The sequence below is a fragment of the Furipterus horrens genome, unplaced genomic scaffold, assembly GCF_987537825.1.
Source record: "Furipterus horrens unplaced genomic scaffold, mFurHor1.1.pri manual_scaffold_3, whole genome shotgun sequence".
Classification (NCBI taxonomy): Eukaryota; Metazoa; Chordata; class Mammalia; order Chiroptera; family Furipteridae; genus Furipterus; species Furipterus horrens.
Genome location: NW_028327173.1, coordinates 161,864,582 through 162,121,938, shown reverse-complemented (window position 1 = coordinate 162,121,938; position 257,357 = coordinate 161,864,582). Strand labels below are relative to the sequence as shown.

Sequence of the window (257,357 nt, the reverse complement as noted above, 5' to 3'; positions counted from 1 at the left end):
ATGAGATACTTCTTAGTATATTAACTGATTGTGATCTGTAAAAAGATCTTAAAGTGCTCCCAAACTAGGTAACGCTTCTGTTATTTCTTCCCCTAGGGTGTGTGGGGTCTATGAAAACAATTTGGGAATTGCTGCTTAGATGGCGGGTACTTTTTTGCAGCATCCTCAGCAAGAAAGAGGTTCTCCTTACCTATGGAGTTTCACGTCTGTTACAACATTTAGCACGGACAGAGACTCAGGGGATAGGCTGTCAGCCTACTCCTTCACTCTCACTAGCAGCGTTGCTTTCTGGGGTGCGCCTTACAGCAGCTGCTTGGGACAGTGGTTTCACTTTGCTGACCTTGTACCCCATCCTTAAAAATCTTGAGTTCACATTTATAATATGGAAATATTTATAAATTATGCAAATGAGTTACTGCACTATTACTATGTACATGTGAAAATATGAAAAAACTTTAAGGGACGATATAAAAATTAATGAAAATTATATTTTTTCCCACATTCCAGCGGGTCATTTTGCACACAGCTTGGTGGTTACACACCTCACTTTGTAAATTCCTGGCTTTAAGAGACAGAATTCACATATTCAAACCAACTATCACCTTCCCTCACATTCCTGGGTAAAGTATTCTTTCCAGGGCAACACTATGGCTGTTGAAGAATGCAGGCCACCTCTAGGTATTCACTTCTAAAGGAATTCTAAAATATAGTAAGTGGAAAAGCAAGTAGCAATAAATATGTATGGTCTCATTTCTTGTATGTGAAAATTTTTTTTAAGTTTGTAAAAATTTATTATTTATAGAAAATGTCTAGATTGATACATTGAAAACTTATTTCTGAGCATTGGAATTAAGAGACTTGAGAGAGAAGGGGTATTTTTTTTTTTACTTTTTGTCTTTCCATACTGCTTGAATTTTTTATGAACTCAGGGCTCTTTTCATAATACTTTTTAAAATCACTAACTAGATTGTGTCAAATGTGTTACAACACACTGTCAATGTTGCTTGTTGAAGTTGGATGGTGAGAACATTGGGCTTCATTATACTATTTCTACTTTTATGTATATTTGAATATTTCCATAATAAAAAATTAAAAATAAATGCATCGCTGAAAGAGTCTATAGAAACACACCACATAGTTAACAGTGATTATCTTGGGAGAAGGAGAGTTGGGGAGTAGAACTTTGGGTTCCTTTCCTCTGCTATGTTCTATGAGCACGTATTGTTTTCATTAAGGGAAGGAAAAATAATTACATACACACACTGCAGAGCCTCCATTGCCAAGAGTTTCAATGTAGACGGGACTGTGAAATACTTGTTTAACTTCCCAGATTCCCGTTAATTTCTAAGGGAATATATAAAATGAACGTGCAAGCCAAGAGTGTTTAATGTGTAGGGCTCAGCTGTTCCATAATAAGATTTGAGGATTGTTTATATGAGGATTCTTGAGATTGTTATATAATAAAACAAAGGTGAAACTCCAAGGCAAAGCCAAATGCCTCAGCAGAGTCCTAGCTAGTGGTCCGCTATGAATAATTTGCACCGTTAGCTAGTTACCAGGCTCCAAAACATGAAAGACAGTGTCTTGGAGACCTAATTATAGCTCTCACGTGGGGCCCAAGGCAATACATAAAGGACATTTTCTGTTGCTGAGTGCCATGCTGGGCTGCGTTCGTAGACATAGACTCTATAAGGAAGGAAATGATGGTTCATTAACTGTGACCTTGTGAAAGTTAGTTGAGCGGTAGGTACCTCATCTGGGAAACAAAGACAATAGTATTAGCCACCTCAGGGGTCTGCGATGAGGATTAAATGAGAATGTTTGTAAGGAACCTTTCATATGGTGAGCACTCAAATGCCAACCGTTCCTGTTTTCATGTGACATACTGCTTACAACTGAGAACATTTAGCTTGTGAGCAGGTGTTCCCTGATTTTAGTGTCTTCTTAGCGATGTGGTTAAGGGATGATTGGTGTCTGGTTATCCCATTAGCCTTGCCAAGTTTAGGAATGGGCATGTGACCTGATAGGGAGGGAGTTCTACTTTTCTTTTTCTGGATGTTGTCATGTGTAAGTGTGCTACCTGGAATCACAGCAGCCAACTTGCTTTCAGCCCAGGGATGAAGCCAACATCAAGGATGGCAGAGCAGGAAAAGGAAAAACATGTCATCTTACAGACATTACTGAACTGCTGGACCAACCATCGCTGCAGCCCACCCTACCTTGGGACTTATTATTTCTTTTGCGAGATTAAAAATAATTTTTTAAAAACTTAAGTCAGTTGAGTTAGCTTCCCAAAGCATCACAAGTAACAGACCCTGCATCAGAGAAGACCTGAGGCTGGTGAGGTGGCATTTTAGTTAGCCATATTTATTGAGCACTTTGGAATGCAAAAATAAACAAGAAGTTGAGAAGATCTGAGGCACGAGGAACAGGGGCTTTTGGAAAGATAGCAGCTTGAACACATCCTACCTCTTTTCTCCTTGCGACTTAACCCATCTGCCTCTCCTGTGAAAAGCAGTTGCTGGGAACCCCCGGAGACAGACGGCCTGGGATGTGGGTGAGGCTTCAAGGGACCCAGACAGAGGGAATTGGGCGTGACAGTCCTCCCGACTGAGGACTGTAGCATGGGGCCCTGAGGAGGGGGTGGGGGCAACGTCTTTGTGAGTGTACCTGGTCTCCCCAGTTCCTGAGGAGCTGGACCATGTGGGTTGAGTTGCTACCACCCTTGAGTTGGAGAGCAGAGGAGACTGGGAAGCACTTCCTCTTAGAGCCTCACCAGAGGACTGGCAACCCATCCGCTGCTTGGCTTGAGCCAGGGGACGCTGTGACTTTCTTCTACTGCTTTGGGGAGGCTGTCACTGATGAAACGCCAGTGGCTGAAACAGAGCCCCAGTGAGCAAATGAAGGAAAAGAAGATTGCTAATGTGGCCCAGCAGCCAGGGAGAATTACAAGCAGCACCCTCAGTACAGGAATCATTTCTGGCATAGATAACTTGAACCAGCCCCCTACCCCCATACACACACACACACACACACACACACACGAAAGAGAGGAAGAAAGTAGGAAAGGAAAAGAAAGAAGGAAAGGAAGAAAGAAAAAGATCTTGAGATTTAAGTGCAACACAGACAAAAACTTTTTTTCTGAGATCCAAAAGGAAGATTTTTGTGTAAAAATTTCAAGAGAATAATTGGGCCCATAAACATGAAAAGATTCTCAACATCACTAGCCATCAGAGAGATGCAAATTAAAACCACAATGAGATATCTCCTCACACCTGTCAGAATGGCTATCATTAATAAATCAACAAACAACAAATGCTGGTGAGGATGCAGAGAAATGGGAACCCTAGTGCATTTTTGGTGGGAATGCAGACTGGTGCAGCCACTGTGGAAAACAGTATGGGGATTTCCTCAAAAAACTAAAACTGGAACTGCCTTTTGAACAAGTGATTCCACTGCTAGGATTATACCCTAAGAATCCTGAAACCCCAAATCAAAAGAACTTATGCATCACTATGTTCATAGCAGCATTATTTATAATACTGGAAACAGCCCAAGTGCCCTTCAGTAAATGAGTGGATCAAAAAACTGTGGTACATTTACATAATGGAGTACTGCACAGCAGAAAGAAAGAAAGAACTCCTACCCTTTGCAACAGCATAGATGGAACTGGAGAGTATTATGTTAAATGAAATAAGCCAGTTGGTAAAAGACAAATACCATATGATCTCACCTATAAGAGGAATCTAGTGAACAAAATTAACTAATGAGCAAAATAGAACCACAGGCTTGGAAACGTGGAACAGACTGACAGTGACCACAGGAGAGGGGGAGAGAGATAACGGTGGAAAGAAGGGGAAGGGACTAGTCAAAGAACATGTATCAATAACCCATGGGCATGGACAACAGTGTGGGAATTGACTGTGGGAGGTGGGGGGAGATGGGTGGAAGAGGGCAAAGGGGGAAAAATTGGGATAACTGTAAGAGAATAACAATAAAAAATAATTTTAAAAAGAAATGAGTTGAAGGAGAAAGTGGTCAATGTTGATGTGTGAATTAGTGTCTCGAAAGATAAGAGAATGGTGCAACTCAAAAGCACAGAGCAAAAACAGAGAGACATAAATCAGAAGATGGATAGAAATTGAGGAGTGGCTAGGGGATGCAACAGAAGGGACAACTGATAAAGTAGGGAAAGTTTCTGAGCTGAAGAAGACTCCCATCTCACAGAGTTCCAGGAAGAACTGATGATAGACAGCTTCCTAGGTATGTGGTATCTGTGAGCTATAAGAATAGAGAAGAAGGTTACAAGTTTTCACAGAGAAGAACAATTACTACTAAAGGAGAAAGGATCATCCTAGCATTGGACTGCTTATCTACAACACCAGAAGCTACAATATGAAAAACTGCTGACCATGGGGAGAAGGGACTGTATGGAAATTGACCAGGTAGGAGTCCTGTAGCTTCCGTTCACTCGGTCTTGCAAAATAACCCAAGAATATATTACCAGTGTCTATTATTTAGTGAGCAAATACACTCAAAGTCTCCAGAAGATTGGGGAAGAGCCAGGAGAATATAAAATCTTAGGAAAACAGGATTATCATCCAAGTCAGGGTGTATCACCCGCACCTGGATACTCAAAGTGCAGAGACGCTGGTCCCTCTGTTGTTGACTGCGGCTGGGTCCTCCGCTTTGTAAAAATCTATTGTTTTCCTTTATTGATCACCATCTGCCTTGACAAGTCCTCTAAATACAGTCTGGATCGAAAAATAACATGCAAATCTCAGCAAATCTGGGTGTTGGGGGTGGGTTGGAAAGAGGGAAGCACTCCAAAGGTCTCATCTGGGGCGTGGCTGCAGAATGTTGGGGAAGTGAAAGTGTTCTAGAGTTTGGAGTGGAAGCTGTGGAAGAATAGAGTATTTTGGTGGAAGAAATATATGTCTGACTTTCATACAATGGTAAAGAAAATTTATCTGATTATCAGCAACAGAGAATGGAAGTAGCCGAAAATAGACTGGGATTTTACAAGAGAGGCCATATTAACAAGATGGAAAGGAGAAAATAATAGCAATTTGATCAGCCTGGAAAAATGAATACAAATAAAAGGGACAAATAAGTAAAATAAGCCAATAAATAAGACTGGAGGAGTCCAGCCATTACATGATATGTAAATGGACTAGAATTTTCCATTAAAAGTAAGAGCCATTTAGATTGAGCTAAAAATACAAACCACCTATACACTATCTAGGAAGAAAATATCTTTAAAATTTATAGAAACAAAATATAAAGAAAAGTTGATAATAAAGAGATTTACAAAGATACCAATTAAATCTAATTAAAAAAATAGCAAAATCATTAGTAGACAAGGAGGAATTTAAGGCTAAAGGCACTATAAGAGGGATACTATGAAACAATATAAAACACACGCAGAATTTATTTTGGTAAACCTATGCAAATTCAAAGACAACTTGATAAAAATATTGTAGACTTCAAAACATTTTTTCCAGAATCAGATCTAATTACAAAAAATAATGACAAAGAAGAAATAATAGAACCAACAACTTAATAAATATACAGATCATCATAAGTCCCTCAAGTAAAAATCAGAATTTTTTAATATATCCAATAGGACATCATAAAAATTGATTGTGTGCTTGATCACAAAGTAAGCCTCACCAAATGTGGAAATGAGAGATTTTTGTAGTCACACTCAATAAAATTAGAAATAAGTAATTTGAAAGTGTCCAGAATAGTCTATAAATTAAGGGATACGTTTTGTATAACCTTTGGAACAAAATGGAATTTAGTACTAAAACTGCAAACTGTCTAGAAAGGAGCGAAAAGGAGAATACTCTATAGATCAGATTCTGTACTTAGTGGAAAATTTATAAACTTACCATTATCATTAAAGAAAAAGAAAAATAAAAGCACTTGTTTTTCTATGAAGCAAATTCTGTGGAAAACAAAGCAAAAGAAAATATGAATAAGGAATAAATATAAACAGAGTTGGGACTTTGAGAGGTGTTTCAGGTACAAAATTCAAGACAAAGTTGCGCAGGTGCTAACCCAGGCACTCCAGGCTCCTCAGCTCTGAGAATGTGGCCACTCACAGCACCAGTGCTGCGCTGGCACTTGCACAATCTTGCCTCCTTGGCTTTTAGGACCTGGGTGTCTTGCCTGCCTCATCATTCCTGGCCTCAGCTTCCGTTTTAGGGAGAAAACAAACAAACAAACAAAAAAAACATTGTTCTGTAGGGTTTGTTTCTTTCTCCTTTTCTAATTAACTAAATTCATACTAATCCAGATGTTACAGAACCCCTGGGCTGCTCCAATTGAAAACAAACCCACGGGCTCTTTAATTAGGGGTCCGATTGCCCGCCGCCAAAATTACAACTCTGAATATTATATTTGAGTGAAAAGAAAAATTGTTTATTTAACAGTTACACATATCCTTGCCTCCCCTCTACCAAACCTAACCAGTTTTAGGGGGGGGTCAGAAACACCGTTTCCCTACTTCCTAGGCACAGTTCAGCTTTACCAGCAGCTGCCAATCACTCTTCTGATTGGGGAGGTCCTTTCTGTGCTGTGGTGCCCTCCAGCTCTCAATGCAGGACCACCTGGATTCTCAGCCTCCTTGCGAACTGTCTTCTTTCTGTAAACCGTGTGGATCTCCTCTCCTTCTCCAGAGCACCTCTGCGAACACTCACCAGCGAGGGAGACAGCCCCAGAGCGTGCCCCCCCCCAAGCGTGCCCCCCCCCTAAAGTGTTTGCAGCTGCCTATATATCCCTGACTGCGTCCTCTGACGCAGTGGGTGTTGCCAGTAGTTCTGACCATTGGCAAAACCCCACGTAGGTTCTGTGTGCTTTCCATACCATCACCTGGTTCAAGACTCCTCCCATCCACCTGAGGCCTTGAATGCATTATAGCAATTTACATAATGAAAGACACCGGCCATCAGCCTCAGGCATGTGGAGGCATTCTGAAAGCTGCTTCCTTCTCCCCATCCCCCAGCCACAAACTCCGGGGATTTTTGGACTCTCCTGTTTCTGTAACACAGATGTAACTTATACTTGTTATTGTGACCTTTTAGTTTTACTTGTTTTATTCCAGCCTAGAAGAGCAAATAGAGTTAGAAAATTTCTTACAGAAATAACTTAATGAAGTCTATTAAATGTATCTTTTTAGAAAATTTTTTTGTAAGTGCATTAGATCAGTTACTTGCCCTGGCTGGTTTAGCTCAGTGGATTGAGCGTCGGCCTGCGAGCTAAGTGTCGCTGGTTCGATCTTCCAGTCAGGGTACATCAGAGAAGGAAAACTCTGATTCCAAAAAACCTCCGCTGCCTTGCGGCATACCTCTTCAGGGGAAAGGCTAAGGGAGTAAACCCCGACAGAAAATCCGGAGCCGGAGTCCCTAAGGCGGTTTGACGTTGTAGTCAACACCGGCAACTCCTGCGGCGCACCTGAAGCCAAGCTGTATTGACTCCGTCTTTCCCTTGGACCCTTCAGCTGCGAAGAGAGGGGGGGTCTGCTGCATGGGCAACAGCAGACCCTCCATATCACCCTGCCCAGGCTCTGTAGCTTCAGCTTCACTGGAGAGGACACTCCAGCGTCATCACAAGATGTCGATTCAACACGGGAGGAGACAGATACCATGTCACTCCCGAGTCGGACTGCACAGCCATTCTCGGCGGTGCAGATAGACTCTTAAGAAGCTACACCATCGTCTCTCGAGACGGACGGCTGCCGACGAGATCAGTTACCTTATTTTATATTCCTACATTAATGGGCCTATTTTATGGGCCTACATATATCATTGTATGTGATTACTGAAAAATACAAATAGTAATAGATCTTATTCCACTTAAGATCTCAGGGAATAAGGTAGAAAATAAACACGTGTGTGTTCAGAGAGCATCAACCATACAATAAAAAAACCCTACAACCTCCCAGGAATTGAAAGAACTTAGAATTATTCCAACCATATTTTCTAAAAGGATAGTATTTAAATATATTCTTAAGGAGAGTATCTCCAAGAATTTGGAGAAATATTACCATTCCCCAACATTATTTCTCTTGACAGTTAACAAAACTCTTCAACTTTATAGTCTATTGTTTTCCCTTTTTTCCTTTCGTGTATTATAGCTTAACTTAATGTTTGATGGAGCACCACATAGCTTTCTTATTTTCCATGAAAAATGTATGCATTTGCTTCAATTACATCAGGAAAGATTTCAGTTTACTTTGTGATTTTTCCTGTGATTTAATGTTATGGTTTTATTTACTTGTTACTGAGGTCATATATAACTTGGTTCCTCTCTTGCTTGAAGGTATTTCACAAAAATAATTTAAATAAATGTTAATGCAATAAGCAAGTAAAAGCTGAAAACCTAAGAATATTATGTGCAAAGCACAAGGACCAGATGGTTTCACAGCTGAGTTTTTCTCTATTTAAAAAAATTAAAAGATCATCACAATATTATCTCACTACTCAAGGCCATTGGTTGAAAACTGTAGAAACATCAACGCATGAAAATGATAGCACCAAAAAAAAAAAAAAAAAAGAAACACGATCAGTTTAATTTATGAAAATAAGGCAAAATTCTAAATAAATTTTAGCAAGTAAAGTCCAGCAATATTATGAAAAAAGTACATTGTAACCAAGGAGTCAGTATCAGGAAATCTATCAACATAATTTATGTTAGGAATAAACTAAAGAGGAAACACCATATATTACTAAGACATTTCCCAAATTTCAGTAGCCATTTCTAAGAAAAATAGAATAAAACCACTTAAGTCCAATAGAGTTTACTTGAAAAAACTAAAGAAAGAAAGAAAATATTATAAAGGCAAAACATTAAAACTTTTAATGTCGAGAATGGAACAGTGGTGCCCACTAACAATATTCTTATATCTTAGGGCTTCTGGCACACCCAGTAAGGTAAACAAATAAAATAATCAGTATAGACTGTCTTTTTGGTGATGAAGTGATTATGCACCATGAGATTCTAGTAAAAACCAAAGCAAACCAAGTAGAGTTAATAAGATAACTTGGTAAGTAGACAAATATAGAATAAACAAACAAAAGCCCAAAGCTGTTCTATGTAATAATGATAAACCTTATTAAGTAGAAATGGAATCAGTGATTCCATTCTCAATAATGACAAAAAATTAAAATACTTAGGATAAATAAAAGTTAAAAATAAAAAGTATAAAATCTTATCAAAGAACATGAAATATAATCTGAACAAATGGAAAACACGATGTTTCTGGATGAGAAGACCTCATATAATAAAATGGCCAATTCTCCTTGCATTAATTTCTATATTTCATGTGATTCCCAATTAGAGTATTAACAGATTTTAGGGGAATTGTTCTAAATTACCTTAAAGTCCACATGAAAGACTAGATATCTGAGAATATACAACATATAAAGACTCTGTAAGCAAATAAAGACTTTGAAATCAATTAAGTGAGATTAGAACAGAAATAAACAAGGAGATCAGTGTAACAAAATAAAGAATTAAAAAATAGTTCCCAGTATGCACTTTAAATTTATAATAAAAGTAGGATCTCAATTCAGCATGAAAAATTAAATGTATTTAACAAATGATGTTTGTTTTACTTTTATCCCGATGAAAGAAAATAAAGGTGGCATTCTATTTCACACCATATACAAAAGCATATTTCAGATTTATTAAAGCTTTTAAAACAAACACAAGTCTTAGAAGAAAATCTTCACCTTCAAATGCCATTCAATGATGAGACAGACTATAACTAAGTCAGAAAATCCATAGGTTATAAAAGAAATGTTAGACTCTATTACTTACTGTATAGCAAATAAATACTACAATTAAAATCAATAGAGGAATAGATTTGGAAAAGCATTTGCAAAGAAGTTGACAGATAAAGGGTTCATTTAATAAAATACCTAGCTCTCACAAACTGACAAGAAAAAGACAAGCATTCTAACAGAAAATGGGATTTAGACAATTAATTCACAGGAAAGCAAATCCAATAAACATATGGAAAGATTCTCAATTCTCAAAATAGGTAAGGAAATGTAAAGTAACAATGAGGTCATCACTTACACTCATCAGAATGACAAAAATTAAAATGAGAAATAAATATTTCTGCCTGCAAGGAAGTGGGGAGAGAATAGGTACTCTTACATTGCTGGTGAAACTGCAAACAGTTGCAGTGTTTTAGGAAAGTAATATGGCAACATTAAATTAAATTTTATATATATAATTGATGTAGCAGTTCCACTGCTAAAACTGTTTCTATTATTGGACATATATAGGATATATGTATAAGGATGTATATGTATAGGGAGCATTCAAAGTTTTGCCTTTTTGCTTAAAAAGTATAAGAAGTTTTGCCTTTATACTTTTTTAACTATATTTTACTGATTATATTGTTATGGGCCCTGGCTGGTTTGGCTCAGTGGATTGAGCGTCGGCCTGTGAGCTAAGTGTCGCTGGTTCGATCTTCCAGTCAGGGCACATCAGAGAAGGAAAACTCTGATTCCAAAAAACCTCCGCTGCCTTGTGGCATACCTCTTCAGGGGAAAGGCTAAGGGAGTAAACCCCGACAGAAAATCCGGAGCCGGAGTCCCTAAGGCGGTTTGACGTTGTGGTCAACACCGGCAACTCCTGCGGCGCACCTGAAGCCAAGCTGTATTGACTCTGTCTTTCCCTTGGATCCTTCAGCTGCGAAGAGAGGGGGGGTCTGCTGCATGGGCAACAGCAGACCCTCCATATCACCCTGCCCAGGCTCTGTAGCTTCATCTTCACTGGAGAGGACACTCCAGCGTCATCGCAAGATGTCGATTCAACACGGGAGGAGACAGATACCGTGTCACTCCCGAGTCGGACTGCACAGCCATTCTCGGCGGTGCAGATAGACTCTTAAGAAGCTACACCATCGTCTCTCGAGACGGACGGCTGCCGATGATGTATAAGGATGTTACATGCATTTTTCAGAGGGGCAAAAATCTGAAAGCAAAGTGGAGGCACATCAGTATGAGACTAATGGAAGAAATTAAGACACCTCTACAATGTAGAATATTATGCAACCAACAAAAATAATAAGCTAAACCAACTGACCTAGAAAGATTTCAGGAGGTACTTTTGAGTAAGAAAATCAATTTGCTGAAAAGAATATATAATAGAATAACATTTTTGTAAAATAGTGACAGCTCCACTGTGTATGAGAATGAGTTTCTATGTTAGGATATATGACTACAGAAAATATTTTAATTACATCTCTAGTTTTTAAGTGGATCAGGAGACTGGGCACTTGCCCAAGCAAGAAGAGCAGGAAAAGGATTGTACTAACCCCTGCAGCATGTGCAATTCTACTTACATGGATGTTAGAACAAAGATCCAGGTCTCCTGGCTTACAGGGAGACTAATGATATATCATGAACTGAAAAATAAAAATAAAAGCAAGCAGCAGAGTAACCTGTATACCACTATGACTGTACTTTGGTGTAAACAAGAAAGCCCTGAGCATGTATAGATGCTTGTGGATGTTTGAAGGAATAACTGAACAGGCTGAGACTGTTCTCCACCCTAGCTCACTGGGGTCTGCGGGGGTAGATGCAGGGGGATGATTTGCTTTCTCTTTAGAAACCTTTCTGTTGTTTCACATGCCGCTTTTGTGCTTTGGTAAAACGTCCTGATTTTTCACTTTGTTCATGGTTCCACATGGCATGGCTGCAATAATTTCACTAGAGGAATGAAAAGATGTTAAGAGTAAGTATATCAGGGGGTGTCGATACAAGCTTGTGTCAAGTGGGATGATTCTTGTCACAGGATCCCCAGTGCAGTGACACCTGCACCGGTACTGGAAGCATGTAAGGAAGCTGGTAGACAAGGAGGGGATGTAAGCAACAGAATGGGCAAAGGCCCAGGGGCAGGAGGAGCTTTGCACTTTGGAAGGAACTGAAAGATGGCCCATGTGTCCAGATCCATGGTTCTCAAATGTAGCGCATATTAGAATCACCTGGAAAGCTGTTTTAAGTCTCAGTCCCCAGGCCTTGCCCCAGACCAAGTAAATAAAACTCTCTAGGGATGGGGCTGAGACCTGGGCAGCTTTGAAAGCCTCCAAGGCCTTTCCAATGTGCAGCCAGGGCTGGGGCCTGTGCAGAATGAATGGTGGCTATGGTGAATGAGGGAGCAGCGCTGGGAGAGTTGACCGGAGGCCTGGGGCCTGGGGTAATTATTTGAGAGTTTTGGGAATTCATCTGAAGGACTTTAAACAGGAAAATGATACAATCTGATATCTTTTTTCAAGATCAGTCTGGCAGTTGTGATGGGACCGAATTGAGAGAGAAAAGCAGACCCAGCAAGAAGAGTTGGAAAATCGTTGAAGACATCCAGGTCGGAGGGACGATGGCAGCAGAGCTGGAGAGATGTAGGCACGTGTAAGAAATGCAGGTAGAATTCACAGGGTTTGGTGATTGTTTGATTGTGAGGAGCCAAAGGAGAGGAAACGTTATGGATGGCCCCCCAGGGTCTGGCATCAGCAGCTGAGGGGTGGTGACGACATTCTCTGAGCTACAGAGCGAGGAGCATGGGGAGGAGCAGGTCTGGGGGTGCAGGGAGGATGTGATGGGCTCAGTTTTGAACATTCTGAGCTTGCGAGCCAGCAAAGGGGAGAGCTCTAATGTCGGAATGGTTGGCCTCTGTGGGTCACAATTAAAGCCGCAGGAGAGGGTGAGGGTGCCGAGAGGGGTGGGGGAGCAGAGGGGGCCGAGACTGCGGGGAGCCAGCCTTGAAAGGCTGAAGCTGAAGGGAGGGCAGGGAGCAGAGGAGTCTGAGAAGAGGAGGAAAAGAAGCAGCCCACGAATAAGAGGGCCAAGTGCGTGGGACAGAGCATCGTTCATGTTACAGCCAGGCGCTTGAGCAGGGAAAGGTCCGCGGGCTGGCCTGCGCTGGGGAATGACTGGTGAAAATAACGGGGCCTGGATAGGTAAGTAAGACTCAATTAGGCAGGGAGGAGAAATGTCTGGAGGAGAGGGGAAGAAGGAGGAGGTGTGAGAGAAAGTGGAAAGGGGACCCTTCCCATTGGCAGTGTGCCGGGGCCAGTCATCATGTACATACAGATCACTGGTATCCAAGGAGAAGTAGGTAGTGTAAGATGAGGTTAGTGGGTAGACAGCAACTTTTGGGATTGACTTCTTGGTCTTCCTCTTACTTGTCTCTTAAAGTTAAAAAAAAAAAAAAATCCTCACCTGAGGACATGCTTAGAGAGAGGGGAAGGGAAGGAGAGAAACATTGATGTGAAAGAGAAACACCCAACTGGTTGCTTCTCATATGCAGGAACAGAACCCACAACCTAGGCGTGTGCCCTATCCTGGAATCGAACCCATGACCTTTCAGTTTATAGGATGATGTTCCAACAAACTGAGCCCCACAGGCCAGGGCACTTGTCTCTTTTTTAAAGAAATTTTTAAAAATTTACTTTTCAATCACAGTTGACAAACAATATTATATTAGTTTCAGGTGTACAACATAGTGATTAGACCCATCCCTTGGATGTAATCACAGAGTGAATACACCGATAAGTCTAGTACCCACCTGGCATCATGTTATAGTTATTACAATGTTACTATTTTCCCTCTTCTGTATTTTTTATCCCCATGACTTTTTATAACTGCCAGTTTGTGCTTAATCCCTTCACCTTTTTCACCCAGCCCCACACCCCTACCCATCTGCTTGTCCTTTTATTCTGCATCCATCTGACTTGCCTCTAATCCTGACTTCCCCCTGTGGGAGAGCAGGCGTTGCACTGGGCAGCTTGGCTTCCTTCTTTGCCCCCCCTAGATGTGCATAAGTGCAATTTAAGCCTTTGCAATATTTGCAGCCACAACATCAAGGTGAACACTGAGGATACTCAGCTTCGCTGTGGAGGAGAGAGCACTCATTTCCGTGTTGAAGGGAGGGCTTGTTTCCTTCTCCACGACTTCCGGCACCTCAAAGAGCCCAGCTGCAGCGTTCATCAACGCTCCATTTCTTTCCTTGTGCTCGCTTATAAGTAAAAGCACACACAGGCTTTTGCTGGAAAGGCAAGATGCCAGTGTTATCTTTCCTGAGTGGGCTCATAAGTACAGATTCTTTGGAGAGAGGTACGTATAATCAGCGTGTGAGCCAGCATTTTGCATGTGCAATGAAGAGATGTGGCTGCGTTATTCAGTTTCCCCATTTGACTTCCCTACTAAGATGTACTTCAGCAAATGTGATGTCGATGAGCACATCTTCCCAAGTGAAAATGATCTGTGCCAAGAGGAGTTTCAAATGTTCCAGTTAACAATTTGCCATGCTGGGTGCTTATTGAATTCTCTGCCCAAAATGTTATGGTGTACTGTGTCACTTCAAGTTTTCCCTGTGAAAGATGAAGTAATTTCTGATTTTATTTTGTGTGAAACTATATTATTATCAAAATACATCACACTGTAGTAGGAAAATGTTGGTTTGCCCTTTATTTTCTTGTTTGTTTTTGTATTGTGAAATGTGACATTCATGCCAAAAGTGAGTGCCTAAAATATATGTACAGTGTGAAAAATGGGTATGAAAGCAAACACCTGTGCATCCACCACCTAGAGTGAGAAGTATAATCTCGCAGGCACCTGGGACTCTGGTTGAACGTCCCCCTTCCTAGAGTTACCACAGTGTCACTGTTGTGCTAGTGACTTTATTGCTTTTACTTAGAGGTTTACCATCTATTTATTCATCCCTGATGATATAGTTTAGCTTTGTACCATACTGTATATATTTTTGTGTTTGTGGAAATGCACAATCCCACGAGTGCTTCTTTCAATTTTGAACCCTGATGCCTCCTTGCCTGACTCTAGAGTTGGTCCTGTTCTTGTATGTATAGCTTTGGCTTATTAAAAAAAAAAAAATCCTCACCAGAGGTGGGGTGGGGGCGGGGCAGAGAAAGAGAGAGAGAGAGAGAAAGAAAGAGAGAGAGAGAGAGATGTCAGAGAGCCCACAAACTTTTTGGTGCATGGAACAGCACTCCAACCAAATGAACCACCCAGCTGTTTCTGGTTGTGATGATTTCAAAGCTTATAGGAATATTCCTTTACATGTCTCCTGGTATGCATGTGTATGGACTCTCTACAATATATAGCAAAGAGTATTTTCAAAAAGGGATACCGTAGTCTCCACTTATGTGCCAGGGATATGTTCTAAGACCCTCAGTGGATGACTGAGGCCATAGATAATGCCAAACCTTATATACACTGTTTTTTCCTATACATACAAACCTTCTCACTTAAAGGGAGCACTTTATAGCTTCTCTTCGGCCTGTCTGAATTGTTAGCTTCACTACTCTTGTGCTTTGAGGCCATTATTAAGTAAAATAAGGGTGACTTGCACAGAAGCACTGCGATGCCCAGACAGCTAATCTGGTGTCTGAGGCAGCGACGAATGGGCAGGGAGTGTGTACAGCATGGAGACACTGGGCAGAGGGATGATTCACATCCCAGACGGATGGAGTGGGGCGACAAGGAGTTTCATCACGCTACTCAGAACAACAGCTCACAACCTAAAACTTGTGAATTGTTTATTTCTGGAATTTTTCCATGTACTATGTTTGGACCGTGATGGACCAAGGGTAACTGAAACTGGGAAAGTGAAAATGAGCATAAGGGGATGGGGGACTATTGTATTTCAGATTCTTTCTGGACAGTTAAGGGTAAAACATGCCAATCCAATGCAAGCATTATTTTATTGTGAATCTCAAATTTTAGCCATAATGAGAAATATTGTTCATATCCATCATTTCTACATACACACACACTTTACCTAAAAGTGTGGCCAGATACTTTGGCAGGCAAGAGTAGCATTCAGGGCACAGGGCAACATTGATCCAACCGTTTTTCCAAGGGAAATAAAACTGAATCATGCAGATAACCTTACATTGATTTAGAAGCAGACAGCTCTTCAGGACTTTTGTTTTCGCCAGCCCTGGTTTATCCTGCTCTGGTGAAGAGTGTGTGAATTATCAGCTGTGTGCAATGCCAGGGTCGGTGGTGAAATGTGCACAGCGTGCTGCTTCTCTCTGAATTACTTGAAACACATATCCAAGTGATTTCCATACCTAATATTTCCTTCACATGCTCTATGATGGGATTTGCAGATCAAACATCATTATTTCATGCACTGGACAGTTTGAGATTTGATATCTAACTCTTGGAGATATCCCAAGTTTTCCATTGGCTTCTGTGGCAAGCATTAGTAAAGAGGAAAATTGGGACAGCTAGTGATTAATTTCATTTTATTGAAGCACTAGTTATGTAATAAAGAAGCATCTTTCCAGCATGGTTAAAAAACTGATCAGAATAAACTGGCAAAGAAATACGGGAAGTTTGACTTAATTGGAAAAGACATTTTGAATGAGAAAAACAGATCCAAAATAGCTCTTACATTTGTACTTATCTGCATATATTACAATTTAATCAGAGTTAAAATTGGAAGATATTTGGTTACACTAATATTTGAATAGTTACATAATATGATTATTAAGAGCGTAGTTTTAATAGTGAAATGTACTCCCCCTTTAACTCTAAACTTTGTGCAAGATTCTTTTATATAACTGGTTTCCAAATAAGGAAACCACTTCAGATAAGGAATAAGATGGTTTATTTTTTACACTGGGTCTTCATTAAAACTCATCTGTTCTTCCGCTTCAGTTTTTTAGAGTTTGCGTTACATCTCACAAAGGTTTTCTCCTGGATTGGGTGAAGCTGTAGGTCATCCGTGTTTTCTGGGCAAAATATCATTCTGAATAGAAGACATAAAGCAAACACAGCATTAAGTTTCAGATGGAGCCCATTGCAGGGTCTCATCCTTCGTCAAATATTCAATTGATACAACACAGGCTGTGTCTTTTTAAAAAATTAGATTCTTATGTTTGCAAATATTTTCATAACTTCTTTGACAGCAATCAGTGTCAGTCTTCTGGGGTCTCTGCTCTGGAGTGATTTCAGCTCTGGAAGAACTGGAGTCCTGGGGCCAGCCCTGCTTTGTTCCCCTTTATAACTGCTCATCAAGCTCCTAGGGTACCTATTGCTCCTTTCGCTACACCGCCCTGACTGCAGGGCAGACACTTGCAGTCCCTTCCACTATTCCGCTCAGGCAGGCTTCACTCCCAGCCTTCCTTCTGTGGATGAGCTCCATATTGTTAATGCCATTCTTAAAGGTCCCTGGGCATGAGGCCACTGTCACCCGCCTCTGCCTTGCTCAGCCGTGTGAGCCCTGCCCCTTCCTCATATTGGTGCAGATGCTGTCCCATCAAAGAGGACATCACCATTCTTTTGGGCCTCTCTTGGACACCTACGGCTAGACTGCTTTGACCAGTAACTTGGCCTGAGGGGCTATATTGTGTTACTAGCTTCAACTGCATCTATTAGAGAAAAAATAGCAGTAGTAGCAGAGAATTCTAGTTTATGGGTTCCTTTTTTCTTTCAATGATATCTGAGGTCAAGTCTTTACTAGATCAGACTTTTTAAGTTAGTGTATAAGCCAGACATATCATAGAAAAATCATGGAAAAGTGGTTCCCAGGTGCTGGGGAAAGGGGAATAGGGAGAGGTTGGTGAAGGGTATAAACTTTCAGCTATAGGATGAATAAGGTCTGATGATCTAATGTAAAACGTGGTGACCGTAGTTGGTAACACCGTATGGTATAAACAAAATTGCTAACAGAGGAAACGTCAATGTTCCCAAAACAACAAAAATGATAAATGGTGGTGGGGGGGGAATCTTTGCACAATGTATATGTGCATGATTGGGCAAAAGTAGGTTCACAGTTTTAATACAATCATTAATAAATAATAATGCAAGAATAAACACTGTGTTTCATGTACTCACAACTGTAAACCTACTTTTGCCCCACCCCATATATCAAATCACAATGATGTACACTATTAATATCTTACAATTTTATTTGGTAAATGTATTTCAATAAAGCTGAAATAAAAGTGTTATGAGTAATTTATAAATGCATTCTTGAAAAGTTACAATAGTAAAGAATGAAGTCAAATATTAATGATCCTCTTCTCCATAACCCTTCACCAATGTCACTTGCCTTCCTGCTTCATGGTTCGGTTTCTGCCTTTCCAGGGCATTTACACATATGTCAATGCTCATATGCAAACATAAAGAATTTTTGTAGGTATTTTTCTGAAAAATTTCCTTGTTACCAAATAATGTCCTTGGAGACCCATCATATGAGTACACCTGTTGCATGGCACCCCATTGTACACACAAAGCACAGTGCATTTAGCCATCTGCTGTTGATGGATATTGGGGTTTCCCCAATGGTTTACGATTTCCAAATAGTATTGCAAGAAACTTTTGGTACATTTCTATCCTTTATGAACATAATTAGTATTTTTCCAGGATAGACACCTGGAAGTAAAATTCTGTGTCATGTTATATTCTTGGCCATATATATTATGCATATGTAAAATTTTGATAATGTAAGCTTCATGACACCAAGGCCTTTGTCTCTTCTGTTTGCTGCTGTATATCTGGTGCCCACAACAGTGCCTGGCATAAGGCAGGTGCTCACCAAATGTTAGTTGTTGAACAAAATTCCCCTGCAGAAGCTCTGCAGTTTTCGCTCCTACTACTAGTGTTTGAGAATGCCCATCGCTCCACACCTATACCAACTCTGGATGTTATCTGTCTCTTAATCCTGAGGAGCTAATGGGGGACCAAAGGTAATTTCATTGGTTTTTGTTTTGAATTATATGATTACTGTGGAAATTGAACATCTTCTCACTACTTTTAGCCAATTGCTTTTTATGTCCTCCTGTAGGGCAAATGTTTTCTGCCCTTTCCCTTTACCCAACAACAGACACTCTTGCCCCTAACTTTGTGCCTTTGGGAGAGAAAAATAAACTGTGGAATCACAGAGCAAATGATGTAACCACTTTGTCCCCCCTTATAGTTAACAGAGAGATTAAGAATATGAGGGTAAGAGTCTGCATCCTGGCTCTGGGATTTTGGTTTATAGAAGGTAATTAAAAATTAGTAATTGTTATTAGTCTCCTGAGATACATTAATATAATTCCCATTTATTATTAAGGAACTGAGTCTCAGAGAGGTGCAGTTATTGTCTGAATTATTCTACATATTTCTTCTACATAGGTGGTAAGCAGTGAAGTCAAAATTCGAGTTTAGGACGGGCTGCTGCAGAGGCCATTAGATCTTGCTTACACATTGCTTTGCTCACTGCCTATCTCTCTGGCCGTCCACGGTCTGTTGCAGCACAGCCCCAGCAGCCCCAACCTGAACGTCTTCCTGAACTTCCTGGGCCATGCAGTGCTAAACACTCACTAGTCAAAGGTGCGCTCCGTGGCCCAGCGGCATCGGCAGCACCAGAGAGCTTGCTGGAAAAGCCCCACCCCAGGCCTCCTGAAGCAACTGCACTTTAACACGATTCCCAGGTGACCTGTGTGTACGTTAAGGCTGGAGAAGCCAAGTGCCGTAACTCAGATTTTTTTTTCTCTCCCAATGGTATCTGGTAGTGAAGACACAAAGGGGGCGCTGAGTACCTTACCCATTAAAAAACTATAGGTCCCACAGACCCTCCCCTCTTTTCAGCATGTACCTCCGACAGCCATGAAGAAAGGTGTGATTTGCACATATATTAATGCCCAGCACTGCAACTCTGCTAGATTACACTAAAGAGAGTCAGATTAATAGGGCCAAGAATAACAGAGGAAGGACCTACTGGAAACAGTGCATGGGCTCAAATGGGAATCAGATGAACCTGAGTCAGATATGGGCTTGGACAATTATTAGCAATGTCCCCAAGCGGTGTAACTTCCGTGAGCCTTGGGTTCCAAGTCTGCACAGCCAATACTACCCATTTCAGAGGGTCATTGGGAAGATTCCATGGAATTACTGCTCTGGAGCACTTTGTTTAATCCCCACGGTGCCGTAGGAATTCAGTAAGTGCCGTTCCTCCCCTCTCTCCTTTTCTTCTTGAGAACCATGTGGGTAAGCACCAGTGGAGAAGGTCATGTTGCCTTTTATACAACCTTTCAGGTTAAGTTGCATAGAACTGTCATGGTGAACAGCCACTAAAGGGAGGAATTACTCTCCAGTAGCTGAGAACATGTGGGGAGGGGTGGTGTCAGACACAGAGCTGATCTAAAGGGCCAGAAAATCAAGCAAGAATAGCTAAGCATAGAAGAGGAGAGAAGCAGTTTAACTTTCCAAATGGATCATGGGGAGAAATCTGTTGGCAAACCACTGACGGTGCTCTTCATGATTGCCAGGGTTTTGTACTCCAGGAAGACAAACTCTCAGAGTGCAGCTGTGGAAGGGACTCAGGCAGCATAAATCTGCCCTGGGTCCCTTCTTGGCAGTGAAACCTGTGGCAGGGTCAGAGGCGGATTTAATGGCAGGTGCCCCTGGCACACACCCTGGGCCCAAACTTCTGAAGGGCCCCGCAAAACCCCAACTTTACAGTTTTTTTTTAATGACACCAAGTTTGGTTTCATTATTATGCTGCATAAAATATGGTTAACATGTATTTTTATTTTCCCTGTCTCTCTCTTTTTTTTTAAGGGGCCCAATATTTTCTTCTGTGCCCGGGGCCTCAATCGACCTTAGTCCGCCTCTGGGCAGGGTTGGGGGTGTGAGGGAAGTATGCAGTTCAGGGTGAGAGGCCTGCTGTTTTCCATCCCCATTGGGGAGAAGCCAAAGAGAGAAATGAGCTTCCTAACTAAAGGAAGTGGGAGAGGAGAGACAAGTGTCCTGGCCACAGGAGGAAAGAAACAGGAAAAGGTCTGGGGAGGACAGAATTCTCCTTTCATGGAGACCTGCAGAACTATAGACCAGTATGGTTGCCATGGCAAAATATGTTGAGCATCTCTTTGCTCTGCAGAACAGACTGAAGTAGAAGCTGGACAATCCTTCCTTTCCTTTATTCCTTATGCCCCCCCCCCCCCCCCCAATCCTTTATTGTCCCCAAGGACCTTGTGGCCCAGGGAGATATTAAATCACACAGAGCAGCATTTTTTTAAGGGTACCCCGTGGTCCATGTCAGAACTTCTTAAGGCTCTTATTAACAAATGTGTGTCCCGGGTCCCTTTACAGACCACAGTGAATCAGAAGCTCTGCAGATGGGTCTTTGAATTATGCATATTTAATAAGTTTCCCAGTGACCCTTTGGCAGGCTAAGATTTGAAAAGTGCCACTGCAGAGCAAGATTTTGAGATTGTGATCTGTGAAAAGCACTCCTTTGAGTACACAACAACAACATGTCAACTCTGGGTGCTTGTCACTCAAAGTGAGATTCATCTCAAATTCCGGAGGCAGGCAGCCATTAAACACAGGCAGTGGGAAGAGGCTCGACTGGGACTCAGAAGACCCAGATGCAGATCCCAGTCCTCCTACCTATGGCTGAATGTCTATACTCCATTATGAGGACATAATAATGTCCACTTCATAAGATAAATGCAAGTGTTAAATTATAAAAGTGCTAGCACATGTAGATGCTTAATAAATGTCAGGAGGGGGTTAGATTAGAACTCACCTTTGCTGAGTTTCTCCTGCTTTGACTCGGATGTTCTTTAGAACAAGGCCTGAGTAATGGGGTCTGCTGCCCCATGGGATGATGGTTTGGACCGTGTTCCAGATATTGGCCCACACTGCACTGTTTTCCCACTTGAATTTGATCATGACCAGGTCGCCAACATCCAAATCCAACGTGATAAGGAAGGAGTAGGTTTTGTTACTAGTAATGCCTTCGCCCCTGGAAAATACAAAGGAAACAAGGCAGTGTATTTCTAACAGCTAAGTGATGTTTAGACACATTCAGGATGTGTGAGGTTTGCATGTGTGACTTGAGACAGTCATTTCTGCTGCATTTCTCAAACTGGCGTAGGACAGGGTGTTAAAAGAATTTGCAATAGGAATACCAGGATAAAAAGGGGGTGTTCTAGACCAGTCATATTAGATAAATCATACTATTTTCTGTGTTAGCATATTTAAAAGGTTCTGAGAGTTCATAATAAAAGATCTAGTTAACTTTGTTTCACCCAGGCTTCCTACTTTTTATGTCAACAAAGCAGGGAAACTGCCCCTGATGAGACCATGGGGCTTTGGCAATGGCCTCTGTGCAGCACAGCTCTCTGCAGGTTTGATGAACACAATAGAGCCACCTTAAGGCTTTGTTTCTCTCCATATAAATAGAAACTTCTATTAAAAAACAAAGCATGACAGTACTAGAAAGCCATCTATTAAAAGGATGTACCAAGGACTTCTGGCCAAAACGGAGTCATAGACAGATACACTGCATCTTCCTTAACAACTAAGAAGGAATACAACTACCTCAAAACTAGAAACAACTAGAAGTTCCAGAAAATCAAACTGCATGGAAGTCCAGCAAATGAAGATATAGAAGAAACACTCATCCAGACAGGTAGGAGGGGCAGAGCCAGGGCGGAGAGAACATGGTGTGGTGGTGGCAGCAGCAGGCCAGCAGAAAACCCAGTCACACGGTTTAAAAAGTCAGGAGGGACACCTGGGAAGCATTCCAGCTCCTCACCAGACTTTGCAGCTCATGGTCCCAGCACTGGGGAAAATCAAGCTTCATTGCTTCTGACTGTGCAGACCAGTGGGGGTTAGGGTGGAGGCAGAAACTGCAGGTCTCAGCAGAGTCTGCTTGTTTAAAGGGCCCCATGGTCCTGGAACGTCCGCAGACCTACCCACTCTGGGAATGACAGCCAGGGCAGCAGTTAGAGGGGTGCCAGTCTGGTGCGGAAGTGGGAGAGGTACCTGGAAAAGGGGCAAGTGTTGGGCAGGTGGCATTGTTCCCTCTTGGACCCCTCCCCCACATACAGTGTCACAACGTGGTGAAACAGGTCGCCCTGTATGACAAATCCCCAAGGCTTCGCCCCTTACAATGTAACAAGAGTGACAGCTCTACCTGGGATGCGGAGGCAAACACACACAGGAGCCTGTCAGAATGAGAAGACAGAAAAGTATGGCCCAAAGGGGGAATGGATCAAGGTTCCCATGGGAGAACTAAGTGACGAGGAGATAGCCAACCTAACAGAGAAGGAGATAGACAACCTAACAGATGCAGAATTCAAAACACTGGTGATAAAGATGCTCACAGGCTTGACAGATATGCTTGAGTACGGCAAACGCATAAGAGAAGAAGTGAAGGCTATGCTAAGTGAAACGAAGGAAAATCCACACAAAACCAATGGGGAAGGGAAGGAAACCGGGGTTCAAATCAATGATTTGGAACATAAGGAAGAAAAAAAACAGTTAACCCGCTTAGAATGAGAAAGTAAGAATTGAAAAAAATGAGGAAAGCTTCCCAAATTTTGTGAAGGAGATGGACATACAGGTCTGGGAAGCACGGAGGGTCCCGGGGGAGCTGAACCCAGAGGGGACCACACCACAATGCATCATGATGAGATGCCAAAGGTGAAAGATAAAGAGAGAGTCCTGGGGGCAGCAAGAGAGAGGTGGAGAGTTGCCTACAGTGGGTGCCTATAGGACTATCAGATGATTTCTCAGAGAACACTTTGCAGGCAGTATTTAATATGATGAAAGGCAACCTGCAACCAGGATTACTCTATCCAGCAAAGCTATCATTTGGAATGGAAGGGCAGATAAAGTGCTTTCCAGACAAGGTGAAGCTAAAGGAGTTCATCATCACCAAGCCATAACTATATGAAATGTGAAAGGGACTTACTTAAGAAAAAGAAGATCAAAACTATGAACACTAAAATGACAACAAACTCAGAGCTATCAACAACTGAATCTAAAAAATGAAAATCAAATCCAAGTAAGCAAACCAGAATAGAAACAGAATCATAGGTATGGGGATCATTTGGAGGGTTATCAGCTGGGAGGGGGGAGGGAGATAAATGGGGAAATGGTGCAGGGATTAAGAAGCATATTCGGTTGGTACAAAATAGACAGGGGGAAGTTAAGAATAATATAGGAAAGGGTGAAGCCAAAGAACTTATATGCATGACCCATGGACATGAACTAAGGTGGGTGGGACTGCTGGAGGGAATGGGGGGTACTGGGCAGAGGGGAGCAAAGGGGAAAAAAATTGGAACTACTGTAACAACATAATCAATAAAATATACTTAAGGAAAAGGATGTACCAAATTAAAGCAAGGTTTAAATGCATACTCATAGGTATTGTTGTCAGCTTGACTTGCTAATTTCCCTGACATTAAACGTGCCCCAACATTGAAAGCACCTAGATGCCCTCTCCACTCTTTAGGACAACCACCCAGAGGGAGATTTGGGACAATGCATAGGTCACATTAGATCTAGGAGGAGACCAGTGGATGGAGAGTTTCTTGGCTGCCTCATCATGGCTCTTCCTGCAGAATATTACAGAGAATTGTTTAGGAATGCCGCCACCCTGCCAGACTGGGAGCATCCTAAGGAGAAATCCTCTCAACCGCTAGGGCAGAATACCAACAAATACTTTGTGAATGGCTGAAGCAGTGTGCTGATCAGAGACCAAAGCCTGGGGCAATTTTCCGAAGCTGAGGACCATCCCTGGAGTGAGTGGAGGACTAGTGTGGCTTCCCAAGGAGAGCCCACACTGAGAACTGAGATGCTGAGAAAAAGCAGCAAAGGGCCTTTTCTTGCCGGTGAAGTGCGGGAGCTTCTGAGGGAGGTGTGAGGCCACTGCTTGTGTTGTGAGCAGGTGTGTCACAGGACGAAGGACAGATGGGCAGGGCTGGCAGTGCAGGCTGGCGGGGATGGGAAATTGCTGCCAGGGTGAATGATACCGGTTTTATTTCTGGGCTACTTTTCAGAACTCACTGGAAAGGCACTCGGGGCCTTCCTGTGGACACCTGCTCTGGCCCTCACCACTCCTCCCTGCTCAGATCGCCTTCCTGCACTGCTGACAGGGATGGGGCCACCTCTGGCTTCCCTCTCTGCTCAGCCCACAGGGCAGAGGGCCCATCACATACGTAGGCAGCACCAGCATAAAGCACTCGGTGGTACTGGGGGAGGCCAAGGAGGGATGGCAAGGTGTTGGGTTGAGGTGGATGTCTTGTCTGATAGGGTGTTTGGGGACAGTCCGAGTGGGCTGAGAAGAGTAGGCTGTATCTTACTTGACCATTGAAAAATACAGAGTCCATCCAGTCCCTGTGAGAAAATCAAGCCTGCCATCTCCATACGCAGGGTTGCTCCTCATACTCACAGCGTGATGGGGATTTTCTGCATTTCCTGTTTCGTTCCCAGGAGTGACATGGTAAAAGTTGGTTCTACTGGCTTCTCAATTTGGTTGAGGAACTGCATTTTGAACTGATAATGATAAACTGAGAGGGGGGAGGAGAGGAGAGAAAGAGAAAGAGAATTTAAGCAGAAAATTTTTAAATTAAAAGTCTTATATTTTTTAATTAAAAATCTCATATTTTAAAGAATTAAAAATGCAGAGGGAAAAGTCTGGATGGATAGATATCCCAATTTCCTCCTCCCTCCCCCCAGTGATGGAATTATGAATGTTTTTTATTTTCTTCTTCTTTTTCTTTGTATTTTCTAAATGTCTACAGAGGACTTGCATTTGTAAAATAATAATAATAATAATTATCTAACAGAAGAAGGTAGAACAGGAGTATAGGATATCTGGCATTGTCAATTTCTGGATGCAAATCTGTTGGACTATTCCATGCATTTGGTATGGGTGCCTTTTCATAAATCAAAGGATATATGCCTTTTAAGCACCGGGCAAAGGCGAGAGAACACACTGCCACTTTTCCTTTCGCCTCCCTCTGAGGGGGTCCGTGTTGGCGCGAGACAGAATGCCAGCTAAGACAGATACCCTAATGCCCACAGCTCCATATCTGGGGCAGTTCCTGGGCACTAGCTCTGGAGGTTCGGTGAGCACATTTTCCAATGGAAATAAGATAACTTGACTTCTAATATTGGGCCTAAAAGTTTACTATTGTATCAAATGTCCAGAATGACCTTCAACAGGGTTGTTGGAAAGAGGAAAGTTTATTTTATTCTTCTTTACCTAATAAAAACAAATTGCTTACCAGTAGACAGGTGTTGTTAAATACTTCACATTGCATCATCTCATTAACTTTTTGTAACAGTTCTATGAGGTTGGTAGTGCGATTATCATCTTCATTTTATAAATCAGAAAACAGGCTCAGGGAGGTGAAGTGATTAGGTCAAGGTCACATAGCAGCATCTGTGCTCTTAGCCTGGACCTATTGCCAAGGTGCCTATGATGGCCTTGGCTTAGTTACACTAACCAGCTGTGGGACTGTTTTCAAAATTCCCCTACCGCATTCCAAATTGGCTGATGGCTCTTCAGACTTCTTTTTCTTGCTGTGTCCTTATTCCCTAAGTACCTGTAATGTGCTAGCTCTAAGGTTGCAAACAGGTTTAATACGGCATGTCAATTTGACTGAAAGGACTCCCTAGAGCCCTGTGCTGAAATGAGCTCTGAGACCATGTCCAGGCTCTTGGAAGACTGGTTAGTGTCTGTCCTGGGCAAAGGGTAAGGGATTTATGTATGCTTGCTGTGTACTTGCCTTTCCTGTTCTAGGTAATGAGTAATCCACTAGTGCCAATACTGTGCTTTGCACATAGTAGGTGCTTACTAAACATTCGTGGGATGAATGACCTGACAGTTTGCTTGAGAGTATCAGGATATGTATTAACATTTAGCAAGATGAAAAATCACCTCTGAGAATTCAGGGCCTGAGTTTCAAGCTTTGTTATATGAGACTTCCCACTGGGAAGCATGGAATATAGAACTAGCCACTTGCTCATCCATTTCATGTATCCGCATGTGGAAACTCACCATCCTCGTAAATCTTTCTACTAACTCCTGAATGGTGCATTTCCACTGGAGGTTGGTAGCTACACACAAACCTAGCAGCTGTGGCTAATGGTCTGTTGCCAACACCCCATCTGCAGGGTGTGCCTGTATTGCTGGGTTTCTGGATTATTTATACAAACCTACCCTTTGGCGTAAACCGATCTTCCCATTTAGGTTTTGTGGTGGATTTGCTTCCGTGAGCTGTACATAATAGGTACTTAAATCCTCCAGCCCAGAAGAAAGTAGTTTGATACTTTCATGACTATGAGACTGTGGGTGAGAAATAAGGGCTGTGGGTCAAGTCCCGGGAAGGGTCCCTAGCCCTTTCGGTGGTAGTGGTGAAAACAGGGACTTTGGCTTATAGTCCCAGGGCCTCTGGAGAAGTCTTACACTATTTAAGATGTGTCTAGGAAACTCTATTACAAGAGAACAATGTAATAAGTTGAACTAAGGCCAAAAAGCAAGGCCTTTCCAAAGATGCGGGCCATAGGCATCAGCTGGGGGAGGTGGGTATCATGTGGACAGGCGGAGGCGGGAGGACTGAACTCAGGTAACCTCCTAATGAGGAGGCAGCACATCTTCCAGAGTATCCAAGCAACACGACTAACAACAATACAATAGGTATTAACTGGAAGTCTACTGGTGCTCAGCCCAGTGCTAAAAGCTGTCAGGCATAAACAAGTAAGAGTGTAACCGGCAATATGCAAGACAATAATGTTTGCTAATATTTATTTTAACTGTGTCAGATGTTTTGCATCTATTATCTTATTTAATCCTTACATCAGGATCTTTTAGAGCACAGAGAGGTTAAGTGACTTTTCCAGGACCACACAGGTAGTAATCAGCATACCTGGCATGTAAGCCCAGGCCACCTGGCTTCAGAAATGGAATTATTTTAGAATGTTGAAATTGAAGCAGGGAAAGAAGACTTAAATTCAAAAATCTCATAATAGAGTTATTTAATTAAAAACAAACCAGAAATGCCTAAATATTCATGAAGAGAGGAATAACTATGGAATATTATTGACAATTATGATAACTACCATTTAGCTCTTTACTGTGTCCTAAACACTGAGCTAATGGTTTCACATAGTAAGTACTTCGTTTCTCTTTGCAACAACTTTGTGAGATGCTTACTTCATTCTCCCTCCTGCATCATTGTACAAATGAAGAAGCTCAAGGTAAATAATTGTATGGTGTCATGTGGTGAAGACCTGGTAGGCTGCAGTGAGACGTTAGATGTTGGACATTAGTCTGCTGTTTCCGAGCTCATATTCCCAGCCATGTGATTTACTCTTATGAGCTCGTTAAAAGATACTTTTGGAGTGATTTCAATGCTTATAAAAGAAGTGGGGGGAGAACCCCAAACAACCAGGCTATTAAATTATACATGTAAGATGAGACCAACTATAAAACAATGCATAGAAAGAGGGACATTCACAAAAATGTTAAGAGTGCTTATCTCTGGAGAGTGTAGAGAGCTAATTTTTATTCTCTTCTTTATGCTTTTCCACAAGTTCTAAATTTTCTACAATAAGCATGTATTTGAATTAGAATCTCATTGGAAAAAGAAAAGCTTTAAGAAGTATTAAGAAAGTAAACAAGAGAGCCTGAGCTGTGGCTTGGCCTTGGAGGAACTTGCAGCTGGGAAGGCTTCTGTGACTCTGGTCAACCTCTGCCTACCCTCTGCCTCATGGGCACCCCATGGCTTATCTCCCTGAGGGCAGTCCTGGTCAAGTTAATGCTGGGTTCATGGGTCACAGGTCATAGCACACACCAGGCAGCTAAGGACTGCTTCAGGGCCCTTTGTATGAAAGCAAGGCAGGACATGAGCTGCAATAAAGACCCTATGTGTGAATAGGACTAATGAGGAAATAGCTTCCGTTTGTTGAGATCCTACTATGCATCAGACTACCTACTATGTGTTTTACATAAGTTATTTTTGTCTTCATAAGAAGACTAAATAAGGACAGCATGCTGGCTAGACTGTGCTTTCTACACTTTCCCTTGCTATCTCCATCCACTCTCTGCCCAGCTCTGACCACCAGGGTGTGACCCCACAGCCGACGCTGCCCAGGTTGCCTTGCAGAATGGTCTCTGGTTGAGACTGACCTCTGGGGAGGCACCAATAGGTGATCAGAGGAGGTCAGGGTGTTTGGCTCTGCTCCTTCCTGCTTTGGAGCCTGCCAGCACAGTGACTGCATCTCACGCCACCACAGCTCCCCCTCTCCTGGGCTATTCCCTCATGGTTTCTGGCCTGTTGTAAGGTTTGGGGTGCGCTGGCACCCTATGATGGTTTCTTTAATATCGCCTGCCAAGGAGTTCTGCCCACTCTCTTCTGTTGACCCAGGCCAACAGAGTTCTGTTTTCTGCTGAAACCTGGACAGATAGGGCATCAGTGACCCTGATGAATTACAGAGAATGAGGCAGAGGCTTGGAGACTGGTTCAAGGTCACCCAGATAGTTAGATAGAAGTGGGGCAGAGTTTGAACCCAGGTGTCTGTCTGATTCCCCAGAACCCTCCCCACTGTCTCCTGGGGCTCTGGTTCTTCAAGTCGAATCTGCTCTTAAGACGTAAATGGCAGACACTCAGCCCCTGAAGAAAAGCTGTGGTCAAAACCTGCTCAAATGAAGCCACCACGACCAAGTGGCGGCTCCTTCTGCCCATGTACATCCATCCTGGGCTACTGAAGCTGCGGATTCCTCCCACCTGTCACACCTGTCCTCGGAATGTTAGGCCCTGAGAGGGATAGATGTGTCCTGTCTCTGTCCTGGAGATGGGCTTTTGTCTTACTTTGTTCTTAAATTGCCTGCAGGAGGAGATTGATTTCCACATCTTAGATGCCAAGGTTCCGGTGGCTTGTGTAAAACCCAGGTCTGCTTAGATGGCCACGAAGGCTCCTTTAGCTCTCATATCCCGTGAATGAAAGTTATCTGTTCCTCCCCCTCCCCCTCCCCCTGCAGTGTCTCCCTGGGGTGGGACCTGCGCAGGAAGTCAGAGCCTCCTGTGGTGCATGACTGTAAGGGGCCTGAGTGTGGACTGCGGGGCAGGGACAGAGGTGAGGGAGTGAGGGCACCCGGGTCCCCAGGAGCCTGTAGCACGTTGATAGCATAGGGAATCCCATATGACCTGGTCTAGGAAAGTCACTTTTTTGGAGAAGCCTTGACATAAATATTTTTAAAAATGAAAGGGGCTTTTATACTGAGAACTAGTTATTCTTATTTTGAAATTTTTAATAGTGTTTTTCTTGGAAAAAAAAGACAATTTGCCTATCATCCCTACCCTCCTTCCAGGACAAAGATTAAGGGAAAAGGTAATTTTACTCACTTTACTTCATGGTACGTTTAATAAGGATTAAAAAAAAATGATTTAGAGAAAATGTCTTTGATCCTGTGAGTGCAAAGAGGCCGGGACAACACATTCCTCAGTTCAGGCAGAAGCTATTTCAGGTATTAACGATGAAAAACATGAAATAATTAATCAACCCTGAATGAGATCAGGCAAACTCCACTGCAGGGAGGCAAGGCCTCTGAAAGTTCCCTTCACCAGACTCCTCCTGGGGTCAGACACCCTGAAATGCAGGACTCTGATCTCAGGTGAACCCCACTGGTGCCACTTAAACAAAACAGCCTAAGTTTATTTTCACAAGGCAGATGCTGTGAGCATCAGGTTGTGAAATTTATGAAGAGAGAACGTTTTTATTTATATTTATTTAGTTTCATGGAGAAAATTATTCTGAATCATTAGCTATTGGCTCTGGGAGATATTATGGATGCCCTTCGCAAACATCAAAGATGCCTTTTTTCCCCCATGTATCGATTTTCTCTGGTGAAGGTGGAAAGAATGAGATCTCTTGTGTTTTCTTGCAGCCCCAAGGGCTTGCTCCTTCATCTGAAATGCCTCTGACCCAGGAGGGAGGCTGACGATCATGGGACTGAGAGGCCCATGGACAGCATTGCGCAGAAGGCCAGCGCCGGAGGCAGCTGGCGCTGGGGGTGGGGGAGGGGGCTGGATGAAGGAACTCAGAGCAGGCTCAAAAGAGGAAGAAAAGAGGTGGGCCAGTGGTTTTGTTAACATATGCGTGTGTGCATATGTGCTTCTGTTGGTGAATACGTTTGGGCTTAACAGTAACCCCCCATTTAAGTGATGCCCATTGTCACAAGATTGGATGCTTGCCCCTTCTGTGGGTAGCTGCACCACAGATAGGGGAGTGTGTGTGTGTAGACCAAGAAATGTGGTGGTGTGTGTATGTATGGGGAGGGTAAGAAGTGTGTGTGTCGAGTTAGAATGGTTTTCATTAACAAATCAGCAAACAACAAGTTCTGGTGAGGTTGTGGAGAAAGGGGAACCCTTTTGCACTGTTGGTGGGAATGCAGACTGGTGTAGCCACTGTGTAAAACAGTATGGTGTTTCCTCAAAAAATATAAAAAATAAAACTGCCTTTTGACCCAGTGATTCCACTGCTGGGGTTATAACCCAAAGAATACTGAAACACCAATTCAGAAGAACCTATGCACCCCTATATTCACAGCAGCGCTGTTTACAAGAGCCAAAGTGCCCATCAGTAAATAAGTGGATCAAAACACCGTGGTACCTTTACACAATGGAATACTATGCATCAGAAAGAAAGAAGGAACTTCTACTCTTCACAACAGCATGGATGGAACTGGAGTATACTATGCTAAGTGAAATAAGCCAGGCAGTGAAAGACAAATATCATATGATCTCACCTATAAGAGGGAACTAATGAACAAAACAAATGAGCAAAATAGAACCAGAGGCATGGAAACAAGGAACAGACTGACCAGAGGGGAGATGGATGGGGAGAAGCGGGGGAAGAAGAGGAAGAGTCTAGTCAAGGAACATGTATGAATGACCCATGGACATGGGCAACAGGGTGGGGACTGACTGTGGAGGGTGTGACGGTGCAGTGGAGAGCAATGGGGGAAAAATTGGGACAATTGAAAGAGGACAACAATAAAAAAAAACAAAGGTGTGTGTGTGTGTGTGTGTGTGAGGGGTAAGGAGTCTTGTGATGACTGGTGCCCTGCTGCCCACTGTTTGTGCTGTGGGTGGTCACGTGGGATGGCAGTAAGAGTCCTTTATCGAGGGACAGGAGCCCTAGCTTGGAGTCCAGCTCTGCCACCTGCCACTACATGGTGGTAAGCACTCATAGCCTCTCTCAGGCTCAGGTTCCTTCTTTCAAAAATGGGCATTAAATGTCTCCTTGCAGGGTACATGTGAGGATGTGATGAGATGGCATATGTGAAAGTGACTGGCTTCTGGAAGGTATTAACCCAGTGACACCTATTCCCTTTACACAAGCTGGACCGAGCAGGCATGGTTCCGAGCCCTACCCATGGGGCCCAGTTTTAGTGGTTCACCCCATGCCCATCGGTACACAATCACTCCGTGGCCCACATAGGTTTTGTCACTAGGTCAAGGTCACGTATCCAGTTGGTGGCAAAGCCCAATTCTGGACACTCCTTGTCTGAATTCCAAGCCTGTACTCTCCCTCCTGTATGTATTGTTTCTTCTGGAATTCTCCCTGGAAATCAGTGAGAACCTTCCATAGAAGTAGCTGAGAAAAGTCAAAGACACACAGACTCCTAAACCCCAGTCTGGCCGGTCATCTCACTGACCAGAAGAAAAGAGTGCTCGTACCAGCTGGAGCAGTAACAGAAGCATGCTTCCACTGCCGATGAGGCCCGAGGAGAGAGGGAGAGAGAGAGGGAGGGAGAGAGGGGGTAGAGAAGGCCATGTGGTGTGAAAGAAGCAAGGGCAGTGAAATCAGAGACCTGGGGTCAAACCCTGCATTTGCTACGCACAAACGATGTGCCTTTGGGACAACTTAACTTTTTGGAATCTTCATTTTTTTATTGGAAAAATCAATCAATCCCACCCCCCTACCCGTCTCTGTCTCTGTCACCTATTTCTCAGTCTGTCTCTGGGTTGTTGTGAGGATTAAATAAATGGGCTAATTCATGTAGCGCATCTAGCACGGTGACTGGACAGTGGCCCAGGGGCCACTTCCCGCCACTCCACCCACTACCTTATCTGACAGCTACCAGGACCAATTAGATAAGGTGCCTGCTAAGCAGAATTTACTCAATATGGATTCGTTTTCCTCCCCCCACTCTTAAAAACCTGGCTCCCAAACTGCTAAAGTTTCCTCTGAGAGGCTGAGAATGAAAATGGGCAATAAATTGCCTCGTTTCACTCAGCGACAGCTTCCCCGCTCTCCTCTGCTGCGCTGTGCTCTCCCAGTGTTTACCCGCGTTCTGGCAGACGGCTGTAGAGAACAGATCCTTTGATGGTTTTGTCAAAATGTCTTGGGAGCCAGAGGGACAAGGGCTAAGTTAGTCATCCTTTGTAAAACGACAACTGGGAGGTGATTTTTGTCTTGCCTAGCCTGGCCCTGCACTAAAATATATGGTACAATTAGATGTCCTTGAAAAATATAGATTGTGGGTTCTCTGTAACCAGGGTTGGGCAAGTCTGTTCTTTGACTAATTGATACGTATTTATCAAATGCGGGAGGTGGCCAGTGAAACTGGCTCTGGGGGCCCATGTCGGAGATGACCTTGGCCATGATGGGTGAAGAAGGATGTAGTTATGGTGGCTTAGATTAAAGGCTTCATGCCAGCCCCATCCAAAGAGTTCTCTGTGGTGATGGAGATCTATTTCTGTGCTCTCTGATACAGCAACCATGTATTTGAGCACTTGAACGGTGGCTGGTGTGACGGATGACTTAAATTTTTGATTTAATTTAATTTAAATTATTTAAATAGTCACATATGGTTAGTGGCTACCTTATTGGATGATATAGTAGTGTATAGATTTCAGTGTCCCTGTGAGCAGCCACTTCCAAACAGGTGAGTCTCACCTGAGTGCAATTCCCAGCCGTTCCCAGGGCAGCTTGGTGGGACCACAGGCCTCTCCTCCCTACTGGTGAGCAGATGAATTGGACTCGGCTCACTGGAAGGACTGAAGCAGAACTGGGGAGAATCTGGAGTGCCCCGAGGTGGGAAAGGTGCAGTGCAGGCTGCAGCATGTCACTGGAACCTCGGGAGCAGCTGGAGGTTTGGGTTCTGACCAGTGTCATTATCACTGGCCCTGTAGGTCCAATTCTCATCAAGATGGGTAGTTGGTAATAAAGAGACCCAATGGTTTTCCCCAAGGGACTCATGGTCTGTCTTCCTGGGATAGCACTGAGCATATACTGAATGGCAGGGGCTGGTCTCCCCGACTCCCCAGAGGTAGGGACACTGCCTACTCTGGCTCAGTGAATGTTTGAAGAAGAAATGAGTAAGTGATGACATCAATGTGGGTAGCTGCTGTGTGAGCAGTGCTGTCCTGATGTGATTCTTCAGTCTCCTTAACAAGAAAGGAGCTCACCCAGAAGCATGGGGAGGTTGGGCACCGGGGGGCCATGGCAAAAGGGAGGGACTCAGCCAGGCCGGTGCCTACTGTTCTTTCTTCCCCTCTTCCTTCTATTGACACTCTCCTCCCTCCCCACCCTCCAGCTCCCAGTAGATCCCTTAATCTGGACCAAGCCTCTCACTTCAAATGCACAGCCCAGTCCTGGAAGGCGAAAAAGGACCCTTCTTCCCAGCTTATCTCAAGAAGAAAGCAAACCCCTCCCCCTCTCCTCTCCTGCCTCCTTCACCCCAAACGGACCAGGGCAGGCTACTGGGGTAATAAAAATCACTTAAGTAGTTCTTTGGAGTTCTGGGTCTAAATGCTGGCACTGCCAAGAGCCCACTTTGTGATCTTGGACAAATGATTTCCCCCATCTGGGCCTAGGTTTTCCTGTCTGTGCAACCGGCAGGGGTGAACAGTCTCTCGAAATGCTAACACTCCAGGATTAAAGTAGATCCAGTGAAATGTGATTATCTGAGAAGCTTAATCGCTTCAGGAGGCTTTGCCATTTAAAAGAGGAGCTGGTTAACCCTAATGAGTGAGTGTCTAATTGGCAGCCTGTGGTGGCGGAGCTCCCTGAAGCAAGAGGCCTTCCAAATTTCCTCACCTGCTTCCAGATACCACTGGCTCCTTCACCCTCAAGGCACAAACAACAGAGGGGACCCTCTGGCCCCTGAGGTGGGAAAGGTCCTGCCCTCACCCCAAGTACTCTCGGAAGCTATCAGCCTTGCACAACGGGATTTCTGCCGGTACTGGGCTGCGTGGCTCCGCTAGGGGAAGGGAACTCTGGCTGGAGGGCAAAAGTTCAGATAAACAGAGGACTCCACTGAGCCTAACAAATTAGTCACCTGGGCGCCTGAACTCGAGAGCCTGATAGTAAAAAGGACCACTGGACTGGGAGTCGGATGTACCTGGCGCTAGGTCTCCCTCCCGGCTGTGGGCATGTCACTCCATCCGAGTTTTGCTCTCCTTTTAAATGGGAGAGTAACCAGCCTGCTGACCTTGCTGGGCTGATGTGGGAGCCACAGGGAATACATGGCCGCATCTAATGTTTTGTGTAAAATGCTACGCAAGTGCACAGTGGTGGTGACGAGGCATACACCTTTGGCAGATCCAAATATTTGCACAGTAAAGATCAAACAGCACAACACGGCTCCTCCCAGTGCAGACAAGCCCATGCTTGGAAAGACTGCGATGGTAAATCACTCACGAGCTGTTTGAAGGATTAGGCAGCCATGTTAATGGCAACAGATGTCTCCCGGTTCCCTCCAGGAAGACACGGCTTCAGTGGAGTACTTCTCTGCTGGCTTCAGCCCAGGACAGAACCACAGCCCTTTCTCTGACCTCCTGTTCAGCCCAGAGAGGGGTAGGGACTGCGATTCTGCCTGAGGTGAGGATCTGACTGGGAAACAGTGGAAGCTGAAATGCCTCTTGGAAAGGCCTTACCAGGCAATGATGTCCTGTAAGCTCAGCTAATTCAAACTTTAGGGGGAAGGAGGAGCAAATGTAGCCTGGAGCTGTTTTTTTTTTTTTTCATGGGGGTCTGGAGCGAATGAAAGTACTGGGTTCTAGGCCGGGTTTAGAGACACCCCCAGGTCTCCATAACAGTGAGGCCTGGGTGGTCGAGGTAACTGCTTAGGGGATCGTGAAAATGGATGAAGAGAGGTCAGCCCAAGGATTGTTTGAGAAAGTATTAAGGCTTTTCCGTTAGCATTGGGCAGCGTGGGGGCCACCTTCTTGGGGAAAGAAAGGCCTTGTCAATATCACCGTACACAATCCGTGCAGTTTCAGAAACACCAAAATGGAACCTGACGTCACTCCAGGAAAAGACTTCAGGGCCTTCTGAACCTTCAGACAGGGTGCTGCCTCCCGCCCTGGCGAAGGCTTCAGGCGACCTGCACTCACCTTTGAAGGGAGACTGGTCTCGTGTCACCAGGAAGAGTTTCTTGCTCTTCTTGCTTTGCCCCTCCCGGCGGATGTGGTAGCCCAGCGTGTTGCAGCGGCCCTTCTTGCAGCTCAGGCACAGGCCCTGGCTGAAGCTGTCCATGCTGTTGCACAGGTAGGCCGTGCTCTGCTGGTCGGGGTGCAGCAGGGAGTCAATGAAGAGGTGCACGGACCGCTCGTGGGCGCATTTTATGGTCTGGGGGATGGCTGGAACAGAGGGCAAGAAGAACGTTAGCAACCTTTAATCCAAAGCACCTTCAGCTCAAAGGATCATCTTGTTTCTCCGTGCAGAGTAGCAGCAGCATATTAGGTCGGAGGGGTGGGGTTGCTGAGGTCGACCACTGACAGTGGCGCATGGAGTCAGTGGCTGAAAACTTCAGGAAGAGTGGACTCCTCTCAGTCACTTAGGGTGGAGGCAGAGTCCCAGGAACCCCGCGACCACAGCATGTTATGGTAGGTGTTTTAAAGGGAACCCCAAGTCACTAAGAAGATATCAGATTATTTAAGAAAGCAGGGTGGTGTAATTCCTTTTAGAAAAATTTCTTTCTTGAGTGGTTAAAAATGCACAAGTGAGTTAGCTGGCAAACGCTAGTGTGGAATGCCTCTTTTCTTCAAGCCAGGGAAACCAGGGCGGGGGCACTTCAGGGGCTCAGCGATGGGTCTGCTGAGAGCTGAGACCCCTCCGACAGTGTCTACCTTCCGTCCCAAAGCAGCCATGGCATCCCTGGGGTAACTGGCCTGTAAACCAGCATAGGATGGGCTTCTAGAAGAACATGCCTCAGTGACCAGGTCTGAACAGACCTAACCCCTCCTGCAAGCTTAGGAGGTTTAGCTACCTTCCCTCTCTCCCTCCCTCCATTCCCTCCTTCCTTCCTTCCTTCTTTCTTTTCTTTTTTCTTTCTTTCTTTCCTTCTTTCTCTCTCTCTCTCTCCCTCCCTCCCTCCCTCTCTCCCTCCCTCCCTCCCTCTCTCTCTCTCTCTTTCTTTCTTTCTTTCTTTCTTTCCTTCTTTCTTTCTCTCTCTCTCTCCCTCCCTCCCTCCCTCCCTCCCTCTCTTTCTTTCTTTCTTTCTTTCTTTCTTTCTTTCTTTCTTTCTTTCTTTCTTTCTTTCTTTCTTTCTTTCTTTCTTTCTTTCTTTCTTTCCTTCTTTCTTTCTCTCTCTCTCCCTCCCTCCCTCCCTCCCTCCCTCCCTCCCTCCCTCCCCTCTCTCTCTCTCTCTTTCTTTCTTTCTTTCTTTCTTTTCATTCTCCAAATCTTACCCTAATCTAGTAAATGATTCTCAAAGAATGTGGAGAAACCACCACAAGACATGTAAAGTGCCTCCTGTGAAGGCAGAGCACAGGCAACTTTGCCAAAAGCTCTTCCCCAGGATTGGTCATAGTTCTTGGTTGCTAGTGGCTGCATTTGTTAAGCACCTACTAGGAGGCAGGCACTCTGCTGACTGCATTCGCTCATCATCTCCCTGCGTCTTCACACAGCTCCTTGAAGCTGCTGTTACAAGGGAGGAAACGGAGCTTGAAAGACATTCCCTAACTCACTTGACCTCACTGAGCCTCACCAAGGTGGCTGGTGAGGACGGTAAAGCTCTTATCTATCCTGTTACCGTTCGTTTAGCTTTCCAACGTAAGGGTGAAGAGAACTGAGAAGAACCACACCCAGGTTGGGCAAGCTAAATAAATATACTTGGTTTCATCACTTTGAAGGTCAACACACAAAAAAATCAAACAGCACTCACTGGTCGGAGATGCGTTTACCAGACAACTGGAGTCTAAACACCGTCCTAGGGTCTGTAGAGGGTGCAGACCTGAGAGGAGGGCTGGCTGGACAGTCAGCCAGAGCTGCTGGCGACTAGAGGGGTGATGGCTCCAGGGAGATGGAAGACATGATAGGGAATATCCCAGAGTGTTCTCTCAGGCATGGGTGGCTGGAAAGCTGGGAGTCCAGCCAAAATGAGATAATGTTGAGTGTGAAGGTCGTTCTGGTACGGGAGGGGTGGTGATGGAGATGCACTCACCACAGCATGTGCTATGCAGGAGTGGAGATCTCCAGGGGCTTACAGTGAGCTGGCGTGTTTTAATTGGGATCGTGTTTTATAATAACAAGGAATTTGGAATGTCCAGGGGAAGTATGGTATCTGTTTTTTTAAGCTTGGTTTTTTGACCCCATGCATGTCATCATGGCACACGTTACTGTTTCGGGTCTGAGAGAGAAGTGGGATCACAGCCCAGCTAATGCCACGTGCAGGCTTTACCCTGAACTAAAGAAAGTCACGAGGACACGTTCAGAGCTGAACTTCGAGTTGGAAGAATCTCAGTACTGTGCTGGAGGACCAGCTGATTAAACCTCACAGGGATAGAAGAATTTTTGTGCTCTTGTGAGACCAAGTATCAGAAGCCATAATCTATTAAGTGGATCCTCATGTGAGCCGTGTAGGGAAAGCTGCCTGAGTCACAAAGCTTCTGCAGAAGGTGGACTAACCACAGAAGGGCTACGAGCCTTGAAGGGACTTCGCACTGAGTCAGGGTAAGAGGTGGGATCCCTGGTGGTGCCCTCAGCTCATCCTCAGAGCTTGGGCTCCGAAAACCTCTGTCTGATAAGAGGAGGGGCCTGGCTGGGGGAACACCAGCCCTAACCCTTTCCCACTAGCCCTCTCTCTGAGTGGACTCGGTGAGCATACACCGTGGGCCTCCATCCTTGCCAGACTCTTCCCAGAATCCACAGAGCTGGTAGATTGCACTGGATCCAGAGGCCCCATGCAAGTGTGGGGGTGCAGGCCAGCGCTCTGGGCCTTGTCCTCTTCCTCACCATTTAGGCCATGCTTGGTAATGTGTTTGTAGAACTCCAGGAAGTGGCAGCCAGGCTGGAAGGAGCCCCCGTTGGGGTAGAAGTCATAGTGTGCTATGGGCTGTTTGATGCCCACACTCAGGCCTATGTGCTCCCAGGTAAAGGTGTGAATGGCGTCCACAAAATTGGCATCATCTGGTGAAAGACGGTCGCTGGGGGAAGTTCCTTCAAACAAAGGGCCCGCGGCATCCAGTCCTAAGAGGAAGGCAAGGGCAAGGTTTAGACGGAAACCAGGGAAGGGGAGGAGGAATGCTCTTTTTTAACTTAGTCATATTATTACACATTCATGAGCCAACAGGAAGAAGAAAATCCTAGGGCATAATCTTTCTCTAGAAAATCTTGCCACAAATTTTTTGCAGTCAAACCACAGTAATTCATGGTGCTGAAAATTGAACACAGGCTGAGCATTATCTGTGGGGAAAAGAGGTTTGCAGGAACTATACAGTGGTAGAAATAAGGTTATGAGGGAATGCTTGATTTATTTAAGCAAGTCAGTTTTAAGTACCTCTCAAGCTACCTTCCAAAGCACCTGTTTGCATACAAAAAACTCACTGTGCTTATTCTAAGTTGTTTTAACCTACCCATGAAAAAAGAATTTATGTGCCAGAATGTTGTCAATAACTTCCCTAAACAAGCTGGCTTTTCTCCTAATGTCATGTCATAGGAATGTCCACAACAGCCTGGGGACCTCACTGTCCCCTGGCGAAGATGCTGAGAGCAAATAGCACTGCTCCAAGCTCTGGTCCTCCAGTGACAGATGTGTTTGCATGAGACAAGTGGCAGCTCCTGGCTGGCGGCAGTTGGGGAGTGTTTATGTACCAAAGTCTTTTCTCTTTCTTCCTTTACCTTCTCTGGGGGCCCCTGGGTGTCCCTCCCACACCAGCCCTGACTTTCATCCCCAAGGGGGGGGCGAAGGAGTTTCCAGGAGGCCACGGGGAGTGCCTGTTCCCCGGTGTGATTTAGATTCCTTTCTTCATCAGGCTAACTACAAGTGAACAACAGAGTAATTAGCTGCCCTGCTGCCTCTGACATGTGGTCCTGGCTCATAATGCCTGATGGGGCCACCATGCCGGCCAGGGAGGAGGGTCCTGGGCTTGGTACAGCCTCTGCTGTTCCGATCAGCCTATGGCCAGGTTCTTTGGTGATGGGCCTCCTGGGCTTTCCATGGAAGGTCTGCTCACACCCAGGCTATTGAGTGTTACATCACAGCAGTGGGGGCACAGTGACTGGTCTGGGGACCAGGCCTCTCCCGTCACCAGCAAGATGAAAAAAAAAGAAAAATTCTCATAAGATTTATTTGGTTTAAATATCTGCCATTATCCCTATCTTTTCCCATATTAAAATAAATGTCTTCTTTAATGAAGTAACGGTAACAGTAGAGAGTAGTTTTCAGACATGTTCTTGACAAAAAGAAAAGGTCATAGCAATGCTATTCATCTTAAATTTCCTTTGGGTTGTTTTCACCTGTGAGATATTGTTTTAGCCTGCTGGGTCTTGAAGGATGAGCAGGAGTTGGAGATGTGGTGCTATTGAAGCCTAGAACCGTAACAAGGAAACTGCCAGAGGGGAAACGGAAGCACTGGGGACACCACACTGTGAAGGGCCTTGCCTGGGCCATTGTAGGGATCCGTGGGCTTTGGGGACTTGGCTGGGGAACCACCTGGTCAGGTGTGTTTTTCCTAATGTAACTCTGGGGCAGCACGGGGGGTGGTGGCAGCTGGTGTCAGGGACACCTGGGAGGAGAGGCCTTCTCGCACCTCTTTCTCTCTTCCTGGGTATCTAAGGCCCTTTCCGAGCTGGTGTAGAGCTTGGGGGCGCAGAGCTCTCTCCCTCAACCCCAATGGGTCTCAGAGTAAGACCCATGTGTTTCTCAAATGTGGAAACTGAGGCACAAATGGGGCTGCGGTTACAGCATATTTAGGGCTGTGATTCTTTAACTTGCGCACATTGGGCTTTTTAAACCACAGGTTGAAAAATAAACTTCTTCCTGCTACAAAAGTGCACAGAAAAAATCTGCATTTTAGATCCTATAATGGCCTGACTGACTCTGGGAGGCGTCTGTTGGAGGAAAGGCAATAGCATCGGAGGCTGTGATTTCAGCATTCTCCAGAAGAGCAGTCTATGACGGTGCTCATGCTCCCCGTGGTGCTACAAGCCCTTCCTTGAACACCGATCCCGCTCGCAGGACGCCGGGGGGTGTTCATTAGGAGACTATTGGAAAAGCAGGCGCTCGCTCTGTGCCCCGATGCAGCTGCGAGATTACAGTTGTTCATTATCAGGCACTGTTACCTGTAATTCTCCCAATCTTGTGCTTTCCGCCGATGTAACTGCCAGCAAATCCTGAGACGTGTGCACCCAGGCTGTACCCAATTAGATGAACATTGCTTCGAGAAAATTGAACAGATTCCTGGAAGACAGCGATAAGATGGTTGCAGGAGGCGAAGAGCTGCCTGGATAAAAGCCTCGTGGGCCCAGCTCATGCAGGCTCCCACCCTGTTCTCTGCACCTGATCGCAAATGAGGAGCTTCGTTCGTACTCCAGACCCACACTGGCTTCTCACCTTGCAGACTCTGTCCTCGTTCCTTTCAGGCTCAGCAGCCTGGGGCCCTGCATAGGAATTTTCCCTCCTGCTGCCTGTCTCCACTTGGATATGCAAGCCCTATGGAAGCGATCCTGTTCGTCTGGGAGGGGTTTGGCGGTTTACAGGGTGTGCTCAGATCCCTTAGCATGTCCAAGAGGTGAACATAAAAGGAATAGTAGATGGGGTGGGGGGAGAAGGTAATTTTACAAAACAGGGGTGCCAGTGAGGCAGCTGAGAGAGCCCTGGGGCCTGGCCACCGTGTCAGGCCTTTCCAGTCCTGGGAGCTTCTCTGAAGCCACTCTGCTGTCTGGGTTGCTGTTGGAGACCAGCTTAACTCACTTGGCCTTTGAGGACGGGAGGGGGAGGGAGGTGGGGGCAGGTCTTACCTCCAACCACCGGAGAAATGCTGCGACCTCCTCTCCCACGATGCGGGTGTTGCGGACGGCGATGGCATAGTGGTTTTGGGCCAGGGCCATCCAGTCTGCCAGCGCCACATTCACCGGCTGGGCCATTTGAGACTTCAGTGCGGCCACCATCTCCCAGATCCAGTTTTCCAGCAAGCCGTCCAGCTGAGGGTAGATCCACAGGCTAGTCAGCCTCGCCAGGAGGGGACGGAGGGCGCTTCGCAGTTATGTCTGCTTTTCCCCTGTTCACTTCTTTTTTTGTTTTTTCTGACCCTTGGCTAATGCTGGATCCTTTTCTCTAAGGGTTTTTCCAACCTCAGCACCATTAACATTTGGACCAGATCCCTGTTTGTTGTGGGGGCTGTCCTGTGCATTGTGGGAGATTCAGCAGCACCTCTGGCCTCCAGCCATGAGATGCCAGCAGCACCCCCTGCCCCAGTTATAAAAACCAAAAATTCCTCTGACTTTGCTAAATATTTCCTGGGAGCTACCACCCCCAGCCCCCAACTGAGAACCATTGTCTTAGCATTTCCCCATTTTAGGACTTTCCAATCCTGAAATTGATGGAAATGTCTGTGTAAATCAGGCACTGAACGCTGACCTCTCCTCTGGGGGTCAGCTCCCACACAGCTCCTCCTTGAGGTCTGCTTGCCCAGCTCTGACATCCACCGCATTTCCTCTCCTCTCTCTCACTGTGTTCTGCGTGCTTCAGAGGGAGTAGCACCACGAGCCAGAACATAGTAGAAGCTCAATAAATGTTTCTAGGGTGGTTCTGGTGGGTTCACAGGGCAAAGACATTTATGCTGTGTCTTAAAGGACAAATAGTTCTGGTAGAAGAATAGGGTGAGCAGGTGGATCTGGTGGTGGTTGCAGGGTTGAGGGGTGGTGTCTGGGGCATCCCTGGCAGAAGGAAAAGCACGTGCAGAGATGCAGAATCACAAAGGGACAGTATGGTACATCTGGGGAGGGGAGAAAAGGCAAGTGTGGTTGAAGACTAGACCACAGAGGTGAAGAGCAAAGCTGATGGTTTGACAAGTCATCCAGGGAAAGATTCACTCATTTATAAATGTTTCCCCAGTGCCTTCTGTGTGGATGTAGCATCTTGGGTTCAAATTCAGACACCCCCACCCCCCCAGTTGCTAGCTGAGTGACCTTGGGCAAGTTATTTAACATTTCTGTGCCCCAGTTTTCTCATCTGGAAAATGGGGGTAACAATAGTGCCCTCCTTCCAGGATCATTGTGAAGATGAAACCAGTTAATAGGTGCAAAGCACTAAGAACATTGCCTGAAACGTAGTAAGCACTCAGTAGAGGTTAGTTATTGCAATTGCTGTTATTATCATTGTTAATAATGGTAGGTGCATTCCAGTCTGGATGAACATTTGAGAATGAAGAGCTCATTCTGGCAAAAGGACCCTGCTATCTTCACATTGCATTTGTAAACAAGATATTTATTCAGTCATTATTTCAGTTAACAAGTATTTTTGGAGCACCTAATATACAATGAATACTGCCTCACAGGAGAAGAGAGGAAAGGCTCCTGTAAGTAGAAAGCACAGGCCAAGAGGAGAGAAATCCTATGGTACATGGAAGGAGCTACAAGCACTTGGGTGTTGCTGGAGGCAGGGAGAGGTGAGGGGGAAGCAGGGAGAGTGGGGGTGAGGCAGGGACAGTGGGAGGGCGGCAGGGACTGGTGGTTACATGTGCTGATATATAATGTCAATGGCCTAGCTCCAGCAGGACTTCAATCTATGGGCCCCTTCTCTAGGGGCAGAAAAGCGCCCCCACCACCTTCACTGCCAATCCGCATTTCTCTAGGATGGGGGACCCCTTTAAATTCTGGGGGGAAGCTGCTGGCCAGCTGTAGGAGCCTCTGTGCTATTCTGGGATGGTGATAGAAGGCACTCCACCTGGTGGCTACACACACCTGGTGTCATGTGGCTCCTCCTGCCCCTCAAGGCCAGGCAGGGGGTCTGCTTTGTTCATGTGAGGCTGTGAGCCTGCAGGTAGCAGGTCCTTGGAGAAAGGGTGGTGTGTGGGTAGATGGGCCCATTTTACTCTCCAGGGCAGAATAGAAGGGGATTTCAGTAGTATTTCCAGCTAGACAGCAGGGAAAGGTTTCCAAGCCATGAAATAGATTCCCAAATCCTGGAAGTTTCCTGTTGTGAACTTAGCTTCAAATCATGGGTGGGCTGGTAACTGGGAGTCAGAATTTCTTCTTGGAGGTAAGGCCTTACTTAGTTTGACTTCAGTTGTTGCCCACAATATTCTCTCTCCCCTTCTTCCATAGTAATAATATTTTTAGTATCACTAAAAGGCTACACTTTCTCTAGGAGGCTACCCATGTCTCACCTACCTTTCCATCTAGGTATGGCCCATGGGTATAATTGGAAGCATTTCACAGATGCTTCTGGAAGGCTAACCTAAAAAAAACCCAAACACTCTTTTATACCAAAGCCATTGACCTGTACACATTAAATGGATGAATTGTATGGTATGTGAATTATGTATCACTAAAGTTGTTAAAAAAGAACCCCTGCTCTTTGACTCCTTTGTATATAACACTTACTACCTGGAACAAAGATGTGATGGCTGGTGCTGTAGATGCCATCTTGGACAATGAGGATGAGGCCCACATCTAAGGACGGTAGAGGAGTGAGCTGGAAATGAGTTAGGTCCTTCAGGACTTCATTGACCAAAGCCATTTATGCAATTTTGGATTACATATCCCTGACTATTGTATGAAATAGAAACAAACTTTTGACTTATCTGAACCACTGCCAGTTGGATTTTTGTTACTTGCAGCTGAATTTAACACTGACAGATACAACATTTCACCGAGAGACATTGTCTTCTGGCTTCCTACCTCCTCCTGTGAGACATGCAGCTTCACCTGCGTGGACTGCAGTCCCTATGGGCCCTCATGTTCTGTGTGACCTCTTTGAGTCACATTTTATTATCTGAAACATGAAGATAATTATACTTTGCCCTCCCTGCTCACTGATGGAATTGAGATAATCAATGAAATAATGTGTGGGAAAGCCCTTGGAAAATTAGAATGTGCTTTACAAATATTACGCATGAAGTTGTTATCACGAACTCCCTATCTTTTTATTAAAATTGAACACACTAGGGAGAAAAGAAAGAAAATGGGAAAGCAGAGAAAAAAGCCAGGCCAGCGTTCCCTACCGACCACCCGTGGATCATCATCACCAGCGGCAGAGAGGAGTTGAAGCCGCACTGCTGTAATGTGTCTGGATGGTGGAGCTCAATCTGACAACCCTTGTCGCTTTCCCCTTCAAAGAGCAGAAATCTTGTCTTCGTCTCCTGCAACGTTTCATTTTGTTCAACAGCTCGAGGTCTTCTTCCAAATGGCTCTGGAATATAAGATTGGGGATGGTGCTTAAACTGGTATCTGTTCCACCTCTGCCAGCTCTGGGACAACCCAAAGGTTTAAAAGAACAGCAGCCAATGGGGTTCCTGTGAGGTGATGGAGATAGTCATGAGCCGTAGCTTTGGGGAACCCCAAAGAACATTTCCAGGAGAATGACCAATGGAGGGCGACCTAGGAGGACCCAACACAGAGGTGGAGAGGACCATCTTCCATCCTGCCATCCTTGTGACTATAGGACCATCCAGCTAGAAACTAGAGTAACTCTAGGCTGGTAGGAATAGGAGAGCAGCAATAGGGACAGAGTCTGATGGAGGACAAGAATTTCACCCAAAATTGCATTGCCAGAAGTGGTCAAGTCAGGATTTGAACTCCTGTCTCTCTGACAGCAATTCCCTACATCCCTATACTAGGGAGACAGTGAACAGAGCATCTTAGTGAAATAACTATGCATTCTCACATTTGCTTAACTTGCCACTTGTAGACACATTTTAGCATGGGGCCTGGCATGGACCAGGTAGGGTTGGAATAAGGAAGATCATAAAGGGAGTGGTGAATTTTGCGTGATAAGGCATGTCATTCAGGGAGAACCTTTCAGGGAGCGTGATGCTGATCTTGGCCTGAAGGATGGGTGAGGGCTTGTATGTATGTGTGGGTGGTGGGTGGGTGGTGTGAGGGAGTAGGCTTTCTAAACTGAGGGAACAGCTGAGTAAGGGCTCAGAGGCATGGGGCCAGGTGGGTGTAAGGAGCCAGGAGAGAAGCCTGGGCACCCAGAGGGTGCAGGGTCCTGGGATGTGGAGGAGTCTGGCCCTTATACTCTAGATGAGATAGGCTGCTGCCAAAGAGTTTTTCAGTAGAAAAGGATAAAGGAATATTCATTTGGCATCTTTTAAAGACCGTGCAGGGACGCAGTAGGGAGAGGGAGATTGCTTTGGAGATTTCACTTTTCCTTGTTTTTCTGAAAGGCCTTCTAGCCTCTTTTTGGGGGGAGCCTCACCCTGGCCCTGAGCCACTTTTGGATGGGGGTGGGCTGTCACCCAACTCAGCAAGGCAGCCTGACAGCTATTTAGGCCATCATGTTGGCCAAATACACACACCTCTGCTCAGGGGCTTGGTGAAGCCCAAGGAGGGACCAGTTTCCAGGGGCATGGTACCCCAAGATGGCCGATATCTTTTCGGCCAAGATTAGGAATCAGGCCAGTCACCCTCCCTTCCATCAGAGGGTAGGCTTTCCCATGGCTGAGGGGCGGACACAAGGCCACACAAGCATTTTTTGTCTGTGAACTAAATTCAGCCCAATTACTAAGGACCCGATCATTCTTTCGGAGTATAAATTCATTCAGGCTTCTCACAGGATACGTCTTGGGCTCTTGGTTTCAGGGGACAGCTGGAGTGAGAGGTGATGAACCTACTAAGTACCAGGGGAAGTATTAATAAAACCAATTTTTCTACCCAAAGTTTGCTAATTCCAAAGGTTTTAATTCCCAGCAAAGGGCAATGCTTTTTCACTAGGATGACGGAATGAAATGCATCATATTTTATTAAAAGGAGATGTACGTGAGAATCTGAATAAGTTTTCTGAGGTAATAAAGAAGATTTCTTCTGCCCAGTTTGGCTTTCCCAAGCTTAGGGACTGTGTGAGCTTGCCCTCGGTCCTGCACACGTGCTCCCAGTCTGTGCTCCCTATTTCATGGCGTGCACTGCCCTCCTGTAGTCTAAGTCAGAAGCTGGGACATCACCTTGAACTCCTGTACCTACCTGCCCAACAGTCCAAAGCTGTGGGTTCCCAAACACCCCTAGTCCCCAGTGCCCTAGTTCAGTCACATGCTTTCTTGCTTGGTTTACTGCAACAGCCTATATTTGGTCTTGCCATCCTCCCTTGCACTGCTGCTCAAGAATCTGTCTAGAACAGAAATGGCTATTAGATCCTTTAGTGACTTTAAGCTTCTTGGTATTGCAACCGAAGTCACCACCAAAATGATAGTCCCTCATTCCTCAACTCCTCCCCTCTCTGTGTTCTCCTGCCACCCCTGACTGCTGAGGTGTCCCCCAAATGCCACTCACAACCCTGCACCTTTGCAATCTCACTCCCTCCTCCATCTCAGCCGCTCCCCAGGGAACTCTGGTCCATCCATGAAAATGGATCTCAGACATCACCTCCTCCAGGAAGACTTCTCATCTGCCAGAGGTAATTACTTCCTCTTGTGTCCCCTCCCTAATCCCAATGTCCTTGTTATGTGGCCTGGTGTTTATTTGTTGAGGTGTGTGGTGTTTCCTCCACCAGGCTGTGGACTCACGGAGGGTCAGTGTTGGTAGGTGCTCAGTAAACACTTAGTGATCAATGTGGAATCTGTGGGACCCAGGTCTCAGATCAAAGGCTAACATTTGATTTGTCGTCCATTAATGCATTGGTGCTAAATGTAACTAATTTTCTTTTATTCCGTGGCCGAATAGCTACATCTTCATTTTAGTATCGCTGACTGAAATGCTAAGAGGACTGTATGAAAATAAATGAAGATGGAAATAGTACCTGTCTTAGGAAGTTGTTACAAGGATTAAATAAGATGGTACCTGTGAAGAGCTCAGAACAGTGCCTGGCACGTAATTAGCAGCTACGTAGGGCTGTGTGGTTAAAATAAGCACAGATTGGAGCATCTCGCACTTTTGATCTGTGAAAGCCTTTCTGTGAAAATTTATCGCCGTTGCCTTCACAGGACCAATTCTGTCTTATATGTGTTTACTTTGGATTTAGTTGGGAGAATAGGAATCAATGGGTGGGCATGACTTGACTTGAAGTAGTTCACAAAAATTCATGGTAGAAGAAAATAAAGGCAGTAAAAACAACAAAGACAGAAATGTTTATAGATTAGCACCCTACCATACACAGTATGTGATCCTCTAAGGCTGCTGGAGATGGGCCACAGATTTTGTTCTCAAGAACAAATCAAAAAGGGAGCCAGGTCCTGGCTGGTGTGGCTCAGTGGATTGAGCATCTGCCTGCGAACCAAAAAGTCACCGGTTTGATTCCCAGTCAGGGCACATGCCTAGGTTGTAGGCCATGTTCCCAGTTGGGGGCGTGTGAGAGGCAACTGATTGATGTTTGTCTCCCTGTCTTTCTCCCTCCCTTCCCCCCTCTCTAAAAATAAGTGAATAAAATCTTTTTTAAAAGTAGGGGGCTGTGGAATAGGAACAGTTTTAGGATTCATGGTGTCTGGGTGCTCACATGTTCCTGGCCATGAAGTCTGAGATAGTTTCCTTATGGGTTACTGTAAAAAGAGGCCACTAGGCGAGGCAGTGGCCATTGTCTTGAACATCATTCCTACATGGTAGCAAGTTTTATGTGGTTGACTCTGAGAGTGGTCTACAATCCTCAGTGAGAACAGTGGCCACAGTATCAAACAGCGTTTAAGTCACAGTGATGCTCCGCAAGGGTCTTCACGTAATCTAGCAATTGTGCCATGACTGAGGGAGACAGGGGTCACTTCAGGTCACATTTTGGGTGGAAAGAGTGGAGCTCTGGAGCCTGCATGTCTGAGCCTCCATGACAGTCTGATTGGCCCCATTCACAGAACACATGGAATACTGGGTCATTTCCAGCCAAGCCATGGCTTTAAGGACTCAGCTGTCCCCCACACCTAAACCTTGACTGAAATCTCACTCCCAGGTTGTAGGCTTGCCAGAGTCAGCTCGTGACTGGGCATCTCTGCTTGGGGCAACTTCCGGCACTGCAAGTCCAGTAAGGCCTAACTGGATTGACTCTGCCCCACCTACCGCCCCGCCAACCCATTCTTCTTCCTTCTTTCTACATTTTCTGTTGTGTTTTGTACCACCATCATTTGTCCATGCAATTTCTTAAGGTAGAAAACTTAGAGCTGTCCTGGAATGCCTTTTCTGTCCCCTTGGCAACCCACTAGGTTCATCAAGTATTGATGATTCAGACTCAGGATTATCTTCTCTTCCCTTGCTGCTGGCCTAGTCTATAATTTTTTTTTTTTTTAAGTTGTGGTATTTTAATAGACTCTTAAATGTTTTATGTGTAATTTGTTTATTTGTAGAATTAATACATGCTAATGGTATATATACAATCTGAAAAATGCTGAAGTGAATAAAGAATATCACTATTCTGAAAAAAAACACAAGTAATATTTGGATTATTTTCTTTTCCTTTTCTTTTTTAAAGATTTTATTTCTTTATTTTTAGACAGATGGGAAGAAGGGGAGAAAGAGAGGGAGAGAAACATTGATGTGTGAGAGAAACATTGATTGCACACCCCTAACTGGGAACTGACCTGCATGTACCCTGACCAGTAATCGAACCAGCAATCTTCTGGTTTGCAGGCTGGCGCTCAACCACTGAGCCATACCAGTCAGGGCTACAGTATTTTCTTCCAACCTTTCTTTATGCAGATATTTGTTTCATGCATATTTATTTGTAATGTCTATAACTTAGACCATATTATCTGAATGGTTTTATATCCCTCTTCACCTGTCATGATAGTTTCTTATAGCATTAATATTCTTCAAAAATATGCTTTGAAAAGTGGCATAGTTGGCTTACTTGTTCCATTATTGTTAGACATTTAGGTTGTTTCCAGGTTTATTTTTTTCTATTACAAACAATGCTCTGATGACCGTTTTTATACATAAATCTTTATCTGAATCTATAAATATTTTCTTACTGTAGATTTCTAAAAGTAGAATCATTAGCTCTTTACTTCTGATCCTCTTTCTTTTTTTTGTTGCATTTTTAAAGTATATTTTATTGATTATGTTGTTACAGTAGTTCCAGTTCTTTTCTCTTTGCTCCCTTCTGCCCAGTACCCCCTTCCCTCCAGCAATCCCACCCCCCTTAGTTCATGTCCATGGGTAGTGCATGTAAGTTCTTTAGCTTCACTCTTTCCTATATTATTCTTAACTTCCCCCTATTTTGTACCAACCAATTATGCTTCTTAATCCCTGCACCATTTCCCCATTTCTCTCCCTCCCCACTCCCAGCTGATAACCCTCCAAATGATCCCCATATCTATGATTCTGTTCCTATTCTGGTTTGCTTAGATTTTGTTTTTATTTTTTAGATTTAGTTGTTGATAGTTGTAAGTTCGTTGTTCATAGTTTTGATCTTCTTTTTCTTAAGTAAGTCCCTTTGACATTTCATATAATAATGGCTTGGTGATGATGAACTCCTTTAGCTTCACCTTGTCTGGAAAGCACGTCATTTGCCTTTCCATTCCAAATGATAGCTTTGCTGGATAGAGTAATTTTGGTTGCAGGTTGCCTTTCATCACATTGAATACTGCTTGCCAGTCTCTTCCTGCCTGCAAAGTGTCCTCTGAGAAATCAGTTGATAGTCCTATAGGCACGCCCCTGTAGACAATTCTCCATCTCTCTCTTGCTGCCCCCAGGACTTTGTCTTTATCTTTCACCTTTGGCATCTCAGTCATGATGCGTCCTGGTGTGGTCCCCTCTGGGTCCAGCTCGCCTGGGACCCTCGTGCTTCTGGACCTGTATGTCCATCTCCTTCACAAAATTTGGGAAGTTTTCCTCATTTTTTTCAATTCTTGCTTCTTCATTCTGCACTGGTTGACTTTTTTTTCTTCCTTATGTTCCAAATCATTGATTTGAACCCAGGTTTCCTTCCCTTCACCATTGGTTTTGTGCGGATTTTCCTTCATTTCACTTAGTATAGCCTTCACTTCTTCTCTTATGTGTTTGCTCTACTCAATCATATCTGTCAAGCCTGTGAGCATCTTAACACCAGTGTTTGGAATTCTGCATCTGTTAGGTTGTCTATCTCCTCATCTGATAGGTTGGCTATCTCCTCATCTGTTAGGTTGGCTATCTCCTCGTCGCTTAGTTCTCCCACTGGAACCTTGATCCGTTCCCCCTTTTGGGCCATAGTTCTCTGTCTCCTCATTCTGACAGACTCCTGTGTTTGTTTGCTTCTGTGTCCACGGTATAGCAGTCACTCCTGTTACGTTGTAAGGGGCGGAGCCTTAGGGATTCATCAGTGCAGGGCGACCTGTTTCACCACGTTGTGGAGCTGTATGTGGTGGAGGGGTCCGAGAGGAAATAATGATGTCTGCCCAGCACTTGCTCCTTTTCCAGGCACCTCTCCCAGTTCCACACCAGACTGGTGCCCCTCTAGCTGCTACCCTGGCCATCGTTTCCAGAGTGGGTGGGTCTGCGGACGTTCTAGGACCATGGAGGTCCCTTTGAACAAGCAGGCTCTGCTGAAACCGGCAGTTTCTGCCTCCACACCAACCCCCACTGGTCTGCACAGTCAGAAGCAATGAGGCTTGATTTTCCCTGGTTCTGGGACTGTGAGCTGCGCTCCCCAGGTGTCCCTCCTGACTTTTTAGAATGTGTGTCTGCACTTTCTGCCAGCTTGCCGCTATTGCCGCTGCTGCTGCCCCCCTGCCACTGCTGCCACCACACCGCGTCCTCTCCACCCTGGGTCTGCCCCCCCTACCTGTCTGGATGAGTATTTCTTCTTTATATCTTTGTTTGCTGGACTTCCATGTGGTTTGATTTTTTTGGAACTTCTGGTTGTTTCTAGTTTTGAGGTAGCTGTATTCCTTCTTAGTTTTGGAGGGAGACGCAGTGTGTCTGTCTGTGCCTCCATCTTGGCCGGAAGTCCTACTTCTGATCTTATTTATCTCTTTATATGCATATATATCTAGATTGATTTTCAGCACTTTTTAAGCTAATATTTATTGAGTGCTTATTCTGTGCCAGGTACTTTTCTAATGGTCTTGTTTGTATTAACTCTATTAACTCATTTAAGCCTTACAACAATTCTGTGAGTGAGCTGTGAGAAAACCTATGAAGTCCATTATGAGGGAGGAAATCTGTTGCACTGCTATTCAGTAGGAGCAGTGCCTTCTCCAGGCACGTCTTCTGAAATCATCATTTTCTCCTATCTTTAGAAGAGATAAAGACACACCAATGGTAAGAATCTGGGATGTGGAAGGAGACTTGACTCAGGGTGGTGAGCCCACAATATAATATACAGATGATGTGTTATAAAACTATACACCTGAAACCTATACAATTTTATTAACCAATGTCACACCAATATATTCAATTAAAAAAAAAGAATTTGGAGATGAGGCAATGGTTTTGAGAGGGAGAATATTAAATAAGGTACGTGATTAAGTCCTTCGGGGGAGTCAGCCCCTGTCACCTGGAAAGTGAGGTGACAGGCTGGGGAGGCTTGGGGTTCCCTCCACATGACAGCAAGATCCAGAGGCAGCAAAGCTTCCTCAAATCAGTCAGAAGAAGCAGGTGCAGCTGTTACATTTCTAATATCTGATTCCTTGCAGCAATGATTTCTCTCTTTCTAAGTTAGCCCTCAGGTTTGAGGGGTTCTAAAAGTTCCTACAAGAACAAATGATCTCATTTTCTTTTGGGCAAGGACATCGTTAGGTGGGTGACTGCAGGCAACAAATGAGCTGGCATAGGCGAGAACCAAAGATGCAACAGGAGAAGGCTCTAGTAGGAGTCAGGATCTGTCTCCTGCCCGTGATGCCTGGGCTGAGGGCTTCTGCTCAGTTCAACGTGTGTCAAGTGCTTCCCATGCCCTGACGGCTGCTGGAGACACACGTGCATAAGACAGCAGCCACAGGTATTAATATGCCCCTTACAGAGTTGTTTGTGAAATATCTTCACATTCATATATTAATTGCTTGTGTGTGTGTGTGTGTGTGTATATATGTATGTTTTTCTTTGGTTAATGTGAAATACTGAAAATATCCCCAGAGCTGAGGCTAATGGGAGAGGTCTTCTGTAAGACCATAATTTCATGATCCTAAAATCTCTCCAAGCCATACCCTCTGCTCAAGATGGAACAAACCTGAGATAAACAGAGCCATAGCTCCGCTCTTGGGTGCTGTGGTCAGGCCCATGATTTGTACCTGGGCAACATTGACTTCAGAATTTCTAGGATTACTCATTCATTCTTCTTTCTACCAACACTTCCTGAGTACCTACTCTGTGCCAGGCACTCTTCTGCAAATGAAATTTACCTTCAGCTAAATTGTTTCTGAAGCAAGTATCAGATTTTTTTTCCTATTTAAAAAAAAAAGTAGGTGGTGCACAAAAGCGGAGTAACAGCAGAAAACAAAATGTTAAAAATATATACTTGTACTCTCATCATCCTAATGGATTGGCTCTTTATTTTCCTGTGTTGCTTTTCTGTAGCTAGAAGCAAATATATTTTTCATGTAACTGTGCAGATACAACTGCTTTTTGCTTTTTCCACTTCATATTATATCATAAAAATCTCTCCATATTCCTACAGTGTTCAAACTCATCATTTTTAAAGGCTGAGTAATATTCCACTGAGGGAATGTTTTGTAATTTATGATTCCATTTTCCTCTCTGGAATGAGCAGTATGTTTCTGTTTTCACTTTCATAAAGAGCTGTAATGAACTTCACACAGAGAGCTTTCCTTTTGGAGAATTATTTCCAGTAGGATGAACTACCTGGTATGGAATTACTTGGTTAAATGGTGAGATTGTTTTGCTGACATGGGAGTTGATGCAGTCTTACAACTAAGTTCCTCACAAGGTGTCAGCCACAATTAATACTGATCTAGAGAACCCATAAGGCCCAAAAGTTCTCATTAAAGGTGATGATGGGGTGCTGGGGAGCAGGTGGAGTGGTCAGGCTGCTTAAACTGCTGTTTATGTGACTATCACTTATTTTTTGCTAGTAACTCAGAATTCCTTACTTTATTCAGTCCTCATAATAATACCCCTGGGAGTAGGTTATCCCAAAAGGAAACTGGGTCTCAGAGAGAGTAAATGTCTTGACCAAAGTCATAGGAAGTAATTGAATTTAACCTCATGCCAAGAGCGGCCCCTTTGCAGTCCAGGAAGTCAAAGGCACCACTGTCAGGCCTTCAGCACCCTACAGAAGGCCATTGAAATGGGTCTTTTAACAATTGCACTCCCATGATCTAGATCACCAGTTTTCAACATGAATGCTGCAAGAATTATCAAAACAAGCAATACCTAACTATTTAGTCAGGGACAGTGATCTCTTTTTCTTTAGATTGTCAAATAAAAAAAACAACAACAGCCAACACAACAAGAGCCATCTGTGTGAATGCCCTGTCTTGAACCATAAATATATAGGTCACATATTAGAATTGCATCTTATTGGTCACGTTACATAATAAGGCTGCAACTGATTGGTTAATTCTTGGTACCAGAAAATTTTATATACAAATATAGGCACCTGATTTTTTAAAAAGTCACTCTGGAGAAAAAGGAGTAGGTAATTACTATTATTATTATTTTTGTAAATCAGCCAATATTATACCTATTTTTTTTGTCAGATTGGCAGCAACAAATATAACATATTTTTTGGTGTGCTGCAAAATTTTAGTCATTAGTTTATGTGTGCCATGAGACAAGAAAGGTTGCAAATCACCAGTCTAGAGTGTGCCTGTGCTGAAATACATTTATGTGTTGACTTAGGAGAGAGCTCAGAGCCTGAAGTGCAAGCCTGTCACATGAGGCAAGCAGCTGATGAACACATTGTCTGGGTCTGCTGCACCTGCTTGCGGAGACAATGTGTCTCTAGACACTCAGAACCATTTCACTTGTATTTAGCTATTGATGGATTATATGCGATTGTGTGTTGACAAATCTCTGTGAGCTCTTAGTTTCTTGTTAACTCATCCTGGCTGACCTTGAACAAGTCATTTTACTTTATAGGTCTCAGTTTTTTCATCTGGAAAATGAGGAGTTTCGACCAGCCAGCTCTGAGACCCTCATGGTGATACAGTTAGATGTTCTCGGCTCCTTGAATCGACTGGACCAGGGTTCTAGACCTGGCTTTTCCTCTAAATGAGCTGGACCTCAGTTTCTTTCTTTTTTCTTTTTAAATTATATTTTATTGATTATGGTATTACAGGGTCATGTGTATAAGTTCTTTGGCTACTCCATTTCCTATACTGTACTGCACATCCCTGTGGCCATTCTGCAACCACCTATTTGTACTTCTTAATCCCCTCACTTCCTCACCCATTCCCCCACCCCCCTCCCATCAGACAACCATTAAAATTCTCTCTGTATCCATGATTCTGTCTCTGTTCTTCTTGTTTGCTTAGTTTGTTTTTTAGATTCAGTTGTTGATAGATATGTTTTTATTGCCATTTTATTGTTCATAGTTTTGATCTTCTTCTTTTGCTTAAATAAGTCCCTTTAACATCCTATATAACACTGGTTTGGTGATGATGAACTCTTTTAGCTTTTCCTTGTCTGGGAAGCTCTTTATCTGCCCTTCCATTCTGAATGATAGCTTTGCTGGATAGAGTAATCTAGGTTGTAGGTCTTTGCTTTTCATCACTTTGAACACCTCTTGTCAATCCCTACCTAAGATCTCTTCCATTTAATGTCTTCACCCAACATAGTTTCTTCCAGATACTTTTTGTACTTATCTACCAAGTTCTTTGCCAGCCTACTTAGGGCCTTTCTGTAAATTCTGTGTACCTCCTTCAGGCAGTATATTTCATGTTTCAGCAAGAGCATCGTGCCTTTTTATCAAGAAGAAGGGTCCTCTTTGGAGTCAGGATTTCAGCCTCTCCTCTCCCATCTGTCCAGGCTCTTTTGGGCAGCAGGAGTCTATTGACCTCATGTGGCACCTCTGGAGGCTACTAGGCTAGGTTTCTGCTGTGACCTGCTGGGTGCTCTAGCCATGCCATTCAAATTAGATGGCTCCAGGGGCCACACCAGGCTAAAGGTCAATGGGGAAATAAATCTATGACTGCAAAACACACCCAGCCAGGGTTCTGCTGCTAAATGAATACTTCCCTTTCAGGATCCCTTATGTTTTACCTAATCTTCTGTGTTTGAGGGCAGTAATTCTCCCATAGCCATGTGCTTAAGACCCCCAGAACAGCTGATTCAGTAGGTGTGACAAGGCCTGAGAATCTGCATTATCCTAAGGTGGAAGTTCATTCAGAAAATAACTTGCCTAGTTGTTAAGAATATAAGCATTGGATGTCCCTAATGAACATAGGTACAAAAATTCTCAACGAAATATTAGCAAATCAATTCAACAACACATTAAAAGGACATACACCATGATCAAGTGAGATTTATACCTGGGATACAAGAATGGTTCAATTATACACAAATCAATTGATACACCACATTAATAGAAAGAAAAGTCATATATATAATCATCTCAATAGACACAGAAAAACATTTGACAAAATTTAACACCCTTTCATGATAAAAACTCTCAATAAATTGGCTATAGAAGAAATATACCTCAACACAATAAAGGGAATGTAAGACAAACCCACAGCTAACATCATACTCAATGGTGTAATGTTCTCTTCTATAAGATCAGAAACAAGACAAGAGTGCTCATTCTCTCCACTCCTATGCAACGTAGCATTGGAAGTTGTAGCAAGAGCATTAGGTAAGAAAAATAAAAAGGCATCCAAATTAGAAAGGAAGAAGTAAAATTGTCTCTGTTAGCTGATAACATATTCTTGTATATAGGACATCCTAAAGACTCCACCAAAAAACTGTTAGACCTAACCAGTCAAATTTCAGGATACAAAATTAACATACAAAAATCAGTTGTATTTCTATACACCAAACAATAAACTACCTGGAAAAGAAATAAAGAAAACAATCTTATTGTTTAATGCAATCCCTATCAAAATTTCAATAGCACTTTCACAGAAATAGAAAAACCAATCCTAAAATTTGTATGGAACCACAAAAGACCCTGAATAGTCAAAGCAAGCTTGAGAAAAAATAAAAACGGAGGCATCAAACATTCTGATTTTAAACTATATTACAAAGCTATAGTAATCAGCTTTAGCTCCACTGCTATGATTGGCCAGCTGATGTCCTGGCCTTACCCAATAAATGCCAGTCTCTCAGGCTGCCTCCCGCCCCTCTGCCCCAGTTACTAGGTAGAATGAAATAAAAACAGAGTCAGAGGGGCCAGAGACACACTGAGGCAGTGGCAGAGACTGAGGAGCAGGGTCAAGTCAGTGGACCAGGGACAAAAAAATAGATCACAGAGGAAGACTCCATTTGGTAAGTTAATCAGTGAACATGAAATTAAGGAATAATGGATGTAGAAAGTGAGCAGATACCGAATATAAGCCCTCTAGATCCTGATAGCTTAAGTGACTCTTTTCTGGTGATGAATAAAATGCTGGGACTGAGGACATAAATAATGAGATAAACAGAAATTGGATTTCAGCATCCTCCCTTAATGAAGCTAGAATCAATGCCTAGGCAAAAAGGCGACTACAGAAAAACATCCTGGGATTCTGGCAGAGGCGATTGAGGCCGTGATAATGGGAGCAAAGACATTAGAAGTGGAGTAACTGTACCAACCAGTCCAAAGGGAAGGTTGCTAGACAGGTGATCCAGATCTGGGAAAGGAAGGGACTAACCAAAGAAAGGTGGTGCAGGAGGCACAGGTGTTTGGGGTACACCCGGGTAGGTATTTGATGTGGAGGAGGTGGATGTGAAAGATCCTAACTGTGATGATGACCAGAAGAACTTGTTTATGAAACTGTAGTATTGAGTTTGGATGAATAGCATTTGAGAGGACTTTAACACCAATTATACAGGAATATTTTGAGCATGGATATACTAATGAAGTTGCTAAGAGATTTAAATCTTGGTGAAATGAAGAATACCACTGTTGGCAGTGTCCTTGGTGTTGGAGGGAAAGGCTAGTCATAGAGAAATGACCTCTAAGCTTCTTTCTGACCTTTGTGGAACAGTAATGAACACAAATGATGTAAAAAAATCATTTGCTAAATTGTTGGAAGATCTACATGAATTAGCACTGGATAACCCCAGAGCACCACAGTTGGTGGGCCAGCTGATTGCTAGAGCTGTTGGAGGTGGCATTTTGTGTGATACCTATGTTGATAGGTACAAAAGAACCATAGATTGTGTATAGACTAGAGCTCCTCTGTGCTCTTGAGTATGTCTAAAGGTGGAAAGGGCAAAGGTAGTGTGTGGGGCTCTGGGGTTGGGCAGAAGTCTGAGATTGTTATGCTGCTGAAAGAGTATTTACTCTCTGGAGACATGTCCACAGCTGAACACTGCCTTAAGGAACTGGAAGCACCTCATTTTCATCATGAGCTTGTATGTGAAGCCATTGTAATGGTTTTGGAGTCAACTAGAGAAAGTACATTTACGATGACTTTGGATTTATTAAAATCCCTTTGGAAACCTCCTATAATTACTCTAGACCAGATGAAAAGAGATTATGAGAAAATGTATGATGAAATTCTGGACATTGGTCTGGATATCCCATATTCATACTCTGTGCTTGAGTGATTTGTAGAAGAATGTTTTCAGGCTGGAATAATTTCCAAACAACTCAGAGATCTTTGTCCTTCAAGGGGCAGAAAACATTTTGTAAGTGAAAGAGATGAAGGTCTCTTAAACCAGAGAGCTACTAAACATAAAATCTCTTGCAGTCTTAGATATTATAAAAATATATTTATTTATCTGAATTGTAAGAGTTGTTAGCATAGTCTTTTTTTTTTTTAAGTGCTCATTTTGGGTACAGGTATTTCTGAAATTTTATAGACTTAAATTTAAGGAGAATTTTAAAGAAAATTTTTTTAACTGTGTAAAGGAGGTACAGAAAAGTAACAACTTCTTAAGTGGAATATTCTCATAGGCTACCTTTTATAAGTGCATGTTTATGACCTAATCATTCCATGTTGTGCATTGATATCAGACTGATACTCCTTTGTTTCAAGGACAGGATTTTTGTAGTAAAATCACTGGTTTATTCAAAGCTTTATTTTGGGGGTAAAGTTAAGCTGCTAAAACCCCATGTTGGCTGCTGCTGTTGAAATACTGTGCTTTGGGCATAAAAAACAAGTTATTTCCTTGTCTTAAAGAATTTTAGGAAAATGAATTAGTCCTGAGACTTATTCATCTCTCTGGGGAACATATTGATTGGTCTTAAAGACTAGACAGTTAAATAAATACTGGCTGGAACATCTATTTTTCTACAAAACTGGAGGAGTGAACCCAGTTCTAGAAGAATGTATGACAAAATAAAACATATGAAGCAGTGTTGATTCTTAAAAAAAAAAGAGAGAAAAAAATAAAAAAGAATGATATTGGCCTAGAGACACATCTGACCAATGGAGCAGAATTAGGAGCCCTGCAGTAAACCCATGCACCTTTGCTTTCAGGAGGCTTAGCCCTAGGGGCCCTTGATTTCCGCTGTTGAACAGGTCAGAGAGGTAAGCTCCTTCTCATGGGGTCCTAAGTCACCTGAAAGAGTAAAAGTGATTCCACAGGGAACTTCCCAAGTAGGCAGCTTCCTCCAGAACAGAACTGTGCCTGGCAGATGGAAAAGTGCTTGGAGCCACAGGGAGCCAACGTGTGAGGAATTCTATAAAAGGAATCTGGCTTAGAGCTTGGAAGCCGAGCAGTGAGGTGCCCGCTTGGCTGGCTTAGCTTTTGGAAGGGGTAGAGGGGGAGAGAGAAAAAATGCGAGCTTCTCAGCCGGGAAGCTACTGCCCCGGGGCCTCTCAGAGGCCTTTCAGAGACCAACGCCTCCCCAGCAGCCAGTCCATCTGGGCTGGCGCTCACGGAGTGTTGGGAGCAGGGATATTTTAGATGTGCCAAAAGTGACGAATGTTGAAAAGTGCCATTGGCATCTCTGGGAACTCACAGTTCACACTGGCAGCTAAGATGTGCCGGGCTCTTTGGGAGAAATTGGGAAGTCTTTAAAACAGGCAGCTCCTGCTCACCCTCCCATATGTGGGTGGCAAGGAGGTGGCTCTGTACATGACAAGGAACCATGAGACCAGTTAAGACCGAAGGGCCTGTAATGGGTCAATGCCTGAGGTCTTGGCAGAGGGAAGGTGGCATTCAGAGAGGCCAGCTGGAAGGAGCAGGAGCATACCAAAACAGAGGTGGGCAAGCAGGGGCCTGAGGTTGGAGTTAGCAGAGCTCGCTGCCCACAGGATGGGGACTGCACTCCTGGCCTACTCAGTGGTACCTGCCCGGTCTGAGCAGGAGCTGCAGCCAGAGCTGGCTGGAAGCTGGAGGTGAGCCTGGGCATGGGCCCACAGCAAGGCTGGGACAAGGCTCCAGTGTGTCTAGATATGAAAACACCCCAGGGAATGTGCTACTAGAATTCAACACCTACCCTGGAGATAATGCATCTCAAAAGGAGGGCGCCTCAGAATTCTGTTTTCTGCACCACCCTGTTCTGTATGTAGTGGTACTGGTTCTCTGCTTTGGCCTGGAGATGGCTCACCCAGGCTACTTAGATGCTGGGGGTGGAGGAGCTGAGGTGGTAGCCACTCTGGACCATGATCTGCCAGAAAAAGGAGGGTGGAATCACTCCACTTGGGGCCGGTGTAGGGTTAGTAGGGCATCTTAGGTGAATCAAGAGGAGGGAGGAGAGTGGTGAGAAGAGATCCTGATTATGGACCACTGGAGTCCTAGGGCCGGTGGTTCAGGACTAGCTGGACCAGCCCACTCTGTCTTCTGCAGAAAGATAAATGGTGGGGGGCATCAGAGCTGGATGGAGAAGTTTGCACCTGCCCCCAAGTGCTCTCTAGAAGACACAACAGCTCTCCTCTGATCACTGTCCTTCTGCCACTTCCCTGCACAGCTCCCACAGCCAGGAGAGAAAGAGGGGGAAGAGAGTTCACAGTCATCTTCGCTATCATTATCATCATCATCGTTATCACTCTCATCATCATTAATGATTGGACGTCTTATATAACCTGTTTAACTTGTCGAGGACTGAACTTATCTTTCCACCTCCTTCCTGCATCCAGATTTACTGACTTTCTCAATCTGCTCCCACGTCTCTCTCCTTCTAGTCACTTGCTCACCCCCTGAGTCATCTCCCACTCCTCCCTCCTCTTTTCTCCCCCAACCCTCGCCCCCATATCAGCAACTGCAACTCACTGTAGCAGTAACCAGCTCGACTGCTTACTTCTGAGCCAGGCCTGGCCCCAGGCCACTGCTCGCTCTCCTGCCACTACAAACTTGCCCTTGCAGCTCTCTCTGACACTTCTCTCTCCCCTTCCTACGCCTCAGCCCTCTACCTGGAAGCGATGAGAACGTGTGCTTCATGAGGCTGTGGGACACTTCTGACCACTGGTCAGACCAGAGGCTCTTCTGCGTGCTCCCAGGCTCCTGTGCACACCCCGAGAAAGGGGCCTTTGTCTCCTTTCAGACTAGGCGCTAAGTTAACAGGGCTTATGCGTCCACGTGATCCTGGCCCCTAGTACAAGGCTGGCATGGGGATGGGCTATATGCTGAACTGAACTACTAGGATCATTTTGTTTTTCTGCTCTTCCTAGGGAAAGGTTTGTCACAGTGAGCTAATGTTTAGAGGCAGCACAATGCACAGGCAGGGACCTCGCAGTGTCACTTCCAATTCCCAGAGTCCTCTTCTGGTGGTCTAGAGCTGTTGGGCCACTAACACAGCAATCCCTGCCTCTGTCTACTAGGAATGAGCTGGAAAGAGGGTACTAACATATAGGAAGAAAGTTTCAGACGCTCTTTGGAATGATGGGTGGTCCTTTGATTTGTCCTGTCTCAAAGTCCTCCGGACCTCAAACCACTCTCTTTCCCTACCTTCCCTAGCTCTTCTGTGATTCCTCATTTAGTTCAAGCCTTATAATTCAGGGTTTAAGAATGGCCTTTCTGAAACTGTTTTCGATCCTGACCTGTTTGTTGAGATATTAACAGGAGCCCTGGGGAAAAAAGAGTTTTGTGGTCAAGTAAATTTGAGAAATGTTGTGTTCAGAGACATTAATCAGGCTTCCTGATGGCCAGACATGTTCAGATGCTTCCTACTTACTGTGTATTTAATCTCTAGCAGGGGCAATGGAAATGCAGTGTTCTCAAACTCAGTTACTTTGGAGTAGGCTTCCCCTGCTATCTCCCGAATTCCTATTTGTGACCAAGCATTTCTGGGACTAATATCCTATGAGACACACTTGAGGAAATCCTGTTTGAGGACAGTTTTCCACTGTGCCTGTATCATGCGGAGTTGAACTCACTCACATTTCTGTGTGCTGGTGCTAGTTGCTCCAATGAAGGCAGGGCTTCATGTGTGGGAGTCAGGCCTGGGATCTTTGCAGGATCTTTTCACATGTCTGTGGTAGGTGGTGATGCAGAAAAGCGAGAACCACACGACATCCTGCTGCAGTTATGGTGGTGGTAGCCCAGCACCCGGAGGTGAATGTGCTCTTGACATTTGTGTGTGTGTATTTCCTTCCAGTCTTTTTCCATGAAGATATATGTCATGTAAGAACTTACTTATGGGTTTTCTTAAAGTACAGAGGGTCTGTAGAAGTCCTGGCCGGGTGGCTCATTTGGTTAGAGGGTCATCCCTATACGCCAAGGTTGCGGGTTCAATCCCTGGTCAGGGCACACACAGGAAGCAACCAATGATACATAAATAAGTGGAACAAAAGTCAATGTCCTCCCTCCTCTGTCCCCCCCCTTTCCATCTCTCTCTAAAATCAATGCATAAGAATTTAAAAAATTATGAAAAGAATAGCAATGGGAGCACTTTAGAGCAATATTTTAGGTGGCTGGGAAATTATTTTTTTAATAGGCAAATTTAATGGTTTCCCAACTGTGCTGCTAGGATACGAAGCCCCAGAGCCCTGCAGAGGTACTTTGGAGGCTACTGTGGGGGCAGGGAGGGGATGCAGAAGTGAAGAGGGCAGGTTCCTGGCTGCCCACACCCATTTCAACCCAATGTTTCCTGCTTGAGATTCTGTTTGTAGGAGGGCTTCCATGGCTGACATCTGTTCAAAAACCACAAATCTAGACCAATCACTCATTTAACAGATTAAAACAAAACAAAATAAAAACCATGGTGCAGACAAGTTAAACTATGCACTAGTCCCTTACATCTGAATACTGGATCTAGAACCCAGTTCAGACCCACCGTCCGATGCTCTTTTGACACATTCTTGCATTTGTTTATGTCCTTCTGACTCAGCCAATTTCCACAGAGAAGAGCGAAATGTAGCAAGAAACAAATAGCAGCAAAGATACGGTCGCAAACCCACAGAGAAACGGTTGGGGGAAATAAATACAGGGAGCAACCCCAACTGCTCCTCACTTCATCTGTCTCGCTGCAGTTCTGCTCGGCCTTGAAATGTAAAGAAGCGCTTGCAAGGGAGGAGAGCTGCTTCTGCCAAGAATATCTCATAAGATACAATACCCTGTTCTCCAGTGAAACAAACTGTCTAAATCACAGCTGCTGTGTCCTGTGAATATTCAGTCTATTGATGAAGCATTCTGGAGGAACTCACGAAGACAGGGAACAATGGGGACATGCCTGTCGTGAATGTTGCCATCAGGGCACCTATAGAGGAGGGGCTCATGTGTATACCACGTGTACCACTCTGTGTTCAGTGCAGAGGCGGGGTGGTGTGGGGCGAAGGGGACACCGGAGGAGTTTAGAAGCACCTCTCTTGATCCTTCTTCACTTTGCTTGGCTGGTTAGAAGGGTGGTCTGTCACCGACTGGTCATCTGACCTTGTTCAAATCACTTCCCCTCTGGGAGGTTCACTTCCCTCGTCTCTTGCTAGAAACTGTGCCACCTGCTTCTCCTTCCACAGGCTTGTTGTCGGGATCAGGTGAGGGTGTCAGTGGACCTGCTTTGACATGCTGACATGCTATTATTTAATGTGACCATGACAGCACATCGGACTTACAGGGGTGTTTTTGTGTCTCACGTCAGTGCAGGGCTTCTGTTTCCCTGTGTTCCACATTCAGGGTCACAGCCTCCTAGTCTCATGTTTGTGCAGGAAAAAAGCTCACATACCAAGGTGTTTCCTGAAACTGTGGGCAGCGCTCCAGACATCCCTGCCACGCGCTATGGCTGCACTTCTCAACATAGGGCCTTGCACTGCAGCAATTCTTGTTTCAGTTCTTGTGAGATCTCCAAAGGGATGCACTTCAAATAAGCAAGTACTTTTAGTGCTGAGTCTTGGATTTGATTTTGTCACCTAAGAGGCTGAGGGCTATGGGTGCTTGGGAGTGAGGATATGCAATGTTATGAGAAGGCTCATCTGACAGAATATTGCTCAGCTTCTTGTGCTGTGCTGCGTGGTGTAGCGAGGGGTACGACCCTCTGTGAGCAAGAGGTAAGAGCCTGGTGCTGTGCAAAGCTCATGCCAAAGAGACGTTAAGTGTTTATTAAAACTGTGGGGGCTTTGTGGTCAACAGTTCTATTTGAGCACGGCGTTGAAGAGAGACTTAGTGTGGTAATGAGAGTGTGAGACATGGGTATTTTGGCATCGTATTAAAATTAATAATAACATAAGCCATGCTGTTTGGAATATCAATACAGGGCTGAGGTGGGTTGATCTCTTTCTAGCAAGACGCTCCAAATTCTAGTATCCAAAAGTGTATAGCAAAGCACTACTGCCTCCAGTCAGGATGGAATGAGTATTTAGACTTATCTTCTTACCTTAAACAACCTGCAAAAATGCATGAAGACACAGTTTTCAAGCATTGCACAATCTGCAGCACAGGACAGTGAACTTGCAAGAGAGAAACAAATGAGGAGAGCTCTACCATTGCCCCAGTTTGCAACCTGGAGAGTTTCCAGCCCACAGGCCTCTGCCAGTGGAGGGGGAGACAGACTTGAGCTTGCAGAGAAGAGTGCTAGAGAGGAGGGAGCTCCAGAGATCTGCAGAGGGTCCCTTGATGTCTTCAGTTGGTAGAGATTAGCACAGGCATCTGAAGAATCTACATGAGGCCCAGGAGAGAACAACCAGAAAGGAGTCCTATGTGCTTGCCTGGCAGGGATGAGTTTGTGTTCCCTCTGTCAGGGTGAAAGAACCTTGTAAACATAGGGCATTGGCTAGAATACTCAAAAGATTATCACCTCAGGAGTGGGGCACTTTAGCCCTGGACTAAGATTGCTTCCATCTTACTGAACAAAGTTTTAAAGCAAACCTCAAAAGGATCAAACTCTTCTCTAGTAATTTAACTGCAACCCAGACTAAGGCCTGGTTGGTGTGGCTCAGTGGATTGAGTGCTGGCCTGTGAACCAAAGGGTCGCTGGTTCGATTCCCAGTCAGGACATATGCCTGGGTTGCAGGCCAGGTTCCCGGTTGGGGGTGTGTGAGAGGCATCCAACTGATGTTTCTCTCTCTCTCTTTCTCCCTCCCTTCCCCGTTCTCTGAAAATAAATAAATACATAAAATCTTAAACAAAAAAGAATACTTAAGATAATATGAGAATATCCAGCAACAAAAAGATAAAATTTACACTGTCTTATATTTAATTAAAAATTATCAGGCATGCAAAAAAGCAGGAAAATACAACTCATAATAATAAGAAAAACCAATCAATTGAAACCAACCTAGAAATGGTACAGATTATAAAATTAGTAACAAGAATATTAAAACAGTTGTTATAATTATATTCTATGTTTAAAAAGATAGAAGAAAATGTAAGCATGGTAAAAAGAAGCACAGAAGATACTGAACAATTGAAATTGAACCTCTAGAGACTGAAGAAACAATGTCTAAGATGAAAGATACATTGTGTGGGGTTAACAACAGATTAGATATTGCAGAACAAAAGATTGGTAAACTTGAAGGCATAGCAATAGAAACGATCCAAAATAAAACACACAAAGAAAGGAGACTGAAAATAAATGAACAGAGCATTAGGGAGCTGTAGGGCAATTTTAAGCAGCCTCATATTTGTATAATTGTGGATTCCAAAGGAGAAAAAAGAGGGAGGGAACAGAAAAAAAATGCTTAAAGAAATAATGGCAGAAAAATGCCTATATTTGATGAAAACATGGAGGACCAAGAAACTGAATGAACCATGGAAAAACAACACTAATGTCTAGCATAATTAAACTGCTTAAAACCAGGGATAAGGAGAAAATTCTTAAAAGTAGCTAGAATTGAAAGCTATATCACATACAAAGAAACACAGATAAGAGTTTAACAGACATATCTCTGGAAACTGTACAAGTAGAGGACAGTGAAGAAACATCTCTAAAGTTCAAACAGAGGTATACAGTCAACCCCATTGCTTGGGGGTCAAATGTAAGTTGGTAGGTGTTGGGACACAATCTCATCTCCAAGGCCTAGTTTAGTGTCAGTAGTAAAGAAAAAAACACTCACAGCAAAACTATGGAGACAGCACAAAGATCAGAGTTTGCTACGGGCTGGGGAAGGGAAGGATGAGTAGGCAGAGCACAGAGGAATTTAGAGACAGTGAATCAACTCAGTATGATACTAAAATGGTGGATACGTCATTATACATTTGTCAAAACCCACAGAATGTACAATAACAAGAGTGAACCCTAATATAAAGCAGAGATATTGTGAGATGATGATGTGCCAGTATAGGCTCATCAATGGTAAACAATGAACCACTGTAGTGGGGGATGTCAGTAGCTGGGGAGGTTGTGCATTTGTGGGGGCAAGGAGTATATGGGGACTCTCTGTACTTTCCACTCAGTTTTGCTGTAACGTAAAAGTGCTCTAAAAAATAAAGTTTATTAAGTTGAAAAAAGCAATGGTCAGATGAAGATACAGCCTCATGCCCACACTTAGGGGAGAATATGAAGAGAAAAGAGAAAGAAATAGAAATTTCACACTGATGCTAAGCCAGTTCTACCAAAGAGGTGCAAGTTTCAGAACACAATACATTATTTTTCCTAGAAGATGCGATCCCTCCAGTCTATATCCTCAGCTCAGTCAATGACACCCTCAAACTACGAACTTGAGGCAGCCTTGACTCTTCCATCTCTTTAACCCCATCTCCAGCTGGTTATAAAATCCCACTGATTTTGTATTCAAAATACCCCTCAGTTTGCCACGCCCCCATTTTGTTCTAATTCAGGCCCTCAATCTCCCACAAAATCCCTCTCTGACATTGGGGATGTCATGTTATCCCTTTGGGTCAGAGTTTGCCCCTTAATAAAATAAGAGGATTGGCTAACGGCCTCCCAAGGTCTTTTTCACTTTTAAAGCCTGGGTTTCAGTGGCATTTTAGGAAACATATGCACAGACCTCCTTTATTTCTCACTAATGAAGCTTGATTCTGATGCAGTTATACCTAGAGAAGAGCAGGTTATAAATTATACATGTGCCCTGCACACAGTATGTGCTGAATAAATAAATGCAAGAGTTTAAAGCAAAACAAAAACAAAAGCAAAAAAACCCAACCCAAACCCAAATAGTTATACTCTGTAGGACAGGATTCAGTCTGTGCTTGGATGAATAATGATCCACCCCACCAAGGTGCCTACATGCCAATCCCCAGAACCTGGGAATATGTTTGTTACCTTATGTGGCAAAAGGGACTTTGCAGGTGTGATTAAATTCAGGATCTCGATATGGGCAGATTATGCTGCATTCTTTAAGTGGACACAGTACAATCACATGGATCCTTGTAAGAGAGAGTAAGATGTGAAGATGCTACACTCCTGGCTTTGAAGATGTAGGAAGGGGCCATGAGCCAAGGAATGCAGGCAGCCTCAAGAAACCGAACAAGGCAAGGAATGAATTCTCTCTTCAGAGTCTTAAGAAGGAAGAAAACCCTGCTAATGTCTTGAATTTAGGACTTTGGACTTTCAGAACTGTAAAGTAATAATTTGTGTTGTCATAAACCATTAATTTTGTACTAATTTGTTACAGATGAAATAAGAAAGTAATACATAGCTCTTGTTTCACATAAACTTATCATATTGACTGAGAAAGACATTGAACCTTTTTTGGGTCTCTGTTTTACTTTCAACCAAATAGTGTTAAAATTCTCCTAAACAAGGTAAAGGTAAAATGAAATAGTACATAATACTAGTTGAAATAGTAGGAAGTACTACTATAATACCAACACTACCACTGCTAGTATTACTTCTAATGTGCAAATACCTTACAGACATAATTGCATTCAAACCTCTAAATAACTATGAAGCAGAGATCATTCTCTACCTCTGGTTGGTGGAACACTGAAGCTCAAAAGGTTCAGCAACTTCCTCGGGGTCACACCAGTAGAAAGCAGAGGAGCTAGAATTCTGACCCTGGTCTGACTACGAACAGGTGCTCTTGCTCATTTTGTGGTCATGGCAATTAAAATTTTTATGTAAATGAGCGCCATTATGATGATGATTATTACTGTACCACTCGGCCATTATTCTCTCCTCATGCCTCTTTCCTGTAACAGCAACTAATTGCTCCACTCATCATATCCAGCTTGCCACCGGCTTGTCACAGAAGTGATTGAAATGCTGCTAATTCAGCATTACGACTTTCTGGCTGGGCGAAGTTGGCAAAGGACAAGGAGATGTTTGTTTATCTGACAGCAAACAGCTCTGAGGCTTGGAAGTGGAAACCCCGGCCTACCACGCCCGAGAGAAAGGCAGCTGCCCTCCGTGAGGACAGTTCTTGGCCGTTGTGTGTGCAGAGGGGCTGCAGACGCTGCTGCCTCGGGGTCTCTTCAGACCTCTCAGTGGCACATGCAGGAACTAAGGGCCCAGGCCTTCTTGGAGAGGGCTGTGCCACTTGAGAACGTCATCCTTTTTTAAAAAAATAAAATAAAATGAGGCACATGCTGGTTTCCAATTCCCCCTCCCTTTCTTTCATTTGCCTACTTCCTCTTCCCTTTCCTTTCTTCACCTTTGATTTCTCCCCATTGTTCTGAGGTCTGTTTGTTTTGAAGGGGTTGGCCTGACTAACAGAAATTCGGGCCAAAGGGGCCAGCTCTGCCTGAACCGCGCTTCCAGGAGCTCAGAGGAACCGCTTGCTTTGAATGTTGTTGAGAATATTTGGATTAATCACATTCGCTCTAGTATTTTCACTCGTTTCTGATCATCAAAGAACTCAGAAAGGTTTGAGCTGGTGCAGAGTTTCCTCTAGTTTGTCCTTGGGAGCAAGTGTCTGGAACAGGGTTGATCTAAAAATGTTTTCTGAGTGGAGCTTCGTTAATGGGGCAGGCTGGAAATTCACATCAAGGGAGTGTCATCTTTCAAAACAGCCTCTAGGCAGAAAGGAATGCGGAGTTTTAGAGATATCTGACTATCCTAAGCTTCCATTAAATCAACTCCCTGATTCCAGGCTGTGCGGACTGGAATTCTGGGGGCTGTGAACAATTGATTCTTCAGTCGCAGGATGCCTCAGAAAGGTTGGGTGTCCTTGGGGATGAATCCGGTTTGGAGGAATTTCTTTTTGTTTTTCTGTGTTCCTCTGTGTTTTCTTTTTAATGGGACTTGTTCTTTTTTTTTTTTTTTTTCCTGCTTAGTTTAATGGAAGTGAAAGATTGGACTTTGGCACTGGGGTCTGGCATGTGCTGGTGGAACGAGCCTTGCACTTTTATGGCCTTGCTCGCTTGCTCACATTGATTGCAAGCACCCTGAGGATGGGGGCCACAGCCCAGCCTTTCATTCCTGCCCTTATCTGTAGCCCATATCTGGTACGTAACTTACCCTCAGCCCTGTGCATCTGTTAAGACTCCAACCCCACTTTAAGAGGGTGGGACAGATCCAAGACTCCATCTGCCTTCCTAAAAGACTTGGATCTAGAGAAGTCACCATTGGGCCTTTTCCAGGTTATTCAGCTCCTCGGGTCATTCACCTTTCTTTCTAACGTCTCACCTGGGTCAAGGGCCCCATCCTCATTTTTCACATCCATCCCTGCCTCTGGCTTGGATGACACTTTCTGTCTTAAAAAGCAAAATAAAATGAATAATAAAAAAAAGCTAAACCAAACTCTTGCTGAGTTTCAGGACAGCTGCCTTTGGGCCTCTCAGTTTGGACCTGCCTGGTGCAGGTCATCAGAAGCTGAACTGAAGGACATAAATGAGGGCATCTACTTGTCCTCAGATGCTCTTAGCATAATCATCTCCGTAGACTTTGAGGTTTCAAGGAAAGCAGACATGGTCCCAGGCCTGATCACCCAAAGGTGACCTTTGCCAAACCATGTAATCTCCTCAGAGCCTTGACTTCCTCATCTATAAAGTGAGTAATGGTGCCGAAGTGAACAAGGTCCTTCCTTGCATTCTGCAGCATGTGTCCAGATGTCTTGCTGAGGCAGCGTCAAGTTGGAAACAGTGGGAAAGCTACAACTTATTGAGTGCCATCTATGTGTCAAGCATTTTATTAATGTCATCTTCAATCATTCATTAATTCATGCATATATTCTTTCTTTTTTTCTTCTTTTTTTAAAGAACTTACTCTGTGCTAGGCTAGCTGCTAGGAATAAAATAGGTAATAAGATAGACAAAGTTAGTGCTCATGGCCTTATACCAGTGCTTTATATTAAATAAAAAGTAAAATCCTTAGCACAGTGCCTGGCATATGAAGCATTCAGTTTTCTATTATTTTGAATATTTATAGATTAAAGAAGCTAATGTAAATTTTCTACAGTTGGGACAGTGAGAAGATGCAGGGGAAATGTGTGATAATTTCATCCTTCTCTATGAGAATGCTACTGGAAAAGAGACAATCTTTCTTATGGCAACTGTTCCCTCGGCTATGGAGAAGCCTGCCCAAGCCACAGAGGAGGTGTGGGTTGGGCCTGGGGGAGTGGTGTGCACTGATGCTTTAATGGGAGGCTACTATTCTGCTCCCCAGATGTCTGTCACAGCTTGGGTTGGTACCCACAGGCCGTGGGCACATCACTGGCCTGCTTAGTTGGCTGGATATTTGGCTGGGAGGGAAATTAAATGTGCCAGCCAGGCCTCTGGTTGGAAGGCTACGGATAGTTATGAGCTGAAGAGGATGTGCCTGTCCCCCGTACTGCATGTCGCTGTTGTTCCTCCAAGGCAGGTCCCAGTTAGAAGACAGATACAGCCCTGGCTGGTGTGGCTCAGTGGGTTGGGTGTCATCCCACAAACCGAAAGGTCACTGGTTGGATGGGTTGTGGGTTCAGTCTCCAGCTGGGGCACATATGCAAGGCAGTCAACTGATGTTTCTCTTCACATCAATGTTTCTCTCCTTCTCCCTCCCTTCCCCTCTCTCTAAAATAAATAAATAAATAACTAAATAAATAACTAACTAAATAAATAAAGCAAACAAATAAATAAAGACAGAGATAGAATAAAGCACCCATTCAATTCCCTCATGGGAGGATTGAATGGGAGGCATTAGCGTCCCACTTTAACAGACGGAGGAGTGAGGGCTCAGAGACCTGTTCAGTGTCCCATGATCAGTCAGTGGGAGAACAAATATTTGAACTCAGGTCTGTCTGATTCCAGCAGAGTCCTGGAGGGGCAATCTAGATGTCTGAATGTGAGTAAGCCGATATAGAAGACCATTTTGTTATGGGAAATTAACTAGTTTATTCATTAATATACTATTAAATTTGAGGTTAATTTACTTCTAAAATCTTGTAAGTCTCCAGATCCAAACTGTCTATTTCTGTGTAATGTATGGTTGCCAAGGACACCAAGATAAGGGCACAGGAGAAAATAATGCTCACGCTGAGAGCTCAAAGAAGTAAGGTATGCCTTATCTTAATTAGGTATTTGTTTTTCTCCCCATGGTTATTTACTATTGAATTTCTTTGTGGGTGGTGCTGTCAATGGGCATGTCCTTTGCCAAAATGATTAGACTATATTAGACTCTGCATATTCGTCAGGATGAGGTATAACAATATTTTTTACATTTTCCAATTCTTTTAATTATAATGTTTATTATGTGTCAGGTGAGCTATATGTTGGAACTGGCTTGTGGCCTTCTGGCATTGTCATGACTTCTAAGCAGGACTTTATAAGCAGTGATAAAAATCCCGCTAGAACACAGGCACTTCTTCCTACCTTGGGGCCTTTGCACTAGCAGTTTTCATTGCCTGGAAAGTTTACTGGTTCTTTGTAGGGCTGACTTCTTCCCGATTTCACCTCCTCAGGGAGGCCTTTCATGACCTCTCTATGTAAATTAGATTGCTTTGTTATCCCTATCCCAGCATCCTGCTGATAGTTTCATAACACTGCAGGACCTGTAATGATTTTATGTTTTGCTTACTTATTATAGTGTTTCATGGAATCTAACATGCCATGGCTAGTATGAAACATTGTTTTATATACCACTAAAAAGGAAAAAATAAAACTACAAATTAAATTGTGACGTGATGTCTTGATGATAGTCCTGTGTCATGCTGAAATTGGTCACAGCATCCTCTCATTGCTTTGAGATTTCTTTCATCTATTTTAAGAGTTGGCAGTTTCTCCTACTGTTATTTGCTTTGCTTGGAATATGATGGGCAATGTTTTTGCACATGCAACAGGAAGGCACAACTTCATATATTGTGATTATCTTTCCATAAGCACTAGTTTGTTACTTTGTAAAAAATTATTGGATGGTAGTCATTTCTCCAATGATAAATATCAGATTTATGCCTTACCACCATCTCCATGCCAAATCATAGATTAGTCTTTTGGAAAACACTAACTGGCTATTAAGCTTGACCCATGTTGCCCTAGCAATGCATATAACTCATTTGAAGTGATGACAATATGAGCACTTCTGAGCAACCTCACAACATGGCCTCACCCACAGCATTTATAAGATATATTCCAATTTAAAATGTATATTAAGTATAAAGATATGTGTGCCTGAGACGTAATGTAATAAAGTATCTGTTTCTTCTACCAGGGAGCTGAGTCCTTGTCAGTCTTGTCTATCACCATGAGCCTAGCACCTATACAATATTGGCGTACAGAAAGTGCTTAATAAATACATATCAAATGAATGGAGGAATTAATATAATTGTGTACTTGCACATTTTTGTTAACTATGAAACTGACATCTTATAGAAATATAATAGTAAAAATAATTTCTGCCATTTTAAAAAACTCCTTTGTTCTGAATTCATTTAATTGGTAGTACCAATTACAAAGACTAAAATTTTGACTGGTAGATAAAATGGTAGATGCCCATTGATAGAATTCTCATCATCATATTTTGCCGTACTTTTGTATCATTCATATCAGTTTCCAAACACAGATATTCTATTACTGACAATAATCACTGGACTGATTACTGATGAACAAGCAGTGTAACTTGGGGAGTACAGGAGACAGTTGTATCCCTGTAAATACTGTGGCAAAGCACTCAGAATACATGGAGGATCCTGCTCGTTGAACAACTGGCAAGCAATGGCATGGCTGTCATGCTTTAGAATGGCATGAGCGATCTAGGGCTGAGCCAGTGATGGTGAGAAATGAGCTTTCAAGGACAATATATATATTTACTGGGCATCTATTAGGCTAGCATGTGCTTATTTAATCCTCACACAAACCCTTAAATTAGGTGTCATTGCTTCATTTTGAAAATGGGGAAACTGAGACTCAGAGAGAGTAACCTGACCTTAGCTAGCAGGTAGCTTCTCCAGGATTTGAATCTGAGTCTTCTTGTTTACAGCCATTGCTTTTCCAACCAGTCCACACTGACTCAGAAAACCTGGGATTTATGGAATATTTAATAGGAGCTGATGAACATTCAGGCAGACTTGGGCCAGCACTGGAATTAGAATGGAGAATGTGGATCATCATCCAGAGCAAAGATGGAGTGTTGAATTCACTGGCTTCTATTCTATCCTAACCACGGGCAGCAGACAATGTATTTCCTGGAGAGCATTGAGGAGAACGTGTGATTTGGGTACAGTAACGACGAGAGGATTCTGATAACATGGCCCAACCATTTCTAGCACATCCTCTTTATTTACTTCCTTTGGCTCATTGTTGTTCTTTGGTCCTTTTAGCAGTTGCCAAGAGTTTCTGTACAAGGTCTGCTTCGATAAAGGACTGGACGTACATGCACTGGATGTGGTCAGTGAAAGAGCACCAGCTAGACTAGCACTCAAGCGGGGGTGGGTGAGAAGCTGGGAGAAAAGAAAGGCAGGTGCGTAGGAGAATGGTGAGAAAAAGCAGCAAGAGTGAAGGGTAATAAAGCCCCGTGGTTCTTTAACCAAAGTCAGGATGCATTGAATGGTCCTTCACGCATGAGGCTGCACAGGGTGCAAGAAGAAATGGGGAGAAGCAGGCATCAGAGAAGCCCGGACTAACGAGAACCTCGTGGGAAACAGCTTCCGCCTTGAAGACTCCTCCTCAGCACTGTGTTTGGGGACGATTGCAGCTTTATTTTAGAGCAAAGCTGATGCATCCGACTGTTCTCATATTAACAAATTTGTTAATAAGGGGATTGGGGATGGGCCTATAAGAAAGGCAATGAGCTAGGAAAGGCATTTACTATTTTATCAAAGTCTGCGTGTGAAGGATCTCCCCACCCCCACAATGACCACTGAGGACTAGTGAACTCTCTGAGACCTGGGTTCAGGTCATTGTCATGAAAGGAACTGGGCTGGACTAACTGCTTCCGATATGATCAGCTTAATCTGATGATAGGGTAGCAGTGCCCAGTAGAACCTGAATTTTAAAGTTACTGGCAAATTGCCCTTTCTGCATTAGGGAATTACAGAGACTGAAGTTTGTCCTTTTTCTTTTTCTTTTAGGAGGCCCATTTCAGTGAATCCTTTTGTTATCCAAGTAAGGCAAGTAGCCATACCTTTTGGAGGGTGGGGGGAGCCCTGATTCAAAGAAGTAGTTCAAACATAGATACGTCCCACGATCTGCATACAAATGAATGATAATATTCCATTTATAAGCTTAATAATGAGCTAAGTCAAGTCACTTTGGCTTATATTTATTCCATTTTATTTTTTGAAGAGAGAGAAAAAGGGAAGACATGTTTTTATTTTTTAGTAAGAAAGATACGCAGTAAGAGAAAGAAAGAAGCAATTCCAGACAGCCTAGCCATTGTAAAACTCAATTTCATTTCTGAGCCTATCAGAGGAGGTAAACATGCCAGTGTTAGCCTGGTTGGCCTGCACACCTGGAGCCTCTTCCCTCAACAGGGGTGGGGGTGGAGGGAGCCAGCAGGGTTTGAGGGTAGGGAGACAGGGCCAGCTTTGAGCAGAACACAATTTAAGCCTGTGTCTCTGGGGAGAACACTAGTGCTTTATTGGAGGGGCTTCTCAGCAGTCAGTATCATCTGGAGTAAGAGAGCGTTGCTGCCCACAAGGATTTCTCAGAAACTAGGGGTCTGGATTTAGAACTGTGGGCAGAGTTGACTGGGAATGAAGGGACAACGGGCACCTTTGCTGCACCTTCTCCTCAGCCTCTCCCCTGCCGAAGGGCCCATCCCTTCAGCTGTGGCTGTTCCTAGGACAGCTGACCGAGTGTCTTCTGTGGAAGCGTGCCCTTCCAGGCGTGGCAGGGAAACTGAAGACCATGTACCCCCCAAAGCAGCCTGGATGTGGCTTCTATCTCTGGGCCCCAGCATAGCTGTGGTCTTAGAGTTCTGTGAAGGCACCAAACAACGCCCTGTCCCCAACCAACGATGCCATGGGCAATGTGGCCACCTTCTTCCAGGACGGTCTCCTCTCCTGGGCTAAAGAGAGCCCAGTTTAAGGCACAGGTGGCTAGGGGAGGAGTCCCACACAAGCCTTTGTGTGAGACCAGAACAGGGCAGACAGGTGCTGTAAGGGGTCCAAGTGCAGCCTAGGCAGGGTGCACCCCTTGAGGACAGTGTCAAAGGGGGAAGATTGTGGCCAAGGTGACTGCTATTCCCTTTAAAGAAGTCCCTCCACATTGGCTGGGTAAGGAGGAGACTCCAAGCAGTTGGGTTGCTCTGTCAGAGGCCTGGGAGGACCAACCAAGGAGGCAAGAGCCGATTCCTGTGCATAGGGAACTGGGTCCCCCGGAGCTGACCGGTGTCTCCCGCCCTGAGCACACAGCCCATAGTCCCAGGAACAGAAGCGGAGAGTCAGTGATGGAGGTGATGGCTTTGGCCTGGGAATGTTGGTTTGGGTGAGAACTCTGGCTTTAGAGATGGACATTTAGCTACTTGAGTTTGTCCCAAAGAGAGTGACCTAAGGGTGAGGGGACTGGAAACCATGTCACCTAAGGGCCAGTTGAAGAGATATTTAGCCCAAGAAGGCCTGGTGTGGGGCTGGGTCAGGCATGAAGGAAACAGATCTTGGTACAATGGAGGGAGGAGCATTCTAATAGCAGCCAATTAGCTCATTTGAACAGCATATCTTTATTTTATAGTCATGAAATGCTTGTCTCGCCTCAGAGGAATCTTGACCCATCGGGCTGACTGTCCAACAGCAATAACTATTGAGCACTTACTATGTGCGGAGCCCTGCTCTAATAGTATTTTGAGTATTAAATCATTTGATCCTCACAACAACCCTATGAAGCATATGCACCTTTTATTATTCCTCCTTTTAAAGATGAGGAAACCGAGGCTCGAGGAAACCGAGGCTCAAGGATGCCGTAACTTGCCTGAGGCCCCCTGACTAGTGAGTGGTAGGCCTGGGTCCATATGCAGCAGGGGCTCTGGTCAGTACATGGGCCTGTGTGTCTTTTCCCCCAGCCTGCCTCTAGCCTAGCACCTGCAGAGCTTTTACAGTGGCCCCCCTGCTCCTTCAGCCCCTGCCTATTCATGGACTGTTGGCCTTGTCTAGTGCTGTCACATGAGGTTTCAGATGCCCCAGAAAAGTGGGCACCTCTGGTGCCCAGGATCTAGGGACTTTTATTCACCCCAGTGGTTACCCCAGCTTCCTTGTGACTCATGTTTTGGGTCCGCTATAACTGCAGTTAGTTGACCATGTGAGTCCTTTTTTTTTCTCTAGCTGTGCTTGGTGACCTCAGTGCCACGTAAGAACTGGGAGATCACTTCTTTGTCACAGGAAGCACAACAGGCCTTATAAACCTGATTGCTCTCTGGTGTTGAGACACGGGGACCGCCTGGATGTCTGGGCACTGGGCGGTACTTGGAGACCTGATGCTCTCGGTGTGTGGCTTTCTGGTGGAAAGAACACTGGTGTTTGGTGGTGGCATGTTATTTTCATCTTATTTCTGATGACAAGGGTAGAAATTTCATTTTAGGGGGACATATTTGAGATTGTCAGGAGAAGGAGAAAAAGATGAAAAGCAATCCAAATTAGTTCTTAACCCCAAATCTGGGAACTGAATTGTTAAAAGTCACCACTGGCCGATGGCCAGAACAGTGCAGGTCTCAGACCAGACTCTGGTTTGCCTCGGCCTGTTGACTGTTCTTCCTGATCATGGGAAAGCCCCCCTTATACTGGGGGTGGTGTGGGGGACTGTCACCTCTAGAGACTGAACTGGATAAAATGGGAAGTTCTTTGTAGCTTTGGCTTTAAGAATTGCCTGTGTGAGACCCAGAAGCCCTCTTTTCTGAATGGTCCAAAGGTGGCCACCAGGTTTGGAAAAGAAAAATTAAGAATGGGGAGCTGTTATTGCCCTGGAATTCCTGACAATTGTGTATTTATTTTCCTCTGCTCTGAGAGGTTACCTCCCCAGTGAGGCTGGAATAAACTCAACATAAGGGGCCTGAGGTTTCAGTGGAGTCTGAGGGAACGCGGCCCTCACTCTGGCCTGGCCTGGCCTGGCCTGTTGGAAGAAGAGTTCTCACTGGGGTATGGAGTTCTGCAGTAAACAGGGGTTTCTGATATTTTTTTCTCTTTTCCACTTCGAAATTATGTTCTGCCAGCTCTTGAAACAGATCCTGGACACTTGGTAATCTGGTTTCTTTATAAAAATGGCCACCTGAGGAAACAAGATGGACGGGGAGAGAATAGTTTATTCCTGACTTTCCTGGTGGCGTGGGTCCTAGTGCCTGGGAATCACAGACTGGGGAAGACCTGTCTGACATGTCACTTCACTGTGGCTTCTGCCTCTGCTCTCTGCTCAGGTGCCTGCTCTGTGCTGGGTCTCTGGAGGTGTGGGGCCTCCGGGAGACAGGTGTTGACAGCAGCTCCCATGGGCAGAGCTGTATTGTCACTCCAGGAGCTGTACTGTCACTAAGACCCCTGCCCTCTGCCTTTGGTGGTCACCCAGGGGCTGAGCCCTGCTCTAAATTGAGCAGGTGGGTTGGAAGCCTGACTTGCCGGTGACAAGACATACAATGGGGCGGAACTTGTTTGGATGGCAGGAAGAGTGGTGGTGGGTCCAGAACAGCTGTGAGGCTCTGCCCGTGCAAACGAAGCCCTCACCTCCTGGGGTCCTGGCAAAGCTGCCTCGGTGTCTCTAGGGCCCCAGTTACCCAAGGGCCTGTGCTGCCCCTACGGTCCTACCACAAACCACCTCTCCCAACTCCTCCTTTGAGTCTCCGACCTTGACTTTTGCCTTCCTCCTACAGCCTCCAAATTGACAACAGGTCCTCCCTCCATGACAGACTCTAACCAGCTTTTAAGGGATGTACTTACTGAGTTCTCTTCTCTCAGGAAAAAAATAAAATCTTTATTCCACCACTTAACAGGCTGTGTGACTCTGGGTGAAGGAGCTCACTGTTCTGAGCCTCAGCCCCCTCATTTTTGTCCCAGGACTGGTAGTGTTGTCCTCATTCACTTGTGAGGATTGAAAGAGATTACCTGTCCGTAATAATTATTAATTGTCCATACTTCATAGAGTTGTTATAAAGATATTAATGTCTATGAAGTGTCTATATAAATGATTTGTAATGTTCATACACTATCTTCAGTGGTGCTTGGCATATAGGATGGAAGTGTTTGTTTAAAAGCAAAAAGGCCAAGCGAAGTGTTCAGCTCCTCAGGGCACATTAAATGCTTGTCCAGTGATGAGGAAAGTTCTACAGGCTGAGCATTTCTGGGGTGGTGGTAACCATGCTTATTCATTTTTCTGCCCTCCAAGCCCAGTAAGCTGCCTGGCACGTGGGCGCACTCCCGAAGGGGCTTATTGAGTACATAGTGGACAAATGGACACGCTCTACTCACTTCCTACCTTCTGTTCCATGTGGAAAGTGTTAGTTTTAGAAAACTTACTTCTAATTTTGAAACATTATACCCTAGTGCCAACGCATGAGTGACTTCGAGCTACCTTGTTTGACATTTGTGACCCCAAAGCAAGAGTGATGACAGGCTGAATGATAATGTTTTTGCAAAAGAGGGAGAAATTTGCATGGAACTGAACCCAAAATTTACAACACTCAGTGAAGGAACTAAGTAATGATACCCCACAAATAGTTCTTTTTTTTTAAATGAAATACATACTTAGCACCTACTCTGTGCCAGGTACTGTTCAGGATATAGAGATGAGTAAGTCGGAAGCCCGTCACCCTGGTGCACGCAGTCAGGCTGGTGGGCTGGTGGGTCCTGTGTGTAAAGAGCCACGTGGGAGTGATGACACACTGTGGGAGGGGTGCTGACAGTGCTGTGGGGCTTTCGAGGGGGGAAGGGCTGGTGGGTTTCTGAATGGGAGTGGAGCATCAGAGGAACAACAGCAAGAGAGAATGAGAAGATGCGGTGCATCAGCCTCTTCTTGCTACGTTGCAGGAGCTGTATTGTCACTAAGGTCCCAACTCCCTGGCCTTGGCCTGCAGTTACCTAGCCAGGCCTTAGGTCCGGCCTTGAGCATCTTCAGTGATAGCCTGTCTCTTGGCCCACACAGCCCAAGGCTCCCATTAAATTCTGGCCTCCCTGGGAGGGTGGCTGGGCTGGGATTTTATTGTCACCCCCTAACACCAAGAGACATAACAGATGTCTGGTTTGTCTTTTCATCCTTAGGTTTCCTTATCTAAATTCAGGCTACAGAAAATTCCTGAAGGGTGGAGAGTGAGAGTCTCCACGGTTGCTCTGATGTCTGTACTCAGAAGCATAGTGTTAGAACCAGTTGAATTGATTTAAACTAAGAAAGAAATTTTGAGTTTGTTTATTCTAAAAAAATCTTTGCAGGGCAATTTCCTCATGAGGAACATGGTTTCTGCAGAAAGTTTTAAAAACAATATTGTTAAAAACTGGTAAATATAGTCATGGCAATTTAACGTACCCTTCCTTCTTGTGATTAGACCCAATCAGATGTCACATTCCAGTTCAACCAGCACAGATGAAAGTTTCTATAAAAGCTAAAACTAATTAACTTCCCTTCTTCCTCCCTCCCCATCCCTGTCACCAACTATGATTTCTTTGTTCACTGATGCAAATGTTAAAAATAAGTTGAAAATGTTTTTAAATTCATTGTCATCTTGGAGAAGATCTGTCATCACCAAAGAAATACTAAAGTGTAGACTTGAAAAAATTTAAAACATTTGAGGCATAAGAAGTAGTGAGAATGACTTCCAGGTAATGATTACACTGGGACAAGGTGGATGCATTTGAACATACAGATGCTGAACTGCCTCTACTCTTTTTTAAAATGAATCTCGACATTCAGGTGAGAAGGCCAATCAGGAAGCTACTGCAGTGACCTGGGGAGACAGGAAAGGCCCTGGTGAGGAGTGGCTGTAGACAGGTGTACAGGAGGGAGGCCTGCAGGAGGCATTTTGAGGTGGATTCAATAGGACCCAGAGGCTGTTAAGTGAGAGGTGAAGGGTGGAAAAGGAGAGAAGGCCCTGAACAGTAAATATGATGCGGTTTCTCAGTGTCTTTGTGGAAAGATGGGAGAAATATGGACTGGCTGCAGGAAGGGTCAGGTTGAGAAACACCTAATTGGACCAGTGCACCCAGAGCACCAATGAATGCACTAGTGGGTCCTTAAAGGGAGGCTTCCTGCGTTTTGACTTCAGGTCTAATCCTTGGCTTTGTCTTAGCAATTTTATCCTTGATTTGCATAATAACATAGAGTGTAAATTCATCAAATTCCTGATGTCAAGAATATATATGTAACAGCAGAAACAAAACCCAAGATTTCCCAAAGAGAGAGAGAAGGCGAAACGGAGACAAAAGATAAAATTTAACAGGGTTACACTTGGAATCTATTGTAGCAGCCCATGTGGAAAGACTCGTGGATTTATCTGATTCTCATTTTCAACAGAAGTAAATACTGTACAGTCTCTTCTAGCAGTCCTTATGTGGTTGGCGACTGCATGGTCAGAAGCATGTGTTTTAGAAAGGGGAGGTGATAGTCCTTTTCAATTCTGTGCTGGTTAAGTGACAATGGGGCATCATGGAGCCCCCAGAGCATGTTCAGGGAAGAACAAGCACAATGATAAAGGGACTGGAAATAGTCCCTGATCCCAGCATCATCAACCCTGTCATCTGCTAGTGCTTACTTCTCACTCAGCCACAGTCAATGATATAGATGTCATCAGAGGAAACTTGCCACAGTTTGCATGAGGGAGAACTGATACCCCAAACCCGTGCTCTTTTCACTCTTCTTCACTACCTGAGGGGCTTTTGGGGATCTAGGGATCCTCAAGTTTTGGTTGGATCTAGAGCTGGCCCCTTGCCCTGTTCCTGAGCTCCTGTCACCTTGTCTGCAATACTCTCCTCTTCTTGCTCCAGCTGGATCCTGGTACCAAATCAGACCTCCTTGATCCATGACCATTACCATGACATCCACCTTGGTTGAGAAGGGCTGCTGCCTAGAATACCTTTAGCCAGGCACATCCTGTTTACCCCAGAACATAATTGACCTGTAACACGTGTTACTCATCCTTGCTCAGGCCAGGGCTCTGCAGCTATGACAATCCAATCTGCCCATCAGGAAGATAGCTTTGGGGCTGGGGTGGCCAGGGTGGCTCATGGGCTCATCGAGATCTAGGACCTCGATGAGAAGTGAAATCTTCCTGGAAAGACCAGAATCTCCTGAAGGGCTTTTAAAAAAACCATTGGGCCCACCCCAGAGTGTCTGGTTCAGTAGGTGCCAGGAAGGACTGAAAATATGCATTTCTATCAAGTTCCCAGGTGCTGCTGCTCCTGATTGGAGGATCATACTTTAAGAACCACCATGAGTCCATGCATTCTCAACAGGGGTGACATTGCCCCCAAGGGGCTGAAAACTGGTTCTTGATGGGGGACAGAAAAATCTTACTCTTTTTTTTATCATAAAGCAGGTATGTATGTAGTGTATAAAACAAGGGCCTGGCTGAGTAACGAGAGGTAGGGTTTGAGAACCGCTGGACTAGCTGATAGAGGATGCCATTGGTTCTCTTTGGTTGGATGATAGAAGTGTTAAAGCCCAGCTTAGGGAAACACAACTCTTCCCTGTCCTGTTGCCCACTGATTATTAGTTAATTGTAACCACAGTCAGGATCTATTCTTGTCACTCTTCCGGACCTAAAGTTAGCACCTTTTGTGTGTAAGGCCTGCAGGGCTCTGTGGAGATAGTTCACTATGGCAGGAACCAGGAGGGCTTGAACCATAGATACAATTTGGGGTCCTCTGTAAGGAAAGGAATACACACTCACGAACACATGATTAGGTAGGGGGCTTTGGAAGGAGCTTATACAAGTGAGGGGTCTTGAAACCTAAGCTCCCTTGGCTCAATGGCAGGTCAGCACAGTAGCGGAAGGGTGTGGTGATGGCTCTGCAGATAGATGGTGGCAGGGCAGATGGCAGCCAGGCAGGGCTGAGCTGCTGCCAGATGGGGTGTGAAGGAGGTGGGGTGTGTCCAGTACCTGTGATGGAGGCCCTCATGCAGTTGGGACATAGAGAGGGGTGAGTGTCGCCCTGATGAGCAACCTGGGGAAAGTATCCTTTGGGAGGCGTCATTTGGGCTTGGGGAGAGGTGCATCTATGGAGAAGGGGAGGGCTTCTTGGACTGGGCACTGGGGGGACTTACAGGGCAAGGGAAGAAGGAATGAATGAGGACTTTTCCATCTGATGGTTTCAAGGTGTATTTGGGGTGCTCACTCTACCTTGATGAGAACACAGAGGAACACTGTTCTCCTCTGGTTGGTCACCAAGCTTTATTTGCCTCAAAGGGCAGGAGCTGCATTTCCCAAGAAGGTCTCTAGGCTCAGAGACCCCTTCTCCTTGCCCAGCAGCCACAGGCTGACTTCCCCATTCCCCATCCATTCCTGAGCATTAGCGGCTGTGAACACATTGTCCCACTGTGGTGGGCAGGGCTTGGGGGAGTAAAGCATCACCTGCCAGGCTTGCTAGGGAAGCCATTTGTCATTTGGTCGGTGGCCAATTTGGATTCACAGCCCACTGGCCAGCCCTCCTCCGCGGCTCAGCTGCCTTAGAATGAGAGCTGTCTATTATGTCTTCCCTGGTGGCAGCTGTTAATGACGGCAATTTTCCCAATGGACACCTCAATGGAACCAGTTATTTTTAAAAAGGGCAGTGTGTTTGTACCTCCCTGGCTCTATCACATCCATCAATCCATTCTTACTTTAATAGGGGAAAATTTTTGTAGCAGGGCTCAGTTCTCTCTTTAATGCACTTGGCTAGTATTGGTTTAATTTATGCTGAAATGTAATTCAGGGTTAGTCTTCTCTCAGGAAAGATGCAAAAATTGATTTCAAAGGGTCGATAGTCTTCTGTTTTATGAACAGTGATCTTGATTTATGGAGTTTGACTTTCCTTGTCTACCAGGAAAGCCTGATACCTTTTTCTGTCACACTCTCCCTGTCTCCCCATCTGCCTCCCCTGTTCTTTCCTCCCTCTCTCATTCAGTGAGCTGTTACTCCATGCCAAGTACTTTGTTGGGCACTGGAACCAAGGATGAATGAGACAAGATGTCCAACTGTAGGTGACTACAAGTAAGTATATAGGAACCAGAGCCTCATTGGAAATTGGAGAGGTGCATAGGGAGGGTTTCTCAGCCTCAAAACTATTGACATTTGGGGGCAGATCATTCTTTGCTGGAGAGACTGTGTTGTGCACCGCAGGGCATTGAGCAGCTTTCCTGGTCTCCACTCATTAGATGCCAGCAGCACCTTCTTCCCCAGTTGTGACAACCAAAGATGTCTCCAGACATTGCCAAATGTCCCTGAGGGTGCAGGGGCAATGTCGCCTCTGTTGTGGACCACTGAGAACCCCGCCCAAGACTGGACCCATGACAGGACAGAGCCCCTTCTTTAGCTTTGCTGCAGGGAGCTGTGATTAGAAGCAACTCACTCAATCTCTTAGGCTTTTCTCTTCTTATTTGCAAAAGGAGAGCTGGGAAAAAAGTCCTTCCAAATCCTGAGTGTATAAAAAATTTTGATATGTCTGTTATAACGTATTGGATCATATGCTCTGGAAAGGTAGGGGTAGAGTTTATGCTTCACCATGCGCTTCAAGTGCCTGGGACAGAAACCTGTATTGCGTCAGCAAATACTTGCACATGCTGAGTGTGGAAACGAAATAGGGCCTGAGATCGAGAAGTTTACTTTCTCAGTGGAGCAAGATGTCTCAAGAGAGCCGCCCAGGTCCCAAACTGCCTGTTTGCATCCTGGCTCTGTCTCACACAGGCTGGGTGACTTTTGCTAGGATGCTTGCCTTCTCTGAGTCAGTTTCCTCACCCGTAAAACGGAGATGATGATAGTTAGGACTTCAGGGATTTTGTGAAGGTTCAGGGAGGTAGAACAGCACCTGGGATGTAGTGAATGCTCAGTAAGGGTTAGCTGTCTATGGTTGTTGTGAAGATGAGGCTGAATTACCAGCACAAAGTCATGATGGGTCCACACCCAGAGTGTGATACACACAGGTGAGTCCTGCCAGTGTTCGGAAGGAAAAATCCCACAGGGAAAGAAGCAGAACTATAAGGAGTATCTCGAAAGGTCGCCTGTACTTTGTTTCTGATGGGGGCAGCGGAGGGAGGAGGACCTTTGTAGAAGGCTCAGAAGTACTTAATGAATAACTGGAAGAATAATCTAGTCCTTGATAACCAGATCTAAATTGCCACGAGCAGTGTAGTGATCTGCCCAAGGCCATACCGTAGGGGAGGATCAGAGCCAGGATGGGCACTCTGGTTTCTTGACTCCTGTCCAGTGCTTTTGTTGTCTGATCAGCACTGTGGGGGTTCTAGGAAGAAGCATTTCCTAGGGACAAAGTTCTCAGTGTCCTAAGTGTCCAGAGTTAAACCAGATCTTGTATTGAGAGGCTTTAGGACAGGGTAAGGGGCAGGCGAGGGGAGGATGGTTAGATGGGTCTCAGCCAGGATTGGGGACGCCGGCGCGGGGCGGTGTCCCATAAATTTCAGGCAGTGCTGGATTGATGCTTACTTTCATGTTGTCTATTAAACAGAAAAACCAGCGTTGCTAAGTAAATTGGATGAAGGAGGACATTTAAATAAGGAGAATAGATCATTTCCAAGCAACAACCAGCAAGAACTTAAGGCTCCCTGTTTGCATGCAGGTGAAAGGCTAATTATAAATCAGCTCTAACAGATCATTAAAGTGGTCTTGCCTAAGCTGGGTTTTGCAGCACTTCATTATCTGACTTTGGCTATTGGCAATCTGAAATGCACACTGGCACTGATTTATGCATGTGGGTCGGGCCTGAATGCTCAACAGAGTAGGAGTCCCCAGAACTGTGTGCCATAGCTACTGCTAATAACAAGTGAAATAATACTGCCTTCCAGAATGCTTCATTGTGCTGTCAGAGACATTGTTGGTCCCTGGCAACTCTATTACCTTCATTTTGTACAGGTGAAAACTGAGGCTGAGTGAGGTCACTTGACTTGACCAAGGGCATGTGGTTATACTCTAGAAACATCCACTTGTGGACCTTATTATGCTCTGTGCCCTCCTGGGGTAGCCAGCCTCTCAGAAAACCCCACCTCCTCATATGCACACCCTTGAGTGGTTCCCTCCCACATGGTGCCAGGTTGGTCCGTGTGACCAGTAACACATAGAAGTGGTGGTATGTCACTGCTGGGGTTATATTGTAAGAGACTGGGTCTTCTGTCTCGGATTTTCCCTATCCCTTTCTGTGATCTCTCTCTTGGAGGGAAGATAGTTGCCATGTCTTGAGCAGGTCCATAGAGAGGCCCCCATGGCAGGGAACTGAAACTTTTGCCCAGCAGCCGGCAATAACCTACCAATAACCCTTGGAAGTGATCCTCGAGTGCCAGTTGAGTCTTGAGGCGATGGCAGCCCCTGTTGATGGGCAACCTTATAAAAGACCCTGAGTTAGAACCACCCACCTAAGCTGCTACCAGATGTCTGACCCTAATTAACTGGATACAGTCAACGCTTGTTGTTTTAAGATGCTATATTTGGAAGGAACTTGTTCCATGTCAATAGATTAGCAATATACCCTTTGTACCATGAAGTAAGCTGACCTCCTCCAGAGCCCCTCCCCATCTCCCTGGGTTTTTCCAGGGGACAGAATTTCCCTGGCTTAACTGTGACCATCTCCACAGGACTCTTTATCAGGAAGGTGCCCCTGGGAGATGAAGTCACCGCTTAAGGAGCATACTTTTTTATTTGTATAGTGAGCAATTTATATGTGGCTGTATATTTTTTTAGAACCGAGGACCATAGCACCTAATATGCACATAGTGGACAGGACTCAAATATGTGTCCAAAACATATGGCGCCTTTATTGCTTGTCTATTTTCCTTAGTTCCCATGATGCTCCAGTTTTGTGACATAATTTTTGCAGAATTAGAATGAGCAGCTCAAAATGATCTGCTGGATCTTACAACCCCAGATGCTAGTACAAATGAGCGGATAGTAGGCAGGCAGTGGTGCAGCGTCAGGGGAGGAAGTGGCCAGCAGAGAGGGCCTCCTTGCCTTGCTATACATGTGAGTTTCCTAATCATGTGAAGTTTATTTTCCAAAAAATCTCTTATCAGGTGGAGGGTAGGGTGCTTTGGGTCTGACAAGGATGTGGAATATCATGGGAGGCGGAGGGGGAATGGGGAAAATCTTTAGTATGAGTTTATTGAATCTGTTTTTTCTATGACAGCATGAAAGTTCTGAATCATTGGGAGAATGGGAAAGCATGAGGAATGATAGGCACCGAGGGGGAAAAATAAACTCTGATGTGATATTGCAGATTGTGAAGGGGCCCTCTCCCCTGCTTGCAGCTGGCTGTCTGGAGGAGAAGGCCTCATAAAATACTACTAAAGCATCTGATTGTGGATTTTGATCCTGTCCAAAGGGTATTTGCATTTAAGAAAGCTTTCAACAAAGGAACATGGTGGGTGGGGGTGGGTTGGGCAGGGTGGGGGTGGTTTGCTTTCAGGCACAGAGTCAAGATGGAGTAGAGTGAGCTTTGTGGGGCAGAGCAGATCTTCGAGGCTCTTAGATTTGGTCTTGACTCTGCCACCAGCACAACCCACTCATGGGTTGGGGTGTCCACACCGACAGAGCTGAGTGGCACAGGATTGAGGTCAGACGTCTGCGTGGGAATCTGAGCTCTTATAAGACTGTGTGTGGTCTTGGGTGAGTAATTTAACCTCTCTGGATTTTCCACATCTCTAAAATGGGATGGAATGGAAGTTCCAACTCATGTTTGTGAGAGGTTTAGAGTGAGATAAAGCTTACCACAGACCTGCCATTTAGTAAGAATGAAGGTTAGCTATGACAACTAATTATATGTTTTATTATAGATATGTAATAGTAACATTAATTCCAATAGTATTAGTTAATTACAGTAATATGAGTATATTACAGCTATGTAATAATAATGTTCAGAGTCTGTTCATGGACAGAGGGCACAGTTTAGGTTTCATCCACATGCCTGATGTCTCCCCCCACCCCCTGCCCTTCACAAAGAGCAGAGCAGACAGACTGGTGGATCTTTCAAGAACCGAGAGCCAAGTGGGCCCCAGGCCATGTGGGTGAGGGTGGTTGTGCTTTGGGGAGGAAGGGCTGGGGAGCCTCTCTCTGCTGCCAGAATCTGGGTGGTACCTCTGAACTTGGCAGGCACAGTCCCTCCCTGGGGCTGGGAAGGCTGAACAATGGGTGCTCTGTTATTTGCTGGGACCACGTCAAGGTATCCAACTTGGTCAGAAATGCAGCTATGGAGAATGGGCTCCCAGCTCCATGTCATGTGTGAAAGTGCGGGCAGAGAGGCCTCCCAGGATCAGATCTGTTGGCACCCCAGAGCGTCACCCTGGAATCATGTGGCAGGCAGCGTTTGTGGCACCACTGACCTCTCACTGGGTTAGAGTCCCGGATTGCCCCAGCCCTCTGGGGTGACAGTGCTGTGTGTCCCTGGTCAGGCAACAGCAGGCTCCCACTAAAGCCTGGATCTCTGTTTCTTGACCCCAAAATTGAGCTACACAGTGAATGTTGGGGCAAAGGGGGCGCATCTGTGAGCTGTTACTGCCTGATGCCTTGTTATAGAACTGTAACCAGTATTTTGCAGAGACATCACTTAGGAACCATTGGGAATTTACTCATTGGTGCCTGAGGGTGAGGGGTAGAGAGGAACAGACTAAACCAACCCTGGCACCTTTTATGTTCTAGGTAGTCTACCAAGCACTTCACATTAATTTTGTCTCTAAAATTTCACAGCCAAGATAGCAGTATAATTACTCCCACATGACAGGCCAGGAAACTGAGGCTCAGAGAAGTTGAGTGACTTGCCCAAGATGACACAGCTGGTAGGAGGTAGAGTCAGGATTAGAACCTGTGGCTAGCTGGTTTGTCTCCAGCCAGCCAAACCCCCAGGCTCCAACCATGCCATGGCAGTGCCATGCTGCACTAAGCCACTATTGTTTCTCCCTTGTGTTTGAAAGAAGGGCACTGTCATCTCTTGAAATGCTAGCTGCTAGGCTTCCAGCTTTGGGACTTTCTTAGGCTGCGCAGACAGGATGTCTGTCCTCTTGTGGCCGTGATGTCAGGAGCAAGGGACTGGGCTCTCATTACCAATTCTTAAAGGGTGCTTTTGTTCCTTCACCTTCAGATTTTAGGGGATAAATTTGAGAATGACTTCAGGGCTGCAACCTAGAAATCCAATTCCCTGTGAACTCTGTTCCTTCCCAGCTATTTAATCGGATCACTCTTTCCTTAGCAGGTGAGCTGCGGTCAGGCTTCCACCTGGGTGTAATTATAATCCTCTACACTTCTCAGCTCTGGGCACTCTGAGACCTGAAGTTTTTGCAAGTGCCTTTCCCCTCCCTAATAACTGGTTGGCAGCCATTCATCAGAGCCGGGAGCAACCAGGTACCAAGTCTTCTGGCTGCCTTCCTCTTCCTGTTGCTTTGGAGACAAATCAGGGACTCCGCCCACTCCTGGCCCTGGGCTCAGAGAGTTGGAGATTAGGATGGGAGAAAATATTTCTTCGTGGTTCATTGCTGTGTTTTAATTTATATTCATCTGGAGACTGGCAGATTAGAGGTTTTGAAACTATTAGGGGAAAACAGCTTCTAAAAATACAAGTGTTGCTGGCATGATGGGCCAGATTTGCGAAAAGGGCATCTTGCATTTTCTCCAGAGGCGAGGAGACAACAGAGCAATTATCCAATGAACGGTACGGCTCTCAGAGGAGCAGCCGTGTCAGATACTCACGATGCCTATCCGCCTATCCGCCCACTCAGCTACAAAGGGGCATTTGAGAGCGCTGTAAACAATATTTCCAGATTAGCTGGAGGGGATATGCTCTTTCAGAAAATAAACAGCACCAACATTCTTTCTTTCTTTCTTGGCAGAAACTCCAGTTGTCTTCGTGGAGGTGACCCGGGCATTTGGGGGCACAGGGCTAGTGAAGTGGGCTGAGCAGCTGTCCTGTGTGTCATCCCAGGCCCGCCGCCTTCCCAGACCCACCCATGTGAGTCCTGACCGCATCACTCGGGTGGGTCATTAGCCTGTTCCCTAAACTCTCTGAAACTCACCTTCCCATTTAAAAATGTATAGGTAATAATCTCTATTTTGCATATTGGTTTGGGGTTAAAAAAAGAAGTATTACAAATGGCAAGGTCCCAATGAATATAATTTTCTTCCTAATATAAGCAGGCAAGTCACAGCTGGCAAAGCCATTTAATAGGGTGCTTGAATGAATCTCAAATGGTTGAATTTCAGGCCACAGGGAAGACATTTTTGGGCAGGCGACACTTTCTGGTGTCCTTCAAATTATCTGGAGATGACCATCTCTTCAACTTATTTGTAGGATCAGCTCTGTACTGTCATGAAGCCAAAGAAAGCCAAGAGGGACCATAGTTATTGTTTTTATAGCTTACAATGCACTTTCAAATGCACACTCAGCTTTATCAAGCAGCCATCAAGGCCACATGCATTTTGCCAAAGACAAAACCAGAAGTGATGATTAAGGTCCATTCTCAAGTGGTCAAACTAGGACTCCTAAATTCTGTTTTCCTCTCCCAGTAGATTTAATTGGGGAATTCATCTCTAGGTTGACAGAAGGCACCAGAGTGCAGCCCTCACAGAGGGGGGGTCCCCAAGTATTGTCAACAGGAATTATTAAGGGGAAGAGGTTTGCTCATCTGTACTCACTGGAGAGTGAAAGGCACCAAAAAAAAAAAAAAAAAAAAAAAAAAAAAATCCCCTGAATTTTTCCTTTTTTTTGTTTAATTCTTACCCAAGGATACATTTATTGATTTGAGAGAGAGAGAGAGAGAAAGAGAAAGAGAGAGAGAGAGAGAGACAGACAGACAGACAGACATCTATGTGAGAGAGAAATATTGATTGGCGGCCACCGCCCCTACCCCATACATGCCCTGACCTGACTGGAGATTGAACCCACGACCTTTTAGAGTATGGGACAATGCTCCAATCAACTAAGCCACCCAGTCAGGGCTTAGGATTTCTTTAGTCCTGGAACTTCTCTCTCTTCCAAAACCAGGTCCCTTATATTTCAGAGGTTGGGACAGGTTAGAGAAGCAGCCCCTGACGATTCCAGGCAGAGACTGGAAGATGACAGAACTTGAAATATTTTCCTTCCAAGGAGCCTAACCAAAACAGGTTGCCGAGATAGGACAGATATGAAAACACTGTTTCAAACACTCAGCACAGTACTGCCCAGCACCTAACCAGGATTTGATAACTAGCTGTTGGATGCATGACAGAGATAAGAAAACTGAGGCACAGGGGTGGCTGCATGTAATTCAGTGGCCAATCCAACTGCAGGCACTGGTTTCTGAGACCCATCTAATTCCTGAGTTAGAAGAAGCCTTAGGGATCAAGTAACCTAACTTCCTTAGTGCACTGATGAGGAAACCGAGGACCAGAGTTTCAGAACAACCTTCCCAGGCACGCGGCTGCTTGGGGGCAGAGCTGGGCCTTCCTGATCTCCCAGCCTCCCTGCCACCCCTCATGCTGCTCCCGGAAACAGGATTTCATGATGTATCCATGGCAGACACAAGAGTACCCCAAACCCTGCAAATACCGCAGCTGAATTTCCTAAAGAAAACCAAAAAACTGTTGTGGTCAGCTTAATGTGTTAGAGGCACTGGGGGAGTGGTGGAGGGAAGAAAATCCTGTGAAATCTGGTAATTGCCCATGCGTTTCCCTCCCAACTCCTGTGAATGAGTGTATGTGCTATGGAAATGCTATACTTAGCCTGTTTGGGCCACACTGTTCTGGAGCAAGAACCATCAGGTAGGAAAAACTAGGACTGATAACCAAAAAATGAAAATGCCGTAAGTTTTAAATGACAAATCACCTGGCAGTTATTTATTAAGGGACTGTCTTTTGCTTCAGGAACATGGTGGAATGCTCAGCTTGACTACAGTAGTCCCTCTCTATATCACAGGTCACTTATTGTGGCCTCACTGTATTGCAGGATTTTTAAAAATGTTATATTTAGAGCCCTGGCTGCTGTGGCTCAGTGGATTAAGCGTTGGCCTGCAAGCCAAGTGTCGCTGGTTCGATTCCCAGTCAGGGCACATGACTAGGTTGCATGTCAGGTCCCCATTTGGGGGTGCGAGTGAGAGGCAACCACACAGTGATGTTCTCTTCCTCTCTTTCTCCTTTCCCCCTCTCTCTAAGAAAAAAATAAAATAAACAAACAAATAAATAATTTAAAAATATTATATTTAGTCATTTATCGCAGATTTTCACTATATTGCGGGCTTTTGCGGTACTCTATGTATGTTGTTAAAGTTACGTAGATTTAATTAAGAGTGTAGAATATGTTTAAGAACATAAGTAGTGTTTGTAAAAGTGTGGAAAAGGTTAATAAGGGAGTGGGAAAGGTTTATAAGGGACTGGGAATGGTTTATATGTGTGTAGGAAGGGTTTATAAAGTCTTAAGATATATATAAATACTAAAATAAATGTAAGGTTCCTACTTCACGCATTTTCACCTATGCGGGTATGCGTGTGTCTCTAGAACGTAATACCCGCGATAGGTAAGGGAATACTATAAACAGTATATATTTTTTTCATTTAAAAAAGTTTAACTGCCAAGTAAAAGCAATACTCTTACCTAAAAGCAATAGCTACTGCTTGTGGAGCACTTCCAACAGGTCCCAGGGACTCTCCAAAGAGCTGTGCACGCATTGTTTTCCTTTTATCCTCACAGTAAGCATGTGAGGTGCAGCCGGTATTACCCTCAGCCCCATTTACACAAGAGAGAAATCAAAGTTCTGCAGGTTAAGTCATTTATAGATTTAAGGTCACTTAACCACTGGGACTCAAATGGAAGTGTGCAGTCAGAACACCCTTGAAAATCCCTTCATCACTCATAAAGTATGGGGTTCATCAGATTTTCCCAGTTGATCATCAGACGAAGGCATTTCCCTATGTTCAGGGGCCAGGCTGTGTAACCTGCAAGTGCCTCTGTATGTTAGCATCAGACCCAGAGGAGGAAGATACTCCCAGGGCTAGGGAGACGCAGGAGGAAAGTGCGCCCCGTCTCCTTTGCACCCACTGCGGCACGTGCTCACCAGGTGGCCTGGCGAGTGGAACCGCCCCCAGGTTTACGACCTATTGTTAGTTCCCTCTCTCGTGGTGCTCACTGGTGGTTTATTTTCCAAGCACCTGTGGTTGAATCATTTCAAGTTAAATGCATCTAGGAAGGGGTTCCACTAGATACACCCCAAGCTTCCAGCTGACAAATGAAGCAAACAAACGAAAAGCAAAAACAGTTCTTTGGCTTCTGTGGGCCAGGGTTCCATCTTTCTCAGGTCGCAGATTTTGCTTCTGGACGGCTGGGTGGTGGGAGCCGTCCTCTGCCACACGCGCTGTGAGCCTGTGCTCATGCCATGCCTTCATTCCACAGTCCTGAGCGCACACAATGCCCTGATATCAAGGGCCTGGGGATGCACGAGGCACAAGACCTTATTTCGAGGGGTCACATCTACGTTAGAGGAGAGGAGGGAGGAGAGAACCAATGCAGAAATACAAGACAGCTTGGACATTTGCTGGGCTTGCAGTAAGTTGAGGCAATCCAGGTGCCTACCTAGCCCTGGTTTACATGGACCTGACTGACTTAGCAACCAAAGCCACCATGGCAGAAAGGTAGAGAGGAAGGAGAGAAGCAGCTCAAGGGGTGGTTGAAAAGTGGGCAGGGATCATAGCATTTGGTACCATTCCTACAGGCCAAGGGTTATTGTGTGAATGGGTTCTCCAGGAATAAGAGGAATCTATCAAAGGGTGTGGGTAGGGTAATGACAGCATCAACTTTGCATCATTTCATGATGACTCTGGCTGCTGGTGTGTAGGATGGACTGGAGGGGGCAAGAGTGGAAGCTGGGAGACCCATAGGAGGCAGCAGCCAGAGGAGAGCACATAATCCCCTTGGAGCGGGTGGGAGCGGATGAAACTGGACTAAAGGAGACAACCTCCATCCCTCCACCTGGCTCCTCCTCTCTCTCCCTCTTATGTGCTTGGCCAGGTCCTGCTCTTAGGGTCAGCCTCACCTGGGGCATCCGTTCCACATCTCCCGAGGCTGGGGACCGGGACCAGCTGTTTCAGTTTGCTGGGACTGAGGGATTTCTTGGTGTGTGTGACTTTGGGTGCCAAATCAGTCCCCAGAGCACATCTCACTCGTTCCCTCCCAGGAACCTTGACCTGAAACTCACGTCCTCCCTGTTAGCCCAGTTAACTCCTGTTCATCAGTCGGGTTTCATGTAAATGTCACTTCCTTACTGGGTTCTGTAGCATCCTCAGTGTATCCCATTTGCAGCTGATTTCATTTAAGTATCTTTGAATGAGGGGGAGAAGGTGTTTTGAGAGATAGAAACATAAGCTCAGGAGCCAGAGTGCGTGGGTTCATTATCTGGTGGCGACTCTTACTCACTGTGTGACCTTGGGCAAGCTGCTTACCCACCCTGTGCCTCCAGTTTACCCAGTAGAACAAAGGGATGACCATAGCTTGGCCCATAGTAAATGATATGTAAGCACTCGTTACGTAAGTAAAATCAATTGTCCCTGAGCATTTTGCTCACACCTTGGAGTAGCACCTATTAGGTTGCCTTTTGTCAAATGTGCTTGTCTCATCTTCCCTTTGATCGTAAGTTCCTTTTGAGTGTAAGGACTGTGACTTAGGCATCTCTCTGTATGTTGGCGCTTCGTGAATTACCAACAAACAGAGTCGGAGAGAAATAACAAGAGATGAGGAAGAGTTGAAATGCCGAGAGTTGAAATAGCAGATCCTAGAGGTGGGCCGCATGCTTGACTGCTCGTGGCCATTAGAGTGACAGGCAGAAGGCAGGGTCAGGGGGCTGATCCTCCGGGTTTCAGTGGCCCGCATGCTCAGCTAGACACAGCACCATTGTAGATTCACGCAAAATGTCCATAGAAGTTTTCGCAAACAGCTCTGTCCCCACAAAGAAAGCCATGGGGGACATAAATTTTAAAACAGACAATAAGATTCAAGGAGTGATCTGGAATGGCTGGGAATGTCACTTAAAAATGACTCTTTTAAGTACGGAGGGGATTAAGATATTTGATAAGCAGATAAATCTCCCAGAAAATAAATTAGAAACTATGCAGTTTTCTTGCTTTTATAGTACTTTTTGAAGAGCTATTAAATTATCAATACTAAGCAGGAAAAAATAGGACTCATTAAAAAATTGATTTAGGATAACTTGCCAAGAGATGTTTTTATTCAACAAGCATAGTATTATTGGAGGCAGCCAGCTGTGCTCTTTAACTCCCAAAATTTACTTAAAAAAATAGATGGCAAACCATCTTCCTGCTTTATACCTGTGATTTATTTTTGGGAGTGGGGTGTGAATGCTGAATGGTGATATGGCAGTGAGAGGATTACGGGAAGGGACAACAAGGCCCCCTCCCACCCTACCCTCATCCCTAGTGGTTGTGTATGTGTGGTGTTTCTGGGAAACCTCTACCAGGTACAAAATTCTCTTCTATCTTCAGGGCCACAGGAGTCTCTCTGAACTGCAGTGCCAATGTCCTGGAGCTGGAAGGGATCGTAGACTAGCTCTCCCAACTACCACTTTGCGTTCTACAAAACTTGTTGCCAGTGACTTCTTAATCTTTAGTAACCTGGAGGGGGTGTTACAGCTGAACCTCTAGGTTTGCAATTCATTTCAAATGGTAAAAATGAATTAAAGATAATATAAAATATTTGTTCCCCTTTGAAGGATTTAGTTGGTTAGCTTTGAAGCATTTAGTAAATGCTTGTTCTATACCCACATTATTTTGTAAGTTGAGCGACCATAGTTTAGGTTGGAAACCACACTTACCTCCTAGAGACCCACCCAGCTACCATCCCATAGAGCAAAGGGCTTGCCTAGTACAATCCCAATGTGAGATTACAAGGCTGGCCAGGGTCTGAGGAATCACCCACCCAATCTGTGCAAGGCTCCAGTGAGAAGGGAATCACTCAAGGAGGCGCAGTTAATGGTAGAGCCAGGTCTCAAAGATAGGCTTCCTGATTTTAATCCTGAACCTTTCAAAAGCCCCCAGACCTAGGGGGAAGGACCATTAGCATAACACCCACCACAAAGTTTTCCATTTGCTATGGATGATTACCATAGAATGTTGCCTCAGAAACACGTGATGTACTTATCAGGGGGTTCGAGGGGACATCCAGGGGTCTTGTGGTCTCCTGCTGCCTGCAGGAACCCTGCTCAGTGTGGAGGGACGCAAGCAGGGGAGGGAAGTGGGCCCAGAGCTCTGGTGCCACAGCTGCTCCACACACCTGCTAAGTGACCGTCTGCTTTTCACGCACTGTTTCTTACCCTGACAGCCTGAGAGGTAGGTATTACTTGCCCTTTTTATAATTGAAGCAATGAGGCCCAGAGAGGGTACATAACCTATTGAAGACTCAGGTCTGCCTGACTCTAAAGCCTGAGGAATTTCTTCCTACGACTCCATACAAGGAGACCAGCCTGTCCACGTGGTGACCTGACTGTGTGGGAAAGAGTGGGATCGTGCACTGGCTGGAGAGATGAGATGAGGTCCATGGAAGCTTTACCCCAGTTCACTTTGTTACGATTATTTTTAAAGAGCACACCTGCAGTGCATAGGCTACCTCTAAAAGGGGACAGAGGAAAGGACTCCTGTTAGTTGCCTCCGTGGCAGACATGTTGGGAGGCCAGGGGCTGGTCTGAGAGGGCACTTTTTTTACCATACCATTTTGTATCTTTTATAAGTTTGCACATGTGAATGCATTACCTTGTTAAAAATAAATATAGTTCAAAAAAGGAAAAGAAGAGAAAGATAATTCATGTACTTGCTAAAGAATTTTGTCTGTACAAATGGGAATAAAAAGCACAGTGATGACTCCTGCTTCTGGCTCCTAGGCTGTCCTGTCTCCTCCTCCGCTGTCAGCCATTACTATTGTTCCAGAGACAATTTCAGCACATACAAGCACATGTGTCACATGTCCTTTTTTTGACATTTTAGATTAGGCCATACACGTTGGTGGCACTTTGATTTTTCACTTAATATATCTTGAAGGATATTCCACATCAGTACATACAGGTATGCCACTCATTTTAAAGGCTGCATAATGTTCTTCCATGTGGATGCCCCATGATTTATTTATCCAGTTCCCTGTTGTTAGACATTTAAATTATTTCCAGTCTTTGATACTATAGATAACTCAACAGTGAATATATTAATATGTCTTTCCATACATGTGCTGGTCAATCTATAAGATAAATATTTAGAAGTGCAATTGTTGGTTCAAAGGATACTGGTGTGTCTTTAATTTTTAAAAATTATATGTAGAGTTTAAAATTTGAGAGATATTGTCATACTATCTCCCTCCCACCCCAAGGTTCCTCACAAATGGGAAGGGTTTTTGCAAAATAGAGCCAACATTCCGTGGAAAAGAAGTCTTTAGAGCCAGAGTGTGTTCAGCTGAGAGCCGTAAGGGTTAGTGCTGTGGCCTTTCCAGAGCAGGGGCGGGAACACCTTGCCAGGAGGTATAAGGATCCCGGGAATCAAAGACTTTGGACCTGTGCTCAAGAAGCTTGTGGGAAGCTAAGAAATCCCTTATGAGATGAGAGGCAATAATACAAGGTCATGAGCTTGAGTTCTAAGTGAGGCTTATGGACAACAAAGGAGTTGTTGGGGAAGTCAGATCACTTTTAGCTGGCATGGCCTTGGGAAGACTTCTTAAAGGAGGCAGAATTTGACGCTAGCCTTGAAGAATGGGCAAGATTTTGCTGGGCCAAGAGGAAGACGGTGGATATTGAGATGGGGGGATAGATTCTTAGCAACAATTAATTTGTGCTGACCACATGTCAGATACTGTGTGAGTTATTCACTTATTCATTTGGTCCAGCACCATGTCCTGCATTCCTACTATGGGCCAGGCACAGTACTAGGAGCCTTGGAACTTAGATTCTAGGCACTTTCATATGTGTGTGCCTCATTTTAAAGATGAACAAACCAAGGCCCATGGAGGTTAAATGACTTGCCCGAAGTCACCCAGCTAGTGAATGGCCAAGCTCGGAATTTAACATTGGTCATCTGATCCTGCTTTTCCTTGCTAACTGCTAACTGCTAAAGAACAAAGGTATAAAAGCAGAAACACAGAAGACACGTTTGGGTGACTAAATATAGGTCATTCTGTGAAAGACAAATTGGGCACCAGACCTGAGGTCTGTTACAGTTGTCCAAGCTGCATACCCTTGTAACAAAACAATTCTGTAAAAAACAATGACATTTCTGTGGTCTGAAATTTCACGCCTCATGCAATTGGTATTTATTTTTCCTGCAAATTACCATTACAATCTACCTTGACATTAAGGAAATCACATGGACCCAGCAGAAAATGAAGAATTCAGTTGATTATTTTTATTGCTGTAGAAGTCCTTTGTAGGCGGGCTGGGCAGAGACCCACTTTCATTTGCTTATAATATTGCAAATGCCGCTAATTGCCTATCTTTAGTGAAGCATAGAGACAAAGGAACAATTAAAGGTATTTATGAGAAATTCTGTTTGGAAAAATTAGCTTCACATTTCAGTGGCCTTCGTCTTGGTGCTGAACAGGAACACTCCATGTGCTAATAAATGACAGTCATGACATCACCTTTCCTACTGTTCGTACAGTTGTTTCCGGCAATGTCTCTAAATTACCATTGACTTGATTATTTTGGGGGCTGATTTCTTTTTTCTGAAGAGGCCGAACTATCAGCAGATTGCCATTCAATTCAATTTAGTAGTTATGACAGTTGGAATAACTATACGGCATCTTAATGTGTGTGTCTCATGCATAAATCACATTGTTTGCCAAGTGATAATGAGCAGAGAAGCTGCTAGGAGACTAAAAATCAGTTCTTAATAGACAACTGGGTCTTACAGGGTGAAGGGAGGAATTTGTGGAACATCTGAGAGTCCAATGGACCTTTGCTTCAATTCATGGGTCAGATCCTATGAGAATGTGGGCCACGTGGTTGGTGCTTAATGATTCTTTATTGACATGACGTCTTTTTAATGTTTATAAAAGTTGCCCTAACTCTCTAACCTGATGTACCTTTTCTCATTTATTTATTCATTCACTTGTACTTGACAGCTCAGTGCTGTTGGAGGTATGAAGAATCACCCATGGTCTTTGCCCACTGAATTATAATCCTGTAAAGAATACAAAACAAGTGCACAGTAACTCTAGACATGCAAGGTAGGAAGTGGTCTGGGAATGAAAGCAACTTCCTTGGGAGAGGCAGCATGCCAGGGACTTAGATTCAGACCCTGAGTTTAACTCTTGACTCCTACACTCACCAACTATGTGAACTTGGTCAGTTTGCATAACCTCCCTAAGTCCTAGTTTTCTCATCTGGGAGATGCAGATAAATCACAGTTACACCTACATGATGGGGTTCTTAGAACCATAAATGAATAAGAGCTTGTAAAGTGCCTGAGACTCATCTCAAGAAAATTAAGCTGTAATAATAATAATTATTATTGTTTTTTATTGGAGTTCAGTTATTACTTCTAGCTTGGAGTCAGGGCAGGAGGTAGCGGAAGTTATCAGAGATGATTTTAGGATGGGTCAGGTGTGGGTACACTGAGCTGTTGGGAGGAGGTGGGCTTTTGGGGGGCAGGAGCTGAAAACTAGAACATGAGCAGGTGGGGTTAGGGTGGGGACAGGGTGCGTGTCCCTCTGATTGGAGTGAGGGGAGGTGAGATGAAACTGGAAAAGTAGGTGGATCAATCAAGGAGGGACTTGTGGATCCCTGCAGATTGTCATGTGGTTCAAAGTGTCTTGAAGAATCAGGCCAGTCCTCACAGGTCAAGGGGGAGTGACATGGTGAAAATCCATAGCGTGAGGCCTGGATCCCCCGGAGATCAAGTATTTTATCATTAAAAAAAATTCAATTACTATTTAGTGAGGCAATTTCCTAAATTAAAGCTAGCAGAAATCCCAGGCATTTTCTAATGTTCATATCATCCATTTTTAAAACTTTGTGGGAGCTTCCAACAGGGACAGTCAGGGTGAATGGAGACATGTGTTCTATAGGCTTAAAGGGAGAAGCATTAGCAGTAATATTCAAATCCTTTAATTTTCCTTTGGGTGGACTTTTATGCCCTTTAAGATGACATAGTGAATATCTCCCCCCCACCCCCACCCCCAATTATTAGATTTCAAAAGCTCTTTAGCCCATAAAATGTTTGCAAGCCCCACCACATCTCTCTCTGTCAGCCCTTTCCAGTCCTGTCCCAGGAGCCCGGACCATTGCGGATGAGCCATGTGGTTCTTACACCCTTGCTTCCTTCTTTCACTTCTTTATTCAGCTATAACAAGGCTCATGGAGCCCCAGAAGCACCTTACCACACCCAAAGATATATCTTGGCAGAGAAAGTTAAGGTGAAGTTTTTTTAAAGATGAGAGATGGCTGAGCCCTTCTCTCCCTGGAAGAAACTCTATAGACAACCTGCTGGCTTCCTAATCCAATGCCCATGGACTACAGTTGAAGGGAGAATATCTTGGGAAAATATCTTTGAAAGGAAAATGTGAAGGAGCCTGGGCATGGGGGTGGGGGTGGGGTTCCCACATCAGAGCTCAGCAAACACTGCCTGACTGGGAACCCAGCATGATGCCACGGTGGTGTAGGACTGACTGTTCTGAGACAACCCTGCCCTTGATGGGTGTGGATTATTGAGTTAGAATCAGCCCAGTTGTTGTTGGGGTGCAGGAAGAACCCTGAGCCTAGTGCCGTTCAACAGAAATGGAAAGGCTATGGAGTTCAAGGCCAAATGAAGTTTCTCTGATCTACCTCCTAACAGACAGCAACTGAAGAACATTTCACAGATCCCCAGTTGTGGGGATACACATCATTCATCCGATTCTGACCACAGCCCTGTGAGGAAGAACGTCTCAGCCTTGTTTCATAGCTGAAAATACTGGGGCTCAGAGAGGCTAAATGCCTTGTCTAAGATGTCACAGAGCTAGCACCTGGCAGAATAGGGACTTCTCCACAGCACCAAGGGAGCCATGGCATTGCCATTTGCTATGCAGCCAAAAGAATGAGGCCCAGATCAGCTGTTGGACTGACCCCCTGTGTCTGTAACTGTTTGGACCTCAGTTTACTGAGCCGTGTGAAGGAGGAGACTGACTCCAATTTGCGTTATGATGCTAGCCAAGAAGGAAGGCAAAATTACTTGGCATATGAAAGAAATCTAGAGGAACTAGTCTACATCGCTTCCTGTGAATTGTGTCCCTTGAAAAATGGTATGTAAAATGTGATATTAGACTTAATGGAACAGAAAAGAAAGCCTCCCAGTACCATGTGTTCCTCCTGGATATCTCATTAGGTTCTGTCCTGAAAAACCTGGTTTGCTTTCTTCTGCAATGAGCTCTGGGGACCAGCTGGCACTCTGCTGTGCTGGAGACATGGAGAACCTGGATGCCAGAGCAGATGGATCTGGGCTGGAAACCAAAGGCCATTATTTCTGTACTGATCACTTAGCTCAGCTGAGACTCAATATCTTCACTTGTAAAATGGGGACAACTAAGCATACTCTCTTCCCAGGTTTGTTGTAAGAAGGGAGACAATGCCTGGAATGGGCTTAGCAAGCTGCCTGGCTTAAGAAGTGCCTCCTAAGCGACCGGTCACCTTTATTGCTAATATTTGTTCCAGGCTTACCCTGTGTCAGGCACTGTGCCTATCACTTCATATAAATTAACTCACTCAATTCTTTCAAATGACATAATGCAGGCAAAGAGGTTCACATAGCTCCTGGAGCATGGAAAGTGCTCAGAATGGTACTTGCTGTTAAATAATGTCTTGCACTGTTAAACCCACCCAGGCCTGGGTCTTGCCCTGGGCTGCTGATTCCCTGGGGACTAAATGCCAGGACTTAGTTAGCTCATGTGGTCACTCCATGCCTTCCTATGGTGTAAACCCATTCATCACTCAAAGCCTGGCACAAAAGCTGCCTCCTCGGAGTTCAGTTGTTTACTGGTGGAGACAGATGTGTGAACCAGGAGTTACAATGTAGTTTCAGGAGTGGCTCAATGGGGTGAGTGTGAGGTGTGGTCGTGGGAACAAGAAGAGGACAATTACCTCTGATTTGAGAGCAGGAGGGTCAGGGAAGGTGGCAGGGAGAAAAGATACTTGAGCTGGGTCTTGAAGGAAGAACAGGAATTTGGTGCACAGAGGAGGGGAAGGAGGGCATATTCAGGAAGCCATAGGTCACTGGAGATGCTCAGCAAGCAGCAGGGGCAGAGGGTGGGGGGTGTTGGTGGCCAGGCTAAGTTGCATTTTCTCTGAAGGACATGAGGAGCTAGTGACGGATGTTAAGTAGGGAGGAAGCATGATTAAATTGGTCCCTTCGAAAGATTGCTAGGATTGCAGGGTGAAAGACAGAAGAGAGAGGGTGATCGGCTGAGGGCCTTGAGCAGGCATGCAGGGAGGAGGTGGTAAGGGTGTGAAGAGGACAGAAACAATGGGGGTGTAGGGGAGCGGGGTGGTGAGAGACATGTAGAGTGAGGGTCAACTGGACTTAGTGACTGGCCAACGTGGTAGGTGAGGGAGAGAGAGAAATCCACAGTGACTGCAAGTGCTCTGACTTGGCGAAGGTCTAAGAAGGGAAAGGCTGAGAAGGGGCCAATGGAGGTGGCCTTTAAGAAATCATTAGTTTGTTCAGCAAGGGCAGTTGGGTAGATGGAGATGGGCAACCCTCTGCTTTGGCTGCTGGGCTGAGGCTCTGGGTCCATGGAAGCTGTTCCCTCACATTTGTGGGGGTGGCCAGGAGACTCACTGGCCAGCTCCAGGTGTCCCAGTGTGGGAGTAACTTTGTGTCCATAAAGGGATCACAACTGTGTGCTTAGAGGAGACTTGAGGGACCTCAGGGTATTTATCATGAGTGGAGGGGATGGAGAGGGACCAAGAAAACTGTCACTCTCATAGTGACTCTTCACATCTTCATGAAGGAGGCAATGTTCTTGTGTTCCCAAAGGCCAAACTCTGACATGTAATTGAGAGTTGAAGGAGCTAGATCTGGGCTCAATATACAAGAGACTTCGGTTTCTCTTCTACAAAATGGTGACACATTACCCACATCAAGGGTAGAGGTGGGTGGATTGAGAAATGCATGAAAATCTCTCTTTATTGCTCCCTAATGGTCAAGATGCCCCTTCCGCCTAAGGTCCCATGCTCCCCTGCCCCAATCCCTGGAACTTTCAGCAGAGGAAGGACAGGTGCTGCATGACTGATGTAGAAGGAGTTTGGATCAGGGGCTTGGATGTTGCCTTCCCACTCCAAGAGTACACCATTCCTGGGTGAGAAGGTGGATCTGGGGTAGCTACGCATGTAGGCTGACAATGAGTCATTAATAAAAAAGGATGGAATCAAGATTTTACTTACATATGGAATCTAAAGAGCAAAATAAATGAACAAACGAAACAGAAACATACTCATGGATACAGAGATTAGACTGATGGTTGCAGATGCAAGGGGGGTTGGGGGAATGGGTGAAAAAGATGAGGGGATCGAGAAGTACAGATTGGTAGTTACAAAATATTTGCGGGGATGTAAAGCACAGCATAGGGAATATAGTCAGCAATACTGTAATAACTATGCATGGTGCCAGGTGGGTATTTGAAATATTGGGGGGACCACTTTGTAAAGTATATGGTTGTCTAACTACTATGCTGTACACCTGAAAGTAATATAAAATAATATTGAATGTCAACTGTAGTTGAAAAAACAATGTGCTTCAACACAAGATAAAGAATGTATGAGTGCTGTAGTCCACTGGGAAAATGGGAGTGACTGGCCCTGTGTCGTTGGTATAGGTGGGATGGTCAGGATGCTTGATCTCACTGAAAGCAACTTGGTACACTGGAGTGAGCAGGAGATTCAGGGTTAGGAAACCTAGGATGGAGTCCCGCCTTTGTCCCTTACCAGCTCTGTGACTTTGGACAGGTCACCTCACCTCTACGACTCACGGCCCTCTTTCTCCATGTTTGAAGGCTTGGAAGAGCTGACACATGTAAGGCCCCTCACTGTGTCTGGCATTGAGTAAGTACACAAAGTTTTAGCTAAATCTATAGCTGAACGAGCTGCAACGCAAGGAAAATATTAACTGGAACAGTTTCTCCTCCTCCTACCTCTTGGCTGCTGTCCCCTGGAGTTCTGTTTGTGGGTTGTCATTTTGTCTGCTTGCCTTTCATCCTCCTAAAGTCTCACTAGTCGCACAGGAAGTGGGTGGGTAATGGGCTCCTCTGTTGTTCCATTGGCCTCCCAGTGAGTCTAACTGTTTTGCTTTTCTCACCACGGGGGCTTCTCACACCCTCTAATGACTGTTTTTCTTTCAGAAATGGCATATTTTTAGACAAAAGCATTTCCTGTAGCTCATTTCCAACTCTGTGGCAGATCTGTGATTTCTCATCAGCTTTCCCCGCCTCTTTCTCTGGTCACATAAAACCCAGCCCAGCAGCCTGCAGGCAGGAAAAGGCAGGAACCACGTGCTCCCAGCAGCCTTCTCTGCTCTGAGCTGCCACCTCGCGCTCAGGGGCCAAGCAGGCAGGGAGATCCCTGGTTGAGATGTTGGGTCTGAGTAGTGGGTCTGCAGTGATATTTCTTCTGGCTGCCGTCCTTTACCTCCCTCGCTATCCAGATCCCTCTGCCAATGTTGGACGGTGGTGGTTTCAAAGTTACCAAAAACATGCACCTTTGTCAGTTAAACGCAAACTGAAAGGACCCCCTTCCCCTCCTATAAGAACACAGGCACACTGGGTTTGAATAAGGCTTCTCCATGGACTAGCTCTGCAAGTGACTTAAATGCTCTAAGCTTCAGTTTATTCATAAAATGAAGATAATATTAGTAAACCTCCCAGGGCTTGGGTAAAGGTTATAGCATATACAGTATGTTAGTAAAATGCTTGGTAGCATACCTGGCACTCATTTGCCCTTATCATTTCTAATTTAAATAATTATAATGATTTAATTATAGTTACATTTAAAATTTATAGCATTTATAATTTCTTAATTATAATTATACATGTGCTTTACCCCCCTCTCAGACCATAAGCCCCTTGGGGGAATGGGCCAGATCTTTTCAAAATCTGAATACAGAGGGCAGAGAAAGTTCTCAGTAAATGTCTGAGGGGTGAGGAGTATAGTCCAACACCTGTACCACCTCGGAGAACATAATTACCTTCGGCAAGTGTGGAAAGTTCACAGCTTGTGCAGAGACACTGTGCAAAGCACAGTAGAAAGCTTTGGAGGAGAGATGGTAAGATTCAGAAGAGAGAAGACCAGGGGGTATTCAGAAGAGGAAAAGGGCACATGGCTGGACTGGTGGAGGGAGCCTTACCAAGAAGGACAGCTCTGACTGGGTGAGAGGGAGAGGCGGTTGAAGGGCCTTCAGGCACCTCCTCTCTCTAAGTCTCTCTGCACCAGAAGGGTTGGATAGCCATGCATTTCTGTTTGGTTTAAATCATTCAGTCAGTTGATTCACATTTTGGAGCACTGACTATATGGTTCTTTTAGACAAATCTCCATTCAGCGTTCAGCACACTCCTAGATCACTATGACATGTGTGTGGCACTCAGACTGTCCCTCCTCCCATGACCATGACCATGACCATGACCATGACCGGTGGATCACAGCCTTCCTCTTTGTGGAGCCTGGTATCATCTTGCACTCTTCCCTGTAGCACTAATCCTTGATGGCCCGAAATTGTTACTTCAGCTGAAAGCCACCTATCATCTCTGTCTGGGACTCTTAGATCATCTTGAGACCTCCATAAATTTCAAAGGCTTATAATTTCCCCCACAAAATGCTACCATGCTTCAATTCTTTCCACCTTTCTTTATGGAAGCCCATTTCTCACTCATTGCTAGGAAGATTAGCATGGTATTAGGTATTAGAAAGATGAAAGGCAGGCAGACAAAAGGATAAGTCTTCACTTTTATCTGTTCATATTTGGAAGGTATTTGAAAAGATTTTAAGTTTCAGCTTTGGATGACAGGATTAAATTGGGTCTTTCTATATTTTTGTTTTTAAAAATTCTGTATTAAGCAAGTATTGCTTTAATAATAATAGAAAATGCATTTTATAAACGTGCATTTTATTTTAAAAGTTTACAAAAGTAACTCAGACTTACCACTATATACCCATTGTACTTTTGAACAATTGACCATGTAAATATACTAACTAATAAAAATTAATTAAAAGTTGGTCTTTGTGTTTGTACATGTGAAACACCCTCTTTTATGAACAAACCTCCCATTTACAGAGTCTTTTAAAATTCAAGATCACATTTCACAAAGATAATGGAAGGTCATCTAGCATCGGGTAGGATGTTCCACTGGGGATGATCAATTGAAAAAAGAACAACCCAGAACAGTTTAAAAAGGATAGAGTCTAAGTAGAAGTGAAGTCACTCTGCAACAAATGAAATTTAAACTTAAGCCTCACTTACAAGGCAAATTTTGTATTTTCATACCTAATTTGATATTTATAATTTAGTATTCTTTTTCTTAAAGCAAGCCTCCCCTCCCCATCCCAAACTATATGTGTCTTCAGGCCCCTTAAAACCTGGCTCTGCCCACCTACAGAGGGAAGTTCTTCCCCTTGGTCTGTACAGTATTCATTGTCCACTAACAACTCTGTTCTCTTGGGAGTATGCTGGGAGGGAACACATGTGTTTTCCTCTGTTCTTTTCTTGCTTCTTCCCTAGGAACCTTATCTGTTAGTAACTAGCACCCATGGGCCATGTTTTTACCAGTGACCAATACTCTGTGAGGTTGTGACCCTGGTGGACTAGAGAGTAAGCTTAGTATCCTTAATTCTCTTAACATGCTCATAAAACTATTTTCCCTTATCCCTTCTAAATTATTAGAAGAAAAGTAAGAACAATGAGTCAACATTTAATATTTATCATACCTTGTCATTACTTTTTAAGATCAAGCAGGATAATCCCAGAGTATGGACAGAGGCAGCAAAGCTGAGATATATTAAGTAAATACTCTGTACGGATGCTAGCAGGTGGAGGACTTGACCAGTCAGAGAATCCAAGGTTCACAGGAAGGAGAGAAACCAATTTATGGGAAGTGGATTATAAAGCACATAGACCTTAATAAGGCAAAATATTCCCAGCCTCCATGGAGTCCATAGAGGGTAACTCTGTAGTTTTCAATCCAGGTTATCTTTACAACTGAATGCCAGATGGGTTGGGGTGGGCCTTTGTGTTATTTTTAAAGTTCCCCAGATGATTCTAATATACATCAAGGGGCGAGAAGCCAGTTCAATAATACTACTAGGTATTAATCACAAATCACACGGGAGGCTAATGTCACAGGGATGGAAGGATTAACTCATGCTGCAGATCACACCTGGATTTGTGGACCATCCATCTCAGGAGTGAGATCAAGAGAGAAATGATTATTCCATAGAGCAGTGGTTCTCAAACTGGAGCATGCATCAGAGTACCCTGAAGGGTTAGCTAAAACCTAGATTGCTGGGCTCGATCCCCACAGTTCTGATTCATTAGGTCTGGGACCCTAAAACTGACATGTCTGACAACTCCCAGGTGATGCCAATGCTGCGGGTCTGGGAGCACACTTTGTTCTTGACATAGGTCTTGGCTCTGAGAAGGGTTGTGGAAGGAGTGCGAGTCTAGGAGGCAGAGGACCTGGATTCAGGTCCTGGCTTTGCTGTGGCTCATGCATGTGCTGTGTGGCATTGGGTGAGCCATGTGACCTCTCTGAGCCCAGTGTCTTCATCCATAACCTGGGATAAAATGAGCTGCTCTGTCTATCCACAAAAATCGAGTGGGATAATCAGTAATCTCTTATTGGGTACTTTCCAGATACCAACCATTTTCCATGCTTTATTGCAATTAATTTTCTCTACATTCCTATGAGGTAGGCCCTATTTTTCTCATTTTACAGCTGCAGAGACTGAAGTTTAGCGAGCTTTTAGTGCTTTGTCAAGAGCATTGTGTCAGAGGTGGTTCTGGCTAACCCCAGAGCCCAATATCTCCACTACTTAGCCATGATCCCTAGTCCTCAGTGGGAAACCCTGGGAATCCTGAGACTGGCCAAACAACCTTGAGCTGTGGTTTGCATCAGGATTTGATGTATCAAATAACTTTACAACAGTGAGCAAACCCAAATTAATTAAAGCCTGGGCAGAAAAGGACGTTTCCAAGAGAAAACACAACAAAACACAACAGTCACTCGGTTACTCTGAGAATAGGCCACTCTCGAATGTGATGCATGCATTAATGGGGAGGAAAAAGGAGCAGAGCAAACAGCCAGCAGAAGAGCAAAGGGCTCTTTAACAGCCTGCCAAAATCCCAGGAAACTTCCTCCCAGAAAGCCTGGCAGCAGATCACTAATGCTGCCACTGGTTCATTAAGTCAAAGCAGCCATCTTGGGGAAAAGACAGCTCTGAAGCAAGAAAAAAAGAAAGTGCTCACACGAGGGGACTGGGAAAAGCTACCAAGTGGGACCCTATGTGTGCAAATCAGAATCTGTGAGCTCAGGAGTGTCCCAGGGGAGCTTACAGAGATAAGAGCCCATGATCAAAGGTTCTGCACCTCAAACCAGGAAGCCCCTGAAAGTTGAGTATCTTGGATCCTGGGAACAAGAACTCATGTTCAGGTATGGATGGAACAATGATCACTAAAGGCCATTTCAGCATTTCAGCTCTTAGTTCCAATGACACTCTGGATGTTGGACCCTCCTGTTTCATTGGTCTACCAGATTTATTTTCCCAGGTAAGCAAGCATTTGGGTAGGTATATAGTGAATGAAAAAAAATTAACTATCAGAAAGAATTTGATGAAATATCATGTCAAGGTTTATTAGGGAGAGAAGTTATTACAACTGTTATCCATGAGTAGAAACAATTTTGTGTAAAAAGTTACTATATTAAAAAGTGGAAGTGGGCAGTGGATCTCTGATCAAGATGGCGGTATAGGTAAACATACTTTGTCTCCTCATGCAACCATAGAAAGAATTACAACCAGATCTCAAAAACAAATGACAACCAGAAGCATCAGAAAATTGAGCTATATGGAAGCCCAACAACCAAGGATTTAAAGAAGCCAGTTCATCCAGACTGGTAGGAGGGGCAGATTCGCACAGATGGGGCAGAGAGGCGGTGCGGCTCAGACAGGTGGCAGTGGTGGAATAAATGGTCCCACATTTAGATGTGGTGGATAAAAATCAGGATAACCTGGGAGTGAGCAATCCCAGTCCCAAGCCAGACAGCATGGCCCAGGGTTCCAGCACTGGGAAGATAAATCCCCATTACCTCTGGCTGTAAAACCCAGTGGGGTTTGGGGCAGCAGGAGAAACTGCTGGATTTTTACCATTTAAAGGGCCTGCATTGTCTTAGACTATACACCAACATCAGGTAGCAAACGGAAGGGTGCCAGTTGCATGTGGGAAGTGGGGGAAGTGGGTGAAGTGACTGGAAATGGGGCGAGAGCTGGGAAAATCACCAGGAGCCAGGTAGCAGCATTGTCTCCTCTCCAAACCCCCACCACAGAGCTACAGAGCAGTGAAGCAGGTGGCCCTGCCCTGGCAATTACCTAAGGCTGCGTCCCATACAACTTAAAGGTACCTTTGCTACATAGGACACACTACTAAGACAGGGAGTAAAAGCAGCTCTTCTTAATACACAGAAACACACACAGAGGGAGGCTGCCCAATTGAGGAGGAAAAGAAATATGGCCCAAATGAAAGAACAAAACAAAACCCCAGAAAAAGAATTAACAAAATGGAGATAGTCAACCTATCAGATGCAGAGTCAAAATACTGGTAATAAGAAAGCTCAGAGAACTCATAAAATATGGCAAAAAATCAAGAAAGAAATGAAGGTTGCACAAAGTGAAATAAAGAAAAATACATAGGGAACCAACAATGAAGGAAAGGAAGCTGGGATTCACACCAACAATTTACAATAAAAGGAAGAAATAAACATTCAACCAGAACAGAAAGAAAAAACAAGAATGCAAAATACAATGAGAGGCTTAGGAACCTCTGGACAACTTTAAATGTACCAACATGTGAATCATAGGGGTGCCAGAAGGCGAAGAGGAAGAGCAAGAAATTAAAAACTTATTTGAAAAAACAGTGAAAGAAAACTTCCTTAATTTGGTGAAGGAAGTAGACATACAAGTCCAGGAAGCACAGAGACTCCAAAACAAGTTGGACCCAAAGAGGACCACACCAAGACACATCATAATTAAAACACCAAAGGTTAAGGATAAAGACAGAATTTTAAAAACAGCAAGAGAAAAGCAAAGAGTTACCTACAAAGAAGTTTACATAAGACTTGGTTGATTTCTTAAAAGAAACTCTGCATTCAAGAAGGGGCTGGCAAGAAGTATTCAAAGTGATGAAAAGCAAGGACCTACAACCTAGATTACTCTATCCAGCAAAACTATCATTTAGAATGGAAAGGCAGATAAAGTGCTTCCCAGACAAGGTAAAGCTAAAGGAGTTCATCATCACCAAGCCATTATTACATGAAATGTTACAGGGACTTATTTAAGAAAAGGAAGATCAAAACTGTGAACATTAAAATGACAAACTCAATTATCAACAACCAAATCTAAAAAACAAAAACAAAAACAAACTAAGCAGACAAATAGAACAGAAACAGAATTATAGGTATGGAGATCATTTAGAGGTTATTAGCTGGGAGGGGGGAGGGGGAGAATGGGGGAAATGGTGCAGGGATTAAGAAGCATAATTGGACTTCTGGCCAAGATGGAGGTGTAGACAGACATGCTGCGTTTCCCTCCACAACTAAGAAGGAATACAACTACCTCAAAACTAGAAACAACCAGAAGTTCCAGAAAATCAAACTGCATGGAAGTCCAGCAAACAAAGATATAAAGAAGAAATACTCATCCAGACATGTAGGAGGGGTGGAGCCAGGGCAGAGAGGATGCGGTGTGATGGCAGCAGCAGCGCTGGCAGCAGCAGGTCAGCAGAAAGTGCAGTCACACATTTTAAAGTCAGGAGGGGCACCTTGGGAGCATTCCCAGTTTCTTACCAGACCTCACAGCTCCCAGTCCCAGCACCAGGGAAAATCAAGCCTCATTGCTTCTGAATGTGCAGACCAGTAGGGGTTGGGACAGAGGCAGAAACTGCTGGTCTTAGCAGAGTCCGCTTGTTTAAAGGGCTCCTATGATCCTAGAACGTGTTCAGACCCACCCACTCTGGGAACGATGGCCAGGGCAGCAGCTAGAGGGGCGCCAGTCTGGTGCAGAAGTTGGAGAGGTGCCTGGAAAAGGGGCAAGTGCTGGACAGGCGGCATTGTTCCCTCTCTGACCCCTCCTCCACATACAGTGATATGGCATGGTGAAACAGGTCGCCCTGTACTGACAAATTGATAAGACTCCGCCCCTTACAACGTAACAGGAGCGACAGCTCTACCTGGGATGCAGAGGCAAACAAACACAGGAGCCTGTCAGAATGAGGAGGCAGAGAAGTATGCCCGAAAGGGGGAATGGATCAAGGTTCCAGTCGGAGAACTAAGTGACAAGGAGATAGCCAACCTAACAGATGAGGACATAGACAACCTAACAGAGACAGAATTCAAAACACTGGTGAAAAGATGCTCATAGGCTTGACAGATATGCTTGAGTACGGCAAATGTGTAAGAGAAAAAGTGAAGGCTATGCTAAGTGAAATGAAGGAAAATCCACACAAAACCAATGGTAAAGGGAAGGAAACTGGGGTTCAAATCAATGATATGGAGCATAAGGAAGAAAAAAACAGTGAACCTGTGCAGAATGAGAAAGCAAGAATTGAAAAAAATGAGGAAAACTTCCCAAATTTTGCAAAGGAGATGGACATACAGGTCCAGGAAGCATGGAGGGTTCCATGTGAGCTGGACCTAGAGGGGACCACACAGGAAGCATCATGATTGAGATGCCAAATGTGAAAGATAAAGACAGAGTCCTGGGGGCAGCAAGAGAGAGGCAGAGAGTTGCCTACAGGGGGTGCCTATAGGACTATCAGTTGATTTCTTAGAGGACACTTTGCAGGCAGGAAGGGACTGGCAAGCAGTATTCAATGTGATGAAAGGCAACCTGCAACCAGGACTACTCTATCCGGCAAAGGTATTATTTGGAATGGAAGGGCAGATGAAGTGCTTCCCAGACAAGGTGAAGCTAAAGGAGTTCATCGTCACCAAGCCATAACTATATGAAATGTGAAAGGGACTTACTTAAGGAAAAGAAGATCAAAACTATGAACACTAAAATGACAACAAACTCAGAGCTATCAACAACTGAATCTAAAAAATGAAAACCAAATCCAAGTAAGCAAACCAGAATAGGAACAGAATCATAGGTATGGGGATCATTTGGAGCGTTATCAGCTGGGAGGTGGGAGGGAGATAAATGGGGAAATGATGCAGGGATTAAGAAGCATATTCGTTTGGTACAAAATACACAGGGGGAAGTTAAGAATAATATAGGAAAGGGTGAAGCCAAAGAACCTATATGCATGACCCATGGACATACACTAAGTGAGGGGCATTGCTGGAGGGAAGGGGGGGTACTGGGCAGAGGGGGGCCAAGGGGGAAAATTGGGATAGCTGTGATAGCATAATCAATAAAATAGACTTAAAGAATGGGGCTGTTGTCAGGAGTCAGATAGGCAGTGGATGTCTGAAAAGTGCTTTGAAAACTGGAATTTATTATTCATTCGAATGAAGGCATTCAAAAAAATTGGAATAATGTTGTAAATGAAGAGATGTGGAAAGTGACTTAATAATTGCAATAACAACCATACAGCAATTTTTTTCCCATTGCTCTTAGAGGGTAAGGGAGAGAGAAACAGAGAGAGAAACATCAATAAGAGAAGCATTGATTGGTTGTCTCTCACACATGCCTGAACCAGGGATCAGGCCCGCAACCCAGGCATGTGTCCCAACCGGGAATCAGTCCCACAACCTTTTGGTTACAGGACGACACTCCAACCAACAGAGCCACATGCGCTGGGGGTGCCATACATCAGTTTTATATGATATGAAAAGAAAGGAATGAATCTATGAATTCTAGAAGGTAAAATATTCAGCTGCTGCTGCTGCTGATGGATTAGGGGCATGTGAATGGGCAGAAAAATAGAAGATGACCTTCAGTGTGGACACGGTCATAATGTGTTTTGCAACAAGTAGCCCAAGCAACGTAAAAGTGGTTGGCTCTGACCTAATGGGTATAAACTAGAGAGGAATTTTGGTCTTTGCAGCCTGTTTCTTGCCTGCAATGTTAGTTTGATCAAGATAGCTAACGAAGTATTTAGAATTACTCTAGGTCCTTAGCCCTTAAAGGGGCCATGGAAATAATGTAGTCTATTGATCACTTTAATTTTATAGGTGAGAAAACTAAAACCCAGAGAGCTAAGAGGCTTGTTCAAGGTCCCATAACTAATCAGAGAATGCATTGTACGCAAGATGGAAAGCATTAGTCTACCTTTCATGAAATCAAGGCATCTGATAAAGTCTGCCTTAAAGAAGCTTTTTTAAGTTGACGGGGTGGAAGGCTGACCAAATGCTACTTCAGAATGACCCATTGCATTGCTGTAAAAGACAAGTCATTGAGATGGAGATATAGATGCCTCATGACTAGAAAGATTTCCCAAATAATGCTTTTCAAGTGATTCCTAATAAATCACACAGACAGAACCTCACAGTGAAATCATGAGTTTAGAACAGGCCTAATGATGAGAGCCCAAACATGCACTGGTTTGGGAGTAAGTCTTCCTATTTTAAAATTGGCATTTAGCCATCAGAAGGCAGGGCTCAACAGAATGTCAGAGGATTCTTAGGCATCCATCAGCAGGTCTAATTCCTCTGCCCTTGTGTTAACTAGCAGTTGCAGACATCGTGGGCTGTGATTCTCTCTCTAGTTTCATGTGTATCTATACCTAGTTTGACCACGCACTGCAGAGAGTAGGGAAGATGACAGAGACAGAGAGCCTTGGCAAAGATGTGTCCTTGGTGATGACTGCACTCTCCACTGGGACTTGCCTGCGCCTTCCTGCTCTAGCTGATTTCCTAGGCACAAGGATGGCTGACCCAAGCTCTTAGCCCTGTCCCTCCAGCTTCCTGTATCCTCTTTGAACTTCACCCATTAGGGGTCTGATCTGTGATCCTGCCGGATTTACACCTCACCCCTACTCTTAGTTGGACATTTGATCTCTGTCTCTTCTGTTCAGCCTAGCCCTGCATGTCAGTAACATCCTATCGTCTTTATTTAATCTGACTTTAATCTCCCATTTGAAGCCTCTCCCATTGTTCATGTGGAATTTCATGGAATTCTCTCTAAATGTGTGTTTTTAAGTTTCAGATCTTCATTGGGACTGTGTAAGAGCATAGTCTGTCAGAAGCCAGGGGTAAAAACTGTAAGTACAGACTGTAAATAAATATGATCCATCAATAAACACATCCTGCTGCAAACGACCAGGAGCTGAGGTTAGGGGGGCAGTAGAGTAAGGGAAACAGCCTCTTCTGATTGAAGGATGGGAGTCACGAGGGCAAATGTAGGGCATACGCGACAATCATCTTCTTTCTCTGGTTCCTGGTGGGATAAGACATAGAAACTCCAAATGTCCAGGGAAGTGGTAGGGCTGCAAGAATAGGGCTTTTCTTTACTCTGGTGCAAACCACTAATAGTTATTCTTTTATTTGGACTTTAAAGGTGAAGGAGAAGAAAGATCTCACCTGCTTCGATATCTGGTAAAGCCACCGAAAGTTCTAGGAAAACAAGAAGCCTGGGAGGAACTGACCCCAAGAGGGTTGAAGGTAAGTTAAAGACTTGCATTTTACTCAAATTTGAGAGAACTCAAGGACTGGCCTTGGCTGTTGTACATGGCAATAAAGAACAGTGTTTCAGATGCTTGATATTCAGATGTCTTTAAACCATGCTCTACATAAAATGTTTTATTTATATTAGCTAAATGTTTGCCACTATGAATTGTTTTAGGGAAGCCCTGTTGAGCTCTAGTTGTGCGGGAAAGCAGGCTGGTATCTGCCCTGGCTCACCACATGGATGGGGGCAGGATCTGTGGAGCCTAGTTCATGCACGCAGGTGGCATCCCCCCCAACACACAGGGTGTCCCTAGTACTTACATTACTGGCTTGACCAGCCTAGGAAAACTAAGTCACAACCAAGGCCAAGGTACTTAAAGATGGAAAGGGACATGTATATGACAGATGAAAACTCAAGTAGGTGGCAAATGTGTGTTCCTTTAATCAGAATCTATTTTAATATAAAACAGAGCTTTTGGCACTTTCCCCCCTGAATGAAAGCTTTGGATTTCCAGAAGGGGTTATATGCCTTTCATCTGTGTTTTCACTAGTGTTCTATTTTCTGATCCATTACTTTCATCTTTGAAACCTGTCACTGTGACTCTTGTATTAATGTAACCATCACTCAAAAACCCTTTTTACTTTTTGGCTCAGAAGTGTCTAATATCAGGCAATTTGAATTATTTTATTTGCAGTGACCTCATATTTGAGAGTCATGCAAGATGTACTGTGAAATTAAATGTTCAAAGATAATCAGTACCTTTACTGAATGTTTTTCCCCCAGGTGAGTACAACGGTGAGGATTCCCAAGGGAGTGATGGAAAACTGGAAAAGCTGGTAAGTACCCAGTGCTGAGTTCCTGAGGGAGAGGGCAGGGGGCCGGTAGGAGGGTTGGTAGTTGAGCACTTGGTGGGATAACTGGGCAGAGTCCTCAGGAAATGTTACCTTTTACAGCCGTTTTTATTCCAGTCCATCTCTGAATGCTCTGGGTTTTTCCTTTGAAGTGTTCCTCGCATCTTGCTTTGACCTCTGTTTTGCCACAGAGACCACCTCAGCCCCTACCCGTGAGCCCTACCCTCTTCACCTCACATCTGGAGTTCTGCATAGCTATGAAGCTGGCTTTGCTGGCTGGCTTTCTGCCCTGCATCCGGCTTGTGGACAGCTCCAAACAGAGCCCTGATAGCATCACGTTCCAGTCACTTTGCTAAAAAGCCCTGTTGCTCCCTGTTTCTGAGAAGCACCAATCTGGCTGGTTTTCCCCTTACAGATGAGAACACTGAGGGCCAAGGAGTCTAAGCAACCAGGCCATACTCGAAAGCCATGTGGCACGGGGCCTTGGGTCTCCTGACTCCTGCTTCTGACCCCTTCCCCATTAACAGGCTGCCCGGTTTTCCCCAATTTCCCATTCAGGGGTCCTATTATTTCCCAACTCCAGAGCTTCTCCAAACACTCCCTGGGTGACACGGTACAGGTGGAGACGGGCCTGCGCAGCTGTGCAGTCAGCCACTTTGAGTGTGCCATTCAGCCCCGCCCCTTCCTAGCTGAGTGACTTTGAACAAGAAAGGTAACTGTCCTGTGCTTCCCAATCCCTGAGATGTTACAAGAACTCCTGCAGGTGGGAGTGAGGGTGGCACATGGGATCATAACCGGAGTGCAAGGCTCAGTACACAGTACGGGGGCTCAGGGATGGAGAAGCCGCTCTTCTCTGGTCAGGTGCCCCCAGGAGCCCACCAGGACTGTTTGCCATGCTGCCTCCCATCCGGCCCATCCTCTCTTTTCTAGTTTATACCCCCTAGTCACCCTGACAGCAGCTCAGTAGCCCCTACCCATGAGCGCTTCTCTACCTCCCGAATTCCCTAAAGCCCCTGACTCACTCCTTCACATTCAGAGTTGGAAATCCAGGGAAGGACCCAAACCTTATTTCAGAACTATGTTTTCAGTGTCCTGGAAGCCAGAGCAGCCAGACTGTTGGTGGGCCAGGGCTCCAGGAGCTTGGGGGAGTTTGGGGTATTTTGGAGTAGGCTTGGGAGGTGCTCATCAGGAGCTGAAAGCACATGCAGAGCAGACCCCGCAGTGCCCTCCTCAGGCACCCACCAGCGGGCTTGGAAGCAGATAGGCCAGACTCGTGAAGCCTGCACGGGAGCCCTCAGGTGGAGCCCCAAGAGTGAGCCTCCCTTCCTGGGAAGAATGGAGAGCTCAGTTCTTGTCAGGTGTGGGTCAGCTACACCCACATCTGACGATTGTTCTGACCTCAGGGGAACCCAGGGGCGCTGCCCCTCCTGCCAAGGAGGAAGCCCTACTTGCACAGGGCCTGTGAGGCTAACCCTGACCCTCCCTGGAGGGTGAATCGAGCTGGAACCTGTTCTAGTTCAGGCGTCCTTGGGAAGTGGGTGTGGATCATCCAGTTCCTTCCTGTGACGGCTGCAGGCGTTGCCCAGAGCCCGGGCCTGCTGCTTTTCTGCCTCACTTCAGGGCAAGTCCAATTTGAGGAAATGTTCATTTGTTTTCTCATAAACATAAAAATCTACTTATGTGACTCGAGGTAATACGAAACACCTGTTTGTTGGTGGACTCACATCTTATTTATTTTTTCCGCTTTTAGGTGTGCACAGGACTTCCTCCAGAAACTGCTGCTTTCCTGAAAACATGGACCAAGTCTGGGACTGTGTCATTTTAGCTCTGATGTGATTTCTGTGTGCATGTATTTATTGTTAATGCTCTAAAAGGGACTCCCCAAAGGAAAAACCACAATGAAGCAGTTCTCCAAAAGCTCTGCCACGAGGGTCTCATTCAAGCGTGGCAAAGGACTAAAATACAACCTCACCCACAAATATTTGCCCTCTCAAGGAGCACTACCCAAAGTAGGTCTCTAAAAAGACACTTTCTGTGTCACTTCCCCCTCACTGGGAAAGGTCAAAGGTTGGGCACTAGATTTTGACTAGACTTTCCAGGGGTCTTCTTGTGCTGAGAGAGGCCAGCCCCGCCCATGTCCCAGGCCATTGGCTTTCAATGGCTAACAGCTGTTTTTGTCCCAGCAGAATAGAAAACACATATCTCATCTATAATATATGAGGTGAGTGCCCCATCTCTCCCCTGTATGGCTTCCATAGCCAAATGGAAATTTATAGCTTTCTCTACATTCTGTGATCTTTTCCTTTATTTTTTTAAAACACTCATTAGACAAATGATAAAACCATGGTTGTAAGGACATCAGTAGTATTATTGATGGCAGGCCTTGGGGTTGACCTAATGCATAACTTAAACCATCTCCTAAAGACCAGAGACATAGTTGGCTAAGGGATACTGGGGTCAAGGTCAAGGGACAGGAGTTGTTCCGAGACAGAACCACAGAACCGGGTGGTACTTGGGCTATAATTCCTGGGGCATAAGGATGACTCAGATTCTACTGAAAAGAGCGTGGACACAGGAAATTGTTTGGTTTCTGAGCTTTTCTCCTGGGGAAAGGAAAACTAGAATGTTATTTGGCTCTGGTGGAAAGCTGATCTACAAACTGAAGGCATCCAAGGCAGAGGGTTTAGAGGTGAGAAACTACAAATGAGACTTCTTCTTTGAAACATATCATCCTAGATGTTTTGACTTGGGTTGGGGGGGAGGGGAAAGCCAGAAATGAGAACAATCTCTCTGCTATAAATGATAACATTAACATGTGTACCAATACAAAGAGCAACTCCAGTTGTCCTTGCTGTCTGTTTTCATCTGCCTGGCTTAGGCTATAGTTGCATGAGGTGGAGGGACATGGGGGAGGGGGCAGGCTCAGCTGTCAGTGTGACCTTAGCACAGGCTGACCTTTCGCGTGGATATCCATTTCCCAATTACAAAGGTCAGTTTGTGAGCATCACATTTGGTAAGCTCTTCCTCATGACCCCATTTAAAGTTTTATTTTTCTTTCAAGAGGCATGACACAAGATATATAGGCATACATTTTTCTCCAGAATTTCCCATCCCTGTAGGAGTGAAAAACGGAAATAGGTGCTTATTTAGTTTTTACGAAGCTCTCTAGCTACTGGGGACAGACGGATTTTTGCCATTTAATTTTTGTTATTATCCAGGTTATGAAAATGTATTTCTTAATCCTATAGCCACAGAGGCTCCTGATCAGAAGCAGCATAAACTGATATGTCCCCTGTACTCCAGGAGCATGTAATTTAAGACTAACAACATGGCATATACACAGAGAAACGTGCAGAAAATACTCAAAGAGCCAGTATCAGTGGCAGGATGAAGACATGGGCTTTGGCCCAGGAGGGAGAGGAAAAGAATGCTGTGGATCACAGAGGCTGCTAGCTCTTTCGGTGCAAGATAGATATCCTCATGTTATATACAGTTTGGTCAAATTTACACAGAGAAAATGGCCAAGCCAGTGTTTTTAGCCCTTTTGATTACCAAATGGGATTACCTGGCTGGCTTGGCAACTAAAGATAATAACAATGAAGGTGACTGATCACAAAACGACAAGACTTCTGCTGTACAAAGACTTTAGGGAGAAGTCATGCAATATGGCGGGTGTGGGGAGCTGCCCTGAGGACGATTCCAGTTGTGTGGTTTACAGAGGGAAAAACGCAGTACTACTGTCGCTCTTCCCTGGAGAAGCAAGTAGCATGTAATAAGCTGCATGACTTGTAGGCATTTCTGCTTTCCATGGGTAAGCTTTAGGAAAGATTAGAATATTCCATGCTCTGATTCCTGGGGGCTGCTCACTCAGCCTACATCAGTCGGCAATGCACCCTGGGCTCATCTGACAGGGCCCGGATGCTGGGAACTGAGGTGCCAGGTCCTGGGTGTCATCTCTGCTGGAAATGAGTCCCCACCTTGCTCTGCGTTCTTGAGTATGCCACCTGACCTCCTTATGTCTATTTCCTTATTAGTAAAACAAATGAGTTGGACTAGATGTTCTCCAGGACCCTGTCCAGTTTTCCAATTCTATGGATCAGGTGTACTTTTTAAAAAGTATGCTTCTTCATTTGGGAAAATAGCAATGGTGAAGCCCTAAAAAGACAGAAGATCTCTTGTTTTTCCCAATTTGTTCTGCCTTTGTGAGTGTGGAGGGGAAACACGTGCATAGTACATAGTACACAGGGGAGAAAAGAGAAGACACCTACTCGAGGCTAAGGGTGGGGCAGGCCTCCTGTGTGGATGAGGCTACTTGTGGGACTTGGGGGAGGTTACCATGTGCTCCTGCAATCCTCCCAGGACAGGGGAGCACACCTAGTCTCCACTACACCCCTCTTCTGAACTCCCTCCCGAGCCTCTGAGCTACATCAGGCTAGATGTGCCCTGTCCCCGGCTATGGCTTCAGGCTTAGCCCAGTGCTCTAGGGCTCCCTGCTCTAGACCCTTCATACAAGAAAACCTTATTTTTTTTTTTATGATTATCGAAGTCATATATGACACTTCAGGGAAATTGGAAAAGTATTAAAATCCTATCACCCAGAACTATTTTCATTTAAGTGCATTTTCTGCTAATGTATTTTATTTTATCCTTAGCACATTCTATTACCTGTTTTTGTTTTTGCTCAACCTCATGGCATGTTTCCATATCATTAAGTGTATCTGGCCTCACTTCATCTCCTGTTGCTTCCCAGAGTTGACCCTCTTCTCCTGGGAACCCTGACCAAGTCAGGATGTTCCAGCCTCCGCTCGTTTGCCTGTGCTATTTGCCTGCCTGAAGTGCAGTCACATTCCATTCACTTCTAGTCTTATGACTCCTTAGGGCCCTATGTCCTCCATGAAACCTTCCAGGACAACTTGAAGGGCTCTTCTGATTGTCCCCCCATCCCTGACGATGTGCTCTGGTCTTTACTATGTGCTGCTCTGGACAGTTAGGTCTCTCTTTATGTGGATGGCCCTCAGGCAGTGGTGTGATGGGAAATATTTCACGATTGGCACCCTGGAAAAAAACGTACGCACGTATGTGTACATACACGTGTACACACATACACATGTATGTGCATGTATGTACACACATATACATATACACATACATACATAAGGTTATTGTATATTTTATTAATACCAAAATGTGTATTACACAATGAAAACAATAAAATAGCCAATAATCTTTATGTAAACTATATAGCTATTGATCCTCACAGAATGCTATCGATGATTTTGCTGAACTTCTCTATCATTAGCCAACCCATTACCTCAGACGTTGAACATATATAGTTCTGATAGGAATGTTGGTTGATAGTTTCAATTACATGAAATAGTAAGACAAAAATAAAGATGGAGATGTGTATCAGAACTTCAATCATTTAACAATGACATGAGCTACTTCTTTGCTGTATCCTATAATAAGTTTTGAATCCTGGAAGAATAATTCATCGAATTTTTTGTGCTATTTACAATTGGAGCAACTACAGATGTTAACACAGTTTTGAGTGTAATCTTTATTATTAACATTTTCTCTATGGCTTTCTTAAGTCTAGACCAGGGCCCAACAATCTATGGCGAGCCAAATTTGTCCCACCACCTATTTTTGCAAATAAAGTTCTATTGGAACATGGCTGTTTCAATTTGTTTTTCTATTGTCTGAAGCTGCTTTTGTGCTGCAATGGCAGATTTGAGTAATTGTAACAGAGACCATATGACCAACAAAGGGAAAAAATATTTACTACCTGGCTCTTTATAGAAAAGTTTTGCTCATCTTTCCTCTACACAGTCAAGAAAACAATAAATCAAATCCTGATTAATTTTAGTTATTAGTGTAAAATAAATTTGTAGTATATACTAATTTCCATGTGTAAATGTAATCATCATGGCTGCTATTAAGCTTCCACAGTGATGTTCCTAATGGGAGTTGGGAAGCAATGCATTTTATTTATTTCATCATTATATAGTATTTCGACCATAAATGTCAATAAATAGCAATAATCTTTAAAACAGATATAACTGTAAAATGTAGTAATTAGGAACAGAGTTTTGAATATTTACTACTGTGTTTTTAACATAGTTTATTTTAATTGTGAGGTTTTATAACTTAATTTTTAAATAATGTCTATACTTAATAATCAGCTTGCAAAATTCTTGAAAATTTAATAACTGGCTCTGTCAAGGGTGAAGGCTTTGGTCTTTGGTGGACCCTAGCCCATCTGGGTGGCTCCCTCTGAACTCCAGCCCTGGGGGAAATTCTGCCCAGGACAAGGGCATGCGAGTATCTCATGCTAGTCATAAGTCTTAAGTCATAAGTATGTGGCATAAGTGCATGGCTAGTCATAAGTGTGTGGCAGGGGCACTGACCCCGTCTGCTGATTAGAAAATTGCCATGTACTCCGGCCACTGGAGAGTATAACCACGAAACTCCACTCACCATGTGTGGAAATGAGTCATTCTGGGCAGAGCTCTCTATGCAGCCCAGATGGTGCCCTGACCTTGCATGACCTCGGCTGGGTATTCTATGGGGCTAGAGCAGCCAGTCTGTCCTGTCAGCTCATGCCCAGCTTTCAAGTACTAACTTATATCCCTGCCCCTCCTCCCCTAGAAAGAGCTAGCTGACTGAAGCCAACTCAAGGTTTCTGGGGTCACATGGCCCTCGCCTGGGAAGACAATGGTCAGGACCCGTGGTCTGAACCAGTTGGTGCTTTCTTTAAGGAAACCCCATGCCTGAAACCCTCCATAGTCAGCTGCTCAGTAGCCTTGGAAACAAGGTGTTTTTCTGGCTAATTGCTCTAAGTTTGCCTTTAGCTGCTGTAGACAAGTGTTTCTGAGGCATCTGCATGAAACAACAGGGGGAGAACAGATGCCCAGGAGCTGCAGGGCTGGGTTTCTTTCTATTCCACCATTACCACTAAGCTGTGTGATCTTGGGCTTGTCACTTAACCCCTCTGAGCCTATTTCCTTGCAGGTTAAATGCCTCACAGGATCATTGTGAGGCCAACTGAGATAATGTATATGAAAACATGTGGCAAAAGAGGACAAGTGAACTGGACTGGCGCTAGAACCTGTGCTGGAAACACCAGGTGTGAAGTAACTCATATTCTCTAAAGAGAGCTGTCAACATATGGGACCAGATTCCTCTAACTCCTGGGCTCCAAAGAAAGCAGACCCAGTTACCATCACTACCCTCCCCTGGGCCATGTAGGGAGTGAGTGGGAGAAGGGAGGTGGGGGTAAGTGGGAAAAATATTTACTCTGCCCTCCCATGTGACCTTGAGGTCAAGTTGGGGGCATCTAGCAGAATCACTTACGGAGACTGCAGGGCGAGGGCACCTGCAGGAAGGAGCAGTTGTCTTCGTCTAGTCTGGATGCTTGCTGAGATGTTGAGACTCTTGGTCCCATTAGGTGGTGGGAATATGGTGATGGAGTTTTGGGGAGAGTGTGACATGTGTCCATAGGAGTTTGTGTGAATGTGAAGACAGGAGGCTCAGCCAGGGCGAGAAGGGACTGGGCTGCAGTGTGTCTGAGGGGTGGGATCCTCCTTCACCTCAGTTCCCTTTGGCCCTCAGAGGCTGAGGAAAGACCCCAGTGGTTTTGGAGGTTCTGTAAAGAAGGACAGAGTGGGAGGAACATGGACTAGGGGAGAAGCCAAAGGGGGCTACAGTTGTCCTTGGTGACAGGAGTGGGGTCATGCTGAGAGGCCCTCAGAAAGCCACACACACAGGACCAACCTGTAGCCAGTGCCAACAGCTGCAGTTGGGCTCAGAGTGAGGCCAGACAGCTGACAAGCAGCGAGGGTCTCTGTCTTCTACCTGTACCCCACTACCAGCTTCCCTAGAGAGGGTAGGCCCTGATTGAGGGGAGCAATCTCAGAACCAGGCCTGCTCTCCCACCCCAGCCCATGGTGCCCCAGTGGGAAGAGAGGTGCAAGGGTAGGACTCTCCCCTCCACACTGCAAATCCCATCTCCTCCTTGAATCTGCTCGTGAAGGAGGGGGAAAAAAGTCAAATCAGACGTAAGACTGTGGCTTTAGAGTTACATAAGGTAAAAAGACGTTTAATACTAGAACTGACCAGAAGTGAAGAAATCTTCCCAAGAGGCCATTAAAGGATGGAAAAGTATGACTTGATAGTATGTGGTCAAAGGTAAAGATGAGAGAAATACAAAACTGTTTCACATTTATAGCCTACATTTAGACAGGTCAATAAAGCTGTAACATAAGTCTTAGTACTTATGGCAGACAGTCCATTTGGACTAGGTGAATTGACTCAAATACATGTATAGAGCATTGGTTCTCAAACTTCAGCATGCACTAGAAGCACCCAGAGAGTCTGTTAAAGCAGACAGTTTCTGGTTCAGTAGGTCTGGGGCGAGATAGAGAATTTGCATTTCTAGGAAGGTCGCAGGTGATGTTTATGCTGCTGGTCTGGGGACTACAATTTGAGAATCCCTGTGGTGTCGATTGGAGCATCACTGGGATGTGTCATTAACACAGCCTTGAAAACAGGCCCCTGAACTTCCTAGGAAGCCAATAGAAAATGCTGCTCTTGTTTATTTCACCCATCTATTTTCCCTGTAGGGAACAAGGCTTGAAAGTTGCATTAGTATTCCTGTGTGTTAAAGAACAAAGGAAACATCATGGGCTTACAAAGAATGGCCTGTAAATTCATCAGGATTTCCCCTATGCTCCTCAGGTCAGCTCTGTCCAGGCAGATTAGCTGCTGCAGCACACCTTTGAGCAGGGGCCCAGTGTGCAGTCAAAGGTGTGTAGGCAGGGACAGGGACAGGGACAGCAGTCTGCTTACCCCTGTGCACGCAGGAGCCATCCCTGTCTCCCCTCTCACAGCCTCCATGTCTGGCTGGCATCTCCTCCTCAGAGGAAGCGCCCTTCGCATGGGGATCCTGCTCAGTCAGGTTTGGGTAGAACTGATCCTACTCAAGGGGTAGGCCTGGGTCCCAAACCAGGCCAATCAGAGATTCCATCCTCTGGGCTACTGCCATCTATTTAGGGGTGAGCACCTGGCCAAACAGAGTCCTTTCCCAAAGGTTTGCAAGAGGTATGTGATAAAGTATCATAATCTCTCTGGAATTTTGAGCTGTAAGGATCAAGGCAATTTGGGACTCCCAAGTGCCATGATGAAGGGAGAGAAAGAGAGGAAGAGGAAGAGAGAGTGGGTGGGCAGTGACAAAGGAAGGGAGAGAGAGAATTGAGAGCCATGGTGACTTTATTAGAGGCATAGATCCAGCTGTATCCGAAGGCTATATTTTGACATCCCTGTTATGTGAGTAAATAAAATTCCCCCTTTGGCTTGAGTTAATTTGAATCGGATTTCTGTCCTTGAGACCAAAGGTCCCAACTAATACCTTCATTCTCACCTACCTTTCCGCATCTCAAAATGTGCTGATTTTTCTCCCTCCCCACTGTGCTCCTAGCCTTGTGAGAATCAGAGCCTTTGCTCTGCGGATGCTCACCTCCAAGAAACAAATCCCAAGTGATGACTTGCCAAGTTCACTGGATTTTGATGGGGGAGGGGGGTAGGCTTGGGGCGGCGTAGCTGCAGTACACAGTGACTCTTTCTAGCACATTTCCTGGAGCAAGTGCAGCCTTATGACTTATAATGTAAGGTCCCTGGTGCAAAGAAAAACTATTATCTGCCTCCAATGACCTTCTGGTGATCAACAGGGACTGTGCCCCTTCATAGCCCTGGGCAGAGTTTCACCTGCAATTCCTGACTACCACTGGGAAAATCTCTTAGGGACGATTGAGTGTGAACCAGCACGACAGACTGTTAGAAACACTGGAATCTCCTTACAACTGTCACCCAATAAAATTATCAAAACATCCCAGTAGCCAGACCACATGACCTTCTTAGTAATCATGGTATAACTGATCACCAGTGGATGTCCTGGGTGGTCCCAGACCCATTAGCATTTGACTACAGTTCCAAAATAGATCCAGCTTTATAGTTTATTAATGGCAGTTGACCTCTAGCTAAATATTTCATTAAAAATTTTAAATCATATATTTTCAGCAAAAATTAATAAAAATTTCTCTTAAGGTGTTGCTTTTTTTTTTTCTTTTCAATGCCAACCATTGCCAGCAGCCTCATCTCTCCCTCCCATGGCCTCTAGTACTTCCCACTCACTGCGAATGGGCCCCAGAACCAGCATCAGTATTAGCATGACCTGGGACCTCATTAGAAATGCAAATTCCTGGGCTCTACGCTGGGTCTACTGACTCAAGAAGTCTGGAGTGGGGCCCAGAAATCTGTGTTTTAACAAATCCTCCTGGCAGTTCTGATGCAGGCTCAAGTTTGAGAACTACTGTCAAAACCACTGACCCAAGTGATTCAACTCCTGCCTCAGCTTCCACACCCCACCCAGCAAAACAAAAGGCCAGAAGTAAACAGGAAGGGCCTATTGGTAGCTCTTCAAGCAAGCTCCTTGGGGGGTCTCCTCTCTGGTCCCAGATTACATATCAGTGACTTCAGCCCATAAGACAGAGGAAATTTTGCTATTAACATGCTAAGTCTCTTTGTCTTGTCATATTGGCACCTGGACTGAGGAGACTGGCTCCTTTTGTCTCTGTCCCAGAGTCTCAAAGATATCAGAGTGTTCAAGGGGTGGAGACCACATAGGGCTGACAGCACCAGAGAAAACAGAATGAAGTGAAATAAAAAAAGTCTGTAAGGGAAGAAACAAATGCACTTAAAAACCATTCATTCCTCCCTGTAACCCGCATAGATTATAAAGGCACATTTATCTTTGAAAGTAAATGGCAATCAGTCCTGATGAGCGAGGAGACTTTCAAATAATGGCCAATATGGGTTGATATTGACGGTGACCCATAAATCTTAATTTCTTTGGGCGGAAATGTTGGGCAGCCTTTTAACTCCATGCCATCGGATGAGAAGGAGTAAGATTTACATCCGCCGTGGATCTGAGTGGAGCACCCTTGGAAATACAACCCAATGCACGCGGAGTTAAGCACTAACTGACGGCCTCCAACATGCTTCAGAGCACTCCATTACCCCGACGGGGAGCGTGACAGCGGAGACGCGGAGCAGCTGAGCCCGGGTGCGCAGCCATCTGGAAAGGACGAAGGACCCTGCGGCTGCTGCTGCCGCCTGAGTCTCCCCCCGCCCCCGACTTCCCCACCCGTAGCCTGACTAATTGCGTCCTTCCACCCCTGTCGGAGCTCGCACTGCCCCTCCCGTGGGCTCCGGAGCCTGCCAAGCCCTCTCGCGACGCTCCTTTTGCTTCTCTCCTCAGCAATTTCCTCTTCACGCGTGGCCAGTCCCAAGCCTGGTCTTTGTCCTCCAGGGCGGACAAGATGTCTTTCTCCGACGGGCCCGTTTGTTGTGTCTGAGAGTGAGGATAACGGGCTCCTACTCCCTGTTCAGTTACCATTAACACCGCTAAGTGTTTTTACATAATTTCATTTAATCCTTGCTAACTATGTGGCTTTGGACGAGTCACTTGACCTCTGTAAGCCTCAGTTTTCTCATTTTAAAAATGAGGACAGTAATAGCTCTTAACTCCTAGGGTTGCTGTGGGAAGCCCTGGCACCTAGGAAAGCTGCCCTGTAGCCCTGCCCGCCCTACTTATGCGTAGTGAGGTGCTTGCCACTCCATTCCTGGGGCCTGAGCTGGGGCCATTCTGTCAATACCTTCCAGCTACTTTGGGTCTGGTCCCTGAGGGAGGGAGTGCAGCTCCAAGCCTGTGCGCAGGATCTGGGGCAGGGTATATGGCCGGTAAACGTGTGTGAAGTCAGGATGCGAAGGAGGAAAATGCAACGTGAGTTCCAGAAACTCCTGGTCCTGAGCTAAGAAGCTGGGGCCAAAGGACCCCAGGAAAGAACACAACAAAGATGCTTTCACTCTGGCCTGAGGGGAAAACTGGGAGAGACCTTAGAAAGGCTTTGTCACAGAGGAAAGGACTTAAAGAGCCCTCAATCCTGGTCCAGGTGAGGGTGGTGATTTATCCAAAGTTACATGGCCATTTGGTGACAAAGTTCAGTCCCTAATTCATGGCTACAGTTTGCTAGTGTGGGCAGCATTTGAGCCAGCACGTTAGGAAAATATGCTACCTGGGACAGGCAGAAGACCCTGGGAACAGGCAGAAGACCCAGCCCTGCACAACCTCTGGGTCCTAGCTCCTCTCTCTGGGGGTTATTCAGAACCTCCCGCCTGGTACCCTCCACTGCCTTCCCCCAGTGCTGCTATCCAGTCCAGACCTGTCCTTCTGCCATCACGTCTGAGGACCTGATGAGACGCTCTTCAAGACCAGGTGTTAGAAAGGTGTGTAGGGGCAAACACAGGCTGGGAGTCAACCAGACCTCACTTCAGATCTCATTGCAAACTTTTTACTAGTTTAGATAAGACAATTAGGCTGTACACACCCCTTTCCTCACAGTAAAATGAGATTAACAGCACACACTTTATAGATTATAGGTTGTAGTAAGAATTAAGCAGACTTAAGAAAATGCTAGGCATAGTAATTAGGCATGTCCAGCTAGATTTGAGGCCAAGAACTGTGTATCATTTGTCTGCATATTTCTTCCCATTTTCCTGTTCCTGCAGTGCTAGCGTGCTGCCTTATGTCTAGCAGTACTCATTACTAGTTCATTTCATAAATGAGGAGTTATTTTGGGTTCCTTATGACTTTGCTTCTCAAAGTGTGATCTGGGGACCAGCTGCATTGGCCTGACCTGGACACTTGTTGGAAATGCAAGATCTTGGAGCCTGTCCCAGGTGTACTGAAACAGATCTTTTATTTTACTACGTTTCCCTGAGCGATGTGTACACACATTCAAGTTTGAGAAGCCCTGTTTTAGAAAGCGTCAAAACTGGGGAAGCTTAAAACTCCTATTAAGCGAGTGAGCATTGTGGGGAATTTATAGGCAAGAACATAACTCAAGTGTGAAATACCTCTCCTCTTCCCACTCTTGCTGGTCTGGAAGTAGGTTCCTGGTTCCATGGAAACCCGAAGGACTCAGAATCACTTCTGTAAGATCCACAATGGGAACCGAGCCAGATTCTATGTGCAGCTGTATGTGTGTGTGTTTTTCAGAGTAGACTGTGGTCTGGAGAGCATTTCTCCCTCGCAAAGCCATAGGATATCAGAGATGTCGAGTACAGCCTTTAATCAGGGGCCACAAGTGATGTCAGAGTCCCTATGTTTTTAGATGGGGAAAGTAGGTAGGACCTGAGCTGGTTGTCTTGTACCTCTGGGATGTTTTCCATTATCTCCAGCAGAGGTGTGGGGTTTGCCAGATGAAATGACTTAAAACTCACTTACTTCAAAAAAAAAAAAAAAAAGTTCATATCACTTAGCTCTTTGGTGAAGAGGCATATCCTCAATGGTAGTTTGCCACATGCCTACTCCATGCCAGGCCTGTGTGAGTCCTGGAGATACAGAAGTGACTAAGACTCATCCCTTCCCTTGAGGCCCTCATAGTCTAGTGGGGAGAGAGTGTGCTGGCAGATAAAGAGCAATGAGCCAAGAGAGGTATGAACAAGAGGTCGCCAAGTGTATGGGACAGTAGACTTATATATAAATGTGAGAAAGATAGATGGGGTGAGATGCATATTTGGTCATATGTCACATATTGATGTCTCGGTCAATGACAGGTTACTTATACAATGGAGGTCCCAAAAGATTATAATGGAGCTGGAGAATTCCTATTGCCTAGTGATGCTGTAACTGTCATAAGGTCACAGTGCAATGCATTACTCATGAGTTTGTGGTGATGTTGGTGTAAACAAACCTAGTGCGTTGTCAGTTGTAAAAAGGTATAGCATATACAGTTATCTATAGTTAATACTTGATAATGATAAGAAAAAACTATTACCAGTTTATGTATTTAGTATACTATACTTTTTCATTATCTTAGAGTGTACTCTTTCTACTTATAAAAAAATGTCTGCTATAAGACAGTATGCCATATTATACTAACAGCAGCCTCATACGTCTTGCGTTTACTATGTCTCTTGATGGCATCATTTTCTCTCCTATTGTTTTGCTGTGGGGGTTGTAGCCTAGGAGCAATAGGCTATACCATATAGCCCAGGTGTGTGGACTAGACCATCCAGGTTTATGTAAGTGCACTCGGTGATGTTCCCACAGTGACGGAATCACCTAATGACACACTTCTCAGAACTTATTCTTGTCATTAAGCAGTGCATGATTGTATTCATATATTCATATATGATAGAGAGAGAAATCAAATGGTTCTGCAATACACATACATACAGACATGCATATAAAGAGAGATAAAAGAAATATACTAACATATTAACAATTATTGAATCTATCTGGAGGGAATGTGATAATTCATTGTACCATCCTTTCAATGTTTTCTGTACTTGAACACTTTTGTAATAAAGAGTAGGGAAAATATCAGGAATACTATGTGCATCAGATGAGTATTAGAATGGGAGGAAGACCTAGTGAATAGTAGATGCTTACAAATGTTTGTTTCATGGCCAGCAATGCATAGTTGCAAAGTGCTTCTACATATATGATCTCTATTCACACTCAGAACAATTTTGTGCGAGTCTCTAATAATCACCCCAGTTACTAGTGGAGGTTTGGAGACCTTGGTGATTTGCCCAAGGCTACCTGCTGGTGAGTGATGCAGCTGGGACTGAGCCCCAGGTTTTTAGACTCCAAATTCAGTTCTCTTTAGTCACCCAGAGCCTCTCTCAAGAGTCCATGGTGTAATCCCTGCCTGTGCAAGGAACCGAGAGCCCCATATACAGAGGAGCCCCAGTGCTTCTCTGGCCAGTCATACTCATCTTTAGACATGAGCCATCCTTCCCTCCTCCTTTTGGGCTCTGCAAGGGGTGATGGGAGGAGAGACAGGCCCCGGGGAGAAGATGGCAGCTGACCTTGATCCTTTCTCCTTGGCTGAGGCTAGGTTGAGTCTAGGCAATGGCCTGGTAAAAGACAGCCTGGTTAAAGACAGCCTCTCAAGACCCGAGGGAGCTTTGTGTGGGCTCACATGGAGCACCTGCCTGGGAAGAGCATCATTCCTTCAGGCGCCTGGCCAGAGGGCGTTTTATCGCTTACCGGCAACATGAGCCAGATAAATGGCTCCTTCTTGGTCTCCTGCCCATTATTGCTTGTGCTGCCAGAAAGTCTTAATTATGCTGTTGAAGAGGCTGAGCCCCTCCACCACTAGTTGCCAGCTGGCTCCTGTGCCCCTTGGCTGTGCCACAGCTTCCTGCACCCCCACAGCAAAGACCTCTGTTTGGGCCTGGTTCAGAGTGTTGCAGACTTACTACTCACTTTCCAATCTCATGTATATTTATAAGTCTCTCTTTCTAACTCTGAAACCCGTGGGGAGTTGCTAAAGCTCAAATAGAACAATGATGTATCTGTGGTGTCCACAGGGTCCTTAGTGCCTGCCCAGAACCCAGGTCAGAGCAGGGTCTTGAAAGCCTTTGCTGGATGTAATAGGCAGAATTTGCCATCCCCCGATCCTGCTCACTTCATGTGTTGAAATGCTAACCCTCAGTACATCAGAAAGTGACTACCTTTGGAGATAGGGTCTTTAAAGAGGTCACTGGGGGTTGGGCCGTAATCCCATATGACTGGTGTCCTTGTAAGAAGAGGTGAGGTTACAGACAGCCACAGAGGGACAATTATGTGAAGATAAAGAGAAGACAGCCATCTACAAGCCAGGGAAAGAAGCCTCAGAAGAAACCAACCCTAACAACAGCTCGATCTCAGACTTCGAACCTCCAGAATTGAGAAAATATATCGCTTTTGTTTGACACTCTCAATGGTCTTGTGCTATGGCAGCTTCAGCAAATGAATACACTGGATGAATGTTGAATATGTCGGAGTCCAACCACAAGATCTCGCACAGAACTGGTGTGTAGCTAAGCCTGTGAGTAAAGCTGTTCTCTCAGTGTGGACTTCCTGCCTAAATCAGTCACCTGGATGTGTCCCTTGTGAGTGGCTAGGCTGACCCCACTCTCCCTCATGAATCTCTTTTACAGCTCTTCCTGCTTTGGCATCACCTCTCCTGATCATGAATCTCAGGGATGGGGATCCCTCCATGTGCTGGGCAGGTGGTGGTCAGGTCATGAACAACAGCACGGGAAGAAGACCTACTCACAGAATAATTGCAAGACCCATGTCATAGGCAGGAGGGAGATTTCTCAGGCTTTGTCTGGATGATGCCACTAGGCCACAAGGAAGCCACGGAGGGTCCAGCTGAGTGTGCAAGTGCAGCCCTGACCTGGAGGATTCTCAGGTGATGAAAACATGTTAGCCCTGGTGCTTATCTCACAGGGTGTTTGCGATGGATCGTTGAGAAAAATACGCAGAGCATTTGACCTATTTAAATGTTTTTAAGAGCAATAGTTGCTATTATTTCGTAATCTTGGCTCTACTCAATTAAAGCATTGTAAGAGTTTCCTTCTAAAAAGCATCAAGCATATGTTTCCATTGTTAGTACTTGATCAAAAACTGAGGTGCCTGGTCCCGTATAAAACAGCCTTGGGAAAGAAACGGTCTGATGGTCATTTACTGCTTGGATTATTCTTACTGGATCTCAAACAGAATTATGACTTTGTCCTCCTGGTGTCTAGGGGTCTTTGAATCCCTCAAGGCAATCAAGTCACACAAGGGTTAAGGCAGGGGGCATTGTCTCCTGTTTAAAGTGGATAGAACTTTGTGTTTCTACTTCTTGCCCCTGTCAACGTTTAAATAGCTGATATCACAGAGGTCGCCACTGAAGGTCTCAGGGCCTGTACTGGCCTCTCAGGGAACCCTGTTGATCCCCAGGGTGTCAGTGCTGAGAGGGACCCGCGCGCACTGCTAGTGGGAAGTCAGAGGTACAGGAGGTGAAGGCGGCCGCCCAAGGCTGGGCAGCCCACACTGCTGTGTAGCCAGACCTCAAAGACGTTAGCTGAGTTTCTGGTATGTCAGAAAGTGAAGACGCAACAAAAACAAAAACCAGTCCTGTTGGCAGCCAGAGCATGACCTACCCAACTGAGCCAAGACCATGCCCACAGAATGGAAGCAATGTGCTGCAAGGACCCTCCACGCCTGTGCTTGCAACAAGGCAGAGAGGAGGCCCCTCTGAAACTGAAAACATGACTGAACAGTCCCCTCTTGGACTAACAGCAGTGACAACTGGGCCTGTGCAGAGGCTGCCTGTAGCCCCACTGCTGGGTCATTATGGATTAAACCAAGCAAGAATGAGTTGATGATAATTAATTGATTAAACACTAATTAATTAATTAAATGAAGAAGGGACACAATGACAGCATTGTTCAGCCCCAGCCCTCTGACAGACTCCAGTCCAGAACTGCCCCTGCCCCCCTAACCCTTCCTAGCCTTGGCAGCACAGCCCAGATCTTCTAAGAAGCCTCTCTCAACCCTTGGTACTGGGAGGTCCCTGGGTTTCTCTGGAGTGTGTTCTGCACTCCAAAAGTTAGGAATAAACCTGACTTCCATTTGACTTCGAGTGTGTTCCTGGCGGTCTTTGGTTGGTGAATTTTTACATTTGTAGGGTGGTCATAATAATATCGGCCTCCATCCTTTTACAGGGGGATTGTAAGAAGCAAGCAGTATCATGCAGGTGGGAAGGAGATTTTAGAGCTGAAATAGCTATAGGTCTATGAGCTATTAGGATGTGGAATTTCCAGATGGTTCCCTTTTCATACTTAGAATAAGGTACAGTGGTACCTCAGTACTCATTGTTAATTTGTTCTGGAACTCGAGACGAGTGCTGAAACTGATGAGTACTGAACAATGAAGCATTTTCTCTTGCAGGGCAGCACTGTGACTCATACAAGTTCTGGCAAGTACCATGAGTCACGACCAAGTGCCAAACGCTGAAACAGTTTTTCTCTAGTCAAAATGCGACAAATACAGGGTTTGATGAATTCTGTAGCTGACGAGTACCGAGGTATGACTGTACTTTCTAAATGGAAGTTTCCTTTTCAAGCATCATCTATTTTGAGTTTCCTTGGTGTAAATTCTTCCTCTGATTTTGAGTTAGGAGTAGCAGTTAACAAGAAAACTTTGAAGACACTTGCTCATGGCCAGGGCCTGCCTGGCAGGAAGAACTGAGTGTCTGTGGGTGCCGGCCGGGTTGCAGAGTTGGTGACTTTGCGCCCCACCTCTGCCTTTTCCTGTCAATAATATTGCTTCCTATCGGGGAGTGGCTGGGGTGTCAGCCAGGCTGGAAGATAAAGCCATCTACCCTGTAGGAGAGGCAGGCAGCCAGCAAATGTGTCCCTCCTTTTCTCAAACACCAACCTCAATGGTGTCCCCTGGCCCCGTTGCTCCTGCATGAGGTTCCAAACTCCTCAGTATGGCCTTTGAGACCCTCACCTCCAGCTACTTCTTTTTGTGTGGTCCCATCCTGTGCCAAAGTCAATGTCTCAGGGATTCGCAATTGCATGATCTGCTTTTCAGGCCTCCAAGACTGGTTCACGCTTTTCCTTCTGCTTGAACTTCTTTTCCTTTAAGACTCAACTCCAATTCCTCTATGAAGGCTTCTCAGCTACCTTCTCCTGCCTCAGGGCCTTGGAATGTTTTGTACCTACCTGTGCTCTTATCACATTATGTTGAAATTATGTCACTCCTTATTTCTAGTCTATGCACACACGCACATACACACTCGGCTGCAGGGGGTCCAAGACCCCATCAGTTGAGTAGGTTCTGGATAAATGGAAGTGTGCTTTTTCATTTTTGTATCCTCAGGGATACATGTTTGTACTGACCATGGGGCCAGCTATACAGGAGGTGGTTAATAAATGCTGTCATGTGTTGCTGCTGATCTTGTTATGCTTCAGTATAAAGCACAATATCGTTTTCACTATTTTGGTTTCTCTTGGGATGAAGAAGCGGGAACATTTGTCACCGGGAAATTTTTTGCAATCATTGATTGGCCAGTCCTAGTCACCTGAGAATCATAGGCTCTGCCTAGCTTTTGGTAATGCCCAGCTCATGTGAAAAGAATTTTCTTGATCCTATTTTTGGGCGTGTTAAGGAGTGATTCAGTGTGGAAGGTTAATTAGTTATTGCAACCAGTATTTTTCCACCAATTACAACTTGGGAATTGTTTTCATTTCCAGAATCACTTTCTTTTCAGCATGATGATATTTTATTTTAGAGAAATAAATTGTCACAAATATCTCTGGGTTTTATATTATTTGGGATATGGCTACCCCTGAGGGAGGTCACTATCCAGGATTAATAGATGCAGATACTCCTCCCCCACCACTACCAGGAGACTCAGGCTTGGAGCCAGGGTTGCCCTGGAAGCTTTACATTACTTCTGTGGAAAGAGCACTAAGCCTGGAAGTCAGGAGATCTGAGTTCAAGTTTTGCCATTAACTATCTAAATTTTTTTTTTTTTTTTTTTTAGTGGTTATCAAGGTATGGTCTTCAAGGTGTGGTCCTCAGACCTCTAGCAGCACTTTGGATCTTATTGGAGATACAAATTTCTGGATCCACTCTAGGTCCACTGAATTAAAAACTCTGCAGACTGGGCCCAGAAATATTATTTTAATAAAATTTATCTTTTTTATAAATAAATAAGGTTTAATAAAACCTTATTTGAATAAGCTTCGGATGTACACTAAGTTTTGGGAACCTCTAATCTAGTCAAATTCTTTTGTTATATCATTTTGACATAAATTTATTTTTAATTATTCAAATCATTAAAGCAAATATACTTTAAACATACTATGACATTACATAAAATTTGGAAGAGATTAAAATTCAGATATAAACTCAACTGAAGCATTAACATTTTTGTACATTTCCTTCTAGTATTTTATTCTCAAACACACATATTTTCAGAGTTGTAATCATAGGGTCCACACACTTAGGCATATGTACTGCTTTTATAGCTTCAAAAGAACCATTTTTAGTGGCCCCACAACACTTTGCCTGGCCCCTGAATGTGACTTAGACATGTGGAGGTGAAAATGCTGTGGACAGACAAGGAGACCCCCACTTCGATGCATTTGATCCCCTTCTGGTTACTTCTCCCCGGCTACCATCCCCCACAAGCCCACTGTGGAAAATGAAACTATGAGTGTTTCTGGAAATAGAGTCATGAACTGAGAGGAAAGGAAGGTCAGCCAACAGTCCTGAGTTTTCCAGGGTCTTCCAGAGCCCTGGATTCTCCCAAGCCTGAACTGCTGTCCTAAAACCTTGAAGTGGCTGGGATGTCAGTGTCTACCTTGGGCTAGGTCTAAGGATCATACCTTCTCTTGAGAGGCATGGCTGACGGGGGAACAACTGAAGTATGAGCCCCAGGGGTGCGCTGCCCACCTTACCATAGCAACCCACTCTCTGCACAACTGGCTGGGCTCTGACTCATTGCTCTGGATTTCCCTTATATACTAAAGTCTGGCCATGACCCCAGCCTGCTTGGCGGGGGCCAGATGTCCTGCCTGCCCCTGGCCAGCCCCTTTCCTTATTGGGATGACCCCAATCTCTGCTTGTGAGTGCCCCACTCTGAAATGGATACCCTCCTCGGAACCAGCATATAGCCACCTTCCTGGCAATGAGAATTGATTGCTGCACCCTCTACCTGTCGGACCGCATGGATATCAGGGACTCCATAGGCTGAGGTCAGGGATGGTCATGTACCCTTGGAGAATGTAACTGAGACTGCCCAATGCTATCTTGTGAACTTCACCTAAAACTGGCAAGCCTGTGGCCCAGCTCCTCCTCTCCTCCCTCTCCCTGCTGACTTGCCTGCAAAGACCCAGAATGCCTTTCAGCATAGTGGCAGCTGGTATGGAAAACAAGGCCAGGAGAAGGCAGTAAGTGGGGACTTGGTACTGGACAGTTGACTTTTGGCTGAGTCACTCAGTGATTCTTGTGTTCAGATCAGTTTACAGGCCCAATTCCTTTAACAATCAGTCCTCTCAGCTCTGAAAAATGGACTACTCCTTGGCCCCAAATTAAAGAATAGCGGTTTATGTCCTGAGTCCCTTGTGAAGGGCAAGTAGGGTGGAACACTGGCTGCTGTCCCCTCACTTCTTGCTTATCCTCTCCAGGTATGACACCCTCAGGAGGCTTCAGAACCCTCTCGGCGGTAGGGCCAGGAAGCCTAGAAGAGGGCAGGTGGGACTTTACTGTAATGCTGAGGCTGGCCTTCTGCGGATCCCAGTTTGTGTACACTGCCAGGTGAAGGACTTCTGCTTCTGGCTTCCACCTCCAATGTTACCCCTGAATGACTCCTGCAAGTGTCGGGAATTTGCAGGCCCTACTTGGGACATAATTCTGGGCCCAGCTGTGCCTATGAGGATGGGTAGAGGTGGCAGGTCTTAAGGGCCAAGTGCAAGGTCTCTTTCCCAGTGGCTGTCTAGGGACAACAAATCTAGGACCATCTTAATTGCAGAAAATCAGGGTCTCTTCTTTTTAATATAATTTTTTTTCTTTTACATTTAAAAACTTAACAAAAAACATGCTTCGTGGCTTTAAAACTCTGTATATCTCTAAATGTACTTTGAAGTCCTAGCAATATACAGATATATAGATTTTTTTAGTCATGATGCAATAGGTAGGTTATTTAGCCCTGTTTCCCTCACCTTACCACATATAAAATTTCCTCATACTTATTTATGAAGCTACAAGCCCCATTGCTACTTAACTTTCTAAAGGTCACAGACCCTTTTGGTAATTTGCCAAAGTTTTGACCTCTCTCCCTCGCTCAAACTGCACATACACAGCCTTGCACGCCCTTGCAGAAGACATTTAGACTCTCTCAAGCCCATCCCTGTGCTGGGCCAGGATCACCAGCATTAAAGTAGGAGTGTCTAGGGTCAGCAGTAAGCCTTTTACTTTTGAATCCCACTATTATCATCCCAAAAAATTTCTTGGAACTTTTAGTGGTAGGTGTTTGAAACAATGCTTATTTAAAGGCGGACTTAGTAAATAGCTGCCCACTCCATCTTTGATGGTTTATTGATGAGCATTCAAATTGTTTCCAGGTTTGTCACATTTGTGACCCAGTGTTTCTGTGAGGACCTTCCTGTTCCCCTTTTCTTCTTCTTCCCAGAAGGCCTATTTCTGGAAGGCATTTGAGCTTGATAAATGTATGCACTTTACAACTCTGTACCTTTGCTTATGGACAGGGAAAGACTCATTCTCTTTTGTCCAGATTCCATCCTACAAGACCCTGCACAAATGCTGCCTCCTCCCAGAGGCCTTCCCCACACCCACACCTGCAAGTAAACTCTTGGCATCTCTACCTGCTCCCTGTCTTACTTTGGGAGTTGTAACAAAGCACCATGGTCCGGGTTGCTTAGAACCAACAGAAGTTTATTGCTCACAGTTCTGGAGGCTGGAAGTCTGAGATCAGGGTGCCTGCCTAGTTAGGGTCTGGTGAGAACCCTCTTCCAGGTGTTCTCATGTGACGTGGTAGAGAGAGAGCAAGCCCTCTCGGGGTCCTTTTTATAAGGGTGCCAATGCCATTCATGAGGGTTCCACCTCGTGATCAAATAATTGCCAAAGGGTTCACCTCCTAATACCATCATATTGGGAGTTAGGATTTTAAATATACGTTTTGAGGGGACACACACTCTGTGCATTGCACTCCTCTTTAGTGATGCTCATCACATTCCATATTCTAGTTGAGGAAATTTCATATACACGTCTTATCCCCTCTATTAGGCTCAGTGGTATACTTCATGCATTTGAAACCCAGATCATTTTACTACCCCTCTGCTCTGTAAGGCAAAATGATTTTCAGTAATACTCATGTAAAAATAATAATCACTATTTTCTTGATTTGTACTTCAGTTTTAAAACAAGGAATAATTTAACAAAGAATATATTTCAACTTTAAAGATACTCAAATGTATTAAAATATTTCCTGTAAAAACCAAGATTTTTACTTACCAAACCAAATATTACACCTCACCGTTCACTGTAAAATCTGTTTTACTGGTTTAAATGTTAAACACAAAAACACTAAGTGGTCACACAAAATAACAGAATTGAAGTTATAGGTTCTGTTCCTTTCTCTTTACAATCACTGTGGTATCATTTTTTACTTTGTTTAAATACAGGAACTTGAAGCAAGGACCACAGATTTGGAGATGCAGGATGACCCCAGTGAGTGGGGAAGACTGAGTCATTACGCATTTCCTCTTGCAAAGAGCACACATCACAGTCTGTGTCAGGGTCAACTGCTTAATTGGGAGTTCTCTAAATTAACTACGATGAACAAATACTATTTATTAAAGGATAATAAAATGTGATCACTTGAAGTTTACATATAGATTAATATAACTCAACAGAAACCACAGCAGTTGTTTACAATGTTGACCAAAAAACTATTTTGGAGAGGAGGAGCTATATTTTTATCCCTGACATTAGTTGGGATTGTGCTAATGAAACGAAGATCAACTTTTAGCAAGTTCTGTCATTGTACTTACATCCTCTATGGACAACTGTCCCCTCATTCCCAGCTTTCAGGGCAGAAAGGCCCCACCTCCCAACCCCTGATCTGACCCTGAGCCCCCAGGGGGCAGGAACTAGCTCTGCAGCCCACTTTTGTACATTCTCTGCTGCATGAGCACAGGGGTTGAGGGTGGGCCTCGGCCCCAGCAGGATCTCCAAGGATGCCCTCCCTTTTCCTATATGAAGCCCATTTTCTTCAAACAAAGCAACATATCACACCAGACCGAACCCAGAAACAGATGAAAGAATCCAACGGTTTTCCATTAATGCAAACATTAAAGAAATTTCTTGGTAAAAAAGTGTTGCCCTTCTGACTTACCTTTTCTTTGTTGTTGTTTGAAAAGTACAAGTTATTTCTCATAATATCATGCTATACATGTTACCATGTGATGAATTTATTATCTTTAAAAGCATTAAAAATGTAAAAATTTCTCAGTTTTAGTCTCTCATACGGTAAATATTGATAGTTGTATTCCATATTAAAAGGAAAGCTCTCCGAAGTTCTAAAGAGTTTTTAAGGATGTAGTGGTGCCCTGAGACCAGAAGGTTTTGAGAGCTGGTATACTACTGCCCAGCTTTATATGTGGCTGAGGCTTGTGCACACTTGTTTGACAAGAGTGACTCAGTAAATAGGTTTCAGCTGCTTCTAGGATTTGGCAGCTGTCGCTGGAATTGACACCTGCAGGCAGTGGGGTGAACACCTGGAAGGTGGGGGCTGTGGGGAGGTAAGAGCAGCCACTTCCATTTGAAGTAGAGTTGGCCCTGATGGCAACACAGTGCTTGCCCGGGCCTCAGGCAGTGAGGCCTGGGGATGAGGGTCATGGCAGCTCTGTGTCCTGGAGCCTTTCAGGAGGCTCCCCATATCCTGTTCCCCTTAGTGCTGACAGGTAGGAACAGAGGTCCGAATCTGCCTCCTGGGAGAGGGACTGAGCAGAAGGGTATTCTAGAGACCACTGGCTGTCAAATCACTGGGTGTGAGCATAGTAGAGAGAGGCCTGGAGCCTCAGTTAGACAGATTAACCTCTAGGTCTCTGCCTGCTCGGTCCCAATGCCATCGGGCCAAGTTGCTTCACTGCTAGCTTACTTGACCCCATGCTGGAAGTGGGATAGAGTGTTTATGCAGCTCTGGCACACCCTGGGTGCACAATACATTAGTGGGTCCATTATTAATGTCATTAATAATAATAAACAGAAGTAGGCTGGGAGGGGCGGGGTTATAGTGTCCTTGAGGGAGTTCTTTCTGGCCCATGACTAGTGACACTTGAAGGTTGGTGTAGACCAGGGTTTCTCAACCTCAGCATTTTGCCCCTGATGATTTCTTGGTTGTGGGGGCTGTCCTTTGCACTGTAGGATGTTTAGCAGCATCCCAAGCCTCTAGCCAATACATGACAATAGCACTCTCTCCAGCTGAGGCAACCAAAAATGTCTCTGCGCATTGCCCAATGCCCCCTGGGAGTGATTTTGCCCTTGGTGGAGACCACATTATAGATACTCATTGACGAGGGATGCTTGCTCCCGGCAAGTACCCAGGGAGACAGGCACCAGCCTCATGCTCACAGATCTGCCTCACTCCTTGCAGAAGGAATTCTGCCAACAGTTTCTGCTCTCAAAAGAACGAGAGGCCTCCTGACTTGGATCCTTTTTCCTAAGGAATACTCCTATTAATTGTGGTAATTATGGCCACTTCCCTCAGCTTTTGGACAAATCAGGTTCTGGGAAAGCAGCAGCTGACCATCATGGGGTTTGTTGAGGGAAATCTGGACAATACCCAGCAGCTGGAGGGAGGGAGGGGCGTGGGGGCGTGGCAGGTATCTGTTCTTTGACCTCCACCTCAGGCACTGATGGCTTCCAACCCCCAAGTCTCCTCTGAAAACCAGTCTGGGCCAATCAACAGGTGAGTAGAGAAACTGGAGGGTGGCTTTTCAAACAATAGAATGTTACAGTGACCAGAAGAAACGAAATGAAACAAAATGAAACGAAAGGAGTAACCAGCACACGGATCTGCAGGGATGAATGTCACCAGCATAATGTTGGAGAAAGAAGTCAGAAGTAAAGGGGCACATACTGTACCCTAACATTAACAAGAAGTTCCAAAAAAGGTAAAGTGATCTATGTTAAGGCTCTGGGGATGCGCAGAAGAGGCTTCTGGGATGCGGATTCAGATTGAGACAATTTATTAAGCACTTTATGACACAGGCACTTTCCTATAGATATGTTGTATTTCAATAAAGAAATAAACAAACAACAAAATAACATTTTGAACCAAAGTTCAGGATAGGCCGTTTGGCAAAATCCCTGTGGACCCAGGGAAAAAAATTCATCAGCAATTTTGCCTGTCTGGCTCTAAACTTTTATCATAATTTTTGGACATAGCTTTAATGAGGTGTGTATGTGAAGAAATTAGCATAGTGCTTAGCACACAGCATGCTCAGTGGATGATAGTAATTAATATTAATAATAAGTTATTAACTGACCTAGCATACAAAATAATAATTAAATACAAAGAACAGTCCTATTTCTTAAAGGAGAAAAAAGGGTTCTAGAGTTTTCAGGTACATCTGGTTAGTAAATTCCTGATTCTCAAAGTGTTTGGAGCTCCCTCCAAGCATAGTCTTTGAGGAAAGAAAAATCTAAGTCTCTACTTTAGAATTACTAGCGCCTGATCAGAAACCAGCACAAAAACAAAGTCCCAAATGCCAGTCTTCTTTGGCCAAATTGTTTGGTTCACTTCATATCTATTATGTATTGACCTGACGCACTGTTTAGGCAGCAACCTGGCGCCTACCTACCTGGCAGCATTTGGATCTCTCTGTCCATCCATCTAGTTTGTGAATTTACAGACCAAACAGGTATGACTGCAGGTGGATTCCTCAGACTCAGGGTAAAACTTCAGAAGAAACAGTAAAGTCTAGAAATCTGTGCAATGATATTTGTGCTTTAGACCTGACCGGAAGCAGAACTCTGCAAATTCCTTTCCCTTCTGGGAGAGCTAGCAATTAGACAACCTCAGCAAGACCAAGCATTTCATTGCAAGCTGTGTGCTTCCCAATTGCAAATTAGCTGCCAAATTAACTCTCAGGCAGATCGGAAACTCTTTCAGATTATTCTCCATTGAAGAAGTCTTAAGCATGACTATTTCTGATTCAGACAAGCAAGAGGCTTCAACGCCAGCTGCAAGTGCTTTTAGAAGACTTCTACTCCCAATGTGGTTTCCTAAAATTTCAGTTGTTACAAAATTCTGTGATGCCACTAACAGAACCACTGAGTATGCTAAGAAGCAAGCTCTGCCCCACACAGTCAAAAACGCTCAGAGTTTTTGTGACACACATTAAAAAAAAAAAAAAAAATCCATGACCATCTCCAGAGAAAAAACAGGCTCTTACCTAGTCCAAGGCTTTGTCCATGGGCACTTGATTGGATAAAGATGCTCAAAAGCAAGAACATGGAGACACACAGGGGACTTTCCATTTCTCCTGTCTCACCCGGAGTCCGAGGTCTTCTTGCTAATTTCTGAAGCTAAAGATACCAGATTGTCTATTGACACTTTGTTAAGAAAGGCTGCCCATTAATAATTAACCTTTAAACATGTTACCTAGTGTTCAGACATTTCTTGCTACCCCCAACCCAAATCTAAGTATGTCTAATACAATGAAAAAAAAAAAAAAAGATTGAATTACAAAAATGTTTTTGATTCTCATACATGTTTAAAAGAAAACATCTTGCCATGTATTCTTACCTTCTTAGGCCAAGGTTACAGTTCCAAATTAATCGGTTTAAAGTTAATGTGCTGTGTTTGGAAACCCTGTCAAAGGTCAGGGTAGGTTGCCTAAGTTCCCCTGACAGGACTGCAAAGGGGTTGCAGGCTCATAGCAGTGGTATTTTAAATTGCAGGTTAAACCCGAAGAAAAAGCAACGGGCTCTGCTATGCGGAGATGGCCTGTTTTCTGTTGAATTCAGCAAACTTGTTGGTGCCTGTGGCCAAAGGGTGGTGGAGCAATGTTTCTAAAACTGAAAGGGGCGGAAAACCTCTAATCTCAGTGTTAGAAGGAGCAAAGATGCAGAACTGGATACCATTACTGAGACCCTATGGAGAGATGGCCCTAGAATAAGCACATCTACTCCTTTGGGTTAATTCATGCTTCAGCTGTGTAGAGGCTTGAGAAGTGGGGGTGCTAGGCAAAACCAGACAGGGGAAATGTTATTGTACATGACTCTTATAATATTTCTTGGGTCTCTTGTTTTAGCTCAACTTTTCTTTATTTGTTCAACTTTTTTTTTTTTTCATACCTCCTGTGTGTCTGGCACTGTAGTAGGCACCTGGAATATACAAACAAACAAACCAGACCAAGATTCCAGTCCTTGTGAAGCTTATGTACTCTTGGTGATGGAAGGAGTCAAAAAAATATAGACAATAGACATAATAAATAAGAGGTTTACGTAGCTTGTTGGAGTGCAATGGAAACTATGGAAAAAGAAGAAATATAGTAGAGTTAAGGAGGTGGGAGATGATAGTGGTTTTAAACAGAATGGTCAGGGTGAGCCTTTTTGGGAAGTTGAAGTTTGAGCAAAGGTTTTAGTGAGTTGCCTCCATGGATATCTTGGTGAGGAGAGCTTAGGCAGCTGGAAAAGTCAGTGTATCCTGTGCAAAGGCCCTGAGGTAGAACTATACTTGGTATGTTCCAGGAATAGCAAAGAAACCAGTGATTAGGGAGACATCATTATAAAGACTTTGGCTTTTACACTATGAAACATGGAGAACTATTCTGAGCAGAAGCTTGACATTACTTGTATTATATTTTAAGAAGATCATTCTGGTTTGCAAGGCTGGAAACAGATTATTAGCAAACGAAGGTGCATGTAGGAAGATCTGTTAGGAGGCGATTGCAGTGATCCAGCAAGAAGTGATGGTGGCTTGGTTCAGCACGGTAATAGTGGCGTTGCGGGGTGGGGTGGGGTGGGGTGGATGGGTGCTGGATCTATGCTGAAGGTAAATGCAGTAGGATTTCCTGGCCACTGGGATGTGGGATGTGAAAGAAAGAGAAAAGTTGAGGATGACTTCAAGGATTATGGCTTGAGCAATGGGACAATGGGCTTGATATCAGCTCATATGAGGAAGGCTATGAGTGGAGCAGGTTTTGGGGGGAAGATTAAGAATTTAGTTTCGACCATGTGGAGTTTGATATGTTTCTTAGACATCCAAATGGAAATGTTGGGTAGGTCAGTAGATGACTTGGTGATCATTGCCCACTTGAAACTGACATACAGAAGCCACCAGCAGGTTTGGACACACTGACCCTAGGCCAAAGCCTAACACTGTGCTGTCCTGTGGTTACACCTCCTTCCAGAGGGCTGTCCACTCCCATGCACAATTTCTGAGCAGAGGTTTCTGCCCCGGGTCCCTGGTTGGCTCTGTCCTACCCTGCACAGTTGAGAAGGGTCTGAAGGTTCCGTTTTACTTCTTATTTCCCAGAAACTTGGGACCTAAAATCAGCTGACTATGCACCTTGGCTTCCTCTCCCCTGGGCACATCTCATCTCTTGTCCTCTGGGTACTACCAGGACCCGCACCCTGCAATGCAGGTTAACTTACTAAGACACAGTGCATCCAAGTGCCTCCAGCATCCTGGGCCTACTATCTACTAGCTGTGCAAAATGCTATTTAACATCAATGAAACCCATCTCCTCACCTGTAAAGTGGGATAACATGAGCTGAAAACAATATTTTGAATTGTTATTATTTTTCTTGATATTATTTTTCTCCCATTTCCCTGTTGCTCTCCCTCCCACTTAAGCAGGGTAGAGAGAAGTCTACAAATCTTTTTTTCACAAATCTTTTGTCTCCTCAAAACTTAGAAGTTAGGTCAAGTGAATTTAACCAACAAAGGCAAGCAAATGGCTAACCATGTTTTAAAGATATGTAAAGGACTAAGGAGCACCCCAACCTTCCCATCACTAGAAAGGGAGTCTCTTGGGCTTTGCAGATGGGTAGGGGAGGGGGAGATTTATCCTTGAAGGCAAAGGGGACAGTCCTTTGATTCCTAAGAACTGTGCTAGGAGGTGGTAAGAACCCAGAAAAAAATAGCCATGTGTGTGCTGGCAGGTGGACAAAAGATGCCCCTGTGCCTAGCATGGGGTGGAAGCAGCAGTGAGCCTCCAGTGCCGACAGGCCATGTAGATGGGCAGGACAGGCCCTTCAGTGGCCACCTGGGTGGACTGATGACAGAAGACCAGGTGCTCACTCCCACCCCCAGGCCTGGGTATTGAGTCTGATCCAGAACTATGGCATAACTGGGGCGGGAAGAAGAAATCCAGGGGGCCTGAAACAGAAGAGTCTGGACTCATAATTCAGATGGGTTAAAGAAAATAAGAACATTTGTTGCACGGAAGATTTTGTGAACTGAGATTCATACCTCTGTAATCACAGGTGTGTCCTGAGAATTAGAGATTTGTATGTGAAGTGTCCAGCCAAGTGCTTGGTTCAGAGTAGAGTTTCAATAACTTATAGTGACTTATTTTGGAGAAAACATGCTTAGTGGTCAGGAGTCTAGGCTTTGAAATCAGACAGATCTAGGTTCAAATTTCTGGCCCATCACTTACTAACTAGGCGACCTAGGGCAAGACATTCATGAGCTGAACTTGACTTTTCTCCATCTGTATAATGGGACTAATAGTACCCCCCTGATCAGATTAAAGGAACTAACTTAAAGAGGTAAAGCCCTTAACAATTCTGGCAAGGATGAAATAATAAATGGTAGTTATAATAATTATTTTTATTGTTTTTAATTAATCTTGGGGATCAAGTGGGCATCCAGGTGGTAGGTAACAGCAGGACCACAATGATTATATTTTAGCAGAAAATGAAAGATTAGGAAAACAGAAGGGTCTGGACCAGTGGTTCCAAGATCCGATTGAGTGTTGGACTCAGAGTCAGCTAAAATCTCAGAAAAAGGAGGAGTTATGAGCCTAGCCCAAGAACAACTGAATCAAAACTTCTAGGGACAGGGCCTGGAGAACCTTCACTTTAAACGAGTTCTCCAGGTTGCTTTAGTCACCTGAAGTTTGAGAACCATTGCCTCAGAGTGGTGCTTGAGAGATCTATTGTGATATGAGAAGAAAATAATAGACCTTTCAGCTTTTCCTATGTTGCCAGCTATAGGCTGAATGCTTGTGTATCCTCCAAAATTCGTATGTTAAATCCTAACCCCCAAGGTGATAGAATTTGGAAGTGGGGACTTTAGGAGGTGATAAAGTCTTGAGAGCAGAGCCCTCATGAATGGGAATAGTACCCCTATAAAAGGGACCCCAGGGTTCTCTGAGAACCCTTGCCCTCTCCTCCGTGTGAAGTTACAATGAGAGCGTGACCATTTATGAGGCCTTCATCAGACACCAAATCTTGGACTTCCCGGCCTCCAGAACCTTGAGAAATAAATTTTTGTTGTTTATAAGCTACGCAGTCTATGGTATTCTGTTATAGCTTCCCCAAACAAACTGAGACAGCACCTTGGGAAACTTTGTTTGTGTATTTATAATGTTCATAATTTGTATATAGTACTATGTAATATATTAGTACCTATATAGTTTTTTAAGTATATTTTATTTATTATATTGTTCAATAGTTCCAATTTTTTCCCCTTTGCTCCCCTCTGCCCAGCACCACCCCTCCCCCAGCAATCCCTCCCCCCACAAGTCCATGCCCATGGGTCGTGCATACAAGCTCTCCAGCTTCACCCTTTCCTATATTAATTAATTTTTTAGTACTATATAGTTTATAAGCAAATAAATATCCATATATTTCAGGAGGGGCACTCAAAAATTTTTTAAACTGATAAGGGCACTCCATTAAAAAGGTGTGAAGACTCTGCCATGGAGGAATAGAAAGGCCCCCAGGCCTTCGCAACTTGACTGCAACATGGTTGACTCCATCAATACTTTGCAACAGTCGATAGATCCATTAGTGAGATCTTGTCATTTCCACACCCAAGAAAGCCCTGTAGTTTATGGAGGACCCTTGATTTCTCAAGAGCTGAAGAGGAAGCTGGAGCCCTGAAGAGAGTTATCGACATTGCCCCTGGTAGTACAGCCAAGTGGTTTCTCTCATTTGCAATCCTCAGTCTAAAATAATACTGATATTACGGTTAGATTCTTAAAATTTGTTCAATTTTTGTTCTCTTTTACTTTGAAGAGCTTCTTAAAGAAATAGAGATTTCAAGAGACTGGCATTTGATGACATGAATGTAACCTTTTCCTTTAGTATAATAGTGATAAGAAAGTTAATCAAGAGAAAAGAAATAAATATTTTACAGAGGTAAAGAGAGCAAGTCCCAGGAAGGGAGAAGCCGGCAGATCAAATGAAGTTCACTGAGGAGAGGAACAGGATTTTATATTCAGACCCAGATTTGTTTGCTTTTATCCCCAGAAACTGGGGATTCCTGAGAAGGGTAGCCTTGGGTTGGAGTTCTAAGAAAAGAGTAATCAAAACAAATACCTTTTTGATTGGTATTTTTATTTCCATAATTTTACAGCTGAGATTTTAGAGATTAAGAACTGATACAAAAACCATACCTAACTAGTAGAAGGTTGAGAAGAGGGAAATCAGGGCCACCTGGCCCCAGGGTTGGTTTCCTTAATCACAAGCCCTGAATCCCTACATATCTGCTTTCTGGGACTGCGCTGGGCTTTCTCTCCTACACCTCAATCTTCTTCCACTTGCAAGATAAAATTTATAAAGTTTTCAGGATCATTGTCATTAGAAAATGACAACTCACTCTTATTCCTCCTTGGGGCAAGGCTGCTATTAGGAAAATGACCAAGTTTTTATTGAGTCAGAAATCGATCTGTATGTGCGAATATGACAAAACAAGTCGGGACACTTCCTTCCTTTGAGTTGGCTTCAAACATGTCCTCATTTGGAAAGGGGTTGGCCTGGATTTTAACCTTTTCCTTATCTATATTTTTAAAGACCTGCACACAAGTGAAAGGTGAAAACAAGATTGCAGATGATGTTTTAGATTGAAAGAATGAAATGTTTCAAGCATTTAAAGTAGGTATTTACTCATCTAAGATCATCATGCCTCATTGATAAGCCAATGCAGATTGTCCTTTGTATCAGCTCCGCCTCTGACTCATTGTGTGAATTTGGGTTAATTAGGTAACCTCTCCATGCCTCAGTTTTCTCATCTGTAAAATGGAATTGTGAGGATGAAGCATTATCACAAAAAAGATGCTTATAACTTCTGGCACAATCAGAGCTCATTTGATTTTTGTAACAAATGAGTTAGGAATTACTTCTTCCGTTTTACAGGCGAGAAAATTGAGGTTTGGGGAGAACTTGTCCAAGGTAATATGTTTAATCAGTGTAGATTGGCTATATTAAGTGTAAGGACTATGAGGTCCCTCTAAACTTTATTGCTCTGTTATTCCTCAAGTCTAAAGTGAAGAGCCAAGTACCTATGGAATGAAGAGCTGAGATCTCTACCTACACTTACTTTATGGTTTCTGTTCTGTGCTGGTCCATTTACATTTCCCAGCAGAATTTCAGCTGCTGGTTTGTAGAACAATTAAAAGCACCCAACCACCACCACCACCACCACCACCACCAACAACAACAACAACAAAAACCCACAGAAACCGGACCAGTCTTTTTTCTGTGACTAGATACTCTGGAACTAATAATGCATTTTATGATTTTAGTAGTCCCAGTAGAATGCTTGGAAGCAAAAGGAAGAGTAAAAACTTAAGTTGGTTTTGAACAGCCAGATAGACACTGAATATTGCTGGACCTTACAATTTTCTAAGAGTTTTCTAATCTATTAGAAAGAGGGTGGGCATAGAATAGATTCTGCCTGCATCATCCAGCTGCTTGAGGTGTCGGTCAGGCTTGTTGAGAAGCGGTCATTCTAGGATCCTCAGAGAGAGCAATCAAGCCACAAACTAAATTGGTGGATTGCAGTAAACCAAGGACATAGTTTGGGCAGGGGGCCATCGGCATGCTGGCTCTCTGGCTGGGTTCTACTGCTTTTGACTATGGGACACCCAAGGGCACAGTCCTTAGCCTGGGTATCAGGCAGGGCTGGGGCACTGCTGAGATTGAAATGGCCCATGGCTCTCTATAGCAGCTGGTATTCACACTATGTCACATAACTCATCTCACAAAAGCTTCCTGGGGTTAGCTAATGAAGTCCTTGGCTGCAAAAACTCGGGAGCAGTTCCCAAAGATCTGCTTCAAGTGCTGCTGATGACTCATCATTTTTCTGCTGACAGGATATCTTGCTGACATGGTTACTCATTGATTCCTAGGAAGGCCCAGAAGTCAGAGGTTAATAGTTCAGGGGCGTATTCCCAAAGATCCCAAACACTCCATGTGATCTCATTGAAACCTCAGGAAAAATCCTGTCGAGGCAGGATAGAAAACAAGTGAAATGAAGACGTAGGAATGGACATCACAGGCCCATAAACCTCTAGGTTCTCTCACCAGAGCCCCCACCTCCACACATGATCAAAGGGAAACAGTTTATGGCAGGAAATTCCTGCGGAGGTTGCAGAACACAATAACAAGATCAATCCAAGACAGAGGAAAAATTGACCAAAAATGACCCCAAAGCTCATTATACCATCATTATAATGAAAATTGATGCCACAAGTAGAAGGGAGACTGAGGCAGATGAATGCCATGACACTTATGGAATGGATCATGTTAGAAACAAGACCCCCCTCCCAACCAGAAGATGGACACAGAATTTGGTACCACAACGTTCAGAAACAGCCCATCATTGGGAACACAAAATCCCAAGAACAGACTTATCTGGTGCACAGCTAACCTGCAAGTTCACCCACATCCATGGATGTGTACTTTCCCTTCTTTCATAGTGGCACCCTGTGAGACTTGCAACCAGGAGAGTAGCAGGTGACAGAGCCAGTCCCAGACTTAACCCTGATCCTGTGTCTAGGGACCTGAGTCCTGGCCTCCTTCTTTTTCTACCTAAATAAAACTTGCTTTTGTACTCACTTGGACTTCTTCTTGAATTCTTTCCTGCATGAGTCAAAAGCCGGAGGCCTTGGACTATGAGTCAGGTATGATTATTTCCTATGAACAGAGAGGAAAAATGAGGCTTAGGGAGGTTTCTGAGTTGCCCAAATCCACATTCTACTAAATGGTGAAATAGAATTTGAATTATGTTTGTCCAACCCCAAAGCCCACACAAAAAAAGTCATTGTGCCAAGGGAGGTAGGAATTGGCTGTGACATCTTCATGTGTCTAATGTTTAAAAAATGTCATTGTGTTGTGCTCTTGCACTGCGGATAATGACATAGACCATGTGTTTGTTATTATTATTTTTAAAGCAAATGTTCTGAAGCTCTTTCTCAGCTGTTTAATGGAGATGGCTCAAAAAAGCCCATGAGATATAGCAGAAGATACACATCATGGAGATGTTCTGGTACGATAGAATTGTTATTTATATATACATTGATTTTTCCAAATCAACAGTAAAAAAACACCAACCAGGAAGAGGGGACTGGAGCCTTTGCCCATGAAGCTTTGTCATGAACCAGTGCAGTGTCTGACAGGACATTGTCAGGGTGAGACTATGCTATGAAAGACCTAATTTACACACCATCATCAGTCACCCAGTTACTCTGGAAACCATCTGGGTTAGATCATGCCTATGGTCCTCCAGAAAGTAACAATGAGATGTTTTGATATGCTTTGATAATTCTGTTAAGAGATAATTATATTTAAAAGGTAAAACCATTCTTCTCATTCAGATATAAAAATAAACATGTAGTATTTTGTTTAACTCATTAATAAAGAAGCCGGTAAGGGCATTGTAGCCAGTTCCAAGGAGATGCCAAAAACCTCCACAAATTTATATGAGTAAGAGAATGCTAAAATGAGTGTACAAATGAAAACAAAAATACCGTCTTCCGTAGTGTGAAAGGAAAGTCGACCAAATCTCTACGGGGCAGGCCGAAATTTGCATTTTGCCTTCTATTAGTTACATGCAATGTACAGGGCTGTAAAATGCCTCAAGGGCAATGAACAGAGAATCAGATAACTCAGGAGGCTGTGCTGTGTGGAAGACAAAGCTAGTTTTCCACTGAAACACATCATTTCCTCTCTAATTCCTATTGTTAAGAAATAATAAAGGAAAGTACTTAGCTACAGAATTCTAAAGATAATAGGGTAAGGTTCCTTCCCAAGGAAAAGCTGTCTCTTTTTGTATCTTTGTCTCCTGAACTGGATTTCCAGGCTGGCTTCTCTCTTCTTGGCTCTCTTAGTGGGCAAATTATTTAAAGTCTTTGTGCCTCAGTTTCCCCACTCTAAAACAAGGGTATTTACCTCATAGGATTTGGGGGGAGAATAAATGAGAAAATCCATGGACTGTGCTTAGCACACTACACATCAGCTATTATTATTTTTATTGATTACAGACTTTTGTGCTTTTTATTTCTCCTTACATGTTCCTCCCCTCTTTCTCTGCCCACTTAACTGACTATAATGAAGAGTAGGAGAGCTATTTATAGTAATGTGGTTAGAGCAGGCTGCCCCAGAAAGTGCTTCTTTGGCTTGTGGATTATTTGGCACTAAGACAATCAAGGCCCAATAGACTCAAGAAGAGTCTTTTACCTCCCCCTTAGCTGCCTGGAAGAATTTAGATAGGGGGCCTGTGCCAGGAAGAGAGCTATCACCAGAGATAAATTTTTACACCAGAAGGACTTATCTGCACACATGGCAAACATTTGTTTACTAAAATGTGATCTTTCCATCTTCCTGTGACTTGCTTTCCTCTTCTTTAAAGTCCCAGACTTCTACCTCCTTTTTACTCAGGATGGTCTAGAAGCCTCAACTGACTAGATCTCTGGGAGCCTCTCAGGCCTTCTTTGTGGGGCTCCTCCACATATGAAATTAAATGGGTTTTTCTCCTGTTACTCTGTCTTATGTCAATTTAATTATTAGGCCAGCTAAAGAACCTAGAAATGAAGGAGGGAAAGTTTTCCTCCCCTACAATAGTGGTTTTTTTTTTTTTTTAAGGTATAGATAAGGTCTAAGTTTCCTGTTCTTGATTTTGAAATTAAGTGTATAAATTATATACTCCTTTCTAGTTAAAAAATAAAGCACCCCCTACCCCAAATACTTTCTTTCTTTATCTTTCCTTCCTTCCTTCCTGCCTCCCTCTCCTCCCCTCTTTCTCTTTTTTTCTTTCTTTCTTTCTTTTTCTTTCTTTCTCTTTCTTTCTTTCTTTTTCTTTCTCTTCCTTCCTTCCTTCCTTCCTTCCTTCCTTCCTTCCTTCCTTCCTTCCTTCCTTCCTTCCTTCCTTCCTTCCTTCCTTCCTTCCTTCCTTCCTTCCTTCCTCTCTTGCTTCTCTCTCTCTCTCTCTCTTTCTTTCCTGTAATTCCCATTATCTGTCTTGGACCAGCTAACCCTGAGTTTAATTTTAACATGTGGTTCCTTTTTTCAGGCCTGAGAAAACAGGCTCTAGGGAGGCAAAGGCCCTCAGAGGGGTTCCTTATAGGGGATGGCCTTGAGAGGTGACCACTGGATTCAGGACTAGGAACTTGGGGATGAGTCTATCCCCAGTCTGACACTCCTCACACCCCAGGAGCGATAGGCCAGAGAGTCTGTGTGCTCCTGGTGGGCAGAGTGTATGGAGAACCAGAAAAATGGTTCACACAACCCTGCCCTGGGTAGCTGGTGCAAACGTGCTTTCAGGAAGTTTGCCTTTTTCCTCTCTGGTCCGGTGGAGGGGGGAATCTCTTCAACCTCAAAGAGGAATGCTTGCATGGATTTGCCCCATCAGCCCCAGTATCAGTTCTTATGCCTTGAGAACCTGTTAGGTTATTAAGGGGAACCCCACAGGTGCTTTCCCCCTTTCCTGGGCAGACTGCATGTATTCTGCAGGGAGGAGCAAGAGTTTGCTCTGCTTGAGCCAGCTTTATTTACTTCTAGGCAAATTTCAGGGAGTGAAAGACAAAAATATTGCTGTGCCTAGGCTTCTTTTAAATAAATGTATGGTTGCTGGAGTGATACCCTGGGGAGAGCCATTTTTTATTCCATAATTCCATTCCAATCACCTAATCTGTCAGGCTCCCGGAGGACTCTTGGGAGAGCGAATGGTCCTTTTGATGCCTTAGGAAACAGCAGTGATTAGATCTCAGCAGTCCGGCAGTGTGTAATTGGGATCTTGGAGCTGGGATGAGAACACAATCAGGTTTACAGAGGGCTCCCTGCCTCTGGAGACTCTTTCTGCTATTACATCATTTCTAGAGCAAAGCTGCTTGTCTTACCTCTTGATAAAAAAATAACCTCCCTGGTCAATTTTTCCCAGTTAATGTATAAACAAGGAAGGAAGTGGTAGGCTGTTAACATGTGTATCAAGACCCAGTCTTGGCCAAACTTGGTACCACAGAGAGACACATGGATTTGAGGACAAAAGATGTGGGTTTGAGTCCAACTCTGCCTTGGGTAAATCTTAACCTCTAAACAATGGGCATAATGACACTTGTGATACCAGCCTCATGAGGTCATGCATGGAAGATAGTCAATGTGCAAGCATCCTTGAGCAAAAAAAGGACCCACATAGAAGACAGACCCCCGAGATGGGGATGTTGGGTGGATGAATGTGTTTGCGGAACAGAGAGATTATGTGAGACTTGGGAGCCCCAGCAATTCTGCTTCCTGACCTCAGAGCAGGACTGTTCTGACTGTTACCATAGCGGTCCGGTGGCTCCCAGCGGGGCAGAGCTCGCCCAGGAGGCATGGATGGAACCTGTGATGTCTTCTTTAGGTGGTTCACAGGCTTCAGCAAGGAGTCCAAAACATGAGAGGACTGCCTCCCCGGAATAATTCCCTTAGACTCTGGAGGTTGCGGGTGTAGCGGGGAGCAAGGGCAGCTGACATCTGGTGGTCTGCAGGTGAGCTGAGAGCTACGGCAATTAGGGAATTCCTGGGAACCTCACAGGTACTCCCTAGCAGGTAAAGCCTGGCTCAGATAAGGGATTAATTTTATGATGAAGCTCACTGTAGGTGTCTCTCTGACTCTCTTTGCTGGCTCCTCTTGTCTTCATCAGTCCTTTGACTAAGTTCAGAGCCTTTGAACTGCGCTCAAGATCCACCTCACCCCCATCCTCACCCCTGACCATAGGAAAGTCTCTGTTCTGGTCTGCTTTCTCCCTGGGGACTCATGAGGTGAGAGGTCTGGGTATACAGGTGAGATCTTCCAAGCAATGCATGTGGGTGGAAAGGAGACAGTGCTAAAGGGCTGGGCCCTGGGAGTTCCAACATTTAGAAGTCAAAGAGATGAGGAGGAACTATTCTGCTTTTGTCAAGTTATTTCTTAAGAATAAATTCTTAATGGGAACATTTCTGCCAAAAGGATGGGAGCGATATGGTTGTAAATGAATGTATGAGTCAGTTTCTGGGCAGCTTCACCAGCACTGGATATTAGCATTCAATTTTTTTTGTTCTTTTAGAATATGTAAATTGTTGTCTTCAGACTGCTTTCATTTGCATTTCTTTGATTTTTAGAGAGAATTAACATTTTCCCACTCTGTCTACTAATTGTATTTCTCCTATGGGGACGGTTCTGTCTTTTACCTAGTTATCTTTTTGAATCTTGACATGTATTTTACAAATTTGAATTAGCTATTTATGATAGATCTTACTTCTTTGTAATGTTCCATAGAAATATTTTCCCTCTTTAAAAAAAACCTTTCGTAGTGCAGATTTTTGTAGTGTACTCACTTCAATTGTTTCAAAGCCAATAGAAAGTTAAAATTCTCTCAGAGATGTGATAAACACTTTTTTTCAATTTTTTGCCAGTTCCTCCATAATTAGATTTTATATTTAAATTTTTAATCAACAAAGCTTATTTGGTGAATGTTTTATTTTAAATAACTTCTTCTATTATAGAATCAATAAATGCTTATTATAAAAAATAAGAAAATGAAGAACAAAAGAAAAAAGCCCATATTACCTAGCTATCTCAATGAGTTTAATTAAAAAAATAAAAAACATGTTGAAGACTATCCATAATTTTACCATCCAGAGATAACCAGTGTTGACATTTTGATGTGGATACCTCCAAATTATTTTTCCTGTCCATATATTTAAGATTAAAAAAAAAATCCTCACCCAAGCATATGTTTATTGATTTTTAGAGAGAGAAATATTGATGTGAGAGAGAAACATTTATCGACCGCCTTCCATATGCGCCTCAACCAGGGATGGAACCCACAACCTAAGTATGTGCCCTGACCACGAATCAAACTCACAACCTTTTGGTGTACAGGATGATGCTCCAACCAACTGAGCCACCCAGCCAGGGATATATGTTTATTTAAAAAATATATAACTGTGAACATACTATACAAACTCTTTAATAACCTGTCTTAAAAACATATTAGGGACATATTTCAGTGGCATTAATCTTTTAAAATATTATCCAAAATAGCTATAGAATATTATGTTTATAGATGTACCATAATTGACTTAATTCCCTATTTTTTATTAAATTCTATGGATTTAAGATATCACTTTTAACACACTTAAGCATAAATCTTGGTCCACGTTTCCAATCATTATGTTTGCTTAAATTTCTTAAAGCAAAGGTAAAAGTTATAAATATAGGTATATATATTTTTGCCTTTTCACATATACTACCAAATTAAATAAATTTACATCATTTTAAGTTCCTATCAATTGTGAATAGATGTGCTCTCCCCTCCCACTCACTCCCCATGTTAACATCAGCTATTAATATTTTTGCAATTTTATCTTCAATTGATAAGCCAAAATGGAATATGTATACTTTATATTATTTTTACTAGTGAGTTAAAGTTGCATTTACCACCATTCTCATTTTAAAAATATTCTTTTTTTAATAAATTACCTATTAATGATGTTTTATGTCTTATACACTAGCTTATATATTTTTGTATTTTTAAATATCTTTTAAAATTGAGGTGCTCATTTAAAATTTTTTCAATAATTTCAAATACACAGTATAATGAATATTTATGTTTACCACTCACGACTCAGATCTATCAAATTCTAAAAATTTGCCATACATGTTTCCTGTTTTTGTTAAGAAATAGAACACCTACAGCCCTGCATACCTGCGTACCTAATCTCATCCTTTCCCTCTTCAGAGGCAACCCCGTCCTGAGCTCGCTGCCTGATCATTCTCATCTATGTATGTTCGCATCGTGTATATGTAGCTAGAAAATATATAGCATTATTTTGTATATTTACAACTTTTTTACTCTACTTACTTACCTGCAATTTGTTTTTTTTTCATTCGGCCTTATATTTTAAAGGTTTATCTCTATTGATGAAACTGCTGTAGATGATCCCTTTGTAGGAATATATCACAGTTTGTTCCCATTGATGATTATTTGTGAGGTTGCCTTTTGTTTGTTGGTTTGTTTTTTGCTATTACAAACAATGTTGCAGTGCACATGAATTGTTCACAAGTGAGAGCTTCTAGAGTTTACTTTTAGAAGTGAACTTGCTGGGTTGTAATATATATGTCTTCTCAGTGTTCCTACATGTTGATAATTTATTCTCTAAAATGATTACACCAGTAAACACATCATCATCAAAATATGAATGTTTCTCGAACTCTTCCACATTGTCACCAATACTTGATAGTGTCAGATTATTTCATTTTCACCTGTTTAATGAATGCGAAATGGTATCCTATTGTCTTAATTTTCATCTCTTTAATTACTGGTGTGGCATTGGTCAAATTTCCTCTACTGTGAATTGCTTGTTTCTTATCTTTTGCCCATCTTTCTACTATTTCATTAGTGTTTTTCTTACTGATTTTAACTCTCTGTGGTTATTTGTGTTGCAAATACCCTCTTCCAGTTTGCATTTTGTCCGTGGTGTTTCTTATTGAACAGAGTTTTAAATTTCCATGTAGTGAGATACATCAGTCTTTTCTATTAAGAACAATCCTGTAGAGAAGGTAAAAGTTTACCTCTTATGGCTTTTTTTGGACTGCGCTTGAGAATTAAACTGACATAAGACAGACTAACAGGAAAGAAGCATAGAAATAGATCTGTTTTACATGACAGAGGAGATCTCTCAAGGAAATGAGGACCCAAATAAGTGCCAAAACTTACATGCTTTTATACTGGGTTGAACAAAGAGAAAATTGTGGAAAAGTAACTAAACTATGTAGGGAGGCTAAAGGAAGATAAGAATTATTTTAACAAGTCCTGTTTGTATAGAATTCTTTCAGCTTTTATCCTTCATTGAAGAAGGTTTCTTTTCCCCTGGTGCTGGGGGGGAGGGGGGCATCTTTCATATAGGAGTTAATTTTTATCTCCTGTTTTTGGAAGAAAAGAGGAGATTAGCATACCTTCTTTAAATCTCCCCTTTTTCAAGTGCTTTTTAATTCAGAGTAATTCTTATGCTAAAGTGGCATGTTTTGGGATATTCTGTTACCCTTAAATTTTTTGTGTCTTCATTTCTTCAATTTTTTTTTAGAATGACCCCCCTCCCATAGCAATTCTTTTAAAAGGTATTCTGTAATTGGTCATCATCTTTCAGCTTTCCCAGAATTTATTTTTATTGGCCACCATACAATCTTGTTACAACTGCATTCTATAAGCTCATTTGAAATGATTTTTCTGCCTATGTTTATTAGATAAAGTAATTAATAAAAGTTAGCAAATAGATGGTGTGCATGACATTCCTGCTCTCATGCCCTTAGTAGACATTGCTAGTTGATTACATTAATTTCTTTGTTTATACACCCATAAATTTATTTATTTGCTTATCCAATAACTATTTTTTTGGAACATCACTGTGCCTGAGCCAGGTTGTAATGTTTTAAACCAGTTTTATTGGAATTGGCATCTGATATCTCTCAGGATGAACTGGGTATCATGTCTTGTGTTTTCATTATTTGAAACTGATTACATAATATGAAAACACTGGTTTCTTGAATATGTAGAAATATTGTTCCGTAAATTTGTTTACATCATATTTGTTTTGGTAGATGAGGTATTTCTTTAATAACTTTCTCAATTTCCTTCTCCTTCATCGTAGTGTTCATGTTTTCTACAACTTGTTTTGTCAGTTTTATACTTTATATTTTGTACTGTCCATTTGGCTAAATATTTAGAATTGATTATCATAAATTATGCATTATAATCATTTATACTTTAAAATCCTTTGTAGTAATTGTTAAATGACCAGTCTAGTCTTCAATTTTGTTGATTTATACTATTTCATTTATTTATTATATTTCCAAGGAGTTTAATATATCTTATAATCTTCTCAGAGAATGAGCATTTAATTTATTTATGTCCACTGACTTTCTGTTTTCTAGTTTATTTCTGTTCTTCATCTAATTATTTTCCCTTATGTTGGTTCTCCTCTTTTTATAAGATTTTAAATCAAGTGCTTAGTTCACTTATTTCATATTTCTAAAATGCATCTGCATCGTTACCTTTGGACCCTGATTTGTTCACTCCTCACTTTTAATAGGTGGTGTTTTCAGTTTAATAATATTCCAAAGTTATTACCATGTTCTTAATTTTCTATTTAACTCTGTTGCTTAGGAGGATTTTTGTTGCTATTGTCACCCATTTATTTGTTTGTGGTTGTTGTAAATGTTCATTTTTTTAACTTTAAAAAAATTTTATTTGTTTTTTTATTTATTTTTAGAGAGAAGGAGAGAAACATCACTGTGTGGTTGCCTCTCACTCATGTCCCCAACTGGGGACCTGACATGCAACCTAGTCATGTGCCCTGACTGGGAATCGAACCAGCAATACTTGGTTTGCAGGCCGATGCTCAATCCACTGAGCCACAGCAGCCAGGGCTTGTAAATGTTTATTTTTATATAATTTTAAACTTACAAATATGTTAAAAGATCAGTATGAAAAACTCTTGTACAGCCTTTACCCAGATTCACCATTTGTTTATATTTTGTGTGCTTATAGTTTTTCCTGATCATTCATTCTCTCTCTATATATATATGAATTTTTTTCCTGAACTGTTGAGAGTAAGTTTCAGGTGTATATACCTATTACCTAAATACTTCAATATATATTTCCTGAGACAATTTCTCTTACAAAAATCAGGAAATTTAACAGTTATGAAAATGGGAGATTTTATATTGATATAATATGCTTATCTAATTCCATAGTCCACATTTAAATGGTCAGTTATCCCAATATTGTGAATTTTATATATTATATTTTTATATAATCTATGTTTAACTTTATAGTTAATTTAAATTTATGTTTATTTTTAACATGGATATATACTACACACACACACACATGCACGCACACACACACACACTCAGAGAAAGGAAGAGAGATTGAGAGTATTTTAGAATTTGCAATAATGATGGTGACAGTGGCAACAACTGAAATGGTTACTTGCTGATAGCAACCACCACCTATAGAACACTCAATATATTAATATTTATATTTTTTATGTTATGTTCTAAAGAAGCTTATATTTGGTTTCATATTTATTATTATTTTATTGCATACTTATCATATGCTCATAGTAGAAAAATAAGGCAAAGTAACAAAAATCACCAGATATCTCAAGACATAGAGATAACCATGTTAGTATTTTGGTGTTTTGTTGATTTGTCAATCAACTAAAATAAGAACTTTTGTCTAGTTAAGTAAAATATGAGTACGGTATAAATACGGCTTTTTACTTTATGATATGTAGTTTTAGCCTTCTTTTAAGTCTTAGCATTATATTATTTTACATACTTTATAGCTGATATTTATAACAGCTTTGCAAAGTAGAGCTACATTTTTAGGTGAAGAATCCAAGGTTGAGAGAGGTTCAATAAATTGCTTAGGTCACACAGCAGTAAGGGATGGAGTTATAATCCAAACCCTGGGCTCTCTGTCCTCAAGCCTGTGGATTAGATCCCTGTTTGCCCAGGGCTCCTTTCAGTTTTTTACTTATGTCATTAACGTTTAGTTTTATTGTACTGTGGTGAGAAAATATATTTATATCATTTTCCTCTTGATTCATTTTTTTGTGCCTTATTTGAGTGTTAGTATATATATGTACCAATACCGTATACATTGAAAAAGATGGATAGTCTATGTGTTATTGAGCTGAATATATGTCTATCGGTTCTAACTTATTAATTGTATAGTATTCATAACTTCTATGTTATTTTTCAAATTTGTATCTATTTTTGTCACATCTTTAATACCTTCTAAATTTGTCTATTGAATTTTTAAGATTGTCTAATTTTTGTCTTAGCCTGATAATGAATTAACACTTCCCATTTCAATTTTAAAAAATTTACTTATTCTATTTTTCTCTGCATTTCTAACTTTGGCAATCCATGTCCTCACTGTTGACTTTATATTTTAAAAATTATAATCAAGGACCTATTTGCACCCTCCCTCCCTCCACCTTTTTGGCTTCAAAATCTCTTACGTGGTATCAACTTTACCAACTTTATCAACTTTTTTCTTTTGCTGTATTTGTTTCCACAATAATTTTTTTTTATTTTTAGCATTTTTGATTATAGATACCTATTTTTAAGAAAGAAACATATTGTTGGGTCTTACGTTTTAATCGATATGAGAATTTGTCTTTGGAGAAATGAGTGGCCTAAAAATATGGACTCTACTGGGATGCAGACTGTCTGGTGATATGAGATGGCCCCTCAGCTCCTCACTAGACTGTCTACAAGTTACATAATTTCACTTTGAGGAAGTTATCTGTTCCCTTATTTCTAAAATTCTGTTAATAAAAGTACCACCCTCAGAGAGTTATTGTGAAGACTAAATGAGATGAAGACCACTGAAGAATAAAAGCATATTAAACTAAGGTAATTGTAATTACTTACTATTATAGAAATCATGCCTGGAAATATCATTCAAAATGTTTCTTGGCAGTACTATATAAAGCAAGTTCCTTAAAACAAAGATCTTTGCTCAAAATGGGGGTAATCAGCTCCATATTTTCTCTAACCATGTCTCAGATTTCTCTCTGAGATAATGAGAATAACTTACAAATAAAATTGCTGAGAAGCGGTGGTCCAACACCCCTCAGGTTTCAGCTCAGCTTGTCCGTCTCTACTTCCAGTCTCATTGTGGAGTTTCGCAGCTTGACTTAAATTCGGTCATGTGAAGAGTCACTGCCTTGCTTTCCATTTAATTAAGTGTTTAGGTTGTACAAATAAGTTGTTGCCTCTCATGATGAATATTGAAGCTACAGGCTTAGTTGGCCTTGGCTCTTCTCAGCAGGGGTGGGGAAACCTGAAACTAAGAAAAACTAATCAAGCACTGATGAATTTTTCTATGTCCTGGATCAGAAGTAGAAAAGCCATCTGGTGGGCAGCCAGGCACGAGGACTGACTCTCAGCCAGTGGATCCCTCTCCAGCGGCCCTCCAGCCCCTCCCTGCGCAACTGGAACTTCTGCTCAAGTAAAGCTGCTAGGAAGTGAAACAGAATTCATATTCACTTCTGCTCCTGAGGACCAAAGAGAGACAGAGAGGAAAGTTAAAAACTCTGAGGTTTACTAGGGCCCATTTTTAACTTTCTAAAACTGTCTTGGAGTTTTAGAATCCAGACAACCTTAAAAATCAGACAATGCTATATTACCAAACTGAAGAATAAATATTGTAATCTATAATATATTATAATCTGATGAACTCCAGAATAATATGATTTATTTTTAGTTGATGGCTTCAAATCTCTGATGGCTTCTCTTTGATCGCTCAGAGAGAGATACGGGTCCCCACCTGATGCAATAAAGTTGTTTTCTTAAAATTCTCTGATAATAATCATCATTTTATCTCGTGTTAAACATATGTTTCTAAGTCCCTCCCTGGAGATTCAGATACAATGGGTCTAGGATGGGACCTCAGACTTGAGTTCTTAACATTAGAAATGCTTGGGAAATATTGGAAGAGAATAAGGGAATAGTCTGTTTTTAGAATTAGACAGCTCCAGGCTTAAATCCTAGGCTTTTCACTTACTACTTACGTAGTCTTGCACAAATTATTTAACCTCTCTTAATTGAATCTGAAAAAGAAGTGGAGATAAAAACCTCCACCTCAAAGTATTGTGGAGAGGATTAAAAGGACTTAAGCCCTCTATGGCATCCACTTTGCTGGCTGCTGCTAAATCATTTCTATCTGGATTAATTTGAAGATTATTCATGGACTTATTCAGCACATAGTTATAATTATTTTATTTAAAAACTTTTTAATTTAAAAAATTTATTTATTTATTTATTTTTAGAGAGAAAGGAAAGGAGGTTGAAAGACAGAGAGAAGCATCAATGTGTGGTTGCCTCTTGCGCCCCCAAATGGGGACCTGGCCCACAATCCAGGCATGTGCCCTGACTGGGAATTGAATCCTTGACCCCTGGTTTGCAGTCCAGCACTCAATCCACTGAGCCACACCAGCCAAGGCATAGTCATGATTTTTTAAACTTATCTTTCCATTTATTCAGCATGTATTTGTAAAGATTCTACTGTGTGCAAGAAACTGGGGTTCCAAGCACCTCTCTTGCGGCGTGGTGTGTCCACATGGCCCTTTTTCTGAGGAGACTGCCCTGATGTCCTGTGTGATGGACTTCACATAGCAGCCCCCTAATTATTTAGGGGGCTTGCTGATGTTAGGAGTGTCATGTTCTTTTTCTTCCCTTGTGCCAGAAATTCCAGTGTTCTTGAATCCAATCATATAATATTTTTAAGTTTAAGTTGTTCAATATGATGTATATATACATGTATATGTTGCAAAGTGATTATTACAATAAGGTTTGTTAACATCTTCATTCCTTCACATAAACAATTTTTTGTGTGAGTATTGTGATAACATTTAAGATCTACTCTCTTAAAAACCAAGTATATAACACAGTATTGCTGATTACAGTTAACATGCTATACATTAGATCTGTAATTCTTATAGATGGGAGTTTGTACTCTTTGACCAACATCTAAACATTTGAAACACTTCATGAATTTGTGTGTCATCCTTTAACAGGGACCATGCTCATCCTCTCTATATAAATTCCAATTTTAGTATATGTGCTGTCAAAGCAAGCACCATGTCTATATATTTTTTTTCTTCAACAGAAAATATACATTTACATTATTCCATTTGATTTTCACACAAAAATGTTTTAGGTGATTTGCATTATGCAGTTTTCCCTTACTGGACAGAAAAGTGTTTGTACGTTTTTTCTTTCATCCTGAAAGCAAGAATGCAATGGATTTTTGAGGAATATATTTATACTTCTTTTCTCTTTATCCTTGCTTCAAAAGGGTTTAAGACAACTTTTTAAAGATACGAACAATGCAAGACATTAAAAATAAAATTTAGGTAGGGAAGACAGAGTGGGAAAAAGGAGGTAAATTCATGAATCAGGTGACACATCAAATGCATGCTGTATTGTCCCTTTCGCTTCCCAGTCGTGGGCCAGATGTTTGGCTCTGTCCTCTCAAGCCATCACAGCAAGCCCTCTGCAGACAAAAGATGAAGATGATGACCCTCAAGCCAATTATTAGGGTGATCATCTCTGAGTTGAGAACATTGTTTTAACTTTTCCACTAGCCTAAGACTTTAGGCCCTCATCAACATTAGGGTCATTGAGAGTCTACAGAGGACACATGAATTACCACGGAAAGTTCTGAGCTCTCCAGCACTCTGGCCAAACACAAAATGGATCAAGAAATAAGCAGGCCTCTTGCTGCAGAGGAGATGGTAGCTGGATGGAAGAGCTGGGCCAAGGTTCAGCCAGTCCCCTGGTCCAAAAGCTGTAACCTTGGCAACAATAATGATGACAGCTCTACTCCAACCAACAATAACACCCTTAAGAGGTTCCAGCAAAGAGATGAGCCTGTCATACTTCTGGGCTGGGCTTTTGGTAAGGGATGTTTATGTGATTTTCATGCATAATCACTGGGTGAAAATAAACAGCCTCTTTCATGTTAAACTTGCAAACCCATTTCTACAAAGTAAAGGCAAGTGTCCAGCCACATAGCCTGGCTGAGGCCAGGTGTGCGTCTCCTGTACAGGAAACATGTAGCCTGCCTCAGCTTTGCCTTTTATTTATTGTTTTTACTTCCTAGTAACAGTGCTGCATAGGACTTTTAACAAGAAAAGCCTGGAGGAGGATAGTTGCTTTTGAAGTCACCCGCTTGTCTGCCTCATTCATTTCAAACAGAGGTACTTCTCAAAGAGATGAAGGCCTGTGTACAAACAACAATGCCCACTGCATTCTCTTGCCATCAGCTGTGATGTGGTAGCTTTCGATTCTGCACAGAAGCTGCCTTGTTTCAGAAACTGATTGATGGTTCTTCTGAATGAGGGAGGCAACAAGAACAAACGAGCAGGGCTCCTGGTAAAGCAAGGTACTTCAAGAGAATGGGCTTGAAAACACTTAAGATAAAAGGTAAACACAAGCCTGAATGAGAGCAAAAAATTTTGAAAGGCACCGAGCTGTTTCTGGTTGATAATTTGTAGTTCCCAAGGATCACCACGTGTTTGTGCAAACACATATAAGCTCCTTGGAGACATCTGACTGGGGATTTTGAACTTTTTGGTGGAGGGAAAAATGTTAAATCCAAATAGATGTCATAAAGCAAGGAAATCCAATTGAAATAAAAAACACAGAAAGTCTGAGTTGGGTTCATGGAAATGGATCAGAAAACAATGCATTGAAAGAGATAGTAATGGAGCATCTCTGTATAGGAGAGGACATGTAATTTCTCTTCAGAAAGACATGGAAAGCCCTGCAAAGACTTATTATAAACAACATGGGCAGTGTTAGTTGCCCTGCGTAAGCTCTTCCCCTGAACCCTTGTCCTTCCCCTTTACCTAATAGAAACAACCCAGTTAAAAATTGGCATGAGAAATCTAGCAATATTAAAATTTAAAAAAAAATTTATGTATAGTTGGCATACAATGTTATATTAGTTTCAGGTATAAAATATGGTGATTTGAGATATATCTAACAATGTGATCACCACACTAAATCTAGTAATCATCTGTCAGCCTGCAGACTTACCACGATATTGACGACACTCCCCTTCACCTTTATCAATTGTCTCTACTGATTAAGCCACTGTCAGATGGGTTTTCTGTTGCATGAAGCTGAATGTATACTTATTGATACATTACCCTTTCTAGGAAAAACTTAGTAGGTGGAGCACAGAGGCATATGAGTTTCAGTGAGTGTACAGGTTGAGGATCAGGCTTTTGGCACAGGTAGGAAAGGGTCTAAAAATGTTCAGGGGCATGAAAGACAAGTATTCCCTGAGATTCTTTCCCAGTGCAGAACAATATATGTGGTAATGAATCTATGCTATGTACTAAGTACTAGGCACATGACCTTGGACCTTTAATCTAACCTCAGTGAGCCTCAGTTTATTCATCTTTAGAGTGGGGACAATAACACCTTAGGTCACTTGGTTTTATGAGAATCATATTTGGTTTGTATGTAAGTTGATTTGGACATTTTAAAGGGCAGCCCTGGTATCATGTCAGAGCCTAGCTTGGTGCCTGGCACATAGAAGGTATGTTCAATAAGTATTTGTTGGGTTGACATGCTGTGCCTGCTGTCCACATGCAGGTTGTGGGCACTGCACCATAAGCTTGGCGGTTGCGCTATCTGACCAATTGCTCCAAATAGCACCTACTCCAGACATAAGGGATTTTATTAAATGCTTTTATTCTTGGCAGAGATGTATCAGGTACTGCAACCTGGGTAGAGAATTCAGCTTTTGTTTTCCATGTATTTTCCATGAACTATGCTGTAATGAGGTGTCTGTTTTGATCAAGGACACTGTCAATTATTCCTCCCATCTGACTTTCTCTATGATTTAGGGTGCGAAGACATCTGGTGACTTTAACCTATCACTGTTGCGTGAGGTGCTTTGGCTCCAAACAACAGAATTGTGTCCAAGGCAGGCTGGCTCCCTGTGAAGTCCCAGGCTGCTGACTCAGATATCCGCCAGGTGACAGGTGGTGCCTTTAAGTCACTGTAGAGAGAAAGGAGACAGTCACAACTGGTTCTTTAAAAGTTCCCTACGCCAGAAAAATCAGGAAACTATTTGCTTCCTTTGAGCTTGCCCTCGTGACATTATCCACTTTCCCACCTCCACATCCATCGTTACACTTTATGCATCCACTCCTGGATCTCCCTGGCTCTTGGCCTCTGCCTGCTGGACTCCTGGGACTGTTGCTGGCTGCTCATTCTCTGACACTAAGCTTTCCCTGGTTTTGGTCTTGCTGTGCTCCATGCCACACTGGGTGTGACACACATAGAAGGCCGAAAGCTTGGCACATAAAAAGTCTTGTTCCAGGTGTCTCCCTAAAAGGAATTCCATGGGAGTAAGCCAGGGAAGAAGGTCCAGTGCTCGGGAGCTGAGAGGCCTCAGGCTAGTGAGACTGGAGTCACTGCGGTCTGGATGACCTAATGAGTAACAAGAAGTTGCACATAATATTTAAGTGCTAAGACACAGCTGGTGTAACGCCGATGCACATGGGGACGTGTGGGGTCAGTGATGTGAGAGCGCACCCTCGATGCAGAGAGTCAGAGAACATTCTGATGCTAAGGAGGCAAAACCATGAGCTGTAAGTCAGTGGTTTCAGTGTAAAGAATGGGCACAAGAGTCAGAAGAGGGGAATTTGAGGCTTGCTCTATCTCTTACTCTCTCTGTGATCCAAGGACCCCTTGGTTTTCTCATCTGTCAAGGGAGACCCCAGCATTGCTGACCTCACGGGATCTAAAATGAACATGACAATAGAATTCCTCTTGTCATTTTTGGTTTACGTCTGCATGTTGGATATAAAGTCACTTGTAAAGCTGCCACCTCTCCTCCGCTAGGGCAATGATGAGAGTTACGGACATGGCCTTGATGAGATAGATGTGCCTTAGACAGAGGCGGGATGGTGACGACTCTTCGAATGGGTCACAAGAGATCCCCCGCCCCCGCTGATGGCTCAGAAGTTTAGTTGGAAAAAGTATTCAGCCTCTGAGAAGCTGGACGAAAGACACAGATGATCCCAATTTACAGTCACAGGTCAGTTTGGAAGGAAAACAGAGCCCGTGAGGGAAACTGGTTTTGAAAATAGATCAGCATCTCAGACCTTCCTAGAGTTGGGAGGAGCCCCTGAAGGTGGCCAGCGATGGCCCCCTGGGCTCTGAACCCTGCCCTTTGAGGGGTCCCTGCCCGGGAGGCAGTATCTGCGCTGACACATCTGTGTCCTGGCCTCATGCCCTCTCCTGTGTGGCCTCATCCTGCACTGCCACTGCATCCCATGTCTGTCCTCAGACGCCACAGCTCACTTCAGGCCCCTTTCCACACGACAATGTCAGCATTGGCCTCTCACTCTCTTTTTAAACATTTCTGGGTCTCTTCATTTGCTTCTGCTTAGCTACTCTCTTTTAGACATATTCAAGTTTTCTAATTTAATTTTTAACTCAACTTTTTATTTTGAGATCATCGTAGGTTCACGTGCAGGTGTAAGGAATCTCTGTGCTATCTACTCAGTTTTCCTACTGCCTGCAGCTAGTAAACGTTTGCTCAGTAAGTGCATTGACTCCACAAACATAAAACTGACTGTTTGATTTGGGCAGCGCAGGCCCTGGGTGGTGTGGGGTGGTTAGAGGGAGGAGGAGGGGCCATGTTGCCCCCGTGTAACTTACAGCGCCTGACTCTGAGCATGGCCTGGTTTACCTACGCTTCTTTCGGGGCCTTACTCTCTGGGGTGCCTGGGGCCTATGTGTGTCAGCCCCAGGGGGACCAGCTGGAGCTGTTCTGTCACAGCCTGTTCTAGAGGAGAGCCAGGGGGCATGAATCCTCCCCCGGCACCCCTAACTCAGACACACATGCCATTTCCTAAAGGAAGACCATTTTTGTAATTGTCAGAGTTGGACTAGAACTGTCAAAGTATTCGAATCCACCTCTAGTCACAGTTCTATTTTTCCTGCCTTGGTGTAAAAATATTACTTTCTCATCAAAGTTAAAAATAACAGCAAAGAAGACCTGAGAGCTAGGTGAGGTTGAAAAGGAGTTAGAAACGTCCCAGAGATGAAAGCACAATATTTTAATACCATGGACAGCAGCACATGTGGGCACAGGCCCTGCTTCCTGCCTTCCCGCCCCGCCACGCTTTGCCCTCATCCTGCTGCACAAAACTCAGTTGGTTTTTTCCCATGGCCGCTATGCCCACAGTTGCTCCACATGAGCCCAGATGGCTGTCTTTATGATGGCTCTGTGATGCCTCATTACCCTTATTATGTACTAGTATGTGCATCCCATGTTAAGTTCACAGTATTGACTGTGTGAGGGTAATGGATTGGCTAGTGACTCTTTTTCTGAGCAGTTACTCAGGCTTGCCATCTGGCAAATCTAATAACCAGATGGTGAACCTAAATAACCTCACTTTGGTGGAGATAGAAGGGACCCCAGTTGGCTATGTTCTTGCCATCTGTAGCCTCCTTCTTTTGGAGTGAGATGTCCCGAGAATCAGTCATGCTATTTCTTAATTGAGTAGCTATTTGTTAGCGGAAACACTCCCACTTCACATATGCAAACTCTGCTCTCCAGCATCTTCACCAATTTAGAAAACATGCAGGAACCAGGAGGCGAGCCAACAAAGGCTGTGTGCAGCCAACATGCAAGGAAGCTTAGGCCTCCCTCATCAGAAGGCTTCCTTGAGCCTCACTCTGAAAATAGTGACTCCTACTTTACACTTCGTGATTTCCACAGAGTTAATCTGATCTCCATGGATTCCATCTGATCTCCATGGATTCACTATATTGGAAGCTGCAGATTAGAAAGGGGGAGGGTGTGTAACACACAGGCATTGGTAGATAGGGAAGAATGTCCAAACACATTGAAATTAATAAAAGTAGATCCTAGAACTAAAAACACAGAAAACTGGGTCATTTAGTGAAGGGCAAAGTGTACTACAGCCCTTGAATATTATTACCCAAGGACACCACAGTACAATAATGGTCTCGAATAATAAAGCCGTGTCATCAGCATTGTTAATTATGATCAGTAGACACCATTTCAGGGGCAGGGACCTTTCTCATACATTATGGAGACTTCCTCTCTAAGCGAATGAAATAAAAAGGTTAGACACATTGGGAATGAAACACTTGACTCTTTGAGAAAAATCATGTATCCATGAGTAAAGGGAATTAAAATATTAAGTAAGGATTTTAAAAAGACCTCTATTTTCATTATCATAAAATAGCATAGGTTCATTAAAGAAAAGTTAGAAAAATATATAAGCAAAAAGAAGAAAATAAAACATAGCTATAACCCCCACCTCCAAGATACAATCAGTTAGTATTTTGTTTACTCTCTTGTTCTCCTTTTATATATATTTGTATATTTATATCTATTCATCTATATGTCATCTGCCTGCCCACCTATCTATAACTAGTTGGAGCCAATACATAAGAAATTAAATTACACCACTTTGTAACTTGCTTTTACCTCCACTTAATGTGCAGGTAAGAAGCTTTTTATGTTACTAAGAAAACCCCTTCAGTATCATTTTAATGGCTGTGCTGTATTCCATGATAAGACAGCCACCCAAGAGGTTATGGTAATTTAGTGATTATTTATAAAGGCATATATTGCACAGCAATATCTGGAAAATAAAAAGCTGATCATTATGAGCAATTAGGGCGTGAAGACACCCTTACGAATCATAACTAGACAATTTCACTGCGGTGGCAGCAGAGCCGAAAGCTTCACAGCCAGGCCTTTTTGTCTTCATGAGCCACTCTGGCTGTTTGCCTCTTATCGGGCACTTGGCAAGTTGCTTAACCTTTATATGGACACCTCACTTTGCTTATCTGTAAATCAGGGATGATAATAGTACCTACCTTAGATGACTTTTTTGAAACCCTGTATATGCGCTTTATAATGTTAACAATCATTATTTGGCATTCCTTTCAACTAGGTAGGATGGAAATGTGCATATTAGTTGCTATGCAGAAAATGTTCTGGGGGGACGAGGTGTTTCTCTCCCCAGGCATATTCAGAGGAGCCCTCCTTTTAAAATTGTTATCACCTTGGGTGTTAACAACTCTCCAGATCTACTTTGCCCCACATGGTGTTGGTTCCTCATTAACATTGTGGGGAAGGTGGACACGGCCAGCTTTTAACCTGGATGCCCAGGAAATCCTTATAAATAAAAACCGTAGAAAAACCTAAGGAGAACAGCATCATCTCAGGCTGCAGCAGCAAATGGTCTCCCTCGGCTTCCCCGGGAGGGCCTGCTCTCGAAGCTCCAAGTCCGTTCTGGCAAGTATGGGTTCGAAGGAGCAGCGCCCAGCGTCTGCGCGGCACTGTGACTGAGCGCTTTAATCACACGCAGAGCTGAAAGTGAAGGCAGAAAGCAAGCTGATCCCTGCAGCCAGGCTTTTTACCTGCCTGTGCTTTCCAGCTGCGGAGGAAGCTCGGTGGCCTGGCGGGCATTTCAGGCAGAGCAGCCAGCAAAGCCCAGAGAGACAAGAGGCAGCACGGTGTGCGGGTACTAGCAGCTGAGGCCGAGGTGGCTGAGACGCTTGGTGGGGCCCCAGGCAGGGCCAGGTCACAGGTCACAGGTCACACGGGGACTTGGATGGCATGCTGGGGCGTTCCCATAGATCAGCTGAGGGAAGGAGACTGTATTGGGACATTCTGGATTGCAAATAACAGTTACCATGGTACTTGCCTTAGCTTAAGCTGAAAGGGTACTTAATTTAAGGATTCAGGCTGTTTCACAGAACCCAGGGGCAGGCAGCAGCATCCTTGAGGAAGGGCCAGGAGCAGGAAGCAAAAAGGCACCCAGACTCATTTTCTCCTCACTGACATCCCACCCCGATGTGGGCTTCCTCTGCTTTTATAGTTTACATGGGCGACCAGAAACGTCTATCCCACAGCACCTAAGCTGACGTGATTTGAATTCAGCCATCTCAAGAGAGACTGAGTCTTTCTTAGTCTAGATTTCTGGGGAAGAGGCTCCGATTGGCCCCCTTGGGCCAGGTGCTTAGCACTCTTCCAGTCGAGTGTTTCCGTGGTGGGAGCAGAGGCATATTGTCCAAATTGGCTGCTGGGGCCCTTGGTTATGGGTCAAGGACAGGCAGTGAAAGTTCTCTCTCCTCCTCCCCCCAACTGGTTAATAAAATTATATAGGTTTCAGGTGTGCGATTCTATAAGACAGGCGTCTTTATGAACCAGACAGACACTCCAAATAGACTCAGTGGAAGGACAGTGCACACTCCAAGATCTCTTCCCACATAAGGTGTTATGATCGATGGGATCCTCATGTTCAATATCTGTTTTCTCCCAGTGAGCGGAATCTGTGGATGTACGTTTGGGCTGAGGGGATGGGGGCCATGCTCCATGGCACACGTGTATGACCACTTTGGAAGCAGTATTGAACTGTAATGACACAGTCCATAAAGAGCAAAAAGACCAACCTGGCTACCATCACCTTGGAAACTGAGAAAAATAAATGATGGCAAACTACCAGGCAAACTGTCCTTCCATTGCACATGAAGAGATGCTTCCCCAAACGTTATCATTTTCAAAATCAGATAAACCACAAATTAATGGCAATCAAAATACAAGGAAACTTCCCCCACCTATGATCTCATTCTGTTTTCTTTGTTCTCTCTTTCCCTTCAGCTTCTGTTCCAGAGCACACAGAATCTTACAGAGCTTTAAAGAGTATGAACAACATTTTGTACTCCCATATTATGTAATGAGTAGTTTCTATGCTGTCTTGTCAGCTTCTTAACTATCTCTGTCACTATGCCATCCTTCAAATTAAGCTTTACTTAGCACATAATTAAGGTCTGATTTAGAAATTGAGGCTGTGGAGCTAGAAGGAATTTTGGAAATCATTGAGGCCAAAGAAAAGGAACCTGGAGAGGAGTGAGAATTCCCCAAGGTCACATTGCTGGTGAGCTCCAGACCCAAGACTAGATTTCAGTCATTTTTCCCAAACCTTATGTTTGAAATTACTCACTTGCTCTCAGATAGCAGTGCATGGGTTTCATCTCACTTCACACATTCCACCACACTGCATGACCTAATTAATATTTGTTAGATAGGAGCCATTTTTATTTTTCTTAACAGAGGAAGGAAGGCTTTTTCAACTCACTGTCAGGAAAACAGAGTAACAGCAATTTTAAATCAGACTGGTTTCGTGACTCTTAGAAAAGTCAGCATGCAAAGACATTTCTGTTTCCCAGGTTTGGCTGGCTGTCTCAATGCCCTTTGCAGACTCCACAGGGATTTTAAGCTTTAAGTCTGGTTATGAGCTTATGCAAGCTGTTAGTCACCTTTTTAGATGAAAACGCCACAGGATTATGTTCGACAATGTCCCATGCTTCGCTTCGGATTCCTTTGGAATAATTCAGCTGTGGTATGATTTTGCGGAAGAAGTGATTGAACTGATTGAGCAGACACATTTCATAACACATTTGCATTTGAAAACAGGGGTTTATCAGCTAAAAGAACTGTTTTTGAAAGGTACACATGTGGGGCAAATTTAGAACAAACAGAACAATTTAGACATGATAGCTATAAATTGCCCAAAAGCTTAAAATACCTGGGGCTCTTGGTCACACAGAATCCTGGACATGGATTGAATCATGAATATCTGGTGCTTTATTTGGGAAAACATATTTGAAAAGAAACTCTTGTCACCGCTGTGTCTCCACATATCACTTCAAACGTTGTAGGCATGCATCGCACAACTGTAAGCACGCATTTGACTAGATGCAAACCAGTCAAGGAGCCTAAGTTTGGGTTACAGAAGATAGTGGTCGCTGGAGTCAGGTTTCTTGGGTGGGTATCTTGGGTCTACCAGTACGGGATATATGAACATGGCTGGGCCTCAGTTTGCTCATCTGCAAAATGGGGAGAATATTCTTTAACTCACAGAATTTTGACGTTGAACTGATTGTGTTAAATCATGTCCAGCGGTGCCTTTCAAACTTGAATGTGCTCACAAATCTTCAGGGTTCATGTTGAGTTACAGGAGGGACAGAGAAAGACAGATACTGGGTGACCTGACATACCTGTGCAATCCAAACAAGCCAAAGTCATAGAAGCAGAGAGTTGATGGTAGGGGGTGGAGGAGATGGGAAGATGTTGGGCAAACAATACAAACTTCCAGTTATAAGAGGAATAATTTCAGGAATCTAATGTACAATATAGTGAGTATAGTTGATACTACTGTATCATGCACTTGAAAGTTGCTAAGAGAGTAAATCTGAAATGTTTTCCTCCTATAAGCAACAACAAAATGGTAATTATGACCTGGCTGCTGTGGCTTAGTGGATTGAGCCTCGGCCTGCGAGCCAAGTGTTGCTGGTTCGATTCCCAGTCAGGGCACATGACTAGGTTGCACGTCGGTTCCCAGTTGGGGGCACGAATGAGAGGCAACCACACAGTGATGTTTTTCTCCCTCTCTTTCTCCTTCCCCCTCTCTCTAAAAATAAAATAAATAAACAAACAAATAAATAAATTATTTTTTAAAAATGGTAATTATGTGAGCCGAAAGATGTGTTACCTAACCTTATATCAATTCTATTTCAATAAAGCTGTGTGAGGGGGTGGGGGTGGGGGATAGTTGCCGTAGGTCCAGGGTGTGACCTACTATTCTGGGTTTCCAACCGGCTCCAGGCGCTGCCTGCACTGGTGGTCTCCAGGCCACGCTTGGGACAGCGAGGATGCGAAGTGCCTGCTTCAGGAGCTACAGTCAGCAGTGCTAGCTGTCGTTACCCCGTCAGCTTCTTGTGATTGACTGTGCGTGTACTTATGGTGGGTATGTGGGGGGGTGGAGGTGGTGGAGATGCTGAGATGGTCACACTCAGATTTGGAAAAAGCCGCTCTATCTCAGCTGTGCCTTACACCACGCCGTACACTTGCCAATTAAAGGGAACTTGTTTTTCCCGGAGTTAATTTGGGCAATTAGTTAATTTAAGGTTCGGGCTAGCAGTCAGAGCTTTCAGGCAGTGTCCCCTCCCTTCCTCATTCCCCAGAGCCTTTGAGGAGAGAAGCTCCCCGTCCTCACAGGCTGCAGGGAGAGGCTCCTTGTCTGAGTGCTGTGCTTCTCTGTCTGTTCCCTCCGACCTCCTGCTGGACTCTTCCTGGCCTCAGCCTCTGTCCTTGTGCACCTACAGTTGACAAGGTGCAACTGGGCATCTTCAGGGCTCAGTGGTTCCCCCTTGTTGACTTGACCCCATCACAGGCCTTATTGGCCTTCTGGATCCCCCAAACATTAGCCATATGGTCCATCTGGTCACTGGGCCTCTCATCATGGCCCCCCAAAACGGGCCCCGTATTGTCAACTCTGAGTCAGTTTTCTGTCCCTCGCCAGGTAAAGGCGGGCACTTTGGACACCTCGCACATCGTATGTGAGCAGAGATGTTCAAGGGCCCTGGGTCTGGACCCTCCTCTTCCTGAACACCCCACATTGTCATTTCTACCCTGCTGTGACCACCCCATGATGGCACAGGTGCAACGTAAGGTTCCAAACAGAAGGGTGAGCAGATCCTGCTCTGAGTTCAGCTTCTCCTTCCCAGGTTCATCCTTTTCAGAACTGCTCCAGGCAGGGCTCTCCTTTCCCTCCTGTCTGTTGGAAATTGCTCTTCATCACATCTCTGTCCCACTCCATGGACTCTCTGTTGTAGGTGCATCCATCCCACCAGCCTTCCCTCAGGCAATACACCCCCTGTCCTGACTACCATGATGGAGAGGAAACATGGGAAGGGAAAGTAGGTGCTTACTGAGAAAGGAAATTAGATTTAAACTATTGGAGAAAGACTGTCCTTACTGAATATTATAGTTGTTGCGTATACAATAGGAATAAAAAATGTACCTCTGCTTCTTTCCTTTGTCCTTAGGAGACATTACCAATCTGGCACATACAGCCTTGGAAACCTTTTTAACACTGTGTTCCAGGCAGCCAGGAGCAATCAAGAAGAGCTGGCCTTGGAGACAGACACTCTTTTCTATCACTAGTATAAAAGCAAGCTTGGAGGGAGAGGGTAAAGAAAGTGAGCAAGCTCTAAACCTCACATCCAAATAGGCAATGTAAGTTTTAAATTTGGGAACTATATCTTTGGAAATCACTTTAAAGTTTGAAATTGTTGTTACTGAATTCCCAGAAAATGATCACTCAGCCTCTGCTTGCATTACCTAATGTTGGGGAGCTCACTATCCATTGATAGTGAATTTCATTTTTGGATTATTCTAAGTAGTGGAAAGATTTTCAGTACATTGTACTGAAACCTGCTTCTTGCAGCTGGCTCCTGCACATAACAGTTAATCACCATCCACACCGTTGGCCCTGCAGCTATTTGAAGGCAGCCACCATGGCCCAATTAGCGTCTCCTCTTTAGGTTCAATCTGCCCAGTCCTCTCATGGGCACAGCCTCCACCCCCCTCACCAGCTTGGTGACTGTCCTCTGGATCCTTCCCCATTTGGGGAGCCATCAAAAGCCAGAGAGGTGATGTCTTTGATGGCAAATACCCTCACAAGCTTTTTTCTGGACACAGAAGTTGCGTGTACAGGTGCTGGTTGTTGGGGATGTGTAAGGGGCCCTGGAGGCTGACGCTGTGTCTCAGAAACTCTGGCTTGTCCTGGTGCACAACCCCTTTTCTCCTTCTCCATGCACCCCTATCTCCCCTGGGCCCCCAACCTCTAGGGAAGTCATATCTCAGCAGGCTGCTCAAAGCAGTAGCTTGCACGTGCTTGCTTTCCTGCTTGCTTGTCCAAACTACAGGTCTCATAAGGAGGCTGCAGGAGAAAGTGTTTTCAGCTGAGATGGTGCCATTGAAATCACTTGGTTTTGAGAGATCTGTGCAAGCATCTTTGTTGAAAGGAGTTGGGGAAGCCCTGAAGGGGACTTGCCAATGCCTCCTCAGTTTTGCCACCACCAGGTGACTTGAAGCTGCTTGGTAAGGTGAAATCCAGCAGAACCTTGTAGGCTGGGCTTAAGCAACCATCACTAGAAAGAATGGTGGTAATAATAGCCAACATGATTGAGCATATTCTTTGTCTCTGGCCCTATTCTGCCTGCTTTACATTTATGAGCTGAGCTAATTTAATATTCACAAGTTCAGCCCCTTGCCGAAGGTCATGAAGCTACTGAAGTGTGAAGCCAGTCTGAGCCCACATGCTCTGGCTCCCGAGATCCTGCTTTAAGCACCACACAATACCGTGCGTTAACAGTATTGTCCCTCGTAACACCCCACTCCTAGCAAAGGACATATGTAAGCAACTACCAAATGGTAAAGCAACAATTCCCAGACTTCATGTCTCAGTTTCTTCGTCTGTAAAATGTGCTAATATGAATCAGGGGTGCTATTTATATAAACATAAATGTTGCTAAAGATGAGCTTTTTCCTACTCTCTTTCCCTAAAACACATAATTTCATTTGTTTTAGAAACAAAACCACATCATTCACTCAAGTTTGATACTGGGTTCTGTTCTACTAAGATCCCCATGATCTCAAGAGTTTCTTTAGGGTGTTAGCCAATGGGGTTTGGTTCTGTCAAACCCTTCACATGTGCCACGCTTGTGTGGCTTGTCCCATTCTGGAAGGTCTCCTGTTCTCTTCCCTGCCCACCCAAGTGCCACTCATACTTAGTTTCTACCTAGTCCCTCTCCTCTATAGTCCCTGACTATTCCACCCTACTTTGAGCTCTTCTGTGTCTTAATGTGAACACAAGTCAGTTGTATTCCAACAACAAGCCTTTTTGAGCATTTATTGTGTGCCTACAATAATTCTGGATCAGGCATGCTCAACCATACCACCATTAACATTTTGGGTGGTATGATGGTAAGTTTTATATGTCAGTTTGATTGGGTCACAGGGTACCCCGATATTTGGTCAAACATAATTCTGGGTCTCTTTTGAGAGTATTTTTAGAATAGATTAACATTTAAATTAGTGAACTTGAGTAAAGCAGATTGCCCTCCCTAATGTGGGTGGGCCTCATACAATCAGTCAAAGGCCTGAACAGGTCAAAAGGCTTATCCTTCCCTAAGTAAGAGAGAATTCTCCTGCATGATGGCCTTTGAACTAGGACATCAGTCAGCTTTTCCCGGGTCTGTAGTAAGTAACCTGCCAGCCTTCATAGTTGAACTGGGACATGGGGTCTGTGGAATTTGGAATTGCTGGCCTCTGTAAGAGTATGAACCAATACTTTGCATTCAATCTCTTTATATAAATAAATATTATAAAATGATAAAATATAAATAAATATGAATTATATATTTATTGGTCTGTTTCTCTGGAGAATGTGACTAATACAAGTGAGAGAATTCTCTGTTGCAGGGGCTATCCAGAACCTTGGGTGTTTAACAGTCTCCTGGCCTCTATCTACTTGATGCCAGTAGCACCTGCTGCAGCCCAGTTATGATGGCCAAAATGTGCCCTGGTTGAGAACCAGTATTCCAGGCATGTGGGAGAACTCAAGAAAAGCTTCTGCTGGCGTTTCTGCTGTTGAGGATCTCACGTTCTATTTAGGAGTCAGTACTAAGACTGAGGAATCAATGGGGACAATTTAGTGATTGCAATCTAATTTTTAGCTAAACTTGTAATTTTCTTTTTGGGGGCAGGAACGGAGAGGAATTGAAGCAACATTTATCAGAAAAGGAGAGGTATGTAGGGTATGAAGTAAGAAAATTTACAGTTTTCTATCCTGCTTGTTCCAGATAAGTGTAATTCTTAAGAAGTTATTACTTTTCAAGTACTGAAAGATTTGTTAATGAGAGAAAAATCATGCCTATGGCTCAGCTCTACTGACTAACTACTGAGTAACAAATCTTCTGTCCAATTCCACTTACACATTCCACTTGAGTCCTGATAGTTTTGGGGAATTAAATGATTCTTCAAGTGAATCTATAATCCACTGTTGCCCTGGACACATCTAATAACAGAATTCTGGGAGTGAAAGATTAAGAGACACATTCCTTCTGTCTTTCCCTAAACAGTTGTATTGCTGAAATAATTCATGTGTTGGGAGTCACTGAAATTGATCATTAGTAATTTATATTCTTTGCAGACAGAATTTTTGAGGCTCCTTTCCTTAGTTGTTCAATGTCGGTTGAAATGAAAGCCACCAGTTATTAAGGAAAATTTTTTCAATTCTTCAAGAAATTCACAGTCCTGAAAAGGTTCAAAAGCTTGCAGGGAATGGAGAGGTAACTGTGGACCCTGATTTTAGCAAGCTGTACATGGCTGGAGATGTAATGCATGAAAGCTAATTAAAGACACAATGTGGCAATCAATAGCAATACAGTGTGAGCTGAGCAGTAAGACTTAATGTTAGCTTAGCCTTGCAACAGGAGGCAAGACCCAAGTCAAACCGGGGAGGACAGAACCGGGACTGGAAGCCTTTCAGCTGCCATTAGCGACGACATCGACCTGAACTGGACGCTGGAGCTGACCTGGGTGCTTGAGGCACAGTCCAAAGTTGGGTTCCAGCACCTCTGCTCTCCTCGTCCACTGTCCTTTGTTAAGTGGAGCTGATGTTTTAAAAGGAGTTGATTTCTGCCTTATGACAATAAGTCACAGGATTTTGCACTTGAAGGGAGTTGGGGGTCATGTAATTTAACCCCTCTTTTTAAAGTTGGGGAATTGCAGTTCAAGAGTGGTGATATAATAATTGTAATAATAGTAAAATTAACATATAGGGAGTGTTAATTGTCTGCCAGACACTCGTTTTATCTCTATCAGGTTGACACTGTTACAGATGAGGAAACTGAGAGTCAGAAAGGTTGAGTCCTTTGGCCAAAATCACACTCCGAGTTCAGAGCTGATAGTATGCAAATCTGGGGCTCCTCCTTCAGCAGGCCAGCGCTTTTTTTTTTAAACTTTGCTACAGGCTTTTCTCATCTGTATAGTCTCTTTACCTCCTTCCCTCTTTCCCTGGGCTCTTAGGCTGGACCAGACTCTGGGAAAGCAGTTTCTGTTAGCCAGTGCGGGGAGGGAGGGCCCAGTTAGGAGAGATGAATGCAGCCCCTGAGGAATGGGCCCCTGGATCCAGAAGCCTGGGACAGCTGTTGGTGACCATGAGGACTGCTTGAGCAGGGCACAGGGCTGGGCAGACTGAATGGCTATCTCTGGGGTGAGCCTTGTGCCCTGGTTTTTCCTTGGGTGACTAAGAGCCGTGGACGTGGGAAGCGGAAATGACCCAGGGCTGCAGAGAGAAGAATTTAGTTACTTTGGACTCTACAGATAGCCTTTGTTGAATTTAAAAAGGGATGAAATGGCACAGAAGGGGGCAGCCTTATAGGAGCCTCTGGGGTAGGGTGGTGCAGCCTTGGGGGTACCTGGGGTCTGGCTTTCCTAGGGCCCAGGTGTTGCGTTTGTGATTGCTTCCTTAATTGCCCCTCTGTCACAGCGGGCTGTGAATTACTAGCGAGTGGAATGGAGCCTTCTTCTTTCTACATGAAGTGCCAGGATGGGTGGCTGTCCTGCCCCGTAGTCAATGGATACTTGCTAGATAATTGGGAGATTCTCAGTCTTGCAGTGTCCAGAAGTCGGGCTTTGTGAGGTATAGTTAGAGTTTATCTGGAACAGGGGAACTGATGGGGTGAAGCAAACCTGTAGGATATATATATATACAGCAATTACATGTCCCAGATTTTTGGGAGCAGACCTGGTTTCAATAGTCTCTCCTTTCTCTTCTCTGTAAACACACTTATATCTGTCAAGCCATGTGCTCTGATATTTGGATTTAGAAAATAGGGACAGTAGAGCCAAGATGCCAGTTTGTTATCTCCCAGTGGCTGGGCCATTGAGGCCTGTGTTCACCCAGGTATCCAGAGACGTGAGGTCCTGAGGAAGCAATGTCAAGGTTGTGTGGTGAGCAAGATACAGGAACGCTGTCGGTTTATTTAACTACTATCTTTTTCTGACCTATTTTTGGTGTGTGAGTATATCAGTAAGGGTTCTCCAGAGACACAGAACCAGTAGGGTAAATTTCAGGGAATTTGCTCACACATCGTGGGGACCGAAACCCGTAGGGCAGGCTGGGAGGCTGGAAACTCTCAGGCAGGAACTCAGGGTGCAGTCTTGAGAGGGAATTTCTTCTTCCTCAGGGAAACCTCAGCTTTGTTCTTTAGGCCTTTCAAATGATTGGATGAGGCCCACCCACATGATCAGGGCAATCTTCTTTACCTAAAGTGTGGATGCTCACCACATCTATACAATACCTCTCAGCAACACCTAGATTAGTGTTTGATTAAATAACCAGCTGCCATAGCTGAGCCAAGTTGACATAAAACTTGCCATCATAATGAAAGAATCTGAACTGCTCACAATGTGTTCCAAAGGGTAATACAAAGGAACAATTGTGGATTCAGATATATCCTGGTAAATGTGGGAGCAGGGTTATCTGAAAAATTGCCATTCTCTTTCCCCAAAAGGGGTAGCCACAAACATGCTGACCTGCTTGTTAAGCCAGTGGGTTAAGTGAGGAAAAGTTGAGTAGTGTCCCCATAAGGAGAGAGAAGTGTTGGAATAACACTTTGTTCTCTTCACCCTCCTCTTCCTCTTCCATGGGAAGGGGAACCTGATTTGCTTGGTGTAGGGAGAGGCAATCTGCTATGGGCCCTGAGCATCTCCATGTGGTCCTCTTGTGTACGCCATGAACGCAGGCCATTACTCCAGGTGGCATTTGCAGTGAGAAACCTTGAGAAAAAGTGGTGAATCATGCAGACTGAGACTTTCTCTCCTGTCACACAGTCCTCTGCATGTGCAGGGTCCTTTTGGGACCACCCACATTGTCCTCATGGGACCTGGGGGGAGGGCATAGGAAACTATTGTGAACATCATGCTGACGCTCTGGCTATTACATCTGCTGTGAGTAACAACAGGTCCAGGAGTTTCACATCTTCTTGCCAGCATCTATGAAAAGTTAGAGGCTAGCTTGTTACCTTGCAAGTATGGTAAAACCTCAGACCCTCCACAGGTTTTGACAGTAAGAGGCCTTGATTCCTTGCAGGCAATAAGTGTGTGTGTGCGCGTGCGTGCACACACACACACACTCACACTCCTAGCCCCACTGCCTCCTCCATGTAATGAGGGTCTGTCCTGGACACCAAGCTCTCCCTACTCCAGTGTCTCATCTCAGGAGGAAATAGTAAGAACTGTTTTGCTTTCCAGCTTTAGCATGAAGAAAGCCAATGTGCTGATTCCCTAGTGGGCTGTTCTGAAGTGGTTTAGAATCTGGAGTGGATAAGAGGGGAGCATCTAAGCTCTTCTTAAAACATCAGCGTGCATGGTGGTATGCCAGGGTCTATGCTAGGAGCTGGGGACGCTGTGCGAGAAAGGCCCCTGCTCTCTTGGAGCTTATGGTTTAATGGCGTGGGGGGCGTGGGGACACACAGATATAAGAAGATAACACAGAGTACTGAAGGCTACACAAGAGGAAAGACCCCCTTTTTTCTTTCTTTCTAATTAATTCTCAAAAGTCATATTTTAATTACCTTAATTAAATTTAGGTTTTCTTAAGTTTGTAACAGCAACACATTTACAAACTATCTCTTGGGAAGGGTTATTTCTGCAGTGGTTAAGCTCATTGTTATATATTGATTTGTATTATTCATTCAGAGAGGGTGACTTATCTCTATGATTTTAAAGTAACTTATGTTCTTACCATACCTTATACAGTAACTCAATGAACCATAAAGAATATAGTATTAAAACAAATTATAATGTGGATATTTAAGTTACTTTAAGTAAATAATTCATATTTTAGACCTTTAAGTATAATCCTAAATTCTACTTTCATAACATTTTCCATAAATATGCTAAAATAGAATAGAAAGCTAGGAATTCACAGTTTCCCCCATTGGTCTATCCACCCATGAAATATTGTGAGTGACTTGCTAGGTGCTAGGAAAATAGGGGTAACTCAAAATAAACTTTTCAAATACTCTATAAAAGGAGAAATGTATTTGATTACACATATAATGAAAGTTCACAGATGTTTGGTTAGTACTTAATGCCTAGTTTTTAATGCAATACAACCAATCTCTGAGAATATGAAATTTCTTTTTGACTCTTTAAATGCAGGAACAAGCCTCTACATCCCCATGAAGATACAGATAATCCAAAAACAACAGACATCCAAACATTATTGTATTTTTGTCATGGTCTTTTTAAATTTCTGAAAGAAAATTTACAAAAAGACAACATAATTCAATTTACAAATATTCTTAAGTTTGTACCATACATAGCACCTATGGAGATTCTTTGGGGGATGTAAGACAAGAGCTATGCCCTGAAGAATTTGCAATCAAGTGGGGACATTAATTATCACCATGGATTTATGAGTCTACCTGCCAGGCAAGGGCCTCTTCTTTTCAATAGAATGACTCCTTTATTGCTTCTTATAATGCTTTTATCAATGGTTTGTTGGCTACAGTGTTTCTGTATTAGCCCAAATCACCAGTCAAGATGTCCCTAATGAGTGAAAGGCCAGAAAGGAAGGTGATGAGGAAGTGGGACAGGAACTAGCATTGATTGATCCTACTCTATAATGGACAGTTTATTATCTGATAGATTTACAGGAGAATCCAGGAAGTAGGTATTATTGCCCCCTTCCCCTTATAGCAGATTACAACATTAAAGCTCAAAAATGTTAAAACGTTTCTCTTAATCCAGACAGAAAGTGGCAGAGCTAGAATTTTTACATGTGTTTAAACCAAAGCCCAGGCTTTTTCTGCTACTCCATACTTACGACCTTCTAAAAACATGTGTGTGTGTGTTTTCTGAAGTAAACAAGCAAATAAACAAGCTGGCAAGAAGCAGCAAGTAGTCTGGGAGTGAAGGTTTTTACAATAAACTGAATAACCATTGGCAGAGATGTAGAGGGGATTAGAGCTTTGAGTAGGGGGTGGGTGGAGGGATATTAAAGCCCTCTCCTCGCTGGGATAAAACCTCTATGAAAACACAAGCAGAGTTTGCACATATTTTCCTTTTTGTGGGACTTCTACCACACATCTCTACTGTGACTGGAGATAGTCATCTGAGCCGAAAATGTGGAAAACAAGGCCCCTGGGCCAGATCACTATAGAGCTTATCAAGATGCGCAGCGGTTCATCCTGCTGAAAATGTAACTCGTGTTATATGTATGTTTCCCATTTATTTGTTCCATAGAAGAAAGTACCTGCAAATCAGTCATGTCAGATGTGGAGAAAAAGAAATCTTTTAGCTTCACAGAAGCTCCTTCCCCAAGGGGAAAGAGGACCAGACCGTTTTCATTTCAGATCCTGTTATGGATTGAATGTTTGTGTTCCCCTTCAATCATATGTTGAAGCCCTAACCCCCAATGCAATGGTACTTGAAGGTAAGGCCTTTAGGGGGTAATTAGGTTCAGATGAGGTTATGGGGGTGGGCCATCAACGATGGGATTAGTGCCTGTGTAAGAAGAGGAGGAGAGAACAGAGCTCTCTCTCTCCCTCCTTCCATGTGAGCGCACAATAAGAAGATGGCTGTCCGCAAGCCAGGAAGTGGACCTTCACCAAGTACTGAAGCTGCTGGCACCTTGATCTTGGCCTTCCCAGCCTCTAGAACTGTGAGAAATAACTGTCTGTTATTTAAGCCACCCAGTCTCTGATCTTTTGTTATGGCAGCCCAAGCTGACTAAGATAAACTGTCCCCCTGGAGGCCATTGTTAAACCCATTTTTAAGAGGTGGACTGGTGGTTCTATTTGGGGAAAAGCCTATTTGAGAGAGAGAGGTTGTGATAAGACCCATTGAATTTCACAAATTTAAAAGAAGTGGGATTCCTTGGGGAAAGAAAGCAGAAGGGGAAGGTGGGAAAGCAGTGAGACTCTGCCTTCGCAGACTGGGTGACAGGCTCCTTGCAACACGGTTGTACTCTGGGCAGAAATCTCTGAACACTCAGAGCTCTGACCTGGGAACCTGGGCCGGGGCCTCCTCACTGTCTGAGCTCAGCTCTGCAGGAGTACGGGTTCCTCCTCCAAGTTCCAAGGGCTGTCTCAACAAATGGCAGCGGTCAGAAACACCAGTGAGATGGACTGACTGGAGACTGGAGCTCAGCATGGGACTGGGGGATTTGATGGCCCTATCCTGTCTTTATTTGTTTGTTTGTTTTTTATGTTCAATATTATTTTGTATTAGTTTCAGGTGTACAGCATAGTGGTTGGACAATCATATACTTTACAAAGTGGTCCCCCCAATATTTCAAATACCCACCTGGCACTGTACATAGTTATTACAGTATTGTTGACTATATTCCCTACAATGTACTTTACATCCCCATGACTGTTCGGTAACTGCCAGTCTGTACCTCTCAATCCCTTCACCTTTTTCACCCAGCCCCCCAACCACCCTTTCCTCTGGGAACCGCCAGTCTGTTCTCTGTATCTATGAGTCTGTTTCTGTTTTGTTTGTTTGTTGATATGTCCCGTCCCTTTTTTGGACTGTGTAAATCTCTAGTGTTTTTGCATTTTGTATGGTTTTGGTTTGCTTTTCAAAACTGTTGATAGGAAGGAGAAAACCCAGAAGGCAGGGCTGGAGCAGGTAAATTTGAGTGAAAAATAGTTGCTGAGGTTTGCAGCAGGAAATGGTGGAGCATCTGTTCCCGGGCAGCCAGGGTCCCCGCTCCCCTGAGCGGAGGAGACAGGCTGAATCAGAGAGGAGTAACCACATCCTGACTCTTCACAGTTGCTGGGCAGCCACAGTCTTTGCAGAAAACTCAGTACTGTATCTTTATTTCATTTAGTTTCAGAACTCTCAGACTTGGCATCTCAAGAACAAACGAAAATTGTAGAGGAAGCCTTGTTTCAGTCTGAAGTGTACTTATACTTGGAGGAACGGTGTTCAGATGTCTGGAGATTTGTGTGTTTGGCACTTACAAACAGCAGCAGCAGTGACAACGACAGGGAAATATGGACCTAAAGGTCTGATATCTGCTATTTGGTGTTTGTTGTTTTACAGATTTACAAGAACAACAAGCATACAACACCCCCATCATGCACGATGTGATTGAGTGATAGATCTTTGGGAGCAACCAGAGAAGCTGGCAGTGGGATGGGACAGGCTGGGAAGGGACAGTGGTGAGTGAAGGCCCTGGCTCCCGGTACCCTGATTATTCACGTCCTGAAGTTAGGTTTGCTGAGGAACTAAGAGCAAATGCCAAGGGGGAGGGCTGGGGCAGATCTGTCTTTTTTTCCTATGATTTATTAGTTACTCTCTTCCTCTGGGCCAGGTGCTGAGTTTTATTCATGTCTGACAAAGGCTCACCAACCCTGAGCAAGTGTCCAGAGAAAGACTCTGGTCTTACGTCATGGCACCTAGAGGTGCTGTCTTTGCTCTCCCAGAAGCTCCCTGTGTTTGGGCAGCTTCGTTTTCTCTCTTGGCTCCAAGAATCACTCTCAGCAACCTCGTGAATCTAACCATTAGCTCTGGAAGTCTCTTCACTTAGGGAAGGATTTAATTTTACATCTTCACAGCGAAGGGCCCGAGGGCTACTGGGTGAGACCCCGGTCAGCCTTGGGAAGGAGGCCCGAAAGGAGCCGGGAAGGCTCTAAACACAGATGTTTTCTTTCCGTCCTGGCCTCCCCTGCTTTCACCGGAGAGGCCAGCAGTCCCACCTCTGAAGCCAAGCTTTCCTCCCCTTCCCTTTTCCTCTAGGCCTTTCATTTCTCACTGGAGTGCCTAACTGCATCATAACTCATCTCCCTACCTTCAGATTCTCACTGTTCCAATCCATTCTCCTCTGCACCCTCAGGATAGTTTGGATATTCACTCCCTCTGTGGAACACCCGTCTCCCTCCTTCCCGGAAAAGGATTCATTTTTTATCACCTCTTGTGGGGGAGTTAGTTCCTTTTAGTCACATCCTTCTTCGTGCTTCCATTGCCCTATAACTAAGGGCACTGAGTAGCTAGTGAGCTCTTCCCACATGCCCAGTGCTGACTAAGCACCTCCACGCGTTGTCTCGTTTCGTCCTCACAGCGCCTGACGCCTGTGCTCTCCTTCTCTCCATCTTAGTTGAGGAAATGAAGTACAGTTACTTACACCTGTGCAAGGCTATGTGGCTAGATAGGGAAGGAGACAGAATTTGAACGTGAGCAGTCCAGCCCCAGCCCCTGTTCTGAGTCACCACACCATTCTGGGCCTGTGTATCTCTGGGAGAACACTTATCACATTCCATCTTTGTTTATTTACATCTCTCCCATTACACTGAGCAGCGTAAGACCAGGATACTGTCTCATTCATCACTGAGCTTGGCACACAGTAGAGACTCAGTAAATACTAGAGGAAGAGGGGAAGAAAAGGAGGATGTGTTGCTATGATTATATGAATAAGGACATAGAAATAAATCAGTAAATAGTTTAAATTTCCTAGGGGGCAAGATCATGTCTATGTTAATAGAGCTTTATGGGAAGACTTTGTTCTATGAAAAAAATTTGATTAATTTTGCTGCAAATGAAAAGCTGATATTCTAAAATGTTTGGACCACAGTTAGATCAGCCCAGAAAAATTAATTTAAAAATAAAAAAAATGGATCACAATCATCATACACTTATTTTTCTCAACAGTTTTTGAACTCATTCAAATGTGGTGTCAGTGGATATAATCTGGAATCCAAGTAAGAATATTTACAGACAAATGGCTGATTCTAGAGCAAGAATCCTCAAATGTTTGCTGACCCCTTTGAGAAGCTGGTGAAACCAATGGATTCTTTCCCTAGACAAAGGCACATGCCTATTATGGGGAAATGACTAATATTTCCGAAAATTCCAATTCTCTGAGCACAGGAAACAACTGAGCTGGAGCTGAGGCTCAGGCTTGGTGGGGGGCACAGCCACCCTGTACTTCGCTTGTTAGACCTCCCTCCAGAAACCTCTTGTCCAATGCTACTAATGCAGATGGTTTGTTTTGATGCCTCCTTTCTGATGCCCCGTCCTGTTTGACCAGAATGGAGGACAGCAGGCTCTTTTTGATTCTAAAATTGTATTAAGAAAATATAAAGAGACAACCACCACAAAACTGTTGAACATTTTGGGGTGGGGGCGCTGGTTATATGGGGAAAAAAGTTGTTTATAATTACATAGTCTTAAATGAATACTTACTCTATTCAAGTTAAACTATTCAGCCAAGGCCCAGAGTTGGACAGGCTGGAGCTGGGTGGGTGAGAAGAGCCTACAGTGAGGTGAGGTCTCGGAGGTAATGGGGTGGGGGTTGGGGTGTCTGTACTGGGCCCTGCAGACCACTGTGAAGACTCTGGCTTTTACTCTGGGAGTTTTGAGAGGAGGAGTAACATGACCTGACTCTGTTTTAACAGGATGCCCCTAGCTGCTGAGTTGAGAATAGACTAGAGGGGGCTGAGGAGTTGGAAAGAGGTGTTTGCAATAAGCTGAGAGAAAGAGGATGATGGCCTGTGCCAGGGTTTAGCAGAGGAGGTCCTAAGACATGATTGGACTCTGAATATCTTCAGAAGGGAAAAGCATTAGGACTTTCTCTTGGGTAGCCATGAGTGAAAGAGAAAAGTCAAGGATGACTAAGGTGTTTTTGGCCTGTGCAATTGGAAAAATAAAATTGGCATTTATTGAGCTGGGGAGACTATAGGGAGCTAGCAGCTCCACTTGGAATATGTGTGAGATGCCTAGTTAGACATCCAAGTTCAAAATGCAAAGGCTAGTTTATTTTTATGCCATGAAAGTCAAGTTTCAAATCTTTTTATTTATACATCTAATGATTCTTTTTAAGCCCTCACCTGAGAATATGTTTATTGACTTTGGAGAGAGTTGGGAAGGGAGGGGGAGAGAGAGAGAGGGAAAAAAACATCGATTTGAGAGAAAAACCTTGATTGGTTGACTCATACATGTCTGACTGGGGACTGAACTGGCAACCTAGGTGTGTGCCCTGACTAGGAGTTGAACATGTGACCTTTTGGTTTATGAGACAACACTCCAACCAACTGAGCCACACTGACCAGGGCTAATGATTCTTTTTTTAAAAAAATAAAAATACACACTTTCACTTGTTCATTGATTTTCAATTAACTCATGGGCACTGATTAAAATTAGTCCCATTTACAAACTTAGTTAATTACATTCTCTTAAATATCTTCAACCGTATTTATAAGTTTAATGTGTTTACTTTTGAATACTTCAAATGCCTGGCATGGTATCCTTACAAATTAATAAGCAAAATCCTCTTAAGCATTTAGATTACTCTTGTGTCCAATAAATGTATAATTACAGTAAACCAAGTTCCCTTAAACATGCCACAGCCCTTTAAAAACTAAAAATTTTCTCATCCTTTTTAGCTAAAAGTAAAATTAAAAAGTGTCAGATTCTCTTAAACATGACAAACACTTCAAGGTTGTTTTTTGTATCATTGTGGAGGGAAACGATACTTGCTTTCCATGCTTAAGTTGAAAGGCTGTTATGATGACAACCCAAGAAACAGAGTTTGGACAATATAAACAAGCTCTGAAAAATGAAGGTGCTATTTTCATGCCAGGAAAAAACTAAGCTCTGTGGACACATTTGAACCTTGTCTTGAAAGTTGAGCAGGAGTTTTCTCTTCCTTCCACAAATTGAAAGTGACTCTGAAAAAAAAAATCAGATACTTTAAGTGAAGTGTCAATGACCAATAGAGACGCCTTGTGCCTTCTCTTCCGGAGACATGAGATTGATGTCATAACAAAGGGTCTTTCCCACCGTGAAATTCATGAGTTCTAGGGACAAGGTGGGGGTCAGTGGGCTTGCTAGGCACAGAGGCTGGCGCAACCTACAATGTTTGATGCTTGTGGGACAGTTGAGTGAAAGCATAGCAGATTGGCAACTGCCTACCCTACCTGAACTGGTGTCGGCTTTTCTCCCACAGTCCACGTGGGAGGTGGGGAAAGAGTAAGCTCAGCTGTAGCATTTCTTCCTCATGAGGAGAGCAGGGGCATCTTTCTGGGGATCCTGACAAGATCCTGGTAGAGGTGCCTTGAGAGCTTCCTGCAGACAGACTTGCCATCCTCTCCTCTGCAGTTTGGGCCAGGCTGGTTCATCTCAAAGGATCTGCTCACAGTATCTGCCTGGCAATGGTTTCCACTGGGCCAGCTCATCCACCAGCCCCCGCTGCAGTCCCTGCTGCTGGAAGCAGTTGACACCCTCCTACTATGTATGATGTGGGCCCAGATTCATGAAAGACCTCAACCCCAGACCTGCACTCTCGGCTTCTTCTCTGGCAGTTTATGGACATGGGCAGAGGGGTGGTGGACTCAGGTCTGGATTCTGGATTATGATTGGCTGCTCCAGCCAGAGTGGACAGAGGGCCAGTGAGCCATGGCTTTGGACAGAGGGCCCGTGAGCCATGACTTTGGTGATGGCCCTTCCTTGGCATGACTGAGACCCCTATCTGAGGGTGACCAGCTTTTGATTTCAGCCCCTGTGGCTGGCCTGCTGGCCGAGGTGAGGAGTTCTGTCTCTGCCCTTCCCTCCTCTCCTTCTCCTTTGCTCCAGGGTCTGGTGGTGATTGCACTGCCCCATGGGATCACTGGAGGGCAGCAGGGCTGGGAGCAAGAGAAGCCTCAGAGACACATGTGGGATTTGGCAGAATTCCTCTTGGTTCTATAACAAGGTCTTTCCAAACCCAGCCGTGCTTCACTGTCTCCTCTGAGTTCTTTAAAAATGCAGATTCTCTCCTTTTACTATTAAGACTCCGATTTTCAGTAGGTCAGGGGAGTGGACAGGATCCAGGTGTCTGTATTTTAAATGCATCTCAAGTTCATGTTTAGGAAACCTTGGTTTAAACTCAATAAATGATTGCCATTCTTTTATAGTCATTGACTTTTTTTCTATTTGGGCATGTATAGAAATTTTGTGACAAGGCTTTCCCTGGTGTCTGGTCCCTTCTGCTTTTTCACATCAAGAGATGCTGTTTTTAGGGTTTTGGTTTTTTTTTTGTTTTCCAAGGAAGCAAACCAGAACAAATCACATTGTCGCCCCGAGGCCTGAGACAGGGAAATCTGAACCCATCAGTCTGTTAACCACTGAAGGTGGATCCTGGGCAGGGAGCACTTTGTAATTTCGAATACAAAAAATAAATGGTATTATGGAGTAACTGTTAACATACGCTCCAAGATGGTTATGGCTCCCCAGGGTGAAATCAGTAAACATTCTTCCAACTTAAGCTGCAGGAGACAGGCAATTTCACAAACAGATGCTTTCTCCATTTCTGTGAGATGACCACGTGCAAAGAGCTTGCATCAGGCGTCGTGTCTGTCAGACGGGTGGCCTGAGTCGGAGACCTGGGAAAGGGAGTTACGGCTATGACCTCTCCCCAGACAGTCCTTATTTTGAGACAGGGGAAGGCCAACATCAAGGTCATTTACTTTCTTGAGGGCAGAGAGGAGAGAGACAGGGATGGTTTTGGAGATAGCCTTGAAGAACACTGAATGTGCTGGGCACACCTGGATTGGAAGGAGGCCTGTGTGGAATCAGTTAGACTCAGAAGTCAAACGATGCTGAGTGATTGGATGGGAAGGGGCACCGTTGTGGGTTGAATTATGTACCCCCAGGAAGAGGTAAGTTGAAGTCCTAACTCCAGTACCTCAGAAGGTGGCCTTATTGAGAAATGGAGTCTTTACAGAGGTAATCAAGTTGTAATGACATCATGAGAGTGGGCCTTAATTCAGAATGACTGATATCCTTATAAAAAGGGAAACTTGAGACCCAGGGAGAACACCACGTGGAGAGGGAGGCAGAGATTGGGGTGATGCAACTGCAATGCGAGGAGCATCAGATACTGCCAGCAAACCACCACTGGGGGAGATGCGTGGGACAGCCCTCAGAAGGAGCCAGCCCTGCTCACTCCTTGATCTTGGCCTTCCAGCCTCCAGAACAGTGAGACGATACACTTCCGTTGCTTAAGCCATCCAGTGCGTAGTGCTTTTATGGCGGCCTTAGCAACTCATACAGGCACAGTATCTCTTGTTATGGGTCTAAGTTCCATGAGGGATTTTGTCTTGTTTACATTTTCTTTTTAGTGCCTGGCACAGAGTAGGTGCTCAACAAGTATTGGGCTGAATGAATGGGCCCTTTGGAGGACTGAGGGCACACAGGGAGTGATGGCAATAGCCACCGTTATTAACCGTGGTGCTTGTTGTTTATGTTATCTCTAGTATACAATGCAACCTTCGAGGAAGGTATTATTTTTCTCATGTTACATATATGGAAATTGGAGCTGAGAGAGATTAAGGAAATTGTCCAAAGTAACACTGAGATAGTGGTGGACTTGCCGTTGTAGCTCCAAAGTCCTTGTCATCACTAGTTAGGGCCTTGGTGGGGACTAGACTAGGGCCAGAGTCACCTAGGGAGCAGGCTGCAATCAGCAGCTCAGAGCTAGGACTCCAGACCCTAGCGAGGGGCACAGACAGAGGCCACTCCTCAGGGCATGCTGCCAGAGCAGGCACTCTGGGCAGAAGCCTAACTAATCCAGCTGGGGCATGGGGCTGGGGGAGGAGTAGTGGTGGAGGAGTATGCAGGATCCCTTTATCAGGTGTGTGTGTGTGTGTGTGTGTGTGTGTGTGTGTGTGTAATAGGAATTGCCATGACATCGCCCAAGGCAGGCACATAGTTCTGGGTGGACCTGCCCCCAACTCTGTGGAATATGTATGGCAAGAGATTGTGTCTCCAGATGGCTGCTCTGTGGCTGGCAGGTCCTCAGGAAAGTGGGCACATCTGAGCTTTCAAATCGTCGGCCATTCCCTATGCAACTTCCTATGTGAAGTTGACATGACACAGAAGGTCAAGGGACACATTTCTAGGGCTACGTGAAGGATGTGTTCCCTGGCGTCCCCTTCAAGGCCACTCTGGAGAGGGACTCTTTCCTTTTCCACCTCATACCGGGGAGGGAGTAATCCTACTTTTGGCCAAATCTGAAGGCCGTCCCCATTTAATCTCTAATCCTCAGGAGAGAGGAGCAAGTTCTCAGTTTCTTCTATCTGGAGACCCACATTTGAGTGCCATACCTTTTTTTTTTTTTTTTCTTTCTTTCATCATCATATTGCTGGTACCTAGCACAGTGTCTGGCCCAGAACTTCTTCAATTGATGTTTGTGGAATCAATAATACAATGAGAGGTGTGTTTGGGCTGGACCTACCAGGACTGTTCACACCATGGACAGAGCTCTAGTAGAGTGACATAGCCTTATTTTAGGGACAGAAGGGCAGGGGACATTTGAGGGTCCATGAGCTTCCTGGTTGAAGGATGGCCTTGTTAGAAGGGGAAATCTTTCCATACTCTGTGGCTGGAGACAGAGTTCTCTCCTGGTTTGTTCAAACCTGCTGAGCCAGCTTTTGCTAAGCCCCTAAAGGAGGAAGAGTTGAGTCCCTGGGTCTCTTGGATTGACCTCTCCTCGATGTTGTAGCTGCTGCTGTTGTTGTTATGAACTCAGAGCAGCATGAACCAGATGTACTTCTAGGACAGTATCAGATTCTTGATCTCCTGGAGAGTCTGTTTGAAATGCAGGTTCCTGGACCTTTCCACTACATGTCTTGAATCAGCAAATTTGGGGAAGGACCTGAGGAATCTGCTCACCGGTGATTCTGCTGCAGCAGGTAAGAGGATCGCACTTGGAGGAACTGAGGCCGAAATTTCCTCTGACGTGGTGAAGGTAGATGAGCTCATGGGCATCTTCCAATGGGAAGGGTCTGGTACTCTGTCCAATGGTGCAAAATGCGAGCATGAGAAGCTTGCATTTCTGATGATGCAGGTTTAGCCGGTGCCTGACCTTAATCTTGCATGTGCGTCAGGAACGTGTGTGTGTGTGTGTGTGTGTGTGTGTGTGTGTGTTTCCAGGCAGGTGCGAGAATCACTGCCCCCAAAGCAGGAAGGAAGGTGAGGAACTGGAAAGGACTCCAGCCCACCCACCGTGTAGCTCGGGTGCCTCCCTGGGCTGTCCTGGAGATCAGAGTGGTGCCAATGGAGGGGAATGTGCATTCTTTTCAGACTCTAGCTCCCTAGATGCTGCTTTCTTTTTTGTCAGGAAATAACATGAGAAGAGGAAACCGGTGTCTTTGTACTGCCTCCTGTGGTGGAACATTCCAGAGATGTGAATCTCTGCTACGCCCTCCAGTCCTCCCACTGTGTGCTGGTGACGTGAGATGAAAGAAGGGGCTGGCTCTTTCTGGAAAGACACTTGATACTGAAGGTGACTCAGGCACCTTGGGTCCTGTTACCCACAAAAGGCCTCTGTACCCTAGGATGTGACCACAGGCTAAAAGGTGCCATCAAGAGCCGGCCTGTTGATACTTTGGGAAGCCCGAGGCTTTGGTTTCCTGTCACAAAGAGGTGTCCAGGTGATGTAGGATCTCCCTGAGAAACAGAACTCTCGCTGGTCCCCCTGAGGCTAGCTGAAGCTGGGGAGCAAGCCTTGCACTCACTCTGGCTCAGCTAACAAGCCCCACGCTGCTCTGTGGGGGAGCTCTGAGCAGCCGGCTGTCAGAGCCTTTGCGCAGAGTGTGTGTATAGTGTGTGTACATGGGGTGTGTGTTGTATGTGTGTGAGGTGTGGTGTGTTGGGCAAGGGAAAGGATCCCTGCCTGGGTCCTGGGACTGAGGAGAGCCCCCAGAACCCTAGCGGTGACTCATTTTTGTAGGGCCAACCCCTTATTTAACTATAATGTCGTTCAGAACCTGCGCTGCTGGCCTCGTCCCCGGCAGAATTTCCTACCCTGTGCCTTGCTGTAGCCCTGCCTCCATGTGAAGGACCTTGGGGTTGTGCTTAAACTTCACCTGTGTGATTGCTCCTCTATCAGGTCCCAGGAGGGGGCACAGTCATCTCATTCCCGTCCCTCATTCAACAGAACTCAGGAGCCTTTGTCCTTGTCATCAGTGCCCAAGTCATCTCCAGTGTCCATGGAGAACAGAAGGCAAGACAGGCCAGCACTGGGATTTCTAGCTGTGAGTGCACCCACTGCTGGTCCCCGTGAAGGACTAATACTGACACCAGGACCGAATGGCCACCAGTGTGAGTGCAGATACTGATGTGGATGCCATTAGGGACAGCGACACTAACGAGGCCTCCTGCTCCCGCCAGAGTTTGCTCTCCACTGCTAAAGCCGAAGAGGCCTAAGATACCAACAGCTGCCAAGCTGTGGGTTCTGCTGTGGCCACGCACTCAGCTTCTGCCAGCTTTCCATTCCTGGTCTGGAAAGCGGAGCCAGTGCACCTGCCTGTCTTTCTTTCTCACTGAATGATGCTGAGGAATCAAGGAGATGATGGATATGGACAAATAGGGAACTGTCTCTGAAAATGGTAGCTCTTACTCATGTGGTTATTATTTTCCATCTATCAAGGGCTTCTATTCAGGGAGGCTGCCCTTTGGGCTTGTGCTGACTCTACCCACTGCCCCCAGGTGGGAGCGCAGGCAAGCCTCCATGTGTTTCCCACAGGGCTGAGACTCACAAAACAGGAACTGAGCTATAATGAGGGCATCCTGGGAATTTCCAGAATCCTCTGTCAAGCACAGGCAGGTGCGGGGCTCTCAGAGCACAGGGTAGAAAGGATCCTTAGGGAACAGTGAGGAGACGGAAGCCTGAGGGGAGAGCAGAGCTGGGGGTGACACTGCCCAGTGGTTGGTGACAGTCAGTGGGAGACATCCAGCGTGAGGAGCTGGGCTTTGCTCCTGAGGAGGCAGGTGCCTTGGGGTATTATTGCTGGCGGCAGCGGAGGGTCCTTGGGTGTCGGCAGGGGAAGCCAGTGAGGGGACTGCAGAGGAAGCCGCTCCTGTGCGGCACCTTGTCACCCTGGCACAAGGACTGTCTGCCCATGTGGGGGTGCCAGTGAGGATGGACATTTGGGGGTGAGTGGGGCAGGATGCCTTGTGTTGCTCTCCAGGGCTGTTACATGACTGGCTGGCAAGGGTGAGGGGCGATAGGTAATGGGGAGTGTGGTCTTTTCATTTCTCTTCCCTGAGCACCTCGGAATGAAGGTGTGGCCTGTCTGGGTTGGCATCCAGGTGTGCCTAAATGAACACCCAGGGTAAGGCTTCCCTTACTTTGCAGGTAGGCTCTTAAAGGAGTAGTATATTTTCTCCATCCAACAGATGTTGGATAAAAAACAATTCTGCAGGTTTTTTAAAAAAGGCTTATAAAATAGAAGTGCCTTTCTGAAAACCTCTGCTAGAATATCTTTTGAGCTTCATTTGTCCAGGAGCCTGGCTGACTTTCCCCCATTGTGTTAGAATCTGCTTCCCAAGCGGCCCCTTTGTAGATGATGGAGGGCAAGGCGACTTCTGAGGGCTCGGAGGTCTGTAAGTGATGGGGTAGAGCCCGTGTAAACCCTGAAGAAACTTTCCCACCCAGTCTTCTACCAGACTCGCTCTAACTTTCAAAACCACAGAAGCATAAGAAATGTGTTTGCTGCTAGCCAAAGCCAGCCTCTCCAGTGACATAACAAAGCCAGAAAGCTCTCCTGTCACATGGCTTTAAGGCATGCCTTTTAAAGAGTAACAAAGAGTAAATCAATGCACTACCGTCCTTTGCTCCCTAGCCCCTAGAGACATCAAAATTTGTTCAGAGAGGAGGAACTACAAAAGCTTTTATTTTGAATTTTGAAAACATAATAGATGCTGATACTTCAAAGACAATTTGCTCTTTTAAATGCTCTCATAATTGTTATATTTTGCCTCCTCATGATCACTTTTAACTGTTTTATAGTTGAGGAAGGAAAGGGGTGAGGTTTAAACAGGTTGTCTAGGTTATCTTCCTGGAGACATTGTTTCACCACGCCACCCCCCACCCCGAAAATGCTGACTTAATGGTTTCACACTTGATATTATAGTTAATCAATTATTGTTTATCTTTCTCCTAAACCCTTTGCCTAAAAGAGTCGCATGTAAGCGGTTGGTGTAATAAATGTTTCCTTAATTGAAAGGAATACCCTGATAATTGGTTGGAACCATGATGCTTGGCCTACATTTGAGCGTGATGTTTTCACTGCAGTACAGTAGTCCCTCCTTATCCACAGTTTCACCTTCTGTGGTTTCACTTAGGTCCAATAATATTAAATGAAAAATTCTAGAAATGAACAATTCATAAGTTTTAAATTGCATGCTGTTCTGTGTGATGAAATTTCTCACCATCCTCCTCCCTCCTGCCTGGAACATGAATCACCCCTTCATCTCGCATATCCATGCTGTGTCTGGCCACACCCATTCATCGCTTAGTAACTGTCTGGGTTATCAGATCAACTGTTGCAGAATCGCGGTGCTTGTGTCCAAGTTCACCCTTATTTTACTTCACAATGACCTCAGCTTATGAGAGTAGTGATGTTGGCAATTCAGATACGCCAAAGAGAAGCCGTGATGTGCTTCCTTTAATTGAAAAGGCAAACACAGTACACTAATGTATTTTGAAAAAGAGACCACATTCACATAACTTTTATTGTTACAATTGTCTTATTTTATTATTATTGTTAACTTCTTACTTTTTCTAATTTATAACTTAAACTTTATCATAGGTAGGTATATAAAGGAAAGAACATAGTATATTGAGAGTTCACAACTATCTGTAGTTTCAGGCATCAACCGGGGTCTTGGAACGTACTCCATGAATAAGGGGGGAGTTACTGTATTTCTCTTCAGATGTAAAACATTGGTTTGCAAATGGCTCCCCAAAAACAAATTGAGATATATAACAAGAGCCTTTAAATGTTTTACTTTTAACTCAGTTCCACTCTTGAGAATATATTTAGAAAATAATATGAAATACAAACGGATATTTCTGCATGGAAAGCTCATCATAGTATTATCTGTAATAGCGAGAAATGGAAATGATCCACATGGCTAGCATTATAGAAGGGATTACATCAAATAATGGTTTATCTAGTTGATAAACTATTAGGCAACCATTTAAATGATGTTTATTAAGGCTTTTAACTACCTAGGAAAATGCTTAGGATAGAATATTGTATGACAAAACAATAATTCAAAACTATATATGAAATCTGATATAAGATTATCTCCATTGTGAAAATTGGGCATGGAAAAATTACAAGGGAAAATGAAAAATTTCAAATTGGTGACCCTAAGAGGAGAAATTTTAAGTAATTGTTACTGCTACAGATGGAATGTTTGTCTTGTTCTGTACTACCTCCTGCCCTCAATTCATATGTTGCAACCTAGTCCTCAATGTGTTGGTGTTTGGAGGGGAGGCCTTTGGGAGATGGTAGACCGTGAAGTCCTGATAAATGGGATTAGTGCCCTCATAAAAGGGATCCCCCAGAGAAATTCCTTGTCTCTTTGGCCATATTAGGATTCAGTGAAAAGACAGCTGTCTAGGAAGCAGGAAGCAGGAAGCAGGCCTCACCACACATCCGATCTGCTGGTGTCTAGATCTTGAACTCTCCTGGCAGAACTGTGAGAATACTTTTCTGTTGTTTATATGCCACTCAGTCTGTGGTATTTTGTTATAGCAGCCCAAATGGACTAAGACTTATATGTTTCTGTATGTATGAATTTTTAAAACCAAAACTAAAATAACCCCTCAAAAATAAACACATAAAATGTTATCTCTGAAAGTGAGGAAAGTCACATAAATCAAGCCAGACAACATATATCCTAAAATGTATTACCAATTATTATGAAAAAGACAGGAGAAACAAAAAGAAAAATGGGCAAAAGTATACAAAGAGACAATTCACAGAAGAGGAAACCACCTGGCTGATAAACACCTGCAGACATTCTCAACCTCATTAGCTGGGAAATGCCAATTAAAAGAACCAAGTGATAACCAATTTTTACTTAATGGGCAAAAACTAAAAGGAGTTCTGGTGAATTATCCATTTCTTCAACTTTCTTTTACAGTAATGATAAGCAACACAATCCTTGGGAAGGTAAAATTATTGTCGTGTGTGTGAGAGGGGGCTGTCAAATGGGGAAATCAGCCCTCCAGAATCTAAAGAACTTTGTTATAAATTCTGTAAGTGAGAAACTCTGAATATTGCATGTGACTTTATTTTGGATGTAACAATTTTTGTTTTTTTAAATTAATTCATTTTGATTGTATTTTTCCATTACCATTTAGTCCCCTTAGACCCCCCTTCCCTGAGTCCCACACACTGTTGCCCATGTCCAGGAGTCCTTTTTCCTTTTTGCTCAATCCCTCTACCCTCTAAATAATCCCGCCCCCTTAGCTGTCACCCTGCTCTATGAATCTGTCTCTATTTTGCTTGTTAGTTCAATTTGTTCATTAGATTCCACATACGAGTGAAATCATATGATTTTTTTTTAAAATGGATAGTGCCTGTGTGGGTCCTCTGGGGAGCAGGCTCTGAGACAGAGACTAGCACGTGGGACGTTTACTAGGAACGTCCTTGGGAAGGGAGCGGGACTCGCAGAGAGCGGTCTGGCTGGTGTGGAGTCTCAGGGGAAGTCACACCGGTGACCCTGTGGGCAGTTATGAAGACGGATGGCCCTTCAGAACTGTCCCGAGTGGAGACAGGAGAGCCGGGTCTTTATACCTCTGTATCAATCGGGACTGTGACGTGACCTTGGGGAAGGGACTCTTCGTTCAGCTGAGGCAGTTCCTGAGCGTCTGCCCGCGGAGGGCTGTCCTCTGCGTCACTCTCAGCAGCCGAGGGAAGAGGCCTTCAGTCCGGAAGAAGGATCTGTGGGGTGTGTCACAGTGTCCATCACAAAATTTGTGCTCCAATTGCTCTTTTTTACACAGGAGTTTATTTTTTTAAAAGAAGTTTTAGGTTCACAGCAAAATTGAGGGGAAGGTATAGAGATTTCCCATATACCGCCGGCACCCCCACGCATAGCCTTCCCCATCATCAAGGTCCCACATCAGAAGATACATGTGTTACACTTGGCAGACCTACATTGCCCCATCATAATCCCCCATAGTCCATGGTTTACATTAGGGCTCAGTCTTGGTACCACATACTCTGTGGGTTCGGGCAAAAGTATAGCTACCCTGGAATCTGATGTGATGAGGGCTGAGGTCAAGAGGTAATCCATCCTATTATTTTTCCCCTGAACACATATTCTTTAGAAAACATCAAAAGTCACAATAAAATGAGATTGCTGATGAAGATGTGGGAAGACTGACATTTTCATATTTTTGCATTTGGGTAGGTAGCATTCTAATTTTGGAAAGTAATTTGGTAACATTTATTTTTAAAAGAACACATCACCATTTCTAAGCAAGGCCTTTTCTATACATGTTTTCCTCAGAAATAAAAGATCCATTTGTAAGAATACATCTACAAAGATGTTTAATGCAGTAATGTGTACAGTGGCCCAAACGAAAGTCAAACAAACCAAAAAACACCAGAAAGTAATTTGAATATTTATTAAATTGGAAACAATGAAATAAAGTATGCTCATTTACACCATGGAGAGCTATTTAAAAGAATTAGATCTACATGCATTACCTGGAGGAGTGCTCATCATATATGTTAAATGGAAAACCTAAGACGCAAAGTAGTTTGTATAGATAATCATACTTTTAAGAAAACAAACACCTTCCATATGTGTTTAAGGAAGGATATATATCAGCATTTGCTTCCGTTGTTACAATGAGTATGAATCACTTTATTGATAAAAAATGAATAAGAAAAGAAAACAAAACCTAGAACACCTTGCTCTCTCCACCAAAACAAAGGGATCTATCAACCCAAACTCTGGTCCTGGAGTTTGGGGTGGTTGGCGGCATTGGTGAGAGTTGGGAGCAGAGGCTTGGATGGACATATGACATTGCCAAGCCTGGTGTCATCCCTGCTGTGGCTTTGCTTTCTCCTTCCTCTTGATGAGAAAGTTCCCATTGGTTCAAAAAGCCCAACTCGTCAACATTGGAAAGGTATGCCTGGTTGCAATTATACCATTTTTATATGAAATCAAACAGAAAAATGTTTAAAGAAAGGAAATATTGCTTGGAGTGATGCTTCCCTTTGATGATCTCAGTTGCTTTCAGTTTAGCACCTGCTACTTTATCCTGAGTCACTTAGCAACATTGATCTCATTTGAAACTATCACAGCCCACCTCTTCTTGCCTCATCTTGGTCCTCGTCTGGCTTGTGTTTTAGAGCCTCCAACAGACAGAAGGCCTGGGCTTGATGTAAAGAAAGATGATACAGAGCTCGTCATTGATCCAAATAGAGACTGCTTCTTTGCAGCACTAAGGATTCTCCCTACCACTATGCATAGAGAATTCACTGCTGCTGCACCTTGTGTGTTTCTTCAAGAGCTTTACCTTCTCTAGGCCATGTTCACCAGCATGAGGTTGATCATAGAGTTTATGATATGTCACATTATCACTAATTCCTGCCACCAGCAGGGAGGGCCAGAGCCAGAGAACTCACCCGTGCAGCCCACAGCAGAGGCAGGAAGGGTATGTGCCCACAGCACTCCCTGGCTTCATCTCTACATGGAGGATATAGCTCAGGGAGTGGGCAAAGGCAGCAAGCAGTAGGTGTTCAGTGGGATCGAGTAGGAAATGTGAACTTAGGGAGTGTATGAGGCCTGGATGAGAACCTGCGCAAGGGAAGAAACTACAAGGTAGAAATGTTAAGAATACAACCTTTGAGTGAGTAGAAACCTGTGACCGTGAAGGAGCTTGGTTACACACACAATCAGGGCAGGCCAGGCAGAACTCTCACTTGTGTTAGGGTTTAATTTTGCGTGATACCCCCCCCCCCCCCAGGGGCAGCCCAGGCCACTCCTGCTGCAGCATTTTGGGTCACAGCAAACAGACAGCAATAGCAGCTCTGCTAGCACATGTGGCTCCATCCCTGTCTGCTGGCTTGCCTTACATGCTGCAGGAAGGCTCTCTCCTCACACAATGGCCTTGGGGTTTCTCTCTACTCTTCCCATTTCACTCTGAGCTCCCGCTGCTGGGTGTTTGCAGAGGACACAGCTTCAAGCTCCCTTCCTTTAAAACTCATTGTCAAGGGTCAGCCCACCTGCACTCAGTTTTGGTTCCTGAGACCCCAGACTCACTTGGGCAATCTATCCTTTAAGTGCTTATGTCCTAACTTTCAGTGTTTTCCCATGTTAATAGATTCATTTACTCAAAAGCATTCAGGGCATCTAGTTTGTATCTAGTACTAGAGGCTGAGGCTATTCAGATGACAAAGACATATGTCCCTTAAAGTTGCTTCCCACTTAGTAAGTCACAGTCAATAAGGTGGATTGGAGACATTTCCCCAGCTTCAGGGCCAGTGTATCTTGTGTCACATCCTTGACTTTCCAAGACTTCCTGGCACAAGCCAAGCTCTCTCTCTGTGGCCATGCCAATCTAGATGGTACCGGTTCTCAGATGTGAGCTCCAGAAAGCCTCTCCACTCTCCCCAGATGGACCCCAGATGTGGCCATCATTTTTTTCTGCTGGGGGCAGTCATGCTTGCAACAAATAGAACTAAAAACTTCAGCCCTGACAAGTCCCTTGTTCAGTCTTCCCTTTGTTCTCAGCAATAAGCCCTCACCTCATTTTTGAGGGATCTTCTACTTTGCATTTTCTCAGGAAATACGGAGAATAGGGTCAGGGACCACCACTTCTTTTCTTTGGAGAACTTCTCTGAGCATATGGTTCAGAATGAGTTGTATACACAGGAGAGAGAATATCCCCGCATCCCTACTCCAAATCACATCTGAGAGCAAGGAGCATGATCTCCGAAACCTGAGACATTTTGCAGAAGAGGGAGTGTCCTCATCTTGGTCATCATGGGTTCATTAGAGGGAATTGAAAGTGGAATTTGACCAGAGCCACTTACAGAAGAAAAGAAGAAATAATAAATACTCCTTTTAATAAAGTGGTATCAGTGCTCCAGCAAAATATGCACAGCCTTATTTTTAACATTAATTTCTTTTCTTCTTGCCTCATTCTGTATTCCAATTCCCTGACTTTATATAAATATTAAATACAAAAGCTTAGCTTTTTTGTTTGTTTGTTTGTTTTTGCTTGGGCTAATAGCTTTGCTGACGGTAGGTTTGGAATCTTCAATTATGGAAAGCATTTACTGAGGTTACGCTCAAACGGTTCATGAAATGCTCTGAGGTGAACATCCAGGAGGGAAAAACAGATAACAAAAGGAAGCCATGGTACGCACACAGGGAGGACTGGAGATTCCGCCACTTGAAGGAGAATGCTGAATTCTGAGCTTCTGTGGACATCACATCCTCCTCCTCCAACTGATTATCTACTTATGCATGTGTTCAGTCATTCAGCAAACATATTTTGAACCCTTCTTATAATCCACACATAACAGATTAAAGTTTCACTTGTGCCAGAAATAGAAAACTGTTTAACAAAAATGTCATATTTTTATTATCCTTATATTAAAAATATTTTCAAATATGCAGAGATTGATTGCTTTTTATATTGGTTATATAAAAGCACTATGTGCCAAGAGCTATTCTAAATGTTTTATGCATGTTAGCTCATTTAAGCATGTGTTCCATTATTATCACCATTTTTCGGATGAAGCAACTGAGGAATGAAGAAATTTAGAAAATTTCCCAAGACCACAGAGCAGAGAGTAGTGTACTTGGGATTTAAATCCACTCATTTTGGCTCCAGGGCTCGTTCTGCTAACCACTAAGGCAACTGCACATTAATGAAGCGTCTACTAAATGGCAGTACTTCTGGGGCTCCAGGAGACACAGCCATGGCAGGAGTTGTGGGGAGGGAAGTGCTGGGGCTGTGACTCAGAATCCATGAGCTCCACCAGGGTCACAGCTGAAATGGAGAAGCCAAAGAACTTACATGCATGACCCATGGACATGAACTCAGGGGGGATTGCTTGGAGGAATGCTGGGTACTGGGTAGAGAGGGGCAAAGGGGAAAAATTGGGACAACCATAATAGCAAAATCAATAAAATATACTTAGAAAAACAAACAAGCAAAAGGAGATGCTCAGGGCTGCATTCCCTGACTTGTGTTTCTCAAATGCCAGAATTTGCTATGGTTTCATGATGAGCTAATTACTCATTAAAACACACTGAGTGTGTGTGTGTGTGTGTGTGTGTGTGTGTGAGAGAGAGAGAGAGAGATAGAGAGAGAGAGAGAGAGAGAGAGAGAGAGAGAGAGAGAGAGAGAGATTCATAAGGACAGATCATGGGGCTAAAACCCCAGGTTGCCCAGTTTCTTAAACTTTACTGAGCACATGAATCACCTGGAGTGGGGCCTGATAACCTACATTTCCAACCAGCTCTCAGGCGATGCCTATGCTAAACCCACAACTCTGAGAAGTAAGAGAATGAAGGATCAAAGTCTTTGAAGCCTTAACATAAAACAAACTCTGGAACACTTTCTTCCAACCAAATTTTATATGAAGAGTCAGTAAGTGAAACAGAAAGTGGAGCCACCTTGGTTGAGTGAAGGCGCAGCCAGCAGCCTCACCCCACATGCTTTTTCTCCCAACTTCGAAAAAGATGTGGAATAATGAGCAATGTGTCATTGAGCTTGTTACTTAGCTTTCTGAAACTCATTTTCTTTAAACTGTAAAATAAAGATGATAATGTAAAGTTAAATATTAAGTGAGCAAATATGCAGGCAAATGTATATTTGTCTCCTGTGAAGTCAGTATTAAATTATGTTTTCAGTTTTTAAAAATTGTAGTATCATAGTGCTTTTTTATAGTAGTCAAGGGCATGATTGGTGGTCTCTGCTTGGGTGTAAATTGGGAGGTGAAGTGGCAGAAGGCTTTGGGGATTTGTGGGGGGGCAGAAGAAATCTAGCAGCTTCAAGTAGAATCAGACATGTTTTAAGGAAGAAAATAACCTCATTTTTTTGTACACTTGATTCTCTAGCTACAAAGATTTATTTAAAATAATTGTGGGAGCTGATATCTCAATCCCTAGACTATTTTATTTCAAAATGAATATTTTCTCTTTCCTAGCAAACAAACAAAAAAAAGTCCTGAATATAAATCCCTTTGGGTGGTGCTTTGGCAAATTCCAAACAGGGGTGGGTGTAGGTGGGGATGTAGAAACAATTTTGGGGAGTGGTGAGAAGAACCGCCTCTCAGCTGCTCCACATCCCAACATTGCTTCTCAGACTGGGGAGTGCCCAGACCTGCACTGCCCAGCATGGTAGCCATTTAGCATATGTGCCTACTGAGCACTTAAAATATAAGTTGTCCGAACAAGTGAAAAAAAGTGACAAATAGCTCATCCATAATGTTTAGATATGATCACATGTTGATATGATAACATTTTGGATATATTAAGTTAAATAAAACATATACTCTAAGTGAATTTTACTGGAAAGTTTACACTTCCATATGTGGCTTGCATCATGTTTTGATTGGACAGTGCTAGTTCAGACTCCCCTGGCTGCCTTCAGCGCTCCCAGCGACCTTCCAGAACTGCTTGTATAGTTTTGAATATGCATCGACAGCTCTGATTAATTCTGAGCCTGAGATCACAGCCAAGGAACAAAGCAGCGGAGGTTCATCTTTGACGAGGACCGGTGAAAGCAGATTAGAAACCACTAAAAGAAAAGGCTGTTGCCAGAACTCAGGCCAAAACCTCACTTCAGTTAATCCGAGTAAAATTCTAGAAGTTCCCTCTATGTTTTTGCTTAAATGGACTATTAATGAGGCCAAAAGTTTGACAGAAATAGCTGAGAAAAAACACTTTTTTCTTTTCCTTTTTTGAGTCCAAAGAAATAATAAATAATAAAGCAATAATGTAGTCCTTCTGTAAAGAAGTGAAACAAAACTATTTAGATTAGAAATTAGGTCAGCATGGATCCTCTGGGGCAGATGCCAAGATGAGCTTGAACAGACAAGAGATTTATGGGAGAAATGTCTGTGAAGGAGAAAGAAGGAGGAGGCAGGAGATGGCAGGGAGGGCCTTCAGACCACAGTGCAGGTCTGACACCTGTGAAAAGAAAGATGCAAGGAAGAATTGGGTAGAAAAAGTCATCAGATCTCCAAGGTGCCTATTGGAAGCAGCATCAGCCAGTACTGCACCCCATGATGGTGCTCAGCCCCTGGCCAGAGGCACCCTGGGGAAAGTGAGGCCTTGACAGCAACAGGGTGGCGGGGCCACAGAGCACTAAGTGGGGCTGTCAGACCACTCTGCTCCTCTGGCAGGTCCTCTTGCAGGAGAGCTAAGTGGTATACTGCCATACTTCCATAGAGGTATTGATCTTCAAATCAGATATTGTGTTATTTGAAATTATATGTACAAGTCCAGGTGTTCTTGTATGTTTTCCATACTATGTGTTCCAGTAAAGAAAAAAAAAAAATTCTGACAACTTCCTTTAGATACAGGGCACTTGTGCATACTGATGTCCTTGGTCAGGACCAAGGTCAGGACACCAGATTCTATTAGACTTGGTTCTACTATGCTCTAGATACATCACTTCTCATAGCCTCAGTTCCCCTTCCATAACTTTGTTGTGATTATAATATTTACCTGTGGGCTTATTGTGATTATTAAAAAAGATAACATGTGAAGAAGTTCTCCACAAAGGTAAGATCATCTGAGCACTTCATTCATATATCAATGGTCCCACCTACTGGAAACCAGGTTATGAATGTTAAAGACTTCTAATAGGTAAACACAGCTCACCTCCTTGCAAAACCATATCAAAATTACAACTAAATTATAGAAAAACCATCACTCAGAACCATCATAAATCAAGTTGAATGGAAGTCTGACAACTATGGAATTAAAGAAACCACATCCATCCAGACTGGTAGGAGGGGTGGAGATTCAGAACAGCTGGCCCCACATCCACATGTGGTACATAAAATTTTAAGAGGGATATCTCAGGAGCGAGGAGTTCCAGCCTCACACCAGGAACCAACTCCAGGGTTCCAGTGTGAGGAAGGTAAGTCCCCATAATTTCTGGCTTCAAAAACTAGCAGGGATTGAGTCAGTGGAAGAAACTTCTGGAATCCAAAACAGTTCCTCTTAAAAAACCCATACACAGATTTACTCTGGCTCACTCCTCTGAGCTCCAGCACCGGGGTAGCAGCTTGTAGCAGCTCGAAAGGCACCAGTGGCATACAGAGAGGGTTGAAGTGTCTGGCATCAAGGCAAGAGCTAGAGGAAACTTTCTCCCAGATAGAAGACAGGCAGAAGCCATTACCCCTTTTCTGAACCTACACACACAGAGCCACAGAGTTTGAAGGCAGGTGCCATATATGAGACTCCATCAACCTGGCTAACACTGTTTTCCCCACCCTGAAACCCCCTGAGTCCCCATCCCACCTAACTTACAGCTGTTAACAGTGGCTTTTACATATGAATGACTGGTCATGTCTCATCTTCACAATTTCCTAAATCCTTTTGAAAAAGCAACAGCTGGCCTCAGTGAGCACAAGGCCCAGCACTATCAGCAGCCAGCTTAAATTCACAGCTTGGCTTTGCCTGGAAATCTCTAAGCCAAGCACAAGTAGCAGCCATCTCAGATTGCTTTATAGCACAGACAGCATGGCCCTGGGAGAAACACAGGTGGGGGCTGACTTTGGTCTGCACCACCTGGAAAACCCTAGGGCCAGCACACCCAGTGGACAGCTATAGACCACATCAGAGCACCACCGCCCTTCTCCTGCACAGCTGATCCTACACAGAGGGTAGAGAGTTTGGTGGTCAGTGGTCACAGCCAGTCCTTGCAGCTGACTGGTCTGGATAATTCTCTCCCATTGATCTGCCAACACCAACCAAGAATCAACTACAAGAGGAGGATGTACTCAGCCCACATGAAGGGCACACACTGAGTACCCAGCTTGGGTGATAGGGTAGACTGTGCCATTGGAACCTACATGACACCTGCTACATTAGGCCACACTACCAAGACAGGGAGTCATAGCAGCTCCACTTAATACATGGAAACAAACACAGAGAGGCTGCCAAAATGAGGAGACAAATAAATATGGCCCAAATGAAAGAAGAGATTAAAACTCCAGAAAAAGAACTAAATGAAATGGAGATAAGCAATCTATCAGATGCAGAGTTCAAAACACTAGTTATAAGGATGCTCAAGGAACTTAGTGAGGATCTCAACAGCCTAAAAAGATCCAGTCAGAAACAAAGGATACACTAATTGAAATAAAGAATAACTTACAGGGAGACAACAGGAGAGTGGATGAAGCCCAGAATCAAATAAATGATTTGGAACACAAGGAAGCAAAAAACATTCAATCAGAAAAACAAGAAGAAAAAATAATCCAAAAAATAGAGGCTAGTATAAACAGTTTCTGGGACAGCTTCAAGAGTTCCAACATTCACATCACAGGGGTGCTAGAAGGAGAAAAGAGAGAGTAAGAAGTGGGAAATCTACTTGAAAAAATAATTTGGCTGAACTAAGTGGTTGGGTGGTGGGTATGGGGTGGTCTGTGGGCTTCACTTTAAAACTGGTGTCTCTTTTCTGTCCTAATGGCTTTGACAGAAAGGGCCGAGAGGTCTGAGAGAGGGGAAACCTAAAATATTCCCCCCAGCCCAAACTAAGTATTGTGGGCAAAAGGGCTTTGGACAGGTGTGACATGCCTTGCACACCTTCCTCCAAAGAAGCCTTTTTTTCCCCCTAATGTGGGACATTGAAAAATTAATCCCTACCTTTTGTCATGTAGTGCTTATGGTTTTCTTTTTTAAGTATATTTTATTGATTATGTTACAGTAGTCCCCAATTTTTTCCCCCTTTGCTCCCCTATGCCCAGTATCCCACTTCCCTCCAGCAATCCCACCCACCTTTGTTCATGTCCATGGGTCATGCATATAAGCTCTTTGGTTTCACCCTTTCCTATATTATTCTTAACTTCCCCCTGCCTATTTTGTACCAACCAATTATGCTTCTTAATCTCTGCACCATTTTCCTATTTCTCCTCCTCCCCCCTCCCAGATGATAACCCTCCAAATGATCTCTATACCTATGATTCTGTTCCTATTCTGGTTTATTTAGTTGGATTTTGTTTTTAATTTTTTTAAAATATATTTTCTTGATTATATTGTTATAGTTGTCCCAATTTCCCTTCTCTCTGCTCCCCTCCAGCCGGTGGCTCCCCTCCCTCCAGTTGTCCCCCCCTTTTAGCCCATGTCCATTGGTTGTGCATATAGTTCTTCTCAACCTCTTCCTGTCTATTCCATTCCCTCCTACTATGCTTCTTAATTCCTGTACTATCTCCCTCCCTTTCCCCCATTCTCCCTCCCTGCTGACCTCCCCCCAGTATGTTCCCCATACCTATAGTTCTTTTTCCACTCTCGTTTCCTACTTAGTTTGCCTTTGTTTTGATTCCCTAGCTTCTGTTGTTGGTTCTTGTGACGCAATTTTCATTTTAATGTTCATGGTTTTGATCCTCCTTTTTCTAAACCAGACCCTTTAACACCTCATATAATAGTGGTTTGGATCTAATGAACTCTTTCAGTTTTATTTTGCCCTCGAAGCACTTTCTCTGCCCTTCTATTCTGAATGACAGTTTTGCTGGATAGTGTATTCGTGGCTGTAGGTTTTTGATTTTCATTATTTTGAATATTTCTTGCCAGTCCCTTCTTGCCTGCAGGGTCTCCCTTGAGAACTCAGCTGATAGTCTAATTGGGACCCCTTTGTACATGATTCTTTTCTTCTCTCTTGCTGCTTTTAAGATTCTCTCTTTATTTTTAATTTTTGACAATTTGATTATAATGTGTTTTGGAGTGGTTCTCCCTGGGTCCAGTTTTTCTGGAACTCTCTGTGCTTCCTGGACCTGTAAGTCTATTTCCTTCCCCAAGTTCGGGAAGTTCTGCTTCATTACTTTTTCACATAATTTTCAATTTCTAGTTCTTCTTCTTCACCCTCTGGCAATCCTATAATCCGTATGTTCAATCTCTTATAGCTGTCCCAGAGGTTTCTGATCCTCTCCTCACTTTCCTTGCTTTCTGTTTCCTCTTTCCACACTGGTTGACTGTTTGTTCCTTCCCTATGTTCCGGTTTGTTGATTTGATCTCTGGATTTTATTTTCTCACCACTTGTCTCGTATGTGTTTTCATTCTTTTCAGTATGAGTGGCTTTCAATCCTTTCTCGTCTTGTTCCAAATCTTTTGTTAATTCTGTAAGCCACCTAATGACTATAGCTCTGAATTAAGCCTCTGACAGGTTTCTTATTTGTTCATCTGTCAAATTCTTCATCTGCTGCCTGGTGAGCTGTGTCACCAGGATTTCTATAGTTGTCTGCCTCATTTTGACAGATTTGTGTTTTGCTTTGCTTATTGGGCAGGCTATAGGGGGCAGAGCTCGTATACTCATCACTACCCAGCGACCGGTGGCGATCAGCAACCTTTTTCGTGGCGCTGTGGCACTTTGTGTGGGGTGGGGGTCCAAGATGGATTCCTGCTGTTATTCTTCGCTGGGAGACCAGGATCTGTCCTCCCACCCTCTGAGCCTCACTGTCCGAGGCAATGCGGGGGCTTCCTTTCCCAGCATTGGGGTTGGGAGCTGCCAGGGCTCAACTGCAGCTGGGGTTGCTCCCCCTGCTGCTGTCTCTGCTGCTACCGCAAACAGCACCGCCCGATTTCACTCTTCCTACCTGTCTGACGAGCACTGCTGGTTTATAACTTCATATGTTGGGCTTCCGTGTAGTTTTATTTTCTGGAATTTCTAGTTACCTTTTGTTTTGAGGTAGTTGTATTCCTTTCTAGTTGTAGAGGGAGACTGAGCATGTCAGTCTAAGCCTCCATCTTGGCCAGAAGTCTTGTTTTTAATTTTTAAATTCAGTTGCTGATAGTTGTGAGTTTGTTGTCATTTTAATGTTCATAGTTTTGATCTTCTTTTTCTTAAATAAGTCCCTTTAACATTTCATATAATAATGGCTTGGTGAGAACTCCTTTAGCTTTATCTTGTCTGGGAAGCACTTTATCTGCCCTTCCATTCTAAATGATAGCTTTGCTGGACAGAGTAGTCTTGGTTGTAGGTCCTTGCTCTTCATCACATTGAATATTTCTTGCCAGTCCCTTATGCCTGCGAAGTTTCTTTTGAGAAATCTGCTGATAGTCTTATAGGCACCCCTTTGTAGGAAACTCTTTGCTTTTCTCTTGCTGCTTTTCAGATTCTCTCTTTATCTTGAACCTTTGGCATTTTAATGATGATGTGTCTTGGTGTGGTCCTCTTTGGGTCTAACTTGTTTGGGACTCTCTGTGCTTCCTGGACTTGTTTGTCTATTTCCTTCAGCAAATCTGGGAAGTTTTCTTTCATTGTTTTTTCACATAAGCTTTCAATTTCTTGTTTTTCCTCTTTTCCTTTTGGCACCCTTATGATTCGAAAGTTGGCATGTTTAAAGTTGTCTCAGAGGTTCCAAAGCCTCTCCTCATTTTTTAAAATTCTTGTTTCCTCATTCTGTACTGGTTGACTGTTTATTTCTTCTTTATGGTCCAAATCATTGACTTGAACCCTGGTTTCCTTCCCTTCACCATTGGTTTTGTGTGGCTTTTCCTTCATTTCATTTGGTATAGCCTTCACTTCTTTTCTTATGTGTTTGCTGTACTTAAGCATATCTGTCAAGCCTGTGAGCATCTTTATCACCAGTGTTTTGAACTCTATGTCTGTTAGTTTGGTTACCTCCTCATTGCTTAGTTCTCCCACTGGAACTTTTATTCGTTCCCTCTTTTGGGTCATACTTCTCTGTCTCCTCATCTTAATAAGCTCCTGTGTTTGTTCTCCTCTGTAACTTAGGTAGAGCTGTTGCACCTGTTACATTGTAAGGGGAGGAGCCTTAGGTGTTTTTCAGTACAGGCAGCCTGTTTCACTACGTTGTGGTGCTGTATGTTGGGGAGGGGTCCAAGAGGAAACAATGCTGCTTGCTCAGCACCCGCCCCTTTTCTAGGCACTTCTCCCACTTCCCATATGGGACTGGTGTTCCTCTAGCTGTTGTCCTGTCTGTCGTTCCCAGAGTGGGTGGGTCTGAGGACATTCTAGGACTGTGGGGGCCCTTTAAACAAGTGAACTCAGCTGAGAGACTGGCAGTTTCTTTCTTCGCCCCAACCCCTACTGGTTTGCACAGTCAAAAGCAATGAGGCTTTATTGTCTCTGGCTTTGAAACTGTGAGCTGTGCGGTCTGGTCTGGTGCTGGGAGCACTCCCCAGGTGTCCCTCCCTACTTTTTAAAATGTATGTCTGCACTTTCAGCTGGCCTGGTACTGCTGCTACTGCTGCCGCCACCACACTGCATCCTCTCTGTTCCTCCTACCTGTCTGGATGAGTATTTCTTCTTTATATTTTGTTTGTTGGACTTCTATGCAGCTCAATTTTCTGGAACGTCTGGTCATCTCTAGTTTTGAGGTAGTTGTATTCCTTCTTATTTGTAGAGGGAGATGCAGTGTGTCTGTCTAGGCCTCCATCTTGGCCAGAAGTCCTGGAATGAAATCTTGCCATTTGTGAGAAATGGATGGACCTAGAGGGGATTATGCTAAGTGAAATAAGTCAGACAGGGAAAGACAAATACCATATGATCTCACTTATATGTGAAATCTAAAACATAAAGTAAATGAAAGAGCAAAACAGAAACAGACTCATAGATACAGAGAACATTTTGATGGTTGCCAGATGGGAGTTGGGGGGATGGGCGAAAAATGGGAAGGGATTAATATGTACAAATTGCCTGTTATGAGAACAGTCATGGGGGTGTAAAGTACAGCATAGGGAATATAGTCAATAATGTAATTAATATACCTCAGATGAGTAATAGACTTATTGGGGTGATGGTATCATAAGTATATAATGGTAATCATTATGTTTCACACCTGTAAAATAAATATAATATTGTATATCAACTATAATATAAAAAATTATTATATAAAGATGAATGGTTATGTCTGTTGTGGCTTGTGCTTGAAGTTATGAGCAAAGACACAGCTGTAGTCTAGAGAAGGGAAAACACTTGCTCTGTATTAGCCTAAGGGGCAGTATTGCTTGGGTCTGTTCAGTAGCAGAGGGGCTGGGAGGTAGGGAGGAAGAATTGTTCATTCTGAGAAATGTTCCCGCGGAGGGTGATGTCCATCTGGGGTGCTGTGGAGGGGGTTCCTGCACTGAGGGTACCAGGTGCAGACTAGAGGAACTCGTGGCCCCTTTTCATTAACTGGTTCCATGAGTTTGAGCCTTCTCTGAGCTAACAAACTGTTTACCCATAAGGTCAACAGAACAAGAGAAATGGGATCATTTAGCAGCCAGATGGAATGCAGTAAACTCTTATAAAGGCACTTGCTCTCGTCTAAGCGAAGAAAGAGTCTATGGATCACTCTCATTTTGACCCATACTTTGGTGTAACATTTGTAGCTTGAAAGACACTTATTAGCTCTAGATCTATATTTTAAACTGCCAATCTAACTTTTACACTTGGATTTTGCAGGCATCTCAAACTCAGTATGTCCAAAATGGAATTTCAACCTCTTATCCCTTCCGCTCCCCCCAGCCACTGGCGGTGGCCCTTCCACTTTCCCTGTGGAGCCATCCGCATTTGATTCAATAGCTCCCAGTCACGTTGTGCCCACACGTGCAGACCACAATGATCTTCATGCTCCCCACCTGGTACTCTTGGCACCTTGGGGTCTGGAGAGCTTAGTGCCATTTGCACAGGTGGGTGTTTCACTACACAATCTGTCCTCCAGAGTTTGTATAAATGTCAGATGTTATCAATCGTAGCACTTAGCAGTTGTCTGCAGCCAACCAATACATCACCATCTAGAGGTGGTGACATTTTTATTTTCCATATGCACACGGAGTCCATAATACCACCCCATCTGAACCTGATACAGCTTTGGTAAAAGTCTGTCATGATCATGTGCCTCTTTTTCCTATTCTCTGGCTCCCAGGCCATTGCTCACATTCTGGCCCCAACTAGAGCATGCCACACCGAGTGAGTTACGAGGTATAGGAACATTGATTGACAAAGAAGACAAAGGCAATGATTCTGAATAGATGGATGGATGTTAAATGCAAGTTAACACCCTCCCTTTTAAATAAAAGCCAACTAGCAGTAAGTATATATCACAAATGTGGTAGAGAAGGCATTAATAGCCTTAGTCTTTAAAGAATTTCTACTTTGATGAGAAAAACACTAAACAGCAATATAGGAAAGTGGGTAGGGGCCATGAACAGACATTTCAGAGATAAAAAAATAAAAATGGCTCACAAATGTGTGGGTAATGTCGAAGTACCAGTAATCACAGAAATGCACGTCATGACAATAAATATTGTTTTCTCCCTGCTGCAAGGTTAAGACTATGACTCTGCTCAGGGCGGTGAGTGTGTGGGGGGGAAAGCACTTCTCCACACTGATCAGAAAAGCAATGTGGTAACAGCTATTTAAAAGCCTTAAGTATTCACACTCTTTACCCAGTAATTTCTCTTCCGGGAATCTCCTAGAGAGAGAGTCAGAAATGCAGACAAAGATGTATGGGCACATATGCTAATCACAGTGTTATTTATTATTGCCAAAGCAACCAAAATTATAGAACACCTAAACAGCACAATTCCAGACAGTGACTTAAAAATGACAGTAAAACATTTTGATGATATGGAAAAATGTTCCTTTTTATATAAATTTGAAAAAATTCAAAATTGTATAATTAGTATGACCTCAAATACATATACTTTGCAAGGAAAAAGGTCATAAGATAATCCAAGAAGTGTTAATATATTATGTTTGGTTGATGTGATTTTGGGTGATGGTTATTGTCTTCTTCATACAATTTTAAGATAAAATTTACATACACTAAAGTGCACCAATTTTAACTGTACAATTTTGACAATGAATAATACCCACACACTTCACATCCCATCACAATGCTGAACATTTTAATCTCTCTAGAAAGTTCCCTTATGCCCCTTTTCAGTTATTACCTTTCCTGCAAGAGGCAACCTCTATTTTTATTTTTTTCTCCTTAATGTGTTTTGTCTGTTCTAGAACTCACTTAAATGGGCTCATAAAGTAAACTCTTCTGTGTCTGGCTTCTTTTGTTTAGCATTATGTTTGTGACTTTTATATTTAAGTTGATTTTCTAGTTTGCATGTTGCACCCACCCTATTCCAAGCATTAAAAAAAAAAAATCATTTAGTAAAAGCTCTTCCCTTTGAGAACCTTCTATGCAGCCTCCTTTCTGACACCTCTCTGTCTGCTCCGATTAGGTGTCCCACTGCGGGGTGCCCTGGAGACCCGCACCACACCGAGCCACATAGGCGAGACAGTTGAGGCTTGATCTGAGTCTTGGCAGAGTGTCTTGTGACCCTCCCAGAAAAGGAGAACAAGGGACACTCTGAGGAGCTGCCACAGGGCACTTCTCACTCGTTTCCCTACTTACAAGAAGGCCATCTTGAGACAGCTTCTCACCGCCTTCAGGTTCTGAGGAGGTGGGGGGCTTTCCACCCCAGCTCTTAGGAAGTGGCTGCAGGATGCTGACTCCTCAGCAACAGGTGCCCCATCACTGATGTTTCAGGTATCTGGCCCCTTTCTGATCTGGTGTCACCATGCCAGTGGCCACAGGGAGCTGATACCTTTGGCTACTCCTCCTTTGATGGTCTATGTGAATAAGAAACTGTCTGAATTTTTAATGGGTTAGTGGATTTTTTCACTAGCTGAATCCTCAGGGAGGTCTTGGCATTGACAGTGTCAAGTGCACATCTTTGTTAGTCTCCTAGGGATACTATAGCAAAGTACTACAAACCAGTGGGCTTAGACAATGGAAATGTATTGTCTCACAGTCCTGAAGGCTAGAAGTCCAAAATCAGGGTGCCGGCAACATTGATTCTTTCTGAGGGCAGTGAGGAAGAACTCAGCCCAGGCCCCTCTCCATCCTTGGGTTGTCCGTTGATGGCTGTCTTCTGCCTGTGTCTCCTCACGTGGCACTCTCCCTGTGTGTCTATGATCAGACCCTTTTATTAGCCCTTCTTATAAGGACACCAGTCATGTTGGATTAGGGCCCACCCTAATGACCTCATCTTAACTAATTATCTCTGCTTCAACCATGTTTCCAAACAAAGGTTCTGTTATGAATACTCGGGATTAGATTTCAACTTATGAGTTTGGAGATGGGGGTTACAATTCAACCCATTACAATGTCTTTGTCCCCAACTAGGCGAGCTGCAAACTCTGGGCTGGGGTGGGGGGCCTTCATGAGTACTTGGCAGTACACCTTAGGTAAGGAAGAGAAGCAGGTGAACTAAATAAGGAGCCTGCAGGAGGACTGGGGGTGGCATTATCCTGGAGACATTCCCTCTGCCTTGCCCGTGACCCCAAACTGGCAGGCCCAAGAAGACGAGGGCTGTAAACCAGACTGCCAATGTGCTGACTTACAACACAGACGTCCCTTTCAGGAACAGGAAGACTCTTCTCCCAGTCATGGTGCTCACAGCCTTCTCCGGGTCTGGGGTACTGGGAAGCTAACATTGTCACCTGGCTTTTGTGGAGAGGGCAAGTGAGGCCCCTGAAGGGCTGTCCCCACAGGTCCTGGTATTACAGGTGAGGGGATTGAGGCCAAGAGGCTGAGCTAGTCACTCCTGGTGAGAGACAAAACTGGGACAAGAGCCCAGATGTCCTGACTTCCTATTGATTGCTTTGTTTTCCCCCCAGGAAGGTTTTCACTCATCAATTCATCTTCTCTCGGGCTCACTGTCCTCAGTGTAACACAGCAGACACCTATGTTTCCTGGCCACAGAGGCTGCTGCCTCGGAACCATGGGTGCCCACAGCCCCTGAGGGGGAGGGCAGTCTCAAGGGGCTGGTCACAGAGAAATTCCCTTGTTCTTCCACGGACTCTCCCTGCCCTAGACCTGGGAGTATTCCCTAACCCTGTCCAGGCTCAGGCACAGAATTTACATGTGGCCCTTGCACACCTACTGCCAGATTCTAATCAGAAGCTGGGACTGGCTACTTCCCACTCAGCTGCCCCCTGTGCTTTGTTCAAGACTTTGAAAAACTAAAACCGATGTACATGTTTATAAATAGAGTGCGAGCTCCTTTGAGAACCTTGTCCTTCTGGTTTGTATTCTGATTCCTTGGCTCCACTTTCTGGGTTATACAGATGCTCAGTAAATAGAGAAACACACCAACTGAGTTTGTGGGAGGAGCTCGTACCTGCAGTGATGGTTGGATGGGAAGGAGAAGAGTCAGAATTGGCGAATCCATTTCTTTCTCACCTGCCAAAGCCTGCGCTAAGGTTTACTTTCAGAATGACTTCCTCTCCTGCCCTGCCCTGCCTTCCCTTCAGCTTCCAGACAGTGGACCTTGAAAGAGGGCTTTTTTTTATTTTTTTATTTTAATGGAAGGGTGTTCAGCAACTCCACTTATACTCCCAAAGGGTTGTCAGGTTTTTTCTGCCAAAGTGTCTGTTTAGGAATTTTAGGAGTTTCCTTTTAATTTTTATTTTAAACCACCACTCCAAGCAAGCCCATAAAAAGAAGCAGAGGGAGAGGAGGTGAAGACAGGAAACCCAACCAAATGTTCAACGTGAAGGACTGAGCCCGCTTTTCCTTCCTGGAATGCTAAGGCAAACATGATAAAAAACGATGTGATTTGAAAGAGCTCATCAGTGCATCTGAAAATCCCCAAGGGAAATTTCAGGGACTCTGAGGCTGCTGGGAAATGCATGATTCATCTAGCAAAGAGATCCATGTTTTCTCGCTGAAGGCCAATTCTTGAATCTCCAAACCATATCCTACCCTAGTCTGACACTTTTCAAGACCCAGCAGATAATAACAGGCCATTGTCTTGGGCTTCAGTGATGCCTAAGGAGCCTCCAACCCTTGGTCTGAGCCTTTGAGGAATCTTCATGCTTGATTCAGGACTGTACCCAGTGTGTGTCTCTACTGCACTCTCTCTTCTTTTATGGAATCTGAGGACGGAGCTGAAATAAATGGTAGGGATCATCTGGACCCATCCATCTGTAACATCATTTCAGATACTGCTTCCCCATGAGGTCCTTCCAAACTCAACAGCTGAGCTAATTATTCCAAAATCCAAGCCCCTATGCACCTTGCACGGGGCATTGGTTACAGCTTTTCCCAGAGTGCATTATAATTATTTGTTTGCCTTTCTCCTGGGTTGTGGGGGCCAACACTGTGTCTTACTCAGGCTTGCATTCTACTCTAGCTCCCAGCTGAGTTCCTCGCAAACGGTAGTTGCTCAACCGATGTTTGTTAAATGAAGAAGGGACTTTCTACAGGCACTAAAGCTGGGGATCCACAGAGAGATGAGGTGCCTTAGATAAGATAAAGATCTTTATTGCTACTTAAATTCTTCTGCAGTTAATTATGAAAGAAATTGAACTAATAGTGAAGCATATTGTATTCATTTTCTGTATTTACTACCTCTGACCAGATATATAGAGGTCAGATGCTTCCAGCTTGTCCTTGCATGTTGTCTGATTGTCCATTTTAACATGGTTTCTCTGGCTAATGATGGAAAGCTGCACTTCCCTGCTCTTTGCCCCACAAAGGACAGGAGTTTCTTGCTCAAATCTCAGACTTGTTTGGCCTGCTCTTTGTGTTACAGGAAATTGTAGTCTGCTGGGAAGTGTGAGATCATTTCTTTCTTTCTTTCTTTCTTTCTATCAATACAGATGTTATTTATTTATTTTTGCCATGAATCCATAGAAAATGGGTTTGGCATCTCAGGCTCCTTTCCCTTGCTTCCCACACAGTCTGCTTCTCTGGGTGGAGCAGGCTGACGCTTCATCTGAACCCAGATACCTTTCTCTGTGGCTTCCTTCTTTTTCTGGTCATTTTCCTTCACACATTTCAGGGTGCTATCTGGGCTCTTAGAATACGTAATATGCTCAATATGTACATGGATTCTCTTGGCAAGAGTCTTGGCCTTGTTTGTTCTCAGCAATGCCCACTGCATGCTGGGTGACGTTATAGACTCCTCCAGTTTGGCCATGGGAACACCTGTAGGGCATTCCTTTTTGAACAGTGCCCATTCCCTTGAGGTCTGCAATATCACTTTCCATGTAGATTTTCATGTAGGTGACCAGAGGAACAGCTCCATATTCTCTTCAAGGCCTGGAGAACACATAGCAGATGCCTCTCCTCTTTCCCTTTGAGTTAGTCATTTTGGTGAATTACTGGAAAATGGGGTTGTAAAGTGCAGCAGAGGGAATATAGTCAATAATATTGTAATAACTATATATGGTGCCCAGTGGGTACTTGAAATATTGGGGGGGGGGAGATACTTTGTAAAGTATATGATTGTCTAACCACTATGCTGTACACCTGAAACTCATATAAAATAATGTTGAGGGTAAAAAAAAAAAAAGACATAAAAAACCCAATTACTTAAAAATAAATCTTCAAATAGCCTTGACATTTATTTTTTAAATGAAGACTTATTTTGCCATGGTACACCATCATTTTTGCACCATGTGTAACAAATGAACTTTGGCGTTAATGAATTCTTTAGAACCTTGTGATACTTCTGATGCACTCCCAATTAGCCTGCAAAGTGAAGGGCCCCAATAATATCCATACTGTTTCAATTTGCTTTATTTTTCTTTTGGGGGGGATTTAAGATTTTCAGAATCAAACTCCCTTTTCTTCTTCCTTTTTATTTTTGAAAATCGAAGTTGTGATTAATATAGTATGACCACTGACAACTGGGAGTCTTTTATATGCTACTATACCATTTGAGATAATAAATCTAGAGAGAAGCCCATTTCCTTCAGTGGAAATGAGAAAATGTCTATCGTCAGGGTCTGAAATGAAAGCAAACTAGGGAGAACAAGAAAGCTCACCCTGAAAGCAATAGGATCATAGAATTTTAGTATTGCAAGAGCCTAATAAATTAGTAGAAAATGTTGCAAGCTGGAAGGGACCTTTGGGATTATCTCTTCTAGTCCAACCTGCTGACCTAACAGAGCATGCCGCTGAGGTCATGAGTGGGGAGCTGGTTTCCCAAGGCTGTGCAGCTGGCTGCAGAGCCAGGCTGAGCACGAACAGGCTCCCATTTCACAGACATTTGTATCATTCTTGTTTGGCAATGACTGGGAGAGAAAAGATGCCATGAGAAAGGCAACTGTGAATTCACATGCTTATGCCTGATGATGCGTTCTTACCACTGAGGCTGGACTCTGCTGGTCTGGAAGCTGAATTTCAATGGAGAGCAAGAAACTTCTGCTGAGGGATATGATAAAAAAATCCTACAGGACTAGGACTGCCTCTGGCTATTTTCTAAATGCTGGGGCTACAGGGCTTTGGCAAAGGAGCTTCTTGTTGATTATCGAGGGAAGGTGCTACCATCAAGTAGGTTACAGAGGAGGGAAGGTGCTACCATCAAGTAGGTTACAGAGGACTGTAGAAGTTTGCAGAAAACTGTGACTATATCATATGGGCAGGTGCACCAACTACCCAGCCATTTTCCCTTCTCTTTCCTGCTCATCTTATTTGGAGGAGTGTAATTTGCCATGACCGAGGGAAAGAAATATGTCTGGTTTAAGCCAGTTACGACATTCTTTTTTCTCTGCTAGATATTTGATTTCACAGCTTCCAGTATAGCCTGAAGTGATCATTTGATGAAGTCCTGGCCAAGAAGATGGAAGGGGAAGCCTGCTGGAAGCTCCCAGGAAAGCTTTGCTGATGAAAAGCCCAGATGTAGCCCGTGTCAATCACTCTCTAGTCTTCCTGTCTTGAACGTGGCCAGGAGCCCACGGGGGCATCTTGGGATCATGAGGCAAAGGGTGAGAGTAAAACGAAGACGTGACCCGACTTTCTAGCTAAGTCAACACTAGAAATTGCTTTCTACTTCTTGCTATGTGAGAACAATGAATCCCTACTTATTTAAACCACTGTTAGCTGGATTTTTCATTATTTGCAGCCAAAAGCTTTCCTGATAGTAAAAGTCAGAATCACCCCATCGGGCAAAAAACAAAGGGAAGCTGGAAGAGAGGAGGAAGAGAGCTATCAAGGTTAGTTATAGCCTCAGGACCAATTTAGGATGAAAGGCATAATCCTGATGTTTTCTCAGGTTTATTTTCCTCTTTCTGCTCAAGTGTCTGAAAATTGAGTAATTATATTGCATCCTTGTTTCATTTTTAAAAAACAAGATAGCTGTCATTATTTTAGTTATTGCTAGCTTAAGAATGCTCTGTATTCCTTCCATCAAATCTATCAGGTATGTTGGTGGTGGTTCCAAGTCACCATTTGCACCTAGTCTGCAAAATGATGAGAACTAACCCCTAGAAAGGGTGGCAGAAGAAACACAGGAGGAGCAAGTATCATCAAGAGATCATGGGCTTGACGCTAAAAAACATGTAGTGGCCACTGCACACAGGACACATGTCTTTGGCTGTCTCCTTGCTGGGAACAGGGGTGCTGTGTGCAGCTATGTGTGCTCCTGTGCCTGGATGACTAGGATACGTTGGAATGGAGCTGTGAAGATAGAAGGATGTGTTGCAGGTGTGCAGTTATCCGCCTGCGGTGTTTCACATTCCTGTTGAGCTTAAAGTCTGTGGCCCACAGCCATCTGCTCTGAGATGGAGCCCTTGGCTGGTCTTTGCACAGGAAAAACCACTGCCTGGCCCATTGGGAGATCACCTGACTTCAGAACAAACAGTCCCCATGTGGCCTTAACATGGGCTGGTGTGAAAAAAAATGCCCTGAATCAATACAATTTCCTTAACATTTTTGAGCTGAATGTATAAAAAGGATGTGCTTAAGGAACAAAAGAGACTGCAAGAAGGTGGCTGCGTCACATTAATGTCTGGGGAGTAGTAAGTCCTGATGAATCCTTTGTCTGGCTCCATGAAGCCTTGATGGATCCCATTCCTGGATACCTTGCTTTTCGTCAACTTGGCTAGACTGTACAGTTCTTTAATCAAACACTAATTAAGATTTTGCTGTGAAGATAATTTGTAAATGCGGCTGATATCTATAATCAGTTGACTTTAAGTAAAGGAGTTTCTCATTAATAATATAAGTGGTGGACTTTATCCAATTGGTCAAGGACCTTAAAGCAAAAGCTGAGGTTTCCTGGAGAAGAAATTCTGCCTCAAGACTGCAGCATCAATTCCTGCCCTAGGTTCCGCCTACTGGCTCTGCCTCTAGATTTCAGCCTCATGACTGCAGCATCAAGTCCTGCCTCTACTGGCTCTATTTCTCTGGGGAACCATAACGGATACACCACAGAGTCTGCCTCCTTTATCACTCCACAGTGTTGCTATCAAAGAACCCTTCTTCTGACTTTGTTTCTTAAAATCAAAAGACCCTAGAACAGTAAACTCAACAGTATATGGTACCTTTGTGAAATGGTTGTTCATGGTAGTGGAAGACATATTTATTCTGTCTACAGTAAATGCTTGATGCACATATTTATTCTCTGAGTTTTATGCATGCACAGAATGCAGGAAAAAATTATCACTGATGGCAGGCTGAGGGAAAGGGGAAGAGCAGGGCATGGGATGCCACACTGGGTGGGGATCTGGCATCAGGTACCAAACCTTTTGGTAGAAGGGTAGATAGAGGTTAATGCCAGGGTGGTGGGAATAGGAGCCATCAGGAAAGGAGGGCCCAGGAAGGCAAATTTTGCCATTTTATTTCCCTCTTGTGCTTTCAAGAGACCAGAGTACAGTTTTATGTTCAATACAATAAGCACATTGATTATAATGATTGGCATTTCCCTTTTTCCCTTTTAGCTCTCATTGATCCTTTTAAAAAAGATTGCTTAATTAGTCATTTTAAGAAACAAATGCTTTGAGAAATTTTGTGTTTTGTAGGGGAGATAAGAGAACCTGAAGAGTGGAAAGAGTCTTAGGTTTTTTTTTTTTAAGTATATTTTATTGATTATATTGTTACAATAGTTCCAATTTTTTTTTTCCCCTTTGCTCCCCTCCGCCCAGCACCCCCCTTCCCCAACAATCCCCTCTCCAAGTCCATGCCCATGGGTCGTACATACAAGCTCTCCCGCCTCACCCTTTCATATATTCTTCTTCTTCTTTTTTAAAATTAATTAATTAATTAGTTAAATATTTTAACAATAAAAAATAACAATTCCTCCCTCTCAGACTTAAGACCCTTTACAATCTTATAAAGGACAATGGATGAAGGTCTCGAGCTCCTCTAGCTGCTTCAAGCTGGACATGGTCGTCGTCCTACCTACCCTTGGGTCAAGAAATCCCTAATAAGAGTGGGGATGTGGAGGGGAGGGTGGCCTTCCCACAAGGGGAAGGATCGTGCAGACTCCAGGTTGGTTGGCTGTCTCTGGACAACGGCATGCTTGGTTTGACAGGCTGGCATCCTTGTTGTATTCTGGGGGCAACAGGGTTAAAGGACATCATTTAATCCGTAACCACTAGATGACAAAAGACAGGTATTAATTTTTCAATGTCCCACATTAGGGAAAAGAAGGGCTTCTTTGGAGGAAGGTGTGCCAGGTACATCTCACCTGTCCAAAACCCTTTTGCCCATTATACTTATTTTGGACTGAGGGAAATATTTTAGGTTTCCCCCATCTCAGGCCTCTGGGCTTTTTCTGTCCAAGCCATTAGGATAGAAAAGAGAAACCAGTTTTAAAGTGAAGCCCACAGACCACCCCGTTCTTCACCAACCCAGCCACTTAGTTCAGCCAAACCATTGAGTCTCAGGAGGCAGCAATGCAGACAGGATTAAGTGAGGCCTATGCATACAGATAATCACTCAGGTAATGAGATTGTAGGCTTATGCCCTTTGAAAACAGAAAACACATGTTAATTTATGTAACATAACCCACATACAAGTCTCTAAATCTGTAGGACTGTCTTATCGGAAGGAAAATCCTTGTCCTTCTAATATTCACTGAACTTGCATTTCTATTCTTTATATTTTTATTCCCCCCCCACTAAAAAATTTTCTGTTTGTTTGTTTTTCCACTACAGTTGTCTCACTTTTTTTCCCCCTCTTGCTTCCCTGCACCCTGCCCCCCCCCCACAGTCAGTCCCCACCCAGTTGTCCATGTCCATGGGTCATTCATACATGTTCTTTGACTAGACCCTTCCCCTTCTTACCCCTTCTCTCCCTCCCATCTCCCCCTTTGTTACTGTTAGTTTATTCCTTGTTTACATACCTCTGGTTCAATTTTGCTCATTTGTTTGTGTTGTTCATTAGTTTCCTGTAACAGGTGACAGCATAAGGTAATTTTCTTTTGTTGCCTGGCTTATTTCGCTAAGCATAATTCTCTCTAGTTCCAATCATGTTGTTGCAAATGGTAGAAGTTCCTTCTTTCTTTCAGTACTTATTCATTGTCATTTTCCCCCTTTGTACTCGTGTTCCTCTCTGTCTCTCTGTTTCTTCATCTTCTTAAAGCAGACCCTTTAGCATCTCTTGCAATGCTGGTTTGGTGGAGATGTATTCTTTTAGCCTTCTTTTGTCTTGGAAACTCCTTATTTCACCTTCCATTTTGAATGAAAGCCTTGCTGGGTAGAGTATTCTTGGTTGTAGGCCTTTGTTTTTCATTGCTTGGAATATTTTTTGCCATTCCCTTCTGGCTTGTAGTGTTTCTGCTGAGAAATCTGATGATAGCCTTATTGGAGCTCCCTTGTATGTTATTAGTTGTTTCTCTCTTGCTGCTTTTAGGATTCTCTCTTTGTCTTTGAATGTTGGCATTTTAATTATGATGTGTCTTGAAGTGGGCCTGTTGGGGTTCATCTTCATTGGGACCCTCTGTGCTTCCTGGACTTGCGTGACTCTTTCTCTCGTCATGTTAGGAAAGTTTTCTGTCATTAGTTTTTCAAAGAGGTTTTCTATCCCTTGCTCTTCTTCTTCTCCTTCTGGAATTCCTATGATACGGATATTATTACGTTTCATGTTGTCCTGCAGCTGTCTTAGAACCTCTTCAGTCTTGTTCAGTCTTTTTTCATTTTGTTGCATTGTCTGGGAGTTTTTGTGTAGGTTGTCCTCCAGCTCGCTGATCCGATCTTCTGCTTCCTCTAGCCTGCTTTTAATTCCTTCTACTGTGTTCTTCAATTCAGAGATCGTATTTTTCATTTCCTCCTGGCTCTTATTGATAGCTTCTATGTCCTTTTTCATGCTCACGTAATTTTCTGTGAGTTCCTTGTAGTTTTTCTGGAGTTCTTTGAAGTTTCCGCTGAGCTCATTCAGCTTCTCCATAATCCATGTTTTGAGTTCCATATCTGATAGTTCGCTCCCCTCTATTTCATTTAGCACTCTTTCTGGGGATTCTACCTTTCCTTTTGATGGGAGGTTGTTTCTCTGTCTCCCCATTTTTTTGACTCCTATTGTTTGTTGGTGCTTCTTGGAATGATCTGCACTTCCTGGATCTGCCTCTGGTGGCGTCAGATCATGTACCAGTCTGGCCCTAGGCAGCCTGTTGGAGACTTCCAGGGATCTACTGCTGTTGTCTGTCTTCTTTGATTGTTAATCTATTCAATCTGTGATTAGCTGTCAGGCTTAAGAACTGTGGGTGTGGCAGCTTAATTCCTGTAGGCAGGGCTTTTGCTTCCCCTCAGGCTGACGCCACTTGGAGGGGAATGGTCTACCCGCAGTACTGGGGATGAGTCAGCACTGGGACCCAGTCAGCTGCTCCTCCAGTTCTCCCCTCAAAGCCACCGTGCCAAATTCTCCCCAAGTGTCTCCAGTCCTCTCTGCCTTCCCTCTGCTTGAGCCCAGGGTAAGTGGTGGCCAAAATATTTTCGTATGTGATCCACTTAAGAGCTCTTTTTCTCCTGCTGTTTCTCTCCGGCTAGCAAGAAAGCCTGTGGCTTTTTGCTTTTCACAGCTGATACTATTTTACTTTCCACTCTGTCGCTGTAGGCTGGGAAGCCCAGCTGGGGGTTTAGACCCTGCCCTTCTCAGGGGGAATCCCCGGCTGCTGAGCTGTTTCTCAGTCCCTTCAGCAGCCACCCGTGTGAGCCCAGCCAGCCCTTCCGCGTCTCCGCACTCCCTACCGGTCACGTTGTGATGTAGAGGCCTTTTCTGTCTCTCCGTGGTTATAAGACTTCTCTCCAGCTGGTGTTCGGTTCGTTATTCCAGATGATTTCTCCAAAATTACATTGTAAATCCAGACTAGTTCTAGGAGGAAGTTAGTGTAGCTTCCACTTACTCCTCCGCCATCTTGTTTCTCCAAGAGTCTTAGGTTTTGAAGTGGGACTTCTTTGTATTTGAATTCAGACTCTGCTACTGGCTGTGTGACATTGGACAAGTTACCTAACCTCTCAGAACTTCTTCTTTATCTATAATATTGTGATAATAATAGTACCTATTCTGCGGGAACTTTATTAGAATTCATGGAGAATATATGTAGACTACTTCACAGTGTCTGAAAAACCTGCCACAGCACTTCATACACTATAATAGCAGGCGAGGAATAGTGAGCTGTTAGGATGCTCCGGGTAATGCATTAGGCACATTAGCTTATTTGGTACAACATCAGGTCCTCTTGGCCTCCATTCCCTCACCTTGCTCCCCCTAATCCCTGCCCAGAGGCCTAAGAAACCTGTGGGGTTTAAAACCTCTGCTGTGAGGGAAGCAGAATAAAGCCCTAACATCTCTCCATAGGAACTGATGACCTGTCTGAGGCCTTACCAAAGCTTTACAGAGGCAGCTGCCTCTGCCTCTAGGAGACAGAGCCAGGCTTAGCTGGGGATCTACAGACAGACCGGTGCCTGTGGGGAAGCCAGACCACCTCTCAGGGGAGTCTCACTGGAAGTGGATGAGGTTGAGTCATGAATCAGGGCCCCTGGCTGGTCAGAGGAATTCAGAAAACTTAGTGCATTCTTTGGCACCTTTCTAACTACACAAGGGGCGACTTCTGCCCTGTCCTCTGAGGGTTGGGGGTACTGGGAGTGAACAGAGCAGAACTGTGAAGCCCTACAAAGCACATGACAGGAAGTACTGCGGATGATATCCCTGCTCAGCCCTGGGGGGAAATATTTGGTTACATCAGGGGCCAAGATCAGCCAGGGAGGGAGAGCCTGTTGCCATGTTGTTCCAGAGAAGTCAGGTGCTTGGTTGCCCAGGAATATCTGTGTGGGAATTTTACATGCAGGCCCAACAGAGCCAAATTCCTTAAAAGCAGTTTCCTTCTGTCCAGATGGCTTCAGCAGCCTTGACAGAATGGTGTGGTGTGCGTGCGTGCGTGTGCGTGTGTGTGTGTGTGTGCGCGGAGGTGGGTGGCATTCTCAGTCTGAGACTCCCCTTCTTTTTTTAGGACTTTGTCCCTCAGTGCCTCTGCCCTAGTGAAACTGTACTTTTTGCCTTTCTCAAGCACTTAACTAGGAAAGAGAGATCATGGACTTTCAGCGAGGCTCCTCTGTGTTAGGGACCATTCAGGATCATTTAGGTGGCAGCGCTCTGTGGTAACCCTCACTCTCAAATATCCATGCATATGGAGTGATGAAAGTATGAAATCCATAAATAATACTCAGGCCCAAATGAAGCCAGAGCTGCCCTCCTCCCAGTTTGGACCTGCTGATGCACAGGGCGGATCCAAAAGAGGTTTGGCTTATTCAGCGGCTGCTCAGAAACCTGAGAATCTTACATGTTAGCACTAAATCACGCTCTCACTTTACACAGAAAGAAACCAAAGCTCAGTTTTGGGGAGGTGAATTGCCTGAGGACCTCCGGTTGGTGACTAGTGAGATGACAATTTTCTTCTTGCCCAATGCCCGTTTTTCTGGGAAGTTGGGACCTGGTAATGTGTACTGACGTGTGAACAAGGGAAGAGAGGAAGCTGTGCAGGGTGGCAGCCTAGGGTAACCTGCAGAGGCGCCTCCTCATCAAGAGGGCTCACCAGACTGCCTGGGGAGCCTTCACAAATGGATAAAGATGTGGGGGGCCCTACCCCAGACCTACTGAGTTAGAATCTCTCCTTGGGAAGTGCTGGGTGTATTTTGAAAGCCCTCCCTGAGTGCTTCTGATGGGTTTCTCAGGTTAAGACCATGGTGCAAGAGGAATAATCTTCTCCGAACAGTCCCAGGTAGGCCATATTTCTCAGGCAGTTAGTTTTTCAACAATTGCTTATCTTCTAACGGGGGTAGACTAATAGCGACTAAGAGTGTATGCTCTGGAGCCCAGCTGCCTCCCACTTCCACCACGTTCTTTGGGCAAATTAGTTAACCATTTTGCTCTTCAGTTCTCTCTTCTGTAACGTGAAATAAATAATGATACCTACCTCAGAGGGTTGTTGTGGAAATTGAGGTAATACATATAATATGCTCAGTGTTTGTCCTAATGTACATAAGCTATTTTTTTTTGTAGTAATTTGACATGTTAGTTTCCAATGTAGGTTAGAACTGTCATTTCTCAGAGTATCTGGAAGAGGTAGACAGGCATGCTACTTACTTTTCTTCAACAGAAGTCCATTGGTTATCCTCTTTGGAAATACTTTTTAGCTAGAAGAGGAAGGCATATTCATGCAAATTGGTTCAGGTTCCCAGGTGCAAAGTGATCCGGAAATTAGCCTTAGCTAAAAATAAACCAGCTTGATCATTTCTGTTTCCAGCTATAGAGTGGATTAGATAACCAGAACAATTTTCCATCCAAAACAAATGAAATACTGGATGAAGTATATTTTGAAATCTTTAAAAATGTGTCTCTGAGCTAAGAAAGAAATAAGAAATCTTCTCAGCTCCCAAACAAGGTAAAACCAAGAACTCTGGGAGGTAAACAAATACCAAAGCTTGATTTACCCTGGCCATTTCTGCCAAATGCTGGGGCCTGGGGCTACTTTCTTGGAGATTGTACAGGAACCGGGGACCAGGGGTTGACTAAGGTGGAGGTACCTCATTAAAGATCCTTACATAAAGCTGAGATCTCAAAGAATACATGTTTTATGGTAAAGAGAAGCAAGAAAATTTGTTTGTCTCAACTCTGGCAATCACTTTGGCTTGGCACACAACTGAGTCTCCTTATGTTTGCAGTTCAAATTCGTACCACATGTGTGGTCCTAAATATCCAAGCCTGAACATTTAAAGTGTTCTCAGTATGGCACTAGCTCAGAGATGAATAAATGCAAATATATTCTGGAACAATCCTGCTGCAACCCAGCTCATGTCCAAAAAAAGTGAGCAGCGTTTAGTCAAAAAATAGCAAAACACACAGAAAATAAAGCATTATGATTGAGAAAACCAGCAGAAAGACAAATAAACAAACTCATAGTTGAAACAGATCCACAAGAGTCTCAGATACTAAATTTATTGAACACCAAAAGTAAAATATTTTAAAAGTCCTCATCCAAAAATATGTTCATTGATTTTAGAGGGAGAGAAGGGGTTGGGAGGGCGGGGAGAGAGAGAGAGAGAGAGAGAGAGAGAGAAAATTTGGTATGAAAGAGAAACATCTATTGATTGCCTGCTGTATGTACCCTGACCAGGGATTGAACCCACAACTTTTGGTATAAGGAATGATGCTACAACCCACCAAGTCACAATGAAAAATGTTTTAGAGATATAAGAGGGAAGTGTGAAAATTTGAACAGAGAGTAAGTAGACTTGAAAACTGTCAACCAAATGTAACTTATAAAAGTGGAAAACATAAAAATTAAAATGAAAACCTCGCCCTGGCCAATGTGGCTCCATTGGTTGGAGCATCGTCCTGTACACTGATAGGTCACTGGTTCAACTCTTGGTCAGGGCACATACCTAGGTTGTGGTTTTGATCCCAGGTTGGGGTACATATGGGAGGCAACAGATGGATGTTCTCTCTCACATCGATGTTTCTCTCTCCCCCACTTCCTTTCTCTCTAAAAGTCACTGAACATGTCCTCTATGACAATTAAAAACAAACAACCAAAACCTCAATGAGTGGAGTAACCAGAAAATTGGATATGGTTAGAAAATATAATAAAGGTGGATACAAGGACATAATCATGGATACAAATTTAAGAAGTAAGTTACAAAATATGAAAAAAGAGGACAAAGTAAAAAGTTTCAGTCATGGGAAGGCAATTCTATTCTAACAGATAATGGCTGAGAATTTTGCAGAACTATCTGAGACTAATCTTCAATACATCCAAAGGAGGATGTATAAAAGGAAACACACTGGATGAGATTATATTAATTATAGAATAAAGAAAAAGAGATGATCTTAAAAGCAGCCACAGAAGAAAAATGGATCTTAAACCAAAAAAATGCCAATGTTACTGCTGACTGCTCACTCACAATAACAGAAGCCAGAGGTCAATGGAATATCTTCAATGTGCTGAGAGAAAATAATTGTTAACAAAATTTTATATCCAACTACATGGTTTTTCAAAAATGAGAACACACTAAAGATATTTCAAATAAAAGAAACAAACAAAACAGATAATTTAGCACCAGATGGTCCCCACTAAATAAAATTCTATGTGATGTACTTGAGGTAGGAGAAAAATGGTCCAACAGGGAAGGTCTGAAATACAAAAAGGAATGGTGAGCAAATGTATTATAAATGTGTGGAGAAATCTGAATAAACCTTTACTGAAATCTAAATAAATTTTAACTCTATAATGTGGTAATAATGTCAAATTTTCAGAGGAAAAAAATAAAACCATATTCGAAGTAAAATACCAGGAAAAAAAAAAGCATTGGATTAGGTAGGGTGTATAATTGAAATTAGAAAAAAAAATTAAGAGCCTTGAATTTTTCAAGAGGAGGTTAAAGATATTAATTTTAAAGTAATTAAAAATGTATCTTAAAATTTTTAGGGCCACCACAAACAGAAAATACATAGAGAATATAACTTCCCAATAAACAGAATCAATACAGGAGGGACGGAGGGAGGGATAATAATATATAAACAGCAACAAAAACAACAACAACAAAAAACCTCACTTAATTTACAATAAGAGAGGTATGGGAGAACAGAAAAAGTGAGACAAATGTCAAACACATAGTAGGATGGAAGAAATAAAATATAGTAGTAATTAGTATAAATGTAACAAAACCCCCCAGGTAAGAGACAAAAATCAACATCATGAATAAAGAAATGGAATGTAGCATATGCTATTCACAAGAAACATACTTCAAACATAAGCTTGTAGAAATATTGAAAGTTAAGGGATGACAAAAGATACAACAGGCAAATACTAATCAAAATAAACCTGGAAAATATATTAGTATCAGAAAAAAACAGACTTTAAGGCAAACGGCTTTATGAATGGTAAAGAGATCACCCAAATATACAACAATTCTCAACTTATAAGATCATACATATACTTTCAAAATACACAAAAATCAATGGCATTACAAAGAAAGATAGACAAGTCCACTGTCCTATTGAGAGGTTTTGATTCATAAATTAGCAGATAAAACCAGTAAGATTACAGAAGATTCAAAGAACATATTAATAAACTTGATAAAATGAGCATATAGAAAACATTGCACTGTGCAGTTGGAGATTATTGCTTCTTTTTAAGCACAAATGGAATTTTCTATGAATAAATTTCAAATGTAATTAAGTTAGAAATCAGTAACCAAAAGTATAATGAAAAAACCTGATACATTGGAAGATGAAAAACACACTTTAAACAAGTCATAGATCAAAGAAAATATAATGAAGATTTTAAAATACATAGAAATGAATATGATGAAACACTATATTTTTAAAATTCTGAAATGCAGCCAAAACAAACTAGGGATAGAAGAGATATTCATTAGTCTGAAAAAGGACCTCTTAAAAACCTAAAATAAGCATCATTATTAATAGTCAAACACTTAAGTTCAAGGAATAGGATAGAGAGGCCTACTTCCAATATTCCTACTCAACAAATATATTGGAGGTCATAGCTAGGACAGTAAAACAAGAAAAAGAAGTGAAGGGTATATGAATTAGAAAGAAAGAAAGAAAACTGTCATTAATTGCAGATGTAGAAATTAAAAAAAATAATCTCTATATGGATTATTAGTTAATAGGAGTTTAGCAAGATGCCTGCATATCAAATTAATATAAAAAATCAGTTGTATTTCCATATACTAGAGGCAATTAGTTAAAAAAAGGTAATTTTACAAGATACCATTTACTTTAGCAATGATAAAATATGAAGTGCATAGTAATAAGTTTATAGAAGATGTAAGTCTTTATAGATAAAGCTCTAAAAGTTAAAGACTAAATTTGTCCTAAAACTATGCAGACATACACCATGTTTACAACATTTTTGAATGGGACAATAATATTATAGATATGTATTTTACTCCCTTTTAGTAAATTTAGTGAAATCCCAGTAGAAGGCTTTTTTTTTTCTTTTGGTAATATATGACAAACAGATTCTTAAATTTGTACATAAACTCAAAAGGCCAAGGACAGTTAAACAATCTAGAAGAAGCAGCAGAAGGTGATAGGATGGTCCCTACTACAGATCAAAACTTCTTATATGTAAATCACTGCAAATTCAACTATGTTTAAGACCTTTTTTTAAATCATAACTTACCTTTAAGAGAATGAACAGATGATACAAATGGAGAGAGAGAGAGATGCAATATATAACTATAAAGGACTTCCAGAATATATAACAATTTTATGGAGCAAAAAAGGACAAAGCAAATGACTCAGTAGAATATTGGGCCAAAAATATAAACAGGCATTTTACAGAAGAGGAATATACACATGATGCATAATCATATGAAAAGATGCCCAATTCATTATTAACCATGGAACTGCAAATTACAACTACAAGTTAGCAAAAACTAACAAACTGGCAAAAGCAACAGCAAAGTTGGTAATTCATAGTGTTGGTAAGGATGTATGAGAAACTCTTAGTATAACTGCTAGTGAAAATATAAATTGATACAATCACTTTGAAAAACAGGGTAGCATTACCTGGTATTTTCTAGTAAATCTGAACATCACGCACTGTATGTTCCACTCCTTTCTGAAGAAGCTCTTATGCACATGTGCCAGAAGACACATGCAAGAACATTCATGGCTGCCATGTTCTCAGTGGCTCCAAATTAGAAACCACGCCAGTGCCCCTCCACAGTAAGAATGAATACATAAATTATGGTATATTCAATTCAGTATATGGAGAAATATGATATAGCAGTGAAAATGAATAAACTATACATAGCTGCCCTCAATAACATGAAGAAACCTTAAAAATATAAAATGGAGCACAAGAAGCAAATCACACATGAACCCATAACAGTATGACTGCATTGATATAAATGTCAAAACCAAAATTAATCCATATATTTTTAGAAGCACACTCATGGGTGATAAGAAAAGGCAAGAGAGAACCGTTCACACAAAAATCAGCTAGTAAGTTTAGCTCTGGGGGAAGGAGGAGGGAGGGCTCTGGATGAGGCCCATGGAATGTTAAGGTATGGTAAGATTCCATTTCTATTCCTGAATGGAGAATGCACCAGGGTTCATAATACCCTTCTGTGTGTATGATACAGTTCAGAGTGAAAACAGAACAAAACAAACCCTTGGGCAAATAAAACTGAGACTGTCAGCCGAACAAAAATGGTGGGGAAATCTAATGGAGAACCCCAGGCTGAACAGCCAGCTTTGTGTCTCCAAAAAGGCAGTGCCAACTCCCTGGGTAGGCTGGTCCTCTGTGACACACCCTGGCTCCAGCCTGATCCCATTCACCCTAGCCAGGAAAACAAAGGGGACTTTTCTCTCTCTGGCTCCCGCTGTGTTAATGAGCTTGCAAGTCTGGGTCAACTACTGTGTCCAAGGTCACACAGCTACTGAAGGTTCCCAGTCTACTCTTCATTTCACGTATTACTATGCAGCGTTTTATTTTATCCTTCCCGGGAGGGCGTCAGAGAGAGAATATTAAAAGGCTACAGTAATTAGCCTCACATTGTAACACCCTTGACTCCAGGCTAGCTCCTTCAGCAGATAAGGGAAGTTTAATTCTGCCCTTTTCAGATGGGTCTGAGATTCTGGCTAGAAAGCAGGAGAGGATTTCTGAAAGATGCTCAATGGTGTCTGGGGTACATTTAGGCCTTTGAGCAGTAACTGTGGATCCCAAGAAGGGCAAAGCATTAGGTTTTATCTGTATAAGGGGTAGGTTGTGTGGACAAATGGAGCAGACCAGACAGATTTCTGGGGTTGAAAAATTGCTCTTTCTATCTTGAAAATTTTGCCAGTTTTCTTTTTTTCTTAAATGTCTTGTGTGCATCCTTTTGGATTCATCTTTTTAAGACATTTATTTATTTATTTATTTATTTTTAGAGAAAGGGGAAAGGAGAAAGAGAGGGGGAGATAAACATCACCGTGTGGTTGCCTCTAACGCACCCCCGACTGGGGACCTGACGTGCAACCTAGTCATGTGCCCTAACTGGGAATCGAACCAGTGACATGCTTGTTTTTTGATGTCTGACTTTGACCTACCCTTCCCGGTGGCCTGCCCTTCCTGTGGCCTGCCATGTGGATTTCAGACAGGCCCTGTTTTGGGCTTAATTGTGATCCCTTCCCCTAAAGATATTGGAGTCGTCACCCTTAAAAGGTGGTAATGTGACCTCTTTTAGAAATAGGATCTTTGCAGATGATGAAGTGAAGAGGAGGCCGTTACGGTGGGCCCTAATCCAATATGACTATGTCTTCGTAGAGGGGGAGATTCAGACACAGAGAAAGCCACACGTAGAGAGAAGAGCATGTGTAGACAGTCGCACGGAGAAGACAGTCACCTACCTACAGGTGAAGGAACGCCATAGATGTATCTATCTTCACATCCTACTGTGACTCTGTTTCTTTGGCAGAACACAAATGAAGCACAGTACCAGAAGAGGTACCACTTCTGGATGGCCCTGGATTTGATTCTGGAACAGAAGGAGGGTATTAGTAGGAAAACCGGTGAAACCCAAATAATGTTGGTTTCTTAGTTTTGCCAAATGCACCAAAGTTACAGAGGATGTTAACAATGGGGAACGCTGTGTGATGGTATACGGGAACCCTGTGTTCTATCTTTGCAACTTCTCTGTAAATTAAATATTATGCTGAAATAAAATGCTTTGAAAAGGCAGTCTGAATCTAACACTTACCAGCTGTGTGACCTCAGGAAACTTATTTAGTCTTTCAGTACCTCAATCTTACTATCTTCTGTAAAATAGGGGTTTATAATACAACCTCCCCACAGGCTTGTTGTAAAGATTAAATGAGATAATATACACATAATGCTTAGAACAGTGCCTAGTACAAGGTAATTGCTTAATAAATGTTGGCTCTAATTATAGTATTTTGTTTTCTTTCATACACAACTTGTTCTCCATGGCTACTTGCTCGATGTATGGTAATCCACCCCATAGATTGGGGTTCTCCTAAGTGAGGTGTAGCTGGGGTTGTATAAGACTCCTCAGTGGAGGACAAGTAGAAAAAGTAGACCTTGTATTTATATTATGATGTACTCATTTTATACTTTTACAGTTTTGATTTTTGCAGGTGTGTTGTAATGCACATCTTAATCCATTATATCAGAATATAATTTATAGATACATATATAAGGGTGCATGCCACCTTTTCCACAGATAGAGTTAAATTATCAGGCAACATGGGTACCAGTTCTGTGCTCTTGAGGCAGGGCATGCTCTTGCATCTGTGTGACCTTCTTTGGGCTCAAAGACACAGACACTTAGGCAAACTAATTCTGCATGAAACCCTAATGCCTAAACCATTTATATCTGTATGGAAATACAATTTTAGTCCTTAAAGCTGAAAATGTTGAGGTTGATTCAATGTATACTTACTACCTACTGTTCCTTCATCCTGGATTATTTCAATTTGTTCTGTTACTGGACAAAATCTCTCCACTTACATTTGAGTATCTAAAATTTTCCTCTGGCTTCCACCAGATCTTATTTATTCTTCACAATAGCCTCTTCAAGTTATTTCAGGAATAATGAGTTTCTGAGTCTAAAGCTTTTTGGATCTAGATGGTGATACTTGTAGCAAGATAAGCTGGTATATTTTGAGTTATGGAACAACATAACTGACATTCATTTTTAATTTTGCATGCATTCATTTATTCATAATCATTCATTCACAATAATTCATTCAAATGCTGATTTAGTTAAAACAACAACAACAACAAAAAGTCTAAGATATTAGAGTTGGTCAGACTGAAATTTAAACACTGCTTTTTTAAAAAGTATATTTTATTAATTATGCTGTTACAGTTGTTCAATTTTTTCCCCCTTTGCCTTCCTCTGCCAAGTACACTCTTTCCTCTAGCACCACCCCCTTAGTTCATGTCCATGGGTCCTGCATGTAAGTTCTTTGGCTTCACCCTTTCCTATACTATTCTAAACACCCCCATCTCTATTTTATTCCTATTAGTTATGCTTCTTGATCCCTGCACCACTTCCCCCTTTCTCCTTCTTCCCCATTCCAGCTGATAACCCTCCAAATGACCTCCATACTATGATTCTGTTCCTATTCTGGTTTGCTTAGTTGGATTTTGTTTTTATTTTTTAGATTCAATTGTTGATGTTGTGAGTTTGTTGTCATTTTAATGTCCATAATTTTGATCTTCTTTATCTTAAGAGAGTCCCTTTAACATTTCGTATAATAATGGCCTGGTGACAATGAACTCCTTTAGCTTTATCTTGTCTGGGAAGCACTTTATATGCCCTTCCATTTTAAATGATAGCTTTGCTGGATAGTGTAATCTTGGCGGTAAGTCCTTGCTTCTCATCACCCTGAATACTTCTTGACAGTCCCCTCTTGCCTGCAAAGTTTCTTTTGAGAAATCAGCTGATAGTCTTATAGGCACCCTTTTGTAGGTAACTTTCTGCTTTTCTCTTGTTGCTTTTAAGATTCTCTTACTACCTTGAATCTTTGGCATTTTAATTATAATGTGTCTTAGTGTGGTCCTCCTTGGGTCTAGCTTGTTTGGGATTCTCTGTGCTTCCTGGACTTGTATGTCTATATCCTTTGCCAAATTTGGGAAGTTTTCCTTCATTATTTTCTCACATAGGCTTTCAATTTCTTGCTTTTTCTCTTTTCCTTCTGGCACCCCTATGATTTGGATGTTGGCACATTTAAAGTTGTCCCAGAGGTTCCAAAGCCTCTCCTCATTTTTTCAATTCTCATTTCCTCATTCTGTACTGTTTGAGGTTTTTTTTCCCCCCTTATATTGCAAATCATAGACTTGAACCCCAGTTTCCTTCCCTTCACCATTAGTTTTGTGTGTATTTTCCTTTGCTTCATTTAGCATAGCCTTCACTTCTTCCCTTATGCATCTACTGTACTTAAGCATATCTGTCAAGCCTGTGAGCATCTTTATCACCAGTGTTTTGAACTCTGCATCTGTTAGGTTGGCTACCTCCTCATTGCTTAGTTCTCCCACTGTGACCTTGATCCGTTCCCTCTTTTGGGCCATACTTCTCTGTTTCCTCATCTTGACAGGCTCCTGTGTTTGTTTGCCTCTGTGTCTTATATAGAGCTGTCACACCTGTTATGTTGTAAGGGGCAGAGCTTTAGGTATTCATCAGTACAGGGTGACCCGTTTTACCATGTTGTGGCATTGTGTTGGGGGGAGGGGCCTGAGAGGGAACAGTGCCGCTTGATCAGCACCCGCCCCTTTTCCAGGCACTTCTCCCACTTCTGTATGGGGCTGGTGCCTCTCTAGCTGTTGCCTTGGCTGTTGTTCCCAGAGTGGGTGGGTCTGTGGATGTTCTAGGACCATGGGGGCCCTTTGAACAAGCAGACTCTACTGAGAGACCGGCAGTTTCTGCCTCCACCCCAACCCCCACTGGTTTGCGCCATCAGAAGCAATGTGGTTTTATTTCCCCTGGCGCTGGGATCGTGAGCTGTGCAGTCTGGTCTGGTGCTGGGAGCGCTCCCCAGGTGTCCCTCCCTAGTTTTTAAAATGTGTGACTGCTCTTTTCACTGGTCTGCTGTTGCTGCCACTGCCACCACCACACTGCATCCTCTCCACCCCTCCTTTCTGTCTGGATGAGTATTTCTTTATTTCTTTTTTGTTGGACTTCCATGCAGCTCGATTTTCTGGAACTTCTGGTTGTCTCTAGTTTTGAGGTAGTTCTATTCCTTTTTAGTTGTGGAGGAAGACTCAGAGTGTCTGTCTAGGTCTCCATCTTTGTTCTCATTCATTTTTGATGGAGTACATCCATAAGGAACTTCTTAAGTAAGTGAGAAATATTGTGGCATTGATAGCTTGGATGGGTATGCAATTCTATCTTTAAACAGTTTCTTCTGAAATTCAGTATTGCTTATGAGAAGTCAACCTGTTTCTTATCTTCTGTAGGTTGTTACTCTGCTCCCAACCCAATACCATGAAGGCTTTTTATTTTCCTTATTCTTGATATATGTGTTTAGTTGTGGATCTTTCAGAAATTTTATTGTGTTGGGAAAAATCATTCTCTGATGACATAACTTTCATTTTGGGAAATATTTTTCCATTATTTTTAATAAATTTATTCTCTCCATTTTCTTCACTTTTCTATAATAGCTATTAATTGGATCATGACCTCCTAGACTGATAGATACATTATTTCTACATCTCATCTTTTCTGTCATATTTATTATTTAGTTGTGTTTTAGTTTTCTTTTATAAAAGACTTACTTACACTTTATCTTTAGCTCTGCTATTAAATTTTTTAAACTATATTTTTAAAATTTCAAGCCTCTTGCTTTTTAACTCTTCCTAAGGAATAATATAATATATATACAAGCAATAACATAAGACAAAACCCTTAGTTTATATAAATATTAGTTATGTTATATGTAACTAAATATATTATATATAAAACTCACATATATAATATATATTTCATATTCCCCATTAGATACTAGGTGATTTTGGCTTATTGTCAGCTTTCTTGCTTGCTTGTGATTTGATACTTTTTATTTCTTGAATTATCTCTATTTTCTCAAATCAAATTTTCTTTTTTATGTTAGTTTTTCATTTTTTCATGCTGTTGGTTTTCTTATAGATTTTGCTGTCAATTCTTCTAGCTTTCTGATGTGCTTGCAATCCAGTTCCCTTCTACTTGAGTTCATGAGTTGGCTTAGTCCTGGGCAAGAAAGAACTGATTATTATGAGGTGATTATAATGAGGAGGAGGACCTGAATGGTTTGAAAATAACTGCAAGGCTGCTCTCAATGTTATTCTGAACGCTAGCATGTAAAACCTTACATGTTCAGACTAGATAGAAGAAAGCCTACTAAGATTATTCAGAGATGTTTTAAAATACATAGAGTTTTATTATTTTCAGTTTTTATGAAGAGCTTTACCTGAGCCAAGAAAATGTTTCAGATAAAGCCCATTGGAGATTGAGCAGATAAGAACATGAGGTCTGTCTGGAAGGTATCCAGCCATGTAATATGAAAATAGAGACATTTATGGAAGAAGATACAAGATACAAGAAACATTGTACATAGGACAATGATGTCTCAGTTCCCTTTAAAGTAGGCACCTTGGGACCTCACACTGTTCTCCCAATCGCCATCAGCTGCCCTGTTGTATTTTTCTGAATCTCACTGATGGTCTGAAATCTCTTCCCTTTCAAAAGTGATTTTAGTTTGGGGGAAAGCCAGAAGTCTCAGGGTGCCATATCTGGCCTGTAGCGGGGCTGAGTCACCTGGGTGATTTGATGTTTCCCCTCAAAAAACTCTGCATGAGATGTGATGCATGAACGGGTGCATTGTCATGATGAAGCCGCCAATCACCAGTTGCCCATAGCTGTGGCCTTCTGAGTCATCCAAATAGTTTCCACTGAGGAATGTTCAAGCTTAATGCAAAATTTGATGCAGATTCATTGGTCTACAATTCGACAGCCACACAGTATACATGCTCACTCAATGGCATCTCCTGCCCCCACTGATTAGTACCTCGAAGTCATCATTGTTCACACATGCACATTTCAGTCCTCTTTCCTTGGCTGCCAGGTTACATCCATGTGCACAAACTGTTCTCATTATGTTAACAATGGCTGGACTTCTTCCAGACAGACCTCATATGTTCTATTTAAATGGTGCCTCTAACATCCTTGAGCATTCTTTAGTGTTTCATATGGGACAAACTTGATTTCCATAGTCTTAAAACATTTGTATTCATTACTGAATAGCCATACTTCTTTAATATGGAGATAAAAATTCACTACACCTAATCAAGTTAGATACAGTGAAAATAAAAGTTGTCATGAACCTTGTGTTCCCAATGAGAAAGCATGAGGATGGTCCATTTTTACACTCACACACAAAAGATATAGGCAGCTTAATATTCAGTGGAGACATATCAACTGACAATAACATTCTTATTAGGTCATCGCCAGATTCAAAAGGAAAAATAACATTATACAAATCTGTTTTACTTCAAAACCAGCAGAAAGATGTACTGAATCAGGTTTCATTTGGGAATTGCCTTATCAATGTTAACACTTCACCTAATATCTTCAGGAAAAAAAAGTTTTTGATCTGAGAACACCTGCAGGTCTCTGGAACATTTACCCTAGTACCTGCCTCTAAGTTTATTATAAGTTCAGATGTTCTCACAGATTGGGACATATCTTTGTTATGAGCAAACAGCGTCTGTGTATCTAGACCAACCTGAAGGGGAAGCACATGAACTCTCTGAACATACACTCAGCAGTTCTTGAGGTCAGGGTCGAACAGGGACTCACAGCCCAGTGCCTGCAGAATTTCAGTAGATTTCCCTCTACGTTGGAGGAGGAGACTTAAAGCTCACAGGCTGAAGGATTCACCTTTATTGACTCAAGTGACAAAGTTAAGTGACCTGCCCAAAGTCCCACAGCTGTAGGGACTCAAAAGTCTACACCACGCTCATATGTGGAAACAGTGGGTATGGCCACGGGTCTGGGCAATTGAGGGAAGGGGTGGTGCTAATAGGGCAATAGGACCTTAAAGAGGTTTGAGAGAGATCTAGAGAGCAATCCACTTTTCATTTTTCCCATGTCTGGACTCTGACTCATTTGTTAGAGTTGCAGACACTTTCCTAGTGAATGATTAGACAAGGTGTATTGATGTTTTCCTGAGCCACGTTGCCTCTCCAATCATTAACGTGGCCCTTTATCTTGTCTCTTGTCACCCAATCTTCTCCACTTTGAAGCCAGTTGTGAAAGAGATAAAGTCCCAAGAATGACATCTGAACCTTAGGTCTTGCCCAGAATGTGTCAGAGTGGATCTATTTGAAAGGCACCACATTTTGGCCCCCTCTCTATCCAGCCCACCCTCAACAGCCTCTCACCCACTGCCACCTCTGGCCCCATCATTTCCTTGCTAGAATCCTCCATGGCTCTCTGCTGACTAGGCCAAGGTCTGCATTCTTTCTCTGACTGCCCCAGGATACCTTTCCAGGCGTAGCTCTTGTGCCCTGTACAGCCAGCCAAACGGAAGTCTTCATGGCTCTCGCCACAGTTTTTCTGTTTTGGGGCTTACTCATTTCTGCATATCTAAATTCTCCTCATTTTCAAGTTCAGATCAAAAGTCAGCACCTCCACCCAGCCTCCCTGGTCTGACAGCTGGGGCTCTCCCTAACAATATGAAGGCTTCCCTTCATCCCCTACTTCCTCAGTCTTCCCAGCTGCTCCAAAGGCAGAAGGTGGACACCCCAGGAGACGCTATTGTCCTCCTTTCACCTCTCCACCTCCACTCAAGCTGGTTTGAACTCCTTTCCACCTTTCCTGGTTCTTGCTCTGGGCTCTCCTGGGCTGGAATATGCATCTTCCCCTGTTGTGGCACTGTGACTTTGTCATATCCCAATTGGAAATACAGCCCCATCTTGGTGCCTTAGCTGACCAAATACAACCAGCTTTTCTGATGGTGGCTTCTTAGATGCCTCCAGCACTCACAATGGGTCCTGTGTCCAGGCTCTGAAATATGGGCTGCCAGGTAATTGATCCATCCCTTCATTAATGCATATTTATCAAGATCTCATTATCTGTCGTGCCCTGACAAGGCTGCAGTGAACAAAGAGTAATTGTCCCTGTCTGCATGGGTCCCTACGGTTGAGCATAATGTACTGTAATTGGTTGGCGGGTGTCATCTTGTTTCCTCACCTAGACTGTTAATTCCTTGCTGGCAGGACCCTTACCCTCTGGCCCTTTTCTGGCCTCTACACAGCTTAACATAGTGCTGAGCCCAACACAGAAATAGGAGCAATGGATAATATATAGTGAGTTATAAAACATTTACAGTTTAAGAAGCATTTTTCACATATATGATCACATTTTTAAATTGAGTCATTAGTCCCATGGGGTAGGCAGGGCAAAACTGAAGATTGTTGGTCCCGTTTGATGATCTTATAGCACTTAAAATCCATATTCAGTAAATACTGTTTAGCATTTATTAAATGAGGTTAGGGGAAACTGCCTTTTCAGTTTTGCTGTTCAGTTCAAGGGATTCATATATACGGGACTTTATATAATACCAGAAATGCATGTGTTTAAAGTGAATAATATGAAAGGGCAAAGAATGAAAACAAACAAGCAAACAAACCCTGTTCCTCACTCTTTCTTACCTCCTACTTTCCAAAGACAGTTTTAACTTTCTGTTTTTTTCCTTTACATGTGAGAAAAATGTAAATAATTGTGGGCAGAGGGCAGATAGTAGTAGCCACACATTCCTCCTATTCCCTTTGCAACATGACCTTGCAGCTCCTTCCACCAAGAGGCAAAGTCGATTTCCCCACACCTCAAATCTGGCTTGGCCCTGGGACTTCCTTTGACCTGGCATGGGTAGGCAGCATAGGCAGAAGTGACATTTTGCAAATTCTGAGAGTAGGCCTTGGCAGGTCTTGGAGCTTCTGCCTTTGACTTTTTGGAATGCTGTGCTGAGACTGTCACTTATGGAAGCTGGTCTAGCCTACAGAAGAGTGAGAGACCACATGGAGAACTGAAGTAGCCCAGCTGACAGCCAAGGTCACCCTGGACTGTCCAGCCCAGCCATTTCTTTAGGGGAAGGCATCCCACGGGTGAACCCAAGCAAAATCAAAAGAGGAACTTTGGAGCAAATCCATGGCATTATGAGAAAGAACAAATAGTTGTTGTTTTAAGAAACTTAGTTTTTAAATCTAGTTTCAGCATTGTCCATTAATTTCCTGCCATGACAAATAAGGAGTTAGTTCATTACTTCACCCCCTTCTGCCACACACTCCCATCTAGTAATTTTGTAATTTTATCTCTAGTCATACTTTATCTTTTTATCAGCTTTACAGTCTCAAGTAGTTAAATCTAAATAACTTGTTCCATGAATAATATTTATTAACTCCTTCACTTTTTAAGATAAAAATATTATTGCTACCTCCCTTCTTCCTGACTGAATCATCCCCTTCCACCTCCCAGGTTCTTTAGGCTCTACCTTTTCTTTCCTTAAAAAAACTTTTCATTGAAGTGTAATTATATTTCCAAAAGTACAGAACTTGTGAGTGTAAAGTTTGATAAGTTTTCACCAAGTGAATGCATATCTGTAATCAGCACTTATATTTAGAAGTAGAATGAACTTGATTACCACCCAGAAGTCCCCTTGTTCTCCCTTTCACTTACTGCTTTCTACCAAATGTACCCATCACCCGACTTCTAGCACAATAGATAATTTCAGCTTGCTTTTGAACTTAATATAAGTGTAACTATTTAGTAGGTCCTCTATTGTATCTGGATTTCTTTGTTCAACATTATATTTGTGAGATTTATCCCTGTTGATTATGTACTAATATTTAATTTCTTCTTGTTTCTCTATAGTATTTTATTGTATAAAAATATCACACTTTATTCAGTCTTATCTTGATGAACACTTATGGTCTGTCCAATATTTGGACATTGAAATAGCACTGCAATGAGCATTATTACACATTTTTTTGGATGTACTAAAGGACACATTTCTATTGTGTATATACCTAGATGTGGAATTACTAGGTCATAGAATACATATATGTTCAGCTCTACTAGATAGTTCCAAACAGTTTTCCCATGTAGTTGTACGAATTTGCACTCCTGACAGCAATATAGGAGAGTTACTCTTATCCCTCATATTTATTACTTTGTATCACCCAATTTTTCTGTTACAACCATTCTGGTGGTGGGTAGTGGTGTAATGTGTTTTTTTATTTGCGTTTCCCTGATGACTTGAAGTTTTTGATGCCCTTATAATACCATGATTTAAAATATCTCATATTCTATTTGTGTCTTCTGACATATAAAAAGATCAATGTTTTATATGTATTGGCTGTAACCAAGGACCTTGCTAAATTTACTTAATATTTCTAAAATTACCTTTTATCTTTTTATGTTTTAAGATTTTTGTATACAAAACCATATCATCTGTGAATAGAACAGTATGATTTCTTTTCTTCCAATCCTTGTGATTTCTTTTCTTGCCTTATTGTATTGGCTAGAACCAGCACAATGATGAATGAAAGCAAAAATACTTGTTTCATTTCCCATCTCCAGGGAAATACTTTCATGATTTCACCATGAAATAATATGTTTGCTGTAGAGTTTTATAAGGATATTCATTAGCAGATTAAGGAAGTTTACCTCTATTCCTAATTTGCTAAGAGTAATTCTTATATGCTTTCTAACACCTATTAAGATGACCTTATGTTCTACCCCTCTTTTTGTTGTTAATATGGTGAATTACACGCACTGATTTACAAATATTAAACTACCCTTGAATTGCTAGAATAATTCCTGCTTTCTTGTGATATATGATCCTTTTATACATCACAGGATTTGATTTGTTAATATTTGTTCAAAGTTTATGTCTCTATGTTCATGAAGGAGATTGGATTGTGGGAATCCTGAGAGCCTAGATTTGGTTAATATCATCCAGAGGGACTGCACATTTGTCTTCTCTAGGACCTAGGTTTATAACCAAGAATACTTCAGCTGCCTTTAAGGGTCCTAGCTTAATGAATGAATCTCAGATTTAGCTCACTTACTTTGCCAAGGGCCCCTGGCTGGTTTGGCTCAGTGGATTGAGCGTCGGCCTGCGAGCTAAGTGTCGCTGGTTCGATCTTCCAGTCAGGGCACATCAGAGAAGGAAAACTCTGATTCCAAAAAACCTCCGCTGCCTTGCGGCATACCTCTTCAGGGGAAAGGCTAAGGGAGTAAACCCCGACAGAAAATCCGGAGCCGGAGTCCCCAAGGCGGTTTGACGTTGTAGTCAATACCGGCAACTCCTGCGGCGCACCTGAAGCCAAGCTGTATTGACTCCGTCTTTCCCTTGGACCCTTCAGCTGCGAAGAGAGGGGGGGGTCTGCTGCATGGGCAACAGCAGACCCTCCATATCACCCTGCCCAGGCTCTGTAGCTTCAGCTTCACTGGAGAGGACACTCCAGCGTCATCACAAGATGTCGATCCAACACGGGAGGAGACAGATACCGTGTCACTCCTGAGTCGGACTGCACAGCCATTTTCGGCGGTGCAGATAGACTCTTAAGAAGCTACACCATCGTCTCTCGAGACAGACGGCTGCCGACAACAACGACGACGACTTTGCCAAGGGCCAAAGGGTTATCTCTAGATTGCAGAGCTGTTATCAACATTTGCCTCTGGGGCAAGCTTGCTTTTTACATAATTACAGTCTCTTCTGTTTTGTTTGTAGTGGGCAATCACATATTTACAATAAATAAGGAAAAGGATAAAATCACCAAACTAGAAGTTGTGTTAGCCTATCCATAATTTGACTATGCTTTGTGCTTTAGCCAAACATCAGATTTAAAAAAAAGTCACTCTGTTGAACACAGTATCTCTTGAAAGGCTACGCAACACACACACACTTCAACTTTTCTCTTTTCTCAGTTTATCCATATAACCTACAATCATGTATTGTACTGTTCTCCAATGCTTGTATATTCTTATCATAAATATTTAAGACAGCATTCCAAACACAAGTAAACACTGGTTATATGAATCCAAATAGCAAACAAAACAAGGTATTAAAGTATTGAGGAGAAGCTTAGAATTATAAATTTAAAAGAAACATGTGAACATGAGATATCCACATTGCAGTCTAACAGAGACGATACTGAAAAAAACACAAAGAAAGGAGGGATGGGTACATGGCCGTTATCACCTGTGCTGACTGGGTATGGGAAGCCTTTGTAAGGGGTGGGAGGTAATGACTCCTGCTCGGAGCGCCTGGATGGCACTCTGTGTCTGGCCCCAGATGAAGCTGCCTTTGCTGTTTCTTTATGAAAAGAGGAACCTGGAAACAACAAAAGTAGGGTTTCTATTTTAAGGCACAGCAAAGGACAGAAAAATAGGCAATGAGTCTTTTCAACAAAGAAAAACAGATACCACTTCTGGTGTCACAGCATTTCAGCCTAAGCACATTGTCTTTCTTTCTGACTATCCTCCATGACCCAGAAGCTGCAACATGTCACCACAGCAAGCAAATGTATGCTTTGTCTATGATCACTGTCATATTTGTTTACTAAAAAAACTAAAAAGTAGCATTTATTTTTTTTACTTTTATTATTATAGTTCAGTCATTTTACGAGACCTTACAGGTTTGCAGTGTTTTCCCCAATACTAGCTTTGCTGTGTGTCCTTTTTTTTTTTTTTTAATGCAAAATTCCATTGCTTGATGGTTTCAGAAGCACATACACTGTATGAAGGATGAACTTACATATTATTGGCTCCCTCCTTTGTGACTGGCTCACTTGCCTTTCTTCTTTGGTTCTTCCTTCCCCTTTTTCTCTCCCTTAACCCTCCTCTATTTTTTTTTTTTTTACTTTTGGCTTTTAGAAATTTCCCTTTATTGTAATCTAGTAATGCATTTGAGGTCATGTTTGTTGTAATTTATGTCAGACTCAGTTTTTAGCAGCAGAACCCTTTAGAATATTCAACCTACGATGCTCCCAGATGTAAAAGTCTTGATCCACTTTTCATCTTGCATAAATGCATTGGAATCTCTCATCCATCCCTAGTCCCTTCTGATACTCTTTGTTGTTGATTTTGTCCTTTTTTTATTCCTTTAGTTTCATCTTAATGTAGTCTCTGGAGAAAAAGGAGATAAATGTGTGTATTTATGCATTATTCTGAACCACAAACCAGAACAGTTTTTTTCATACTCAGGATTTAAATATGCTCTGCTTTGTTGTTCAATGGTTTTGATTGCACACCAAAAAGACAGATTAAAAATAAATAGAAATGTCAATCTAAGTTCTAAGAAAAACAAAATTGCCATTTAGTTAATAAACTTCAAAATAATGAAAAAAATGTTGAACACTTTCAGAAAGTAATTTCAAAGGTTTTCAAAGCTTTAATCAAAAGTAAATCTAACTTATTGTATGTAGGAGGTCACTGTCTACATATTTACTGATTTGATAGTTTAAATCAATGATAAGGTAACACTTTACCTTGGAATGATCTTTGGACTTTTGTAATATTAATAACTCCTATTCACAGAGGCTATGAGCTACTCACATGGATGTAGTTAAAAAGCCTTCTTAAAAATAAGTTTAAAGGTTTCTTTTTTTTTATTTTAAAAATATTTCATTTATTTATTTTTCAGAGAGAAGGGAAGGGAGGGAGAAAGAGGTAGAAACATCAATGGGTAAGAGAAATAATCAGTTGCTTCTCCCACACCCCCAACTGGGGACCTGGCCCGCAACCCAAGCATGTGCCCTGACCAGGGATCGAACCAGTGACCTTTTAGCTCCCAGGTCAGCACTCAATCCACTGCCACACCAGCCAGAGATCTTTAATGATTTTGATGTTTAACTGATATAATGTCTAACAAGTCCCTATTTTGAGCAGTATACTTTTCAGTTGATAATAATACCTATGCATTCATTTGACAGGGACATTTAGAAATACACTTTTTAGTCAAAGAACATGTGTAAATGACACATGGATGTGGACAATGGGGTAGAGAATGACTGTGCGAGAAGGGGTGGGTTGGGTGGGGGGGAGCAATGGGGGAAAAAATGGGACAACTATTATTGAAAACCAATAAAAAAAGGAAAGAAAGAAATACACTTTTAAAACTATCTATAGAAATAGGATTCTCCAGCAACAGTATTTGTATATTTCAATACTGTAGAAAAATAGTGGTTATGGGAATCTCTAGGATTTAAAAAAAGCTACTTTCTTTCTGCACAAATACTTCAGCAATAGATAGTTATCATTGTCTTAGATGCCCAGTATTTAGACCCTTTCATTACAGTGGCAAAAATTACTTCCAGAACAATAAGGCTAATAAACATGTGCAGAGATGTGACAACTCTTGGCATGCTCTTCTTTTCAGACTCTAAGGCTCTGTTCATTATATTCTTCAAATCCAAACCCTGGTAGCAGACAAAAAAGTCTAAAGCTGATGCTTAGCTAACAAGTCTCTCTCTCTCTCTCTCTCTCTCTCTCTCTCTCTCTCTCTCTCTCTCTCGTGCATGCATGTGTGTGCACTTTGAATTTGGACTGAAGTATCACAAGGATAAAATAATGATTTGAGTCATTGAATTAATTAGTAAGCTGCCAAAGCCTTTGAACTAGGCTATATGAAATGAAAGAGTATCTACATGAAACCAATGGTGAAGGGAACCCAACTGGGATTCAAATCAGTGGTTTTGAACATGCAGAAGAAATAAACAGTTGACCAATACAGAATGAGGAAACAAGAATTGAAAAAAATGAAGAGAGGCTTTGGAACCTCTGCGACAACTTTAAACATGCCAACATCCAAATCATAGGGGTGCCAGATGGAGAAGAGGAAGAGCAAGAAATTGAAAACCTATGTGAAAAAATAATGAAGAAAAACTTCCCAAATTTAGTGAAGGAAATACACATACAAGTCTAGGAAGTACAGAGAATCCCAATCAAGATGGACCCAAAGAGGACCACACCAAGACACATCATAATTAAAATGCCAGAGGTTAAAGATAAAGAGAGAATCTTAAAAGCAGCAAGAGAAAAGCAGAGAGTTACCTACAATGAGGTTCCTGTAAGACTATCAGCTGATTTCTTAAAAAAAACTTTGCAGGCAAGAAGCGACTGGTAAGGAGTATTCAGAGTGAGGAAAAGGACCTACAACCAAGATTACTCTATCCAGCAAAGCTATCATTTAGAATGGAAGGGCATATAAAGTGCTTCCCAGACAAGGTAAAGCTAAAAGAGTTCATCATCACCAAGCCCTTATTATATGAAATGTTAAAGGGACTTATTTAAGAAAAAGAGAACCAAAACTATGAACATTACAATGACAACAGTCAAACAACTATCAACAACAGAACAAAAAAAAATAAAAGCAAAACAAAACTAAGCAACCAATCAGAATAAGAATAGGATTGTAGGTATGGGGATCATCTGGAGGGTTATCAGCTGGGAGGGGGAACAGGGATAAAAGGGGAAATGGTGCAGGGATTAAGAAGCATAATTGTTAGGAACAAAATAGACATCGGAAAGTTAAGAATAATATAGGAGCCTTGGCTGCTATAGCTCAGTGGATTGAGCGTTGGCTTGTGAACCAAGTGTTGCTGGTTAGATTCCCAGTCAAGGCACATGACTAGATTGCATGTCAGATCCCCATTTGGGGGTGCGAGTGAAAGACAACCACACAGTGATGTTTTGCTCCCTCTCTTTCTCCTTTCCCTCTCTCTAAAAATAAATAAATAAACAAACAAACTAATAAATAAATTATTTTTTTTTTAAAAAGAATAATATAGGAAAGGGTGAAGCCTAAGAACTTATAGTCACGACCCATGACATGAACTAAAGGGGGTGGAAATGCTGGAGAGAAAAGGGATACTGGGTGGAGGGGAGCAAAGGAAAAAGAAATTGGGACAACTGTAACTGCATAATCAATAAAATATACTTAAAAAAAGGATAAAATAATGATTGGAGTCATTGAGTTAATCAGCGAGCAAAGCCTTTGAGCTATTTCTGCACTAACATCTTTGAAGACGTGTATTTCAGTTTCATCCTCCCTTGATTTCTTCAGTTTCCTCTTCAGTTATGTGAGCTTCTTTTCAATACATTCTCTTTCTGCCTCAACTACCTAGTTACTTTTGGTTGTCTGCTAAAAACCACCCTAATGGGATTCACCTTATGACATAGTATGAACAAGCAGTGTTATAGTAAGTGATGCAATATTGGTCAAACCTGCTTAGCTCCATCAGCCAGAAATGTGGTAACAAGCAGACACGAAGACTATCTTCATCTACACCAGTGTTCGGGACTACAAAAAAGTTATCTGACACAGCTGAATTGAGCACTACTCCACTTTGATAATTTTTCAAACTTGGGAAAAGAATCAGATTCTGTCAAAAATAGCTTTTCAGAAACAGAGGGAACATCTTGATACAGCTGGCTATTAATTCCCTTCAGCGAGTCTCAACAGAGTAGAGAGGCTGCCCTCATTGGGCAATACTGTTTCTACTTTCCTGTACTTTCTGCTACTTCTTTATATTTTAAAATAATTTTAATTGTGAAACATTTAAGCATAAAGAAAATTATATAGTAAAATCCATGTACCAATGCACAACGTAGAATGAGGTCCAGGAGCTTGTAACAGAAAAATGAAAAAAATAATGGCTTTAGAAAGTTATTTTTCTGCCACAGCAAGAAGTTTGGAGGTTAACAGTTCAAAGCAGAGATGGTATCTTGGAGATGCCACAAGCACTGGACTTCATTCTTGCTTCCTTTCCACCCTTATCCCCCTCTTTGGTGGCTTCCACCCTCAGGCTCTGAGTGGCAGCTAACATTGTTACCTTTTTATTTTAGGCAGGAAAAGACAGAAAAGGGCCCTCACCATATGTAGACCATAGCTGGGTTTTTTCATTACATCAGAAGCCCTTTGCTGGGACTTTGGCCTTTCTTTGGCCAAAATATATCATTTAGCCATTCCAGGTTATGAGGGACTTTGGAAAATGACATTACCAACCTCATCAAAATTGGGGTCCCAAAGACAAGAAAGAGAGAAAGCAATATTGGGTAAGCAATCCACCAATGTCTGCGGCCACCTACTCCCAGGATTTAACAAATGTACTATTTTGCAAATTTGCTTCAGGTCTTTTGTTTGTTTTGTTTCTTAGACACCAAACATTACAAATAAAGCTACAGGCCCATCTCCATTTCTTTTTATCTCCCTTCCACTCCAGAGGTAACCATTATCCTTAAATTGGGGTGTGTAACTCCCAGATAGATTTTTATACTTTTACCACATATAGAAGTTTGGTTTCTGATAACATTGGGCTAGGTAATTCAAACCCTTCCTGTGATAAATACATCTAAATGCTATCTAACACACACACACACACACACACACACACACACACACACACACACACATATATATATATATATAGAGAGAGAGAGAGAGAGAGAGAGAGAGAGAGAGTTTTTCCCTCCTGAACTATGTTTAAAGCCTAATAAAAATGTTATGAAAATGACAAGGCCATAAAGAACTGACAGGCCAGAATTTAAGGGAAGGAGGACTAGGGAGGTAAATTGAACACCAGCACCCAGGCAACCTTTACAGTAGTGTCCTGGGGTTGGGTTAAACTTACCCCAAGTGTGTAGTCTTTTGGGACCAGCTTGATAAGGAACAGGGTTTCTTATTAGATTCCCAGTCTCAGGGTGAGCCCTGGACCATGACTTTAAAAAAAAAAAAAATCTTCACTTCATGAAGCTACCACAGTTGAAGTCCAAGTTTGCCTAGATTAACAAAAGCCCTCAGGGCAAAAGCCCTTTCAGACTCAAGTGTCCTACTTGCACAGATGGACTTCCCATGGAGGCAAGGACAAAGTAACACAGGAGGCTATTAATATTTGCAACTTCTCAGGCATTGTTTTCCTAATCTCATGATTTCCTTCCTTCTATGTTTGTAGAATTTATTGTTTTCTTTGTCTAATTTCTTAGCTCATTGAGTTTTCTTTATTAATATAATCATTTAAAGTAGCAATTTTAAACCTTTTTCATCTCATGGCACACATAAATGAATAACTCAAATTCTGCAGCACACCCAAAAATATATTATTTTTTTTTGCCAGTCTGACAAAAAAATAGATATAACTTTGATTTCTTCACACCAGACAGCTATTGTTGTGCTGGCCACTGTCATTTTTTTTTTTTTTTAATCTGACAGTCTAAGGTAAAAGAGGTCAGTGCTCCTGACTACATAGTCAGGTATTGCATAAAAATTCTGTAGCACACTGGTTGAAAATTGCTGATTTAAAGTAATGAATTTCTTCTCTATTAGTACTGTGTTATCTATATCTGAACAGAGAAGGAAAACTCTGACTCCAAAAAACCTCCGCTGCCTTGCGGCATACCTCTTCAGGGGAAAGGCTAAGGGAGTAAACCCTGACAGAAAATCCGGAGCCGGAGTCCCTAAGGCGGTTTGATGTTGTAGTCAACACCGGCAACTCCTGCGGCGCACCTGAAGCCAAGCTGTATTGACTCAGTCTTTCCCTTGGATCCTTCAGCTGCGAAGAGAGGGGGGGTCTGCTGCATGGGCAACAGCAGACCCTCCATATCACCCTGCCCAGGCTCTGTAGCTTCAGCGTCATCGCAAGATGTCGATTCAACACGGGAGGAGACAGATACCGTGTCACTCCCGAGTCGGACTGCACAGCCATTCTCGGCGGTGCAGATAGACTCTTAAGAAGCTACACCATCGTCTCTCGAGACGGACGGCTGCCGACGATATCTGAAAAATTTTGATATATAGATTTCTTTCTAAAACATTTCCAGTTTCTTTTACTTACAAATTATGTATAAGTGTACATATATATATATTATAAATATACTTACATTCAAGCAAGTGAATAATCATAAAAGGATAGTTATATAAATGTTCATAGAATGACTATATTCATGTAAACACCACCCAAATCAGGAAATAAAACAGAGATCACATCATCTTTGTCTTTTAATTGAACTGTTTCATCCCTTTACATTTAAGGTAATTTCTTCTAAGTTGCCAATTTTCTTTTAAGCATATTTATAATCTTTTCTTTTGAATTGTTTTATTATCAGAAGTTATTGTAGTTCTAAGCCCCATAATTGTTAGGTGTGATGACACTTCATGAAGGATTACTTCTTTGTGAGTTTTAAGATTTTGGATTGTGAATTCGTATTCAGCATGCTTTTTCTGTGAGAATGCCATGCAAAGTAGGCTGAGGAAATATTCCTTCACAATGTTTTTGTGTTTACTCCTGCTAGGGAATGTAAATGTGAACTCTTAATAAGGCATAGGCCAGGGATTTTGATTTCTCAATTATATTAATCTGGGTCTAATCAGGAGAGAGAAAACACAATAATTTAAATAGGTTAGTTTAAGGAATTATTAAGCTATGATAAGAGAGTAACTAAAAAGATCTGAAGACAATGCTAAAAGGAAGGAGAAACTTGGAATGGCGCCTTCCCCAAGGCTGGGGTTCAGACTTCATGGGCGAAGATGTGGTTAATTAAGCTCAGAGGCAGAAGTTCACAGGAAAGCTTCCCTAGCTTACTGGGCTGCCCGGACTTGAGTGGATCCATAGTTGTTGGGCAGGCAGAAGACGAGTTCCTGGGTGCAGTCGTGCCAAGGCTGTTATGTGGGTGCATACAGGAACTGGGATGCATTTGCGGGCATCAAGTCTGGAGCATATGGTATCTGTGTCAGGAGGGCCACTGAAAAGGTGGTCACCGGGCCTGGGCTGGGCCTTGAGGTAACTGAGGGACTGTGAAGAACTGGACGTCCATATACACCCACACTGCTGACCAAACGCAGCAAGAGCAAGAAAAAGCCAAACCCAGCACACAAGAACCGGGAAGAGAAACCCCCCTCCTACTGCAGTGTCCCTCCGGCGCCCTCTGCTGACAAAGCATTGTATCACGCTTACTGTAAAGGAGAAATGTGTCCGATCCACAGACCAGGTCCTCAAAGGTGAATTTGTGACTGAGAAGCAATACTCAGACATTGATAAATGCCCCGTTGAGATTGACCTTTTTCCTTGCCTAGCATGTGGGTAAAGGCACACTTCCTTGATCTGTGTGCTGTGGGTACATTATTGTTAGTCTACCTTTCTCTGAAAGTGCAGCCTTCTCAGCGTCCCGGCTTTGTGCAGGGGTCCCCTTCCCACTCCCTACCTCAGGTGTGCTCAGGACTCCTTTCCTCCTTATACATGGTATGAAAACCCATACTCCTTGGAAACTGGTATCAGTATGACCTCATCCCATTGAGTAACTGCTCATCGCTTACTAGTTTTTTTTTTTTTTTTTTTTTTTTTTTTTTTGATGTTCTCTCTTTGTTATAATCAGTTGGAATTTCCCTTTCTGGCTATGCACTCCGTGGTGCACAGAAACAAAGGGGCAGATGTGGTGCCCAGCATCTCTAAGTGGTCTTTGAGGTTTCAGTCTCTATGACTCTGGCAGCTTAACAGTGCCTGTTCTTCTTCTCTCTGAAGTTTTCTTTTACAGCTTTCTGGGCCTGGTAACTTCCTGGGAGCCACGCTAAAAGGTTTCATGCATAAATAAAATGACCCTCACTACCAATTGTGATTCTGTCTTAGTGTATCAGCAGACTCCGGCTGCTCCTTTCAGGTAGTTAATGAACTAGAACGTCTCAGGCTTGGTGGAAGGGCTTGTACGGTGGTTGTCCCCTGATATTTGCATGAGTCCATTTTGAAAACACCCCAGAGATGGATTCATGCAGCAAGAGGGATTTTAATTTCTACCTGAGGACTCTGCACATTTTGTTGGGTGTGTAATCAATTTCCATTTCATTAGTCATGTAAGATGTCACTTATCTCATTCTTAATAACTAGCACCACATTTCCGATTTATTTCAGCAGTGTATTAACACCACATATAGGTAGTGTTATAAATTGGCCTTCTGCCTAGTCTAATTTTGGAGGTTGGTGTATTACTTTACCAGAGAAATGAATGCTCTGTAAATTTAAAGAGACCCTCCTCTGAGATTCTGACACATTTTTGCATACATCTAGACTACAATTGTATTTTTATGTAAAAGTTATAATTTTTGTTTACTTTTGACACTTCCTTCATATTAAGAAATCTTTGAGGATGGGATTTTGTTATCTGCTCCAGGGGCTAGCACAGCTTCAGAAAGGAGGCAATAATTAACTATTTGTTGAGTAAACATATTTTTTTCCTGGAATCATACAGTTAGGAGTAACTTAGCATAATTTATTTGGAGAACCATTATACTCAAGTAGTTCAGCAGGAGCAAAAGGCACATGAGGGAATTGTAGCTGTGTAGGCAAGCAGAATCAGATCTTGGAGTCAGGTGTTGTAAACCATGCAAAGATTTGGGAATCTTCCTAAGGGCACAGAGAAACATTTAGTAGTTTCTGTCTGACGGGAGCTATAACCAGACATGCATTTTGAAAGCATCACTCTGTTGGTTTTATATAGACCGTGTCATTATAGGAATGGCTTTCATTAAATACTTGTGGAATGAGAATGGATGAAAGACTCAATTGGGGAGGTGCCTCATGGCTTTCTACAAGTGATCTCTCATTTGGTTTTACTGTCTGAGACAGAATGCTTGCTTGGAAGGTGTTATGGGTTGAAATTCACCTCCTCCCCACCCCCCACCCCTGCCTCCAAAATTCATATATCGAAGACCTAATGCTCAGAATCTCAGAATGTGACTGCATTTGGATATAAGGCCTTTAAAGATGCAATTAACTTAAAATAAGGACACTAGGGTAGACCTTAATCCACTCTGACTTCTGTCCTTATACAAAAAGGAGATTAGCACACACAGAGAGACACCAGATGTACACAGGTATGCACACCTGGACAACAATGTGATGAAGCAGCAAGAAGACAGCCACTTGCAAGCCAAGGAGAGAGGCCTCAGAGGCAACCAGCCTCCAGAATTGAGAGAAAATACATTGTTGTTGCTTAACCCACCCAGTAGCATTTGCTAAGGCAGCCCAAGCAGACTAATGAAGACTTCACAGGCTGGCCCCGCCTACTTCTGTGTACAGTAAGGTTGTTGTACAAGTGGTGGTGAAGAGCTTTGCTCTATCCACTGACTGGAGAATTGAAAAGAACTGGTAAAACACATTAGGAAGAATTCAAATTAAGCATCAAAACATTTCCTCAAGTGTGCAAGATGAACTATTATAATATCTGCCCAAAGGTTTCTCATCTTTAAGGAAAAGATAGATGAGACTTCAGCAGATCATGCCTGAGGGTAGAGGAATCCATGAAGTGGTATCATGGGATAATTTCCAGCCTTCCTGGTCTTCATTAATTACTAAGTTATTTATTCAGCATTTATTCACCATGCAAATGTGCTAGGCACTGTACTCTGCATTGGGGCAAATAACCAGGCCCTACCCTTTATTTTAGAGTAACCCAATTAATTAACTAAGATGAATTAGACACTGACCTTTCCCCTCTGCTAGGTAACAGCCCAGTGAAGATGATAGACATGAAAACAGATAATTTAAAAACAACATAATCAGGGCTATACAAGAGGTATTATCTGGGTGCTGTGGGAACACAGTGCACCTTGAGAACAGGGAAAGGGTTCACAGGAGGTGACATGTAACAGGGTCTTGAAGTGTGTATAGGAGCTCATTAGCTTGATTAAAGTACTAGGGGAGGGAAGGGCATTTTAAGAGAGGAGAACAGCCCTGTACCAAGGCTTGGAGGCATGAGTCCGTGGTGGGTTTGGGGACCAGTGAGGACTGCAGTAGGATGAGATGTTTGAAGGAGAGAGCGCAGAGCCATGGGAGATGAGAATGGAAAGTAGGCTGCCACCAGATGGTGGAAGCACTGGAATTCCATGTTCATAGCCTTGACACTGGTTTTTTAGGCAACAGACATGTAGTGGGTAGTACAGGGTTGTTGTAGCCACTGTGGAGAGATTTGGCTCTTCCCTGGGTCATCTCTGCCACGCCATTGGCAACTGCTAATACAACCACAGCAGACCTTGTCTGGCTTGCCGGCTGCATTCCCTGCTGCCCTGCCTCTCTGGTTTCTGAGTTTGTCTTTTCAGTTTTTCTATCAGTCCAGAGCTTCCCATTGTCCTGCCAATGGTTGTGCTCGAAGGAGTCAGGTCTGGTTTCTGTCTTGGGAGTAAGAATTTAAATGATTTTGTTAAAATATCTATATGTTTTAAAATTTCACTTTATTGAGGTGTAATTGACAAATTGTAGGATATAAATAAGATGTATGTCATGGTGATTTAATATACATATACATTGTGAAAGAATTCTCCCATCTAGTTAATAAACACATCCATCACCTCACATACTTATCATTTTTAGTGAGAATAAGTTCTACTCTCTTAGGAAAGTTCAATTATACAATACAGTGTTATTAACTATAGTCACCATGTTTTACATTAGATCCTCTCATATATTAATACTTTAGTAATTCAATAATAAAAAGAATCCTTAAGTATCATTGGGAAATTAATCATTTCAGCTTAGGTTATATGTAACAATAATTAAAAAAATGAAAGGGTATCCTTGCCACTGAAGGGCTTATAATTCCTAAAAAATTCACAAAGGTCACAACTTTTGTCCATCTGCCTCTCATTAGCCTGGCCACTCACATTACCCAACACTGACTCACTCAGAGACCTCAGAATTGCTGTACCTTCCCTCTGCCATTCCTGTCTGTTAACTCTTCCTACTGAGCTCGCTGTGCACTCCTCAGGAGTGACCCTGCTGGACGGTGCCATCCATCAGCCTCCTTCGGACAGCACACCATCCCTCACCTGCAGGCATCTGCACTCTGTACCACTTCTTTGTCTTTCTGTCTCTCCTGCTGCACGTAGAGCCCAAAGCTCATTCCCTCAATACTTTCTTGCTGGTGAACTTCAACTTCCTTGCCTCCTTCCCCTATGCCCTACCTAGACAGTCAACCCCTATTGTGGGATAAATGCAACTTTGCATCTCTGCCCCTACGTCTAGGTGGCTGAAAAACGATGATCCTCCCACAGATTCTTGCTCCTATTACATGATCTCCAGCCTCATCCGTGTCTTCATCATGGTCAGGACAAACCTCTCCTTTCCTGGGCAGCTCTCTCCACTTCACAAACTTTATCCACGCCCCTCCTTGATCAAAGACACCTCCTCCCTGCCCTTTACTCTCAACAGAGCCTTCCCCTCCTACTTCAGCAAGTGCTACTGCTTACTGAGTATCTGCCCTCCACCAGGCCTGAGCTAGGCTCTGGGGAGACCGCAATGGAAAAACAAAACCCTGACTCATAAGGTTTCTATTCTAGTAGAAAAAGATAGACAATAAACAAGTGCCCACATAGAATGCCATTGGCTGTGATAATGGAAGGAAAAATCAAGTAGGGTGTGGGGTGGGGGAAGAATGATATGGGTGCCCTTTTGCTGAGGGGGAGTCAGAGAAGACTGTTTGCACAAGGAACAAGTTATGTGTCAATCTAAGGGAAGGAAACATAGACAAGCAGGTGTTTGTGGAAAGCAGGAAAGGGCGAGTGCTGGAGCAGAATGAATGGGAGAGCGATCAGAGACCAGATCAAGCAGGCAGGGAGGGAGTGATAACACAGGCTCTAGGTGGCCA

The 257,357-nt window shown here is 43.4% G+C and overlaps 1 protein-coding gene, 1 long non-coding RNA gene, 1 other non-coding gene and 1 pseudogene across 3 annotated transcripts; 2 read left to right on the top strand and 2 right to left on the bottom strand.

Annotated features, from left to right (window-relative positions):
- Positions 1-15,717: 15,717 nt before the first annotated feature.
- Positions 15,718-142,591, bottom strand: LIPC (lipase C, hepatic type). Its single transcript, XM_090270666.1, has 9 exons — positions 142,463-142,591; positions 45,233-45,420; positions 42,027-42,209; positions 41,349-41,466; positions 39,021-39,254; positions 36,179-36,424; positions 25,219-25,336; positions 21,562-21,780; positions 15,718-16,791 (listed from the first exon to the last, which is right to left on the bottom strand). The coding sequence occupies exons 1-9, from the start codon at positions 142,545-142,547 to the stop codon at positions 16,680-16,682; spliced, it is 1,503 nt and encodes a 500-aa protein (XP_090126792.1). The 5' UTR covers positions 142,548-142,591; the 3' UTR covers positions 15,718-16,679.
- LOC150016563 (programmed cell death protein 4-like) lies at positions 57,538-58,894 on the top strand (annotated as a pseudogene).
- LOC150016562 (uncharacterized) lies at positions 114,630-118,073 on the top strand. The gene is made up of 3 exons (XR_016510056.1): positions 114,630-114,727; positions 115,518-115,570; positions 117,336-118,073. It is a non-coding gene; the product is annotated as an uncharacterized LOC150016562 (long non-coding RNA).
- Positions 142,592-163,031: 20,440 nt separating the features above from the next.
- Positions 163,032-163,139, bottom strand: LOC150016560 (U6 spliceosomal RNA). Its single transcript, XR_016510178.1, has one exon. It is a non-coding gene; the product is annotated as a U6 spliceosomal RNA (small nuclear RNA).
- Between the last annotated feature and the right edge of the window lie 94,218 nt (positions 163,140-257,357).

What these genes read in the sequence shown, in the direction of transcription:
- LIPC (XM_090270666.1), bottom strand. Translation starts at nt 142,547, where the DNA reads ATGGAAAGTCCCCTGTGTGTCTCCATGTTCTTGCTTTTGAGCATCTTT. An exon ending in TGGACAAAGCCTTGGACTAG is followed by an intron (nt 45,421 to 142,462) that starts GTAAGAGCCTGT and finishes CTTATATTCCAG; the next exon opens with AGCCATTTGGAAGAAGACCT. An exon ending in CAGAAAATCCCCATCACGCT is followed by an intron (nt 21,781 to 25,218) that starts GTGAGTATGAGG and finishes TGTATTTTCCAG; the next exon opens with GGGCGAAGGCATTACTAGTA.